This window comes from Oncorhynchus tshawytscha, linkage group LG04, assembly GCF_018296145.1.
Source record: "Oncorhynchus tshawytscha isolate Ot180627B linkage group LG04, Otsh_v2.0, whole genome shotgun sequence".
Classification (NCBI taxonomy): Eukaryota; Metazoa; Chordata; class Actinopteri; order Salmoniformes; family Salmonidae; genus Oncorhynchus; species Oncorhynchus tshawytscha.
In genome coordinates this window covers 59,101,532-59,383,032 of record NC_056432.1, presented here as the reverse complement: position 1 = coordinate 59,383,032, position 281,501 = coordinate 59,101,532, and the positions used below count along the sequence as shown (strand labels likewise).

At 43.8% G+C, this 281,501-nt stretch overlaps 12 protein-coding genes, 2 non-coding genes and 1 pseudogene across 32 annotated transcripts in view; 10 read left to right on the top strand and 5 right to left on the bottom strand.

Moving 5' to 3' along the window:
• LOC112249119 (protein CBFA2T3-like) overlaps nt 1-34,647 on the top strand; it is a 56,149-nt gene extending 21,502 nt beyond the window's left edge. For 2 of the 7 annotated variants that reach the window (XM_042320939.1, XM_042320944.1), the window contains exons 2-12: nt 11,018-11,173; nt 16,204-16,454; nt 16,674-16,763; nt 19,463-19,644; nt 21,705-21,982; nt 22,323-22,423; nt 23,816-24,056; nt 24,464-24,532; nt 25,239-25,292; nt 27,202-27,392; nt 29,632-34,647. In XM_042320939.1, coding sequence (XP_042176873.1) covers nt 11,018-11,173; nt 16,204-16,454; nt 16,674-16,763; nt 19,463-19,644; nt 21,705-21,982; nt 22,323-22,423; nt 23,816-24,056; nt 24,464-24,532; nt 25,239-25,292; nt 27,202-27,392; nt 29,632-29,982 — 1,964 coding nt within the window. In that variant the 3' untranslated portion in view covers nt 29,983-34,647. Of the gene's footprint in view, nt 1-5,824; nt 6,156-11,017; nt 11,174-16,203; nt 16,455-16,673; nt 16,764-19,462; nt 19,645-21,704; nt 21,983-22,322; nt 22,424-23,815; nt 24,057-24,463; nt 24,533-25,238; nt 25,293-27,201; nt 27,393-29,631 lie in introns of those variants that run through there. The other 5 variants (XM_042320945.1, XM_042320940.1, XM_042320943.1 and 2 more) reach the window with 5 other exon arrangements.
• Nucleotides 34,648-41,523: 6,876 nt separating this feature from the next.
• Nucleotides 41,524-44,627, top strand: LOC112249115 (embryonic polyadenylate-binding protein 2-B). 2 transcript variants are annotated; one of them, XM_024418771.2, is made up of 7 exons: nt 41,524-41,608; nt 41,696-41,922; nt 42,475-42,571; nt 42,940-43,010; nt 43,151-43,257; nt 43,408-43,495; nt 43,644-44,627. In XM_024418771.2, exons 2-7 carry the CDS (start codon nt 41,854-41,856, stop codon nt 43,962-43,964), a joined length of 753 nt encoding a protein of 250 aa, XP_024274539.1. In that variant the 5' UTR covers nt 41,524-41,608; nt 41,696-41,853; the 3' UTR covers nt 43,965-44,627. The 2 variants fall into 2 exon arrangements, with proteins under 2 accessions (XP_024274539.1, XP_024274540.1); XM_024418772.1 differs by lacking the exon at nt 41,524-41,608 and having other exon boundaries at nt 41,615-41,922; nt 42,943-43,010.
• Nucleotides 44,628-44,634: 7 nt separating this feature from the next.
• On the bottom strand, nt 44,635-46,254 carry LOC112249116 (trafficking protein particle complex subunit 2-like protein). 3 transcript variants are annotated; one of them, XM_024418774.2, is made up of 5 exons: nt 46,049-46,254; nt 45,236-45,372; nt 45,058-45,145; nt 44,884-44,963; nt 44,635-44,794 (listed from the first exon to the last, which is right to left on the bottom strand). In XM_024418774.2, the coding sequence occupies exons 1-5, from the start codon at nt 46,229-46,231 to the stop codon at nt 44,749-44,751; spliced, it is 534 nt and encodes a 177-aa protein (XP_024274542.2). In that variant the 5' UTR covers nt 46,232-46,254; the 3' UTR covers nt 44,635-44,748. The 3 variants fall into 3 exon arrangements, with proteins under 3 accessions (XP_024274542.2, XP_024274541.2, XP_024274543.1); XM_024418773.2 differs by having other exon boundaries at nt 45,236-45,408; nt 46,049-46,239; XM_024418775.2 differs by lacking the exon at nt 46,049-46,254 and adding an exon at nt 45,633-45,885 and having other exon boundaries at nt 45,236-45,408.
• On the top strand, nt 46,063-69,029 carry LOC112249114 (N-acetylgalactosamine-6-sulfatase). 3 transcript variants are annotated; one of them, XM_024418769.2, is made up of 15 exons: nt 46,063-46,170; nt 46,447-46,499; nt 46,821-46,944; nt 49,929-50,003; nt 50,085-50,187; nt 50,285-50,428; nt 51,109-51,175; nt 51,835-51,962; nt 53,051-53,190; nt 53,437-53,540; nt 57,134-57,270; nt 57,821-57,923; nt 63,504-63,625; nt 67,860-67,977; nt 68,595-69,029. In XM_024418769.2, the coding sequence occupies exons 2-15, from the start codon at nt 46,491-46,493 to the stop codon at nt 68,679-68,681; spliced, it is 1,461 nt and encodes a 486-aa protein (XP_024274537.1). In that variant the 5' UTR covers nt 46,063-46,170; nt 46,447-46,490; the 3' UTR covers nt 68,682-69,029. The 3 variants fall into 3 exon arrangements, 2 of the variants coding, with proteins under 2 accessions (XP_024274537.1, XP_024274536.1); XM_024418768.2 differs by lacking the exon at nt 46,063-46,170 and having other exon boundaries at nt 46,347-46,499; XR_006083271.1 differs by lacking the exons at nt 46,063-46,170; nt 68,595-69,029 and having other exon boundaries at nt 46,347-46,499; nt 63,523-63,625.
• An 833-nt stretch (nt 69,030-69,862) lies between these two features.
• Nucleotides 69,863-72,579, top strand: LOC112249118 (annotated as a pseudogene).
• Nucleotides 72,580-72,771: 192 nt separating this feature from the next.
• On the bottom strand, nt 72,772-77,302 carry LOC112249113 (DNA replication factor Cdt1). Its single transcript, XM_024418767.2, has 10 exons — nt 76,618-77,302; nt 76,027-76,179; nt 75,606-75,844; nt 75,303-75,497; nt 75,060-75,205; nt 74,859-74,953; nt 74,578-74,769; nt 73,600-73,743; nt 73,311-73,512; nt 72,772-73,213 (listed from the first exon to the last, which is right to left on the bottom strand). The coding sequence occupies exons 1-10, from the start codon at nt 77,146-77,148 to the stop codon at nt 73,050-73,052; spliced, it is 2,061 nt and encodes a 686-aa protein (XP_024274535.1). The 5' UTR covers nt 77,149-77,302; the 3' UTR covers nt 72,772-73,049.
• A 754-nt stretch (nt 77,303-78,056) lies between these two features.
• Nucleotides 78,057-158,959, top strand: LOC112249106 (piezo-type mechanosensitive ion channel component 1). Its single transcript, XM_024418759.2, has 50 exons — nt 78,057-79,110; nt 107,010-107,105; nt 121,970-122,092; nt 122,951-122,993; nt 123,277-123,433; nt 127,975-128,185; nt 128,812-129,025; nt 129,941-130,115; nt 130,198-130,305; nt 130,427-130,603; nt 130,809-131,069; nt 131,481-131,586; nt 131,876-132,057; nt 132,414-132,562; nt 135,084-135,242; nt 135,459-135,565; nt 135,723-135,886; nt 136,124-136,300; nt 136,709-136,834; nt 137,114-137,314; nt 137,432-137,636; nt 138,147-138,251; nt 138,442-138,598; nt 138,823-139,066; nt 139,199-139,295; nt 139,449-139,614; nt 139,744-139,833; nt 140,202-140,281; nt 140,488-140,559; nt 147,694-147,794; nt 147,993-148,122; nt 148,228-148,311; nt 148,446-148,618; nt 148,721-148,842; nt 149,299-149,457; nt 149,623-149,881; nt 150,802-150,990; nt 152,169-152,478; nt 152,623-152,746; nt 152,988-153,135; nt 153,408-153,622; nt 153,794-153,952; nt 154,095-154,242; nt 154,351-154,539; nt 154,736-154,828; nt 155,051-155,223; nt 155,386-155,508; nt 156,763-156,842; nt 157,362-157,560; nt 157,716-158,959. Exons 1-50 carry the CDS (start codon nt 79,047-79,049, stop codon nt 157,978-157,980), a joined length of 7,659 nt encoding a protein of 2,552 aa, XP_024274527.2. The 5' UTR covers nt 78,057-79,046; the 3' UTR covers nt 157,981-158,959.
• A 230-nt stretch (nt 158,960-159,189) lies between these two features.
• LOC112249107 (cytoplasmic tRNA 2-thiolation protein 2) lies at nt 159,190-166,777 on the bottom strand. The gene is made up of 15 exons (XM_024418760.2): nt 166,475-166,777; nt 166,227-166,301; nt 165,948-166,026; nt 165,804-165,863; nt 165,571-165,631; nt 165,333-165,442; nt 163,336-163,625; nt 163,061-163,196; nt 162,760-162,891; nt 162,567-162,658; nt 160,878-160,978; nt 160,512-160,716; nt 159,773-159,839; nt 159,597-159,655; nt 159,190-159,467 (listed from the first exon to the last, which is right to left on the bottom strand). Exons 1-15 carry the CDS (start codon nt 166,528-166,530, stop codon nt 159,383-159,385), a joined length of 1,608 nt encoding a protein of 535 aa, XP_024274528.1. The 5' UTR covers nt 166,531-166,777; the 3' UTR covers nt 159,190-159,382.
• A 123-nt stretch (nt 166,778-166,900) lies between these two features.
• Nucleotides 166,901-186,029, top strand: LOC112249112 (E3 ubiquitin-protein ligase RNF166). Of its 4 annotated transcripts, none has more exons than XM_042320936.1 (6): nt 166,901-167,621; nt 178,319-178,475; nt 179,413-179,525; nt 181,009-181,123; nt 181,303-181,476; nt 182,551-186,029. In XM_042320936.1, exons 1-6 carry the CDS (start codon nt 167,452-167,454, stop codon nt 182,614-182,616), a joined length of 795 nt encoding a protein of 264 aa, XP_042176870.1. In that variant the 5' UTR covers nt 166,901-167,451; the 3' UTR covers nt 182,617-186,029. The 4 variants fall into 4 exon arrangements, with proteins under 4 accessions (XP_042176870.1, XP_042176869.1, XP_042176872.1 ...); XM_042320935.1 differs by having other exon boundaries at nt 166,938-167,621; nt 182,451-186,029; XM_042320938.1 differs by having other exon boundaries at nt 166,949-167,621; nt 181,369-181,476.
• A 6,894-nt stretch (nt 186,030-192,923) lies between these two features.
• Nucleotides 192,924-196,261, bottom strand: LOC112249104 (zinc finger protein SNAI2). The gene is made up of 3 exons (XM_024418757.2): nt 195,173-196,261; nt 193,668-194,279; nt 192,924-193,532 (listed from the first exon to the last, which is right to left on the bottom strand). Exons 1-3 carry the CDS (start codon nt 195,258-195,260, stop codon nt 193,351-193,353), a joined length of 882 nt encoding a protein of 293 aa, XP_024274525.1. The 5' UTR covers nt 195,261-196,261; the 3' UTR covers nt 192,924-193,350.
• Nucleotides 196,262-196,461: 200 nt separating this feature from the next.
• LOC112249103 (B-cadherin-like) lies at nt 196,462-247,830 on the bottom strand. 5 transcript variants are annotated; one of them, XM_042320931.1, is made up of 23 exons: nt 247,668-247,829; nt 246,975-247,089; nt 244,732-244,973; nt 244,359-244,499; nt 244,105-244,260; nt 243,867-244,011; nt 243,586-243,758; nt 243,348-243,476; nt 243,052-243,237; nt 242,188-242,203; nt 203,412-203,530; nt 203,178-203,333; nt 202,940-203,084; nt 202,666-202,838; nt 202,439-202,567; nt 202,141-202,326; nt 200,402-200,646; nt 200,132-200,274; nt 199,804-200,028; nt 199,499-199,717; nt 199,237-199,367; nt 197,565-197,705; nt 196,462-197,379 (listed from the first exon to the last, which is right to left on the bottom strand). In XM_042320931.1, the coding sequence occupies exons 1-23, from the start codon at nt 247,716-247,718 to the stop codon at nt 197,173-197,175; spliced, it is 3,573 nt and encodes a 1,190-aa protein (XP_042176865.1). In that variant the 5' UTR covers nt 247,719-247,829; the 3' UTR covers nt 196,462-197,172. The 5 variants fall into 5 exon arrangements, with proteins under 5 accessions (XP_042176865.1, XP_042176864.1, XP_024274524.2 ...); XM_042320930.1 differs by lacking the exons at nt 203,178-203,333; nt 203,412-203,530 and adding an exon at nt 241,809-241,964 and having other exon boundaries at nt 242,063-242,203; nt 247,668-247,830; XM_042320933.1 differs by lacking the exons at nt 196,462-197,379; nt 197,565-197,705; nt 199,237-199,367; ... (8 more) ...; nt 203,178-203,333; nt 203,412-203,530 and adding exons at nt 237,113-237,543; nt 237,680-237,896; nt 237,984-238,208; ... (5 more) ...; nt 241,568-241,712; nt 241,809-241,964 and having other exon boundaries at nt 242,063-242,203.
• Nucleotides 220,445-223,212, top strand: LOC112249105 (cytosolic iron-sulfur assembly component 2B). The gene is made up of 5 exons (XM_042320934.1): nt 220,445-221,332; nt 221,475-221,544; nt 221,677-221,802; nt 221,927-221,972; nt 222,521-223,212. Exons 1-5 carry the CDS (start codon nt 221,286-221,288, stop codon nt 222,625-222,627), a joined length of 396 nt encoding a protein of 131 aa, XP_042176868.1. The 5' UTR covers nt 220,445-221,285; the 3' UTR covers nt 222,628-223,212.
• A 15,380-nt stretch (nt 247,831-263,210) lies between the features above and the next one.
• On the top strand, nt 263,211-263,283 carry trnaf-gaa. Its single transcript has one exon. It is a non-coding gene; the product is annotated as a tRNA-Phe (tRNA).
• A 567-nt stretch (nt 263,284-263,850) lies between these two features.
• Nucleotides 263,851-263,923, top strand: trnaf-gaa. Its single transcript has one exon. It is a non-coding gene; the product is annotated as a tRNA-Phe (tRNA).
• A 7,690-nt stretch (nt 263,924-271,613) lies between these two features.
• Nucleotides 271,614-274,579, top strand: LOC112249102 (GTP-binding protein RAD). The gene is made up of 5 exons (XM_024418753.2): nt 271,614-271,730; nt 272,065-272,430; nt 272,951-273,024; nt 273,234-273,438; nt 273,623-274,579. The coding sequence occupies exons 2-5, from the start codon at nt 272,076-272,078 to the stop codon at nt 273,898-273,900; spliced, it is 912 nt and encodes a 303-aa protein (XP_024274521.1). The 5' UTR covers nt 271,614-271,730; nt 272,065-272,075; the 3' UTR covers nt 273,901-274,579.
• The last annotated feature ends 6,922 nt before the right edge of the window (nt 274,580-281,501 follow it).

Below are 281,501 nucleotides of genomic sequence, written 5' to 3'. Positions count from 1 at the left end.
TACCCCTGTACCTTCCCCCACGCTCTCTTCTCTCTTCTCTGATCTGTTCTGTGTCCTCCCTCCCTCCCTCTCTCTCAGTGTTGGCAGATGTGCTGGTGACGGCTGTGTGCCCGTGGCGCTGGCGGGTCCCCAGGTGGCGGAGATGACAGTTATTGATGTTCAGGTGTGAGCTTTTTACAGTGGGCCTGGAGCCTCTTGCCAGCCAGCCAGCCCCACACACTCTGAGCGCGGTCCCCTACTGACTGGGTCTGATAGAACCGCAACAGCAGGAATACAAACAACACAGCAACAAGTCCACCTGAGAAATTATGGCTTAGCTGCTGGTGAGCACACAGCTGTGGACTTGTCTAGTACGATTGGAAGTCCAGCTTTTCTTCCATTTTGTTGTGTTGCCAGTATGAGTAGAAGCATACTGCAGAGGCCATATTTTTTGTTCAAATTAGGATGTCGACGGATCCCAACAACGGGCCAGTTAGTTCTTGTTGGTATGTGTGTATTTGTGTGATTCCCCCAGAGTGGCCGCACACTCGTCTCTGTGTCTCGGGCCGGTGCCAGTGCCCAGTGCCGTCCTAACACACTCCAGATGGGCCAGGCCGGGGAGTTGTTCTTGGCACGGCCCGCCTCGGCAGAATGTCACAAATACTTTCCTTTATTTAGGAATGGCTCTGGGTTAGCGGCTGGGGAGGGAAGGAGGAGAAGGAGAGAGGAAGGGAGGGAGGGAGGAAAAGGAGAGAGGGAGGGAGGAAAAAGGGGGAGGAGAAGGAGAAGGAGAGAGGAAGGGAGGAGAAGGAGAGGGAGGGAGGGAGGGAGGGAGCAAAATGAAAGAGGGAGGGAAGAGAAGGAGAGAGGGAGGGAAGAGAAGGAGAGAGAGAGGGAAGAGAATGAAAGAGGGAGGGAGGGAGGGAGGGAGGGAGGGAGGGAGGGAGGGAGGGAGGGAGGGAGGGAGGGAGGGAGGGAGGGAGGGAGGGAGGAGACAGGGAGGGATGGGGGAGAAGGAGACGGGGAGGGATGGGGGGGAGAAGGAGACAGGGAGGGAGGGAGGGGGAGAAGGAGACAGGGAGGGATGGGGGAGAAGGAGACAGGGAGGGATGGGGGAGAGAAGGAGACAGGGAGGGAGGGAGGGAGGGGGAGAAGGAGACAGGGAGGAACGCAGGGAGGGAGGGAGGGGGAGACAGGGAGGGATGGGGGAGAAGGAGACAGAGAGGGAGGGAGGCGGGGAGGGAGGGGGGGGGAGGGAGGGGAGACAGGGAGGGATGGGGGAGAAGGAGACAGGGAGGGAGGGAGGGAGAAGGAGACAGGGAGGGATGGGGGAGAAGGAGACAGGGAGGGAGCGAGGCAGGGAGGGGGGGGGGGAGACAGGGAGGGATGGGGGAGAAGGAGACAGGGAGGGATGGGGAGAAGGAGACAGGGAGGGATGGGGGAGAAGGAGACAGGGAGGGATGGGGGAGAGAAGGAGACAGGGAGGGATGGGGGAGAGAAGGAGACAGGGAGGGATGGGGGAGAAGGAGACAGGGAGGGAGGGAGGGAGGGAGGGAGAAGGAGACAGGGAGGGATGGGGGAGAAGGAGACAGGGAGGGAGGGGGAGAAGGAGACAGGGAGGGATGGGGGAGAAGGAGACAGGGAGGGATGGGGGAGAAGGAGACAGGGAGGGATGGGGAGAGAAGGAGACAGGGAGGGATGGGGGAGAGAAGGAGACAGGGAGGGATGGGGGAGAAGGAGACGGATGGGGGAGAAGGAGACAGGGAGGGAGGGGAGAAGGAGACAGGGAGGGAGGGAGGGGGAGAAGGAGACAGGGAGGGAGGGGGAGAAGGAGACAGGGAGGGAGGGAGGGAGGGAGGGGGAGAAGGAGACAGGGAGGGAGGGGGGAGAAGGAGACAGGGAGGGATGGGGGAGGAGACAGGGAGGGAGGGGGAGAAGGAGACAGGGAGGGAGGGGGGAGAAGGAGACAGGGAGGGGGAGAAGGAGACAGGGAGGGGGAGAAGGAGACAGGGAGGGAGGGAGGGGGAGAAGGAGACAGGGAGGGATGGGGGAGAAGGAGACAGGGAGGGAGGGGGAGAAGGAGACAGGGAGGGAGGGGGAGAAGGAGACAGGGAGGGAGGGGGAGAAGGAGACAGGGAGGGAGGGAGGGGGGAGAAGGAGACAGGGGAGGGAGGGAGGGGGAGAAGGAGACAGGGAGGGAGGGAGGGAGGGGGGGAGAAGGAGACAGGGAGGGAGGGGGAGAAGGAGACAGGGAGGGATGGGGGAGGAAGAAACAGAGCTCCATGGAACATCTGGATTTTATTAGCAGCCATTGGGAAAATGTGAAAAGGACGTTTTTTCCCTGTGAGTAGCGATATGCTGCTTGTAACCACTTCACTGCCGAGGGACGTCCTCCCTGAAGAGAACAGATGGCCGCTAGACTTCAATACAATTATATCAATAACAGTCATCACAGCCGTCAGCGCCACATGACAAGCCCACAAAAGTGCGGAGATGCAGGGAACCGAAACTTGTCTCACAAGTGCTGTTGTGTTGGGTGGGAAGGAAGCCGACTCTGAAACGCAGGTCCCTCGTCAGGACGTTTTCATCACCATCATCCTGAAGTCGCATTCACAGTTCAAATCAAGAGCTGGCTTTTCCACCAGACCGCCAATAACATCACATTACCCAGAAACAGCAAACAGAGGGGGAATGGAGAGAGGTGGAGGAATAAACAGTAATGTAGTCAGTAAATGAATAAACACAAAGACGTAAGGGAATACACACTGGTGCACTGAACAATTCAGAGACCTATTTAAACATAAACAGAGAAGTAGAGAGTAGGGAGTAGGGAGTAGGGAGTAGAGAGTAGGGAGTAGAGAGTAGGGAGTAGAGAGTAGGGAGTAGAGAGTAGGGAGTAGGGAGTAGAGAGTAGGGAGTAGGGAGTAGAGAGTAGGGAGTAGAGAGTAGGGAGTAGAGAGTAGGGAGTAGGGAGTAGGGAGTAGGGAGTAGGGAGTAGAGAGTAGAGAGTAGGGAGTAGGGAGTAGAGAGTAGGAGTAGGGAGTAGAGAGTAGGGAGTAGGGAGTAGGGAGTAGGGAGTAGGGAGTAGGGAGTAGAGTAGGGAGTAGGGAGTAGGGAGTAGAGAGTAGAGAGTAGGGAGTAGGGAGTAGAGAGTAGAGAGTAGGGAGTAGGGAGTAGGAGTAGGGAGTAGGGAGTAGAGAGTAGGGAGTAGGGAGTAGGGGTAGAGAGTAGGGAGTAGGGAGTAGGAGTAGGGAGTAGAGAGTAGGGAGTAGAGAGTAGGGAGTAGGGAGTAGAGAGTAGAGAGTAGGGAGTAGGGAGTAGGGAGTAGAGAGTAGGGGTAGAGAGTAGAGAGAGAGGGAGTAGAGAGTAGAGGGAGTAGAGAGTAGAGAGAGTAGAGAGTAGGGAGTAGAGAGTAGAGAGTAGGGAGTAGAGAGTAGGGAGTAGGGAGTAGAGAGTAGGGAGTAGTAGAGTAGGGAGTAGAGAGTAGGGAGTAGGGAGAGAGTAGGAGTAGAGAGTAGGGAGTAGAGAGTAGGGAGTAGGAGTAGAGAGTAGGGAGTAGAGAGTAGGGAGTAGGGAGTAGAGAGTAGAGAGTAGAGAGTAGGGAGTAGAGAGTAGAGAGTAGGGAGTAGAGAGTAGGGAGTAGAGAGTATGGAGTAGGGAGTAGGGAGTAGAGAGTAGGGAGTAGGGAGTAGAGAGTAGAGAGTAGAGAGTAGGGAGTAGAGAGTAGAGAGTAGGGAGTAGAGAGTAGAGAGTAGCAGTATTGGTTCCTTGTTTTCCATGTTGTTCTACCTTTCTCCCAGGCCATGCCTCATGCCTCATGTCTCAGACATCTGAGTACTGTATCGCTGTCTCTGAATGGTGCAGACGAGGAGAGAGCGGATCTCTCCTGTGTATTAGACCGTTTTACACTGACCCTGTCCTGGTCTGTCCTGGTCTGTCCTGGTCAGCTCATGTCCTCTGCCCAGTAACTCAGTGGTAACTAGGTCAGCCCAGGAACCAGTGTGTCTGGCCTCATCCCTCTCTCCTCTCCTCCTCCTCATATGGATGAATGGAGTGTCTGAGGACCTCCCTCCTCCTCCTCCTCCTCCTCCTCCTCCTCCACACAGCTGGGGTCTCAGCCATTACACACCACATGGGTCACCACTGCACTGCCGCCACACCCTAAATGGTTTTAACATATATTCTGTGAGTTATTACTGTATGCGCTGTGAGACTCCTGCCGTCGCTCAGTCTAACTTTTCCTATGTTGTCTATCTTTCATTCCACACACACACACACACACACACACACACACACACACACACACACACACACACACGTTCACACAGACACGTTCACACACATGCATTTTCTCCCTGGGCCTTTAAGTTCTCGATTTTTAAACAGACATTTATTCCCCACTGAATGTTTGTTTTTACTAAACATATTTGTTCAGCCCAGTCTGTGTAGCATCGCAGTGATTCTCAAGTAACAGGGTAACGTTTGTATTTGTTTCTGCTTGTTCCGTGCTTGTACATTTCTGTGGATGGGGCTGGGGGTGTTCTCTCTCCAAGGCTCTCTCCCACCATGTCATTAGTGAACCTAAAGCCTCTGAACTCTAAATCAGCTCAAGATGATCCCAAGTCTGGTTTCTACACACACACACACACATACACACACACACACACACACACACACACACACACACACACACACACACACACACACACACAGAGAGACAGAGAGAGAGAGACAGACACAGAGAGAGAGACAGATGCAGGCACAGACACAGAGAGAGAGAGAGAGAGAGAGAGCGGAGAGCGAGAGACTGATTGGTGGCTGGGCTGTCTGCCATTCAGACAGGTTGACTGAGTTCTCCCAGCCAGTAGGACATTTACATCATCATCACAGCCAGGCTCCTCCATCCAGCATGTCTGATCTCTATCTAACCCAGTATCCCTCTGCTCCAACATCTCCCTCCCGTCAGACCTAGTCTATTCTTTATGGTGCCTCCACCCACTCCCAGGCTAAGGGGGCTATGCAGGCCCAGGGTCTCTGTCAATCCCTGGGTCAGGAGAGGGGCGATGGGGATAGGGAGTCTGGAGGGGGGCTAGGGAGAGGGGTGCGGGGGTCCCTGGGTGCGGGACCCCCGCGTCCCTGGGTGCGTCCTGGGGCCGAGGCGCAGGGCTCTAATCCCCATGTTTTGATGTGAGGCCTGTGTTTGTGTGGACTACTCAGCGGCCTGATGGGGAGCAGATGTGGGAAGGGAGGCGGGCGGGCACCGAGCCAGAGCAGCTGGGAGAAATTAAAAACAACAGCATTCCTGGAGACTGGGGGAATTACAGAGGAAGGGAGAGCGCGAGAGGGAGAGATTTCGGGGTATGTGTCACAGAGAGGAGCCCATTTGGAGAGAGGGAGAGCGACAGAGGAGCAAGAGAAGATCACCTCAGAGTCTGTCCGTGTCTAAGGCACAGTTACAGTAGCTCTGTTCTAATGGTGAAGGATAGGCCATGTGAATACAGAGACACTACCAGCATCCAACCAGGCTCTTCATGGCCTGTCATGACGTGATGGTTTCTTGTGTGTTTGGTGGTTTTAGGGAAAGCACATGTCCTGGAAATCTATCAAGAGACCCAGAAATAGCTCCAGAATGACAAACTGGAGTGTGATCTCGTACTGAATCGTTTTTCTTCTCTTTTGTAGCACACTAGGAGAGGGCTGAACTGAAACCATTTTTAGAACACCGAATGCTAACTGACCGTTCCTTCCCTGGAAGCCATTTTTAGTCGTGATTACGGGAAACATACAGCTGTGTACAGGAGAGACTGACAACAGTATAATTATCAAAAGCTTTTGACTGCACACTGTGTGCTGCAGCTAAAGCCAGAGATGGTGCCGGGCTCCCAAATCCTCAGGGAGTCTATGAAGCAGCATTGTATCCTGGGTAAAAATCTATTTTCTGTATTGATTACCGTGTAGATCCACTTGGAGTGGGAGATAAAAGGGCTGCGTGGAAGGAAGAAGAGGAAGGCTCAGAACGTCCTGTACCACTCCCCTGAACAGGATCCACTGCGGTGCTCCGGTGCCATGGTTCCTTAATTAGACAGAGGAAAACACCAGCGAAGGCAACAGGACACACGCTGTGGTCAGGTGGACATGCTGGGGGATTGACAGCTCTACCCAGGAAGTCTGTTGAGGTGTGGACCCTCCACTCTGTTTCTCTCTGTCTTTACTAGTCTCTCCATCTCACTCTGTCTTTCCCTCTCTGTTTCTCACCTTGGGGCGAGTCTTCCTGTCCTTCAGCACGATGGGAGCACAGAGGGCCACAGATGGGGGGGGGCAGACTGTCTTTTTTTCCCTTCTTTTTTTTACCCCAGTTTCGTGGTATACAATTGTTAGTAGCTACTATCTTGTCTCATCGCTACAACTCCCGGACGGCTCGTGAGAGACGAAGGTCGAGAGTCATGCGTCCTCCGAAACACAACCCAACCGCACTGCTTCGTAACACAGCGCGCATCCATCCCGGAAGCCGGCCGCAACCATGCACCTGGCGACCTGGTTAGCGTGCACTGCACCCGGCCCGCCACAGGAGTCGCTAGTACGCGATGAGAAAAGGATATCCCTACCGGCCAAACCCTCCCTAACCCCGACGACGCTAGGCCAATTGTGCGTCGCCCCACGGACCTCCCGGTCGCGGCCGGCTGCAACAGAGCCTGGGAGCGAACCCAGAGTCTCTGGTGGAACAGCTGGCGCTGCGATGCAGTGCCCTAGAACACTGTACCACCCGGGAGGCCAGACTTTCTAATGTATTAAAAGTGAAATCCAGAGTGCGTGTGTGTGTGTGTGCGTGTGTGTGTGTGTGTGTGTGTGTGTGTGTGTGTGTGTGTGTGTGTGCGTCCTTTAGCTGGTCAGATTAAACAGCTGTGAGTAATCTCACGGTAGTTGCAGACAGGCCAGGAGGGCAGGACTCCTCCCTCTCTCCTCCCCTCGCCCCAGAAGTCTCGGCCCTCCCAGCCAGGTCGTGGTCACTCCCAGAACCCCCCGGGAGCCATAGCAGCATTTGCCATGTGGAGGAACTCTCCTTAAGGATTCAATTAAGATCCCTGATTAAGGCATGCTTTCTGTCAAAAGAGGTCCACTGTGTCAATCAAATCACAGACAGAGGGTGGGTCAAGATTGTTCAGTCGTCATGGAAATAAAGTGCGTGTACATTATGGGATTCAAGTGAAATGACCAATCAGTGATCGTCATGCAGTATAAACCGACAAGCATTTTTTAAAGGAATAAGAACCCAGGCAGAGAGTTGTGTGTGCGGTCCTCTTGAGTTGCATTGTTGTTGTTGAAATCAGTCAGTAGAGCTACAATAGCTCCTGAACAGGAATACTGTTTGTTGAGTGTGGTGACAGATGGACGAGCGCTGCCTTCCTCCTCCTCCTCCTCTGACAGACAGACAGACAGGAGGGGAGGGCCATGCAGGGTACCTGTCTACATTTGTCCCTGGCAGGGAGTGGGGACATTGCAGCCACACAGGCAGAAGCCACCAGCTCAGCAGGGCTCCAACTCTAACACTTTGTTGTGTTTAGGGGATCGGAGCGGTGGCCTGGCGAAAGTCCCTTGTGTTTGCGGGGACCACAGTCACATTGTCAACAGCCATTGGAGCTTCTCGAATCTAGAATAACACTTGAAAATCAGAGCCTACATGCGAATATGGAAATAGGCCAGAGAAGAGTTTAAGAGAATGCCAACTGTGGAAGAAATACTGTGGAAGGTTTCCATTCATAAACCATTGCTCTGGAACACACAGTGTGCCCTGCATGGTTTTGTCATATCAGCATACTACTAGAGCCAAAAGTAGAGCACTTTGTTTATGCCAAAGAGCCCAAATTAAACACAATATTATGATATATTTATTTATGTCACTCAGAATCATTCACTTAGTTTACATATAGCACATTGGTTAACTACTGTCTTTTGGGATTACATATGCAATGGTTACTGCAAAATAGTCTTCAAAAAGCAAACAGGAAGGACCTAATTAAACTGAATGTCTGTGATTTGGCATTTCAGTTTGAGACCAAAGGTGAATAAGAGTGTCTGCTGTGTTCTTTAGAGGCCCAGGGTCTGGTTGCGCTGTTTGAAACTCAAGCCCTGGTACAGTTGTGAGTCTGTGGTGTGAAACACAAAGTTCAGCCAGACTGGTGGGTGGAGGGAGGGAGGGCCTGTAGCCAGCAGCAGAAGATCTGAGTTTAGTAGTCTGAGAAAGAGCAGTAAGGAGATGTGCCTGTCCGTCCTGGCTGTCCGTCCTGGCTGCAGAGGTGACTTCTCCCTGCCTCCCCAGAAACAGTTTAACCCTGAGGACCGCAGCACCCTCCTGCACCCCCCGCTACCATCCTGCAGCTGCTCTCCCTGGAGGTCAAGACCTAATTATCCTCCTGTTGCTCGTTTGGCAGTCACCCGATGTGTTTGGTTATTTTTGCACTTGACAGTGGTGGGCGGCAGCGGCTGCAGCTTAGCGGGTGGGGTGGGTTGGGGTCGGGGTCTGTTCCAAACATGGCCAGGAGTACTAGAGCTACATGCTAGTGGGGTGCCTGTAGGTCTATGAGGCGAGCTGCTCCCTGCGTGCCCGACATGATCCTGCTGTCCGAGTGGAGTTAACAGTGGAGTGAACCCTAAGACAGCTGATAGAGAACGCCTGGCTTGAAACCTTCCTCCGCAGCACATGCCTCTGTACTGGTCTAATGCAGATACTGGGTTCAGGGCTTGCAGGGTATATACACGTATATATAAGAGCGGTGGGTACACAAAATATAAGAGCGGTGGGTACACACACTCGAATACGCGCGCGCACACCGTCTCACACACTGTAAAGCTATCTTCTCCGTGGCTGTGAAAGCCATCACACTCGGCAGCTCATGTTTTTGTAGCAGAAGGATCTCATTCCACCCACATCCCTCTGACGGCTGCAGCTTCCCGTTACACTCGGTGTTTACCATGGAGCATTTAACACTGAATACTCCAACACTGAGTCAGGGCTGATCATGCTCACTGGATAATGTGTATGCATGACCCCTGCAAAATATATTAGAAAGATTATTACATTTGTTCCATATTATTTCAAAGAACAAACATTATTTTGAATGAAGAAGTATGTGATTATGTGTAAATGATGTATTTGAGATTGCAATCAATAGACCTTTTAATACATCAAAAAGATAACCAACATTTTCAGCCTTCTCTCTGCAGTTTTGAAACTACAAGAGTTGTTGTGGTCGTAGTAGGAGGCAGAAAGAGTGCCAGTGTGGGGACTGGGCAGTGACAGTGTGGGGACTGGTCAGTGACGAGCCAGTGTGGGGACTGGGCAGTGACAGTGTGGGGACTGGGCAGTGACTGGGCAGTGACGAGTCAGTGTGGGGACTGGGCAGTGACGAGCCAGTGTGGGGACTGGGCAGTGACGAGCCAGTGTGGGGACTGGGCAGTGACGAGCCAGTGTGGGGACTGGGCAGTGACGAGCTCGTGTGTCCCTGTGTATGTGGGAGGCGGCAGAGCACGGCAGGGGAATAGCAGTCCTTGTCCTATCTCCTGGAAAAGGCGATGCCACCTGACCGCTCCAGGCCATCCCGTCCCACCTGTCCCCAACCGGAGCAGCCCTACCTTGCCTTGTTTGGTCCCTGCTGTGGGCCTCGTTTCAGCCTCGTAGAAGTGTCTCTGTGATGGACAGCGGCAGATCCAGCTGCACTTGTCACTGACTGTCAAGCGCCTGTCCATATGGAGGACGAGAGGGGACAGGCGGGGAGTGTCAGTGGGACTGGGGCGGAGGGGTGGGGAGGGGGAGTGGCAGGGGGTCCCGTCAGCAGCAGCTGAGTGGACCAGCAGGTGTTACTTTATCCAAGAGCTGTAATGTTTTGCGTGTCGTTCCAAGCCCCCATCTCTCTATCTCTGTCTCTCTACTGTAGCACGACATCGTTCACAGAGGCTACGGCCCAAACACTTAAAAGACACACCATCGTCCACTTACCCTCGCCTTATGCCCTTGGGGGAATCCCCGTCGCCATCTTGGAGGGTGGTCCAAATGATTAGCCAAGCAAGGGAAGTTTGCAACGTAAACCCTCGTTTTCAGTCGGCTTTGCGAGTGTACAATTATCCGGGGCCTGAAACTCCCCACAATTCAATTCGCGACGGTTGAACATCCGCTAAGAAAAGTCTGTGAAAACTTAACTTAAAAACAACATCAACGGAGAAGTCAACATACAAGTGTAAGTAAAAACCAATGCAAATAGGTTAGAAATGTTGCTACTACGTAAAAAGTAAATATGTTTTTGTTTGGTTATCTTTTGGAAATTGTAGAATAAAAGATTTTCCTTCTTCAGAAGTTCCAGCTAGGCAGGCTAACGTTTGTTAGATAATTAATTGGCTAGCTATCATACAGTAGGCTTATATTAATAATTATGTTTTTAATATAAGTAGACATGCACTCATAATTGAATGTAGTGCATATAAAGGAACCACGAGCCACCGGTGGCTGAAAGCACAATCATCGCGGGATGAACGAGTGACGAATTTCCTGCCAAGGGTGTTCCATTTAAAAATCATTCCTTCCTCCCTCACCCCTTGCCCTGCAAGTGTATACTCGCCAGACGTCATGATACGTCATCAGAAGTGTCCACTAATTTGAGGGCTGTGGGGATAGGATGTGTCTTTTAAGTGTTTGGACCGCAGCCAGAGTCTCTGCAGCAGAAACAAGACCTCACAGCCAGGCCATCAATACATTCTCTCTCATAACAAATCAGTGGGTCTTGAATGGGTGTCAGATAATGGAAGCAACACTGATCAATAAATACAACTTGCTATTAAGATTTTTTTCTGAGAATTAAATTGCTTGTTTGGGTCTGATTTTGATCGTGTTCATTCTGTACCTGCATGTCTGCGTCTGGGGGCAGATATACTGTTGGTGTCTGATGTGTCTTTCATGTTTGTCTCTTTGTAACCGTCTCTCTCTCTCCTTCTCTTTCTTTCTTTCTTTCTCTCTCTCTCTCTCTCTCACTCTCTCTCTCTCCTGCAGGTAGCACAGAACAGAAGGTTGGAACAATGCCCGATTCACCTGCTGATGTCAAAACCCAGCCCAGGTTGACTCCGCCCACAATGCCACCTCCACCCCCGGCCGTCAGCCAGGCACCCAATCGCAACGCTTCATTCACACCCACCACCAGTAGGTCAAGTAAGGCATTTTTGTAATTCATTATTTCTCTGTTTGCACTTTGCACCCAAATAGGCACTCTAAAATATGTACGCATGCGATCTTTCAATTTCAAAAATACTTCTATCATATTTTACCTGGTATAAACTACTATTCTGTGTTGCTACCATGTCTGTGTTTCCCTTGAATGCCTGAATCCTCTTTGTAACTTTATAAAGAACCTTGTAAATTCCCTGAGGTAGTACTATGTATCTATCTTGAAGGTGTTTTGTGCTTCATTGGGCCAGGCAGGATGTGAACAGAATAGTGAGCTGGTAGGAGTGCTGCATCAGCTCTTCTCTGTCATTGGCACGGCTCTACCTCTGCGTCTGTTAGACTATTAGGAAGGGAACCTGCCTGGGCTGCAGGGGAAACAGCCTGCCACAGGCTGCTGCTGGGCTCCATAGCCCTGGCTGTGGGTTTCTTGATGATAGCTTCAAAATGACGAAGACTTCAGTCACTTGTGTGTGTACAGGTAGAATCCCGTTTGGAACAAGTGTCTTTGAGTATGTGTGAGAATGGCTGTGGCATTGTCTCAGTGTGTGTGTGTCTGTGTGGGGGCTTGTTTACCGGCTGTAGTGGTACAGGGGGCATTGCTAGGCTCGCCGGGCTACAGACCACTTTCTCCCCTATATAACAATAACAGGCCGTGTTGTTTCACCTGTTGTAAAACAGTGTAGCTCGCTCTCCCCTCTAAAACCAGAACACAAGTGGCAGGTCACATGGTTAGCCCACTTGTGTGCCGACTGAGCAGGCTCCAATGGACAGATTAGATTCGAGGGTAGAAATGAGAGGAACTGTATACTGGAACATATATTCAAACACCATCTAACACACACTGTTGGCGTACTGCCATATGCACTCCAACAAACTGGGGGAGAAATGAAACTCCCTGCAGATTGAAATTCAAACATATTAGGGATGGGTGGTACTCAGATCGTCATACCATCCTTCTCTCATCTCCGCCCTTCTCTCATACCGGGATATACGGTCATACCGTCTTTCTCTCATACCGGGATATACGGTCATACCGTCCTTCTCTCATACCGGGATATACAGTCATACCGTCCTTCTCTCATCTCCGCCCTTCTCTCATACCGGTATATACAGTCATACCGTCATCTCCGCCCTTCTCTCATACCGGGATATACGGTCATACCGTCCTTCTCTCATACCAGGATATACGGTCATACCGTCCTTCTCTCATACCGGGATATACAGTCATACCGTCCTTCTCTCATACCGGGATATACGGTCATACCGTCCTTCTCTCATACCGGGATATACGGTCATACCGTCCTTCTCTCATACCGGGATATACAGTCATACCGTCCTTCTCTCATACCGGGATATACGGTCATACCGTCCTTCTCTCATACCGGGATATACAGTCATACCGTCCTTCTCTCATACCGGGATATACGGTCATACCGTCCTTCTCTCATACCGGGATATACGGTCATACCGTCCTTCTCTCATACCGGGATATACAGTCATACCGTCCTTCTCTCATACCGGGATATACAGTCATACCGTCCTTCTCTCATACCGGGATATACGGTCATACCGTCCTTCTCTCATACCGGGATATACGGTATTACTGGCTTAGTACACAAGGTGGCGCCCAAAAAAACATTGGGCATCTATTACCAGAATGCTAACAAAATTAGCACAAGTATTATTGCATTTCAATGGAGGATGCTAGCTAAATATACTAAGGAGCGCAAAATGAAAATCAACTAATTGCAGAGACAGGCAATCCTGCTAAGAAATGTATACATATATAGGTAGGCGCTACCGAATGTCATTTTTGGTGAGTTTGGACATTTACAAGCGAATGTGGACGAGAGACATTGTCCAAATGAACAAAGTTCCGACGCATGCTTGTCTTAAGGAAGAACAGTACTGGAAATCAAGATGGTGGAAGCTGTACAGATAACTCATCCAAAGTGTTTTGACTTCTCAAACATGGCAGAAAGCTAACACAGTATGATTCCCCGTCACCTTATTAGTTTAGCCACTTACTTACATTAACTCGCAAGTTAAACTTAGGGATCGTGTAAATGCATAATTCTGCATTTTTCACACAGGAAAGAAAGATATAACGCTAAAGAAATATCTTGCTGCATTTTTTTAAACACAGACTAATTTCATGCTTCAGTTGTACTTCTCCACACAGATGAGAATTCACCATGAGCCTAGCTACTTTGCTCCGGTGCTTTTCACGGTGTCGGCAGCTTACTTTTCTCTGGTAAAATGCAAGATTAACTCTCAACAAAACATTAGGAAATGTAGCTGGCTACATTCTTTCTATGATAAACATTAGAAATAGGATGGCCATGTACTTATTTTTTTGTTTTACATTGGAAGCTCATTTACTTGTGTAGCTAGCTGCTAGCCAAATAGCATTGCACTTCTGTTGTCATCTGATGAAAGTGAAGCTATTTTCTCCGCAATGTGTTATACTTGTGTATTTTCTGTGAAGACCCACTATAGTTGCACATCCCTGATGACTCGATTGAAGCAAAATAACACTGTTGGCTTTCAATATAAAACCCAACCGACCACTGGACTTACCTTGCTCCGCTTTCTCCCATTGTGCTAATTCAAACGAACACGTGGCTGGCTCCACTGCTCTGGGGAAGTACGGTTAGCCTTATAATGTAAAATAATGTGGCAGGTGAAATGAAGAATGCCATCTGTTTTATCACTTAACGTATTGCACAAGTTGACGAGAGGTATTCACTTCAAAAGTAGCTACAAATATTCAAATTGTATTGAAAAGCCTCAAATAAATAGTTTCAATATATCAAAATACCCTGGTATACAGTATATATGGTATACCGCCCACCAAGCTTAAATCATATCATATTAAACTCACACATGCATACATCCTTTAACATCTCAATAATTCAGCCACATACACCCAAGACCAAGAATAAACAAAACATCAAAACATCAGAATTATATATATATATATATTTATTTTTATTTTATTTCACCTTTATTTAACCAGGTAGGCTAGTTGAGAACAAGTTCTCATTTACAACTGCGACCTGGCCAAGATAAAGCATAGCAGTGTGAACAGACACAACACAGAGTTACACATGGAGTAAACAATTAACAAGTCAATAACACAGTAGAAAAAAAAGAGTCTATATACATTGTGTGCAAAAGGCATGAGGAGGTAGGCGAATAATTACAATTTTGCAGAATTTAACACTGGAGTGATAAATGATCAGATGGTCATGTACAGGTAGAGACACTGGTGTGCAAAAGAGCAGAAAAGTAAATAAATATAAATAGTATGGGGATGAGGTAGGTCAATTGGGTGGGCTATTTACCGATAGACTATGTACAGCTGCAGCGATCAGTTAGCTGCTCAGATAGCAGATGTTTAAAGTTGGTGAGGGAGATAAAAGTCTCCAACTTCAGCGATTTTTGCAATTCGTTCCAGTCACAGGCAGCAGAGAACTGGAACGAAAGGCGGCCAAATGAGGTGTTTAGGGATGTTCAGTGAGATACACCTGCTGTATACACTGTATGCAGTATACACCGTGTATAAACACTCAAACACAACCCATATCAGAAATATCAGAGGAAACAGAATAGTATACTATATGATGAGATCCAAATATTATTTCATTCTGATTGAGACATACATCTTGTTGTGACAGTCACTGAAGACAAGGGATGGAGTGTAAGAATATCCCACCAATATTGGGTAATGTACCATTCAGTAGATGAAGCAGGGGAAAGGTGGAGCGTGGAACGGAGGGCGTAGTGGAGGGGTGTGGAGCAGGAGTGTGGCAGCCAGGCAGGGTGGGGAGGCGGGGTGGGGTGGGGGTGCCCTGAACCTGAAAGCTGCCAATCTACTTTCAGCTGGTGGACATGTGCAAGGACTGATTTAGCAACACACCTGCTATTGGAATAAACTAACACAGGCCACAGGCCTATTTTTGGCACCTCTTTAACACGTTCCTCTTATAGTTGTGTCCTACTGAGTGAGTGGGTGAGCGAAAGTTAGAAACAGACTGGCGAAGGGGAGGAGGGCCACTGGGAGAGAGGGGGGAGGGTCAAACGGTCCCACTTGTGAGAGGCAGCTGAAGTTACTGCACACAGAGCCTTCACTCAAACTGGTATGAGCCGTGGCGGAGCAGAGTACATGTTAGCAGCCAAGTGTCTTTAACCAGCCTTAGTGTGTTCCCTGGCCTCAGCCTTAGTGTGTTCCCTGGCCTCAGCCTTAGTGTGTGCCCTGGCCTCAGCCTTAGTGTGTTCCCTGGCCTCAGCCTTAGTGTGTGCCCTGGCCTCAGCCTTAGTGTGTGCCCTGGCCTCAGCCTTAGTGTGTTCCCTGGCCTCAGCCTTAGTGTGTTCCCTGGCCTCAGCATTAGTGTGTGCCCTGGCCTCAGTCTTAGTGTGTTCCCTGGCCTCAGCCTTAGTGTGTTCCCTGGCCCCAGCCTTAGTGTGTTCCCTGGTCCCAGACTTAGTGTGTTCCCTGGCCTCAGCCTTAGTGTGTTCCCTGGCCTCAGCCTTAGTGTGTTCCCTGGCCTCAGCCTTAGTGTGTGCCCTGGCCTCAGTCTTAGTGTGTTCCCTGGCCCCAGCCTCAGTGTGTTCCCTGGCCCCAGCCTTAGTGTGTTCCCTGGCCTCAGCCTTAGTGTGTTCCCTGGTCCCAGCCTTAGTGTGTTCCCTGGTCCCAGCCTTAGTGTGTTCCCTGGTCCCAGCCTTAGTATGTTCCCTGGTCCCAGCCTTAGTGTGTTCCCTGGCCCCAGCCTTAGTGTGTTCCCTGGTCCCAGCCTTAGTGTGTTCCCTGGTCCCAGCCTTAGTGTGTGCCCTGGAGCTCTCCACCTTAACCTTAAGGATGCATGTGCCTTCACCACCCTTGTCGACCCTGTCCTCCGGCGCTCTCACACCGCATGGTGCCCGGGGGGAGGAGGTAGAGGGACAGGAGGAGGATGGAGGAAGACAACAGACTGGTACTGACGGAGGGCCTCTCTCCCTCTCTCTCCCTAAAGTGCTGAACGGGAGCAGTCACTCAAGTCACTCGCCCACGTCGCTCAACGGGGCGCCCTCTACACCCAACGGCTTCAGCAACGGCCCCGCCATGTCGTCCACCGCCTCCCTGTCCAATCAGCAGCTGCCACCGGCCTGCGGCGCCCGCCAGCTCTGCAAGCTCAAGCGCTTCCTTACCACGCTGCAGCAGTTCGGCAACGACATCTCGCCCGAGATCGGAGAGCGGGTCCGCAGTCTGGTGCTGGGCCTGGTGGTAAGTCCTGCTCGCCTCTTCTCCTCTTCTCTCTCCCTCTCCCCTTGTCTGTCTATCTCTACCACTCGCTCTCCTACTTTTCTGGAACTACGGTACTTACTTAGTTGTGTCCAACATCTCTTTCTGTCCCCCCATGTCCAGCTCTGTCTGTCTCCTAGTTATACTGTGAAGCTTCTTCTCCAAGTGTTCCAATCTCTCCTTTCCTCTGGTTTTTGACAGAATTCCACCCTGACCATAGAAGAGTTCCACTCCAAACTCCAGGAGGCTACCAACTTCCCGCTGCGTCCCTTTGTCATTCCGTTCCTCAAGGTAAGCACATCAAAACCCTACGTAGACACACCCTCCCTGTTCCCAGTAGTCTGCCAAGGAATCCCCAGGTTATTTTCCAGTATATCCCTCTGAGCAGCTTTCGCTTCTGGTATCAGCTAGCATATGGCGATGAAAGTACGGGCTTTCGAGAACAAAACCCACCCAAACAAACAAAGAATATTCTCCGGATGGCTGGCCAGTGTAGAAAGCGACCTGGTTTCTGTGCCTGAGCCGTGTGTGATTCCTGCATTAGTGTGTGGGTGTGGAGCTGATTGAAGCTCGGTAGATAAAGGGAGTAGGACCCTGCCGATTTCCAACCTAGTCTGCTGCCGCCTGCCTGGCGCTGGGCTGATCTGCTGGTCCATATGGCCATCGTTTGCGATTCATTAAAACTGGCACACGAGTGTTTACCCTGAGTGGCGCGGCGTGGAGCAGAGGGGGGGGTAAATAAGACTCCCTGACAGATGTTGCCGGCCCGGGGCGGCTAACACGCAGAGCTTTTCACTCTGGCTGATGTCTTTGGCCTGATCCTGTTACCTGCATTGTCAAACCCACAGTCATGGAGACGAGAGCAGAGAAAGCGAGAGACAAAGTCCATCCTTCCGAACAACTGTCATTATTCATAACACATTACTCTGCTGGGGTCCAGAAGTCACAATGCCAGCTGTTCAATATATAACACATGTAGCAAATGTGACAGTAGGGAATAGGGAACGTTTGGCACTGAGGCCTTCAGGGACAGTGCTGACGGTTCTGATGGAGGGAGGGGCAGTCTTGCTGACACTGCGTGTGCGTGTCTGTGTGCACGCGTGCCTGTGTCTGTCTGTGTCGGTGCTGAGTGCTGACTGTGCTGCTTGGTGGTGACTAGGGCCCACATTCCTGTCTGTCCCACACACTCTGTCTCTCTGTCCCTCCTGTTTATTCCCAGAGCAGAGGGACATATGGAGGACAACAGGGGGGCGGGCCAAGCTGGAGTCATGCCTGGTTATTAACTATAATTGCAGACATGATGGTGGCTTGTACGGTTGTGGATGGAATGTATTACACACACCACATACCAACACAAATACATTCACATACATACAATACATTCACTACGGAGATCTTGGTTAGCTCAGTGAGGGAAAGATTGTTGTGTAGATTAACAAGCAAACAGTATCTGCTTTTTAGAAAGGTGTTAACTAGCAGCCAGGCAGCATGTCCACAGTGTGCTAAATAGATAGATAGATAGATAGATAGATAGATAGATAGATAGATAGATAGATAGATAGATAGATAGATAGATAGATAGATAGATAGATAGATAGATAGATAGATAGATAGATAGATAGATAGATAGATAGATAGATACTATAGATAGATACTATAGATAGATACTATAGATAGATACTATAGATGCTATAGATAGGTAGATACTATAGATAGGTAGATACTATAGATAGATAGATACTATAGATAGATAGATACTATAGATAGATAGATACTATAGATAGATACGATAGATAGATAGATTAGATAGATAGATAGATAGATAGATAGATAGATAGATAGATAGATAGATAGATAGATAGATAGATAGATAGATAGATAGATAGATAGATAGATAGATAGATAGATAGATAGATACTATAGATAGATAGATACTATAGATACTATAGATAGGTAGATACTATAGATAGATAGATACTATAGATAGATAGATAGATAGATAGATAGATAGATAGATACTATAGATAGATAGATAGATAGATAGATAGATAGATAGATAGATAGATAGATAGATAGATAGATAGATAGATAGATAGATAGATAGATAGATAGATAGATAGATAGATAGATAGATAGATAGATAGATAGATAGATAGATAGATAGATAGATAGATACTATATCTAGATACTATAGATAGGTAGATACTATAGATAGGTAGATACTATAGATAGATACTATAGATAGATAGATACTATAGATAGATAGATACTATAGATAGATACGATAGATAGATAGATTAGATAGATAGATAGATAGATAGATAGATAGATACGATAGATAGATAGATACGATAGATAGATACGATAGATAGATAGATTAGATAGATAGATAGATAGATAGATAGATAGATACTATAGATAGATACTATAGATAGATACTATAGATAGGTAGATAGGCCAGTGTCTGGTGGGCGCTAGCTGTCTCATTAGTGGAGATTATTATTATTGTTGTGAGAGCGGCTTGGCGTGCCTTTAGCAGCATCCAGAGGATGGCTCAGGGCCTGGTGTCAATAGGACAGTTTTCCAGCCCGCCTGCTGTGCCATGAGGTTACACATCTGTGACATGGCAGCCAGCACTGTGCTTTGTCAAAGTGACGGCCTGACTGAGCTCTCTGACAGCACCCACTTACCCCTCCTCTCTCCCCTCTTCCTCCCCCTGAGAGAGACAGACGCTGGGGAGGAATGTGGGGTTGGTGAGTCTGTGTTATCTCACTGTCTCATCCTCTCTCTCTCTCTCTCAATCTCTCTTTCTCTTTGTCTTTCCCCCCCCACATGCTCTAACTCTTCACTCTAAAACTATTTTATTTTTATGCCCTGTCTCTCCTCTCTCCTCCACCTTGACCCTCCTCCTCCTCTCGCCCTTTTCCACTTACCATATCTTCTCCTTTCATCCCTCTATCCCTCCTCCCCCCTTCCCTCTCCTCTAACAGGCAAACCTGCCCCTGCTTCAGAGAGAGCTCCTCCACTGTGCACGGATGGCCAAGCAGACTCCCGCCCAGTATCTGGCCCAGCATGAGCAGCTGCTGCTGGACGCCAACGCCAGCTCGCCCCTGGACTCCTCTGAGATCATGATGGAGATCAACGAGCATGGCAAGAGGAGGACCCCCGACAGGTACTGACTGACCACCACACACACACACACACACTCAGAGTACACACACTATGCAGACACGTCACATACCACAGCTGGAAAACAAACTTATCACTCCTCTCCCTCCATCTTACAGCAGAAACACAACTGAAAAAAACACACACAGGCTTACACACACAAATAATTGAATTATTTCTGGGTATTTGGAAATGGCAAGCCACAAGGGGGAGGTTATAAATCCTCTGTGCGGGAGGCGGAAGTCTGGGCAGCCCTGATGCCAGGCGGGCAGGGAGGGCGATGCAGGCTGTGCCAGCTGTCTGTGAGGGAAGGAGGAGGAGAGAGGGAGGAGTAGGAGTAGAAGAGGATGAGAAGAGGAGGATAAGTCCAGATGCTGTGGACGTCACGCTATAACCACAGCAGCAGCAGTGGCTCTGTGTCAGCGGCCCCAGTACAGTATGAGGAGATGTACTCAGTCCAACCCACAGACAATGCCCTCACTGTCCTATACACTTCCCTGCCCTACCCAAAGCAGCTTGCTGCCATATCCGCCCCCCCACACAGGGCCGTATGGAGGGGGGTGTGGAGGGGGATACACATCTGGAATTTAAGACAGACAAAACCACAGCACTACTCTCCTCCCCCGTCTCTCTCTCTCCCCCTCCCTTTATCTCTGGCTGCCTCTCCTCTCTTCTCCTCTCCTGTCCTCACCTTCAGTCAGCTAGTCAGTCAATGTGTCTTCTTGAAGCTGCCCATATGTCAGGGATGTGTCCAGATCCTGCTGAAGCCCTGCTTGAACTGATCCTGACGGAGAGGGATGGAGGGGGAAAGGGAGAGAGAGAGGGAGAGAGAGAGAGAGAGAGAGAGAGAGGGTGGAGGAACGGGCAATCCCTCTGTAATCTGCACACCTCCGCCTCCCAACCCCTGGCTTACAGTGTCACGGCAGGTTGGGCCAGCTGTTGCTTTGATTTGTGAGATATCGGTGGTGGGCTAGAGGACTGACAGAGGGGCACAGCGGTCTAAGGCACTGCATCTCAGTCCAAGAGGCGTCACTACGGGCCCTGGTTCGAATCCAGGCTGTATCACATCCGGCCGTGATTGGGAGACCCACAGAGCGGCGCACAATTGGCCCAGCGTCGTCCAGGTTTGGCCGGGTTAGGCTGTCATTGTAAATACGAATTTGTTCTTAACTGACTTGCCTAGTTAAATAAAGGTGAAATATTAAAAAAATACACATTTTTAAAAAGACAGACACATCCCCCCCTCACAGTCTCACCCCATGACCCAGAGCTTGCCAGAAGTGGAGAGGGGATTGGGGGTGGAGTGTGGGAGGGGCTACATCACGTAAACAAAGAGAGGGCAAATACCCATACACACACACACACAGACAGTAATATACACACACTCACTCATAAACAAAAACACACTCGCATCCACATGGCGCTGAAATTCCTTTCATTTGCCTTTGATCCCGGCGATGATAGAGAGCGATTTACCTCCGAATGCCTGGCTGTTTCACCAAGCTAAACAGATTAATATCAACACCAGCGTTTAAACTGTCCAGATGGCTCCCAAAACAGGACCGTCACTGAACATCTGCCAAACACAGACTCACAACGGCCCCGTAGGTCTGTGGGAGAGGCTACACTTGCAAGTTACGAGAGTGAGTTGAGGGATATTAGGATTAAGAGTTTGGATCCCAGCTCGAGACACAGAATATACCGAGTGTATTTCTTACGTATGGCGTACAGCTGTGCACACACTCTGGAGTAGATTCTGTCTGAAGTGAACAGTGAGCTTCTCAGCAGGGAGGATTCCTGAAACACTGTCAGATTTACTGCTCATGTCTTCTAGTAACAACAACAGGTTAGCGGCCCAGTAAATCTAGAATGTCTTAAGTTTACAGGTACATTTTGACTATAACAAATCTTGTAACTTCCTCAGTGGCATACTAATACCAAAACAATCATTTTCCTCATATTCTATGAGATGTTAACAATTGTAAAGTGAGTGAAAGTGTCTGATTTGGTGGTGACACGTATGAAGGGAATGCAACCGTGTTGACCTGTGCTCTCTTCCTTCAGGACCAAAGACTCAGAGAGAGACGGGCACCACCCGGAGCACCTGGCCAAGCGGCCCTGCACCATCAGCCCCAGCCAGCGCTTCAGTCCCAGCACTGGCCTGCCAGCCCACCCGCCCCCCAACGGCCTGCCCACGCACCCCCCCAACGGCCTGTCTCACCCCAACCCCCCTGCCCCCCAACACTACCGTCTGGAGGACATGGCTCTGGCCCACCACTACCGCGATGCCTACCGCCACACAGCAGAGCACCGCGAGGCTCGGGACAGGCACCGGCAGACAGGTGAGAGGGGGAGGGAATGAGAAAGGGGCGAGGGAGGGATGAGGGAGAGAGAGAGAGTGAGAGGGCCTCATGGCGTCTCTAAAGAACAATGAGAGGTTGTCAAAGTTTGGTGTTAAATCCCCAAGGTAGTCTATAAAAAGCCTATAGTGACACATTCTTGGGTATGTCCTCCTAGGAATCCATATGCGTCGTCCCTCGGTTAGAGCCGCAATGGCTCACACTGTATAAGGAAGTGTTTGAGCCCTAATGTCCTGTATGTGGAGGAGACTGGAGCCAGAATGGCTCATATGTGGTGATGGTGCCTAAGTGCTGAACGCAGGACTGTGTGTTTGTGTTGCAGCCGTGCATGGAGCACGTCAGGAGGAAGTGATCGATCACCGCCTGACAGATCGGGAGTGGGCCGAGGAGTGGAAGCACCTCGATAATGTACGTGTTGCTGGGGTAGGGCTCCCCGGTTTTATCCTAATATCGCCCTAATATCTCCCTAATATCTCCCATCCAACAGAGAAGTGAGTAGTACAGCTCTCAGTTCTGTAGATTATATGAAAGGAGGTGGAACGAGGGGAGACAGGGTGCTGCTGACAGGTTTAAGAACCGAAACCTCAGCGGAGTTTGCATTTGATGGACAGCTGACCTTAGGGGGTCTGTAGAGGCTTGTGTCCATGCCGAGGCCTCTCTGGCCAGCGTACAAAGACTGGAGCAAGCACTCTGAGCTCCCCTTACCTTTACCAAGGCTGGAACACTCGCTAATACACACACACACGCATGCACGGCACATGCGCACACACACACACACACACACTCAGGCACTAAAAAGGGCCACAGATGGAGCGAGGGACCCAGTAGAGGACAGCTCCAGCTGGGGAGAGCAGCTGAGACAAGGGCTGCAGTCATGGAGCGAACTGGCCTGTGCTGGGCCTCTGCCAAATTAGAAACACTCTACTGAAATAAATATAGATAACAGAGAGAGAGAGAGAGAGAGAGAGAGAGAGAGAGAGAGTAGGAGGCGGAGAAAGAGAGAGAGAAGCAGGCAGAGAGAGAGATATTTAGAAAGAGAGAATATGGAAGGAAGGAGGTGAACGTAAAAAGCATTTTGCAGACCGGGGGTTGAAGGGCAAAGGCAGAAAGAGAAACAATGTTGAGAGAGAACGAGAGTTAGTGAAGAATAATATAAAGAGGAAGGCAAGGGGAGGAGGTGTGGGTGAAAGGCTTTAGCAGACAGGGGCTTGGAGGGAGCACAGGGGTGGAATGAATTGGTTAGGCCTTTTCCATCAGTAGCACAGCTGTTACAGCCATTTTTACTTCACTGCTCTGTATAACCACTCAACCTCATTCACACACACACACGCACACACGCACACACACACACACACACACACACACACACACACATACTCAGCACCGCTGGCTCACGCTGCTAAAACGGGGACAGGGTCACGCACTCAGGAGTGCTCCTGAGAAAGTTTTGTTGCACCTAAGCAGCAAAAAATGATTCTAGAGAGACTGGATTGCTCCGGGAAAAAAATCACTCAAATTACCGTCAATGAAAATGTTCTCATACAATTTCACATCTTGATAAAGGTTAGGCCTGATTGTGTTTTTTCATAGCCTAATTTCAGAATCTGCACTATACAGTACTTCCGATTAAAACCTCAACCCTGATTTAACAGTGGACTTTTAGGTGCAGAGGCTCTGCCACTCTTTAGCACCACCGAGAGCAGCTGCCTGTTGTCAGAGTCTGAACTGTAGGAGAGTAAATCAGAGAGTAGAGCGGCACTCTGATCATGTCTCCCCCTCCCTCCCTCCCTCATTCCCTCCTCCTCCCCCCTGCAGCTGCTCAACTGCATCATGGACATGGTGGAGAAGACACGCCGGTCTCTCACGGTGCTGCGGCGTTGCCAGGAGGCCGACCGCGAGGAGATGAACCACTGGATCCGGCGCTACAGCGACGTGGAAGATATGAAAAAAGGTGGGAGCAACGGCCAGCCACGCCCTCCTCCTCCTCCTCTACCTCTACCTCCTCACAACTCCTCCTCCAACACTCCTAACAACGTCGAGACACAGCAGCCCATAGGTACTTCCACTGCTGCAGACACCAGCACCACCAGGCCTCCAGCATGGCCTCACTCCACACTGTCACTCACTCTGTGTGTTCTGTCTGCTCTGAGGAAAGAGGAGAGCATGCTGGCATTGCATGGCCACAGAGACATTGGGCTGGGGGATGAAATTAAATGTTACAAAGCTAAACGAAGCTCAAGTTTGAGTGTGTTCATGTGGTTGGGACGCAGGGGGCTGAATCCTAACTAGAGATCTATGCATGTAGCTTGGACTTTTGGGTAAACCATGCACTGACGTTAGTGGGAAATCTGTGCAGAAATGTTGAGTTATTTTCAGTTAGGATTTGGCTCATAAAGTGTGTGTGTGTGTGTGTGTGTGGAGAGTGGTAGACTGACTGATGTTCTGGTCTGGATTGTGTTTCAGAGATTCATAGGGACTTCCTGCACAGACCTGCGTCTGGCTACCTACCTGAGGAGATCTGGAGGAAAGCTGGTGAGTAACCACACGTCCGTCCTGACTGAACTGTCTCCCGTCACCCTCACGGCAACCGCCACTGCAGATAGCACTGCCTCTCCTGTTACCATAGTTACGTAAGGACAGGGATGGGATTGGAGGGCCTGTGACTGTCATGTGTGTCATTAGGGCTAAGAATGTTCCACCTTTAACCGCAATGAATGGCAACTGCAGTTCAGCTGCAGTGAAAATGCACTAACCAACCTGGCGCTGTCCAGAGCAGAGGTGGGGCCTGCAGCTTCACCGGGGAGAGGGAGGAGGAGGAGGGATTTCCTCTGCTTAGGAGTAGTAAAGCTTAGTTCATATAATACTGCTTTTCATTGTGACAGCTTTTAACTCGTTGTTTTAGGTATAGTTGAACCAGTCAAATCAATTGCGTTCTAGTAACTGTTGGCAATCTGGGACCAAGCCCCTTAGTCAGACTAATGACTGTCGCCATCATACGCAGAGCAGTCTGATTCCGTTATATGTAGCAGGGGTGGTTGCAGTGCCTGTGCCTTATATAGCTAGCATATCCCAAATGGAGTCAGTTATGACGCAGCCCTGGTCCCACTGAGTACCAACACAATTATGATGCAGTCATATTCAAATACTGTGTGGGGAAAGATGCTGTTGCCTGCGAGATAATGTGCTGCATTTTCACCAGCAGGAGAACTATTTTAATTTACAGTTGTTTTTCATACAGGTGCTACAAGTATCCCACTCTCCCCAGCACTGAAGCAACTCCAAAACAAGCAGGGTGAGTATGACAGCCCCCCTCCCGAGTGTATGTGCGTGTGAGACGCCTCCAATGGTATTCACTACTGCACCACCTCTGTCCTATTACCACTGCTCCCTCAGCAAACAGCATAACTGCAGTCCATCTCTTTCATTAGAAAAAGACACGTATTCTCTGGTGTCGGTCGGGTTGAGAGACTCTGCCGCCTTGAAAGGCAAGATCTGAAGTGTGAAACAGAAACACCTGCCGGATCCCTCCGGAATTAAAACGTTAATATTGCTGCCCCTCCGTGTTTTGCATTAAGTGCTAATTGTCCTAGCATCTGCTCTGCAGGCTCCTTGATAAGAATTAATTACATTTGTAAACTAACCGTAGTGATGCATGCATTAAGCCTGATAATTGAGCAGCAGAGGACTGTACCGATAGTTAGGAGAAGGCATGCGCCTTTAAGAAGGGAAGAAATGTAGAACTGAAATGGTGGATGAAGGTAGAGACGGGCAGGATGAAAAAAGCCAGGGAAGAAGACGTGTGCGGGAGGTGTTGAGAGGATAAACGGAATACAAACTACTTCTCTAGTTTCTGAGCAGAGGAGACAGACTCGCACACACAAAGACACGCACGCACGCACGCACACACACACACACATATCCTCATATTCAGCACATACACACGGGACTAGCCGCCCAGCCCCCATACCCCAGCTCAACACAGCAGCCCTAGACAGCTGGACCAGAGATGGAGAAATGGCTCATCTCCTTTACACTGACTGACTGGAAGAATGAGAGGGAGAATAGGGAGGGAGAATAGACCACGGTATGGCTCTCACGTCATGTCTGTGTGTAGAAGGGAGACGAATCTAGTAATACAACTTCCCCTCGTTTTGGTTGTACAAGACAATTACTTATCCCATATACTGTGTCAGTTGACAGTTTGATATGATATTTTTCATGTTCATAAAATATCCATTTGGTGATTGAACATGAGGATTTAATTAGTTGGATTATGCGGGGCAGCTGTTTTCTCTCGGCAGAATTCTGCAAGAGCTAAAACTAAAGGAATCTCTGATGTTGTGTTATGGTCTCCTTGTAACATGAAGAAACTAATGAGAGGGATTGTGATTCCTTCCTAGCCGGATTACCACTGTCTTCTAATCAGAACCAGCCTTAGCGTCTATTTTGGATTCGTGTCTGTAAAGGAGTTCACACACCGGACTTCTCTAAAAACACTGCCTATTCACTCACATGAGTTGGCATTTGTAGAACAAAGGCCAGGGGATGGGACCTCTACCACAGTTAACCCCCTGTTAGCAAAGTTATGCATCAATGGCACCGAAGCCATTTTCACTCCTCAGTTCTTACGTCTGTTTCTTTGTTCATTCACTCGGATTTCTTTTCATCAAAAGCAGAGAGTCACAGAGTACTGGGTTAATAGGCAAGTTTACGAACAAAGTTTGGAGACATCTGCTGGTGTCAGCGCTGGAAATGATTGTTACCAGACGTCTTTTAATTCATTATTAACAGGCTTCTTTTTCCCGACAAAATGCTTTAAATCTTGGATGATATGCATCTGTTTGCCGAGATAATACAAATGGAGCTCTTAGAGTGCCTCAATAAAGGATGACAGAGTAGGAGTGGTCATGGGGACTGACGCCTCTCTCTCTCTCTCTCTCTCTCTCTCTCTCTCTCTGTCTCTGTCTCTGTCTCTGTCTCTGTCTCTCTCTCTCTGTCTCTCTGTCTCTCTGTCTCTCTGTCTCTCTGTCTCTCTGTCTCTCTGTCTCTGTCTCTCTGTCTCTCTCTCTCTCTCTCTCTCTCTCTCTCTCTCTCTCTCTCTCTCTCTCTCTCTCTCTCTCTCTCTCTCTCTCTCTCTCTCTCTCTCTCTCTCTCTCTCTCTCTCTCTCTCTCTCTCTCTCTCTCTCTCTCTCTCTCCACAGAGGAGGCAGTGAACGAGGTGAAGAGGCAGGCCATGTCGGAGCTACAGAAGGCTGTGTCGGATGCTGAGAGGAAGGCCCATGAGATGATCTCCGCTGAGAGGTCCAAGATGGAGAGGGCGCTGGCCGAGGCCAGAAAACAGGCCTCTGAGGATGCACTGACCGTCATCAACCAGCAGGAGGACTCCAGCGAAGTGAGCATCACAGCCTTATCGCCCACAGACACACAAACACACACACACACCCCCATGCCCCCACACTATCCTACACTCTTAAGTTTTCCACACACTTAACATGCGTAGAGCTACGTGCACGCAACGTGCACTATTTTGGTAACATGATACCTCACCAAGGTTTTCTTCTCATTTGTTATGAAAGCAAAAGAAGAGTGTCTTGTCTTGGCTTCCCTTGCTAGCATGTGGTCTAAACACTGCAAGCTTGCTAGCCTTTTAGCAAAGATTTTTTATAACTTAACCAAGATAGACCACAGCCTATCATCTCAAACAGTAACAAATGAGTCATAGTGGGCAGAGCCAAGCACGAGCTAGCGAGATCCTATTGGCGCGTTCTAGCATACATGTGCATATTTCCGTTAGGAAACGCCTACTCATGTGCAATAACTCAATTTGCCTTTGCACTCCTAAACAATGCAATTATTTTAAACTTTGGCAAAGGATAAAGTCTACAAAACTTAGTCCACTCTGTTTGTAACAGATTCTAGTTTTGGGAAAAGAAAAACTGTATTGAGATCAAATGTTTCATCGATGAGAAAATGTGCCGAATGTCGGCCAAAATCCATCTCGTTCCATCTTCTCCCACTGCTGGCCACTGAGCCACTGTGAGTGGAAACGCCAAGTGGATACTTCACATGTATACATCCGGTGAAATATCTGTCTCATTGTTCAATCTGTGCTTTTAGCTTCCCACGTCACAATGTGAAATAATCAGATTTATAATGAATTAGTAAGCCCAGGCAAATATTCTTATACTTGCCTCTGTAACCTACAAAATTATCCCAATTTGATATACCGCTTCAATGTATTCACTCCCATATCAGCTAAAAATAGAATGGGGGGGGGTGCTAATAAGGCTATAATGTTGTTTGGTTTACTGTTTGAACAGTCGCTGAGATTATACTAATTTATCAATGCTACTTTGATGCATAGCCTATAGAGGAACCGAGCGAGCTTCGTTGCCTACTGCCCCCATGACTACGCAAGGAATGATACAGCGCGTTACAAGGAGGCACTACAAGGAGCCACCCATTTTGTGATGAAAGACGACGTTGCTACATTCCACTACGCCCCGTAGGATCTGTCTCCGTAGAGTATAAATAGCCCCTGTGAAAAAAATATGCTATCTAGAACCCTAAAAGGGTTTAGGAACCCTTTTAGGAACCCTTTTTGGTTCCAGTTAGGACCCTGTTGGTTCCAGGTGGAACACAGAGGGTTCTACATGGAACCAAAAAGGGTTCTACCTGGAACCAAATATGGATCTCCTATGTGGACAGCCGGAGAACCCTTTTGGAACCCTTTTTTCTAAGAGTGTACCCCATGCCCCACACCCTGTGCCCTCTAACATACCACAGCACAGCAGCAGGCATAACGAGAGATACACTTCTCACCCTACTGTCAGTAAACAGAGGCACACACTGCTGCACTGCATCACAAAGCACACTCACAATCAATCGTGTCACCTCAACCCACCAACCACCCGTTTTACATAACAAACTGTCACACAGCTAACCCATTTATTTTAGACCTCACAGTAACACTTCCTCAAAATAGACATTTTACACACACCTTCTCTTCACATGACTTACTGTCACACACACTTCATAACATGCCCCCTCCCCACCACCAGCATTCGCATCTCAGTAAGCTCATTCACCAGTTCTATACAAGCCAGAGTCCTAAATACAATGTGTGTGTGTTCGAGCTACACAGACAGGTTCTGCACAGAGCAACAGATTTTCACAGTGCCTGGAGAAGTGTTTAACCTATCAGTTCTCTATCAAAATCCCATATTCTGCACAGAATGTGTATATCTTAAACAGGACACTGTCTGGTTGTGGTGTTAATGTGAGCCACAGCTGGCTGCACCCGGTCTGAGTCAACACCATGTTTTCATTTCATTAGTAAAGATTGACTCCAGCCGCCTGTCTGAATAACAGCATTCACAAGCGGTTGGAGTAACAGTGTCAGGGCCAGCACAGGAGAAGACAGGACAGGACAAGACAGGACAGTCCACCTAGTGGTTTGGGACATTTGTAGCCCCAGACAATAAATGTGGGAATATGTTGCCCATAAAATTAAATAACTCACCTGTTGATAGCATGACAGAATTTGATAAGTGGTAACAATGATATTTGTATAATAATATAACAGAGATTTATTTTATCAACTCTATGCCTTCTTCCCACTGTCTCTCCAGAGCTGCTGGAACTGTGGACGCAAGGCCAGTGAGACGTGCAGCGGCTGCAACACGGCACGCTACTGCGGCTCCTTCTGCCAGCACAAAGACTGGGAGAAGCACCACCACGTCTGTGGCCAGGGTCTACAGGGCCTCCCCGGGGGCAGCAGTGTTCCTCTGGGCACCCCCTCCTCCAGCGCACCCCCTACACACTCAGAGAGCACCCCCCCTGGTCCACTCTCCCTGCCCGGCCAGACCAGCGGTGGTGGAGGAGGCAGTCTCTCCGGGAGTCCTAAGGAGGCTAGCTCCAGCAGTGCCTCACGCTCCACCACCCCAGCGACCCCTGCACTGCTGGACGCCACCTCTCGCTGACCCCGCCCTGCCACGCCCAGTCACTCCCACTGATGCTACAGTACAGCTGCCATCCATCCTAAATGAACAGAGGAATCTCCATCGATCGCACTGCACCCTTTCCTTCTTTTGTACTGCATCTGTAGTGGTCCTACCGTGAATACTGCACCGTTGACTACTTCTTAGCTACCCAAAGGCCACGTTTTCTCAACTCCTCAACCTCCCCCCAAAAATCGTTCTGACTGTCTCTCAGCCGCACAGACTTTCTCTCTGTCAAACTCGAAACTAGTCAAGGGGTCCACTGTTGTGTTTAGCATGGCTCGGGCTTAATTTACTGAATGCTCAAAATAAACCAATGCAGAAGCAGAACTTCCTATCTATTACAACAAACAAAAAAACACACCAGACTTGGTTATTGAACTCTGACAATGTCGTGTGAAGATAAGCATTGTTATATGCCAGACCAACACGTGGCCTCAGTAACATAAGCCCAGTCAATGCTGTGTATGTCGGGGGCTTGCATTGCATGAGACCCGTTATGGTACCACACTTATTGTGAAGAAGAGATATCTGAATTTAGCACTTGGAGAGGATTTCCCTTTAACGCAGCAGGAGTGGGATGACTCTTAACCCCCAGCATGTGCACTAACAGCCCAGACCTCTGAGAGATGGATAGATAGATGCGTCTATAGAACAGGCTCCTCTGTGTACTGGGCCATGGACATGTCCTGATTGAGGTCCCCTATCTAAGAAGCCAGACACCAGTCCGGAAACCCCTGTTCTGATGTAGGAGAGGGGATAAGATACACTTATGGTGCGATTTTTTTTTTTCCCCTCAGAAACTCTTCCATAATACGGCTAATTATTTATCTAATGATTCATTTTTGGGCTTTAAGGAAGACAAAGAAAAGTCCAAATATTCTAAACAAATAATAATAAGAAAAATAATAAAAAATAAAAAAAGTGAACTACCTTGCTAGCGAGCCAAGAAAATGACACCGGACTCACCTCTCTGTACCGATGTGAACCCAAATGAATTCAAAGAAGGAATTTAAAAAAAAACATGATCCAAACCTTTTTATTACACTGCCAAAGTTACTAAGAGACAAGGAGAAGCACTCATCTTGTAACCAAACGCAAGCAACTTCACCTCCTCAGCAGCAAAGCTCTGGGAGATAAAGCCTGTAGAGCAACAACAGGAGTCACACTAAAACTCTATATTGAGTGTACTGTAGCTGGCCTCTGTCAGCCTGAAAATACCCACAGTGATCCACAGAGAGAGAAATCCAGAGCAAACATTTGAAACGCCTGCCACAATAGACAATTGAAATGGAAGGAGGAACCACTGAATGTGACAGTGATTTATGTAAATGGTAACGGAATGGACAAAGAAGCAGCTACTTGGCCTCAAAAAGAAGATGAAAGGCATTGGAACTGCCAAAAATAACCTCAAAAAAACTGATAACCTGTCCAAGCAAGCATTGTACAGTACGGACAAGACTTTTGTTCCTAATTATGTTTTTTTTTTACTCTATCAAGAGGATACATTTCAGTGAGTCGTACCTTTTCACCCTCTTTTTCCAAAGCATGACAAACAGACTAACGAGCCTCATAAACGGTGTAGACTCAGTTCTCTTCTCTCTCTCTTTCTACCTCCCCCCCACTTTCCCGTATGTTCCTCCCTAAAACTCTCTCGTTCCTCTGTCAACCCTACCCCCTTTGGACATAACCTCTGAGCAGATATCTGGGAAGGGATCAAACCTGCTTGTAGATATTCCTTTCTTTGTTTCTCGATAAAAAAAATATGTGTCTCTGTCTCTGGTGTCCACCTGTGCTGCCCTTGTGCGTTTTCAGAAAGAGGGACTTTTCTTCTTTTTAAGTTTGGACAAAACATTGAAGCAGGAGCAAAGACTCTAGGAGAGAAAACCCCATGTTGTACTTATCGTTCAATTTGTTGTATCTTTATCAATGAAAAGAAAATCCTCTTGTAGAATATTTTATATTGCTCGCATTGTAAGACAGTGAGAGGACAGAGGTGCAATATGAAGAGAATTCAGCTACTGGGTGGAACCTCAGCAACTACCCATAGGGGTCATATAATATAGATACATATAAATATATTTAAAATAACATCAGTAACTTAATGTGAATGTACATAGTATTTAAAGAGGTCCAAAAATGTGTTTGCCAAATAACAGAAACCTTGAAAGTAATGTACAATGTCCAGAATATGATTTCTTTCCAGTTCATTTTTTAATCAAAGGAATTTTCATTTCTCATAAATCCTTCTTTTCTACCAGATTAGCAAAATCTGTTGAGTGTGTAATCTCAAAAAGATGTTATGAGGAGGGATGTTGGCAGCGATAGCGGTTTTCTTCTGGAGTCACAGTTCTTATAGCTCCCCCTATGATTGATGGCAGCGTACACCTCTGACTCCCTTCAAGAGGAGCCAGCTATAGCTCTCATGACAGGCCCAAGAGGATGGTTTTAAAGAGGAGAAAGAGAGGCTTATCACACATTGATTCTAAAAGCGTCCTAGCATGAGGCTAAATTACTCCACTACTCTGGATATTGGATTCAGAACGCAAGAACTTGTGCCCAATAAGTTATCTGTATCTGTGTGAAACATTGCCATCCATTGGGCTGAAGTGCCACTGCAGTGGGCCACACTGAAAACCCCGTGGGCTGCCCTCAAAACAAAGCCAACACACTGGTCTGGAAGTCTGAAGCTAACCTAAGCTTAACCTAACCATGACACTGCCCAATCCTTTCACTGGTTATTTTTTTCTTACTCTGTCCATAGATTAGTTTGTGAAGATGCAGTCTCAGTCATTTTTTCCTCGTGTAGCTTTAGGATCCTAGCAAGGCAAAAAGGACTCAGAACCTGGGAGAGTTGGAACAGATGTCTTCACAATCACAGACTAACAAGGAGGAATGCCATCTCATACAGTAATGTCATCACAAGCTATAAGTTAAAACATCATTAAGTTAGAATTACAGGCTCAAATGGCTTTCAAACATAGCATTAAATAGGGACTGTACCTGCCATGTTAAAATGAATGATCTAATAATCCCTAACCAATTGGCCACATAACTCTAAAATGGACCAAGCTTTTGTGTTGTTTTATGTTCTACTGTTACAAGTATGGTCTGCCAGGCTCTTTCACATTTAAAACCTAGAGTGACATATTGACGCAGAAACGATTAGATGTCAATTAGCATTGACAGTGCTGTTTAATTTATCACATATGTACATGATCTATTTTCCTATATGTCAGTATCAAAAAGTAATATATAAATCGTTCAAGTGTGATAAGCTGCGAGGTACCCTGCATCTGCGTGTATATGTGTGTCGTATGTTATTACCAGTGTATTGAAATGACTTCAGCCTGTTTGTGTTTCTAAACCTCTTCAGCCCTCTGCTCTTTAACCCCCAACTGAACATCCCTCCCGTTTCCTGACCCACCACAAGCTACCTCCTGTGACCCTGCAGCACATGACTGGGAGAGGTCACTGAGCTTTGGGAGCAGGGCTGCGAGCAGACATGCAAACTCACACAAACATCAGAGCAAATAGGAAACAAACCCGAAAGGTCTAATACTGATTACTTTGCAATGTGTATATTTTCGCACCTCAACCTCTTGTCAGTCAGAAATAGTGATCAAATGAGGAACACTCAGATGATTTTGATTCTAGGACACTCTGCGTACACAACACTGTCCAGGGTTCGTTATACAGTAATTCCTTCCATCCCCAAGCTGAACGTTAAACCATTACATTTGTAGTCCACAACAAATAAAAGCACAGACCAAAGTATTTCTGCACGGTGGTGGATTTTGAAATTGTGTCGAGTAAAAGACCAGAAATAAGGAGGCTTGAGGCCAACTATACCTGTTAACCAAAGTGTCTGAAATAAACACATGCTCAAAGCACAAGACAAAAACAAACAACCAACGCATCTGTGAAGGTGGAGATTTGTAGATTATTTATTCAAGCAATCAAAGCGCTTGTTTCTACATATCTAATGCCTCAGATAAGACTACAGAAACATCTCCGGAATGCGTAATGATTGCTTTTGAGTTTTCTTCCTAAGCCTTGCTTACAGATGGAATAAATGCATGGTGTGTGTGTGTGTGTACTTGTTTTTCTCTTTTCACAGTTTCTCTGTACAAACTACTTGAACCTTCAGAGCTTTAATGAAACATCTCAGTCAGAATAATGGCAGAGAATTCTAAAGATGTAGCAGTGCACTGAGAGGGAAAGACAGAGTGAACTCACCCACCATATTATCCACAACATTACCGTAGGTTTTGACGACATTTCAATACACATTATCCTTTAATGCTCTCTGTGTGCTTTGCTTGTCTGCGAATCAACCCTGAAACACAATAACTCTTTGATTTGTCACAACTTGTGGCAAATACTATTTTTATTGACCAAAAAAAAAAATGTGTTTGTTATATCTATCACACCATCTCTCTCTTTCTCTGCTGTCACTTCTTTAGCCCAGCATTGGGGCACATGTTCTTTGGGCAGGTCTATACAGGGGTTGATGCTGTTGGACATTTGGCCAAGTAAGCTGTCACTGAAAGGACAGCTGAAGTAGAGTTAGCATGCTGAGTTCCTGTTCTGTGTGACCCACTGGAGAGAAAGACAACTAATTCTCTTTTTTTTATGGCCAGACAAGGTCAACAAGGTTCCTAAAGTGGTATGGGCTCTGAGGAAAGGATTCACGTTCTGGACATGGAATAATGGAAGACCAACTATGTGTGGAGTGTTCTATTTCATTCATGCCCTGTGATGACTCATGTCATAATGGGGTATTAGGAGGACTGTTCCTGCCTCTGATGTAAAATCTACATAGCCTGGAGGTCTTTGCGTCTTATATATAAATAAAGACTGTCATTCATTCACACATACAGACCACTTTCTTATCTCTTTAGGTTTTTATTATGGCATACATGAAGAGGGCAAATTCTGTGTTTTCGATGGCAAATACTAGCATGTTGGCATCAGCCTCTCCCTAACCATTTACCACCTTTCTGTCAATGGAGTTTCCTGGCTCATCTGATTTTAGCGATTGATTGCCCTGTAAAGCCCGCACTGATACAAAGCTGAGATGGCAAAAGTGGATACAGCTCTTGGTCTCCCCAAGCCAATGTTAGGGATGAAAGTGTTTTTTTTTTTTGTTACATTATTACTTCAAGACAAACAAAGACTTGGTTTTATATGTGTAGGGAAGCATTATATACTGTATTGTGCAATACATTATTACAGAAAAAAAATGTTTCTGTAGGAAAGGTTGGCGCTTTGAAGAAAAATGTATTTTCCTCTTTAAGGGTCCTATTACCATTCTTTAGATGAAGTGAACTGTGCCAGAAGAATTTAATTCTGATTTTATTTATTTATTGCATGCTTTCCTTCCCTTTTTGCTATTCCCCTTCTTTAACTGTGCGCTATGTTGGATGTGTGAAGCTGTAAACATTCTAATTCAGGTTATTGTCTGTGTTGAGCTATGTAACTGCGTAATTAAAAATGAAATGAAATATCAAACATATTTCCTGATTTTCTGAGTCAAATATCATTATTTCAACGTCATAATGAAATACTGCTGCACAGGTAAGTTGGTAAATCGTATTTTGGTGTAGTGGTATTCAAAGTCGGGGTTGCGACCAGGAACTGCATTGGAGTCAACAAAATGTAAATACACTGAACAGAAATATAAACGCAACATGTAAAGTGTTGGTCCCATGTTTTATGAGCTGAAATAAAAGATCCCAGAAATGTTCCTTACCCACAATAAGCTTACAGTGGGGCAAAAAAGTATTTAGTCAGCCATCAATTGTGCAAGTTCTCCCACTTAAAAATATGAGAGAGGCCTGTAATTTTCATCATAGGTACACTTCAACTATGACAGACAAAATGAGAAAAAAAATCCAGAAAATCACATGGTAGGATTTTTAATGTATTTGGTCAATAACAAAAGTTTATTTCAATACTTTTATATGCCCTTTGTTGGCAATGACAGAGGTCAAACGTTTTCTGTAAGTGTTCACAAGGTTTTCACACACTGTTGCTGGTATTTTGGCCCATTCCTCCATGCAGATCTCCTCTAGAGCAGTGATGTTTTGGGGCTGTTGCTGGGCAACACGGACTTTCAACTCCCTCCAAAGATTTTCTATGGGGTTGAGATCTGGAGACTGGCTAGGCCACTCCAGGACCTTGAAATGCTTCTTACGAAGCCACTCCTTCGTTGCCCGAGCGGTGTGTTTGGGATCATTGTCATGCTGAAAGACCCAGCCATATTTCATCTTCAATGCCCTTGCTGATGGAAGGAGGTTTTCACTCAAAATCTCACGATACATGGCCCCATTCATTCTGTCCTTTACACGGATCAGTCGTCCTGGTCCCTTTGCAGAAAAACAGCCCCAAAGCATGATGTTTCCATCTCCATGCTTCACAGTTGGTATGGTGTTCTTTGGATGCAACTCAGCATTCTTTGACCTCCAAACACGACGAGTTGAGTTTTTACTAAAAAGTTATATTTTGGTTTCATCTGACCATATGACATTCTCCCAATCTTCTTCTGGATCATCCAAATGCTCTCTAGCAAACTTCAGACGGGCCTGGACATGTACTGGCTTAAGCAGGGGGACACGTCTGGCACTGCAGGATTTGAGTCCCTGGTGGCGTAGTGTGTTACTGATGGTAGGCTTTGTTACTTTGGTCCCAGCTCTCTGCAGGTCATTCACTAGGTCCCCCCGTGTGGTTCTGGGATTTTTGCTCACCGTTCTTGTGATCATTTTGACCCCACGGGGTGAGATCTTGCGTGGAACCCCAGATCGAGGGAGATTATCAGTGGTCTTGTATGTCTTCCATTTCCTAATAATTGCTCCCACAGTTGATTTCTTCAAACCAAGCTGCTTACCTATTGCAGATTCAGTCTTCCCAGCCTGGTGCAGGTCTACAATTTTGTTTCTGGTGTCCTTTGACAGCTCTTTGGTCTTGGCCATAGTGGAGTTTGGAGTGTGACTGTTTGGACAGGTGTCTTTTATAGTGATAACAAGTTCAAACAGGTGCCATTAATACAGGTAACGAGTGGAGGACAGATGAGCCTCTTAAAGAAGAAGTTACAGGTCTGTGAGAGCCAGAAATCTTGCTTGTTTATAGGTGACCAAATACTTATTTTCCACCATAATTTGCAAATAAATTAATTAAAAATCCTACAATGTGATTTTCTCATTTTGTGTCATAGTTGAAGTGTACCTATGATGAAAAATACAGGCCTCTCTCATCTTTTTAAGTGGGAGAACTTGCACAATTGGTGGCTGACAATACTTTTTTGCCCCACTGTATGTCTCTCAAATGTTGTGCAATTTTGTTTATATCCCTGTTAGTGAGCATTTCTCCTTTGCCAAGATAATCCATCCACCTGACAGGTGTGGCATATCAAGAAGCTGATTAAACAGCACGATCATTAACTAGGTGCACCTTGTGCTGGGGACAATAAAAAGTCACTAATATGTGCAGTTTTGTCACACAAATCAATGCAATAGATGTCTCAAGTTTTGACAGAGCGTGCAATTGGAATGCTGACTGCAGGAATGTCCACCAGAGCTGTTGCCAGATAATTGAATGTTAATTTCTCTACTATAAGCCACCTCCAATGTTGTTTTAGAGAATTTGTCAGTAAGTCCAACCGGCCTCAAAACTGCAGCCCAGGACCTCTACATCCGGCTTCTTCAACTGTGTGATTGTCTGAGACCAGCCACGTGGTCCTGCTGATGAAACTGGGTTTGTACAACCAAGGAATTTCTGGATAATCTGTCAGAAACCGTCTCAGGGAAGCTCATCTGTGTGCTTATCGTCCTCCACAAGGTCTGGACCTGACTGCAGTTCGGCATCGTAACCGACTTAAGTGGGCAAATGCTCACCTTCGATGGCCACTGGCACACTGGAGAAGTGTGCTCTTCATGGATTAATCACGGTTTCAACTGTACCGGGCAAATGACAGATGCCTCACAAGTCCTCAACTGGCAGCTTCATTAAATAGTACCCGCAAAACACCAGTCTCAACGTCAACAGTGAAGAGGCAACTTTGGGATGCTGGCCTTCTAGGCAGAGTTCCTCTGTCCAGTGTCTGTGTTCTTTTGCCCATCTTAATCTTTTCTTTTTATTGGCCAGTCTGAGATATGGCTTTTTCTTTGCAACTCTGCCTAGAAGGCCAGCATCCCGGAGTCGCCTCTTCACTGTTGACGATGAGACTGGTGTTTTGCGGGTACTATTTAATAAAGCTGCCAGTTGAGGACTTGTGAGGCGTCTGTTTCTCAAACTAGACACTCTAATGTACTTGTCCTCTTGCTCAGTTGTGCACCGGGGCCTCCCACTCATCTTTCCATTCTGTTTAGAGCCTGTGTACGCTGCTCTGTGAAGGGTGAAGTACACAGCGTTGTACGAGATCATCAGTTTCTTGGCAATTTCTTGCATGGAATAGTCTTCATTTCTCAGAACAAGAATAGACTGACGAGTTTCAGAAGAAAGGTCTTTGTTTCTAACAATTTTGAGCCTGTAATCAAAGCCGCAAAGGCTGATGCTCCAGATACTCAACTAGTCTATAGAAGGTTAGTTTGATTGCTATTTTAATCAGAACAACAGTGTTCAGCTGTGCTAATATAATTGCAAAAGGGTTGTCATGATCAATTAGCATTTTAAAATGATAAACTTGGATTAGCTAAGATAACGTGCCATTGGAACACAGGAGTGATGGTTGCTGATAATGGGCCTCTGCACGCTTATGTAGATAATCCATAAAAAATCTGCCGTTTCCAGCTACAAATGTCATATGCAACATTAGCAAAAGTCTACACTGTATTTCTGATCAATTTGATGTTATTTTAAATGGACAGAAAAAAATGCTTTTCATTCAAAAACAATGAGATTTCTAAGTGACCCCAAACTTCTTGTAAGGGTTTTTCCACAGAGTGGTAAGTGTTCATGATGATTTTAATTAAAGAAAGCACTGAACACTGACTCAAAACAATAAAGTGAATTTACAAAACAGTACCGTGTGGCCCAAACCCTCACACGGAAACAAACACCCGCAAAATCCAGGTGGAAAAAGGTTACCTAAGTATGATTCTCAATCAGAGACAACTAACGACACCTGCCCCTGATTGAGAACCATACTAGGCCGAACACAAAAACCAACATAGAAAACAAACAAAGACTGCCCACCCCAACTCACTGACCATACAAAAACAAAGACAAAACAAAGGAACTAAGGTCAGAACGTGACACTTCTGAACGGTAGTGTATATACAGTACCAGTCAAAAGTTTGGACACACCTACTCATTCAAGGTTTTTTAAATGTATTTTAACCAATTTCTCCATTGTAGAATAAAAGTGAAGACATCAAAACTATGAAATAACACATATGGAATCATGTAGTAAGCAAAAAAGTGTTAAACAAATCAAAATATATTTTATATTTGAGGTTCCTCAAAGTAGCCACCCTTTGCCATGACAGTTTGCACGCTCTTGGCATTCTCTCAACCAACTTCATGAAGTTGGAATACATTTTAATTAACAGGTGTGCCTTGCTAAATGTTCATTTGTGGAATTTCTTTCCTTCTTAATGTGTTTGAGCCAATCAGTTGTGTTGTGACAAGGTAGGGATGGTATACAGAATATAGCCCTATTTGGTAAAAGACCAAGTCCATATTATGGCAAGAACAGCTCAAATAAGCAAAGGGAAACAACAGTCCATCATTACTTTAAGACATGAAGGTCAGTCAATCTGGAACATTTCAAGAACTTTTCAAGTTTTCTCAAGTGCAGTCACAAAAACCATCAAGCACTATGATGAAACTGGCTCTCATGAGGACCGCCACATGAAAGGAAGACCCAGTTACCTCTGCTGCAGAGGATAAGTTCATTAGAGTTATTAGCCTCAGAAATTGCAGCCCAAATAAATACTTCACAGTGTTCAAGTAACAGACACATCTCAACATCAACTGTTGAGAGGAGTGTGAATCAGTGTGAATCAGTCCTTCATGGTTGAATTGCTGCAAAGAAACCACTACTAAAGGACACCAATAAGAAGGAGAGACTTGCTTGGGCCAAGAAACGTGAGCAATGGACATTAGATCGGTGGAAATCTGTCCTTTGGTCTGATGAGTCCAAATGTGCGATTTTCGGTTCCATCCACTGTGTCTTTGTGAGACGCAGAGTAGGTGAACGGATGATCTCCGAATGTGTGGTTCCTACTCTGAAGCATGTAGGAAGAGGTGTGATGGTGTGGGGGTGCTTTGCTGGTGACACTGTCAGTGATTTATTTAGAATTCAAGGCACACTTAACCAGCAGGTCTACTACAGCATTCTGCAGCGATACCCAATCTGGTTAGCACTTTGTGGGACTATCAATTGTTTTTCCAACAGGACAATGATGCAACACATCTCCAGGCTGTGTAAGGGCTATTTGACCAAGAAGAAGAGTGATGGAGTGCTGCATCAGATGACCTGTCCTACACAATCACCCGACCTCAACCCAATTGAGATGGTTTGGGATGAGTTGGACTGCAGAGTGAAGGAAAAGCAGCCAACAAGTGCTCAACATATGTAAGGAACTCCTTCAAGACTGTTGGAAAAGCATTCTTCATGAAGCTGGTTGAGAGAATGCCAAGAGTGTGTAAAGCTGCCATGAAGGCAAAGGGTGACTACTTTGAAGAATATAAAATATAAAATATATTTTGATTTGTTTAACACTTTTTTGGTTAGTACATGATTCCATATGGGTTACTTCATAGTTTTAATGTCTTCACTATTATTCTACAGCGTAGAAAATAGTAAAAATAAAGAAAAACCCTTAAATAAGTTGGTGTGTTCCAAACTTTTGACTGGTACTGTATATATAAAAGTATGGTATGGGACAATAGGCCTATACAAACGTTTTTGAGAAAGATAATTTGATAAAAATGTGTATAATTGGTTTCTTTTTGTTTTGATAAGAGATGAAAATGCAATGAATTGAAGATTATTTGGTGATGTAAAAATCGAAATTTACCCAATTATTTTATTTGGCATGGGGTGGGGTCACGAGAAATTCTTGGGGAAAAAAATGGGGTCTCGGCTGAGTTTGAATGCCACTATAATCTGATAGACCTTAAAACGGGATTTGTAAAGGTAACGGTAAATGTACCAGCAGAAATATTAAAGTACACAACAGAAACATTCAAGTACACATGTGACTGAGTCCAATAGGCTTAAGTTACTTCAGACATTTAGGCACCCTCCGTGGGTCGGGAAAACCGTTTGGTTAAGATTAACGTAAACCATAGACAAAGACCACAACAGGCTTTCTACTGTTATTTTCATTATATTTCACATAGTCCATAGAGGGGGACAGTTGTGTACGAACAGCATGAGGTATGGGCAGCATTTGGACAAGTCCCCTTATCCTGACCTGGCATTGTAATCAATAGCAGTTCACATTGAAACCACACGAGAATGCATTTATTTGCATTTATGAAAATAAAATGATACCTTATAGATTTATTTTCATAAAATGCCAATCCAACTACTGATGGGGCAAGCCCACAACCATGTGATAATTAATTGACATTCCCTCTCGTCATATTTGACAGACAGGTAAGCAACCACTATTGACAAGGGCGTGGGTAGATTCTGTCCGCGCGAAGATATTTTTATTTAATCCAAACAATCTTCCGTATATAGGCTACATTTATTAACCTTATTCAAATCGGAGAAGTGATTAAAAAAACATCGATTGCATTGGAGTCTTCTACACTGGACTGGCTACAAGAGAGCGACGTCGCGGGGATTGAAGTGGCGTCTGCGGGCATGGGTTTGGTGTCTGCTGTTGAGCACTGAATATGGCGGAGCAAAGGCAAGATATGTACATAGAAGGCGAGCTCACGGGAGATCATTACATGGAGGACCCGGTATGTAAGAAAACATAAGATAATTGTATTTGGCCTTGCGTGATACAAATTGCAGGCTAGCCTGTTTTTTCTTTTCTTGAATGCGCAATTGATTGTAGGCTACATAACGTAGGGTCAAAGGAAATTCCAGGTAGCCTATTGTATTATTACTGCAGCACATACGCTACGTCTATGTTCTACCTATGTTACCTGATTGATATGACAGTTTTGTAGGTTTAAACTGCATTATCTTGCCACAATATATCCATCCACTGGGGCGCGTCTCGCGCGCCTGCGTAATGTGGCAGCAGCAAGTGTGGTTCTGAACAACAATATAATTGCATCCTCAAACAACAACTTAAACCAGCTGTTCAAATAGGCCACTTGAGATGCTAGGCATCCGAAACTTCAAGGCGCTCTTATCTCATACATTTCAGACATGTTTTTATGTTGTCTGAAAGTAAAAAAAAAAAAAAAAAAAAAAAAAAAAAAAGGTTTCATACTGCATATTCCTACACTACCCCTTATGACAATGCGTATTTCAGATGTTTTGGCATTTCCCATTGCATATAGGAGCTTGAAGCCATCAAGGCACGGGTGCAAGAGATGGAGGAGGAGGAGCGGCTGAGAGCAGTGCAGTATGAGGCAACAGAGAGACAGATCCAGGCAGGTGAGCTCCTGTTCAGCTGAGCTCCAGCTCCTGTTCAGCTTAGCCAGCTGGCCCACACCTGAGCCCATCTGCTGGGCTGGCCTGACACAGTGTGGCTCACATGAGCCTCATCATTGCCCAATGAGACGAGCAGTGAGCCGCAGCGTTCCAGAAGGGTTTTATCATTGCCCAAGGCCCGGCAGCCTCTATTTCAGGTTATCCCTTCCTCTGACGGAATGGGGCTGTCGTCTTGCAAACTCCTCTTGATAAATATATCGAACTAGTCCTCAGTTCCTCTTGGTGGGGTTGTAATTAGTTGCTTTGTGTTTGATGTCTTTCAATTTCTGTCCTGTGCAATATGCTCCAGTGTTCTCTTCTGTTCAAAACAGCAGGAATGTTCTATACAATGACCCATGAGGAAAGGATAGATGCTGACAACAGATCTGTCTATGTGGGAAATGTAAGGTTTATTTTTTTTAAATTAACGTCTACATTTAGCATTCATGTCAAGTTATACACAATTCATATTTGATACGATATCCACACAGTAACCGAGGGTCCTCATGCATAGACTCATGATATTTTATGGACATTAAACAGGTGGAGTATGGTGCCACTGCAGATGAGTTGGAGATCCATTTCAATGGCTGTGGTCCTGTCAACAGAGTAACCATCCTTTGTGACAAATTCTCTGGCCATCCCAAGGGGTGAGGTTAACTATCCATCCCATCATGTGGGACCTCAGTTTCAATGCAAAGTCCAATTACATGGTTTATGCACCATTTGATTTGTTTCTTGGACATTTTGTATGTTCTGTTAACTTATACTCAAATTGTTAACGACTTTCTTTCTCCCAGTTTTGCATATATTGAGTTCCATGACAGGGACTCAGTGCAGACTGCCATGAGCCTGGATGAGACGGTATTCAGAGACAGAGTCATAAAGGTTAGTAGGAAAGGAAACCTGAATTCTAAACTCAAAACACACTTGATAAAGTTGCACATTCATGAATAAATTGAGCAGAATTAAGTTTCCCTGTTAATTATGATTCCAGGTCTTTTAGTAGGTTGTTTCTGTGGCCTTTGCATTGCAGGTATTGCCTAAAAGGACCAACATGCCAGGAATCAGCACCACAGACAGGGGGATTCACAGAGGTGCTCGATCCAGGGGGCGAGGTTTCCACCCACCCAGATACAATGGGTATCAACAAGGCAGGTTCCGCTACAATACTGGCCCTGCCAGGTCAGTCTCACCACACCCCTACGGGCCCCCAGCTGGGAAGAGACACTGGGGGGTTCCTGAGCACCGTGAGCAGGGCCCTAAACGGCACCCATGCCTTCTTCTCATAACCCCACCCACTGACCACTCTGGGCCGGGGCACAGTGGACACATGCACCCGCAGCAACACTACTGAATCACGTCTGGATTCAAGTTATTGTTTGATATCAACATGGAATGAGAATTTCAGGAAATCGTGTCTTGCTCGTCTCGACTCATTTGCAAATTATTTTCAATGCATGTTAATGGGCAGAAATCGAGAGAAAAGCAGATTTCAACCTCATTGAATTAAGTCATATGGCAACTTTTGTTAACTGTCTCTATAAAAAGTTATTGCAACTTAATCCTAACAAGAGACTTTGCAATGGCCATTTTGTCCTCTTATTGTAGGGGAAATGGATGAGGCCAGCCTTGGTTTGCTGCTTAATACGGTTAAAGATTGTGCCTATGGTGTTATTTTATTTCTTGAGCAGTTTCTGTGCCATTATTTACCCCAATAACTTTTTGAATGCACAGCCATTTGCCATGTCAGATACTTTATTTTTATTTTTTAAGGATGTTTTGATCAGATCACTCATTCTGTTGGTGTGGCTATCGAGCTTGTAAGTATAGTTGTTGTAAAACACCAAACACAAATGATAACATTTGGTGTGATTGGCTTTCTTTTGTAACTATATTGACATGCAATTGGCAGTTTGAGCGACTGAGTGGTTGCTATGTACTTGAAGCAATGTTTATCGCTGTATATAATTTGTCAACCATCTTTTGCTTTAGAAATGAATAAATGAATTACACTTGAGTGCTTATTTGAAATGGAGGTTCTGATGGACAGTTTATTTCATTGTTTTACACGAGGCAACATGTAAAGGGTTTCTGGAAATGATGTACAGATGTTGAAGAAATGATGTTCAGGAGGACAATCAGCTAGCTTGCACCATCATTGCAGACACAATGCTGTCAAAGGCCCTGGAGGAAAAAAAGGTGGAAATCACAATGATTATAGCAATTATGATCTACACCATTACATAAGTAACAGTGTAGTGGGGGTAGCTTACTTAGACTGAATGGTGTCTCCAGGATTGTAGAATGGGTTGCACATCACATCAGTAAATGAGTTGTGTAGCTTTCTGAACATCTGAAGGAAAGAATAACTGTGTCAAGTAGTTTCATCAAAACCAGATCCCCTGCAAGCCATTAAGAGAAACATACAGAGACAGGGGTTGACTTACACTTCTAATCTCATTGTCCCGCAGAGATGTGTTTGATGAGTCCACGACAATGACAAACTTCACCTTAGAGTTTGTCACATAGCCATATCTGGTATGTCGGTAAAGGAGTATACATACAATTTGATAGGAGAAAAATTGATGCAGACAAGTAACATACCATTTTATCAAATGAGGATACACTTTGTAGTCCTCCGTTGGGTACAGCAACCCAAGGTAAAGCTCTCTCTGGTCTGCCATTGCTTTGCCGACTGCTGAAATCTTCTCCTCCACCACATCCAGAGAGGTATGCACCGTGTAGTGGAACTTCAGTTCATTCTGTATGGGTACACTTCGGATGAACAGAGGATAATTCTAACAGAATAGAGAAGTAATTAGTGCAACCTTCCATAACAAAATCTCAATTCATAAAAGTTAACCGGGCCAAATACTTGCAGATAGAATGTATATGGTGCTGGACCACAGGTTGAGGGTGTGTAATCTTTTGTTCCAGCCCAATAACACACCCGAGGGCTTAATGATGAGCTAGTTTGCTAACATTGGGTGTGTTGGGCTAGAATTTAAAAAAAAAACTCAACCTTTGGTTTGGACCAAGATTGAAGAACAGCACTGATCTGCATATGAATTGAATACGAATAGCGAGCTACGTCTGAACCTTTAATCTGAAGTCTGACTTGATGCATTATTATTGTATGCTCATCTCTCAAGTAAACTCTACGACATAGGCTACTAACTAGCTAGTCAGTTCTAAATAAACTATACTCAATTTAGCTAACTAACTAGTTAGCCCAGCTGGCAAGCTACTACCTAGCCTTATAGCATCACAGTCACCACTCAGGTTCGTAGAGGGGTTGGGTTAAATGCGGAAGACACGTTTCAGTTGAACAACTGACTAGGTATCCCCCTTTCCCATTGGAGGCTAGTACATAACAAAATAGATGCAAATTACATTCCATCAAATGTCGATGTAAATAGCATTCTTGTTTCATTTTACCTCTTTAGCGATGACAGCTATACAGACCGCCATCTTGGAATTATGCCTGCTGTGCCTGCCAAGACGTATCACATGACTGTGTGTGCTAGCGAAAGACAACCCGGATAACTTCAATTTCTCCCGTAATTTTGTGTAACTGTTCATGGAAAATAACGGGACTTGTGTTTTTAAGCGTGTCAACATCGGGTAGTAAAGTCAGCTAAACCCACTTGAATATGCGCAAGTGTTGCGCTAAAAAAGCTCGTGAAAGCAAACAATGAGAAATCGTCATGTGCTTCCTGAATGTGTTATCATGTGATACTTCCTCATCGCTTTCTTCGTCTTGCTTTCTGCAATGGATGTCTGTCTAATTCAAACTTTGATATTGTTTTGTAGTTTAATATGTTGTTTTTGGGCAGATACTGCTTCAAACAAGTCGACTCCGAACATTATCATCATTCTTATGGATGACGTAAGATGTTGATGCATTTTTAGTTTGGGGAGTGTTACTTTTGGGGGATGAGACAAGGGGGATCACGAAAACCTGTAGCATGATTACTCTAATGGAATGCTGACATGACTGGATGTGTCCTCTCTGATTATATACCACGTATACTTGAAATATATTGACATACAATAATACACAAAATATGTTTTGTATTTGGTCTCTGTCAGGAAATGGTAACCATTTCTCTGCAACTCTATATGAGATGTTGTGTTCTAATGTAAAGGCTGCTTATCATAGCATAAGGATCCACTAACATTTGACAGCTTGTTCCTCTAATGTTTTTAGATGGGCTGGGGAGATTTGGGAGTGTTTGGCCAGCCCTCCAAGGAGACCCCAAACCTTGACTCCATGGCTGCCCAGGGGATGCTGTTCCCCAACTTCTACACAGCTAACCCCCTCTGCTCTCCATGTGAGTGTCAGCTACATACATGTCATACTTTATTAAAATCCCAATTCTTCAATTCATAGATATAAAAAAAAACATATTACACTGATTATAAAGACATAAGGAATTCAATGTCTGAATAGCTAGTGTGGTACCAATTCTGGATAGGAATTGGCACCACATGCATAAGAACCTGACTGTCAGTGCAATAATCAATGATGACAATTCAATAATATTGTGATTGTCATTGAAGAGGAATAGTTGCAGTGATGGTAACGTCACTGTGATTAAGTGGGATTTGGGTGAGAGGTTGGTGGTAGGTGCAGGCATCCTTCAAAAGCCTTTTGAAACAATGTGACGCATACATCAGAAGCCTAAGCTGTGTGTGTCTGGGTGATAGAGGGGAGAAGACTCATTATGCTAATAGGGATAATACACTATTGAAATATGCTAATTATACCTAATTTGGGAATTTGAATAAACGTGTTATGCAAAATAGATCGACCCTTTTCTTTTTTCTAATTAATATTTAAGCAAATAAGACCTAATCAATTGCTTATCTCATATGTGTGTGTGATGTGAGTGCCTGAAGGAAACCAACTGCATCATACCTGGCTATTTGAATTAACGCCACGGAGAGGGTATTAGAGGATTCAGCCACTGAATGTTAATTAGAAATGTAATCATATACTGAAATGGTACGTGGCTTAATCACAATATCCAGGGTGAGGTCCCATATACACTACCGTTCAAAAGTTTGGGGTCACTTAGAATTGTCCTTGTTTTTTTTGGTTTTTTTTTAAAGAAAAGCATATTTTTTTGTCCATTAAAATAACATCAAATTGATCAGAAATGCAGTGTAGACATTGTTAATGTTGTAAATGACGATTGTAGCTGGAAATGGCTGATTTTTAATGGAATATCTACATAGGTGTACAGAGGCCCATTATCAGCAACCATCACTCCTGTGTTCCAATGGCACATTGTGTTAGCTAATCCATGTTTATCATTTTAAAAGGCTATTTGATCATTAGAAAACCCTTTTGCAAGTATGTTAGCAGAGCTGAAAACTGTTGTCCTGATTAAAGAAGCAATAAAACTGACCTTCTTTAGACTAGTTGAATATCTGGAGCATCAGCGTTTGTGGGTTCGATTGCAGGCTCATAATGGCCAGAAACAAATATCTTTCTTCTGAAACTCGTCAGTCTATTATTGTTCTGAGAAATGAAGGCTATTCCATGCGAGAAATTGCCAAGAAACTGAAGATCTCGTACAACGCTGTGTACTTCACCCTTCACAGAGCAGCGTACACAGGCTCTAAACAGAATGGAAAGACGAGTGGGAGGCCCCGGTGCACAACTGAGCAAGAGGCAAGTACAATTGAGTGTCTAGTTTGAGAAACAGACGCCTCACAAGTCCTCAACTGGCAGCTTTATTAAATAGTACCCGCAAAACACCAGTCTCATCATCAACAGTGAAGATGCGACTCCGGGATGCTGGCCTTCTAGGCAGAGTTGCAAAGAAAAAGCCATATCTCAGACTGGCCAATAAAAAGAACAGATTAAGATGGGCAAAAGAACACAGACACTGGACAGAGGAACTCTGCCTCGAAGGCCAGCATCCCGGAGTTGCCTCTTCACTGTTGACGTTGAGACTGGTGTTTTGCGGGTACTATTTAATGAAGCTGCTAGTTGAGGACTTGTGAGGTGTCTGTTTCTAAAACTAGACACTCAATTGTACTTATCCTCTGTCTCAGTTGTGCACCGGGGCCTCCCACTCCTCTCTCTATTCTGGTTAGAGCCAGTTTGCGCTGTTCTGTGAAGGGTGAAGTTCATAGCGTTGTACGAGATCTTCAGTTTCTTGGCAATTTCTCGCATGGAATAGCCTTCATTTCTCAAAACAATAATAGACTGACGAGTTTCAGAAGAATGGTCTTTGTTTCTGGCCATTATGAGCCTGTAATCAAACCCACAAATGCTGATGCTCCAGATACTCAACTAGTCGAAAGAAGGCTAGTTTTATTGCTTCATTAATCAGGACAACAGTTTTCAGCTGTGTTAACATAACTGCAAAATGGTTTTCTAATGATCTATTAGCCTTTTAAAAGGATCAGTTTGGATTAGTTAACACAATGTGCCATTGGAACACAGGAGTGATGGTTGCTGATAATGGGCCTCTGTACACCAATGTAGATTTTCCGTTAAAAATCAGCTGTTTCCAGCTGCAATAGTCATTTACAACATTAACAATGTCTACACTGCATTTCTGATCTATGTTATTTTAATGGATGAAAAATGTGCTTTTCTTTTAAAAAAACAAGGACAATTCTAAGTGACCCCAAACTTTTGAACGGTAGTGTATATATTTTTATTTGAAAATATAGCCTGACACAAAACCCAAATGCAAAACTCAACTTGGTTCATACATACAGTACCAGTCAAAAGTTTGGACACACCTACTCATTCAAGTGTTTTTCTTAATTTTTACTATTTTCTACATCGTAGAATAATAGTGAAGACATTAAAACTATGAAATAACACATATGGAATCATGTAGTAACCAGAAAAGTATTAAACAAATCAAAATATATTTTAGATTCTTAAAAGTAGCCACCCTTTGCTTTGACAGCTTTGCACATACTTTTTTATTTATTAGTCTTTTTGTTATTTTTTTCCCTTTATTTCTTTATTACATTTTTTACCCCCTTTTTTTCTCCCCGATTTCGTGATATCCAATTGGTAGTGATAGTCTTATACCATTGCTGCAACTTCCGTATGTACTCGGGAGAGGCGAAGGTCGAGAGCCATCTGTTTTCTGAAACACGATCCTGCCAAGCCACACTGCTTCTTGATAAAATGCTTGCTTAACCCGGATCTAACTAGTTATATACTGTGGAACTTTATGTAAAATCACATGCAGCCTCTCCCACTTTAACTACGCATTCAGCTGATCATTTAAATTGTTTATCAAAACATGATTTTGATGTCTCTTATCCTATTACTCCTTAGCCAGAGCTTCACTTCTGACAGGACGATTACCAGTTAGGAATGGATTCTATACCACCAATGCCCATGCCAGGAATGGTGAGCTCTAACTCTCTCTTTTGAGTTATATTTTCCTTGCTGCTTTGCCACACAAATTAATGTAACCCCTGACCTTTGCAGCCTACACACCCCAGGAGATAGTAGGAGGGATCTCAAGGGATGAAATTCTATTACCACAGGTACTGAAGAAGAAGGGTTACGTCAACAAGATCATCGGCAAGTGGTGGGCACCATTCATTTTGATCTAATTTGAAGTGGTAACAATAGTGACAATTCTAATTCTGTGTTTCTCCTTCCCCCATCATTTGTCCTGGCCTAAGGCATCTTGGCCACAGAGCTCACCACCTACCTCTGGAGCATGGTTTTGATGAATGGTTTGGTGCTCCTAACTGCCACTTCGGTCCCTACAACAGCAGCGACAGGCCTAATGTCCCGGTCTATAACAACTCTCAGATGGTGGGAAGGTATACACACACACACACACCCTGCACACACTCCTACTCTCACTCACTCACTCACACAGAACAGAAAACATAAAAATCCTCTCTCCCGGACTCTTTCAGTGTTTGGCTCGGCTGGCTGCTCCTCTGAATGAAGATAGTTTTTTTTACTCTTCTCTGTACCAGCTGCGCTTGTGTATTCCATTTTCCGCCCATTTGTTTTCCCCAAAACAGCCATATGTGTATTCGGGGTCATTGGCGCTAGCAGGCGGGCGCTTTTTGCGCTTAGCCGTGGGTTTAATCAGCATAGCGTGCCTGAGCCTGGACAGACGCACACACACGCACCCAGGAGACGGCAGGTTGCGTTGGCGGTGTGTGAGGACACCTGGAACAGCCCGAGCATGAGAGAGACGGCGGGCGCTGCTGCGTCTACTGTTCCACGCTTCAGTACTATCTCATAACAGTTCCCCTGCTCTTCAGAGACTTCTCAAATCTGCTTCTCTAAACTTCCCTCTAATCACAGCCTGGGAGGACGGGCTTCTCAAAGTCTGCTGCTGGGTTTTTGGAATAAAATTGTTTGTTAAATAGTGTTTATAAAATAGATTGTTTATTAAATAGTGTTGTGTATGAGTCCTATTGATAACTAATAACTATTGTACTTATGTAGATGACACGGAAACTAATGACCTACATTTGTTTTCTAGATACTATGAGGAGTTTGGGATCGATAAGAAAACTGGGGAATCTAACCTTACACAAATCTATTTGGAGGTAAAGTGATTGAGTGGCAGACGTCTGTCCCAGTTCTTTCTTACAAATACTACTTGTTGTAGGAATTTCCAGGTGAAGGAAAAGGAGACCAGTCATTGATAAAGTCAGTCAAAATCAATCCAATTGAATTACCAGTTACCACAGGGAGACGACTCCAGCACAGAAGCGGAGAAAATGTCTAACTGGCCTTCTCTAAGCATTGCCCTTCTCTAAGCATGCCCTACCTGCCCTTTATATTCTAATCTCACAGCACCAATGTTCTGTAAACACCGAGAGGCAGGTAGGAAGTCACAACATCAGCTGCTACAGAATCGTCAGAGAATATAATGACAATCCATATCTTCTGTCCTTGTACCTCCAGTCTGGCGCCAATCACCATGAACAGATATGAGAACAATCCATAACATTCACTATCAAGTCTAGTGACCCATCAACCCATACAAATTAGTGTCCCAAATAGAACACTGGAAATCATGTGTATTATATTAAGGGAAAAATGATAATATGCTAAGCATTGTGTTAATTACTTTTCACTGAATATGAACTTTATTCATCTTAAATCTTCCCATTACACTACTGTTCTTTGTCAGTTTTGTAGTGAATTTTCTGTATGGTGTCTGGTCTGATAGTGGACTATAATCTAATTTCTTTCCTTCCAGGAGGGCCTTGACTTCATATTTCACCAAAACATGGCCCAGCGGCCATTTTTTCTCTACTGGGCAGCAGATGCTACGCATGCTCCGGTCTACGCTTCAAAACGGTTCCTGGGGAAGAGCCAGAGGGGGCGGTACGATCACAACACTTGAAGCTACAATCATAAAATGTCAATAATAAAGCCATATCTAGAAAATGACACTTAGCTGCAAAGTCTTACACAGAGACATGTGATGTGTTGCTGACAAATCATGGAGAGTTTCTCCCAGAGCAGAGAGTTTGGACACTCTCTTGGTTATTAACCTGTATCATTGCTGGCTTTGTTGATCTGGCTATTATAGGACTTAATTAGTACATTTCTCTTGACGATTTTCTACCCCGGTACAGTATTTCTGTTTTTGTACAATGTTTACCAAACTGGCTTGTTGTTTTAAAACTCTGCTTGAATCTCTGGGTCTTAGGCCATTGATTTAGGGGCTTTGTGAATGTGTGAAGTGGATGAGCTGTGCCTGCAGCAGTGTTAAGGGGGGGGGGCGAAAGTCATTAGCATGAGCCACTGCGTATTCTACTTGGTGATCAATCTCTCATCTCACACCTGGAAACGTGAGCGGAATTAGATGCCACTTGGAAGAACAGAATCACAGTATCAACATGAAGATTCAAAATCGAAATGAGAAAAATATTGTAATAATGAAGAGAAGAAAAAACCTGTTTCCTGCTCTGAGGATATTGTCAATTAAATGTAGATTTTTCACACCCCTTTGCCCCTCTGTGGTAGTGGTGAGGGTTAAGGGATGTGTTGCTCGTCTGGGCTCAGGTCACTTAGTATTCCTCTCAGTCTCTGAATACTCAGGCCTCACTAAGCAGGCATTTCTTCAGAATGCCAAATGAGGTTTTTGTTGACAGAGAAATGGATCAGAGATGAAAAGTGTTAGCCAGGTGCCTGGGATAGGTGGCTCACACTGAGATGGAATGCTTTTCCATTTTTTTCCAACAGGCTTTTAGTCAATGTTTTTTGTGTGAAAACTCTTGTTGCTAAATATCAAATGATTTTTAGTAAATACCTAATTTACCTCCATGTTTTCTAGAATAATGTAGCTTGGTTGATGGGTTTGCCTAGCCCTAGTGCCTACACATACCTGTCTGTCTATGGCGAGTTGGGATTGTGCATTTGAAGTTCCTGAGATACTGTAGTTTGAATGACTTGTGTGCGTACTGCAGGTACGGTGATGCAGTGATGGAGCTGGACTACAGTGTTGGACAGATGCTGGCCTGGCTGCGTGCTCTGGGCATCGACAAGGACACCTTTGTGTTCTTCACCTCGGACAACGGGGCCGCAGTGATGTCCGGCCCCAAGCAGAGTAAGATCTGCACAACATCTCTCAACTCTTGATGCCAACAAATGCAATTCCATGCTTCTTTCTTACAGTTCTTGTATACATGCCTGTATGGATAGATGTGAGTAATGTACTCTTATGTCTATGAGTAGTATGTGTGGGTATTTTCTTTGTTTGGGGCTCCTTTCAGTTATGTTTAAAGTAAGTTGTTTTAGTAATCTCTTTTATCATGGTGCTTAGCGTGTGAGTGATGTGTTTCTGTCCCCTGAGGTGGCAGTAACGGCCCATTTCTCTGTGGGAAAGAAACTACGTTTGAGGGTGGAATGAGGGAACCTGCCATCGCCTGGTGGCCTGGACACATCCCAGCAGGCACGGTGAGAACTCTCTTTCTCTCTGTTCTACCTGTCTGGAACATCTCCAGGTTCTAGGTGTTCTACTTGTCTGGAGTTGGGGAACATCTCCTGGTATTTACACACAGCTGTGAGACACTGAATTGCTATATGTCTGTAAGCAGCTGGGTTTTCAAGCAGGTACCACATTAGAAAGTAATTACAATTAGTCATTTCAGTAATCGTCTCTCTCATATCATTGTAGTTCTTTGTTTCGATTGTGTATTAATGTCCTCAACATCATCACACCTCATCTCTCCTCAGGTGCTGGCATTGCAAACACAAACACACCATTTTTTGTTTGTTTGAATGTGTGGGTGTCCGCGCGTGTGGGTGTGTATGTGTGTGCAAGTGTGGACTTTTGTCAAATACTTTTGAGGTGGCAAGGTTCATCTTCTTACCCCCCTTTCCTGTCTTCCTCCTCTGTGAGCCTGTGAGGAAGACTTTCCCCTGATCCGCTAAGCCTGTGCGTTCTGCAAATGACTTTTAATTGTATTAGGGGCAGCTGTGACACGGGGCTGTGGCGCAGAGGGATTTTTTCTGGAGGAGCGAGCGGAGGAAGCAGTCTGTAGGCTGAAGTAAGCCCTGCCCCCGGCTCATATCGGAGGGGTGTGCTGTGGCCTGATAGCGCTGCAGAGTGGCGAGGGAGAGGGGGATTGGGAGCATCTTAAGCGGCTAATCTGTTTGTGTGTTTGCTGAGGTTGGATTGAGCTGTAATGAGGGCTTCTGTATCTGAATATGCCAGGCGCACAGGATAAAGGACAGGAAATAAAGTAAAGGGGTGGTTGGGAGAAGAGAGGGAAGGGTACACCCTTTGCAGTGCTCTACAGGGTTGCTTCTGGAAAAGATGGCAGTGCCAGGGAGGTAGGGAGAGTTTTGTATGCAGGGTCTTTGGTGTGCTGGTGCAGTGCCATGACAGCCCAACCTCTATGTACGTTTGTCTGTAGCACCTGCTGGTGGGTTAACTAGAGAAATTACTGCCGATGAAACACTTCTGAGAACAGAGTATTGTGAATGAGGCACCGCTGTTATGCTGATGAACAGGGATCATTGACTAGATTCAGCCGCATGACGATTTTGTCTTGAGAGGATGGTCAGGGGGCCGGAACATAATTACAAATCATTTCTAGACGGCAAATTGACCGCAAGAAGCCCAAACAGATAGAATATTTGACTAAAACATAATAATTTCAAACCTTGCTTACATTTTGTATACGATCTCATACATCTCTCTATTGTGCGTGGGAATACTCTATAGATTTCCAAAATTAAAAATCACTTGGCGCTGATTTGTTTTTGTTTTTTTAGTCTTTTTATGTTCAACAATAAAAAAAATATAATAATACATTTGGCCCGCGGCCAGTTGGGGAACCCTGCCAAAAGCCATCTGTGGCTTTATTCTGTGGATTGGGCAGGAATACATGGGACTAGCTCCTTTGACAAAGCAGCTTTGTTGTATGGGTTTCGTTTCATCTCCCTGCTGTTGGGGAGGATGGCCAAAGAGATGATTTCCCTCTCTGTTGCTTTGTGCGGTGCTGAAATCTCTCTGTTCATCGGCACATTGAACAGTTTCATAAGCCCTGAACATAAACGCTGTGCATAATGAACGGCCACACGTGCCACATCGCTTTTATTAGGTGGATTGTTGGTACGGGGACCAGCAAACATTAACAAGGCCTACTCTAAATCGTTTCAGATGAAATGTGTTTTCAGGTTAAAAACTACAGTTGTTATACATATATCATATCAACTCATCATTGACGAAGCTGACACACTGATAGGAGTCATAGGTTTGGTTGGTCCAGTTTCAGGTTAGGCTAGGTAAAGTTATCTTCTAACATTCTCACACTCATTAAAATAATCTTCGACAGAGGAAGAGGACTCGATTACTACAATCCGTGTGAACGCCACAGTCTTATTGCACAGTGATTTGATAGATTAAAGTAACAAAAAAAGTTAATCCGTGTGTAGATAAATCTAGCATGCCATCGTGACTGTACTGCACGTAGCACTAATGAAAGTGTTAGTTGTTATTAATATTGAGGGACAGAGAGAGTTTTGGGAGATGTGTTGGAATGAGAGAGATGAGGTTGACGGCGGGAGCCGGGCACAGGTTCACATTCCCCTGGTGACTGAGGGGCCGCGTTGGGATGAGGCTGGCTGGCTGGGATGGAGGGGGAAAGGGAGGGTTTTTCCCCCAACACTGCTGCTGCTGCCACCGTCACAATCCCTTTTGTTGTGTTTATCAGCTGGGAGACACGGAGCCTGAGTGCGTTAGACAGGGATAGCAGGTCTGCCACGTCAGATAACTACCACCAGGGTTTAACCAAGAACCACACAGACAAAAGGCTGACAAAAAGAGTAAATACAGAAAGAAATATACAGAATGGAGAGAAAAGTGTAAATGGAAATAAATGGGAGATAATGAAATGGTGTCTCAACTATTTAGACTTAAAAAAAAATGGATAGCTTTTTTTTGGTTGAGGATTTAGGGTTGTCTGTGCTACCTGGTAGTCAACTTCATTAATTATCCTTTTTGATTTCTCTTGTTTTTTTTAACATCGTGTGTGTGTGTTAAGCGTGAGAGTGCAGATAACGGAATGTGTTGCGGGGCCCTTTCTGGCTGGTGCAGTGGCTGCGGGAGAAAAAGGAAATCATTTTGGTAGTGTGTGCAGGCAGCTGATAGGAGCATGGCGGCGCAGCTGCTCTGGGCTGATAGCACTATCTGATTGTGAGCGTGCCGTCTCCCTCAAAGGGCTGCTCAGGAGAGAATGGAATGGAAGATCAAGGATGACAGTGAAAAAATTGCATTTTATCTGAAAATAGTTCAAAGTTTATAAATAAAATAAAGCTTTTCACAGGGACTGTGGAAGGGAGATAAAACAGCTAGCGCTAGCCCGGGCCTCATCTTCTCTCTTTCTCCTCACTCCCCCTTTTCTCCTAATTTACAGAGGCGTTTGTGAGGTTTATAATAAACCTGCGAGCGCAGATTATAGAGGAGACTGAAGAAATGCATCATCAGGACCCCCCCCCCCACCTCCACTCCACCCAATACGCTGAAATGGTGGGCTTTCATAGGGGGCGCGTGCACACTGTTGGCCATTGTGCTGTCGTGTTGGGTTTCATGCATGGAGAGGGATCCCTTGGTGTCTCTGCAGGCTTCTGGTGTATCACAGCCTCCCAGTAGTATGAATCACTCTGCTCTGAGAAGTTCTCTCTGCTCCCCAGCCTTGCTCTGATCACTGCGCTTCACAAGGCTGCCGCGTTTTGCTGTTCACGGTCCTGACATGGACACTCACCACATCTTTGGAAGAGAAGCTCAAGCATTTTGACAGGATATTAATTGATTAAAGCAAATAAAGTGTTGTAATTTGGGGAACAAAGTTTTAGTATTTGTAATTAAATTGATCAGTTTGTGCATCGATCTGGTACGTATGGATGCCCATGCAAGCCATCTAACTTCCTGCAACAATCGCTGTTAAACTTTCATGTCAGCACCCATAGACAATGTGATTCTATCTGGATTTGAATTCCAATGTGTTACGGTTCAATACAAGGACTCTTTCTCCCATCTCCAGGTGAGCCAACAGCTGGGGACTGTGATGGATCTGTTCAGCACCAGTCTGTCTGTGGCTGGCCTCAGTGTTCCAGATGACAGGCTCATAGATGGACTGGACCTCAGCCCTGTCCTCCATAACAACACACTCATCAACAGGTTAGAACTCGCAGCTGAAAGAGGCTTAAATGGCCCTGTCAGAGGGATTCATTCATGTAAGATAAGGTGATGAATATGATGTGTTCTGTATACTGTTTGTATACTTGCCCTCCTAACTTGGTCGGTACACATAACTTGAACTTTGACCAGCAAAATCATGGACCACTCAAAAAGAGTTTCATCACATGCAAGTCTGAAGTTAGGATTTGGCTATGAGGTCAGCTATGCCCTCTGCTGGTCACGGTACTTTGGGAGTTTGTGCCCCTGCTGTAAGATGGGCGGGCGGATGTAGGCTTTGGGAGAGCAGCGGCGGCGGTGCCCCCTGTAAGGAGGCTGCTGGCTGGTGCCCAGGGAGAGGGACCACCCTGGTGGATAAGGTGTTCCACCAAGCACATAATGGGATGAGCCATGGCAGCGTGGTGGTGGGGCGCGAGCCTGCGAGGGAGGGCCAGGCACTGCAGCACAGGGGGAGGGGGGTTCTGGAGCTAAGAGAGGGCTGCTGCTTATCACAGGAATCCAGCAGTCACCAATCCCATTTCACACCCAACAGGCCCATCTTCTATTACCGCGGCAATGAGATGATGGCAGTCAGGGTTGGGCCTTACAAGGCCCACTATTGGACGTGGAGCAACTCGTGGGAGGAGTTTAACCGGGTGAGTCCCTCTTAGTGACTGTAGTGTGTATTTCGCTCTCTCGCTCTCTCTCTGACTGTAGATTATCTCTCATTGTCTCTCTCTCTCTCTTTCATCCCCACATCCTCAGCAAGCCATCCACAGTGCTCTATAAAAACACACATTTGGTAGTCAGTGTTATCTTGAAAACAGCTCATCAAGTGGCTGTTGTGTACATCAGTGGCTAATGAATATTAATGAGGACACCCCACTTCACCAAAGTACTATCATTAATCAGTACTGGCTGTCGCTGGTGGAGCGCTCTCCCCTCCTGCTGAGTATCCCGCTCTCCCCTCCTGCTGAGTATCCCGCTCTCCCCTCCTGCTGAGTATCCCGCTCTCCCCTCCTGCTGAGTATCCCGCTCTCCCTCCTGCTGAGTATCCCGCTCTCCCCTCCTGCTCCCCTCCCCCTGCTGAGTATCCCGCTCTCCCCTCCTGCTGAATATCCCGCTCTCCCCTCCTGTGCCCTGAGAAGTAAGAATGTGTTCTCTCCTTCTCGAGGCACCCTTTAAAATATGTCCTGCTCCTCTCCCTCAGAAACCTCTGTTTCAAACGTGCAAGTTTGCATTATGCCCCATCGGTTGCTTAAATTGCTCTCTCCTAGAGGGCTGCTGAATCAATAGCAGCCTCCTTTATCAGCTCATGTGAACTGGAGTGGAACTTCACAAATAATGGCGTCTGATTGCCTGTGTGTTGCCTATCGATTGGTATGTGTGCGTGTGTCCATGAATGTGTGTGTCTGCGAGCAAAAGATGGTTTGAAGGGGAGGCTCTGGGTCTCCAAAGCTGTGACTCTGAGAGTTAATGTGTCGGTTCTTCACCAGAATGGGCAGCAGGCATTCAGAGCTTTACAATGACCCTAGACCTTCACATCTCACCCGAGAGCATCCATCACACAGAAAAAACACTCTTTATTTCAAGCGGTTTTAAATGGGTCTGAATATTGTGCTGAAACGTTGATCCATCATTCAAGCTTACTATTTTCTCACCAGTTGTAATTAGTTGTAAGTAATGTTGTGCATTTACTATTTATGTGAAGTAAAAAATAAAACAAGGATGGTGTGTCTTTCTGAACTTGATATTCAATTATGGCTTAATAGCCATGAGCTCTACTGTGATTTTTCTGGTAAAATCCAAGAGATTTGGTGATGTGCAAAATTAGACATTTCACAGGGTTAAGTGGATTTCATCAAACACTCTTGTTGGATGGTGTGGTAATGGTGTGAGATATGTGTTGGGAATGGGGACGGTCTGTGTCTGATGTTATCTGCTCGGCCTGGTCTTTGGTGGGTAGCATACACTTAATATGACTCTTTATATAATATTTTTCTTTGAGGAAAATATGAAACCAAAATTCTACTTTTGCATTCCATTTTATGTCCCTTGATTCCTCCCCTCATCTTATAATGCTGGCTACTTTACTCCATCTTTAAAAGAACATTGCTGTACGATCTGCTATCTTAATACCATGAGAGATATGGAGTTCTGCTGTGTCTTTTTCTTGGATACAGATTAAAAGGGCTTTCTCACAGTTCAAGGGGATTTAGGCTCTTTTACATTTCTAAGACCAATGCACAGAGACTGCTTCAGGACACTATGTGGGCAAGTCTGGATCATAGTGCGCTATGCAGTGTACTGAAGTGAGGTGTGTGTGTGTGTGTACTCGTGCCTGTGCTCCTTTGAGCGAGGCTGCTTGTGGTCCCAGAGGGGAGTCGGTAGAGTGCCTTACAGATGAGTGCTCTCTCAATATTAGTCGTGTTGCTCACAAGGGCACCTGAGAGGTCTCCCCAGGGGGTCTGGAGGGGGCTGTGACTCAATCAGCCTCTGTCAGAGCCAGGCTGCTACCCCAGAAAAGGGGGGGGGGAATAGGGGAGCAAGCCTGCACACTTTTGGGGGTCGGCAGGACAATTGTAACAGGCCATGGCCCCACATTCTGACTGGCAGATAGAGTAGCCACATACAGTTGAAGTCGGAAGTTTACATACACTTAGGTTGGAGTCAAGTTGACTGAGTTGACTGTGCCTTTAAACAGCTTGGAAAATTCCAGAAAATGATGTCATGGCTTTAGAAGCTTCTGATAGGCTAATTGACATCATTTGAGTCAATTGGAGGTGTACCTCTGGATGTATTTCAAGGCCTACCTTCAAACTCTGTGCCTCTTTGCTTGACATTATGGGAAAATCAAAAGAAATCAGCTAAGACCTCAGAAAAGGAATTGTAGACCTCCACAAGTCTGGTTCATCCTTGGGAGCAATATCCAAATGCCTAAAGGTACCACATTCATCTGTACAAACAATAGTACGCAAGTATAAACACCATGGAACCACACAGCCGTCCTACCGCTCAGGAAGCAGACGCGTTCTGTCTCCTAGAGATGAACGCACTTTGGTGCGAAAAGTGCAAATGAATCCCAGAACAACAGCAAAGGACCTTGTGAAGATGCTGGACCCACTGGAATTGTGATGCAGTGAATTATAAGTTGGAAAAATGACTTGTGTGATGCACAAAGTAGATGTCCTAACTGACTTGCCAAAACTATAGTTTGTAAACAAGAAATTTGTGGAGTGATTGAAAAATGAGTTTTAATGACTCCAACCTAAGTGTATGTAAACTTCCGACTTCAACTGTATATCCACAGTAAAACGAGTCCTATATCGACATAACCTGAAAGGCCGCTCAGCAAGAAAGAAGCCACTGCTCCAAAACCACCATTAAATAAGCCAGACTACGGTTTGCAACTACACATGGGGACAAAGATCGTACTTTTAGGGGAAATGTCCTCTGGTCTGATGAAACAACAATGGAACTGTTTGGCCCTAATGACAATTGTTATGTTTGGAGGAGAAAGGGGGCGCTTGCAAGCCGAAGAACACCATTCCAACCGTGAAGCATGGGGGTGGCAGCATCATGTTGTGGGGGTACTTTGCTGCAGGAGGGACTGGTGTACTTCACAAAATACACTGCTCAAAAAAATAAAGGGAACACTTAAACAACACAATGTAACTCCAAGTCAATCACACTTCTGTGAAATCAAACTGTCCACTTAGGAAGCAACACTGATTGACACTAAATTTCACATGCTGTTGTGCAAATGGAATAGACAACAGGTGGAAATTATAGGCAATTAGCAAGATACCCCCAATAAAGGAGTGGTTCTGCAGGTGGTGACCACTTCTCAGTTCCTATGCTTCCTGGCTGATGTTTTTGTCACTTTTGAATGCTGGCGGTGCTTTCACTCTAGTGGTAGCATGAGACGGAGTCTACAACCCACACAAGTGGCTCAGGTAGTGCAGCTCATCCAGGATGGCACATCAATGCGAGCTGTGGCAAGAAGGTTTGCTGTGTCTGTAGGCATAGTGTCCAGAGCATGGAGGCGCTACCAGGAGACAGGCCAGTACATCAGGAGACGTGGAGGAGACCGTAGGAGGGCAACAACCCAAAAGCAGGACTGCTACCTCCGCCTTTGTGCAAGGAGGAGCAGGAGGAGCACTGCCAGAGCCCTGCAAAATGACCTCCAGCAGGCCACAAATGTGCATGTGTATGCACAGACTCCATGAGGGTGGTATGATGGCCCGACGTCCACAGGTGGGGCTTGTGCTTACAGCCCAACACCGTGCAGGACGTTTGGCATGTGCCAGAGAACACCAAGATTGGCAAATTCGCCACTGGCGCCCTGTGCTCTTCACAGATGAAAGCAGGTTCACACTGAGCACACGTGACCGACGTGACAGAGTCTGGAGACGCCGTGGAGAACGTTCTGCTGCCTGCAACATCCTCTAGCATGACCGGTTTGGTGGTGGGTCAGTCATGGTGTGGGGTGGCATTTCTTTGGGGGGCCGCACGGCCCTCCATGTGCTCGCCAGAGGTAGCCTGACTGCAATTAGGTACCGAGATGAGATCCTCAGACCCCTTGTGAGACCATATGCTGGAGCGGTTGACCCTGGGTTCCTCCTAATGCAAGACAATGCTAGACCTCATGTGGCTGGAGTGTGTCAGCAGTTCCTGCAAGAGGAAGGCATTGATGCTATGGACTGGCCTGCCCGTTCCCCAGACCTGAATCCAATTGAGCACATCTGGGACATCATGTCTCGCTCCATCCACCAATGACACGTTGCACCACAGACTGTCCAGGAGTTGGCGGATGCTTTAGTCCAGGTCTGGGAGGAGATCCCTCAGGAGACCATAAGCCACCTCATCAGGAGCATGCCCAGGCGTTGTAGGGAGGTCATACAGGCACGTGGAGGCCACACACACTACTGAGCCTCCATTTTGACTTGTTTTAAGGACATTACATCAAAGTTGGATCAGCCTGTAGTGTGGTTTTCCACTTTAATTTTGAGTGTGACTCCAAATCCAGACCTCCATGGGTTGACACATTTGATTTCCATTGATAATTTTTGTGTGATTTTGTTGTCAGCACATTCAACTATGTAAAGAAAAAAGTATTTAATAAGAATATTTCATTCATTCAGATCTAGGATGTATTATTTTAGTGTAAGCTTTATTTTTTGGAGCAGTGTAGATGGGATCATGAGGAGGAGAAAATTATGTGGATATATTGAAACAACATCTCAAGACATCAGTCGGGAAATTAAAGCTTGGTCGCAAATGGGTCATCCAAATGGACAATGACCCCAAGCATACTTCCAAAGTTGTGGCAAAATGGCTTAAGGACAACAAAGTCGAGGTATTGGAGTGGCCATCAAAGCCCTGACCTCCATCCTATTGAAAATTTGTGGGCAGAATTGAAAAAGCGTGTGTGTGCAAGGATGCCTACAAACCTGACTTAGTTACACCAGCTCTGTCAGGAGGAATGGGCCAAAATGCACCCCACTTATTGTGGGAAGCTTGAGGAAGGCTACCCAAAACCTTTGACCCAAGTTAAACATTTTAAAGGCATTGCTACCAAATATTAATTGAGTGTGTGTAAACTTCTGACCCACTGGGAATGTGACGAAAGAAATACAAGCTGAAAGAAATAATTCTCTCTACTATTATTCTGACATTTCACATTCTTAAAATAAAGTGGTGATCCTAACTGACCTAAGACCAGGAATTTGTACTAGGATTAAATGTTAGGAATTGTGAAAAACTGAGTTTAAATGTATTTGGCTCAGGTGTATGTAAACATCCGACTTCAACTGTAGGTAACAGTCACAGGCATACTGTAGCCCCAGGGCAGAGAGAACACGTTGACAGGTTTGAGGTGAGGAAGACATGATACTATATACTAAACAGATATAGTCACACACACTATACACCATGTACTGTACACATAAACACTCAGCTCCCTTGCACAGATTCCTCCATATCTTCGAACAGAGAGACGGCATCGGGGTCAGGTGTGCAGTGATTGGGTCGGTCTGTAGGTGGACATCATTGACAGCGCAATGCATCTTGCCATCCATTTTATCTTTTTTAATTGCATTTTCTTTTCAAGGGCACTTTCTCAGGGTCAGTTGAAGTAGGTTATCTGTTACCACCACAGTCTCCATTGTCCTCTATGAAGTGGGCATTTAGGAGCTAAAGATATATTGTGTATGTATGTGTGTCCACTCTAACAGGGCATTAACTTCTGTCCAGGCCAAGAGGTGGCAGGCGTGACCACCCACACCCAACAGGAACACACCATGCAGCCACTCATCTTCCACCTGGGGCGGGACCCTGGGGAGAAATACCCTATCAGGTGAGTGCTCACTAAAACAAACTAAGATTCCCTGGTGTACTGTTCGATTGTACTGAACGTAAAGTGAAAGTCAAGGGAAATATAGACCGGGCTTGGTGTTGGCCAGCCAATCTCCACACAGCTCAGCAAACAGCAGGCCTCTGGTTAAATAAGAGAAGACAAGAGCAGAGGAGGAGGAGGAGGGGGTTGTGGGATGTTGGTGAACAGGATCTATAGGGTCAATACTGATCCAGTTGTGTGAAAGAGGCGCGGTGAGGACTGAAGATTGATCTGTGCAGCCCCAGACTGGCTGATTAAACGCTATTCTTTGTGATTGCAAATAGCTCTTTAAAGCTCGCTTTCTTGCCTCAGACCCACTGCCAGAAGTTAAAATTGCAAGACAAATTGTTCTTGTATAAATCGAGAGTGCTGTTTAATGGACTTTTGTGTTCAATCGAACATGACCCCGTATCTATAGTTAAAATGGTGTAAAAAAAAACAGTTGGGTGTTGCGTTAGTTTTGATTTAGAATAGTGATGGTAATGATGGTGTAAAAATGTGGACAAAAATGGCCTTGAGTACAAAAGAGGCATTATTCTTTTTTACTTCACTTTTTTAATCGGCAAAGACACTCATAGATGAACAAAAGCGTGACACACATTCATATAGTTTTCATAATGATTTGATGAGGGAATACAATTTCCTATTATCTAGCTTTCTCTCTGATCCGTCTTCATTCTCCTTAATGTTTTCTTCAGTCGGATTAGCTCCTGTCCCCCAGGCTGTTTCACACCCTCTGGCTGGCTCCCTCCCTTACCATCTCTGTCTCTCTTTCTCTCTCTCTCTCTTCCTCTCTCACTTTATCACTCTCCCCTCCTAATCTCTCCCACACTCCTTTTTTCACTTGAAGGGAGATGGAATAATTAAACATTCATGTTGTTTTTGATCAGCCCATCTCATCTCGGCTCTCTTCTATTCATTCCGCATAATTAAAAACAGAAAAATCTATAGCAGTGTTTTCTTGAATGCATTGAAGCGTTTATTTGGTCGTGTCCCAGACTTCTGGAGAGGAGGAGCTGGTTTGGCACCTGGAGAGAGGACCCTGCGTCCCCTCTCCCCTCTCCAAGTGGGTGGGGGTCATTGGGGTGGTCTGTGAGGTCACAATATTCCAGCCCCATCTCTCCAGCCCCAGTAATGATACCCAGCCACCCTCCACCCCCACTGCCCACCCTCCCACCTCCTCCCTCTCTCTGTTCCCCTCTCTCCTGTCTGTGTGTCAGGCAGGCTGCTGGCCATGTGCTCCTTGGGCACCCAGCTGGACCGGCTGGCCATCATTAATCTCTGTCTGCACCTAAAGAGCCACTTAAGATGATGTAGGGCCTGTCTGCACACATACCTTCAGTTGTGTGGCAGGCTGATACTACAGCAGTAACACACGCTGCCCAGGCAGTCGCTCCACTGTCCCAGCCTCTTAGGATACATGGACACACTCACTAGAGACCTGCTGCAGGAATCCAGGGGAATACAGAAGATGCTTTTCCATTCATTTTGGAGTTAGGATATTTCATATTTTGTGTTTCTCATTGATGTACAATAACAAGACCATCACAAGCACACAGAGATCAGCTTTCTACCGCTGTGAGACATTTAGATAAAACATTTATTTTTCCGATTGTCAGTGAATTTTCAGACTGTACATGAGCACATGAAATTGTTCTTATTGGTCCTCTTCTATTGGTGTGGTAGATGACTCCTGTGGTTAGTAGATCAGTGGGAAGGTGTGGCTGACTGGGTCCAGTGTATAGTAAGACAGCCCAGTTCTCCCTGCCTGTGTCCCAGTGGGACTGGACTTAGCCCTGCCTCCTGCTGCTCCGGCTCACTTTCCCTGGGCCCTCGTCACCCTGTGCTGAGCACTTAAGTTCCAGCCTGCCTCGGGCTAATGTAGCAGGCAGCCCTGCACACTCTGGTCTCATCTGCTGCCGACAACCACTTCAGCCCCCAATCAATAGTCTTCACCCGAATTGCTCAATTTCCACAGGAGGAGGAGAAAGGGCTGAGGTATTTGATTGTCTCTTCAATTCCCTCTGCTTGATGCCTGCCTGTGTGTGTGTGTGTGTGTGTGTGTGGGGGTTCGCTCTACCAGTGGGGTTATGAATCACTAATCAGAGTGTAGTGACACACCTGAGCAATGCCGCCTTCCCCCTGGGTGTCATGCATTATAAATCAAAAGAGTTCATTTGCATGCAGTGTTATTATTATTATTATTCCAGTTTTTTCTTTAACACCAGTGAGCTAAGGGTTCTAGTAATGATAACTCCAGTCAGCACAGCCTCATTTTCTTTATTTGTGGAGAGGGAGGAGAGAAATAAACATGTTTTTATCTATATATTTTTAGGGTTAGGGTGCTCGATGCATAGACAAAGAATAGTCTTAACTCAAAAAGGGCTGAGTGTACACTTTGCACACCACACGTAGCTGCTGAGAGGGGGAACAGCTCATAACAATGGCTGGAATGGAGTAAATGGAATGGAATCAAACACATGGAAACCACCATGTTTGATACCATTCCATGATTCCATTCCAGCCATTACTATTTGCCCGTTCTCCCCAATTAAGGTGTCACCAGCCGCCTGTGTTACAGACTGCGTTTGGTCTGGCTCTGATGTATGGTTCTAATATTTAGTGAGATAAAGCAGCTTCAGAAGTTATCTGAAAACGAATCACAGTGATCAATACAGAGCAGAGAAACAGATAGGATGGTAATGAAATCTTCATTTTGATCAAGATATTGCCTTTGGTCCATGAAGCAGAATATGTGATTTCAAATACATACATAGTCAAATTTTGTCTGAAATGAAACACTTGTTTCTATAGAAACCTTTACTCATTCAAGATATGATCAAGGCCGTGGTATGTTGTGATTCTGAGTCATTGCACAGTATTGCGTCACCACACAACCAGCAAGCCAAGGCGGAGAACAGATGGTAAGTTTAGACCGCCATGGCCTTGTTAAGGACCTAAAGGATGAGTTGGGGTGGGGGAACACTGGAGCAGTAGAGTAGTGAAGGTGGGAGAGCAGAGGGTGTGAATATAGGACTAGCACAGACTGAGGGAGGGGGGGAGCAGGTGCTATTGTGTGGCGGAAGCCCCACTGCCCTCTGGGAGGGGAGGGGGGGGGATGAGCCGGACAGGGCCTGGGGTTATTATACTAATTGACACTTCACCTCGCACACGCGCACACCCTCCCCAGGGGCCAATCAGAGAGCTGGCTTTGGGGAGGGGCGGGGGGGGATGGAGCTGGCACAGGTGCTGCTTGCGACTGTATTATGGGTGTAATTGCACTGGTGATATTTGTCTATCCACGTGTCGCGCCACCAACCGCCCACTCCCCCCAAACACACAGAGCCCATTAACCCTACAGGTCCTATTGAGAGCAGACAGAGCAGTGTTCCTTTGAAACACTTCAGGGCCTCTGCGTTTTACACACTGAATAGAATAATGCACAGAGGTGCTCCGCCATGTCCAACAAGAATAATTGAGAGACAGGGGATGGGAAACATGGCCCATCCTGCTGAGGGCAGCCCCGAAGGGGCAGTGTGTGTGTGTATATGCTTGTGCATGAATTGATAGGTGTGTTTGCTATCAAAAGGCTCTTGTATGAGTTAAGCTTGTCGGCTTTAAACTAGCGTTTCAGTCATTAGTGTACATTCGCTATGGCTTATATCAGTTGTTTAAAGGCAGGCAGGTGTCATACAATGATAATAGATAGTCATTTTAGGCTGCAGAGCACAGACTAAGCTGCAGATTTATGAAACCGATTTCTGAGAAAATGTTTTACTAATCATACAGAGATTGTTTTACACTGGTCTATATTGTAGGCCTACTGTGTTGTTTTGTGTGAATGTGCATTTGTGTGAGCAGTGACCTTCTGTCATCTGTCTATATGCTGTGACCGACATCTATTCTCTGTGTTAAATTGTATAACCACGCCATTGGTGTGGTGTGTGTGGAAGAAAGTGAAAACCTGAGTGTTTGTCCTTGACCACGCTCTGATTGGAGAGCCTCGCATTTGTTCAGACATTTTAGGTGTGTGTGTGTGTGTGTGTGTTAGTGTGTGAATACAAGATGTGGTTGCATGCCTTTACTGTGCTGTTGTAATTCTAGATGTTGTGGCCATATGCCAATATTGCCTGACTTATGTTTGTATGTGTGGTGAGTGTTTTGCACAACTACTTACGTCTGTGTTTCTCTGCAGTGCTGTGACTAAGGAGTACCAGGATGCACTGAGTCGGATCACAGCAGTGGTAGAGAAGCATAAGAAGGGTCTGGTACCAGGTGTGCCCCAGCTCAATATGTGTGACATGGCTGTCATGGTAAGATCAATATTTCACAGAATGTCCATTCCCCATGTATCATATTTTTAAAACTTGTTTCAAATGATACATTTTATTTCATATTATTGTTCTGTGGCTTTTGTTTTCGGTGTTAACATCACTGTGTTTTTTCTCAAAGAAAATTATTTTAGAAAATAAATTGACGAAGTGCTTGCTTGTAGTGACACCTTTTCTCATTTCCTCTATCTTTTATAACGCTGAATTCTTTCAGTAAACGTCGTGGACACAATTTCAGATTTGTTTACCAGAGTTATTTTCTTTCCCTTTGTTTGTAAAATAATAGACTCTCTTATTGTTATTTTGGAAAAACACAGCAGTGTGATTCTTGGACCTTTTGTCCCAGCAACTGTTTTGTGGACTTTAGCTGCTTTTGGAAAAATTAGGGAGTGTTTGTCTCATTGGTTTTGGTTTTTACAAAACAGCTAAAAAGAAACATTGCTGTGTATGCTCATTGCTAAAGCACTGTTTGTACATCAATGTGAGATGTGTAGCATCAGCTCCCCCATGTGGTTTCCTTGGAGAACATAATGTAAATCATGTTCAGCTCAGGTGAATGAATGTATAAGAATGTTTTCTGTGGGTTCTTTCACTAACAGAACTGGGCCCCTCCAGGATGTGAAAAGTTAGGAAAATGCCTTAAAGCACCCAAGTCACAGCCCTGGAAGTGTGACTGGCCACACTAGCTATCTGTTTCAGAGCCACCCTGGGAAAAGGGAGGATGTCAGTGAAGATGCTGCCTTGATGAAGAGCCATTTTCAAGAATTCAACTTGAATTTCTATGAGTTTTTAACTTGTAATGTTGAAACAGAACAGCAAGTGGTTTGAATGAAGGGCATTAACAATGGGACGAATGCTGTCTGGGTTCCATATGATTATTAATAGAATGAAGCTGATTTGCAACTGCTTTTTTTAATGATGCAATCTATGTAGATGTTTTTCTCTTTACTTACTTATGCACTATTGTGGAAGACTTATTGAAATAGGGCAAAACCTTTTTTTTTCTCCAACTGGAATAAAAACATTTGATCCAACTTTGTCTTTCATCTCTTATGAGATGGTTTTTAGTGTGTGACAGATCAAAGATTTCTGTGTCAACCGATGGGTCGTCACTTGCTTCCACAGTCAGTCTTAATAATAATAATTTATTAAACTTTGAGCGCTTTTTATAATATAAATCTCAAAGAGCTTCATGAATAAACAAGCAATATATCATGACAGGTCAACCAATAGAGGCCAAGTCTTTGAATGCTGCAGTTCATGGTTTGAGAGGATGGAACTGGTCAGAGGATGGTAAATGATGGTGATGGAGTTTGCTGTTGATCTTGTACAGGGCAAGTCTGTGAACCAGCCTGAGTCAAATAGCCACTGGAATTCTCCTCTTCCACTCTGTGAAGCACCTACTTGGGTGATGCCTCGACATTCCTCTCACTATTATGAGAGGAATTATTCTAATTAATAATAATTAAATTATGGCTAAACCCAGCCTATTTCTACAATGTATCTTTTGAACATTTTATTTTAAACCTTAGCCACACTGCTAACCGTATGTCTAACCTTAAATTACGACCCAAAAGCACATTTTTTGTTGTCAGATCTTTACGATATTGGCAGCCAATTCTGACTTTGTGGCTGTCGAATATAGTGGAAATCCAATCGATGTGTCGAAGTCAACGAACATCACTGATTTGGGGTTTCCACTAGATAGTCCCTTGACTTTGTAGATGTGCTATGTCGTAAAAATTCATGAAATTAGCTTTTTGGTCTTAATTTAAGGTTAAGCATGCGGTTGGTAGTGTAGTTAGGGTTAGGTTTAACATTTGATTTGTGGCTGTGGTAACTAGTGACGACCCGGATTTTGTCACGACACCAACAGGCATCTGACTTTTTGCCTCAAGATCCACACCACATAAGAGTCGACAGGCAGCTAACGCACAGTTAGCAATGGCAGTGCACACGAGAGAAGCAAAATAAGGATTTGTCACAAAACATTTTCCTGATTTCCCAAGCAAAGGAATACTTTTCAGGTAGGCAGTGAATGATAGATTACCGCAATAAGATTAGCTAGCTAGCGCTACATTTATGTGCTGTGTTACCTAGCTAGCCGTCTTCGCAATGCTAGCGCTCTATTCTGAAGAACATGCATTCTTGTAATACTATTTTGTAGTAGCTAGCTAGCTATGTTGACAGGCTCGATGTAAAATATATATTATAAGGGATTGCTAGTTTGTTTATTTCAACAGCTGTGAATATGTTTGTGTCTGTCACACAGAGACATCTGTCCAATTCTCAAAAACCCGGGTGCACTGACTGCAGTCATCGATCTTTTTGAAGAACGTGAGGCAGACGCATCCCCAAGTAGCACTGATTGATGGCGAGTCCCCATGGCTGTGTTTTTACGACAGGCAGCCCAATTTGGTCATTTGACCAATCAGATCTGAGAAAGATCTGATGTGAAATAATCAAATGACCAATTGGTGGGAACAAAAATATCAGAATATGCAGCTCCTGTGGAACGTTGACATGAGAGGCAATGGGACTGGAGCATGTGTCACTGAGGACATCATGCAGCTCCCCAATTCGTTCGCTGTCTGGGAATTAGGCAATTCTGAGCTCTTTGAAGGTTACAACTGCAGCTGTCATATAACCACATATTTCCTTCAACACCATGGATTGTCACTGTGTTCTAACAGTGTGATCTATGTCCTGTATGTCTGGCTGCTCAGGGGTTTCTCTTCGGATCCCTTCTAGCCCAGAGGTTAGGAGTGGGATTTGTGCTGGTCCGGAAGATGGGAAAGCTCCCAGGGCCTACACTGTCTGTGGCACACAATCTGGAGTATGGAGAGGTGAAATTGGCTGGTGATGACCGCTGTATTACCTCCTACACCTTTCTGTCCTTTCATATCACAGCTCCAAGCCTCTGAAAAGTACATATGTATTGGACCCTACCATTTTTTTTCCCCTTTTCAATTAATATTCCTTCATCAGGCTGAGGTTAAGATCCAGGAGGATGCAGTGGCTCCAGAACAGAAAGTGCTTCTCATCTATGATTTACTAGCCACTGGAGGTGAGGCATTTCACTGTTCATTGGGTGTATTTTGTTCAAATGAGTGGACAGTATGACAGATAAAAATATATATTGATTTAAGGGAACAGTGTTTCATTGGCATTACCCGTCTTTGTTTCGAGGCAAGTGTCAATGATAATGCCTCCATATTACTCAGTAACTCTCTCTGTTTGTCAGGAAACCTGTATGCTACCTGTGAGCTCATGAAGAAACAGGATGCAGAGGTAATGGGCTGCATGGTGGTCATTGAGCTCAATGGGGTTGAAAAGCTGAAGCCAAATGCCCTCTTCTCCCTGGTGCAGTATTGAGGTCAAAACAATTCCAAATAATCCACTCAACTGTAATGGAGACCATTTTTACATAGGAATGCTTTGGAAAGTTTACCTATGCACTATAAAGCAAATGGCATTCATTTTCTAAGTATACATAGTATGGCTGTGACGGTCATGGAATTTTGGAAGACTATTTGGCCAACCAAATGACCACGCTCAGTGTAATAACAGTTTGAATAGCAGCAACTACAAAAAAAAAAAAAACATTTTTACACAGTATTTTCTCCTCTCCTCGACTGCATGTGCTGCCATATGAATAGAATGGAATAGAATATTCAAGTCAATGATGGCATAATGCGTGAACTGGCGAAAGCAGGAAGTGTACCATAGAAAAAGAGGCAAATTCAAGAGGATTTACACTTGCCAAAAACCAGTCCACATGAGATGAGCCCTTTTTTGTATGGAACTCTATCAAAGAAGCCTCATGTCATTCAACAAAGCCACTTCTTACATTGGTTCAAAATACTGCCCCTACAATGTGTAGATGAGTTATAAAAAAAAATATCCAAAAGGAAGTGCCAGCAGCACACCACCCAGCGTCCCACTGCTGGCTTGCCGTGGAAGCTATGCAGGGTTGGTCCTGGTTGGATGACCAGATGCTGCTGGAAGTGTTGTTGGAATGCCAGTAGAAGGCACTCTTTCCTCTGGTCTTTAAAAAAAATCCCAATGTCCCAGGGCAGTGATTGGGGACATTGCCCAGTGTAGGGTGCAGTCTTTCGCATGGGATGTTAAACAGGTGTCCTGACTCCCACTAAAGGGCCCATGGTGCTTATTGTGAGAGTAGGGGTATTAACCCCGGTGTCCTGGCTAAATTCCATCACCTAATTATCTCCAGCTTCCAATTGGCTCCATCTTTCCCTTGAAATTATTCCCCAGGTCACAGCAGTAAATTGTGTTCGTAGCCAACTTACCTAAAATAAGGGTTAAATAAAATGTGGCATTATAACTGAGAACTTAGTTTTGCCTGTTATGCACACTTATCTGGCTTCAATCATTGAGGACATGCATTTCCATTGTTAGTGGTCAGCTAGCTTGTCAATATAATAGATCACCTTAAGTGTACCCAATGTGCTGTTTTGTTTTTATGGTTACATTAGTCTTCCTCCATAACTGTCAGTTGTGTGCTAGCCCTAAGTATCAATGTCTAAGGTGCCTTTTGGTATTTAATTACTGTACTGGTGCAATTGTATGAGGCAGTCATTTTGTCAATATACTTGGTTCATTGTGCACTACATAGAACAAGAACCTGCTTGATGGAAATCCGTTGTGCAAGCAAAAACAAGGCAGTTTGTCATGGGTAAAAATATTTACTCCAATGCTAGTGTGTATGTAATACAGCTTTAAAAAAATAAAAGGATTAAACACATGGCAAGTATATTAAACCCGTCCGTGAACTAGAAAGTTTATTACAAAACTAGGACAACGGTGTTAGAATACTACCCAATCAACAAGAAAGTCACCCACAAAATGAGTCAGTATCATTGAACACAGCATTTATCTAGACACATTAAAACAATATGCACACTTATTGAGTTGGTAAAAATAGTTTAACTTCCTTTAAAAAAAAAAAAAAAGTAAACAAACCAGCCCTGCATTGTCCAATCACTAAAAGACTTTAGTCACACTCAAATTACACATTGAAAATCATAGCAGCTTCAAAGCCTTTCTTCCGCTTTAGTCTTCTGCTTCAGTTTCTCCAGTACCACATTCAGGTCCATGGTCTTGATCAACTTGAGATAGAAGTCCTTTCTAATTGTGTGAATGGTAAGCCATTCAGGAGTCAGTTCTGCCAGCAGACGAAGGTGCAGCTCCATATCACCTAAAAAGATTGCAGCAGTTCTGACATGAAAACCAAGGGATTTTTTAAAAGTAAAAAATATAGGATTTCATATCAGGCATTTCTTCAGATAGCTCACCTGTGCTCAGGGCAGAGCGGTAACTAGAGACCATACGGTTACAGGCCACCTCCATGATCAGTGCAGGTTTCTTCTCTGCCACAAAGACATTACGCAGGATCCGAGCCAGCTCTCCCAGCCGTGACATCATCACAAGGCGCTCCTCCTGTTGAGGGTTCCGGGTCATGGCAGCTTGGAGCTTCTGAGCCTCCTTTGCTCGGATCTATAACGAAAGAGGGATCAGTCCTCACACTGTACTACATAGGACAAATGATAAAATGTGTGTAAGTATAACAGCAGGGTGACCTACCCTCTCCAGCAGGGACTGAGACACCCCTTTGAGGGCACTGTGAATTTCAGCAGGAGCCACATGAGTTTGTGGAACAGGCTCTTGCTCTTTTACACAGACCATCTCTGCAGTCTTCAGAGCCATGTTGGCCAGCGCTTTCTCCATCTGCAAACAGCAAAATGGTTAATAGCAAACAATGCAATTTAAATGAATGCCCTTTAAAACTAGAGCCCAATCAAATCCAGGTTTATTCAGCACATACAGTTCACAACAAGTATAAAACATGCAGTGAAATGCTTACTTGCAAGCTCCCACAACAGTGCAATAAAGTAGAAGTACACTATAGGATATACAGTATACAAATCATAATCAGTGGATTGTGGCAACTGCTAGGCCTTTGACCGCCATGCACTACAGAGGGTAGTGTGAACTGCCCAGTACATCACTGGGGCCAAGCTTCCTGCCATCCAGGACCTCTATACCAGGCGGTGTCAGTGAAAGGCCCTAAAAATTGTCAAAGACTCCAGCCACCCTAGTCAGACTGTTCTCTCTACTACTGCACAGCAAGCGGTACCGGAGCGCCAAGTCTAGGTCCAAGAGGCTTCTAAACAGCTTCTACCCCCAAACCATAAGACAATTGAACATCTATTTGCATTGTCCCCCTCCACACCACTGCCAGTCTGTCATCTATGCATACCTACATACTACCTCAACTAACCAGTGCCCCCGCACATTGACTGTACTGGCACCTCCCCACACACATTACTGTTGCTCTACTTGTTATGTCTCTTATCCGTATTTATTTTATTTTTTAACTGCACTGTTGGTTAGGAGCTCGTAAGAAAGCATTTCACTAAGGTCTACACCTGTTGTATTCGGCATGTAATAAAATTAGATTAGTGTTGGTCACAGTTGATTTCAGATAGACAAAACAGCAGTGTTGACTGTGTGTAAGGGTTGGATGTGTGGAGAATGCAGGACAGACCAGTCAGTAAGTACCTTAGGGGTCATCATGGAGCGGGCCTTGTCCAGAACCTCCCGGGCAGTGGTTAGCTTCTCAGCTTCCTGTGGGGGCTGGGGCAGCTCACTGGGCAGGACATTGGGCACCTCATCCACATTGAAGCGAGGGTGCCAGCGGGTAAGCTTGTCATCTGGGACTCTAATAGGAGGATTCAACTTGGCAAGGAATGCCTAAAGACAACATATACAGATTGGTTACCAAGTCAGGTCAACTCAAAGTATACAGTTAGAGAATATTCTCTCGTATAAATGGTGCCTACCTTGTGATGCCCTTTCACAATGCTGATTAGGTTTTGGTGGAAGATACGTCTCCTCTCTAACAGGCGGGAAGCACCCAGCACTGCCTTGCTCTTATCTGAGGAACAAAAACAGACATTAGGAGAAACAGTCGTATCAGCAGTTATTTAAATACACTCATCTGTATTGAAAGAGTACAAAGCATCGTGAGACCTCCCCCTCACCAGCTTCAATGACAGGCTCCACTGTGAGCTGGTAGCTCGACTTCCTCACTGTAGCACTGAAGGTAGGAATGTTTCTCTCCTGGCGGAAATGGTAGGCCGTAGGATAGACGGTCTTAATCTGGCCCACATGGGTCTCCTCAAAACACCTGTGAAATTAAAAGGAAAAGTAATGAATATTTCTGCTGCTCCTTCCTGTGGATTTCTACTTATCATCCAATTAGATAATTATAGTTTGCGCCATACTTGTGCATCATGTCCTGGACACCCTGCTTCACTTTGGCAAAGGTAACAGTCTCGGAGCGGTTGAAGAGCATTCCCACTATGGTGTCCATGCTACGGAACATTCCGGCAAGCAGTTTGTACTTGAAGGGCAGGGTGAGGCCAGGGGGAACATCCTGGGCAAGAGTATGGTATCGCTGATAGGCTGGGAGCTTATCTCTGAAAAAGAGCATATTACAGATCAGGACAAAGGATTAGTTATAATCAAAGCAACTACAAAAGCCTCTTCAAATAACACCGTTATTGAAATACTTGTTTCATCCTCACCCATCCTCGGTTTGCGGCCGATTATTTTCTTCAGTAGATCTGGCCTCTGCCAACCTCTCCTCCTTCCGGTGTTGTGCCTTAGCAGCAAGCTCTTTGACACAGGCTAGCTTTGTCTTCAGGTCTGGGGCAGTGGCAGTAGACTCGGGGGGTGTAGAGGGCAGGTTATCAGCTTTCCGTGTCTGGCCCTGTATCTTCTTAAGGCGGAACTTGAGGGCCGCAACATCCTCTTTAGAGAAAGTCTGATGTGGTAGAAAGACAATGCCATTGAAACATTTGTGAGGATTCTGTCCATTATGGTATGACTAAAGAGTAACTTGATTAGATAAAATGAAACAATCTCAGATAATTGAATTGTGGCCAGGTGTGTAGACATAACAGTGAAGAGCAACGGTGAAAGCATAAGCCACCAACAATACTGTACCTTGTGCCCCTCTTTTGGGTTTGTGCTGCCCTGAACATGTGGTTTGTGCCTTGGAGAATTGTTGGCACTGCGATTGACGAAATTCTTTGATTCTTTATCAACAGGTAGTGGATAGGGTACCTGCGGGACATCTTTAGCCAGAGAGTGGGTTGCCTGGTAAAAAAGAAAAAAGGATTCAGCTGTGACTCAAATGTTCAGCCCCCTTTCCAATTGGTCTTCAGATTCTTTAGCCAAACATTGCCTGTGAGGTCTTTCGTTGTGTCTAGTTTGATGTCTAGCTAGCTAACCATTCTGGACCAGACTTGCTAGGTTAATATTTCTAGCAATAGAGGTCGCCAACGTGTAGCACTAAAAGCTGTAAATGGGTTAGTTTATGACTATAATATCAGTCAGTTAAAACATTACTTAAGCTTGTGCTTGTTTTATTTAGCCTACATGAAAGTGACGTTAGTTGATGAAGATTGTCTTAGAACAACAAGTAGTTATAAGATCTAAGCATCTAGCATGTGTTTACCACAGACCTTAATTTACGCAGCTTTAAAAAAATATTTAAAACATTAAATGACCCCTACGAAAATGCGCAAATATTACCTGTTCGTCGTTTTTGACGAGAATCAATTTCTTCCTGACCGACTTCTTTACAGCTTTAACCGGCTCAGGACTTGTCCCTGCAGCGATGGCGTGTTTATTTGCCTCGATCCGAAGACGCTTCTTTGCTGTGCTATGTTCAGCAGTGGTTGAAAATACAGCTGATCCAAGATCGAATTCAGCTTCTGTAGAGGTCCTCTTGGGAGTACGAGGGCTGGAGAAAAGTGTTTGTTTTTCCGAGTCGGTCCTCGCCAGCACAGCAGACACGCTCTCCACCTCATCGACCGAAGTCGCCTCATCAATAACCCTCCAAAACTCATCTTGTACACTGTTTTCAGAACATGTTGATTTGGACTTCTTTATCATAACCTTTGTTGTAGGTGCCGCATTCTTGCTTTTCGACCGAGTTGATCTTGTGCATGGCTTACTTGTTACAGTGTCCACAACTTGCGTTTTATTGCCATCACCATGCGCAGCCCCACTAGCATCTTTCTTTCTCTTGACGTAGAAATCGGTGACCCGCGCCTGAGACATAATGATGTCAATCTAGAACCACACAATTATCTTCTGGCCAGGAAAGACGACTGACCAAACGATAAATAAATTTCAACTCAGCAACTTGAGCTACCGAAGTATATATGAAGGCTTGCTCAAAGTCGCTATGACCGGAACATGCAACACATTTTCGCGCGAAATAGACACGTGACCTTCATAAGCCACACCCTTCTCCCGCCAATCATTTCAAAGATTGGCAATTGGTGGACAATTTTGTTACTAGATTTAGCAACTTTTCAGTCTACCCTGGTAACTTTTTTTTCAAACAGCACCTAGTAACACATTTAGCTACTTAAAAAAAAAAATTGGACTTTTATCAACTTTTGAAAAGTGACTCAAACGCTAAAATGGATGCATTTTCCCTCTAAATGACACAACAACTATTTATTTCTGTCACACACTGTCACAATACACGTGCCTGGCTGAAAAGGTGCATTGTGAGTGACGTCAGCAGCAGGCCAGCAGCAATTTCAGCAAATTGCAAATCATTGTTGGCTGACTGCAACAGCAATAGCACGGGTTCGATGAGCCAAACCCAATGAATATAGTTGGTAACGAATGTTTGATCTTGAACAGAACTTACAACATCAATCAACAAGTTTCAATCAAAACTGTACAGCCAGAAGTACAGAAAAGAGTGGGAGTCTGTACCTGAACAAACGTCAAATCATATTTTTTGCAGGGATGGCCAGTCAATTTGAGTAACGTTATTGTGTATTCTACGTAATGACGCAGTTTTACGTTATCACGCAATGACATCACAACGTCATTAAGCAACTTTTAGGAACAAATCAACCTGCCTCTAGCAATTTACCCTGAAAATTAGTTGGCAACACTGATGAGTTGGGCTTGGTGTACCGCTAGAGGACGCTAATGATTTACCAGACAATATTTATTTAGAAGATGTAGAGTCAATTTCAAGCAGGTTACAGCAGTGTGAAACTTTTTCAAAAGATTACCGAGTACAAGTTTTCGTGTGTATAATCTCAAAATTCATAGACTACTGGTTTACTGCGCAGTTAAGGTAGGGCTATTTATTAGCATGTTGCTGAAGGAGTGTCACATAGCAACATTTCACTTATAATTTCCTGCTATGTGCTAAAGTTTGTGTCATGTGTCAACGCAAAACGACAACGTGCTCTTTCAAATAGGAATATCGCAGGCGATGGTGCTGACAGTGAGATCTTCAAACATGCGTTAACTATGATATAGAATAGCTGAATAGGCTGAAAATGTATTCGTTTCTTTCGAAATTACCATACATTAATTGTGTATGCTTGTGAGATAGTCTTCCTCGTGGACATGTTGCTTTCGAAAACACACCTTAAAATTGTTAGTTAGGTTATGAAGAGAGAGAGAAAAAATCTGAGGAAGTGCCAACCCAGTGAGAGTGAATTGGATTTACAGCGATTGAAAGAACAGTTCAACTGTTGCAGTAGGCCTACTGGTGAATCACTTTTTCCATGAAGATATTGCTTTACATGGAATATTCAGTTCAAGGGGCGGAAAGAGAGGAGTGTTGTTTCAATACGGGAGAGCTGGTAGTTAGTTTTGTTTACAATTTCGTGCGAATACACTTTATATCCCCGAAATGTGAGGTGAAGATGTCTTGTGGATTTACAGAACAAGAACCTCAATAGATTTCATTTGTCCACTACTCAGGAAACTTGAAAAATATTACTTTTGGAAGTCATATGTCTGCCTAGTGGAATGACCGCACCGCTTTATTTTATCGGTTCAAAAGACACTTTGTAAACCATGAACAATTATTGCGGACTGGGTTTATTAAAATTAATTGGGTGGAATTTAACGTTCCGTCGAGGAATGTCAGCGGGACTGTAGACTGGAGCTAAGCAGTGCATTTGGGACGCGCGCTCATGGAGCTTCAGGTGGTATGTGGACTGCTCTACTGCATTCTGTTGCCGACGTTCTTGTTAGCAGGTAAGCTGTCAGGGTTTCCATTGTAAATTGAATTAAACCAGAATTCTACTGTAGTGCCCAATAGGCCTAAATTATTGATATTATGTAATTTTGTTGCATATTCAATTTGCATGTCATGCTATATTATTTATTGTTGTCTACAATAAAAAAAATATTTCCAGCCTACACTGACAGAATGTCATTGATAGATCACATCATTTGAAAATTGGAATAATTTCTGTATGAATAGGATTATTATGGATTAAGTATTTGACCTCCCTCTTTTGCACAGTGGCCCAATGAAAATAGGTTATACTTCTTTCTCTGCTTCTCCTGCTTCTCCTGTTTTCCCCAGTTCCGATAGACTCCAGTAAGTTCTCCTGATTCATTGAGGTGTTTATTTAGCAGACACACTCAGGCTTGGCTTCCTTTCTACATAAGGTTTTAGACAGGACCTCTTCCTGTTAAAACACACAAACACACACTTATAAACTTTTTTTTTTAAGGGTTCCAAAAGGTTTCTTTGGCTGTCCCCATAGCATAACCTATTTTGGTTCCATGTAAGACTTTGTAGAAAGGGGTCTACATGGAAGCCAAAAGCGTTATCCTTTGGGGACAGCCGAATAATGCTTTTAAATAAATAACGCTTGTAGATCGAGTGCACACTGTTGTTCACGCTCCATTCTGTGCCTATATAATGGTAGGATGCTGTGCCACATGAAAATGCAAGTGTGAATGGTAGAATAAACAAAAAGTTGTTTTGTATTTGAAGCTTCAAGTGTAGTAGGCCTATGACTTGGTAAATGAACTGAGCACATTGTCCCCCACAGGTAGGCCTATTACTATCATGTAAGTGTTTTAACAGGAAACCGTCCTCCTCAGTTGTGTCATCTGTAAAGATTCCTTTCTATCTCAGCCTTCTTGTCCCTGAAACTTTCCATTCCACCAGCCAATTTTAATGCACTAAAATCCAGCTAGTCTCCTGCTGGTCTAACTAGGAGGTATGTGGCAGGTATAGATGTGGTTCAGACTGTTGACAGGAGACTGCTAGAAGATGTGGCATCTCTTGTCACATGGGTTCTCTGTGGCAGGAACAGAAAGTGTCTTGCGAGCCTCCTTACCTGTAACACGTGGCCAACCAATCTCCACTCATTTCCACATTGGTTGCAACTGTTTCAATCTATGTCTCACCCACACGCCTGATTCATTTATTTAGCCTTTTTTGACTGCATAATGTAGGCTACATGTTGCACTTCACATGTGGTTTAGAAGTTGCAGGGCTCATCATACATGTCCTCTGTTCTTTTGTCAGCAAGATCTATTGGTGCTCATCTGTATGCAGACTGTAACCCTGCGATCTTTGTGGTCAATCCAAGGCTGGAAGGTGCACATCACTGAGGGCAATAAAAATGCTCCCGACGGTGGGTCATCCTGACCAGTGCTGTGTTCCACATCAGGCCACATAGGACCTGTTTAATCAAGACCACATGGTTGGCTGGTGTGTTTACTACTACCGTTTGAAAGTGAGACAATAAGAAGGTAATGAACCTGTATCTTAGTGGAATAAAGATTTTAGAACAAGGTGGATTATGACAAACACAGTAAATCAAATCAAATGTTTTTTGTCACATGCGCTGAATTACAACTTACCATGAAGTGCTTACTTACAAGCCCTTAACCAACAATGCAGTTCAAGAAATAGAGTTAAGAAAATATTTCCTAAATAAACTAAAGTGAAAAAAATAAATGAAATAATATCAAAAAGTAACACAAGAAAATTACATAACAATTACGAGGCTATATACAGGGGGTACCGAGTCAATGTGTGGGGGTACAGGTTAGTTGAGGTCATTTGTAACGTGTCTATGCATAGATAATAAACAGCGAGTAGCAGCAGTATAAAAACAAAGGGGGGCTTGGAAGCTGTTAAGGAGCCTTTTGGTCCTAGACTTGGCGTTCCGGTACCGCTTGCCGTGCGGTAGCAGAGAGAAGTGAGTGGAGTGGAGTCTTTGACAATTTTTTGGGCCTTCCTCTGACACCTAGCATATAGGTCCTCAATGTCAGGAAGCTTCCACTATATTAATTTGGAAATTTGAAGAAAAGCTGGACCTGTTCGATCCAAGCAATCAAATATAGTTCAAATAATGACATACTGAATCAATGATATTTTCTACTCACACAAACACACACCTGTGTGATAACAAACACACACTTGTGTGATATGAACTCTTTCATTTTGGAACACTTCTGTATGCCAGTCGCGGCACAATGATATAAAAATGAAATGTTCTGTGCTGGCATCTCCTACCAATACTGCGGTGTAACCTCCTTTTATAAATGTACATTTATAATTTGTACATATATTTCCATTGGCAATGTGAATATGAATCATTTCTCATACAAAACCCCATTTAAATGATCAGTGAGTGCCCTTTCCTCCAATGATGCCACACTGTCTTTGACAAACAATACTAGGCAATCAGTACTGTAGCGGCAATCAGTGCTCGTTTAATGACAATTTCAAACCCAACCCAGTGTCCAATTAAGCAGCAATCAAATTCTATTTGTCACATGCGCCGAATACAACCAGTGTAGACCTTACAAATGCTTACTTAACCAACAATGCCGTTTTAAGGGGAAAAAAGTGTTAAGTAGATAATAGGTAAGTAAAAAAATTAAGAATATTACATTTTAAAAAATAGTTAAAGAGCAGCAGTAAAGTAACAGTAGCGAGGCTATATACAGTACCAGTACAGAGTCAATGTGCGAGGCACAGGTTAGTTGAGGTAATATGTACATGAAGGTAGAGTTAAAGTGACTATGCATAGATAACCAGAGAGTAGCAGCAGGGTAAAAGAGGAGAATGGAACATGGGTCCTGTGCTGTGTGAGGATTATTTTGTGTGTGTGTGTGTGTGTGTGTGTGTGTGTGTGTGTGTGTGTGTGTGTGTGTGTGTGTGTGGTAAAGCTCATGTAATAAACATGGTGGGTGAGTCTGCTGCATAGGTCTGATAAACCGTGCGTTTGATTCTCCAGCTGCGGTACATAGTTTTAACACCTGTAGTCTGTCAAAAGTCTCACGCTCCAACACAGCTTAAATACACCCATTAACTAGAACGATGCTCCAAACACTGTTAACATTACACAGCCAGGAGACAGCCAGTGTAAACACTGCAGATTTAAAATAGGCATTTTCACTGGACCGTCACTTTTATTTTGAAGAGATTGAAAATAATATATATCTTTTGATTCAACTGGTTGAAGTGTAATTCAGAGCCTTGAAGTGCTATTCTGTTGTTGAGCTGTTTGAGAATGTAAGATAGACTCGATCTATGCTAGTTCTCCTTTTGTCCGGTGCCAAGGATAGATTTATCTAGGTTTTATTTGGTCCAATCATTGCCATAAAGTTGAGGTATAGTCAGTGAGATGTAAACCTGCAAGAGGCCTATTCTAGGGCCCTCCTCTGGGCTGAGACTCTGCTTCTATAAGAAGAGAATGTGAGAAGGACATGACTGGCAAAGTGGGTGAGGAAAATAGTTCACCCTCAAGTCTTGGCTTGCTGCTCATTACCTCATGTTCAATGCTATAAACAGTATGGTTGGCCTGTTCGCTAAATTGTGTGAGTACATTGCATTACCTCCGTTAATCCCATCTGTTTTTATACCTAATAAGAGACAATTATGCCCAATCCCAAGAATGAATGGGGGTGGGCTTACTGGGCTAAACTAAATCACAGATGTGTCTGGTGTGTTTTAGTATTTAGAGATTCACAGTGGTCTCAACAAGTTTTGGAATATAAGGTGTGTGTGTATTCATGGATGCTAAGGGAAGCCAGGCTTCCCCCAAAAAATTTACAGAGGAATGTTTTAATGTATTTTATATGTATTTATCTTTCGCCTCTCTGTTTCATAATTTTTCTTAAATCCGTAAGAGGCTGAATGCATCTCACCGGAGAAAGCATCCGAGTGAGCGAAACAGTGCCCCTCTGTCTCTGTATGATGCTGTCTGGTCCAAAAGAGTATGACATTGTTTGCCCGCCGGTAGTATTGAATGCAAGGGAAGCCAGCAAGCATTTTGCCTCCCTTGATTAAAAAATTACAAAATAATAGCCAATCAGCATTGAGATAAACTAGGTGAGCTCAACTGTAAATGGGCCTGGTGCACCAAAAAAGGTGTTATGGGAAGTCAGTTTGGATTTGGTGTCCCTCCTATCAAATTGCATTGAGAGCATACGTCACTGACAAACAACTTGAATTGTTGCGTGTTGTTGTCCTCTGGTGGCCCAAGGATGGAGATAGGGATTTGGTGTTGTGGTTTTACTTAATTCTCCGTACTGGCCAAGGATTACAATGGCAATTCTTATCCAACCATTCATTTATACACTGCGCCCCTGGCCTGAGAGGATGGAAGTTCAATATGTAGCTAGATGTAGAAGGCTAATGTTAACTAGCTAACTTTGCCCATGAAAGCAAGCATTTTAGCCAGGTAGCCTAGGACAACAAAACTAGAAGCATGTACAATATGACAGAGTGATAGATCATTTCGTCAACATGAGAGAGGAGGATGGCATTGGCGTTTCTCTACATGTAGGGTGAGTCAACATGTTTTTTTTCTGCTTGCATGACCACACACACACACACACACACACACACACACAAATCAGAGCCATGGACAGCCACATCATATTCAGCTTACGTTGATTGGACTAAATCGTTTTTGGAATATTTTAGTTGTCACTGTGTTAGACTAAGCTTAGGTGATTTGATGATGTTGAAATGGTACTAGAATAGTGGAGGCAGCTCCTGTTTTCTCTGCGACTTGCGATAACTCTCCGTGGTTCTAAATCAATAGTTGTTTAGTAGTCCGAAAATGTCGGAAACATTAACTTGCTTGACCGTGCTGTAGGTCATGTAACTATTTGTTACATGCAATTTGCTTTCAATTTACTCTGCCACTGTGTCTTCTTATTGTCTTGGCCTTAAGGCCTATATATCACGGACGCACCGCTACTTGTGTGTGTGTGTGTGTGTGTGTGTGTGTGTGTGTGTGTGTCAGTCCCCGTGAGTCAGCACCAGTCGAGGCGGTTGAAGCAGCTTTCACAGTCTAGTCTGAAATGTGACACAGGCCTTGTGGTGAGGGCAGGGCTCCATCCCGGCTCATCTAGCTCCACATTAGAAACGACCCGCAGGAGGCACGCCTGTTGACTGGAGCCTGCAGGCAGAACCACTGCCCTTAAATTACCTTTACCACCGAGACATTGATTGCGTAGCCCAAAGCTGGGTGTTTGTTTTACTATGTCCTGGACATAGACCCATAGTCAACCCACAGCCATTTTTACCCCACAAAATCAGGAAGGAGGTAGAGCCAGGTGAGCCCAGCCAGCAGCCCCAATGTTCCACCTACAATGGAAAGGCTTTGTTATACACTTAACACAAATATAAATGCAACATGCAACAATTTCAAAGATCTTACTGAGTTACAGTTCATATAAGGAAATCAGTCAAATTAAATAAATTCATTAGGTCCTAATCTATGGATTTCACATAACTGGGAATACAGATATGAATCGGTTGATCACAGATACCTTTAAAAAAAATGCAGGGGCGTGGATCAGAAAACCAGTCAGTATCTGGTGTGACCATCATTTGCCTCATGCAGCATGACACATCTCCTTCACATAGAGTTGATCAGGCTGCTTCCTACGCCATCATTGAAAATAAGAATTTGTTTTTAACTGATTTGCCTAGTTAAATAAAGGTTCAAATAAAAATGAATGGCACGAAAATGGGTATCAGGATCTCATCACGGTATGTCTGCATTCAAATTGCCATCGACTAAAATGCAATTGTGTTCATTGTCCCTACCGTGCCTACCCATACCATAACCCCACCGCCACCATGCGGCACTCTGTTCACAACATTGACATCAGCAAACCGCTCACCCACATGACGTCATAAACGCTGTCTGTCAGCTTCCCTGAGATGGTTTCTGACAGTTTGTGCAGAAATTCTTTTCTTGTGCAAACCCACAGTTTTATCAGCTGGTCAGCTAGTGGCTGGTCTCAGACCATCTCGCAGGTGAAGAAGATGGATGTGAAGGTCCTGGGCTGGCGTGGTTACACGTGGTCTGCAGTTGTTTGGCCGGTTGGACGTACTGACAAATTCTCTGAAATGACGTTGGAGGCGGCTTATGGTAGAGGAATAAACATTCTGTTATCTGGCATCAGCCCTGGTGGACATTCCTGCAGTCAGCATGCCAATTGCACGCTCCATCAACTTGAGACATCTGTGGTGTTTTTATGACGAAACTGCACATTTTAGAGTGGCCTTTTATTGTCCCAGCAGAAGGTGCACCTGTGTAATGATAATGCTGTTTAATCAGCTTCTTGATATGCCACACCTGTCAGGTGGATGGATTATCTTGGCAAAGGAGTAATGCTCACTAACAGGAACGTAAACTAATTTGGGCACAACATTTGAGAGAAATAAGATTTTTGTGCATATGGAACATTTCTGGAGTCTTATTTCAGCTCATAAAACATGGGACCAACACTTTACATGTTGCGTTTATATTTTTGTTCAGTATACATGAAGTCAGTTACATGTTCATGTATCGTAGTTTGAAAGTTGAATCCAAGCATGGCATGGTTTTCCGTTACTCAGTGGAGTTTATTTTGTGAATAAACTGAGTGTTGTCATTTCCACTAGCTGTCGTTATGGCCCTCTGTGTGTCTCGACCACACCCAGACGTTCAGACTGTTTACCATGGTATTACCATGGTAAAGATGAGTGCCATGGCAACATCCTGAGACGAATCTCGTGCTTCCACCTTTTTAGACTGGCAAGTCAACTTCTCTAAAAGTCAATGTCACCAGTACAATTAAATGCAAAGTCCTATGCCTTCTTGCATTTACTGAACTTTGAGTTTGATGATTCATAAAGCGAAGAAATTACAATATTCATGGGAAAGTTGAGTAATGTGCAATAGTCTCACTGCTGATAAAAGGATGAACTAAGACTTTTCTGCCAAGTACAGAACAGACAAATCAAATAACGCGGTTAGAGAATGCACAACCTGCCATAGATGCCACGCTTCAATGTGGTTATTACTCCCAAATGCAGTAATGTGTTCCACATGTAACAGTTTAGCTTCCGTCCCTCTCCTCGCCCCTATCTGGGCTCGACATTTCACATCGGTTACACACACACACAGTCCTGAGTGTAAATTTCCTTTCCATCCCATGTACGTTAATCATGGAGAATTGTTTTTATTTTTAAATTTAACCTTTATTTAAGAATAAGGAAGTAAAAGGACGGGACACCTAGTCGGTTGCACTACTGAATGCATTCAACTGAAATGGGTCTTCCACATTTAACACAACCCCTCTGAATCAGAGAGGTGCGAGGGGCTGCCTTAATCAACGTCCACGTCATCGGTGCCCAGGGAGCAGTTGTTGTTGGGGGTTAACTGCCTTGCTACTGGGGAGACAATTCGGTAAGTGTTCCGTGCGCTGTGCGTGGTGTCTGTCTTTGGGGCAGTGATGAGAATGGCAGATTGGTCACAATTTGAATGTGTATCAGCTGTTTCATTTTTAGTATTTTTATTTAACCTTTATTTTAAAGACCAAGGTCTCTTTCTCAGATGAGCCCTGTATACCCATCAAACACATCAATCAATATACATTAATATTCACATCAATACACTAAAAGCACAGTCATTGAAAACAAACAGATTCTTCAGTAAATAGGTCCTCAATCAGCCTTTTGAATTGCCCTAGTGGCACCAAGTCATCCAACTTTAGAGAGCCTTGGAGATTATTCCACAAGTAAGGTGACAAAAAACTAAGAGCAGATTGACCTAACTCAGTGGAGATAGAAGGGATCTCCAGAGATTCCTGAGACTGGATCTGGTATCTCATACGTCTATTGCAGTATTCACAACAAAGACTGAGGAAAACCCCTGTATGATTTAATTAACATACTCAACTATTTGAAGAGAGGAGAAGAAAAATCTGTTTTATCATTCAACCTCACACAATGTTGAAGTTTTCTTATTTTTAAAAACTCATAGTGAGTGAAAATTGAAGCATTTTCAACAAGAAACGGGTGTGACAGTTCTATGAGTTTTACTCTGTGTTTGGATGATGGCCATGGGTGTGAATGGCCGGATCTCCATGTGTTCCCTTCCTCTGGATGTTCATGTTGATATTCAGTGTGTCACATCCTGTTTGTTAGCGTGCTCATTGCTTAAGCTGCAGGTTTAACACACAACTTGTGTGTCACCGTGGGCACAATGACCTGAAAAACTACAATGATCTCATAGCTGCTCTACTAAAGAGAAGTTGACGTAGAACACTGATGAACTTGGCAGGGACTTCAGTCTTAGGTTAAAGGGTGCTGGATGATGAGACGTTGTATGGTCTCTGGGTGAGTAATAGTCTGGTTCAGATGGTGGTGCACTTAAGAGGCTGCAACCGGGTCTGTGCAGCAGAAGTGGTTATCAGGCTGTGCCAGAACTGTCGGGGAGTCTATTGACTTACTGTCCTCCTGGTGCACATATGTACACTATATATACAAAAGTATGTGGACACGCTTTCAAATGAGTGGATTCGGCTTAAAATTGAGCACACAGCTATGCAATCTCCATAGACAAACATTGGCAGTAGAATGGCCTTACTGAAGAGCTCAGTGACTTTCAACGTGGCACTGTCATAGGATGCCAGCCTTCCAACAAGTCAGTTCGTAATATAGCTGCCCTGCTAGAGCTGCCCCGGTCAACTGTAAGTGCTGTTATTGTGAAGTGGAAAGGTTTAGGAGCAACAACGGCGCAGCCGCAAAGTGGTAGCCGAATCCACTAATTTGAAGAGGTATCCACATACTTGTGTGTGTATATGTGTATATACTTGTGTGTATATGTGTATATACTTGTGTGTATATGTAGTGCATGTCAGGGTTTCCAAAACATCACAAACTGACAGGTAAACTGATAATCACACATCACCACACAAATCCTGGTTAGAGCTCTCAACTGCTTGGCAGTGTTTCTCTCAGTGTCAAAGTTTGACTGGGATCCAAGTGTGTCTAGAGAAGAAAATCAGGCCATGGCTTTTGTGTTGCCTTTAATTAATAGCTGAGATGCTTATGCTATGTTTGTCAACTTTGACTTGAAACATAGTCACAGCAGCATTCTGGAAAGTCACATGCTTTTGGTTGCTGTGCTTTGTGAAAATTAAATATAGACCAGAAGAAATGCTGCTCAGCCAGAAATACCTAAGTCGGGAGGAGGAAAGAGAACAGTTCTAGCTACGTATGTATTTAGGTTAAATCTACCCTCAAATTCCATGGAGAAAGTACTGAAAGTTTCCGTCCCATACTGATGAACTGCCCCAGTAGTTACTGAATCATAAAGGGGACAGTTCATTATAACTGCGAAGATCCACTTTCCCCTGGTCTTCTTGTAGATGAACCCAAAACACTTCTCATGACTATAAAACCAAATGAATGATGAAAAATGTCTGAAATTTGAATGACCGTGATCTAGTTATATCTGTGGGTCATTAACACTTGTAGGATGTGATCAATAGCGTTGGAAGACCAAAGTGCAAATTGGCCCCAAGCAAGTGTATGTTGATCTGTGCTATTGCCTTAATCAATTACCAAAATGTATTCAAACAATGCCTGAGATGCATCATCAGTATTGTTTGTCACTAAGTTTTGTTCCCTATGAGCAATTGATCAACTATTTTATCACACCAAGTGAGACACTCTGACCAGTGTAAGTATTCGGGAAACACTGAATTAACACTGAGTTTTCAAACCCTGAGGCGCAACACATGCGATAATTCCAGGAACACGTTGCCATGCAGACAAGACAGACCAGACTTGGGTTTGCTAAGTCAATGGGAGAAGTGAAAAATGTATTCTTTATTTTCTCGAATTCTAAATGCAAAACCTAGATTCGAGCCGATCTCTTAAGTAGCTGAACCTGTTGTTACTACATCCTTGTGAAAGTGACAAACTGACAGGTTTTTATTTTTGTCAGACAATTTTATATTGAAGGAGTGCGTTTGGTTTGACGGCCTTCACGTGCGCAGTTCGGCGCGCCACGACCGTTAGACCTGATGAAGTGTTTCTGTGCATGAGCTGTGCTAGCTAATGTAGCCATAACATCGACTACAAGTGTGATCAGGAATTTTTGGGGGACAATCAGTTTCTGCATATCTTCATTAGGGCAGCGGTTTATCTCACTATTCTCTTACACACACACAGCTGTGAAGGTGCTGTCATGAGTGTCCTTTGACTGAACTCAGACATAATCCTCCATGTAGGTGCTGCTTCTGTCAGGATAATTGGATTGAGATGAGTGGGAGGAAGTTGAACTTCAACAACACATAGTGCCATAATCATAAACACACTGCTTGAGCGCTCAATTAAATGCTCTGACTCACGCATCTTTCTACAGTACTTGGACTCAGTCAGGGAAGACTAGCTTCTCTGCTAGGCCCCAGAACCACTCTGTTTGTATGTTAGGTCTGGAATCTGACACCAGACAGCACCATCCAAACTCATTACTGGTGAATTAACAGTGAGCCAAGGACAGGTGTGGGACTGGCCCGGCTTCAGAGCTTTGTCTTTCAGGCCGCAGTAAAACATGATACATATGGAGGTTACTCTTTAAATGAGAATTTGACTTCCCGCTGATGCCTCTGGCTGACCGCTAACCAGATAACAGACCGCCGCTCTGGCCTCATGCTGGCCAGACACCACAGACACGGGAGTGCTAAAGCGCTTTTTAATGAGGAGCATGGAGCTTCAATGTCCAACACCTGTTGCGGTCACACAGGCCCGCATTTAGATGTGCTGAACTAACTGGCTGCCTGGGGCTGAGGCTGGCTGACCACGGCCAGAGAAAACCTTCTCGGATATCTAGGGCATTGGGCAGAGCTGGGTCTGCAGTCAGGCCAACTGCCCATAGGCCCAGTGGTCCAGTCCCTCCAAGCCAAAAGGATATGACACAGCGTGCGTGTAAGGGAGAGGAAGTTGCGCTTCCTCACCTCAGTGAGTTGTTTTATGAAGAGAATAATTAGAAATTGAACGGGATCTTAAGCACTTACAAATTCATAACATGTCATGTGAATTGCATGAAGAACATATACAGTACCAGTCAAAAGTTTGGACACAACTACTCATTTCAAGGGTTTTTCTTTATTTTGACTATTTTCTACATTGTAGAATAAAAGTGAAAACAAACTATGACTTAACATATATGGAATCATGTAGTAACCAAAAAAGTGTTAAACAATTCATAATATATTTAGATTCTTCAAAGTAGCCACCCTTTGCCTTGATGACAGCTTTGTACACTATTGGAATCCTCTCCACCAGCTTCATGATGTAGTCACTTGGACTGTGTTTGAGCCAATCAGTTGTGGTGTGATAAGGCAGGGATGGTATATAGAAGATAGCCCTATTTGGTAAAAGACCAAGTCCATATTATGACAAGAACCAGCTCAAATAAGCAAAGAGAAATGACAGTCCATCATTACTTTTAAGACATGAGTCAGTCAATCCAGGAACATTTCAAGAACTTTGAAGGTTTCTTCAAGTGCAGTCGCTTAAACCATCAAGCGTTATGATGAAACTGTCTCTCATGAGGACCGCCACAGGAAAGGAAGACCCAGAGTTACCTCTGCTGCAGAGGATACGTTCATTAGAGTTAACTGCACGTCAGATTGCAGCCCAAACAAAAAGTAACAGACACATCTCAACATCAACTGTTCAGAGGAGACTGCGTGAATCAGTCCTTCATGGTCAAATTGCTGCAAAGAAACCACTACTAAAGGACACCAATAAGAAGAAGAGACTTGATTGTGCCAAGAAACATGAGCAATGGACATTAGACCGGTGGAAATCTGTCCTTTTGAGATTTTTGGTTCCAACCGCTGTCTTTGTGAGACGCAGAGTAGGTGAACGGATGATCTTCGCATGTGTGGTTCCCACCGTGAAGCATGGAGGAGGAGGTGTGAGGGTGCTTTACTGGTGACATTGATTTATTTAGAATTCAAGGCACACTTAACCAGCATGTCTACCACAACATTCTGCAACGATACACCGGGTTTGCACTTAGTGGGACTATAATTTGTTTTTCAACAGGACAATGACCCAAAACACACCTCCAGGCTGTGTAAGGGCTATTTGACCAAGCAGGAGAGAGATGGAGTGCTGCATCAGATGACCTGGCCTCAACAATCACCCGACCTCAACCCTATTGAGATGGTTTGGGATGAGTTGGACCTCAGGGTGAAGAAAAAGCAGCCAACAAGTGCTCAGCATATGTGGGAACTCCTTCAAGACTGTTGGAAAAACATTCCAGGTGAAGCTGGTTGAGAGAATGCCAAGAGTGTGCAAAGCTGTCAAGGCAAAGGGTGGCTACTTTGAAAAATCTAAAATGTATTTTGATTTGCTTAACACTTTTTTTTGGTTACTACATGATTCCATATGTGTTATTTCATAGCTGTGATGTCTTCACTATTATTCTACTATTCTCTTGGCATATAATATTTTTTTGCAGAACATAACATATCATATGAAATGGATGACTACACAATTGTGCACCATTTTCAGGGACCTATTTTTGACTTGTGAGCGCTACTTTCAAAACTACTGGCTGAAATGATACAACACCTTTTATAATACATCTTTAAGTAAGCTGATATTACAGCTGGTTCATTTATCTGCTTGGCAGGCAGGCATCTCTTTTTTTTTTCATTTAAAGTTTTCCGTTTGATCAGACTTTCACCACCATTCTATAGCTTCTATTTAGGATATAGCTCATAAAAACCTGATTCTGATTTAATTGAAACTGTTTTAATTAAGTGGTGATTGTTTGATATGAGAGACATAACACTGCCTGTCTACATAGTTATGAACATTGGACATTGTTACAGCTTGCTGCTGAGTCTGAGCCATATGACAGCTGTATCTCTGGCACTAATAATAATAATAACAGTAACTGCTATATTGCTGAGGGGCCCTAGGCCCATGGATAGATGACATATTTGAAGTGTCTTCTCACTATAACTCAGCTCACTCTCTGGTTTCCAATGACATGTAAGTGAGTGATACACTTATGGGGTTAAGATCTCACCATGATCTTCCACTCCTCATCTCTTCTTCATGGGAATGAATGATGAGCATTTCAACAGCTCTAAATGCAATTCAATGTTAAGCTATTTTAGAGGTGTCAAGCCAAGTATTGGGCTGTCTTTTGCAATGGAAAGGATGTGTCTCTAATTGCTCTCTGAAAATGTAAATTGCCAAAATCGCTATATTTTTTTTGAAATTAATGCCTTGACTTACCTTGGGGTTTAAAGGTGAAAGCTCCGAGGTTAAGGGCACTAGTTTGGATAATATGTAGTGTAGGTGCTCCTATGTTTGTGTGGTGTGATGTACGTCAGTTCAAACGGCATCGTTTAACCTGATGGAGGCTAGTCTGTAAGGAAACACTGTAGGGAAGTGTAGCTCTTCTTCCAAATGTCATAAGAAACTGTAGAGTGGTTTAGTTCTCATGTTGCACTGCAAACTGTATCATCACTTCTTACAACTGTAACTAGGCCATATGGCCTAGCAAACTCTCAAAGACAGCCAAGTGAGAGCTACACTAAAACTCACATCTGTAATTGGTGCGTGCTGGTGGCAGGAAAGTCAGGCACAGGAGAGTGAACTTGGTATAAACGGAGCAGTTTAATGAATATACAAACACTTAAATATACAACATAAAATAAGAGGGTGCAAAAACCCGTCGCACACCAGAACATAACTTGCACCGATACATACAACAAACAATCACCGACAAAGACATGAGGGGAAACAGAGGGTTAAATACACAACGTGTAATTGATGGGATTGGAACCAGGTGTGATGGAAGACAAGACAAAACCAATGAAAAATGGATCAGCGATGGCTAGAAGGTCGGTGACGTCGACCGCCGAACACGCCCGAACAAGGAGATGGACCCGACTTCGTCATGACAACACCATTTAACGTGTTAGATTATGCCTCTGTAAGCATTCCTCACACACTTGCCCTGACAAGCCTTGTGCTTTTTTACTTCCCATTCCTCCAGTAACGGGATTACAGAATGCCTCATAATGACCCTGATCTCCCTGTTTGTCAGGCAGGCATCAGATGATGATGATGATGATGAGAGGGGCAGAGTACAGAGTCAAGAGAGAGGGGTGTGAAGTGTTAAAGAGCAGGCTGAGATGAGTGCTGGGCATATCAAAACGCTTTCTGACTTTCACGACAGGGTCCACATTCTGTTCTTCACGCTGAATGCTGCTTTTGTTATGGGCCATTTTATGGGAAATTGCTTCCTCGTGCCGTCGCCTGACTGCGCCGCTTGAGTTCTGGATCTGAATTGAGGTGGTGGTGCAATATCCTCCCCACACATGCTCCCAGAGCCTCTGCTTCTGCTGCCTTTACTATCAAAGAGGGAGTGAAGAGAGGGAGAGAGTGACAGTCTGTTCAGGTTGCTTGCTTGTTATCTTCTCGTGCCACATGGCACACGCCTTTGCTCTCCGTGTCCGTCGGGTGGAGACGTCTCCTACAGATAGGTGGAGAGTGGTGTTCATTTTTATCCTTTAGAACAGGGTGATTTAGATGGGTGGTTATGTATTCAGAAATAGTAATACCCCCCTTGAGCACCGCATGGCCATTCAGTCTTACAAAGGGCAGACCTGGCTATTTGTCACAAGATACTGCATTCATACTAATGGAAATATTCATAGTGTTTGAAAGGGGCATGTATTAGATGCTTATTTTCTATTTTAAGGGCAAAACTTCTCTGTTTCCTCCCCTGGCACCCAAGTGGTCTCAGAGCATTTTGTATTATTCTGTATGTAAATGTTAGACACTCCATTTAGTATGATATGTTATGGATTACAATTCATACGATAAATTGTGAAAAGCAATTTGTACGATATGTTCCGAATTTGCAAAACTTATGGTATGTTATGTATTCCAATTTGTTGTTGCTAACGTTAGCTAGGTGGCTAATGTTAGCTAGCGCTAGGAGTTTGGGTTAAAGTTAGGAGTTAGGTTAAAGGGTTAGCGTTAGGGAAAGGTTAGCTAAAAGGGTTAAGGTTAGGGGAAGTGTTAGCTAAAAGGGGAAGGGTTAGGTAAGTATTTATTTGCAAAGTAGATAAAAAGTAATAAGTAGTGAAAGTTGTCCTTGATGAGATTCGAACACACAACCTTTGGGTTGCTAGACGTTTGCGTTCACCCATCCACCCCGCCCAACTACCCTACTTTAGTTTTTGTTTGAAATAACCTGTCTTATGAAACCATACCACATGTAACATATCGTACTAATTTGAGTGTCTCGGATTTACATTTACTATGCTACGTCTAGTCTATGAGACCAGTCTGCTGGCACAGAAGTAGAACAGTTTCACCCATCACGGAGGGAAGGGAAACCAAAGGGGAAGTGATTGTTTAGAGGATTGAAGAATGAGCATTGTTTCATAGAGCTGCAATGTGCATGAACAATGAATAGAGATTGACTTGGCAGCATGCACTTCTTGCCATGCCAGCTAATTTGTTAGGATTTGACTCATATTTGTTGAGAAATGTTCTCAGGTTTCAGTGAGTGAATAGCCTCCATATTTTACCCAGGAGGCCATTTCTTATTCACACACCACACATACTCAATGGGCCTTGTGAAGCTTTCATTCCTGCGGCAAGGTGTCTTTCAGAGAGCGATTCTAGTTGACAAAGTTCCCCTCCTTTGTTCTGATTTGTTTAGTTTTGTCTGGTTGTCTCTGTTTAGGCCCTACTATTGTCCTGCGGATCACACGTGAATGGCTTGTATCCTTTTTAAATTGCTACCCTTAAGGGTATGTTACGATTCTTGACTTACTCTCTCTCTCTCTGAAATGTTAGCAGTAATAGCATGGTTTTAGCATGCAGAAACGGGAAAGTTTGAGAGTGATGTAAGTTAACTCTTGTCTGTCGAAAGGAATTTGTCTGTTTGGAAACATGAATATGAGCGAGAATGGAGGTCAGAGTGGCCGCTAGTTCTCCAGGAACAGACAGTAGTGGAGAGGGTAGCAAGTTTTAAGTTCCTCGGCATACACATCACAGACAAACTGAATTGGTCCACTCACACAGACAGCATCGTGAAGAAGGCACAGCAGCGCCTCTTCAACCTCAGGAGGCTGAAGAAATTCGGCTTGTCACCAAAAGCACTCACAAACTTCTACAGATGCACAATCGAGAGCATCCTGGCGGGCTGTATCACCGCCTGGTACGGCAACTGCTCCGCCCTCAACCGTAAGGCTCTCCAGAGGGTAGTGAGGTCTGCACAACGCATCACCGGGGCAAACTACCTGCCCTCCAGGACACCTACACCACCCGATGTTACAGGAAGGCCATAAAGATCATCAAGGACATCAACCACCCGAGCCACTGCCTGTTCACCCCGCTATCATCCAGAAGGCGAGGTCAGTACAGGTGCATCAAAGCTGGGACCGAGAGACTGAAAAACAGCTTCTATCTCAAGGCCATCAGACTGTTAAACAGCCACCACTAACATTGAGTGGCTGCTGCCAACACACTGACACTGACTCAACTCCAGCCACTTTAATAATGGGAATTGATGGGAAATGATGTAAATATATCACTAGCCACTTTAAACAATGCTACCTTATATAATGTTACTTACCCTACATTATTCATCTCATATGCATACGTATATACTGTACTTGTAACGGTTTTCTAGTGGTGATGAAGGAGAGTCGGACCAAACTGCAGCGTGTCAATTGCGATCCATGTTTAATACAACAAAGAAAACACGAACACTACACAAAACAATAAACGAAACCGAAACAGCCTATCTGGTGCAAACTAACAGAGAGTACACATAGGACACTAAGGACAATCACCCACGACAAACTCAAAGAATATGGCTGCCTAAATATGGTTCCCAATCAGAGACAACGATAAGCACCTGCCTCTGATTGAGAACCACTCCAGACAGCCATAGACCTTGCTAGACAACCCACTAAGCTACAATCCCAATACCACCACCAAAACCCCAAGACAAACACACCACAATTACAAAAACCCCATGCCACACCCTGGCCTGACCAAATACATAAAGATAAACACAAAATACTTTGACCAGGGCGTGACAGAACCCCCTAAGGTGCGGACTCCCGAACGCACCTCAAAACAATAGGGAGGGTCCGGGTGGGCGTCTGTCCATGGTGGCGGCTCCGGCGCGGGACGTGGACCCCACTCCTTTAATGTCTTAGTCCCCTCTCCCTTCGTCCCTGGATAGTCCACCCTCGCCGCCATCCATGGCCTAGTAGTCCTCACCCAGAACCCCACTGGACTGAGGAGCAGATCGGGACTGAAGGACAGCTCGGGACCGAGGCAGCTCGGGACTGAGGGGAAGCTCGGGAGTGAGAGAAAGCTCAGGAGTGAGGAAAGCTCAGGAGTGAGAAAGCTCAGGAGTGAGAGGAAGCTCAGCTCAGGAGTGAGAGGAAGCTCAGCTCAGGAGTGAGAGGAAGCTCAGGAGTGAGAGGAAGCTCAGGCAGGTAGATAGATCTACCAGCTCCTGGCTGGCTGGTGGTTTCAGCAGATCCTGGCTGACTGGCAGATCCTGGCTGACTGGCAGATCCTGGCTGACTGGCAGATCTGGAAGAGTCTGGTTGACTGGCAGATCTGGAAGAGTCTGGTTGACTGGCAGATCTGGAAGAGTCTGGTTGACTGGCAGATCTGGAAGAGTCTGGTTGACTGGCAGATCTGGAAGAGTCTGGCTGACTGGCAGATCTGGAAGAGTCTGGCTGACTGGCAGATCTGGAAGAGTCTGGCTGACTGGCAGATCTGGCGGCGCTGGGCAGACTGGCGGCGCTGGGCAGACTGGCGGCGCTGGGCAGACTGGCGGCGCTGGGCAGACTGGCGGCGCTGGGCAGACTGGCGATGCTGGGCAGACTGGCTGATGCTGGGCAGACTGACGGCTGGCTGGGCAGACTGGCAGCTCTGGCTGCTCCATGTAGACTGGCTGCTTCATGCAGATGCTGGGCAGACTGGGCTGCTGGGCAGACTGACAGCGCTGGCTGCTCCATGCAGACTGACAGCTCTGGCTGCTCCATGTAGACTGGCTGCTTCATGCAGACTGGCAGCTCGGGCTGCTTCATGTAGACTGACAGCTCTGGCTGCTCCATGCAGACTGACATCTCTGACTGCTCCATGCAGACTGACAGCTCTGGCTGCTTCATGCAGACTGGCAGCTCTGGCTGCTCCATGTAGACTGGCTGCTTCATGCAGACTGGCAGCTCGGGCTGCTTCATGTAGACTGACAGCTCTGGCTGCTCCATGCGGACTGACAGCTCTGGCTGCTCCATGCGGACTGGCTGCTTCATGCAGACTGACAGCTCGGGCTGCTTCATGTAGACTGACAGCTCTGGCTGCTCCATGCAGACTGACAGCTCTGACTGCTCCATGCAGACTGACAGCTCTGGCTGCTTCATGCAGACTGGCAGCTCTGGCTGCGCTGAACAGGCGGGAGACTCCTGCAGCGCTGTGTCGGAGGAAGGCTCTGGCTGCGCTAAACAGGCGGGAGACTCCGGCAGCGCTGGAGATGAGGAAAGCTCTAACAGCGCTAGATAGGCGGGAGACTCCGGCAGCGCAGGAGAGGAGAAAGGCTCTGGCTGCGCTAAACAGGCGGGAGACTCCAGCAGCGCAGGAGAGGAGAAAAGCGCTGGCTGCGCTGAACAGGCGAGGCACACTGAAGGCCTGGTGCGTGGTGCTGGAACTGGTGGTACTGGATCGAGGACACGCACAGGAAGCCTGGTGCGGGGAGCTGCTACCGGAGGGCTGGGGTGTGGAGGTGGTACTGGATAGACCGGACCGTGCAGGCGCACTGGAGCTCTTGAGCACCGAGCCTGCCCAACCTTACCTGGCTCGATGCCCACTCTAGCCCGGCCGATACGAGGAGCTGGAATATACCGAACCGGGCTGTGCACCCGCACTGGAGACACCGTGCGCTCCACAGCATAACACGGTGCCTGCCCGGTCTCTCCAGGCCCCCGGTAAGCACAGGGAGTTTTCGCAGGTCTCCTACCTGGCATAGCCATACTCCCTGTGAGAACCCCCCCAAGACATTTTTGGGGCTGACTCTCGGGCTTCCATCCGCTCTGCCGTGCTAGCTCCTCATAATGCCGCCTCTCTGCTTTTGCTGCCTCCAGCTCGGCTTTGGGGCGACAATAATCTCCAGGCTCATTCCAGGGTCCTTTACCGTCCAATTCCTCCTCCCATGTCCATATCTCCAGGTGGTGCAACCTCTCCCACTGTAGCTGCTGCTGCTCCTGCTGCTGCTGCCTCTGTTGCCTCTTCTCCTGTTGCTCCTTTGGGCGGCTACACTCCCCTGGTTTAGCCCAGGGTCCTCTCCCGTCAAAGATCTCCTCCCATGACCAGAAATCCTTGTTGAGAATCTCCTTTTCGGCTGCTCCTGCCTGTTGACACGCCGCTTGGTCCGTTGGTGGTGGGTGATTCTGTAACGGTTTTCTAGTGGTGATGAAGGAGAGTCGGACCAAACTGCAGCGTGTCGATTGCGATCCATGTTTAATACAACAAAGAAAACACGAACACTACACAAAACAATAAACGAAACCGAAACAGCCTATCTGGTGCAAACTAACAGAGAGTACACATAGGACACTAAGGACAATCACCCACGACAAACTCAAAGAATATGGCTGCCTAAATATGGTTCCCAATCAGAGACAACGATAAGCACCTGCCTCTGATTGAGAACCACTCCAGACAGCCATAGACCTTGCTAGACAACCCACTAAGCTACAATCCCAATACCACCACCAAAACCCCAAGACAAACACACCACAATTACAAAAACCCCATGCCACACCCTGGCCTGACCAAATACATAAAGATAAACACAAAATACTTTGACCAGGGCGTGACAGTACTCTATATCATCGACTGTATCCTCATGTAATACATGTATCACTAGCCACTTTAACTATGCACTTTGTTTACATACTCATCTCATATGTATATACTGTACTCGATACCATCTACTGTATCTTGCCTATGCTGCTCTGTAACATCACTCATTCATATATCCTTATGTACATATTCTTTATCCCCTTACACTTTGTATAAGACAGTAGTTTTGGAATTGTTAGTTAGATTACTTGTTGATTATTACTGCATTGTCGGAACTAGAAGCACAAGCATTTCGCTACACTCGCATTAACATCTGCTAACCATGTGTATGTGACAAATAAAATTTGATTTGATTTGACACAGACAGGAGGGCTGGTTGCTTTCAGATTGTCAGTTCTCCTCGCTTTTTATTTTCCAATTCCTCGCAGGCACACAGGACGATTTTTGTTTAACTTCTTTCAGAACTGTGGGGAGCTCAGTATTTGAGCATACAGCGTGTGCAGTGTGTCTGTGGGAAAGACAGAGGAAGGGGGATTGTACCTGGCTTTAGGCCTCATGCAGGGCCTGCCAGATCTATAGGCTTTAGCAGCTGGCATTGGGATTCATCATCCTGGAAGCCATTCACGGCCTGTGCTCCAGGGAGGGGTTGTCTCTCTCCACTCACCCCTATAACCCAGCTCTGTGTCTGGCTGGGAGAGCTGCCCTGACTCTGGCTCCGCACCATCTCCTCTCCATCAGAACAGAGGAGCTGGGATCAGTCAGGCTCCCTGGGCCGGCCTTAGTCCGGGAACAACCCATTCACCCTAGTAGATATGAATGGATTGGATAGGTAGGCCATAGCGCAATCAGAAGGTAATCTTGGGCTGCTGTCATATGGTTTTAAGCCGTGGATCCAAATCTGTGGACGTTGCTTTTTCCCCAAGGTACCGGAGAGTTGCAGTGGAGCATGTGAAACTGTCAAAGCCCTGTCACATCCAGACTGGCCATTTTTATTTGAATTATCACATAAAGTCCTCCTCATTAGTTGATCTCCCCACTGTCCACAAGGAGATCGGGTCCTTTTTAAACACACAGTTGATTACTTAATGGCTTCCATGAGCCATTGTTTCTCTCCCTGAGCTCAGCTGACATCATGGAACACTGGGGGCGTCTATGGAAAACTGCTCCCTACATTTCCCCTTAAACCCCTCTATTCTGCTACGCAGTCTCCAGTAGAATAATAGAATGAATGCCCAGGTGATAGACTGTAGTGAGCCTAGTTAGGGTACTTTCCACTGGTGAGTTGAATAAGAGGGTCCTTTCAGCTGTATAGCAGTGAAAACACAAGACATGTTGAAGACGGCAGATCTGGGACCGTTGCAATGGAAGACCTCTGTGTGACTCATTCTAACCAGAGCCAAAGAGTCAGGAGGAATCACAGGGCTCTATAGAGACCCGTTGAACCCACACCGCTGTATGAGAGAGACGTACATAATCCACTCAACTTCTGTGAGGGATCTACATGTCATTCAGCTATCCATGATATTGAAGATCTGACCTTGTGTTGTGGAGCTAAAATTTGAATGACTGCAATTATGCCCAGTAAGAACCAGGCCATCATGATGAATTTGAAAGAAACATAAGATTGCATTCAGGACCATTCTGTGTTTAACAAACTTTATCATGTAGATCTAGTGTTGTCTTTTTTTTAGCGTCATAGTTAGTCCAGTTACAGCGCCAATTATAGTGCAGGATTACTCATAGCCACTGTTGACAAGGACGGTTACAAAGTTGCCAGTTTAGAGTTTCCCAGATGTTTTGCTTGACATCAGCACCCTGCTGTTCATTCCGAAGATGTTTCCATGTTCCAGTATCTGTCCCTCCTCTCACTACCCTTTACCCACTTGGCTCATCCAAGCCGCTTACTCACCCACTCCTCTCCCATATCATCTCTCTCTCACTCCCCCACCTCTCCCTCTCTTTATATCCTCCCTTTCCCCTTGCTCTTCCTTTCCATCTCTCTTTTTTCCCTCTCTCCTCCCCTCCCCCTCTTTCCCTCTCCAGCCATCTCTCTTCCTGTCTCTGTGACCCGTGCCGGACTGGGCTGTGCTCACATACCTGTAGACTGGGGTCACTGTGAGGGCCAGCTGTGGGCCCCTGGAGTCCTGTAGCTGGGCAGGCAAGCAGGCGCACATGCTCTCAGACCCAACCAAGTGATCGCAGTTGGCCTCGCCTCTTATGTTTTCCCTCGCTTTCTCAACTTCCTCCCTCCGTTTTCTGCTGCTAAAGGTTATGTGTCATTTTCAATCACCTTTGATATGGCTGCAATGAACCGTCTGGGTTGTGTGTATTGTGTAGTGTTTCTGCGGTGGGGTAGCTCTATTCTGTATGCACATGTGAGCTGCAGTCACGTGGCACTTTCTGTTGACAGTGTTTTGTGGTGTGCCTGCCTTGTCGCAGGACATGCCTTAGGTATTTGATTTTCTTTCTCTCGTGTTATATTTGGTGACAGGGTCATGTTGCGTGCCTCTGCTATGACTCAGCTAGCTCCAGGGAGAAGCTAAGATGTGATTGAGGAGCCGCTGTCAGGACCAGGGGGAGGTCCCTGAAAACTGGGTGTCTGCCCATCTGATTAACAGGCATTTGGCCACACTACCGGGGATGGAAAGCTGCAGCGGAGTGCAGGGATCATATTGGCACCACTGCCTCTTAGTATTTGTCAACGCACTGCTTTGTCTGAGCGAGAGGAGCCTTTAACTGACTGGGTTGGTTTCTCTGGGACACTGTTTGTCACAGTCACTGTCTTGCCACGTGTTCTCAGATGCACCACTACAGTGAAAACACTGTAAATGCTTGGAGGGTGGAAGGTATTGCGATCCGTTAGCTCTGATATTAGACAGATCCACTGTGACTGTTGCTCATGACCTGTGGCAATTCCGCACATTGGAAACGTATTTTAATCAGATTTGGCTCTGGCAGCAGACACTGAAAACGGTGATCTGAGATGATTCACTGCTGATCTAAAGCTGATGTGGGATAAACTGCTTTACAGACAGGCCCATACAGTTAAAACAATTCAACCACCACTATCTACTCAAGCCAATTGTTTTTATTTTTTTAGAAACGATACCAATTTGTTTTTTTCTAAACATAATCTTACGGTAGCAAAACGGCGATCAGATCAGCAGCTTGGATTCTCCCAATAGGCTTTGCCTAATGGAGATGATGACATTTTGAGTGTCCCCCAGAAAATGAAAACCTCCTGAGTGTAAAAGGTCAGCTCCCTCTTCAGTGTTCTTCCAATGCAGGTTTATGTTCAGTCAGCTTAGCAGGATTACTCTGTGGAGACCTTTCTATTTGCCGTACAGTAAACAACCTCAAGTTTAGGAAAAACTGCCAAAGCCCTGGAAAGATTGGCAAGAACATTTCAATACAGGAGAGTCCCTGACTGTAAGTCAGTGGAGATAAGGAGTCCACATCTCCTCCCTCAGTCAACACAGGAGAGTCCCTGACTGTAAGTCAGTGGAGATAAGGAGTCACATCTCCTCCCTCAGTCAACACAGGAGAGTCCCTGACTGTAAGTCAGTGGAGATAAGGAGTCCACATCTCCTCCCTCAGTCAACACAGGAGAGTCCCTGACTGTAAGTCAGTGGAGATAAGGAGTCACATCTCCTCCCTCAGTCAACACAGGAGAGTCCCTGACTGTAAGTCAGTGGAGATAAGGAGTCACATCTCCTCCCTCAGTCAACACAGGAGAGTCCCTGACTGTAAGTCAGTGGAGATAAGGAGTCCACATCTCCTCCCTCAGTCAACACAGGAGAGTCCCTGACTGTAAGTCAGTGGAGATAAGGAGTCACATCTCCTCCCTCAGTCAATACAGGAGAGTCCCTGACTGTAAGTCAGTGGAGATAAGGAGTCACATCTCCTCCCTCAGTCAACACAGGAGAGTCCCTGACTGTAAGTCAGTGGAGATAAGGAGTCACATCTCCTCCCTCAGTCAACACAGGAGAGTCCCTGACTGTAAGTCAGTGGAGATAAGGAGTCCACATCTCCTCCCTCAGTCAACACAGGAGAGTCCCTGACTGTAAGTCAGTGGAGATAAGGAGTCACATCTCCTCCCTCAGTCAACACAGGAGAGTCCCTGACTGTAAGTCAGTGGAGATAAGGAGTCACATCTCCTCCCTCAGTCAACACAGGAGAGTCCCTGACTGTAAGTCAGTGGAGATAAGGAGTCACATCTCCTCCCTCAGTCAATACAGGAGAGTCCCTGACTGTAAGTCAGTGGAGATAAGGAGTCCACATCTCCTCCCTCAGTCAACACAGGAGAGTCCCTGACTGTAAGTCAGTGGAGATAAGGAGTCACATCTCCTCCCTCAGTCAACACAGGAGCCATAAAACAACGGCATGCCAGATGGGAAACATAGAGCCTGTCTGGCCAGGAGTTGGACTGGGTGGCGATGGACTGGGGGTTGTATATAAGAAGTGTGACTGTCTATTGACATTGAGGATTAGACTGCTGTTGAGTCTACAACTATGTAATGGGAAGATATTTCAGAGAGTAACGTGTAACAAGTCTGTTTGCAGTTTGCAATGCATCATTCTGTCAGTAGTTGGTCCATGGTTTGGTATGGTAATGGATTAGGCAGTGATCAAGGCCCTCAAGAAACAACCACTCTTAATATTTTCTCTAATAAAGAGGAGTTCTATTGAAATATATGTTGAGGGTGAGATGTGCTGCAGAGACACACAGCTTTCCATTTGAAAACTATTCCCAGAAATAGCTATGCAACTCTGAAGAGCTTGAGACTTAATTCAGTGTGATGTCTGCGGAGTATAAATGGTACCTCTAAAGGAGTACAGTAAGTGGAGTCCAAATGTGTTTTACCATAGAACATACATAATAAGGCCCTGGGCAATAGAGACTAGCTTTTCACCGTGTTTGACTCTGCACAGGGCACAGACCAAGCTGGGACACACACACTATGAGTGTGTTCCTCAGAGGTGCGTCACGACCCCAACTCTGCGGCATGCTGTTTGGTTTTCCAAGCTCAATTACCATAATTTCCTGAATCTATCCGATGCAGAGTTTGAGAGTCTATGGGCTCTGCTATTTAGAGCCGTTGGTGGTGGGAGTCTCTGCTGGGATGTTAGGGCTTTGACCCTGTAGGAACAACAGAGTGAGGTAGTGCTGCTTTTTGAGGAGTGGGTTCCTCCTCTCTCTCTCTCTCTCTCTCTCTCTCTCTATCGATGGCTAATTGCTCCCTTGATCCCATGGCATTTCTCTCTGTTTCTGCACCACAGGATCTCAGTACTCTGTCTGTCACGCTCATGCCACACCTGATTGGTAGATGTTTGGTGTGTGTGAAAGCGTGTGTTTGTTTGAGAACTTATAATACTACTACTGCTACTCATCCGAACCGCTCATCTCCCATTGACTGTTAATAAGGAGATTCTTCAGTAATTGAAAGGTGGACACTGTTCGTACTGTATAAAGTAATCCTGATTTGCTGACCGCTACTTTCCTAGCTGGGTGCAATAGGTAGTGTAGTGTAGCTGCTCAGGCAGTCAGTCAGGCTACCAGGCAGGCAGGGGAATGGAAACACTGGGGATATGCTACAGAGGAGGTACACAGACAGCCAGCCAGTCCGGGAGATGGATGAAGGGAGATGGAAAGAAAGGAAGAAGGAAACGCAGGAGGAACTCCTCAGACTGTTTAACTTTTCCTTGCTTCAGTTGAGTTGCGACCCATTTTTCTGCACTGTGTCACCGGCTGGTTTAGTGCGTGGGGGTGTGTGCACATTTGAGCGAGGATACTTGAGATTCAATGACTGGGAGAGGGATTAATAGAAAGGAAAAAGCTCTTACTACATTTTAGCAGCACATATTTACAATAAACTAAGAGCAGACTAGGGGCATCCCCCCCTCTCTGCTCTCTGTCGAAGCCTGTTGATTGTGGGATGAGAAGCTGATGATCTCAGCATCTGATCCAGAACCAGCTGATTAAAGACAGACCCAGGGCTGTTGGTCTTTGGCCATAGAACCTCCCAGCAGCCCTGCAACAGTCTGTGGTCGTGGTTCCTCAGTGTTGAAAAGATGAACTTGAACCACACACATTCTGAGGTGGACCTCTCACCCTTGGCCCGGGCAGAGACTAGCGACCCAGTAAACCAGAGTCGACTGTCACTTTTCTCAGCCCCCAGGTGCACGTTTTGTTTATTGCCCTAGCTCTACACAGCTGATTCAAATAACCAATTAATCATCAAGCTTTGATTATTTTATTCAGCTGTGTAGTGCTACGGCAAAAAACAAAACGTGTGAGCAGGGTGGGGGGGGCCCCAGGTCCGAGTTTGGGAAACCCAGCATTCGCTCATGTCATGTTAAATCATGTGAGGGTGAGGTAACCATGGGGATATGTACATTAAGTCAAAACAGTAACTCGCAGTGACTTGCCCTTCAGCCAATGTTGTCAGCCTAACTGGTCCATCCTCACGATCATTGGCAGGTTCTCTGCCACTGAGTTTGCTAAAGACATTACACTGCACATGACACTTGGCATTATGCACGTGTGCTATATAAAAATAGATATTGTTCCTATATGATCCACATGACAGAAGGAGAGAGTGAGAGCTGTTTAAGTTGTACCAGTGGGGGACTCCATTTCGCTAACAATTAAGCCAGAGTTAATAGGAAGGCTCCCTCAAGTGGGCCAGTGAAATCCTTAGTACAAACAGCGCTGTGTGCCACACGCTAGCTAGCTCATTGACTCTCACTTATAGGACAAAGCCTGTCTTTGTTCTCCCATTCTGGTTGTGTTAATTATAGATCTATAGCAGACTGTAGGCCAGGGCGGAGCGCCTGCGGGGCTGGGACACAGTACTGTACTGGGTACAGTGACTGACTGCAAGGCATTATTATGGTGGATATGTTGTGATGTGTGGGATGGGCTCTCAGCCGTCAGCTGTGGACACTGGGCAGTGCTGTTTCCCCCTGCTGGGTCTCTGTGGGGCCACCCTCATTGGGGTTGGTAGAAACCGTAATGCTTCGGAGTTCTTCAGACCCTGCTTAGGCGTTCCTTTTACGCTTGCTACTTTAGGTTACTGAGGGGGAAACCCAGAGGGCCAGATAAGAGTTGGTTGTGAGGATGAAATGCTGTGAGACGGACGGTTGTGGCAGGACTCTAACAGGCCTGGTTAGGATCCAGAGCACAAGGGGCTGAGCACAGCACAGGGGATCAGAGCGCTGGGCTAGCTCACCCTTCCAGTCTCAGAGCTCTGCCGGGGAGAGGAGAGAGAGAAGAGGAGAGGGGGTGTGAAGGCAGCCCTCCCAGGGCCCCAGCAGGCAGTCTGGAAAGCCCTTGTGTCCCCTGGCAGCCGCTCAAATGACCAGCAGCTAGCTACTTCACTGAACACAGGCTGAGTAACCAGCTTTATGCCTGGACAATCACAGGGTCTGGTGTATTATCAGTAGAATAATCATCATTATTATTATTATTATTATTATTATAATCATTATTATTAAAGGAATGTTTAGTGCAGAGCAGAGCAGGCCACGGTTGGCTGCCATCTAGCTCTGTGTTACTGTTAACACAGTCCAGCGCTGCTGCTTTCACAGGGACCTGAGAAAGCCCTGCCTGTATGTCGACTCATTAGATGTTTTCCAGTAAAGGGAGGTGTGGATGTGGATGTGAGGCATGCGGTTACAAACAATCACAAGTGTCAGAGTGTGTCAGTGAGACCTGTTGATGAAAGGCAGAGGCGTTCATTAAATCAACCCTAGTCTCAGCCCTCACCCTTTCTTCCTGTCTCCTCTCTGATTTATTCAGAAGTCCACACATCAATGTGACCTCAATTCCCAGATTTGTACCTAGACCATTCAACCACTCAGAAATATTGCTGTGTATCAGTCATTGACTGTGATGTTTGTCTGTGTCGTGCCTGTCCTCTGACCTCTGACCTCTGTGTGTCCCCAGCCTGCCTGTTTCGCTACAATGCCCTGTCTCTGGTCTACCTGCTCTACCTGCTGCTACTGCCATGGTTCCTGTGGCCCAACAAGCACACACTACGAGGTATGACAACACGCCAGTCCTTCCCTTCATTTGGTAACTCCTGCTTGTTTTAATAGTTTCAGGCGTGGGTGGGTAGGTGTGGTTGTATGTGGGAACGCCGAGATCTCTCACCGCAGCCTTGATATTGACGTTGATCAAATGGTGCAATGTTTGGAAGTTGTGCAATATAACAGAAGAGCCAGACAAAACATGTGCAATACGATTCCAAATGAATTGTGGTAACAAAAAAATGAAAGGATGAAACAATGGAACAGGATCTCAGAGCATGGTTCACATCCTCATACATACCACAGTGTCTGTGTTGTAGTTGCTTTCAGACAGCTTCCGTATATTACATGGCAAAATCTTAACCACTAACTTCTATCTATATTTTACCTCCAAACCTATGAGGACTGGGCTGCAACTCTGATACACTTCATTATACAATGGGTGGGTCTAATGCTGATTGGTTAAAAGCGCATTCCAGCTGGTGTCTATTCCACAAGTTACCACCGGCTAAATCTACAACGTTAAAATGCCTATTTACTCTGTTCCATCTGATTGCGCAATCCACTGTCTCATCCAGCCCAGGCAGGGAAGTTATCAACTTGATCTCCACTATAAAAATAATCTAGACATTCTATCAAATTTCTTTTAGACTAACTTTTAGTTTTCAACAGTGGATATTTGTATAAACCTTACTGTCTGTCTCTCCAACATTTCCAACATTATTTCAATTTTCAAATTTGATCTCCAACTGTTCCACAGTAATGAACGTGTAGGGGTCGGGAGTCGGGACGAGAGAGAGAGAGAGCCAATCGAAATCATGAATCAGCTGACATCATTTTTATGGATATATATACAAAGAAATGTAAATTGAAAAAAGGTAAATCAAGACGAAGTGCATCAAGTTTGCAGTCTTTCCAGTTTCAGTTTGAAGTTATTGTGTTAGCTGTGTTGTTGGCTGTGTTGTTGGCTAACTCCTCTGAACAACCGTGTCCAATCGAGAGAGCAGATTTTCTATGCCAGGCTAAATCGTGCCTCATTAGCTCATTGCTATGGATGTATCCAAATAAATGTCTCTAGAAAACAGCTTAAACAAATGCAGCTACTTTGCTGTTATTCTGGCTGCACTTTTTGACTGTAAATTAGCCGTAGTTGGCTAGCTAGCAAGCAAGGGATAAGAACGTTGCCAGTCAGTATGGCAATGGAACATTTAGAACGAACGACTGGGTCGCATCTATAGATACAGAACAAAAAGAACGAACGACTGGGTCGCGTCCATAGATACAGAACAAAAAAAAACGAACGACTGGGTCGCGTCTCTAGCAACCCTAGATTTGTGTCAGGACTATATCTTGTAGAAGGATGAAATAGTACAGATAAATTAATCAATAACTTTTTTAAATGAAAATATGTCGATCATTATTTGAATATGTTAGTAACCCGTTGGATAAAAGTGATAATGCCCTCGAAGCCGGTGTTTGTTGGATATATTGGTATGGTTTGCTGGCCTACGGCGAACAACACTCGTGCCAATATATCCAACAAACACCAGCTTTTGAGCATTATCACTTAACTAAATACAGGATCTTTGGGGGTTTAGAATTTATAGTTTTTTCCTCTCAGCTATAAGCTTAAGCAATAAGGCCAGAGGGGGTGTGGCATATGGCCAATATATCATGGCTAAGGGTTGTGCTTTTGCACAACGCAACGTAGAGTGCCTGGATACAGCCCTTAGATGTGGTATATTGGCCATACACCACTAACTCCCGAGATGCCTTATTGCTTTTATAAACCAGCCAGCATCCCGGAGTTGCCTGGAGACTGGTGTTTTGCGGGTACTATTTAATGAAGCTGCCAGTTGAGGACTTGTGAGGCGTCTGTTTCTCAAACTAGACACGAATGTACTTGTACTCTTGCTCAGTTGTGCACCGGGGCCTCCCACTCCTCTTTCTATTATGGTTAGAGCCAGTTTGCGCTGTTCTGTGAAATGAGTAGTACACAGCATTGTACCAAATCTTCAGTTTCTTGGCAATTTCTCGCATGGAATAGCCTTCATTTCTCAAAACAAGAATAGACTGACGAGTTTCAGAAGAAAGGTCTTTGTTTCTAGCAATTTTGAGCCTGTAATCGAACCTACAAATGCTGATGCTCCAGATACTCAACTAGTCTAAAGAAGGACAGTTTTATTGCTTCTTTAATCAGAACAACAGTTTTCAGCTGTGCTAATGTAACTGCAAAAGGGTTTTCTAATGATCAAATAGCCTTTTAAAAGGTTCAACTTGGATTAGGTAACACAACGTGCCATTGGAACACAGGAGTGATGGTTGCTGGTAATGGGCCTTTGTACACCTATGTAGATATTCCATTAAAAATCAGCCATTTCCAGCTGCAATAGTCATTTACAACAATGTCTACACTGTATTTCTGATCAATTTTATGATATTTTAATGGACAAAAAATGGTGCTTTTCTTTCAAAAACAAGGACATTTCTAAGTGACCCCAATCCTTTGAACGGTAGTGTATGTGGCAGGGTCTACAGGCAATTACGAACTATACAAAGCTACCCTGCCACGTCACGCACACCGACGTCTTGCTTCCAGACAAACTAAACACCTTCTTTGCTCGCTTTGAGGAGAATACAATGCCACCGACGCGGCCCGCTACCAAGGACTGCTGCCCCCCCTCTCCTTCTCCGTGGCCAACGTGAGTAAGGCATTTAATTGCGTTAACCCTCGCAAGGCTGCTGGCCCAGACGACATCCCTAGCCGAGGCCCCAGAGCACATTCAATCGCTCCCTATCCCAGTCTGCTGTCTCCACGTGCTTCAAGATGGCCACCATTGGTCCTGTACCAAAGAAGGCAACGATAACTGAACTAAATGACTATCGCCCCGTAGCACTTACTTCTGTCATCATGAAGTGCTTTGAGAGACTAGTCAAGGATCATATCACCTCCACCTTACCTGCCACCCTAAACCCATATAAGTTTGCATACTGCCCCAACAGGTCCACAGACGATGCGATCGCCATCACACTGTACACTGCCCGATCCCATCTGGACAAGAGGAATACCTATGTAAGAATGCTGTTCATTGACTACAGCTCAGCATTCAACACCGTAGTACCCTCCAAGCTCATCATTAAGCTTAAGGCCCTGGGTCTCAACCCCGCCCTGTGTAATTGGGTCCTGAACTTTCTGACAGCCGCCCCCAGGTGGTGAAGGTAGGAAACAACATCTCCACCCCGCTGATCCTCAACACTGAGGCCCCACAAGTGTGCATGCTCAGCCCCCTCCTGTACTCCATGTTCACCCATGACTACGTGGCCATGCACGCCTCCAACTCAATCATCAAGTTTGCCGGCAACACAACAATAGTGAGCTTGATTACCAACAACAATGAGACAGCCTAGAGAGGAGGTGAGGGCACTCAGTGTGGTGTCAGGAAAGCAACCTCTCACTCAACATCAACAAAACAAAAAAGATGATTGTGGACTTCAGGAAACAGCAGAGGGAGCACCCCTCTATCCACATCGACGAGACAGTAGTGGAGAAGGTTGAAAGTTTTAAGATCCTCGGTGTACTTCACGGACAAACTGAAATGGTCCACCCACACAGAGAGTGTGGTGAAGAAGGTGCAACAGCGCCTCTTAAACCTCAGGAGGCTGAAGAAATTTGGCTTGTCACTTAAAACCCTCACAAACTTTTACAGATGCACAATTGAGAGTATCCTGTCGGGGTGTATCACCGCCTGGTACGGCAACTGCACCGCTCTCCAGAGGGTAGTGCGGTCTATACAACGCATCACCAGGGGCAAACTACCTGCCCTCCAGGACACCTACAGCACCCGATGTCACAGGAAGGCAAAAAAGCTCATCAAGGACAACAACCACCCGAGCCACTGCCTGCTCACCCCGCTATCATCCAGAAGGCGAGGTCAGTACAGGTGCATCAAAGAAGGGACCGAGAGACTGAAAAACAGCTTCTATCTCAAGGCCATCAGATTGTTAAACAGCCATGACTAACACAGAGAGGCTGCTGCCTACATACGGACTCAAATCATTGGGCACTTTAATAAATGGATCACTAGTCATTTTAAATAATGCCACTTTAATAATGTTTACATATCTTACATTACTAATCTCATATGTACAGTTGGAAGTCGGAAGTTTACATACACTTAGGTTGGAGTAATTAAAACTTGTTTTTCAACCACTCCACAAATTTCTTGTTAACAAACTATAGTTTTGGCAAGTCGGTTAGGACATCTACTTTGTGCATGACACAAGTCATTTTTCCAACAATTGTTTACAGACAGATTATTTCACTTATAATTCACTGTATCACAATTCCAGTGGGTCAGAAGTTTACATACACTAAGTTGACTGTGCCTTTAAATAGCTTGGAAACTTCCAGAAAAGTATGTCATGGCTTTAGAAGCTTCTGATAGGCTAATTGAGTTAATTGGAGGTGTACCTGTGGATGTATGTCAAGGCCTACCTTCAAACTCAGTGCCTCTTTGCTTGACATCATGGGAAAATCAGAAGAAATCAGCCAAGACCTCAGAAAAAAATGTGTAGACCTCCACAAGTCTGGTTCATCCTTGGGAGCAATTTTCAAACGCCTGAAGGTACCATGTTCATCTGTACAAACAATAGTACGCAAGTATAAACACCATGGGACCACCCAGCCGTCATACCGCTCAGGTAGGAGACGCGTTCTGTCTCCTAGAGATGATCGTACTTTGGTGCGAAAAGTGCAAATCAATCCCAGAACAACAGCAAAGGAACTTGTGAAGATGCTGGAGGAAACAGGTACAAAAGTATCTATATCCACAGTAAAATGAGCAAGGAAGAAGCCACTGTTCCAAAACCGCCATAAGAAAAGCCAGACTACAGTTTGCAACTGCACATGGGGACAAAGATCATACTTTTTGGAGAAATGTCCTCTGGTCTGATGAAACAAAAATAGAGCTGTTTGGCCATAATGACCATTGTTATGTTTGGAGGAAAAAGGGGGAGGCTTGCAAGCCGAAGAACACCATCGCAACCGTGAAGCACAGGGGTGGCAGCATTATGTTTCGGGGGTGCTTTGCTGCAGGAGGGACTGGTGCACTTCACAAAATAGATGGCTTCATGAGGGAGGAAAATTATGTGGATGCATTGAAGCAACATCAGTCAGGAAGATAAAGCTTGGTTGCAAACGGGTCTTTCAAATGGACAATGACCCCAAGCATACTTCCAAAGTTGTAGCAAAATGGCTTAAGGACAACAAAGTCAGGGTATTGGAGTGGCCAGCACAAAACCCTGACCTCAAACCTATAGAAAGTTTGTGGGCAGAACTGAAAAAATGTGTGCGAGCACAGAGGCCAACAAACCTGACTCAGTTACACCAGCTCTGTCAGGAGGAATGGGACAAAATTCACCCACATTACTGTGGGAAGCTTGTGGAAGGCTGCCAGAAACGTTTGACCCAAGTTAAACAATTTAAAGGCAATGCTAACAAGTACTAATTGAGTGTATGTAAACTTCTGACCCACTGGGAATGTGATGAAAGAAATACAAGCTGAAATACATAATTCTCTCTACTATTATTCTCACTTTTCACATTCTTTAAATAAAGTGGTGATCCTAACTGACTTAAAACAGGGAATGTTTACTAGGATTAAATGTCAGGAATTGTGAAAAACTGAGTTGAAATGTATTTGGCTAAGGTGTATGTTGTACAGAGCTGTACAACGAAAACTTCCATCTTCAACTGTATATACTGTATTTTATACCATCTATTGCGTCTTGCCTATGCCGCTCGGCCATCGCCCGTCTATATATTTATATGTACATATTCTTATTCCATCCCTTACATTGTGTTCATTAGGTAGTCGTTGTGGAATTGTTAGATTACTGTTAGATATTACTGCACGGTCAGATCGAGAAGCACAAGCATTGCACTGCACTCGCGTGAAATCAAATTGTATTGGTCACATTCACATGGTTAGCAGATGTTAATGCGAGTGTAGTGAAATGCTTGTGCTTCTAGTTCCGACTGTGCAGTAATATCTAACAAGTAATCTAACAATTTCACAACTACTACCTTATACACACATTAACATCTGCTAACCATGTTTATGTGACCAATACAATTTGATTTGATAAACCCTTTTGATATTTCCCAAATGACGCCCAAAGGAGGTGTTGAGTATTATGAATATCTCATATCTGACAGACAGTCTTTGAATGGCCAGTCAGCAGTTGCTACATCCATTTTTGGACTGATATATGAATTAGATATATCCAGTGATTCTTGAAGAATATAACCTCTAACTGCCTCGAGCTTAGTTCCACTGTCATATCCATCAGAACCCAAAATATAAGCTTGTTTAACTCCTATGTTTGTAAACAAAGTCAATGTAAACAAACATGGTTAAAACTATCATTTTGATCTCCTAGATGGTCAGGTCAGTCCTGGCATCCATGGCTCTGTCTATTCATTTGAGAGCGGTTTCTATTTCTCAAGCACCACCTCCACTGTTTACCAAAAAAAGTGGTGGGCTACCCGCTTTGTCATTTCTTTTAAACTCCGGATTACCCCTTTTAAAGAGTGATTTGAATTTGGGCCTTTTGACTACAACACAAGTTCTAGTCCCTGATTTACTTTTATGTGTAAAAATGTGTGGTCTGTTTAGGTATAAAAACTAATTTGCAGAGAAATGGCTGTGATATTAATGTGGAAAGTGAAAAACATAATGCTCAGTATTATGCGATGGCAACGAGACAGGAATTAATCTGAAAAATGCAGAAACCTCTTATTCTTGACTGCTCTGGAAGCCAAACTTGATTACCACAATACACTCCTGTTGAGGGGTTGTATTACAGGGATTTCTTGCTTCACATTTGAGAGTTTTCCAATCTCTACCTTCTCATGATTTGAAGGTGCAGTATTTTCCCTCGGTATTCCCTCGATCTAAAGTTCAGATCTCACAGTACTTAGTTGCAGTCTGTGTTAATCTCCTGTAGACATGATAAAAACACAGCAGATGTTGTTTTTCAGAGCTGTACAACGAAAAATTCTATCAGCAGCACAAACCTACTGCTCAATGATGTCCTTATTCTATACTTAAGAGGATACACACACAGAACTATAGAGCTAACCTCTTCAAAGCTTTACTCTACATAAATATTGCTCTATTTTAGACAGACAAATCCCCGGGTGTGCTCTTAATCAAATACCAATAAACAGTGGATATGATTTCAGGTCTGGAAATCTGCTCTTTCCACTTCCTGCCCCTATCCTCCACCCACATCCCTGTCTGTGGTAGCAGTTTAATGGTCTATGGCGGCTGTAGAGCGAACAATAGAAATGGGACTAATTTTTAACAGCACAGATAAGCACACACACCCTGCACCCAGCCTTAACCCCCAGAGGCTTGTTTATCCAACATATCAACTGGCTCACGCTCCTGAGAGCCAATGAGCGCTATCAGTTCCTGTACTGGTGATAAGGTCTACAGTGAATTAGACCCCGTTTCTGCCGCCTCTGGGAAAGTATACACAGAACCGGAAGCACGCTTATTATAGTAAATTAAAACAGTTGGATTCTCCCATTCTCTCTCTTTTGTTCTTTTTTTCCATCGATGAAATGATGGGAGATTATATCAACAAGCTGCGTTTAATACTATTCTGTCTCTGTGCTGTTAGGGTCAATAACCCATGTTTCTTTTAGAGGGGAAAATGGGGGAAATCTGAGCATGATAAGCTGTGCGGGGTCACATGACTGTTTCTGGGGGAACTGAATATATGTAAATGGTGAGAGGTTTATTTCAGGGGGACTTGCTGGTGGAGGTGATTCCCTGTAGGAAAATCCCAGAGTCTGCCAGCCTCTTAAATGAAGCCGGACAGAGAATAGGATTAATGGTTTTAATGAAAACCATCTTGAATCGTTCCCTGCCTCCAATTATTAGCACTTTTCTTGGTCCGGGTCGCCATGGGAGGACCAGATGCATGCAATCAAGGGGGCAGCTAGGTGAACCAGGAGGATTCTGGAGACGACAAGCAGAAACGACCCCTCCGGCTCACCTCCACATGCTCCTCCTTTCCAGGGAAAATGCAATCTCACCCTCTGTGAATGTGATGGATCGTGGGGCATATTAGAGTTGAGAGTAGCCATGGTCACAATGTCCTCTGTGGATTAGAGGGTTAAAGGAGCCGTCTGTATGTCATACTGCCCTGAGAGCTGCCCTGAGAGCTGCCCTGAGAGCTGCCCTGAGAGCTGCCCTGAGAGCTGCCCTGAGAGCTGCCCTGAGAGCTGCCCTGAGAGCTGCCCTGAGAGCTGCCCTGAGAGCTGCCCTGAGAGCTGCCCTGAGAGCTGCCCTGAGAGCTGCCCTGAGAGCTGCCCTGAGAGCTGACCTGAGAGCTGACCTGAGAGCTGACCTGAGAGCTGACCTGAGAGCTGACCTGAGAGCTGACCTGAGAGCTGACCTGAGAGCTGACCTGAGAGCTGACCTGGTTACAGACGCTCAGGACTGTCTGGAAGGAAACTATGACTGTTTCCAGGGACGGAGAGGAAGCTTGTTCCATCTGCATTACAATGAATAAAGGCTACCACATGCATGTGCACTCTTGCTTTCCCCTTTTGTGTTATGGAATTGATCCCATATTGTCATTCATTCAGTAACGTAAGCTAAGACTCAATTAAGTGGATCTCACCAACTGTATTGCCCATAAGGGATGGTATCATTGGATTCATTGAGACCACTGACAGAGAGAACCGTGATAAGCCTTAATAGTCCCTTTCAGCTCCTCCCCAGCCCAAATACACATCACCTGATACACTGTGTTTGACATTCCCTTCAAAAGACTGTTTTCTATTGCTCGCTCCCCATTATCTAAATCCCCCGTATTGTACAATCTGGACACACTGTCGCTTCCCCAGAGCTGATAAGTAAAAGGACAAATATTGAACACCTGTCTGGAGCCTGCTGGGTTACACTGTTCCCAACATAGGAAAAAGATGGGGGATTTATTCACTGGTATTCAGGTCTGACGCTCGCAGGGTGTTGCGTCAAATCTCCTCCCCTGTGTATTTTATTCACACCTGCTGGGGCTTTACAATGTCCCTTCCTGAGGCACCGCTGTCGAGACATCGTCCATATCCACAGCTTTCATGTCGTCGGGGAAACATCAGTTTGAGACATGGAGGGTTGAATGTCCCTTCTGGTTTTTGTTTTGTGTGCCTTTTTGTTGAGGAAGGCGTGATGTGGCTTTCAAAGGCTCCAAAGCCCAACTGTCACAGACTGTCATGCTGATAAATGAGAGGGTGTGAGGGAAATGCACACCAGGCCAGGCCTCCCTAAATGAGTACTCAAGGCCGACCACAGCTTAAACTGGGCAGTGAATAGACTGTGGGAAGGGCGGGAAGGGCCGTTGACAACTAGTTTACAGCTGATTTCAGATGATTTCTGTTCCATTGCTGATATATTGGACAGGACAGCTGTCTGTTCTCAGACAAATATGAGACCACTTTCAATAGAGCCATCTGGTTTATTGGACCAGAATTTCCATTCAATTTGTGGTCCTTTTTATTTGTCATTTTCCCCAGTCCAGCATTTTGAATAATGAGAGAGAACTAGCATCAGTATGTAAGGTATCTGTCCACCGCCACATGGAGCAAAATGATATACTGCTAGTCTGCACTGAAAAGAGGCTGCATATTTCATCACAAACCATGCCAACCTGTAAATCATTTTTAAGCAATTTACATCACTATCTTCATTTAAATGGCATGTAAAGTACACATACAAACATATTGGCTATATTATGGATATTTGCCCAGCTTGACCCTTACTTTCCTTTACCGGCTAGGCAGTGGAGGCTGCTGAGGGGAGGACGGCTCATAATAATGGCTGGAATGGAATGGTATCAAACGCATGGTTTCATCTGTTTAATACTATTCCATTCACTTCATTCCAGCCATTACACTTGATTCAGACATTATTATGAGCCGTCCTCCCCTCAGCAGCCTCCACTGCTGTTGGGAGTTATGTGGGGTGCAGGTTTGGGGGGTCAATTCCATTTTAAATTCCAGTTGTCGTCAATGCTTTTCAATGAGGAACATTTGGAATTGAAATGGAGTTGACCCCAACCCTGGTGGGAGGAGTGAGGGTCTGCAGACCTCTGGGTGGTTGCTTCTCCCGGTTAGATCAGTGGCCTGAGAGTGAGAGGCCACGGGGCCAGAGAGGAGCTTTTCCCAGAGGCATGCCTGCTATGTGCCCTCCGCTCCTCTGCCCCAGACAGGAACTGGGATTCCACACACCACTGTTATTTCAGCAGAGTCGTCTTACAAAAACGGCAGCTTTTCTCACACCAACGCAGCGCTGCGACAGGACAGGATGTCAGAGAACAGCACAGATAAGCGTAGGGAGCAGGACATGACGTACGATCCAAACACGTCATGCAAAACAACAAAACATAAATAAATGTCATTTTTGTTTGCTGTCGGGCAGCTGTTTCTTCTGGTGGCTGATTTATTGTTGCTGGTTGGTAGAAGTTTTTAAACAAATGTAGCTTTGTGTAGTGAGTTTACTCACATTGAACATGTGAATGAGATCCCTCGAGTAAGCAGGCCAACTAGCAGGGTCAGTGTGTTCTCTCACTCTAATATTTGAGCAGTACAATATGGGTGGTGTAAACCAGAGATGTAGTGTGTACCGTACGGGTGGTGTAAACCAGAGATGTAGTGTGTACCGTATGGGTGGTGTAAACCAGAAATGTAGTGTGTACCGTACGGGTGGTGTAAACCAGAGATGTAGTGTGTACCGTACAGGTGGTGTAAACCAGAAATGTAGTGTGTACCGTACGGGTGGTGTAAACCAGAGATGTAGTGTGTACCGTACGGGTGGTGTAAACCAGAGATGTAGTGTGTACTGTACGGGTGGTGTAAGCCAGAGATGTAGTGTGTACCGTACGGGTGGTGTAAACCAGAGATGAAGTGTGTACCGTACGGGTGGTGTAAACCAGAGATGTAGTGTGTACCGTACGGGTGGTGTAAACCAGAGATGTAGTGTGTACCGTACGGGTGGTGTAAACCAGAGATGTAGTGTGTGTACGGGTGGTGTAACCGTACGGGTGGTGTAAACCAGAGATGTACCGTACGGGTGGTGTAACCAGAGTGTGTACCGTACGGGTGGTGTAAGCCAGATATGTAGTGTGTACCGTACGGGTGGTGTAAACCAGAGATGTAGTGTGTACCGTACGGGTGGTGTAAACCAGAGATGTAGTGTGTACCGTATGGGTGGTGTAAGCCAGAGATGGAGTGTGTGTGTTTCCAGTCAGTGGACGGTGTTAGGAATTGAAAACCGGTCAAGGTGTGGATAAATGCGCGATGCAAAATACAAGACTTCTATGTTTAAAGGTTTAACAAATAGACAGATAGGAAGACATTACTCTGAGGTTCGCAGCAAATCTTTCCTCTTCCAGAGGGGAGGGCAGACCTAAACACTCTTTCCTTATCTGTTCGCTGTTTCACCCTTTTGTGCCTGGTTCCAAAACATTCATTCAAGGCTGAGACCTTGTGGTTGAATAGACCTGTACATTTGAAACGTCTTAGTCGCTTAAGGACACCCATGGCTGATTTTATGGCTCAAGGGCTCAGATAGCAGTTACTAAGACCTGCTTTACGGTGAGCTCTGGCATTTGAGGTGGTACCTAAAGGCCAAATTTCAATAGGGAATAATCATCAGAAAAGAACAGGCCCACAGTGCCCTCATTTAAACCACAACGCCCTCTGTACCCTGGACTGTTGTGTCCGGAGGATGGCCCCGTGGACTCCTCTCCATAACAGCCATGTTTACACTGGCCATCTAAACCAGCTTTTTTACGATGTGCTGGAAAAAAATAAGCCGTTATGCCTGAGGTCCTCTTTTTGGAGAGCCTCCCCCCTTTACAAGTGAGGTAAATTCAATTAAAGAAAATACTTTGTTTTAATTCAATAACAAAACAACGACAAAAACACAGCACAGTATCACTCAGAGTGCCTGGCAGGTGTCGGCTCATTTCTCAGGGATGAAACTCAGTTGGGTTCTGTTTTCGACTTGTGCCTGTTATTCCATCTCCCCTCAGTCTAAATCGTGTACAAGAATAAATAAACCCAACAGCTGCAGGACAACCTCCAGACCAAACTGTGAAACTTGTGGCTGTTTAGCGGCCTGCGTATTAAACACAATACCCTGCTCTTTTAACATGCACTGTTTTTCTTTCCAGTCTAACCCGGGCCCAGGCACCCCTCCATGTCAGGTGCACTACAGTCACAAGACTTGTTAAAACAATGTTCAGAGCTACTCTCGTAAATGTTCAAATTCCCCCGAATGTTCTTGTTTCATGGAAAATCCAGTAATGTCACCCCAGATTTCAGGTTTTGGTTGAGGTTTTGCGACAAATACAGCACACGGGTGAGTGGGGAAGGAGGGCGCCCGCTGAAACCGCTTTTTTAAAGACGTCACCGGAGCGAATTTCTGCCTGTCTCTGAAAATACAAACTAGAAAAGGTAAAACATGGCCTAGAAAAAACGGCCTGCAGTTCACTGAGTTAAGGTTTGATCTCCCTGTAGTGAACTACACTACCCAGTGGCCTCTGCTCACCTCTGGCTTTCACCAAGAACCCTGCTGCCCCCACTCAGATCCAAAACTAGACCTTCTCAGATAGTTCACTATCCGATGAGAGATGATGAGGCCATGACTGCAATGGTTGTCGTTGGCTGTCATGTCACGCTGTCCCTGGTGTGAAGATGGATGTGATTTTAATATCATGTTTGGTTTGTGTTATGTCTTGATAGTACTTAGACATAGTGATGTCAGGTCTCAGATGTTTCCACATTGGTGGCTGTGCTGGTCTCTCCTCAGAGAGACCTCATATGAAACCTGCTCTGGGAAGAAGACTACATCCCAGGCTCTGGTTCCCTATGAGGAGCTGTCTCCCTCTGGCCTTGTATTAAGATACTGGAATGCACCTCCACATTCCATTCCTACTTTATCTCTTGGAAGAGGAAACGATCCCAAAACTTTGATTACGGTGCAGATTACTTAGTGGTGTGCAATGACCGTGTAAATACAGGTAAGTGGGTCTAGGCGTGCATATTTTTGTTAATAGATGTTTTCGAGGTCATGTCACTCTAGCTCTAGCCTTCAACTATACTGTGACACAGGACACATGCTGAAGAGTAGCAAGGCAGTTACAGAATGTGGAGTTGAGTATTAAAGAGACTATCCATGTAATAACAATGACATCATGATTTTCCAGTAGCAGGGTTAGAGAGCCGGGGGATTGAAGAGAGGGAAGACGGTGCAGTGAACTTAACTTAAACACACACACTCGCACACACACACACACACACACACACACACACACACACACACACACACATACACACACTTTGAGACAGAGGAGCTTATGTGCAAGGGTTTGGGTTGCAGCAGTTGAGTAGAGCTGTCTGTGGTAAGTCAGGGTAAACTCGTCGTCAACGGGTGGTCTAGGTGGTGTCCAACGCCTTCCATTACTATTTACTCCTCTCTTGGACAAGGTCCCTTCTTTTCCAAAACGCACACTGAGATGTTATTAGCGTGCGTGATGTGTGTCCGCTGGTTGTTACAGTAGGCAGGCTGTGTGTCTGACATTTATCAGCCCTGTCACGTAATATTTTTTTAGATTTTGAAATATAGATTGTCCATCTCATACATGAAAAGATAAACATGTCCAACACATAGAGTGTCTGTGATGGATCATGATCCTGCACGATTGGAAAGGGGGGGGGGACAGCCTTAGCCTTAGCCTTTTCACAAAGTTCACATTGCGTCACTGAGGGGTGCACGCGAAATCAAATGTTCACTGTTCACTGTGCATGAAATGATTTGAAAGGATGATGCTCAGAAAGCAGGTCCATGAATAATACTCTCTCACTGTGCTGGTGTACTACCTCTAGCTCGCAATGCAATGTTGAATATTATTTCATCTTCAGGTCTAGTATTAGTCATAAATGTAAATTGGTGTTCGTGGAATCAACCTAATTCTGGGATCAGGGATAAGCCTGTAAATGCAGTACCTAGCCTCCTGTCTGCTGTAATTGAGGGGGTGGTAGAGCAGCACTGAGCCGTTAAACTGCCCTTCGCCCTGCAGGCCACAGAGAAAAACAGCCCTATAAAACACAATCAAAGCCCTAAGCTCGTCCCTTAACACTGACTTGTTGTAGCTGCTAATTTTCTTGAGCCAGTCAACGCCTGTAAAGGAAAATCCCCCATGATTCCACAGGGACCAGCAGCGTTCGTTCACCACACTGGGAGTTTGTGCCTGTGTCTTTACTGTGGCCCGTTTCACACCACCGATGGGAGCTGACAGCTTTATGGGGAGACCAATCAAAGCTGCCTCACACAAACATGTGGCGAGGAGGCGGGGCTTCAGGGCTAGAGCGGGCAGGGGGCCATTTTATGGTCAGCAGCACAGTTCGGCACGGTCAGTAGCTCCATGCCATCCACAGGCTTGTTCCCATTTTGTTTAAAAACGGGCAATTAACTGTTACAAGCGATTCCTGCTTAGACTCTAAATGTACTGCTGTGATTACTAGTGCCTCCATGGCCTCAGTATGTGTTCTGACTGGTGGAAAATGAAGCATCATTTTGAAGGTGAGATGATGTTGAGGCAGATCAGGACAGGTCCTTGGAAAACACTTCAACCCACACCCTCTATAATGACCCGCTGTCCTGTTCATGCTCGGTTAGTACTGTGCACCCTGCTATTTCCTGAACCTATTTTACCTGAGAGATGGGAGGAACTGATTATCCTCCCTTTTCATATTCTACATTGCATCTACATCTAACTCCATCTCTCTCTTTTCTCCAGGACATACTGGACGTTTCATCAAGGCTCTGTTCTGCACCAGTCTCCTCTTCCTGCTAGCCCATGTCTCCTTCCAGATCTGCCTGTACACTATCCCTGACCTGGACCATGCACTGGGAAACAACTGTGAGTGAATATAGACGTCTTTGACACAGGCCGTTCCATTGCCATGTTTTCAGTCCGCATATCTAAACAATGGCCCGTGCCATACATAAGGGGCTTGTTTAGGTTCAATCAATCACTTAGACCTCGTGTCAAACTCATCCCGCCGAGTGTCTGCGGGTTTTCGCTCCTCCCTTGAACTTTGATTGATGAATTAAGGTCAGTGATTAGTAAGGAGCTCTCCTCACCAGGTTGTCTAGGTCTTAATAGAAAGGAAAAACCTGCAGACACTAGGCCCTCCTTGGAATGAGTTTGACACCCCTGACTTAGACTAAAGAAACACCATGAAATCATTGCTTCTCCCTCCCTGATTTTATTTTGACACGTTAAGTCTAGCTGTCTTCGCGCTCAGTCTACTGCTCAGTATTCCACGCTGGTGGCTAATGACGATCAGCGAATGCTCCATGCTTGCAACCGTCCGTCTGTAGAAAATGTGGATTTTGTTTTGTGGTCTGTACTTATTTTGGTCAGGCTGTATAAATATCTCCTTAAGGAGCTTTAATAGCTAAAGCAGTGTTCTTTGATGTCATATTATTTGCTTCTCTGGACCATGTGAGTTAGTCCACCATGCTGACTCCAGCTTCAGTCTGTCCATGCCTGGGTTCCTCACAAACCCGTTCAAATACCGGCACGGGGACTTACTCCCAGAGTTACTGGGGGCTCATGGGAACATCTATGGTAGCTGCAGCTGGACGCTATGTTGTGGTTGTTCTCTACAGTTTTTTGCCTTGTATGACATGTCCCGCCCCTAAACGACACTCCATGTCAGAGCAAGAGTGGCCTGGGGAGAGCTGGTAGTCCTAACACTCTCTGTCTTTACAGGTAGTTTGTGGGACACACTATCGAGGCATGTCGGTGTATCCAGGTATGTGAGGAATGTTTGGAAACTGTGTATCTTGTCACTGAGGATCATTCCTCCCTGAACTGTGTGTGGGGATCATTTACTATTATCTGCAGAATTCAACCAATGTTCACTCTTATGTCTCTTTTTGTTCTTTCTGTTTGTTCTTTGACATTATGACTCACTGGTAGTGGTACATGTTATCATTTATGTACCCTCTTTACTGTCTTTGTGTAAGTGTGTGAGAATGTACACGGTGTAGTTCCTCGTTAGGTCTTTGACCCCTGCATGTGGCTCTGTCTTCTAGGCTGCCCCTGGATGACCCGTGGAGTGTGGTGCGTCTGCTGACCCCTGACCTGGGGGTGTTTGTGATCTCCCTGGTTACCCTGGTGGTGTGTAACCGGCTGGTCAAGAGGAGAGATGACGTCACTTTCCTGCCGGTAGCCTCCGACTCCACACAGGGGGTGAGTGGTTATCTAATCTATAGACAGAGACTGGGCCTCACCGCTATGCTGCTATTAATATGTGGGACATGTGCGCTCACACACATTTCTCATGTAAATGCTAGGTAAAATACCCCAGAAACACTTACATGCAGTGTTCCTGCCTGAACAGGAACACTGTTATCTCTCCAGCGTTGCACTTCATCGTGTATTTCCTTTATAGAATCATAGCCTCCCTCTCCAAGAGTTCTGAAGGAACTGCAGCATCCCTGATGAATTGAAATACATTTGCCGAAGATCTATAATTACTGCTGTCTGTTCAGAAATAAATATTAAATCATTCAGAATAGCCTACTACACAATGAGAAGGCCTATAATTTAGCAATGAGAAAGCCTATAATTTAGCCATAGAGGATCTTCTTTTTTTTTAATAGGCTAGCTGTGGATTGTAGTCCAATAGCATAACAAGGAATTTCCAGGAACGCGCGGCTAATCTGGCAGTGATAAACCAGCATGTACATGTCTACAAAACAGGCCTTTTGAAATACAGTATTTCAAATACAATCGAGGGAAAATACAGGTTGGAAAGCAAATGGCTCCTGCTGAAAAGGAGCCATTTCCAAATATTGTTTTACAAAAGAGAGAGAGAAGCATTTGGCACTAGTGCATCAGCCATCGACAATGAGTGAGCTGCGCGTCATTGGGTGAGTCAGTGAAACTGGGAAGCATGTTTAGGACTATGACTTCCTCCTCAATATGTGTCTCCACACAACAAGGCCTGGGCTATTGATGGATTCAAGACAATGTCGCTTTCATTGATCTCAGTTTGTCAGTGTCAAAGGAGCCTGCCATTTCGATCATTTGTGCAGTATAAAAAAAGATTCTGCCAAAGTCTCTAGTCATGTAACATGACCTATGAAATGCGTTGATAAAAGTCCCCCAAACATTTGGACCCTAGGCTACTATACATGTTCCCCATGTGTGCAACTTCTGTAAGTGCCTCTACTCTACTGCGCTATGCCACTACGCAAATGCAATGATATGTATGCAATGCTTTATTATAAAGTGGGATTTTCTTCATGCGTTCCGGTAGCTCAGAACCCCCCAGGTCACACCTCTCTCGCGCTCACTTTTTGTTCCGGCACCTCCCGATTTGACAAATTTAAGCATCGCTTATATGGTAATACTCCGAGCCATATATAGTAATGGTCTTGCCCTGCGAATCAGTGAGTCACAAATAATAAGCAGTATCCCTGGCTTCCACCACTCAGGAAATGGAAGTGGTTGGTTATGGCACCCAATGTCTTGTCTCTGATTAAAGAGGAGGGTTATGGCTGAGGTGTTAGAATGAAAATCTGAGCTGGGCTGGCCATGTCTGCCTCACCCACTCGCTTGCCTCAAGCCCTTCCACACTGTTCATATTAACTTCATGTTTTGTACACAACCATTTCTTACATTTAAATAGTTATTTTGTACCAAACATTTGTGCATAATTACTTCGCTTTAATCATGTTCCAAAATTGCAGAGTAAATAGGATGTCGCATTCAGAATATTCACAGAATTTAAGCTCACAAAGACGCACAACCGAATGCTTCTGTGAAAGCCCATCTTCCTTTTGATGCAGACAGATACTGCTGAAGGCACTGTTGTGCAACCACTGCTGATAAGAGCAGATTCACCTACTGTCAGCCTATGAGCAAGAGGACATACAGGTACTGGAGGGCAGCATTATTCTCTATGGAACTGTATCTTGTGATGAAATGGTGTTGTGGTATGCTACAGTAGTTTAGTGTTACTGCACTCTGGTGTGTTGGTGTTTGTTGTGGTGTTACTGGGGCAGAGAGAGAGACACAGTGAGGTAATGGGGAGGTTCCCTCAGGCCTGGTGCTGGTGACAGTGGTAGCTATTGTTCCACCAGCTGAGTTGGTTTCCCGCTCTGCTCCGCAGTGTGGCAGGCTAGCCCATCCTCAGCCTGCCTGGGGGAGAGAGGGGCTGCCCAGACGTAATGCTGCCTCCTACCCATGGGCCACACACACACACACACACAGAGACAAACAGACACTGAGGTTTCACCAGCCAGTCTATTAGTGGAAGATTTTTTGTCGCCGACAGTCTCGACTGCTCTTTACTCTCCAGACTACCTTGTACTTTCAATCTCATTTTTTTTCTCTCTCCCTAATTTCTTTCTTTCTGTTGCCTTGAGCAACAGCTTTCTACTCCTGTCGTAGCCAGGGCAACCACCCAAACAAACACAGCCTGCCCCGATCTGTGTCAGAAAAGGATAAAAGGAACATGACTCGATCAATGAACAAACACAACCAAACTGCTGTTGAGCCTCTTGTCCACTCTCTGACAAGAGCCTATTACATAGCTACTATTGGCAAAAAACAAAAAAATCAACAATTTCTCAAAAGTTTTGTTCTTCATTAGGAGAAATCTGCTTTCTCTGTTAAATCTGTATATCAGTTAGAATGTTCCTGCATACTGTGTTCTTTGCTTCAGAAGTGCTGTGCTGATTGAGGGAGCACTCTGACAATTGATTGCCATGTGTTGACTGGGTGCCAGGGGTTGCCCCTCTGCTCTGCTCAGACAATACGTTGTTCAGACAATACTGCCTACTAGTTCTGCCTGACTGTACAGTACACTCAACAGCAATTGAGCAGCTCTCTCCTCTCCTCTCCCACACTCCCACTTTCAGACCTGCACACACATCAAAAACAATATTCTCAAAACATCTCTGTGATGTTGTGAGAACATCTCGTTCCGACCGTAACGTTCTGCGGCTGTTCCTGTGTTTGGGAATGAGCGGCTGCCTCCAGCCAGAGAGGCTGAGACAATGGTCTTTGATGTGGCCGGGACTCAGTGGACTGGCTGTGGAGCCTGGTGGTTTTCAGCTGGGGAAACAGGAGACTGTGTTTGTGAAATGGGCAGTTTGGGCACATCCTTTAACACATACAGTATACCTCACCCCACCCTCTCATCACACTGCATTCACTTTCCCGCTGGCTCACATGGTTTCACTCAAAGGGAGGACAAGGGAGCCAGCAGTGGTTTGTCAGTAACATAAATGTTCCTGTCTTATTTTGTAGAGGAGGATTAGTCTTCTTGAAAACCCCAAGCATACTCCATGTGCAGGTCCAGAAACCGAATCACATTAGGTTGTGCACGTGGCTAACCCTTGACCCTGTCCCCCCTGTTCACCCAGGGTGTGTGGGAGGGATGTTGTGCGGGTGACAGGTTTGGTGTATGTGACAGGGTGTGTGTGAGGAATGCCATCCCTCTTAACCCACCCGAAGCGGGGATTCCTCAGTAATGAGACTCCCGTGGTCAACGGTTGACTTCACATGCTGGGGGTGTCAACGACTCCCCTGGAACAGGTCACACTGAGAGGAGGCTGGAGTCATGAAGGCCAGGCAGTCATCAGAGCAGCAGCATAGACCGCAGAGGAGCCACTGGACAGTCCGGAGAAGAGAGGGGACGTGATGGAGGGAAATAGGGAGGGAGTGTGAGGGAAAGAGCGGGAATGTATAACAGATGGAGAGGGTGTATTAGGGAGATGGGGAGAGAGGTATGGGAGTGCCGGCGGCAGGAGAGTGATGTTGATGATGATCTCTTGGGAGGAACCCTAGATGAAGGAATGTTCTGGGTGCTTGATCTTTCTGCCTCCTAGCAATACTTCTCCCAGACAATCATAAGACCTCGCTAGAAGGAGAGAGAAGCGTCTGAAAGAAGGGAAAAGTTAGTGAGAGGCAAGCATCTGTCTAGAGAGATACTTCTGGTCATAGGATGAGATAGGAAAAGCGGTATTAATGAAACATGAGGTAGAGGGGGGAGAGAGGGGCCTACTTTCCTTTTATCTGTCTTTTGATAGTTCTACCACTGAGCAGTCAGCAGCACACAGACTAACCCGAACGCTCTAGGTTAAACAGAAGACGACAGGGACTCCAGGTAGTTGGACTCCCACACACACAGACACACACAGACACACAGACACACACTCTGCCTCTTATGTACTGTATTCCGTCATCGAGAATAATGTTACTGATGCTTAAGATAATGCATTTTTGGTAATGGAAAGTTTCAGATAGCGCATTTTTTCCCCTAAGGGTGTACTATCTAGAACCTTAAACAATATGATTAGGTGCAGGTGTTTGTCAGGGAGTTTCCCCTTTTGAACATAATGCCCCAGTCAGAAAGTGATCTCTATGAGTGTGTGATGTGCCATGTCAGTTTGACCTTTTACAATGTTGACCTACTGTATGCACGTAACTGTAGATGACAAGAATAGTATCACGTATGTCTGATGGTTATGCTTTGCGCCAGGTTCTTGTCGTGGAAGTTAAGTGCTCTTGATAACGGGGATACAGATGGTGTTGGATCTGAGATTTACCGCTCTGTTGACATGGCACTTTATTGAAGTATTTGTTCTCTTACGTTTTATTGTGCAATTGCTGCTGTCTCAATGGGACTCCCTGCTTAAGTAAAAGTTCAATTATTAAACATTATGAATTTCATTTATGAATATCAGTTTACATTTGCCTCATGCTTTGGTTCTTTCCAGACAGAGGATGGGTCAGAGACAAAGGAGGGTGAAGAGGAGGAGGAAGAGGAGGAAGATGAGGAAGGCATTTCGTCGCCCAGTGAACCTGGGGATGATGTGGTTTCTGCAGCAACTCGTGCCAAGCAGCTGGCGGCCCGGCTCCGAGTCACAGCCCAGAAGGTCCTGAGGGACCTGGGCCGGATCCTGGCCATCACCCTGCTGGCTCTGGCTGGTGAGAACTAGAGGGAGGAGAGGGTAGAGTGGAGTGGAGTCAAGGGAATAACCCCTGTATTACTGCTTAATTATAAAAGGAAATTAATTAGCAGAAGAAAATAAACAGTTTTCAGATAGTTTCCTGCAATTCTACACATTTTGACATAGGATGGAGAGAAATGTTTGTAGTTTTTAATGATATCTGAGTGAGACTAACAAAGTCAGTCCCCCCCCCCAATCCAAACTCTAATTCCACCTCGATTACTACAAGTTTAGATAGCTGGCCACTAGACTAACCTACCAATCTAAAACATTTTTGCTGACATGGACCAATTGAGTTACTAACAGTGACTGATGTAACAGGAGAACATCTGTTGATGCACAACCACATTTCTAAATGGCACCTTTTGTATTCTAGTATTCTGCCTGGCAACAGTAATTTTGAGCCCCTGACAGTTCCCCAAAAAATGTCATTTTGGCGGGAAATTGAACCAAGGGCCTTCAAAAGGGGGGCAGTTACCCTGCATTGAAGTATGGGGGAACCGCTTTAAGATGTCCATGTAGGGTGTGTTGTATTTGAGAGACGACGTGCAGTATTGTTGTATTGTGTTGATGAAGTCCCTCGCCTGTATCTCTGTTCCCCAGGCATCACCTTACCCTCGGCCTTCTCTGCAATCTACTTCCTGCTTTTCATCGGCGTGTGCACGTGGTGGGCCTGCCACTTTCCCATCAGCCACCTAGGCTTCAATGTGCTGTGTGTGATGGTGGGCTTTTTCACGGCGGGCCACCTGGTGTGTCTCTACCTGTACCAGTGCCCCATTGCCCAGGGCATCTTCCCCCCTGCCAGCCTGTGGGCCAGGTCAGTGCCTCACCCCACCTCTACCCAAATAAGTTATTCTATTCCTTTTTAGTCATTGTATTTCATGTCTCTAGTAGCTACCCAGCTTTACTTCTCACAGGGACTGGCAGCAGCCATAGCGATGCTCCTGGTTGGCACACTAGCTCAAGATTGTCATTCAAACATATTGATTCTGAATTGATTTGTACACAATGACTCCTTGGCGCACAAGGTTCTGATAAACTTAAACAAATATTTTTGGGGTTGTGATCTTGTTGAGACGGTTACAGACTGCACTCTTAGCTAACAGCTGATGAGTGGAACTGAGACAGTTCTCAGTGTTTCATAGTTCTCAGTATCAATGGAGGGAAGGAGGGGGAAGAAGAGGAATGGAGGGAAATGAGAAGGGAGGAGTGGAGTGAGATTGTGAAAGCTATGTGAGGAAATACTGGCAAGTTGTTTTCGGAATATTACCAAATTGCCCCATCCCCATTCCTCTCCTTCCCTCTTACACCTGGGATGTGAAACAGGGTGGGGGGGTGATGATGAACCCGTCCTGTAGCATTCCATCTCGGTGCCACAGGGTTTTGGCACAGGATGCTTGAGAGAGAGAGGGAGAGATATGTACTGCTGTTATCAAGGCTTCCCAGGTGGAAACACATGTGATCTTTCCTTCTTTATCTTCACCTCTACCTCTGGCTCTTAGCCACACTCCGTCATCAACATTAGAAGTCAGTTCCAGCCCACAAATCTAACCTGACATTTCCTCTGCCTTGAAACTATACTCAATAGGTCACGACAGGGTGAACACAGGCCTAAACTGTGCGATGAAGTTGACATCATCTGATGACGTTTCACAGAGAAGCCATGTTTCCTAAACTTAACTCCATATACAAGCTTTTGTTACATTCCCTCTCACCTCTTCTCAACCCCCAGACTGTTTGGCCTCAAGGATATCATCAAACCTGGCAACTGCTCCGCCTCCTATGACCTCATCCTTAACACGGAGCATGATTGGCCGGTGTATGTCAACCCCGGGATCCTGCTTCTCCTGTCCATCACCGTGGCGACGGTCCTGAAGATCAGCAGCCACCATGGATCGGCTGACAAGGTACCGACATCAGCATTCAAAGGCATCAAACATACCTGTCTGTCTGTGCTGCTTTCTGAATCAGTACTTGCTTATATGACAGGGTGAGGAGGGGGCCCAGCTTGTCAAAGGAACAGAGGCTGGAGGAGGAGAGGATGTGGAACTGAAGCCCTGGTCCGCTCAGAGACAACCCAGCCAGGACGACACTGAGGTGGGCATGAGATACCTGATAACACCCCTGCCCTGCCCCATGCAGTCCAATGCACTGCTGTCCGCCATTCTCTGACTGTGTGGTGTTGTTGTTTTAAAGGTGTGTTGTGTATGTGTTCCAGAACACGCTTCTGTCTATAGAGCGCACAGGAGATCGCGTCACCAATAGCTCCAGTCATCAGGACTTGGGCCCAGGGCTCAGTAGCGCCCCTGATGGACAGCACGGGGACCACCCTCTGCAGCTGCTGGGTAGAGTGGTCATGCAGCAGAGCTACGTGTGTGCTCTCATCGCTATGATGGTAACTCTGAAATTTAATTCACATTCTAAATATGTCCTCTCTATGAGCCCTATGGGTATATTAGGCTATATTCCAATATCCACACTAGAATACCACTAAGAATGCATTGGATATTGGAACCAAGCCTTAGTTCTGTGACAGCAGTTCTCAGTGAGAGTATGTCATGTCTTACCTGAACTCCATCTCCCATGATGCCCCTCTACAGGTGTGGAGCATCACCTACCACAGCTGGCTGACTTTCGTGCTGCTGCTGTGGGCGTGTCTGATCTGGATGCTACGTGCGAGACGCCACTTCGCCACGCTGTGCTCTCCCTTCATCCTGCTCTACGGCCTGGCCCTCTGCTTCCTCCAGTACGTCTGGGCCATGGACCTGCAGCCGGAGCTGCCCCGTACCGTGGGCACCATGAGCCTTAGGCAGCTGGGTCTGGACCGAGCCCAGTACCCCTGCCTCCGCCTGGGGGCCATGGTGAGGAAAGAGGGGGTAGAGGTGGAGGGGACAGGTTCTGCAGTGGGACAGAGACTCTGGGAAATGTCAATGAATGCAGTCTGTTAAGTGTCTACAGGAAATTGATAGTGCAGTAGTCTGTATTCTGAATACTGAAGAGCTGTAGTAAACATGTCCACAAGGTACCATTTAGTGCGTCCCTGAAAAGTTCAACCACTCAACAAATATTTTATGTCTAAAACATGCCTGTCCCATATGCTGAATAGGCTATTTAACAGTATATGCTCCTGCACTTTCTTAAAAGGTTTAGAACCACTTATAAGTGCGGTTCTGCAGTCAATCTCCCAAACAGTGTCAAGACTGTACTCCGATGGTGTCTCATCTCTCTCCTCCGCTCCTCTCTCACTCTGTCTGTTTTGTTGATCCTGTCAGCTGCTGTACACGCTGACGTTCTGGCTGCTCCTACGCCAGTCAGTGAAGGACAACTTCAGCAGGAAGAAGGGCAGGTCTGCCCCTCTACAGGAGGTCACCACTGGAGGTGAGAGGGTACACTTCTGATTCACTCTCTCTCTCTCTACACAATAAAGTACTTCACCAAAGTTATGAAGTTCCCAGGTGTGTGTGCTTTAGTATGGTCCAGTCACATTCTCTCCCACCATCTACATTTGACATTTTAGTCATTTAGCAGATTCTCTCATCCAGAGCCACCTTTACAGTAGTGAGCGCGTCAATTTTCACACTGACTGCGAATCGCGTGCGCCATGCAGTATGGCTGTGTCTTCAGTTTGGTTAGTAACAAGGTGCTCCTTCTCCCTTTGCGTCCACAGAGGGGAGCGGGCAGAACGAGTCGGTTCTGAAGGTTGTGGGCAGACTGGTGATGAGCTGCTATGCCAAGTACTGGATCTACGTGTGTGGAGGCATGTTCATCATGGTCAGCTTCGCTGGCAAGCTGGTGGGCTACAAGATCATCTACATGCTGCTCTTCCTGCTTTGCCTCTGTCTCTACCAGGTAGGTAGACACCATCAGTCCAGAGGGTCACACTCTGAAGTCCTTTTAAACTATGACCCCCATCATCAACTCCTTGTTTCCATATTACAATACTACTTTATTGGTCCAACTGCTATTTCGCACGTGTGTTTTCTGCTTCTGCTCTCAACCCTCCACACACAAACAAACATGAGAGTGACACAGGGTCAGCCCACAGTGCAGCCCACAACAACCTGGTTTTCTTGTGGCAAATTGCCCCTGGTCGCACTGGGGATAACTCCGTTACCTCGATTTGACCTGTGGTCAAACTGACTGGTCATTGACATGTTAATGAATGTTGTTGTGACTGTAACTGTTACTGTAACTAATATCGTCAGGTGTACTACTCTCTGTGGAGGAGGCTGCTCAAGGTTTTCTGGTGGCTGGTGGTGGCCTACACCATGCTGGTCCTTATCACCATCTATACCTTCCAGTTTGAGGACTTCCCTGCCTACTGGAAGAACTTCACCGGCTTCACTGAAGAGCAGTACGTTCCCCCCCACCTCACTGTGTGGTCAAGACTAATACACACTTTGTTATTAGGTTTGTCATTGTGTTTGATGATGAAGTGGTCTCTATTAACTAGAGGTCGACCGACTATGATTTTTCAACGCCGATACCGATTATTGGAGGACCAAAAAAAGCTGATGCCGATTTTATTTATTTATTTGTAATAATGACAATTCCAACAATACTGAATGAACACTTATTTTAACTTAATATAATACATCAATAAAATCAATTTATGTAACGGCTTTCTTCCGCTGAAGGAGAGGAGGACCAAAATGCAGCGTGGTTAGTGTTCAACATCTTTAATATATACGATAAACGAGAACACTACAAAATAACAAATGTTAAAACCAAAACCGTCCTATCTGGTGCAATGACACAAAGACAGAAGACAATCACCCACAAAATACCCAAAGAACATGGCTGCCTAAATATGGTTCCCAATCAGAGACAACGACAGACAGCTGCCTCTAATTGAGAACCAATCTAGGCAACCATAGACATACAAAACTATCTAGAAAGGGAAACAGACCCATAAACATACAAAACCCCTAGACCAGACAAAATACATAAATTCCCCATGTCACACCCTGACCTAACCAAAATAATAAAGAAAACAAAGATAACTAAGGCCAGGGCATGACAATTTAGCCTGAAACATGTTCAATTTGGTTATAATGCAAAAACAAAGTGTTGGAGAAGAAAGTAAAAGTGCAATATGTGCCATGTAAGAAAGCTAACGTTTAAGTTCCTTGCTCAGAACATGAGAACATATGAAAGCTGGTGGTTCCTTTTAACAAGAGTCTTCAATATTCTCAGGTAAGAAGTTTTAGGTTGTAGTTATTATAGGAATTAAAGGACTATTTCTCTCTATACGATTTGTATTTCATATACCTTTGACTATTGGATGTTCTTGTAGGCACTTTAATATTGACAGGAACACATCGACAACAGCCACCCTCGAAGCAGTGTTACCCATGCAGAGCAAGAGGAACAACTACTCCAAGTCTCAGAGCGAGTGATGTTTGAAACGCTATTAGCGCGCACCCCGCTAACTAGCTAGCCATTTCACATCGGTTACATGAGCCTAATCTCAGGAGTTGATAGGCTTGAAGTCAAAAACAGCTGCTGGCAAACGCACGAAAGTTTCACCTGGTTAATATTGCCTGCTAAACTTTATTTTAGCTAAATATGCAGGTTTAAAAATATATACTTCTGTGTATTGATTTTAAGAAAGGCATTGATGTTTATGGTTAGGTACACATTGGAGCAACGAGTCCTTTTTCACGAATACGCACCGCATCGATTATATGCAACACAGGACACGCTAGATAAACTAGTAATATCATCAACCATGTGTAGTTATAACTAGTGATTATGATTGATTGGTTGTTTTTTATAGCATAAGTTTAATGCTAGCTAGCAACTTACCTTGGCTTCTTACTGCATTCGCGTAACAGGCAGGCAGGTGGTTAGGGCGTTGGACTAGTTAACCGTAAGGTTGCAAGATTGAATCCCTGAGCTGACAAGGTAAAAATCTGTCGTTCTGCCCCTGAACAAGGCAGTTAATCCACCGTTCCTAGGCCGTCATTGAAAATAAGAATGTGTTCTTAACTGACTTGCCTAGTTAAATAAAGGTGTTAAAAAATGTAACAAATAGAAAATTCGGCAAAATTGTCGTTCAAAAATACCGATTTCCTATTTTGTTATGAAAACTTGAAATTGACCCTAATTAATCGGCCATTCCGATTAATCGGTCGACCTCTAATATTAACATCAATCTGGGTTAATGGATGTGGTTTTTCCGTAATTGTTTTAAAAAAAAAAAATTTTGTTGTGAATTTTACCCCTTTTTCTCCCGTGGTATCCGATTTCGTGGTATCCAATTGTTGTAGTAGCTACTATCTTGTCTCATCGCTACAACTCCCATACGGGCTCGGGAGAGACGAAGGTTGAAAGTCATGCGTCCTCTGATACACAACCCAACCAGCCGCACTGCTTCTTAACACAGCGCGCGTCCAACCCGGAAGCCAGCCGCACCAATGTGTCGGAGGCTACACCGTGCACCTGGTAACCTTGGTTAGCGCGCACTGTGCCCGGCCCGCCACAGGAGTCGCTGGTGCACGATGAGACAAGGACATCCCTATCGACCAAGCCCTCCCTAACCCGGACGACGCTAGGCCAATTGTGCGTCGCCCCACGGACCTCCCGGTCGCGGCCGGTTACGACAGAGCCTGGGCGCGAACCCAGGGTCTCTGATGGCACAGCTGGCGCTGCAGTACAGCGCCCTTAACCACTGCGCCACCCGGGAGGCCGGTTTTTCCTGATTAATCAGGAATTCCTAATTATCATTATCAGTTTCCGCACCAATTTCCGCACCAGTTTTTCCAGATTTCCTATGTTGTCCTGGTCACTCCAATCTGTGTTTGAGGTGCACAATGAGTATAGTAGAAACCTCTGGAAATTAAAGCGAGTCCTGCTCATCTGTCTCCCTGCAGGCTGGCTGACATCGGCCTGGAGACCTTTAAGCTGACCGAGTTGTTCACCAGCATCCTGATCCCAGGCTTCTTCCTGCTGGCCTGCATCCTGCAGCTGCACTACTTCCACAAACCCTTTATGAGGATCACAGACCTGGACCACGTCACGCCCATACACAGGTACACTCCTCTCAGGCTCCTCACACACTGTATGACTCACTGCCAGACAGAGGATAATAAATAATATGCTCCTCAAATGCCCACATAATCAAGTCCATAGTAAATGAGAGTTCAACCGTGTGCCGTCCATCTCATTTAACGTCACTGCCGGACAGAGCCGTTGTCCACCTCTGCAGAAACAATATCCTATATGATGCCACTATTTTGATCCCACAGGAAGAGGAACAGGCACAGACCAGAGGTGCGCCGCTGTGATGATGGGGCTGTGTTTGAGGAGGATGACCTGGTGACGGATCTGAGGGATGACGAATCAGAGGAGGATGGTGAGCACTAATGTTGTTGTGCTGGATTTGTATAGTGCTTTTCTAGGACCCAAAGACTGCTTACAATTGTAGAAAAAACAAACAGTAGAAGGCAAGAGTTTGTGTATATGTGGCATGTCTATAATGATGTCTCGCTCTCTTTCTCTCTGCTGTACAGAGATGATGCCCAGTAAGTGGGGTTTGGTGATGAACAGGCTGATAGTTCTGTTCAGGAAGTTCTCTGACACGCTGACCCAGATCCAAGTGTTAATCTGGAGGGTCCTGGAACTGCACATCCTCAAGATGGTGGCCTTTTTCGTGGTCTGGGTAGCTCTGGGAGAGGTCAGTAGTCCACAGCAGTCATCTGTTAGTCTATTGTGCACCGTGTGAATTTGGAACCAAGCCCACTTTTTCTAAACGGCCTCTCTCTTTGTCTGTCTCTCTTCTCTCTCTATCTCTTTCTTTCTCGTTCTTTGTCTCTTTCTTTCTCCTTTCTCTTTCTTTCTCGTTCTTTGTCTCTCTCTCTCTCTCTCTCTCTTTCTCTCTCTCTCTTTCACCATCTATATCTCTCTGTCTCAGCCGTCTGTGATGAACCTGGTTCTGGTGGTGCTCTGGGCGTTTGCCATGCCCTACACCCGCTTCCGCCACATGGCTTGCTGTCTGTCCACCGTCTGGGTCTGCATCATCATTGTCTGCAAGATGCTCTACCAGCTCAGCATCGTCGACCCTGTCGAGTACTCCAACAACTGCACTGTGGTGAGTCACCAGTCTGGAAAGACTTTCATCTGTGGAGTACAGATGAAAGTGTACAGAGCTATGCTCTCTGTTTATATTGATAGCATTCTCACACCCCTGCTGCCAGCGTTCTGCTGAGTGCACGCTATGCTAGTATTTACCCCTGGTGAGAAGCTAATACCTTGGTGCTAATTACAGGCAGTTTCATGTGTGAATTCTGTTGACGTGTTTAGTCTCCCTACTTTATGGCCGTTTAGAGGAGAACAGCCTTTTGTTTATTTTTCTGTGATTTGCAGCGAGACTTTTTGGCTGCAGTTCCTGTCTCATATACACTCGCTCCCTCCCTCTCTCCATTTCTTTCTCTCTTTATTTCTTTCTTTCTCTCTCTCTCTCTCGCTCCATCTCCATTTCTCTTTCTTTCCATCATAGCCCTTGGCCAATGAAACCAATCTGAAAGATGCTGAGGTCCTGAACTCCACTCTGTACAGAGAGCCTGTAGACCCAGCCAACTGGTTTGGCTTCAGGAAGGATGCCACCGTGCTAGGCTATAGCAAGGTGAGATCAATGCTATTCGGGACAGTTTTTTGACTGTGATTATAAGGTAATGTCATTGAGCTTTGTTCGTCGTCATGATACATTTTTTAAATATATTTGTACTTGGCAGGGTTGGGGTCGATTTCAATTCAGGAAGAACACTGACATTTTTTAAAATTAGAATTTTGTTTACCTTCTGAATTGACTGGAATTGAAATGGAATTGACCCCAACTTTGGTACTAGGTCAAATAACAAGTGGACTGGACCTAGCTCATGCTGTCGTGTTTGTGTCCTTCCAGAACCACCTGCTGGTGCTGATGCTGCTGGTGTTTGAGGCCACAGTGAACCGCCACCAGGACCACCACTACAGGCAGCAGCAGAGGTCCCCTCCCCTCATCCCAGCCATCTTCCCCCAGGCCACCAGAGACACCTTGGACCAGGGCCTGCTGGCCTGCATCAAGTACCTACTCAACTACAGCTTCTACAAGTTTGGCCTGGAGGTAGGCCTCTTGCTGCTGTTTGGAGTTACTATTCAAAAGCATGTTGGTGTATTTCTCTATGCCTTTGGGTTCCTCTCATATCTTCCATGTCTTTTTCTGTCCATGTGTCATTCCAAGATCTGCTTTCTGATGATGGTGAATGTGATTGGCCAGCGGATGAACTTCCTAGTCATAATCCATAGCTGTTGGTTGGTGGCCATCATGGTACGGCGTCGCCGGGCGGCCATCGCTCAGATCTGGCCCAAGTACTGCCTGTTCCTCAGCATCTTCATGATCTACCAGTACATACTGTGTGTGGGCATTCCCCCTGCACTCTGTATAGGTGAGTGGGGTTCATTAATCTCCACGTATCACCATTGTTGCCAGCTTCCTAGTAGCTATACAAGAACATCACCTTCTCAACATCACCGATGTCCACCCCTCTATAGACTACCCCTGGTACCTACAGTACCTGACAGTGTATCTTCCTCTATAGAATACCCCTGGTACCTACAGTACCTAACTGTGTATGTCCCTCCCTCTATAGACTTCCCCAGGTACCTACAGTACCTGACAGTGTATGGCCCTCCCTCTATAGACTTCCCCAGGTACCTACAGTACCTGACAGTGTATGTCCCTCCCTCTATAGACTTCCCCAGGTACCTACAGTATCTGACAGTGTATGTCCCTCCCTCTATAGACTACCCCTGGTACCTACAGTATCTGACAGTGTATGTCCCTCCCTCTATAGACTACCCCTGGTACCTACAGTATCTGACAGTGTATGTCCCTCCCTCGATAGACTACCCCTGGTACCTACAGTATCTGACAGTGTATGTCCCTCCCTCTATAGACTACCCCTGGCGATGGAACACCCCCGTCATAATCAACTCAGCACTCATCAAATGGATCTACCTCCCAGACTTCTACACCATCCCCAACTCCAAGAACCTCATTGGTCAGTCTCTTTCCTCATCTGACCACAGTGATATTGTGACCTACTAACGCTACGACCTGTGTTTGACCTCAAAATATCCTGGTCATAGGTGCATGATATAAAAAATTGTTCATTATTAATTTGATGATGTTCTACTGTAGCGTTCCTCCTGTCTGATGCTGATGGTTGTGTCTGTATCTGGTCCCTCCAGCGGACTTTGTCCTCCTGATGTGTGCCTCCCAGCAGTGGAAGGTGTTTGAGGATGAGAAGAGGGAGGAGTGGATGGTTCTGGCTGGGGAGAACACAGACGACCCTAACCCCATGGACGATCGACCTTTCAACCCTGCCCCCAACTTCATCAACTGCAGGTACTGTATGACCAGACACTGAGAACAACTGACCTAACAGCAGCTATAACCACACTCCTCCTCTTCATACCCTTCAGGCATTATTATGAGGGGCGGTAGTTTTTCCTGACTATGCGACCTGACCAGGAAAAACTCTGGGCACTAATTATTATACATCCTCAACTACACCTACCAGTTTACAGTATCAACATTAACTCTCATCTCTTTCTCCCCCTCTCCTCCAGGTGTTACCTGGACATGAGCAAGGTGCTGGTGTTCCGTCACATGTTCTGGTTTGTCTTGTCGGTGGTGTTTGTGACCGGGGCTACCAGGATCAGTGTGTTCGGCCTGGGCTACCTGCTGGCCTGCTTCTTCTTCCTGCTCTTCGGCACCAAGCTGCTCAGGAAGCCCTCCCGTACGCGCCTGGTCATGTGGGACTGCCTCATCATCTACAACGTGGCCGTAATCATTTCCAAAAACATGCTGTCTGTGAGTAGCTATGCACGTCGCTGTGGACAACCACATACTGCAACCATACGCCTATACAGGGTGGTAATAAACCTGGTTAGGTGAACTGCTATGCTTGCATACATTTTAAGTGAGAGTGTGTGTTGTCCCCAGATCTTGGCCTGTGTGTTTGTGTTGGAGATGCAGAAAAGTTTCTGCTGGGTGATCCAACTCTTCAGTCTGGTCTGCACAGTGAAGGGTTACTATGACCGTGAGTACTCAACACATACAGATGGATACAGTTCTTTTATCTCTATGAGTGAACACACATGTCACCCTCCAAATTGGCAGGAAAACAATGATAATATAGAATAACCATAGTGGACTTTGTATGCTTGTGTGTGTGTGTGTGTTTGTCCTACAGCTAAGAGTGTGAGCGAGAAGGTGTGTACTCTGCCTGTAGAGGAGGCAGGCATCATCTGGGACAGTATCTGCTTCTTCTTCCTCCTGCTGCAGAGGAGAGTGTTCCTCAGCTGCTACTTCCTGCACGTGACAGCCGACCTGCAGGCCTCTGCCCGCCAAGCCTCCCGGTGAGCACTGGTCTCCACAGCACCCCCTGGAGGGCACCCTAAAAGCCACGACATTCCCCTGCAACTGCCACAGAGTTTTGTATGTACTGTATGGAAACGTTATGTTGACCTGATGTTTGATTGTGACAGGGGCTTTGAGCTGTTCAGGGCCAGCATTGTGAAGAACATGCGCTTCCACCAGGAAGTAGAGAAGAAGTCCCTCTCGCAGCTCAAGAGATCGTGAGTAACCATAGAAGTGACCGCTTTCCATGTTCTCAACACATTGAGCCATTCCTCATGTATCAAGTTAAAACAGGCTAATGAGAGAGCCAGATCTCATAACTAGCCCATAGCCAAGAATGGCCACTAGCAAGGCCAATAATCTCCCTCTGCATATGTCTGATGAATGTGACAGCAGATGGACGATCTCTGGAAAACACATGTCCAAAACCAAGACTGTAGTGTGGTCAAGTGCCATATTATGTGACTGCTTAATCATATACAACTAATGTAGAGAAACTGAGAGAGGAATGAGAGCGAGAGGGTAAAGTAGTCAGTGCTCATCATGAGTCATGATGACATCAGAATATGTCTGCCCTTCCCCTCAGGATGGAACGGATCCTCTCCAAACAGGAGAAGTGTAAAGAGGGCCGTCGGAAATCGGACACCAAGGCGGATCCGGCATCAGGTACTCAACTTCATTACTTTGTACTGATCCGGCAGGCATGAAATGAGCCTTGGTTTGGACTTGTGCGCTCACTGTCATGAATCATCCTATTAACCATTAATACATTTATTCAAAGTAATTCAACAACCCATCTCTACGGATGATGGTTTGAGGGTGGTTGTATTTGCTGTTTGGTAAAGCCTGAGGCCCTTCATCTCACCCCACAGAGCCACAGAGGGAAAAGAGAAGCCACAAGCGTGGCAAGAAGTGGCAAGAGCCCTGGCTGGACCATGCTAAAGGTTTGCTCCATATCCCACCACTATATAGACCTCTGTCAGTGTATATGTCAGTGCCAGACTGACTTTCTCCATCTCTACAGTATCTGACCCCAGACTTATCTCACACCAAGTGCTTAAGTGGATGTGGATGTGTTTGTGCATGCAGCTGCTTGTCGTGTGCCCGTATGTGCATGTTCCAGATGTGTCTATTAGCATCCATGTATATAATATTGTTTATGTGACTGTGCACTCTCTATCCTCTGTAATGGAATTGTGTCTGAGAGACTTCTTCTGGGAGGTCATCCAGTCAGTTAGAATCACGTCATTACCCGAGGTTGGGCTGTGTCCCAAGATGCCCTTAGCTCAAATAAAATACCTTCCATCTGTCTGCCTCAGGAGGTCCGGAAATTAGATCTGTCTGGGCTCTTTGATATTGAAATAGGGGTATTTTTCTCCTGTGGTGAGCTGCATCTGATGTCTTCTGTCGGTAATGGGGAAATGGTTGGCTGAGCCGGCCTTAACTGTTTACATGCACTGTCAGAAATCTGGAAAAGTTTTCCTTAGGACCGAACCAATCAGAGTTTGTCAAACAGTTTATTAGCAGTGTTTCATAATGGACAAGATTTTATACATTGGGTTAGTACCCATATTGATCTATACTTTTTGAATTGCAGGTGCAGTCCAGTAAAGGATTGTAATCTTTCGGTCTTTTTGGCCTGTCTTTCCCCACATCTGTTTTCATTATTTCCTTCCTCAGACAGAACTTCATTGTCCAATGCTGCAAGTCAGTTTCCTTAGTTTCTGTTTAGTTTGAAAATCAGACACTAAACCCTCCTGGGTTTGAAGTGGTCTCAGTGTATATGAGTTATGAATAGTTGTACTTAGGGCTGTTGCGGTGACCGTATTACCGCCACACCGGTGGTCACGAATCATGAAGGCAGTCAAAGGTAATTAGGCTTCTCCAAGCTCTGATGCGGCTGATGGTCATTAGTAGCCTACCAAACTTGCTAACTGCCTCGGACTCAGCACTCTATTGTCCCTCTAATCACTCTGACATTAATGCAAATGTGTACGAAAATCGAATCAAACACTTAATGAGAGCCCATGAGCTCATGTTGCGCAACATTTCTATAGGCTATGCAATTGCGTGAGAAAACATGTGAGTGATGGCCTCTACTAAAAAGAGGAGGATCCCATCAGCTTTCTATAGGCTAGGGCTGCTATATTTATTTCTCAACATTCCTAATATTAAGCACATTGTTTATCTTTACAACAGGAGTATAGCCTACCTGGCTGGCATGAAAATGAACCACCGGAAAAGCGTCCTCCATTGGCTATTTAAGTGCACAGATTACTTGTGTGACAATGGTCCATTCTAAATCAACAAATTTCACGCATATATTATTTATTATATGTAAAGACAAGATAAAATCAAGAATAGTCTGATGGGTGACAATATATATATTATGACTTGTGAATGATGCCCAGCATAAGAAACTGCCTTTTTTTTGTGACTTCTAATTATAGTCGCACAGTTCATGTAGCCTAGCCCATAGGCCTATATGTTTGTATCACAACTAAAGTGGCCAAATAACTTCTTTAAGCACATTAATCCGCTTTACAAGGGGTTTAGCACCTAACTGGCATACATAAGCCTATTACCATGTGCGCATTGCTGAATTATAATGTGAAGGAATAGCCTATTAGTTTATCAACATTTTAAGATAAATATTTCTGATCTGTTGCGTCAGCCACATTGGGAAAAAAAGTTTTTGTTGATGCTAGTGGTTGTATTAATTTGAGATCTATTGCATCCCACAACTGTCCCAGACTATGTTTGGAATATGTATTTCTCGCACAGAATAGAATAGGTTGACTTTTGTACTATGGGGATAGTATATTGACATAGGTGGGTGCTTTTGCAGTTCGTTAGGCCTATTCATCTTGTTGACTGACGAAAAGTAAATGTGGACAGATCTGCCAATATCTTCAATATGCACCTCGGAATTGGATTAGGACGTGCGCGGTTGTGTCCCCGATATGTCTGTCTTCATTTCTAGCCTGTGAGAAAGAGACGATCACATGATGGAGAGCCATGTGAGTGAGAGGTGCTTCTTAAAGATCCTCCACTTTTTTACATTTTTTGGCCTAAAATGACATACCCAAATCTAACTGCCTGTAGCTCAGGACCTGAAGCAAGGATATACATATTCTTCATACCGTTTGAAAGGAAACACTTTGAAGTTTGTGGAAATGGGAAATGAATATAGGAGAATATAACACATTAGATCTGGTAAAAGATAATACAAAGAAAAAAACATGTTTTTTTGTATTTTTTTGTACCATCTTTGAAATGCAAGAGAAAGACCATCATGTATTATTCCAGACCATGCACAATTTAGATGGCAGCAGTGTATGTGCAAAGGTTTAGACTGATCCAATAAACCATTGCATTTCTGTTAAAATTCTTGTATCAAGACTGCCCAAATGTGCCTAATTGGTTTATTAATACATTTACAAGTTCATAACTGTGAACTCTCCTCAGACAATAGCATGGTATTCTTCCACTGTAATAGCTACTGTAAATTGGACAGTGCAGTTAGATTAACAAGAATTTAAACTTTCTGCCAATATCAGATATGTCTATGTCATGGGAAATGTCCTTGTTACTTACAACCTCATGCTAATCGCATACATGCTATTTGTTCCGGCGCCGACAGAGATGGCCGCCTCGCTTCGCGTTCCTAGGAAACTATGCAGTTTTTTGTTTTTTTACGTGTTATTTCTTACATTAGTACCCCAGGTCATCTTAGGTTTCATTACATACAGTCGAGAAGAACTACTGAATATAAGATCAGCGTCAACTCACCATCAGTACGACCAAGAATATGTTTTTCGCGACGCGGATCCTGTGTTCTGCCTTACAAACAGGACAACGGAGTGGATTCCATGCAGCGACCCAAAAAAACGACTCCGGAAACGAGGCGGTCTTCTGGTCAGACTCCGGAGACGGGCACACCGTGCACCACTCCCTAGCATTCTTCTTGCCAATGTCCAGTCTCTTGACAACAAGGTTGATGAAATCCGAGCAAGGGTAGCATTCCAGAGGGACATCAGAGACTGTAACGTTCTTTGCTTCACGGAAACATGGCTCACTGGAGAGACGCTGTCCGAGGCGGTGCAGCCAGCGGGTTTCTCCACGCATCGCGCCGACAGAAACAAACATCTTTCTGGTAAGAAGAGGGGCGGGGGCGTATGCCTTATGACTAACGTGACATGGTGTGATGAAAGAAACATACAGGAACTCAAATCCTTCTGTTCACCTGATTTAGAATTCCTCACAATCAAATGTAGACCGCATTATCTACCAAGAGAATTCTCTTCGATTATAATCACAGCCGTATATATCCCCCCAAGCAGACACATCGATGGCTCTGAACGAACTTTATTTAACTCTCTGCAAACTGGAAACGATTTATCCGGAGGCTGCATTCATTGTAGCTGGGGATTTTAACAAGGCTAATCTGAAAACAAGACTCCCTAAATTTTATCAGCATATCGATTGCGCAACCAAGGGTGGAAAGACCTTGGATCATTGTTACTCTAACTTCCGCGACGCATATAAGGCCCTGCCCCGCCCCCTTTCGGAAAAGCTGACCACGACTCCATTTTGTTGATCCCTGCCTACAGACAGAAACTAAAACAAGAGGCTCCCACGCTGAGGTCTGTCCAACGCTGGTCCGACCAAGCTGACTCCACACTTCAAGACTGCTTCCATCACGTGGACTGGGACATGTTTCGTATTGCGTCAGATAACAATATTGACGAATACGCTGATTCGGTGTGCGAGTTCATTAGAACGTGCGTTGAAGATGTCGTTCCCATAGCAACGATTAAAACATTCCCTAACCAGAAACCGTGGATTGATGGCAGCATTCGTGTGAAACTGAAAGCGTGAACCACTGCTTTTAATCAGGGCAAGGTGTCTGGTAACATGACTGAATACAAACAGTGCAGCTATTCCCTCCGCAAGGCTATCAAACAAGTTAAGCGTCAGTACAGAGACAAAGTAGAATCTCAATTCAACGGCTCAGACACAAGAGGCATGTGGCAGGGTCTACAGTCAATCACGGACTACAGGAAGAAATCCAGCCCAGTCACGGACCAGGATGTCTTGCTCCCAGGCAGACTAAATAACTTTTTTGCCCGCTTTGAGGACAATACAGTGCCACTGACACGGCCTGCAATGAAAACATGCGGTCTCTCCTTCACTGCAGCCGAGGTGAGTAAGACATTTAAACGTGTTAACCCTCGCAAGGCTGCAGGCCCAGACGGCATCCCCAGCCGCGCCCTCAGAGCATGCGCAGACCAGCTGGCCGGTGTGTTTACGGACATATTCAATCAATCCCTATACCAGTCTGCTGTTCCCACATGCTTCAAGAGGGCCACCATTGTTCCTGTTCCCAAGAAAGCTAAGGTAACTGAGCTAAACGACTACCGCCCGTAGCACTCACATCCGTCATCATGAAGTGCTTTGAGAGACTAGTCAAGGACCATATCACCTCCACCCTACCTGACACCCTAGACCCACTCCAATTTGCTTACCGCCCAAATAGGTCCACAGACGATGCAATCTCAACCACACTGCACACTGCCCTAACCCATCTGGACAAGAGGAATACCTATGTGAGAACGACTACAGCTCGGCATTCAACACCATAGTACCCTCCAAGCTCGTCATCAAGCTCGAGACCCTGGGTCTCGACCCCGCCCTGTGCAACTGGGTACTGGACTTCCTGACGGGCCGCCACCAGGTGGTGAGGGTAGGCAACAACATCTCCTCCCTGCTGATCCTCAACACTGGGGCCCCACAAGGGTGCGTTCTGAGCCCTCTCCTGTACTCCCTGTTCACCCACGACTGCGTGGCCACGCACGCCTCCAACTCAATCATCAAGTTTGCGGACGACACAACAGTGGTAGGCTTGATTACCAACAACGACGAGACGGCCTACAGGGAGGAGGTGAGGGCCCTCGGAGTGTGGTGTCAGGAAAATAACCTCACACTCAACGTCAACAAAACTAAGGAGATGATTGTGGACTTCAGGAAACAGCAGAGGGAACACCCCCATCCACATCGATGGAACAGTAGTGGAGAGGGTAGCAAGTTTTAAGTTCCTCGGCATACACATCACAGACAAACTGAATTGGTCCACTCACACAGACAGCATCGTGAAGAAGGCGCAGCAGCGCCTCTTCAACCTCAGGAGGCTGAAGAAATTCGGCTTGTCACCAAAAGCACTCACAAACTTCTACAGATGCACAATCGAGAGCATCCTGGCGGGCTGTATCACCGCCTGGTACGGCAACTGCTCCGCCCTCAACCGTAAGGCTCTCCAGAGGGTAGTGAGGTCTGCACAACGCATCACCGGGGGCAAACTACCTGCCCTCCAGGACACCTACACCACCCGATGTTACAGGAAGGCCATAAAGACCATCAAGGACATCAACCACCCGAGCCACTGCCTGTTCACCCCGCTATCATCCAGAAGGCGAGGTCAGTACAGGTGCATCAAAGCGGGGACCGAGAGACTGAAAAACAGCTTCTATCTCAAGGCCATCAGACTGTTAAACAGCCACCACTAACATTGAGTGGCTGCTGCCAACACACTGACAATGACACTGACTCAACTCCAGCCACTTTAATAATGGGAATTGATGGGAAATGATGTAAATATATAAACAATGCTACCTTATATAATGTTACTTACCCTACATTATTCATCTCATATGCATACGTATATACTGTACTCTATATCATCGACTGCATCCTTATGTAATACATGTATCACTAGCCACTTTAACTTTACCACTTTGTTTACATACTCATCTCATATGTATATACTGTACTCAATATCAGCTACTGTATCTTGCCTATGCTGCTCTGTACCATCACTCATTCATATTCTTTATCCCCTTACACTGTGTATAAGACAGTAGTTTTGGAATTGTTAGTTAGATTACTTGTTGGTTATTACTGCATTGTCGGAACTAGAAGCACAAGCATTTCGCTACACTCGCATTAACATCTGCTAACCATGTGTATGTGACAAATAAAATTTGATTTGATTTACATTAGCTCAAGCCTACGTTAGCTCAACCGTTCCGTGGGGGACCCACCGATCTGCAGCACTCGGGTGAAGGGCACAACGCAGCACTCCGGGCCAAGGGCTTAACAGCCACTGGCCGCGAAAAGGCATGGATTTTTTTAGGGTGCGTTTACAGTCACCAAAGGAGATGCAGCCGTGATGTTCGAGGCATTATCAAGTGCTTGTCAAATTGTGAATGAGAGACTAATAAAGTGTGTACACCCTGCGCAAAAAAAAAAAGCAGAGCTCATGCCTTTCAAGCAACTATTTTCAAATCATCATTAGGGTCGCATCATGCAGCCTTACATTGTATTAACAATCAAAACATATAACCAAACATTTGTAGAACAAATCAAGTTGCATTATTAACTCTAAATTAAGCATATAGGAGTACCTATTTATTTGTTAACTGCTCAACACAGAATAGCCGCATATGTGCACTCCCTCAAATCCTTTTGAGAAAATATCCTTTCTATTTTATTCAACCTTGTTAAATTTTATTCTTCATACTATAAAGTAATATAAAAAATAATGCCACAGAATTCTAAGCAAATCCTGTCTGCTAAATGAACTAGTGTAGCCCATAGCCATTTAGCATAGCCAGATCAAGACCTTAAATAAGGACAGCTCAGAGTATGCTATTCTGTTTTTCTGAATAGACTAGATTTTCTTCATATCATGCTTCTTTAGACCTGTCTAAAATAAATAGTGGATTTATTTTGAAGGTGTAGGCTATATTACATGGAGTTATTAGACTTTTTAAAATGTAGATTCTCCAAAGTTCTGCATCAGTGGCTTGTGTGGAAGCCAGGAGATGCTGAGTGTGTTTATGTTAATTCATCGTCAATTACATTGAGACCGACAGCTATTTGCTTTACAATCACCGGCTGACTACATTTCGTGACCGCCACAGCCATAGTTGTACTACCAGTAAATGCATTCACTACCCATGGTCTGTCCTGTCCCCATGTATTGATATCATGTGGATGGTTTCTGTTTACCTTTGCAGTTTTGCATTCTGGGGATTACTACCTGTTTGAGTCGGACAGTGAGGAGGAAGACGAACTGTTTTCAGAAGAAAAAAAGCCTCAGAAACAGACTGCCTTTCAGGTGAGTTCACCTTACAGTTAATCAACACAGCCTCTGCCACCACAGCATTTTCACAGTGCTAAAATGCACTGAAATGTGCAAAAAGAAACAATATTACTCAAAATACTCCAACGTTTGCTTTTCATAATGCAGTATTGAAGCATGTGAATTCCTCCTGAATTCCTCCTGAATTCCTCCTGCCTCCCCCTGTGCCCTCAGCTGGCGTATCGGGCTTGGGTGACCAGCGCCAAGGCAACGCTGAGGGAACGTCAGGAAAGACAGAAAGAACAGAGGAGGCTGGAAAGAGAGGAGAGACGGCAGAGGAAACAGGACAGTTCTCCAGCATCAGGTCAGAGTTCACACACACTCACTCACTCACACACACACACACACACACACACACACACACACACACACACACACAGTGATTAACTTGTTGTTTTTTCTGTTACAGGTCATGAAGGTAGTCTTGAATTTGAAGAAAGCATTTCACATGAAGAGATAGACGACAATGACGAACTTGATGGAGAGGGCTCAGGTATTTTGGGGTTTATTTAATGATGTAGGTTACATATTTTGGCCACTATATTCCCAGTGCCATTTATTCATTAAGTTTCACACATTTTATTGTCTGTATGACCTAGTGCAATGTAATCTCATGCTGTGCTATAGGGAAGGCAGACATTGTGCAGAGGATCCTGGACGTCCTCATGTTGCTGTGGGTCGTGTTCCTGGCCATGGTGGATGGCCTAACAGAGTGGCTCAACCTCATCACCAAGCAGTACGTGGACACCTCCACCGTGCTGTGCAACGAACGCTACCACCTCATACACAACGTCAGCCAGGTCAGTTATAAGGTACCTCCCACAACCAGAAGTCATCTACTTCTAGTGGGGCCCTGTCCCAGTATGACCAGTGATAGACCCTAACCCTGTAGTGTTTTACAGGGATCTCTGAGGGAGCCCATGGAGGATCAGCTGTCCCAGGGCAGCGAGAGCCCCACTATGGAGACCTGTCTGGGAGACATAGAGGGAGACACGGACCACGTGAATAGAACCAGTGCCACCAGGTTGGTGAAGGTGATGGCCCATTTAACCTATTGGGCACATTAATATTGAATATCTTTTTCGAGGGAGGAACAGAATAGAATTTAACAACATTTATATGAAAAAAATTCCTTTGCTTACTGGTTTGTAATCATCTACACTGAACTGTTAGTGAATATTTCTCCTTTGACAAGATAATCCATCCACATGACAGGTATGGAATATCAAGAGAATTATTAAACAGCATGATCATTACACAGGTGCAACTTGTGCTGGGGACAATAAAATTTGCCATTTTGTCACACAACACAATGCCACAGATTAGGGCCTAATACATTTATTTAAATTGACTGATTTCCTCATATGAACTGTAACTCAGTAACATCTTTGAAATTGTTGCATGTTGCGTTTATATTTTTGTTCAGTATATAATTCAGTCAGTGTTGAGAGTTATTGCTGACCTGTGTGTTATGTTGTAGTGGGTTGGAGCTGGTGGAGCTGAGCGAGCGTGAGCATCACAGCGGCACCACCCTGTGTTGTTCAGAGCCCACTCTGGAGCTGCTGGGGGTGGAGCCAGAACCACAGCACAAAAGCCGCTACCGCCACTCCAGGACCGCCAGCGAGATGCTCACTGACCGGTACTGACATATACTTCCCAGAAGATCTCTACAGTTGACATGCTACAGACCCCAGCTTCTAGCCTGATCGACTCAGACTGCCAACTGTCCTCACGTATCAGCTTGTGTATGTTCTGCGTGTATGAACTGTACTGACCCCGATGTCTCTATACCCCCCTAACTCAGGCAGTTCTTTGTGGAGGAGCTGGTCCAGTGTAGAGAGTTCTACTCCTCTCAGAACCGTCTGCTGAAGCTGCAGTTTGCCCTGTACAACCTCCTGGCTGCCAACTCAGAGCTGGTGTGCTACTTCATTATCGTGCTCAACAACATGGTGACGGCCTCTGTTATCTCAGTGGTGCTGCCCATCCTCATCTTCCTCTGGGCCATGCTGGCCGTGCCACGCCCCACCAAGAAGTTCTGGATGACCGCTATTGTCTACACTGAGGTGGGTCGTTGTTGGGTTGAAAATGCTGGTACCGGGCCTCCCGGGTGGCGCAGTGGTTAAGGGCGCTGTACAGCAGCGCCAGCTGTGCCACCAGAGACTCTGGGTTCGCGCCCAGGCTCTGTCGTAACCGGCCGCGACCAGGAGCGACTCACAATTGGCCTAGCGTCGTCCGGGTTAGGGAGGGTTTGGCCGATAGGGATATCCTTGTCTCATCGCGCACCAGCGACTCCTGTGGCGGGCCGGGCGCAGTGCGCGCTAACCAAGGTTGCCAGGTACACGGTGTTTCCTCCGACACATTGGTGCGGCTGGCTTCCGGGTTGGATGCGCGCTGTGTTAAGAAGCAGTGCGGCTTGGTTGGGTTGTGTATCGGAGGACGCATGACTTTCAACCTTTGTCTCTCCCGAGCCCGTACGGGAGTTGTAGCGATGAGACAAGATAGTAGTTACGAACAACTGGATACCACGAAATTGGGGAGAAAAAGGGGTAAAATTCAAAACAAAAATTTAAAAATGCTGGTACCAAGACAGAGCTAGTTTATAGATTGTTATACCGATGTGGTATGGTAGTGCACACCTATACAAGCCTGTTGAGACATAGCCATTGCACAGGTGCAGACGCTTACTATCTTCTCCCTCTTCTTGCTTTTGTTGGCTAAAGTGGTGAAGTATGTAATGTGTAAGATTGGTTTACACCAGGTGTGCAATAAAAAACAAAAGGTAGAAACCAAATAGCATTCCAAATTTCCAGACCTAATTTAGGGCTTTATTCCACACTGTTCCCGTTCCAGGCTGTTAGCTTTTACAAAAAAAAGAAAAGAGAAAAAAAGTAATATTTAACAGATGGTCATGTATCAGATACGTTTCTTTATGTTAAACTATGTTTCCCTCTGCATTGTTCTGGTTTGTTCCGGTTCTACTCAGGTCATGGTGGTGGTAAAGTACCTGTTCCAGTTTGGTTTCTTCCCGTGGAACAGTGTATATGAGCTCACGCTGAACGAGGACAAGCCTTTCTTCCCACCTCGTATCCTGGGCCTGGAGAAGACGGATAACTACATCCGCTATGATCTGCTGCAGCTGCTGGCTCTCTTCTTCCATCGCTCACTGCTACAGGTATACCAGCCCACCATTGAACTCTCAGACATGACTTTATAATCATACACTACCGTTTAAAAGTTTGGGTCACTTAGAAATGTCCTTGCTTTTTGAAAGAAAATCCCCCAAAAAATGTCCATTAAAATAACATCAAATTGATCAGAAATACAGTGGAGACATTGTTAATGTTGTAAATGACTTGTAGCTGGAAATGGCTGATTTTTTAAAATGGAATATCTACATAGGCGTTCAGAGAGAGGCCCATTATCAGCAACCGTCACTCCTGTGTTCCAATGGCACGTTGTGTTAGCTAATCCAAGTTTATCAAGGCTAATGGATCAGTAGAAAACCCTTTTGCAGTTATGTTAGCACAGCTGAAAACTGTTGTTCTGATTAAATAAGCAATAAAACGGTCCTTCTTTAGACTAGTTGAGTATCTGGAGCATCAGCATTTGTGGGTTCGATTACAGGCTCAAAATGTCCAGAAACAAAGAACTTTCTAATGTACTTGTCCTCTTGCTCAGTTGTGCACCGGTGCTTCCCACTCTTTCTATTCTGCTTAGAGCCCGTTTGCGCTGTTCTGTGATGGGAGTAGTAAACAGCGTTGTATGAGATCTTCAGTTTCTTGCCAATTTCTCGCATGAAATAGCCTTCATTTCTTAGACAAAGAATAGACTGACGAGTTTCAGAAGAAAGGTCATTGTTTCTGGCCATTTTGAGCCTGTAATCGAACCCACAAGTGCTGATGCTCCAGATACTTAACTAGTCTAAAGAAGGTCAGTTTTATTGCTTCTTTAATCAGAACAACAGTTTTCAGCTGTGCTAACATAACTGCAAAAGGGTTTTCTAATGATCAATTAGCCCTTTAAAATGATAAACTAAGATTAGCTAACACAACGTGCCATTGGAACACAGGAGTGATGGTTGCTGATAATGGGCCTCTGTACGCTTATGTAGATATTCCATTAAAAATCAGCTGTTTCCAGCTAAAATAGTCATTTACAACGTTAACAATGTCTATACTGTATTTCTGATCAATTTAATGTTATTTTAATGGACAAAAAATGTGCTTTTCTTTCAAATAGCAAGGACATTTCTAAGTGACCCCAAATTTTTTGAACGGTAGTGTATGTTTATACCACAAGATTTGGATTCAATTCTCCTAACGGTTTTGTTTCTTCACTGTCTCTCATCAGCGGTATGGCCTGTGGGACCAGGAATGTGCTCTGGAGGAGAAGCCCTCACGGCCATCAGAGGAGGCCAACAAGAAGGAGGGAGGAGAGGGGGAGGGGGTGGAAGTCCATGTTCATCCCAGCCCAGGACCCAGCCTCATGGACCTGGAGGAACTCAAACCGGACGAGGACCAGAAGGCCAAACCAGAGCCTGAACCAGAGCCCAGCACCAGCGTAGCCCCTACCCCAGAGGCGCCCCCCAGTCTGCCAGTGGTGGGACCCAAGAAGAAGGGCAGCATCATGCGCTTCCGCAAGAAAAAACTATTAAGCAAAGGTCAGTTAAAGAAACTAGCAGTAGAGAGGAGAATGAAGACATTCATGAATTAAGGGCTTGGGATTTCAGAATAGGAGTGTGTGTCCTTATGACTGCCCTCCTCAGAGTTACAGTGAAATGATTTGTATTCTGTTTGTATCCTAGAAGCCTTAGATATCAAGGCTGAGAAAAAGGAGCAGAAGAAGAAACAGAAGGGTAAGCGTAGAGAGGCAGCCAGTAAGAAGCTGATAGCAGCGGGAGAGAAGATCAAGCACCTCACCATCACAGCGTAAGTACACAGGAGTTACTCACTAGAGAGCTCGTCAGACAATACTGACGTCACACAGTTGCATAACCAGTGGACTCTCTAGTGTTATTATGGTTTGTAAATAATTCTGTGGGTTTTGATTTGCATTTAGAAGTGTAATTGGTTGTGACGCGATTGCTGTGCTGTATGAATCAGCTGTCCTCTATAATCTTGCCATATTTGGGCACGAGGCAGTGATTTGATTTCCCAACCCTCTTTGTAGTGTACGGAATGTCTACAAGCCGTGTCACGAATTCTTCAGCGACATCTTACATGCACCGTACCGTGCTGCCACTGATGTCTACGCCCTCATGTTCCTCACTGACGTGGTGGATTTCATCATCATTGTCTTTGGTTTCTGGGCCTTTGGAGTGAGTACTGTTTACATGACTGCATTGAATGCACTTGCTGTACGAGGCCACTCTTGAAACACAACCTATTCCTATACATGCGCCGGCAAAAGCTCTCAAACCTTTCAAACCTCTCAAAAACAGTTCCTGATATTGTATTACTCATTGTTGCATCACCACCTACATGTAATTCCGATTAAACCATCAAAACCCCATGTCTAGAAGCTCTGTGCTTGGTCACAGGACACTATAATAGCATTCTGTGGACTAAACGGTTCGCAAATGTGCCTCAGAAACACTCGGCCGCAGCAGACATTGCCTCCACGCTGTCAGAGGACCAGGTGCCCGAGGCCTTCCTGGTGATGCTGCTCATCCAGTTCAGCACCATGATCATCGACCGAGCCCTCTACCTCCGCAAGACCGTCCTGGGCAAGCTCATCTTCCAGATCATCCTGGTGTTCGGCATCCACCTCTGGATGTTCTTCATCCTGCCTGCTGTCACTGAGAGGTGAGGAAGACGAGGGTGTGTCCGCAGAGTGACACATCTCATTACGTCTTGTCTATTTAATCACGCTTATGTTTGTCTATCTTCGTGGTGTTCGACAGTCCTGAAGCGGTGTGCCTATTGCATCATTTCTCTGAGGTGTGTACTGAGGTGTGTCTCCCTCTGTCCTCTCAGGATGTTCAGTCAAAACTCGGTGGCTCAGCTCTGGTACTTCTTCAAGTGTATCTACTTTGCCCTTTCGGCCTATCAGATCCGCTGTGGCTACCCCACCCGAATCCTGGGCAACTTCCTCACTAAGAAGTTCAACCACCTCAACCTCTTCCTCTTCCAAGGGTGAGTCTGTCCATTCATAATCTCCTACTCTGCCACACCATATCATATGTTTGAGTCAGGGTGTCTCCCTGTTCAGGGAGGTGATGGGATGAGGTTGGGTATTGGTACAGGGTGATATTGTCTGTCTGTCTGTCTGTCTCAGGTTCCGCTTGGTGCCTTTCCTGGTGGAGCTCCGGGCAGTGATGGACTGGGTGTGGACTGACACCACTCTGTCCCTCTCCAACTGGATGTGTGTGGAAGACATCTACGCCAACATCTTCATCATCAAGTGCAGCCGTGAGACAGAGAAGGTACAAAGGACCTCTAGGTTACAAATGTAGTTGATAAAATCCCTTGCCGTCTGTTGTAGTATGTGATTAGGCCAGCAGTTCTTACAGCTGGTTCCTCTTCATCCTCAGAAATACCCTCAGCCCAAAGGCCAGAAGAAGAAGAAGATAGTGAAGTATGGGATGGGAGGACTCATCATCTTCTTTCTCATCTGCATCATCTGGTTCCCGCTGCTCTTCATCTCGTTGGTCAGATCGGTGGTGGGCGTGGTCAATCACCCTGTGGATGTCACAGTGACCGTCAAGCTGGGAGGATATGAGGTAATTACTGGGGGGGGATATATAAGTGAGCACAATTTACACTCTAATGGGCACCGGACCCATACTGCCCATCTTCAACGGCAAGTCTCATCCAGCACTAAAATGCAAGCAATGGAGAATCTATGGAAGATACATTTGATATGTGCTCATGTTAGATTTGTTGTACTAAAACGTGAACCGTTGTCCCTCTCCATAGCCCTTGTTCACCATGAGTGTCCAGCAGCAGTCCATTCAGTCCTTCACTGAGGAGGACTACAACAAACTCACCACCAACTTCTATGACAATGCTGTACGTAACAATACCTCCAACTCTACTGTAAAGAGTTCAACTAATTTCCTTCCCTTGGGCACACTGTTTTAGATTCTAATTAAACAAATTGTGTACAACTGTGAGTAAGTGATCCCTGTTGAATGATGAATACAACAAACATGGACTTGAGCTCTGCTGCTCTCTATTTGCCTCCGCGGTAGGTAGTTGTAACTTCTGACTGTCTGTGTGTGTCCCCTGCAGAGGGCTATGCAGTTCATCACCCTCTACAGCTATGAGGACATAGTGACAGCTAAGATCGAGGGCAGCTCAGGGTCAGTGTGGAGGATCAGCCCACCAAGTCGACAGGAGGTGGTCAAGGAGCTGCTGGGCAGCCCTGTGGACATGACCCTACGCCTGGCCTGGACCTTCCAGAGGTCAGCTGGGTGTGGTGTGTGTGTGTGTGTGCATCTGTATGTGTATGCACCTGTTTGTGTGTGTGGTTTTTAAGTTGTTGCAGACGTAAAAACATTTGTTTATGCAATTGCCCTGTGGTTTTCCATTGTATTTATTGTATTTGTGTCTGTCTCTTTCTTCAGGGACCTTGGCAAGGGTGGCACTGTGGAGCACACGTCTGACAAGTACTCCATCAATCTGGATCCAGGCAACCCGGTCAGAGCAGACCTGGCTTCCCTGCTAGTGGGGAACCGCACAGACCCAGTGTATGTTCTGCTCTCCGCTCAAAGTCAAATGTAGTAAACTCCACAAAAACAAAACGTCCCTTTTTCAGGACCCTGTCTTTCAAAGATAATTTGTAAAAATCCAAACAACTTCACAGATCTTCATTGTAAAGGGTTTAAACACTGTTTCCATGCTTGTTCAATGAACCATAAACAATTAATGAACATGTACCTGTGGAACGGTCGTTAAGACACTAACAGCTTACAGACGGTAGGCAATTAAGGTCACAGTTATGAAAACTTAGGACACTAAAGAGGCCTTTCTACTGACTCTGAAAAACACCAAAACAAAGATGCCCAGGGTCCCTGCTCATTTTCGTGAATGTGCCTTAGGCATGCTGCAAGGAGTCATGAGGACTGCAGATGTGGCCAGGGCAATAAATTGCAATGTCCGTACAGTGAGATGCCTAAGACAGCGCTACAGGGAGACAGGACGGACAGCTGATCGTCCTCGCGTAACAACACCTGCGGGACAGGTACAGGATGGCAACAACAACTGCCCGAGTTACACCAGGAACGCACAATCACTTCATCAGTGCTCTGACTGTCCGCAATAGGCTGAGAGAGAATGGACTGAGGGCTTGTAAGCTTGTTGTAAGGCAGGTCCTCACCAGACATCACCGGCAACAACTTCGCCTATGGGCACAAACTCACTGTCGCTGGACCAGACAGGACTGGCAAAAAGTGCTCTTCACTGACGAGTCGCGGTTTTGTCTCACCAGGGGTGATGGTCGGATCCGCATTTATCGTCAAAGGAATGAGCATTACACGAGGCCTTTAATCTGAAGCGGGATTGATTTGGAGGTGGAGGGTCCGTCATGGTCTGGGGCGGTGTGTCCCAGCATCATCAGACTGAGCTTGTTGTCATTGCAGGCAATCTCAACGCTGTGCGTTGCAGGGAAGACATCCTCCTCCCTCATGTAGTACCCTTCCTGCAGGCTCATCCTGACATGACCCTCCAGCATGACAATGCCACCAGCCATACTGCTCGTTCTTTGTGCGATTTCCTGCAAGACAGTAATGTCAGTGTTCTGCCATGTCTGTGGAACTTGTTCAGTTTACGTCTCAGTTGTTGAGTCTTGTTATGTTCACACAAATATTTACACGTTAAGTTTGCTGAAAATAAATGTGGTTGACAGTGGGAGGACGTTTCTTTTTTTACTGAGTTTATTTCAATTTCTGTGTGAAATCCTGTCCTGAATTCTGTTTGACATTATCTGTACTTTTTTTTATCAGACGTGTGCCTCACATGTTCCCCAACTATATCCGAGCACCAAACGGCGCCGAGGCCAAACCAGTCGACCAGCTGTATAAAGGTCAGAGCGGCTTTTATGTATAAACATCCTTCCTGCCACAGTACTAGAAATATAGACGGTTAGCTGACAGCGTCACGAAAACGATGCACACGCTTCAAAGGGGCAGAAGGCAGTGTGTTGTTGTGGTTCTGGATGGCCAGATACCTTGCAACAATGACAAGAAACTGCCATTTGGTGAATCGTAAGTGGCTCGTTTCAGCTCGTTGTTCTTGATACCATGTCTTGTTTTGACTGATGTCATGTCTACTAATGGGGCCAACATTTTCTAGCTGTAACGATTTATTTGAGAGACAAGTGCTCATTGTTCAGCTTTATTTCTTTATATTTTCAATAAACATTGGAGATGATATATAGTTTACATGTAATCAACCATCTAAGCCAACTCCATCTGTTTTGCCCCATAGTTGCGCATGCATCAGTTTTGTTGCTAAACAACCAATTTGTCTATAAGGAAGTTCAAAGCTAAAACATGGGCAGTCAGTCTGTGTTACAATTCTCCGACACCATGTTATGTTGCAGGTGATGAGGATGGCTACCAGGATATAACACTGTCTCTGATGAGGGACCGCTCTCTGAACAGCACCCGTGGGGCCCAGGAGTGGTGGGACATCAGCATCGCCGACTGTACTCCGTCCAAAGGGGCCTGCGGCGTCCTGCCGATGGTCATCTTCAATGACAAAGTCAGCCCCCCCAGTCTAGGTTTCCTGGCAGGATATGGGTAAGGATCTATGCGTGCCTGTGTTCTCAATGGTAGCCCATTCCAGCAAATCGAATAGACCTGATTTACATTCAAACTATTGTGTGGGAAATTAACTGTATAGACGAGAGATCTATGTTCAATTATGCTCATTCTACACTTGTTCTCCATTGCAGGATCATGGGGCTGTATGTGTCTGTGGTGCTGGTGATTGGGAAGTTTGTGAGGGGCTTCTTCAGTGAGATCTCTCACTCCATTATGTTTGAGGAGCTGCCCTGTGTTAATCGTATCCTCAAGCTATGCACAGACATCTTCCTGGTCAGGGAGACAGGAGAGCTAGAGCTGGAAGAGGAGCTCTACTCCAAACTCATCTTCCTCTACCGCTCACCAGAGACTATGATTAAGTGGACAAGAGACAAGCTATCAAGTGACAATCGCTAGCCCCCCCCCCAGCTGTCCTGTCCAGATCACCCCTGGCTGGGGCTGTCTCACACACAGGGGTGCCTCTACCTGGTCTTCCTCTAAAAGACCCAATACTAGCTCCAGTGGGTCTATTTTCACTGTGCACTAACCCCTCTTAGCCAGGGGGAAAGGTATGTTTTGTCTGTTTCTGTACTCTGACAGTACTATTTGCCTCTGCTGGTGGGCTGTACTGACAGTGAGCCAGAGGCTGTGTGGTGGCCAAGGGGTCTGCTCCAGTACCCGGGTTATGGAAAGTGTGGCTAGGCCTCTCCATTCAGAAGGGCAGGTTAGATGCTTTGCACTTTGACCACAGACTAAAGCCAGGCTCCTCGTCTTATTGCCTGGGTTCCAACAGAAATATCGGCTTCTGAATGAGGTGTGATGGCCGGCTTGACCTACAGACACTACCCCTGAATGAAGAGAAAGGCCTCCGGCTGGATCTTCACTACACTGACCAGCACAGTGTGGACTAATGCAGCACCAAAGGGGACAATTTGAGAGAAAAAGGACCTAAAGTAGGGTGTTTGTTTTCAATCAAAACACTATTAGATCATATTCAGCCAAATCTCCGAGTCTTACTCAAACTGTTTACAAATTGAAACGCTTCAGTTGGGAGGAAAGCTAACTTTATACGTGGCAACAAGTTACAGGCTTATTGATCGCAAGACTTGAATCTCTTAAGTGTTAAATGACAGAGTATAGCAACACTGTAAAGACTGAAACATGTCTTAGTCATGACAATCCTTACAAAACATCTCCATGCTGGAATAATGCATAAGGCAACATTAGCCCCATCTCTGGAAAATGTCATGCTGGAGTACATACAGAAAACACAGTGACCATTGTGCCTTTGTTTCTGAATTGTTACTGTAGGGTTCAGCCATTGCTTGAGCAGTTTTTGCCGATATGCAAAAACCAAAACCTTTCCTAACTTTAATAAACATGTGTTATACTTTTATTTCCATATGTTTGCGCTCATTTTCAGAGAACCTGATGGGAGTTCTAATGCAGGTTGTTGCTACGGGAATAATCATTTCTATTCCCAATAGAATGTGGTTCAGCTTCTAAACCAATGAAAATATTGTTCATTCTCATTTCTGACATGGAAAAACTAATTGTTTCACATTATACATCCATATTCAATTCATTAGTTATACCTGAATCAATGTTAGATTCACCACCAAGCAGTGCCATGTACAAAGCAGCTTTATTTTGGGTGCAGTTAAAATACAGTTTAAATCAGCCTATTGTCTTATAGCCAAATAATATTTACTCAGTCAGTTGATTCATTAAAAGCAATTGGTGTTAGTTTATATTGAGACAAACAGCCTTGGCTGTATAGTTGCCAAGGGAACTACGTCACTGCAGTGACGTTGTGCAGTCACAAGGACCCATTGACCCTCGGGATGGCTTCATCCTCTTCCTCATCTAGCAGGAACTCACTGATCTCCTCCCTCATCTGAGACCTAGACAAGTCCATAAACAGAAGTAACAAGGTAAATAGAAGGATATGCTCAGTGCAATTCTACTGGTAATAACTCATTCTATGCAGACATTGTGGCTATTTCACGTTAAGAATGTTGTATAAATCTCACCTTCTCTTCCTTCTCTCAGCCTCTGACAGTATATACTGGGGAAGGGCATCTTCTGCTGTCTGTAGAACAGAGAAAGGCCATGGTTCACATTGCACATTGTCCTGCTGTAGTCTTTGTAAAGATTATGTTGGTGATGTTTAGGAGTAATGTGACGTGATAGACGTCCTTTCACTTACCATGTCTTTGATGGTCAGTCTACAACTGTAACACAACAGGCTTTTAAGATCCACCGTCTCTGGTTCCCTGAAAGAACACACACAGTATTGTATTAATTCAATAGGATCAAATTAAACAGCCTCTTGTACAAGTAACTTCAAGTTGCTTGGCACTTCACCCTAAATGTAAACACGTGAATATACACTGAGTGTACAAAAGATTAAGCCCCGCTCTTTCCGTGAATCCAGGTGAAAGCTATGATCCCTTATTGGTGTCACTTGTTAAATCCACTTTAATATCAGTGGAGATGAAGGGGAGGTTACAGGTTAAAGATTTTTAAGCCTTGAGACAATTGGGAAATTGATTGTGTGCCATTCAAAAGGGTGAATGGGCAGGACCATATTTAAGTGCCTTTGAGCGGTGTATGATGATAGGTACCAAGCGCACTGGTTTGTGTCAAGAATTGCACCGCTGCTGGTTTCTAACTGAACAGTTCCCCATGTGTATCAAGAATGGTCCACCACCCAAAGGACATCCAGGCAACTTGACCACTGTGATTAGCATTGGAGTCAACATGGGCCAGCATCCCTGTGGAACGCTTTCGACACCTTGTAGAGTCAATGCCCCGACGAAGTGAGGTTGTTCTGAGGGCAAAAGGAGGGAGGCAACTCAATATTAGGAAGGTGTTCTTAATGTTTTGTACACTGTGTACATAATCCAACTGTACAGTAATGAGACAGGAGACAAATGCCTACTGACTTAGCAGAGGAGCAGCAGCCCCCCTCTCCAGTCATACAGCCCTGATGCTGGCCCCCTCCAGAGGAGCAGCACTGGCCCTGGCTTGCCGAGGAGGCTGGAGTCAGCCCTGGAGCTGCTGTTGTACCAGGGGTGAACCCTGGGCCTGGGCCTCGCCTCTGAGACAGCTGCTCTGAGATCAGTGTAGCCTGGTAGGCAGAGAACTCCTCTAAAGAACATGGGGAGGCAGAGAGGGATAGGTAGAGATATTTATGTGATTAGGGAATAGAAATACTAATTTCAGTATAAAATTACATGTACTTTTATTTAGTGAGTACAGTACATTTCTGTGATGTGATGCCGTCTTAGTACACTGGCAGTGTGACTCACCTAGTTTAGTGTCCAAGGCGCACACACACAGTAGGCACTTAGCAAAGGGTTGTGTGTTGGTGTTCTGAGGGGGACATGCTGTGTGGAGTTTCTCACTGGTCCTGGAAGACAACCATCAAAACAGGTACTCAATAACAAAATCCTCAACAGCTATCTTCACACGAGTCTAGATGCATAACAGGCTCATTTATGATTGATATAGTATCCTAACAAAATCCATTTCCAAATAATGCACCATATAAACAAAAAAAGCGTCCTCATTGTCAACTGCATTTATATTCAGCAAACTTAACATGTGTAGATATGTGTGAACATAAGATTCAACAACAGACAAACTGAACAAGTTCCACAGACATGTGACTAACAGAAATGGAATAATGTTACCCTGAACAAGGAGGGTGGTGGGGGTCAAAATCAAGAGTAACAGTCAGTATATGGTGTGGCCACCAGCTGCATTAAGTACTGCAGTGCATCTCCTCCTCATGGACTGCACCAGATTTGCCAGTTCTTGCTGTGAGATGTTACCCCACTCTTTCACCAAGGCACCCGCAAGTTCCCAGACATTTCTGGGGGGAATGGCCCTAGCCCTCCGATCCAACAGGTCCCAGACGTGCTCAATGGGATTGACATCCAGGCTCTTCTCTGGTCATGGCAGAACACTGACATTCCTGTCTTGCAGGAAATCCCTCACAGAACAAGCAGTATGGCTGGTGGCATTGTCATGCTGGAGGGTCATGTCAGGATGAGCCTGCAGGAAGGGTACTACATGAGGGAGGAGGATGTCTTCCCTGTAACGCACAGCGTTGAGATTGACTGCAATGACAACAAGCTCAATCCAATGATGCTGTGACACAAAACCCCAGACCATGACAGACCCTCCACCTCCAAATCCATCCCGCTTCAGAATACAGGCCTCGGTGTAACGCTCATTCCTTCGACGAGAAATGCGAATCCGACCATCACCCCTGGTGAGACAAAACCGCGACTCGTCAGTAAAGAGAACTTTTTGCCAGTCCTGTCTGGTCCAGCGATGGTGGGTTTGTGCCCATAGGTGACGTTGTTGTCGGTGATGTCTGGTGAGGACCTGCCGTAAAACAGGCCTACAAGCCCTCAGTCCAGCCTCTCTCAGCCTATTGCGGACAGTCAGAGCACTGATGGAGGGATTGTGCGTTCCTGGTGTAACTCGGGCAGTTGTTGTTGCCATCCTGTACCTGTCCCGCAGGTGTGATATTCGGATGTGCCGATCCTGTGCAGGTGTTGTTACACGTGGTCTGCCACTGCGAGGACGATCAGCTGTCCGTCCTGTCTCCATGTAGGGCTATCTTAGGCGTCTCACAATACGGACATTGCAATTTATTGCCCTGGCCACATCTGCAGTCCTCATGCATCCTTGCAGCATGCCTAAGGCACGTTCACACAGATGAGCAGGGACCCTGGGCATCTTTCTTTTGGTGTTTTTCAGAGTCAGTAGAAAGGCCTCTTTAGTGTCTTAAGTTTTCATAACTGTGACCTTAATTGCCTAACGACCGTTCCACAGGTGCATGCTCATTAATTGTTCATGGTTCACTGAACAAGCATGGGAAACAGTGTTTAAACCCTTTACAATGAAGATCTGTGAAGTTATTTGGATTTTAGAAGTCGTTCTTACAATTGGTTCCTAGTGTGGCTCTGTGTGCTACCCATCCTCACCTGTAGATTGTGCTGACAGTAGAGGGGAAGTCAGTCTGGAGTTTGGTGACAAAGCTCTCTGTCAGGTGCTGGATGCTGGCCTTGTCTTGTGCCTGGAAGAGGCGGTGAAGGAAGATCACTCTTAAAATACTAAAAACTGACTTGTGCCACACTACATAACAATGATAGTAATCAGAACACAGTCGACTCTCACCTTAGTGTCCAGGCCAGGGATAAAGACGGAGGGGATGTCAAACATTCTGTTGTAATATGCTATTTCTTTAGAGGAATAGTCCCTCATGGGTCTGACAATGACCACGTCTCCGTAGCGAGGATCTGAGAAGCCCTGTGAACATAGTAACATTTCAAAATAACACAGCTGCTGCTGCCAGAACTCAAAACACAATGTATGTGGGGTAATGCTACAAACGGTACTTTATTGCAATATTTAGAGGGGCATAAACATAATGTTTACTATTCTACTGAGCTGAAAGAGGGGAGGATTTTGTCCTCACCGTGTCGGTTGCCAGCGATGCCCCTCGCCCCAGAGAGATGTTGCTGAGCAGTTTGATGGCCAGACGGGAGCAGCTGTCCCCCATCATCACCTTGGTGTAGCCCTGTGTCCTCGCTGTGTGGAGAATCAGGTGCTGCCTTGACAAAGCAATGCATTACACCTGTCATAAATGGCCTTTACACAAACTAGACCTTCAGAAGCATATTAGACATGTTCAACCCCCATATGCTCTGATACGTAAATAGCATGTCTCTGAGATACGGTCTAATCTCTCACCTCAGTGTATGTAGCAAATCCTCTTTGGCTGTCAGCGTCCTCACAGAGGCAAACAGTTTCTGAAGGGCTTGGGTGTGTTCAGGGGTGATGGGGCTGGTTACTCCATTCTCGACCTCATGCATACTCAGACTGGACAGGTGACTCTGGGCATTCTCCACAGAGAGGTCTGGATGCTGGTTCTTCTTGGTCTGGATGAATTGGTCCACAGCAGCTTTATAACTCGACCCAGTCTGTGGTTTTTCTGTTGCCGAGGATCCTGCATCTAGCACTGAGCTGGGGAGACTGAGTACCTGAAACACCATGGGAAGCGAAAGACTAGACATGATGATGCAACCACATGTTCTAAATAATGGCACGCTATGATACAATGCCTTCGGGAAAGTATTCAGCCCCCTTGACTTTTTTCCACATTGTACTTTACTGCCTTATTCTAAAATTGATTAAATTGTTTTTTCCTCTCCTCAATCTACACACAATACCCCATAATGACAAAGCAAAAATAGGTTTACATTTTTGCTAATTTATATATTTTTAAAAATGAAATCCCATTTACAAAAGTATTCAGACCCTTTACTCAGTACTTTGTTGAAGCACCTTTGGCAGTGATTACAGTCTTCTTGGGTATGACACTACAAGCTTGGCACACCTGTATTTGGAGAGTTTCTCCCATTCTTCTGTCAGGTTGGATGGGGAGCGTCGCTGCAAAGCTATTTTCAGGTCTCTCCAGATGTTCGATCGGCTTCAAGTCCGGTCTCTGGCTGGGCCACTCAAGGACATTCAGAGACTTGTCCCGAAACCACTCCTGCGTTGTCTTGGCTGTGTGCTTAGGGTCGTTGTCCTGTTGGAAGGTGAACCTTCACCCCAGTCTGAGGTCCTGAGCATGTTTCCATTTTAAGGATCTCTCTGTACTTTGCTCAGTTCATCTTTTATTTAACCGTTATTTAAACTAGGCAAGTCAGTTAAATTCTTATTTACAATGATGGCCTAAATCCTGACTAGTCTCCCAGTCCCTGCCACTGAAAAACATCCCCATAGCATGATGCTACCACCATGCTTCACCGTAGGGATGGTGTCAGGTTTCCTCAAGACGTGACACTTGGCATTGAGGCCAAAGAGTTCAATCTTGGCTTCATGACACCAGAGAATGTTGTTTATTCGCATGGTCTGCGTCTTTAGGTCCTTTTACTGAGTGGCTTCTGTCTGGCCACTCTACCATAACGGCCTGACTGGTAGAGTGCTGCAGGGATGCTTGTCCTTCTGGAATGTTCTCCCATCTCCACAGAGGTACTCTAGAGCTCTGTCAGAGTGACCTTAAGGTTCTTGATCACCTCCCTGACCAAGGTCCTTCTCCCCCGATTGCTCAGTTTGGCCGGATGGCCAGCTCAGCTCTCGTTGGTTCCAAACATCTTCCATTTAAGAATTATGGAGGCCAGTATGTCCTTGGGGACCTTCAATGCTGCAGAAATGCTTTGGTACCATTCCCCAGATCTGTGCCTCGACATAATCCTGTCTCGGAGCACTACGGACAATTCCTTTGACCTTGTGGCTTGGTTTTTGCACTGTCAACTGTGGGACTTGATATAGACAGGTGTGTGTGCCTTTCCAAATGAAATCCAATCAATTGAATTTACCACAGGGACGCCAATCAAGTTACAGAAACATCTCAAGGATGATCAATGGAAAAAGGATGCACCTGAGCTTAATTTTGAGTCTCATAGCAATACTTATGTAAATAAGTTTTTGTTTTTATATACATTGGCAAAAATGTCAACCTGTTTTTGCTTTGTCATTATGGGATAGTGTGTAGATCGCTGAGGATTTTTAAAATCCATTTTAGAATACGGCTGTAACGTAACAAAATGTGAAAAAAGTCAAGGGGTCTGAATACTTTCCGAAGGCACTGTACATATTTAATGCCAATGATCAAAGCTCAGTCTCACATCCCAGACAGAAGTACAAACAACATTATTTTTCGGACCCATCTCTAGGCAGCTCACCTGCTCCAGGTGGACTATGTGGTAATGGTAATTAGTGGCTCTGAAAACTGACTCCAGTTGAGCCACTGCCCTCTCCCGCTCTTCCATGCTCTGACCACTGGCACCGCCCTCTGTCAAGACATAGTAATAGACAATCATCACACATGAGCTAGTCTAATGGGCCAGAACCACCTGCTAAGTTACAGATGAAGAAAAAAACATTGTGCCAAAGAGCAGCGATGATCATCATGTACATTACCATCTATGTAGATAATTCCAGGGACAAATCTCAACTTCTTGGGTGCGTCTCGACTCAAACCCTGAGAGAAGAAAGGTTCATTTTCATTCAGAAAAACAAAACAAAAACAGTTTGAAACCCTTAATAATTTGAAGAAATTTAATGAGTTTCATCTAAAATGTCAGCCCTGTGATATTTCAGTAATTGCAACATACAGTGTGACTACACATCTAGGAAGACATTGACCCAGCTACCTCTTGAACCTGTGACAGCATGGAGCTAGAGGCTGGCCCTCCAGACACTGCAAGAAGAACCTAAAACAGAGAAACAATGCCAACTCAGTTGTTTTTGATTTATGTAAGACGTTACACAAAATGTTAGAGATGGATATTCAATACCTTCTCTCCTGGGAAAATGACCCGGTTCTTTCCCAGCATGGCCCGGAACTTGTGGATGAAGTACTCCTTGAAGCAGCCCCTGGCCAGAAGACATACCCAAATAAATACATTACTTTTCATTATTAGCTACAAAGAGCATATATGCTGACAATGAGAGCAAAAGATGCACAACTAAGTAAAAATGACCACTTTTTAATTTTTGCTGTAAGTTCTGTGGGGCCAGTTCTTGAGACAAATCATGTAGTTTGTGACTCTCAAAAGCAGTTCAATTAACGTTACCTGCAAAATGCATCTCCAGCTCGGATGATCAGTACCGCTGTATTTTCTTTGCATTTGACACACTTCTTGGAGACACTGCGATAAAAAAATGAATTGTGAGTGGATGGAAGCAGTTGCTACAGCAGACAACACTTTTAAGTAGATAAGCTAACGTTAGCTAGCGAGCTGAACATAGTTACACGTGGACATTAGCTTGACTGCAGTTTAGGCAACTGGGTAATCTAGCCGTTAATGGGTAAATAGTTTACCGTGGGGTCACTCTGTGTTCTAGCTGTCCATTGTACTCCTCATCGACCTGACACATGGTCGAGTTAGCTAGCTATGTGACAAAGAGCTTTAATTTATTGTAGCTTGCTAGCCAACAATTGCAGAATGTAGCTGTAACAGTTTTCGGTTCAAGCTTGCCAGTTAAAACTATGTAAGCAGATACCAGCGTTCGTCGAAACTCTATTTAGTTAGATAAATTCATTAGATTAGTGTAGCTATTTCGAGATTTATTTAATTTAGCCTATTTCTTATAGCTGTCAAAAGGCTCGTGCTGGAATAACATAGCGCATTTTGATGACGTGCTAGATTCTTTCCACAGTCATGTGAAGAGCGTTTTGTAGTTCTGTTCTTTTTGTGGATGTATCACATTAATCAATCTTGCAACACATATTTAAAAGAGAAAAGTACAACTGTTATAACTTAAACATTTTACAACACAATGAAACAATGTATTGTGGGAGTGTAGTTTGAAGCATCTGTAAACTGAGTTGGTGATATCGCGAACGAGACTTCAATGACCAGCAACGTCCTCTTCTTTGCTGAAGCTGTACGGCTTGTTCGTGAGAGTCGCCCTGAACTAGCAGTTGTGAAAATTCCCTGATCTTTTAATGATCTGGATATATTTTGGTTAGTTGTTTGTAAATCAAAATTATTTTAAGATCGAATAATCTGCTCAGCGCCCTGTTTTTGTCCTCTCGTCAACCAGCACTGTCTTGTAATGTTTACTTCTTTCGTGCTTCGGCGTGTCCTCTTGTGCGCTTGTGTAGCAGACTGATGTAGTGTGTAATGTTAGCTAAATTATTTTACACAAACAATACATAGGTTGGCTAGCTTTATTCATACGATTTATTCACACGAAGGATGTCCATCGTGCACAATCGATGTAAATAATCGATGTGAATACTCCCAGGTAGTTACAGTTATAGTCGAGAACGAAGTGCGAGCAAGATCCTCGTTCATGATGGCGATGTTTCGCAGTTTTGTGTCGGCTACTCATCAGCTCAGGCAGCACCAACAAAACGGGGCAGCTGCGGCTGCCACTGGCGAGAGCCTCGAGAGCCAGTTCTCCTGCCCAATTTGCCTGGAGGTGTATCATAAACCTGTCACCATTGGAAGCTGTGCCCACACGTAAGTTGGCGGATTTGTGATCTCTTGCTTCTCAGACAAGTGTATCTCACTTACAAAACAACAACGTGCTATTGTGTGTGTGTACATATATATATATATATATATATATAGCATATATTCTCTCGTAATGTTTGTATTGGTTGTTGTCATTTATCAGTCCGCTGGTAGAGCTGTCAAGCTCATTTTTGCTTGTCACTTAAAGTAACGGTTTTGTTATAAAATGCTTATGATTCACAGCAAAAAATGTCACATCTATGATAGAAAAAAACTGCATTGACACTGGGATAGGGATAATGTTTTCGTTTTTCCATGGATGCCAACTTGCCAAAGGGAATGCAAGGGAGCTCAGGCAGTCGAACAAAGCGGGCTAGGTGGTAGTTCAGTGCTTCCCGAAACGCAGTATCGACGTGAAATACTAACTAGGCTATTAGCGGATTTGATGAGAAATGCTGGACAACAGCTTTGTAACAATAAAGACATAATAGCTACAGACAGAGGAAATGCGTGTCTAACGGCTAACTCAACACAAATTAGATTAGCTTAGGCAGCCGATAGTAGGCGCTAGATGGTGCCCACGATCGGCTGCCTAGGCTAAAATGAGGTGTGTTGTCGAAAAGAGGAAGACCGTTTTGTATACTTTTAGCCAGCTCTAGGATATGTGGAAACAGCAATATTGAAATGTTGAATGGGATGTTTTGGATGCTCATTGCATTGTTTGATCTATCATTTTTCTGTAGAGTTTCAGCACTCAGTCAGAGAAGAAGCTGAGTTATTCATGATTCTCATGATTTCCCCCCCCATATTCCATGTTTGTTTTCCCACCACTGCGTTCCACCATAAACTTCCCATAATGTCCTTGACTAGGCCTCGGGCATGTGGGTAATGTAACCTCAGTGTGGCACATGAGAGTTGCCTTTTGATCCGCGAGGTGCTGCCTCTGGAACATTGAGCAGAGCTGGAACACTGAGCGGGGCTTCTGCCTGCACCATTTTCTCACTGTGATCAATTCGCATTTCACATGTACGTGAAAAGTCTGCAGCTGTGAAGGGAAGCTCGCTGAATAGCGGTTGTAAAAGTTAGGTTGAGAACATGGCATTAATATGCCTCAATAAGAATAATTGTTAGAATCGTTTGGCCACACGTGTTTTAAAAAAAGTAAAAACACATATACCACAAGGTTGATTATTGGAAACCAAGAGGTCTGAAAGCTCTCCAGTTGTATAAGCCATTTGGAATGAGTTTTAAAAAAGCTATTTCGAGGAGCCACCACCAGTTATGGACCAATTATTGCCTAGTTTCCCTGAACTGAACATTAGTGAACATCTTTGTAGGGCTGTAGCCTAAGTAACGCTACCTGTGTTTTGTTTTTGTTGCCTCCTGTGAATTGCATTACTAGCAGTTACACAGAAAAAATTCTAGATGGAGTCTGTTCTAAAATCTTTTTTTTTTTGGGGGGCAACTTGATGTCCATTCTTCTGCAGTCATCACTGAAGATTACTGGCGTTTTGAAAACAGTCCCCTTCTATTCTTCTTGGCCTGTCCCACCAGCAGTACTGAGTTTGCTGAGGAAAAGCTGTCAGAGCAGCTTTTCTCTCTGTCGTTTGCCTGCTCCCTTCTAGTGACATACTGCTTTTCTGTGGCTCACTTCTATCTGACATGCATGTAGGCTAGTCTGATCTCTGTGAGATTGGCTTGGTGGATGTCAACATCTCACATCACACACACCATTGCTGAGGTTAACACTTACACAATCCTCTTCCTCACCAGGAGTTATTGTCCAAGCAGATATCAACACCCATGAAAGTGTGTAGAAAACATGACATTGTGTATTATGGGCTAATACTGTACATTATTATATTTTGTGTTTAACGTTAATTCAACTAGGAGTGGTCATGTCGTTGACTCAGATATGACCAATGTCTCTCTTAAGTACAAATAAAACCTGTTCTCTGCTCTGTATCCATACAGCATTGTGCCAGTGAGGGGCATATAACTCTCATTTGGGGACATATGCATACAGTCAGTCTAATTATAGAAATAACCACAGCGAGAATTAATGTGTTTTCTATTAAACCTCATTATTGAGGTCAGTGGTTCTGGTTGAACCCAGAACTGAAGGTCCTGTCTGTGCCATTATCCTGACAACACTTGAAGCACGAACTGCACATGGATGTAATCCAGCGGGAGAAGAAAGAGCTGGGGGTGATGGAATTACACACTGTTGTCATGATTGCACTATCAGTACCACACACGCAGAGCTGAGTAGAAAAGTACACCTGCACGCACAGTCCTGGTGCTGCTCGTTGTCATGGTGATGCTAAAGCCCTACTCACGGCATAATAATGGCTGGAATGGAGTCAATGGAATGGTATCAAGCACATGAAACCAGGTGTTTGATACCATTCCATTGACTCAATTCCAGCCGTTTTTATGAGCCGTCCTCCCCTCAGCAGCCTCCACTGACTCACAGGTATGTATCCATGTGGACAACTCATTTTTAGCCATTGATCTTGTCGTGAGATTACTTTTTCACGTGTCCGTATTATCTTGCCCTGGACAAAACAGAAACTGCGGTTTATTCAGCATTCTAGACAATATGATTAAGATAGGAACCGTATATCAGTTTGTATATTCCAAATCCCTCCCCCAAAAGGACCGCTCCACAATCCCAACGTTATCTCACTCAAACTCTCCAGAGCATGCACTTTAGAATTCATTGCAAACCGCAATCTGTTAACCTCAGAGGCCAGACCTAATCCTTATCCCACTCAGTGGTACAGTCTCCATCTGGCTGTTTCAACCCCTTACCCCAATCTTCTCTTAAACATAGGCAAAAGCTTCAATGGAGAAATGGGTGTGTCTCATACAGTGTGCAAAAGCATAACCCAGTCCAGTAACACACCTGCTCAAAGCATTTACCTAAGCTTCATCCCTCGTCTACTCTTCTTTTTTCAGTATCTCTCTCCCTCCCTCCCTCTTCCTCACGTGGCATTGTTAGTGGGCTGAACCCGAGGCAGACTTGGCAGCCTGACTCCTACCCATCCCCCACCTCCCTCGTCTTGGGTGATTTGAGGAAGTTTGCTCATTGAGTGAGACAGAGGGAGCAGAGGAGCAAAACGGGCGCTTTTGTTCCCTCAAGGTTGTTCTGCGTTCTTATCTTCTCACACTCAGCTATGCAGCGTGCCGGCATACCTTTCTGTGTCTCTCGTCCCATCCTCTCTCTCCACTGCTCTAGCCGAGCTGCTGCTGGGGAGATTGAACAAAGGTCTCAAATGAGAGCCTCGTACTGCTCCCTCAGGCCATGGAGTAGACCACTCACTCTAGTGACTCACTACATTCTACCTCCAACACTACTGTATGCACGCATTGCTTAAGCATGGAGTCTCTCTCGCGCACAGCCACGTACACACACACTCATGCGCCTGCTTTGCCTCCTGTGGCGTTGGCATGGAGCCCACTGTCACACAGTGGGTTTGAAGTCTGGCCAATATGGCTTTCCAGAGGAAACAATCAGCTCCCAACTCTGCTAAATGGGTCTGTGGGAAAGGGCAAGATACTGTGTAACTATTGTAGCTACAACAACAAAACAGTAGACTACTAAAGACTGTTGCCAAGCACGATTGGCATTGCAACCTGGCAGAAAACTGTTCATGCACTTTGTGTTGTTGCATCAGGATACCTTTAGCAGAACCTTCCAGTGTGGGTGGGTTGTAACCTGAAAGGCTGACTTAAGTGTCTTTCATTTAGTTCTCTCAGTACAGTGTCAGAATTGAGGGGTTTGCTTTGCCTCTCATGCAGACAGTAATTTGCAGAAACAGTCCTTTAATGTCCTCAGATCAATTTTGGTTCTTTTACAAAGAGCGGTTGGCTATTTGTAAGCCATTACTGAGTACTGAGACTTGTTCTTGGCTTCCTCTCTGTGAAAAATGTGTTTGTTTCACAACCTAGCCTACTGCTGGTTTTTCATTCCTAGTGCTCACATTATGATGTACATTGCACTACAGTCTACTAGGCTATATTGTAAGATCCATGGGAGCGATTCTCTTGCACATTGAATGGGGCGACCACAAGCCTGTTGAAACAAAATAACTCGAAGAGGCACATGTGAGACGCTCAGCTTTTCCCGCTGCGCTGAGATGCAGTGACTTTGGTGTGACGGTGCGTTCAGAGGATGTCCAGCTGAGAGAACCTTGAGGTGTGTCATGTCAAAACAAACTGTCCTCGCCCCCGCCCCCTCTAACAGTGGTGTGTGACGTAAGCCATGTGTAACGTGTGCGCTGGGAGTCGGGTAGCAAGTTCAGGGAGTGAATCGTTGAATAAATCAATTAAACGTATTACAAAACACGAACAACGCACAGACCAGAAACAGAAACGCCTGGGGAAGGAACCAAACGGAGTGACGTATGTAGGGATGGTAATCAGGGAGGTGATGGAGTCCAGCTGAGTCTGATGACGCGCTAGTGTGCGTAACGATGGTGACAGGTATGTGCCATAACAAGCAGCCTGGTGACCTAGAGGCCGGAGAGGGAGTATGTGTGTTTCAATGTAAAGGCAGGGGATGTATAAGCAAGGGGTTGACTGGGATGGGCAGTAGTCTCCTTTGATACTGCAAGAGATCATACAGGCTAGCTCTATAGATTCACTCATTTCTGATGCTGGTTTTCTGTGATGTCAAGCCTTTAATTCTGTCCAGTGACGTTACAGTGGCAAGCCCATCTGACGGCGTGTGAGAAGAGCCTCATTTCAGCTGAGAACGAAGCTTCTGAAAGTCACATGTAAAGATGTTCTGGCATGTCAAAAATGCTGAATGTGTGAAATACCCTCGCAAACCCATACCCTCTCTGCTCCGTTAAATCCAATTTGTTTATTTATTTATTTAATTTTTATTTCATCTTTATTTAACCAGGTAGGCCAGTTGAGAACAAGTTCTCATTTACAACTGCGACCTGGCCAAGATAAAGCATAGCAGTGTGAACAGACAACAACACAGTTACACATGGAGTAAACAATAAACAAGTCAATAACACAGTAGAAAAAAAAGAGTCTATATACATTGTGTGCAAAAGGCATGAGGAGGTAGGCGAATAATTACAATTTAGCAGATTAACACTGGAGTGATAAATGATCAGATGGTCATGTGCAGCTAGAGATACTGGTGTGCAAAAGAGCAGAAAAGTAAATAAATAAAAAAACAGTATGGGGATGAGGTAGGTAAATTGGGTGGGCTATTTACCGATGGACTATGTACAGCTGCAGCGATCAGTTAGCTGCTCAGATAGCAGATGTTTAAAGTTGGTTAGGGAGATAAAAGTCTCCAACTTCAGCGATTTTTGCAATTCGTTCCAGTCACAGGCAGCAGAGAACTGGAAGGAAAGGCGGCCAAATGAGGTGTTGGCTTTAGGGATGATCAGTGAGATACACCTGCTGGAGCGCGTGCTACGGGTGGGTGTTGCCATCGTGACCAGTGAACTGAGATAAGGTGGAGCTTTACCTAGCATGGACTTGTAGATGACCTGGAGCCAGTGGGTCTGGCGACGAATATGTAGCGAGGACCAGCCGACTAGAGCATACAGGTCGGTTTAAGGAGGAAGCCTGTGTCCTATTCCTATACTATGTGTCTGTTCAGGGGGGAAACAACCACGAGTTCCTACTGTTCCTCTATGCTCTGCAGTGTCTACTTTACTGTAGTTCTGAGAAGTAGATAGAACTGAGCTGAGGTGCAGATGGCAAGGAGCCGACCCTGGGGCTTCTGTGTTCCAGTAGCACCTGGCTTCATTTGCTCTCATTAGTCTACCTCTGCAGCTCCTGAATTGGCAGCAAGTCTCTCCACGAAGGCTTCCTCTCCCTTCTCTGCACAGGAAATATGGTCAGCTCGCCTCATTCCTTCAGGGAGGGAGGTGGAGAGGGGAGATCAAACATACACAGTTGTGGAGCTTCTCTCCTTATAACACCATACGTCATCATATAAACCATATGCATCATCAGCAAGTCGTCCCGGTATCCTTGGGCCAGGTGTGTGCTGAGCTGTGGTGGCAGACAATGCCATAGTCCTTCTCCCCATTATAGCTGGAGAGGGACAATCTATCTATGTGTAAAAAAAATAGTGCTCTTTGGTGACTCTCTTTGACTCCTGGAGGAATAGGCCGTTCCTCGTCTGCTCCTTTAACACCTCCCTTTAGGTAGCCTAATAATCACATTCCGGTGTAATATTCTAAATAGTAGCCAACTGCTTATCTTTTATCTATTGGCGAGAATGGAATGTAAATACTCAGGAAGCATATTGGGCATGGCCAAAATGTTTACGACTAGGCAGTACAGGACAGTATTTCAACAACACCATTTTCCCCCTTGAGTGTTTGTCACTCCCATGTCACCACACACTTGACCACAACTCTTTCTTTAGCCCCTGCTCAATTAGACGCAAGACGTGCAAACGCGTGTGAGTGAGCCTGCAGGTGGTGGCGTCCTGCTGTCTGAGTGTTAAGTACAGCGGAAGTGATTTAAGTGTCTAAAAGGAGGGTACTAAATCCGGGGATCTTTAAGTGATGAGAGACGATGCTAGAAGATAACCTTTTGAGGTGTCTTTCACTCCAGAGTTGGGCTACAGTAGGTCTGGATACTTACTTTGAAAGACTGCTGCTGCTGGGGCGCTTGGGACAGATCTGTATTTCACTGATATGGAGACATGTTTCCCCTCAGACGTTTATGTGGAGGAGTTGTTCTCTGCAGGAGAGGAAGATGAGCATTTTGAAGGGGCTCGTGTTGCTCGCTGCATGCTCTGCAGACCGCTGTAGTTCGACACTGTCGTAGCTCTGTCAGTCCTGTACTCCGTCTTTACTTCTGTCTGTCTGTCTGTCTGTCTGTCCGTGTGACAGACCCGAAAGGATGGTGCTTCAGCACTGTGGGCTCTTAGTATTCATCAGTGCTGTTTGAATATGTGTGCTTTGTTCAGTGCTGCTCCTCTCAAGTTGGCTTCTCTATTCTCTGAGACGGTATCAACCCTAGACGGTCCTTCATCACTGTCCAGACAGAGAGCTTTCACTACATCTCAGCTGATCAAACGGGTCCCCAAACAATCTCTTTTTTTGCGCTTTGCAAAAAAGTTTGAATCCCTTCCTCCCACCTATGTGTTTTGTGGATCTATTAATAGGTGTTTGGAAAAGTTTTCTGAAGTGTCTGGGAACGTGAATAGGTATGAGGACAGACGGCAAACTTAATTTTTTTATCTAACCTGATAGGCGCCACACTTTGCAAAATAGACACAGGCTCGCACTTCGGACAACACCTCACGGAGCAACTGACTCCGACAAGCGGGTCAGAAAGCAATGTGCTTCCTTCCAGTGACATTTATGCTAGCCGAGCCTCACACACACACATATTATGTTGTTGGATCCTAGTGTCAGTATTGGAGCAATAATTTGGCCAACGTCTTTCATGATGCTATTGGTTTATTTAGGTAGTAGAAAAGGATGGCAAGTGACTTGTACTGCTCCGATATTGTTCTGCAGTTCTATGGCCTAGGCTAGCTGAGTATACCTTTTTGAATATGACGCAATGATAGCCCCAGAGAATATTATTACCAGCCTCTACACTCATGTATAATTTCTCAAAGAAATGTCTTTTCAAGTATTGTGGGCTCTCTTGAGAATAGGTCTAGGCGTACTCACTAGGCCTAATTATTAGCATATTTGAATGTTAATGTAGGCACACAGGCTGGGCTTAGTCCAGATCTCAGCTCTACAGCGTTGTTTGGTGGATGGGAACAAACCGAACTTGTGGATATTTGAACGTGTTTTGACTAGATGACATTTTGACTAAAAGATTGGCTGTGTTTTTGGGGTTTCCTATGTGACTGGGAAGTAGGAAGTGACTCCAGAGGAGGTCACATGGGTCATGTAGCTTGTTGAATATAGATGGAGTGAAGTGAGAGATGTTTAGCAATTAAAACTAAGCCTATGCTAATGTGATAACTAACACAGTGCCATTACTTTAATAGACATCCCCTGACGCTATGTAACACTCCACTGTGTTGTTAAGAGTTTATTAGCCACTTGATTAGCCTGCCTGCGGGCAGATTGCATGGCTTCTTCCACAAGCGGTGAGTTCTGGTCACCAGCTGAAAGAGAAGAACAGTGGTAGACCCACAAAGTTAGAACCAAGACTGGTTGTGGCTATGCAGAGAGATTTGACTCCGGGCTCCTTACATATCTGACCCCTCAGCTCTTTGCTCTTCACGCCCCTCAGGGGTGCGTGCTCAGTCCCCTCCTGTACTCCCTGTTCACTCATGACTGCACGGCCAGGCACGATTCCAACACCATCATTAAATTTGCAGATGACACAACAGTGGTAGGCCTGATCACCGACAACGACGAGACAGCCTATAGGGAGGAGGTCGGAGACCTGGCCGTGTGGTGCCAGGACAACCACCTCTCCCTCAACGTGATCAAATCAAAGAAGATGATTGTGGACTACAGGAAAAAGAGGACCGAGTACGCCATCATTCTCATCGACGGGGCTGCAGTGGAGCAGGTTGAGAGCTTCAAGTTCCTTGGTGTCCACATCACCAACAAACTAACATGGTCCAAACACACCAAGACAGTCGTGAAGAGGGCACGACAAAACCTATTCCCCCTCAGGAGACTGAAAAGATTAGGCATGGGTCCTCAGATCCTCAAAAGGATCCACAGCTGCACCATCAAGAGTATCCTGACTGGTTGCTTCACTGCCTGGTATGGCAACTGCCTGGCCTTTGACCGCAAGGCACTACAGAGGGTAGTGCGTACAGCCCAGAACATCTCTGGGGTCAAGCTTCCTGCCATCCAGGACCTCTATACCAGGCGATGTCAGAGGAAGGCCCTAAAAATTGTCAAAGACTCCAGCCACCCTAATCATAGACTGTTCTCTCTGCTACCGCACGGCAAGCGGTACCGGAGCGCCAAGTCTAGTTCCAAGAGGCTTCTAAACAGCTTCTACCTCCCCAAGCCATAAGACTCCTGAACATCAAATGGCTACCCAGACTATTTGCAGTGCCCCCCCCCCACCCACTTCTCACCCCCTCTTTACACCGCTGCTACTCTCTGTTGTCATCTATGCATAGTCACTTTAATAAGTCTACCTACATGTACACACTACCTCAACCAAACGGTGCCCCAGCACATTGACTCTTTATCGGTACCCCCCTGTATGTAGTCTCATTATTGTTATTTCACTGCTGCTCTTTAATTACTTGTTACTTTTATCTCTTTATTCTTATCTATATATTTTTTTTTTAACTGCATGGTTGGTTAGTGACTCGTAAGTAAGCATTTCACTGTAAGGTCTACTACACCTGTTGTATTCGGAGCATTTGTTTTGCTTTTAATAATATTCTCCTCCTCTCTCTGAATGATGAGACGTTTCATGCTCAATTAGAGCTCTGTGTGGGCAGTATTGTCTCAGTATCTGTGGCTGTGCAGGCCAGGCCTCTGGGGACATAATGAAAACATCTACCCTCCCTCTCAATGTGTGGAGATCCTCCAAGAACTCCAGGTAACGATTGGGCTGTGCTGTGGATGCTGTTAGGATGAGCTGATGGAGTCTGTCCCTCCCCAATAGCCTCCTCTCCTCCCACACCATCGCGCCTCGGTCTCTGCTTGGCTGGCTGCTATCCTGCTCTCTACTATATAGCTGGTTTGAGGGGGTAATTTTCGGGCTTCGAGGAAATGGTTAGTGGTACGTTTTCTCTTTCCACACCTGGCTTTTCTCTACAGTCTGACTTTTTTGAAGTAAAACATTTTATCAACAAGATTTGTTGTTTTTAATGGGGCAAAGAGTTGCTGAAAGTGCTTTCAAAACAACAAATGAAGTAGCAGGTGTACGGATCTGGGGTGCTAGTAGCCAGTCTTAAACTGCTACCTACAGTGAGAGGAAATACAGACTGGGTCAGGTTCAGAGTACACGTTGAAATCAGTCAAGTTCAAAGGGCACCATTTTTGTCCTCTGAAAACGAAGTCTTTCCCTACCCGCTTGCTTTCAGGCCGACAGGGCCATAAAGCATCCGGCTGCGCTGTAAAAATCTGCAATGATTCAGTACTCTGCCAGTATAAACTCCTGGCTCATTTGTCAGGGGAGGTTTCACGGCCAGCCCAGGACCAGCTCTCTGGGCCCTCTGTTTACTGACGGTGCCCTACCTGGCAGTGCTGACTGCTGACTCATGGGAGGTGACTGCCCATCACTCAGCATGTTTGCATGCCACCACGGGCATTTCTCGGCCCCACCGTGACCCAGCGGTGCCCACATTGCTCAGAGTCGCCAGAGGAGATGATGATGGGTTGAATGCTGGGTCTGTCTGACTGTGAGTGATGCTGCCCCAGCAAATAGATACACCACTGCTCCATTGGCACTGAATGAGACTGACTGGAGTTCACCGTGCGGGCAAACCATGAGAAGAGGTTCATAGAATGTTATTAAAGCACACAAACACAGCTCATTGAGATGACACACATTTTTCCGGGACACTCGCTCCGACTAAACGCTCTGATTCACTTTGTGTTTAGACTTTACCTATCATTCGACTCATGTCCTGATTGTCAGTCTCTTTCTCTCAGAGTATAGATTATATTATTTGGTTCCAGTGCAACGACTGACTGTCTCTGTGTATGTGTGTGTATGTGTGTGTGTGTGTGTGTGTGTGTGTGTGTGTGTGTGTGTGTGTGTAGGTTCTGTGGGGAGTGTCTGCAGCCCTGTCTCCAGGTCACCTCTCCCCTCTGCCCTCTGTGCCGCATGCCTTTTGACCCAAAGAAGGTGGACAAGTCCTCTAGTGTGGAGAAACAGCTGTCCAACTACAAGGCCCCCTGTCGGGGCTGCAGTAAGAAGGTGAACTACACTACTATGGCCTCCCACTCTGTCCAACACACATACTGTACAGACGCACACTTGATGATACACAATACACTCACAAAAATTCTCCCTGCCCATTTATTCACTCAATAGCATGTCTTGCGCTCTCTCTCTCCTGTTCCTCTACCTCTGTCTCGCTCTCCCTCCTGTTCCTCTACCTCTCTGTCTCGCTCTCCCTCCTGTTCCTCTACCCTCTCTCCCTCTGTCTCGCTCTGCCTCCTCTGTCTGCTCTGCCTCCTGTTCCTCTACCTCTCTGTCTCGCTCTGCCTCCTGTTCCTCTCCCTCTCTCGCTCTCCCTCCCGTTCCTCTACCTCTGTCTGCCTCTCCTGTTCCTCTTCCTCTCTGTCTCGCTCTCCCTCCTGTTCCTCTTCCTCTCTCGCTCTGCCTCCTGTTCCTCTTCCTCTCTCGCTCTCCCTCCTGTTCCTCTACCTCTGTCTCGCTCTCCTGTTCCTCTACCTCTGTCTCTGCTCTCCTGTTCCTCTACCTCTGTCTTGCTCTCCTGTTCTTCTACCTATCTGTCTCGCTCTCCCTCCTGTCCCTCTACCTCTCTGTCTCGCTCTCCCTCCTGTTCCTCTACCTCTCTGTCTCGCTCTCCCTCCTGTTCCTCTACCTCTGTCTGTCTCGCTACCTCTGTCTCCCTCCTGTTCCTCTGTCTTGCTCTCCTGTTCCTCTCTGTCTCTGTCTCGCTCTCCCTCCTGTTCCTCTACCTCTCTGTCTCGCTCGCTCTCCCTCCTGTTCCTCTACCTCTCTGTCTCGCTCGCTCTCCCTCCTGTTCCTCTACCTCTCTGTCTCGCTCGCTCTCCCTCCTGTTCCTCTACCTCTCTGTCTTGCTCTCCTATTCCTTATCTCCCTCCTGTCCTCCCCCTCCCTCTCTCGCTCTCGCTCTCCTCCTCTCTCCACTGGCGGGCTCCAGGTGTCTCTGGTCAAAATGAGGTCACACATCTCCTCTTGCGCGAAGGTCCAGGAGCAGATGGCCAACTGCCCAAAGTTTGTGCCTGTGGTCCCCACTTCACAGCCCATTCCCAGGTAATCTCTCTGAGGGGCCCCCAGTCGCTCCTGGAAGCCACGTCAGACACTGTGTGACATGGGGCGTCAGGGTCCATTTGGACAGACTGAACAGATTTGAGTCAATATTTCTGTCCTAGCATTGATCTGCAGAACCACACTCCCAGTACATTTTAGCCCAGCGGTATGAATGTGTGTCTTTTATGAGTCATGCTCTCCTGTGGTGTTCCTGGCTCTCTGGGTTGTTGTGAAAACCTTTGATGTTCAGGGACTCGGGAGATGTGTTTTTCTGCTGACACATGAACACTTCTCCCTTAAGAACACACAGACACAAACACCCCCAGACACAAATGCCAGTACCGGTATAGACATCCTTTGATTTTCACAGAGCAGCAGGGCACCAATGCCCATCTACACTCTTCCAAGTGTGCGTGCGTGTCTGTGCTTTTGTAAGCAGATGTACTCTGCCTTTGATGACGTACAGAGAGAGAGGGTGGGTAAACTGCAGTTAATTAGCTCTACAAAGAGAAATCTGTTAATTCCCTCCCTTTCAGTGTGTTCTCTTTTTTACGTCACATCACACCACGCCTAACTCTGTCTGTCTGTCCATCTGTCTAGACTAGAGGGTATGTCTGTCAGGAGGGTCTTTCTGTCTGGAGGGTCTGAACAACTCAGCCAGAGGTCCCACTCCCAACATGTACTAGAAGCACTGAGTTACTAGGAAGAGTCTGAGGAAGAGTACTCTGATCACATTTTGTGACGTCCATAGTGACCACCTGGAACACACGGGTGAACACAGAACAGCATATCTTGTGTCTTTTCTCGGTTTTCAAGGTTGTTGTTTTTACCACATTCCAAAACACAATTTAATTGGGCGACGTTGCCAGCACCACCAAAGCAGAGTCTCATCTAGTCTTAAACTGTCTTTTTTTTTTTTAGCCCAAGGCTGAAATGATGTTTGGTTGGTATATTTTATGGAGTTTTTCTGAGGACATTGCTGTTCTATTAAGCCTACAGTAGAGAGTGCACCTTTATCGGCAAGTCAAACAGACATTTCCCTTTAGCCAGTAGACTGTGTCCAACCTGAGAGACCTGTTAACACTATGTCTGATGGGACTCCGATGGGCTGCTCCTGGTCAGCTGTGGAGGGTAGTGTGTGAATAGGACCTGTTGTCTTGCTGTGGTGCTGATGGAGCAGTAAGTTAATGAACACATTGTTAAGGACCCTGTTCTACGGCTGTGTGGGTCAGCTAGTGTAACTGTCACTGCAGCACATTGCTCTCTGACCCTCATGTCCACACAGACCAGCTGTCCTTCCTGGTGTGTTGCTGGACATGATTGGCATCCTGCTAGTGTCTGGAAACTGTGCCTCAGACTTTGGGGTTATATTCACACACACAACGACACACCATCAGTGTGTGTCTGGCAACGTTTGTGTGTGATGCATACCCATGTTGTTTCCATTATGGCTCCTACTAAACGTGTGTTTTCTCCCTGCATGCAGCAATATTCCAAACCGCTCCACCTTTTCATGCCCATTCTGTGGAGCCCGCAATCTGGATCAACAGGAGCTGGTCAAACACTGTATGGAGAACCACCGCAACGATCCCAACAAAGTGGTCAGTCTGCTATGTTATACCCTGAACTATGTACACTGTCCTAGTCTGAACTAGGTACACTGTCCTAGTCTGAACTAGGTACACTGTCCTAGTCTGAATTTACTCAAGCATTTATGTGCTGATATGAAGTGTTATGCAATGTTGACGTCACTACATGAGAGTATATCCTCAACCAACAGAGATTCTACTGCATTCTGATTTGGTGTACTGGTGAGGTAATGGCAGAGTTGTTGGTGTGCCTCCAGGTGTGTCCTGTATGTTCAGCCATGCCTTGGGGGGACCCCAGCTACAAGAGCTCCAACTTCCTCCAGCACCTCCTCCACCGGCACAAGTTCTCCTACGACACGTTTGTGGTGAGGATAAGGTTTGGGGTCTGGGCTCTGGGCTCTGGGCTCTGTGTCGTCTGTTCTGTAGATGGGACTAGAGCTGTTCTGTTGCTAATAATGTGACTGTAATATCCTAGTACTGTCGCTGTAATATCCTAGTACTGTCGCTGTAATATCCTAGTACTGTCGCTGTAATATCCTAGTACTGTCTCTGTAATATCCTAGTACTGTCTCTGTAATATCCTTCTACTGTCTCTGTAATATCCTTCTACTGTCACTGTAATATCCTAGTAGTGTCTCTGTAATATCCTACTGTCTCTGTAATATCCTTCTACTATCTCTGTAATATCCTTCTACTGTCACTGTAATATCCTAGTAGTGTCTCTGTAATATCCTACTGTCTCTGTAATATCCTTCTACTGTCTCTGTAATATCCTAGTACTGTCTCTGTAATATCCTAGTACTGTCGCTGTAATATCCTAGTACTGTCGCTGTAATATCCTAGTACTGTCGCTGTAATATCCTAGTACTGTCGCTGTAATATCCTAGTACTGTCGCTGTAATATCCTAGTACTGTCTCTGTAATATCCTTCTACTGTCTTTGTAATATCCTAGTACTGTCACTGTAATATCCTAGTACTGTCACTGTAATATCCTAGTACTGTCACTGTAATATCCTAGTAGTGTCTCTGTAATATCCTTCTACTGTCTCTGTAATATCCTAGTACTGTCTCTGTAATATCCTTCTACTGTCTCTGTAATATCCTAGTACTGTCTCTGTAATATCCTAGTACTGTCGCTGTAATATCCTAGTACTGTCACTGTAATATCCTAGTACTGTCTCTGTAATATCCTAGTACTGTCACTGTAATATCCTAGTACTGTCGCTGTAATATCCTAGTACTGTAACATGAATGCACTGCATATCTCAAAGAATCTTTATTTATTTGGTGTCAGGCATTATTTACTCAGTGGTTGACTGTGTGACTTTGTGTTTGCAGGACTACAGCATTGACGAGGAGTCATCACTGCAGGCAGCCATGGCCCTGTCCTGTCAAATCAAATGTTAAAGTGAGTGACCGTCTGACTCTGTCTTTGCAGGACTACAGTATCGATGAAGAGGCGGCACTACAGGCAGCCCTGGCTCTCTCCATGGCAGAGAACTGAGAGTCCTCTGAGTCCCCCATTCTGCTGTCTGGGGACGCACTTTCTTCCTGACACCCCACTAGCTCTCTTTCTTTCTCTGGATCCACCCCATATCCAGCCCCCTCCACTGTCTCCTCACAGGGAGAGTTTGGAAGGACTTGGCCTCGACTCCCACTCTGGGAGAGCTACAGAGGGCTTATCTCCCAACCCTGTCCCTCTATCTGGCCCTTCATCCACTCTGCTCGCCTGCTTAACCCGTCAATGCCCATGACCATTACATCATATCCTCTCAGCCAGCAGCAGCCTCTTCACTTCCTGTATACTGGGGAGGAAGGAAGCTTGGCCTCCCAATAAATGTTGCAATTCAAAACCACTGCAGTGCAAAACAATGAGTGCAGCATGGACATATTTGTTATTCTGCAGAAATTATGAAGGTTCCCAAAAATAATGATTTAAGGTATTTTCTTTTACTCTTTATTTTTCACTGTTCAAATTAAATGTTTTCAAACTCCAGGAAAAAGCCATCTCATGACACACATTCTGGTCAAAGTACCACAGAGTAGTTCTGTTGAAGTTTAATCTCAAGTGCATCATTTGATGGCTTTTTGATTAAGAGGGACTACAGTTGAATGGCTTGACCTCATTCTCAGTGTGATAATCTTACCACTAGGTGACAGTCTAGACCTGACCAGTTAAACACAGAGAGTGAGGTCATTCTTACATCCCCATCACAACAACAACACACTAACATTTGCAACGCGAACCAAAACAAACTATCAAACTATCCCCTTTTGTATTCAGAGTTCTTGTGAATACTTGCACTTGTCACATTTTGCTACATAATTGAACTATAGATTGTTCTCATTTCACAGATCAGAAACATAATTATAGTACTGCATTTATTCTTCGCACTGCTGTTACGCTGCTGATTATTTTTATGAAGCACCAGACAAGATAAAATATATTTTTGGAAAATGTTTCCGTTTTAAATGGTGTACTAATCATAAGAAACATGTTTATTGGCGATGTGTTTGTTGTTTTACCACCTTAAAAGTACCCATTGGTACTGTACTGCTGGCATCAAACAGTTGCTTGCAGGATTTTCGGGCCTATGTGTAAATACACTGTCTCGAACACAAGAGGGCACCCCAGTCTCAAAATAGACCGGTCACAAGTCAATAGTAATTTAAGTCAGTGTTACTCCGTCAGTTTATACCCATGCACAGTATTCTGTTTGGTTTAGTGCCCACTAGGAGAAGTACAAGAAGTGAAATATTATGACGTGAGTATTGTTGGATAAGTTTATCCTTGTGGTGGAATTGGTTGCTGCAACATAAGTGTCCAGTTTTATGTTAATTATTGTCTTGAACACCAATGTTGGTCTGATTTAGTAAAAATGCAAATGTAAAAGTGTACATTGCTACTCTACAGAATCAGTGCAATATTCTTAGGCCATTTACCTTCCAGGATCCACACTGCTCCTATCTTAGTGGGGTCTCCCCAAAACCTGTTGGTCAGAGCTGTGAAAATCTGTTTGAATATACCATACACATTCCAGTCCTGTTACAATCATTATGTTCCAATGGTTTGTTAAAGACATCCACTTTCTGATAGCACAGTAATTATTAATGTTGGATTTAAACAAAACTGTGCAGAACAGCTGCGTATTCAATCATATGATAAAAATGTCTTTTAAAGACACTTTGCTTCAAAGGGATACAATTATAAAAGTATGTTGCCCCAAAATAGATGTTTAAATTATAAGCCATGTTTGAGTAGTAGTGTACCCATTGAGCTAGCATTGATCTGTGGAGATTTAAGATTATGTTTTGGTTCACTCTGATGGATGCCTTATAGGAAACTGGTTAGATTGTATAGCGCGCAATGGAGGAAGATATTGTGTATTGTGGTTATTTGTTACTAGACTGACTAGTAGAAGTATAATGGTCTGTCCATTTGTGTTTTTCCTTGTTTCTGAGGAGAACTGTACATACGGTAGAGAATGCAACATTTAGGTTTAGGTCCCTGTGGTAACTACGAATGAGAATGTATTTGTTTTTTCATAAGTTATATATTTTCCACGGGAATGCATTGAAATATTGCACTTTAATTTTAAAAAATATATTTAGAAAAAGGCCAGAATTTTTATTAGATTTTTTTCCCCCAATATGTACATTTCATGATGGATGATAATGTAAGTTGTGGCTGTTTTTGTGTAAGAGCAGAGGGAATGTTAAGTATTATCTCAGTCATAACATGGTGATGTTTTGATGTACTGGGATGGTACAGACAATTTGTCTGTCGTTAATATTCTATAGATGGGTATATAATTGCAAAACCAGCTGAGAAAACCATCCCAGATGTACAAAAGTGTGGCAAACCAAATTTGACTCTCAGCTTAGTCAAAGCGTTCCTGGAGATAATGCATCCTCATTTGATAGACATCGACATGTTATATTTTCGGTGTTTAAATGTATTGCACTGGTTGGTGGCACAGTATTGACAGCTGTAGCCATTAGAGAGAAACTGTCATCACTATGAGAAGTCCTGAGTTTCTTCTGGGGCAGCAAGGAATTGTTACGCATCTTTAATTTAATAATTTACTCAACCTTTTTTACTACCTAATGATGCTCTTTTATAAATGTTTGTAAGGTAAATGGTATTGTTTGTTTAGATCAGCGTTCATGTGCACAGCTGTAGCCTAATGTAGATTTTGTATGGAGTATACCTGAAATGTATACTTTTCACTCTGTGTACTGTTGCATCCATGCATAATGCCACTGTACTGTGCATCATCATCCCAGATGTCCTACTTGTGGTCAGAACTTTCCCAACCTCTGTAAAATAAACTCAATGTTGCAGGTCACACACTGATAGACCACCTGCAACAAAGACATACACCAAAAACAGGGACTGGGAAAAAAAGGAAACAATTTTGTATGAACTTTGTTAGGTCATTTTTGTCAAGAGGTCCTTACTGAGACTGTCTGTTCTGAACTTGGTAAGGCTGACAGGAAATATACTTCCATAAAGACTGGTATCACAGCAATCAGAGAAGACAGAGCCTGTGTCTCTGACTGTGTCCCCCAGGACTTGGCTGCCCTGGGAGTGTCATGTAATGTCACTCAGTCTAGACCCAGGCTGATGTTGTCCTCCCCAGGGGGTCTGAGCTACAGTGATTTGAACCAGGAAGTTTCCTTCAGGGTCACTGTACCCTAGATACCCACCATGGGGCTTTGGCCCTACTGTCAGGGCCTGTGTGTGTTAAATGTGATTTATGCATTCTTGAAAAATAGTAATAATACCAGTAATAACAATGGTTGATTGTTAGCACCATCATGTGGATATTTAAGTTATAACACTGTTTGAACTTTAAGATATTGTATTTGTAGCAGATTTTTTCCCCGCCTCAATAAAAACACTGACCCATCCCACTCTCTTTTTTTCCCTTCCTGATATGTTGTCGCTCGATTTTGTTTCATTTGATACCCCCACGACTTCCTTCACCTTGAAAGGGCAACGTATTAACTGCATGGGGTACAGCGCATAATTACTGGTAGTGAATAGAGGCCTGACAATCTCCTTTAGTGGGGGCCTTTTTCAACAGGAGAATGGGAGACCCTGAGCTCACTGTGGACCCAAGAGGACTGTAAACAACCACTGGTTGCCAGGAGATGCCTGTCTTTGGAGGTGCTCTAAATGGAAGGCGACAGGGACCTTCTGTGACAACACTGCAGCACCGAGGTGACGGAAGACAGAGGGCAAGCATGCAGGCCCTCCAAACCGGTTTGGTGTCTGGAGACGGGCGGCATCTGAAGCAAAACTGCTCTCACAGTCAGACCTTTACTCTGTGGTGCGGCCTGGACTGGTGTCACAACTGTAAACGCTTCACCCAACAATCATTTCTCTCTTTTGCTTGTGATTAGCCCCCTGGCCCTATTAATAATGATAATGTGATTGTCTACCTTTCTACATGGGACAAGCTGGGTGCCAGGTGAATGGATATGGGATTGTCCAGCTGTTAAGTTTTGGCATTCGTGGTTTGAGCAAGTGTGGAGGTGTTGCTGTAGTCTGGGATAGTCTTTCAGAGGACACAAGGGTCCTACACATTAGTTACTCAAGGTGAAGTGGTCCAATTAACCACAGTGTAAACAGAGCAGAGGGCAGCCCCTGTGACCTGGGCCACACTGGAGGATGTTTTGATTGAGCTATGGTTTGGTGGCGTTTGTTGTGTTATGTTAATATAACTGAAGCTTGGTTATAAAGACCTTTCAAACTCCACACACACTATTCAGACTAGTTGAAAACGTTCTCCTCATTACCCGTTGTCATCTCTAAGATCCTCTGTTTGTGTTTCCCCTCTGCAGGTTTTAAAGGTGACTGGTGTCATAGTGTGTGAAAACAGTCTTGAAAAAACACTTCACTCACCCGAAGAGAAAGAAATGACAAGTGACACTACAGTAACCTTTCTTATAATGACGAAAGAAGGCTTTGGTGTATTTGTATAATCAACCAAATAATTTAATATCAAAATAATATGTTATAAAAAATAATGACTTTATCATCTTGCCATTTGTCATTAAATATGGGATGATTAATCTTGAGTGCATCAACCAAAGTAATCTTCCACCCTTGAGCAACCACCATTGTAGTCCAGCGCTCCCCTGTCCCCAAAACACCTGGCCCTTGAACCCCCTTCCCTCCCTATCCATCCCCATACTGGGGCATGGGAACCAGGCATGGGCCAGCCACCGATGAGGTGCAGGCCTCTGCCGTTATATCAGAGAGAACGTGTGTTACTGAATGGCAGCACACACATACAGGCAAACAGACTAAATGGAGAAGATAGTGAGGGATCATGCAGAAATAAATACCCTTCTGTCTGTTGAGGTTTCATATGAAACAATGTCATTGAACAAAGCTGCATTTGATTATCATCAAAAGTGCACACACATATTCATAATCTCTACCATTGATACTATATTTCAGATCATTGATCATTCATGATCATTTATCGTTTTCAAGCACCATTTAAAACATGTTTTTATTGATGAATACAATGTTTTGTAAGTACAATATAATTAGCATGGCAAGCCAACATTTTTGGAACATGGACCTTTACTGTTGGCTGGTCATTAATCAAATGTTCAAAATGATATAGCTGTTTCACAGTTACAATCGCTATGCACTCTGAAGATGGACTCCTTTAAATAATGGGACAACTTGAACTTTGGGGTTAAAGGTCAAGGCATGGAAAGGGAATGTTGTGAGCAAGCAGGCCTAGGACGAAAATAATCTCAGATATCAGTTTTGAAAATAGGGCGGGGGAGTTGGCTGATTTCAACGGGCCCCTAAATGTTACCAACCTGCACCTGTTCAGGCCTGCAGGGTTTTTTTCCACAACAAGTGAACAGATATAACTACCCTCTGAATCGCCCCATCCACAGTCCACAGCAGCATAGTGGCAGAGTTTTGGTATCAAGTGCAACACATAGCATTCATACGCAGTGTGTCAAGGAGCTACAGGAGCAAGATATATTTATAAACACTCACTGTGGAAAATATTCCACAAATCTGAATCGGTGCAAGGCTGTGCTGAGGTCGTTCATAAAAATATCCCACCAGGCCAGATAGCATCCACTGGATAGACTAAAAATAGCCCCACTTTGTCTTCACAGGGGCTATAAGTGGCAACTGAGATTGTTTTACTATGATACTAGCAATTGAGTAGTGGCATGCTTATTATAAACAGGTTATCCAGTATTTATAGGCCTAAACGTTTGTATTAATATCCATATAGACATGACCCGGCTGGATATCCCAACCCAGCTGAGCTGAGCTTGCATGCACTCATGCTTTGATGAAGTTGCCATAGCACCATGTGGATGTAGGTAGTAGTGTCAATGATGCGCTCATAGGCCAACAAACACTGGAAAATGTTCAACTTTGACCCACTCGCTAATCCCAAATCTTAAATCTGGTGCCGATACAGGATTCCTCTTGTCTAAAGGCTGTAGGTACTATCCCTATAATGTACAGTGCTATTCTAAATGGATCTATTACCAGATGGTCTTTAACACTTTTCATTGATACAGATTTTCCAATAGACTGATACTGTATGACCCCATGCCACATCGGCCTATTGGAAACCAGTTTGAAAATAGATAGATACAGTGCCTATTCAGATCCATAGGATTTCTTCACATTTCATTGTGTTACAAAGTGGGATTAAAATTGATTTAATTGCCAACAATCTACATAAAACACACTGGAATGCCAATGTTTTATTCATACAAATTAAATAACTAAAATATAGTCGTTGCATAAGTATTCAGCTCCCTGAGTCAATACATTAGAAACACCTTCTGTTAGAAACACCTTTGGCATCGATTACAGCTGTGAGAGTCTTCTTGGGTAAGTCTATAAGAGCTTTGCACATCTGGATTGTGCAATACTTGCCCATTATTATTTTCAAGCTATGTCAAAATGTCGGGGATCATGACAGCAACTTTCAAGTCTTGCCATAGAATTTATAGCAGATTTAAAGCCACTCAGGAACATTCACTGTCTTCTTGGTAAGTAACTCTAGTGTAGATTTGGTTGTAGGTTATTGTCCTGCTGAAAGGTGAATTCATCTCCCAGTATCTGGTGTAAAGCAGACTGATGAAGGTTTTCCTCTAGGATTTTGCCTGTACTTCTCTATCCGTTTGTTTTTATCCTGAAAAACTCCCCAGTCTTTGCCAATGTCAAGCATACCCATACCATGATGCAGCCACCACCATGCTTGAAAAGAATGAGGCAGTTACTCACTGATGTGTTGAAATGGCCCCAAAGGCTTTGCATTTAGGCCAAAAAGTGTATTCCTTTGCTGTTTTTGTTTTTCCATTATTACTTTCAATGCATATTTTGGAATATTTTTATTCTGTATATTTGTATTCTTCTTTTCACTGTCATTTAGGTCATTATTGTGGAGTCACTACAATGTTGTTGATCCTTCCTCAGTATTCCCATCACAGCCATTGAACTCTGTAGCTGTTTTAAAATCACCAATGGCCTCATGGTGACATCCCTGTCCTGCAGCTCAGTTTAGAAGGATGACTATCTTTGATGTGTCTGGGTGGTTTAATACATCATCCACAGCATAATCATTAACTTGACCATCCTTAAAGAGACATTCAATGTCTAATTTGTTATTGTTACCTATCTACCAATCACTGCCCTTCTTTATGTGGCTGTCGAAAAAGCTCCCTGGTCTTTGTACAGTAGATCAATCTGTTCTTGAAATTCAATACTTGACTGAGGGACCTTACAGATGTTGTATGTAGGTGGGACAGAGGAAGGGTTAGTCATTCAAAATTCATGTCAACTCCCATTATTCCATTCAAATTATTATGGTATTTATTAAGCCAAATACTTTTACTACTGAACAAATTTAGGCTTGCCTCAACAAATGGGCTAAATACTTATGCAACAACTATATTTTAGCTATGGATGTTTTATTTATCTTTTTTTCATATATCATTTTTCATCCACTTTGACATTACAGATTATTTTGTGTAGATTGTTGACAAATAAATGACAATTAAATACATTTGAATCCTACTTTGTAACACAATAAAATGTGAAGAAATCTAAGGGGCCTGAATACTTTTGCAAGAGCTTTAATCAAGAGCTTGATATTCAGATACAACACCAATGCAATTTAATTTGTGTCTGCTGACGGAAATACAGACTAATTGAATTCTGTTTAAAGGCCGTTGTACTTCAACATTCAACAAACATTTTCCAGACAAATCACTTATCTATCTTCCTTCACCTCTCTTCTCTAGAATACGTGTGCTTTTCATGATTTCTGTGATGTTTTGGGTCTTTGACATGAGTTTATTGTGAGGTAGCTGTCACTAGTTTTATCCAATGCACATAAATACTATCTAATCTCTAATCTACAGTAGATTCTCATCACTACCACCAACTGATCAAAATAAATTCTCTAGACTAATTTATCAAAGCACCTTCGCTATCTCGATGGCCGGGAACTCGTCGACCTCTATGCTATCAAATCATCCCAGGAGCTGATATGATACAGCAGAGTAGCAGGACAAGTGGAGATGGGAGTGAAATCCCCAGAAGTTGAGAAACTGTATGGGCGGGTTACTGGTAGGCGAATCCCTGGATCAGGCCCAGGGATTGTTCCAAAGGGAAACAACGAGGTACAGCTCTATGGAATTGTAGAAAGCTAACTCACTCGCTCGGAGCATTGGAAGCTCTCTAGGTTCCACTCATCTTTGCCAGGGAGCTGAGAGGGACTGGAGGCTCCTGTCAGCCCACCCCAGGAGCTAGAGTTTGGCCAGACCCAATTCACACTGGGTCAGAAATAGCCCCACTGCCTCTATTCTTGACCCATCTGCTGCTGTATGGGTATCAGGGCCATGACTTTCTTGCTCTGGCTACAGGGTATTTATAGGGTGAGAGGAGTCTTTTGTGGTGTCACAGTGGCTATAGTTAGGAGCTGCTGCGGCGTCAGCTGACGCACACGTCATGGAGAACGGCGACAGAGGTCAAGATCACGTCTGGAGCCGAGCCTTGTGTTTGTCTACCATCCTCATCCTCTGGGTCTGTCCAGTAAGGCTGGTCAACGTTTCTACCAAACCTCTGATATGGTTACATTCATAATGATCTCCACAATGTCAGTAGTGCTGGAAGTTGTCCATGATTGACTGGGTCCATGGTGTCCTGCTGCTAAATAATTATGTTGGTATACATTGAATACGTCAGAAAGGTGAAGGATGGGCCGAGACGGCTCCAGCCAGGATATGCTGAGAAATGCGTCTGCCATGTCAGTCTCCACTACAATCCCCCAGCAACACCCCAGGGAGCTGTGACGGTGGTGCCAGAGCCCTGCCACACGGGACCTGGCCTCCTGAAAACACTAGCCTGGCTCGATAAGCTCTGCTCTGCGTGGGCTTCCTGCTAAGTTATGGGTTTTGTGGCCCAAGATACCATTTCTCCCCCAACTTAGAAACTTCCAGGTGTCTTTTTAGTCCCACAACTATGTCACCTACTGTGTATGTTAACATTTCATTCATTTAGCACAGGGTTTCCCCCTGGGTGCACGTTTTGGGTTTTGCCCTAGCATTACACAGCTGATTTAAATAACCAACTCATCATCAAGCTTTGATTATTTGAATCAGCTGTGTAGTGCTGGGGGGGAAACCAAAATGTGCACGAAGGGGGGGCCCCAGGACCGAGTTTGGCAAACCCTGATGGCAGACACTCTTATACAGAGCAATTCATTATATGTGCAATCAATGTATATTTGAACATTTAGCATATTGATATTTTTATTTGTTCACCCTTTATGGATTAAAAAAAATGTATTATTATTAAATGAGTGGTGGTTATAACAAGAAAAAAACATGGTTGGCTATTTCTGCCATGGCCGTATATATGTGTACAGTGTACAAGTAAACAGTTGACAAACATTTAATTGCCGGCCAGTGCCAACACAGCGTCCAATCCCCATTCATCCTTCTACTCTACCAATCATCTAACAGACAGCCAAGTTGCTCCACAACCTGCGCATGTTTGGAGTGCCTTGGGACATGCTTGACATGTTTGGGATTCTGCTGGAGAAAAGCAGTGTTTCTCCCGACTGGCAGCGACAGGCCATGTGTTTGGGGAGCTCTCTCCACTCAGCTGCTCCACCTGTACTGAGCAACTGGAAAGAGTTGACCCAGCCCCCCCTCCCGCAAGGCCTGGCATGGTGCCACCACAGCATGCAGCTGGCCTCCCTCCACCTGCCAATGAACAGATATATTTAATACGAATTTTCCATGCACCTTTACAAATGGGAAACATCACAGTTTTATTTAGACTCTTAAAATATCCTCCTTCACCAGCTGCCCTCCAAAAATACTTTCATTAGCAGAGGGATTTAAATGCTCCCGTCTCAGAGACCCCTGAGAGATCCTGCCTGGGGATAGGGGTGTCACAAGAACACTGCCAGAATGTCACCCACACTATCTGTTTTCCGTTTATCCTAATCGCTTTATTTTCCAGTTTCCTGTGCCCCCATGATGATTTTTACAGTTCGCCAGTGATCTCACAATGCCAAGAAATGGTCGTAAAGTAGGAACGTGCCGAGTCAATGATAGCAAAGTGATAACATGTAGTCTTAGTACTCTACAGCAGACACTCAGCATTTGTTTTGATTTTAGAAAAGTGGCTTTCTTCAATATTTCCTGACTTAGACTGGGGCTTGTGTTTTCATCTCAGTGGTTCGTGTCTCACATGATTATGCATGTTTTCATATTTAGGCATAATATAAGGCAATTGTACAAAAATAGGTATTTATTGTCTTTAAACAAAGTTCATACAAAATTGTATACTCCAGCTATACATTTCCTCAAAAGTCACAGGTAATCATCAATAACACAATCAAAAACTTCAAGGCTTTAAATTTCAAGTATTTTTGGCAGCATGCGATAACAACTTTTCTCTATTTGTCTTGATGTCATACAATTACTTCATATGTCAAATATATGACGTAAGAACGTCTTTGGACACAGTCCATTGTGCTTATTTCATGAGCTTGAAATGTCAGAGAACAAAAACATACAGTAGTCAGAGCTCCGTGTCACTAATAGTAGTCTATCTCCAGTGCTTTGTGAGGGAAGTCTGATGTTAGTAGAACCAGACATAGTCTAGGCAAGTAGGCAATAGGCACAGAGTGGGCAGCACTGGCAGTAAACGGAATCAGGACAGTGGGGAGCAGCCAGCTTCTTCATGCTTGGAGAGCAGAGATATCCTGGAGAAGGTTTTGGAGCAACTCTTGCACTGGTATTTCTTGATGTCAGAGTGTGTCTGCAGGTGTGCTCGGAGGTTGGAGCGGTCAGCAAACGCCCGGCTGCAGTGTGGGCAGGAGAAGGGCTTCTCACCTGAAAAAAAGAAATTGATAACCTCAGAGCCCTAGTGGGTAACTGAATACGGGATGGTGTGAAGTCAAGCTCAATTCATGAAGCAGGTGAATAAAGGTAAAAAGTGTTGCCAGCTGTACATTACTCTGTCCGTACCTGTATGTGTGCGAATGTGTCCCTGGAGCAGCCAAGGCCTGGAGAAGGCCTTCCCACAGAGCTTGCAGACGCAGGGCAGTGTGTGTGTTCGGATGTGCATCTTCAGAGCTCCCAGACTCACGTACTCCTTGTCACAGTACCTGCAGCAGAAGTACTTGTGACACTGCCACTCACAGTGCAACTGCCTGTGCTTGGCAAGCCCAGAGAAGGTGAAGTAGGCTTTGTGGCAGTCAAAGCATTCAAAGTGCTCCTGACTAACACTAGAGTGAACAAGGCCCAGGAGGGGATTAGGCATGCTGCACCTCTCCTCCGGGTGTCTGAAGTCCTGTGAGAGCAGGAAGGTCTGGGGTTCCATGGTTCCCAGGGACTTAAATCCGGACTGTGAGTCTCTTAGCGGATTGTTGCGAGACACTGACAGGGGGTAGGTGATTTCCTGTGTTGAGCTATGCAGGGACAAGCTGGTGTCCCTTGAAGGCAGCCTGTCTACCTTGGGAGAGTGCATGGAGGCTGGTGTGGGGATGAGACTTGGCCCTGGCAGCCAACCCTCCAGGGGCTGAGGAGTGCTGGGGATGTAAAAGGGGACCTCAAGATAGACCAGGCTGGTGTGGAGAGCTGTAATGACACAAACAACATTTTATGTTAAAACTTTTTTTTACAAGTACACTCAAATGTTTTAATCATACTCTATGAGAATAATTTGGTATCATTTAGTAATACGTTAAAACATATAGTTAAACATTTGACATTAATTTACAATATTAGGAGCAGTCTCAAAGTACTGAGGGACTGTATTTGTGCATGTCGATTTGCATAACTTCCAAAGTTCCAATGCATTCCCATAGCATAGCCAACTGGCACTATTTTATTTTCCTTACAAAAAACGAATCTGATTTCAGTCACATACATTTTCTTTTCCACTTCTATAATGGTAATCTTGACAGTTCAATACAGGAGGGTGGGAGGCTAGCTCGCTTTAAGGGGTGAATTGGAACAAAAACACAGACCTAAGGCACATTTCGGGTAAAAGGAGCCTCGAAGGGCACTACATTAGCCTCTTGAACGCGCTTAATAGGACCCTTCAGATCCCAGGAGGAGGGACTATTAATCTCTTCTTTTGTGTGACAGATTTTGCACCTGCTAAACTCCAAAACCGCATTTGTTGTATTCTATTCCAAGGTATCAGTTCAATCCATCATTATTTACTTTCCTATAACGAACATAATTTTAGACTATGCTGAAATCATATTGTTTGAGTTATAGGCCTAGTGTGTTCAACTACTCAAAGCAAAAATACAATTCCTTTTTAAAATTAGCTATGAATGGAATAAAGATGACGATAAATTCATATTTTTTTCTCTGAAATAATGCAAGAAATAGCCAACAGACAAAATAGCAAAGGTATTCACATGTTTTTTTTATTTTTATAGAACTAGATGAGAAGTTCTATATATAACACAACGATAGAAACGTATAATTTCAGTCGATTTAAAAAAACGTAACTGTACCGTCTGATTTTGAATCCAGAATTCCATAGTTTGGCTTCTTATTAGTGAGATGTTTCTTCACCAGAAAAGACCGTGGCATCTTTATCATATAGCTCTGTTATTGATGAGTCTGCAGCGCCGCAATAATGTAACAAGTGAGTGCTCGTTGAGTAGGATGACCTGTTGAATAAATAGCTGTTACTTGGAGGCTGTCTTTTGCCTTGCATTCTTCCGTGGAGTGGAGAGTCAGGTGCAGCGGTCGCTGAGAATTAGCATACACACCCTGTCGGACCAATTAGAATGAAAGGACAAGTGCATGGGGGCGGCACCTTTGCGTCGATCAGCATACCCCAACAAAACAGGTGCATCGCAACACAGTAGTCTGCAAGCCTGCCCTGCCTGGTTGGCTTTATAATTAGTCAAAATATTGCCTAACCGTTGTTTTTTTCTATACTCGTTTCTCTTTATTTTACAAACCTTTATCACATGGTATAGCAAAAATTGCCAAATAAATGTTTTTTTTTGGTTGAACTAGATAAAACAAAAAAACTTTCTACACCTTCATAAAACGTGCTCAAAGTCCAGACCTATGATTAGGCCAAATGACGGTGTTAATTTGAATGCACATTTATTTGTATCCTATGCTTACTTGAAAAGAGAGACTTGAAGTGTTACGTGAGAGGTTCCTTGTCTATTATTCTCAGTTTCTTTCCATGTCTCATTTGAAAGCAAAGCGTATTCCTGGACCAGTCATGTTCTATTCCATGAAGTGCATCCTATTGAGGCAACCAAAGGAGGTCCGTGGGGTAGACAACTAAAAGCAACCATAACTTTTTATTTATGATGTGGGCAGGAATTCACTTGCTTGAACAGATGACTGGAAAATAATACAAATACAATGACCTTAAACACCTACTCCTGAAGGCTAAGACAAAACAAATGTTTAAAATTGCACATTGTGCCTTAAAAATCACATGCATGAGGTCTAAATGTCTAAGGTAGCCTATAAATGGTTCGAGCCCTGCGGATTGGCTGATACCCATGGTATACAGACTGATATGACACAGCTATGACAAAATATACATTTTTATTGCTCCAATTACATTTGTAACCAGTAAGACACCTCAGGGTTTTGTGGTATATGGCCAATAAACCACGGCTAAAGGCTCTGTCCAGGCACCTCGTGTTGCATCGTGGATAAGAACAGCCCTTAGCCGAGATATGTTGACCATATACATCACACCCCCTCCGGCCTTATTACTTAACTATAACTTGTACAATCTGTTCTGCGGGACAAGGAAATGCCATCATTCATTGACCAAGAACTGTTTTATTCAATCATCGCCATCTAGTGTCTCAGCTGTGAATTTGAATAATTTAATTCAAAATAAGACAAATTACAATGTATTTAATACAAATATTAACATCCATCATTGTACCAAAGGGATATCTTTAATTTAAAAAAGCAGAACGGAGCTTCTTCAGGAAAAAAAAATATACTTAGTGATTAATATGATTAAAATGAAAAGGAATAAAGTAATCCAAACTTAAGTTTATTATCAAGCTCAATAAATGCTAACAAAAATCGTAAGGCTCATTTGGCTTCCAGTAACTTCAATTTCATGCCAAAGGATCGTTATATATATCCCCATCCATTTTTTTAAAAGAACTTCGATACGACGCCAACATAGAAGCAAAAAACAGCAAACAAAGCATATTAAATTCAAGTACAATCTGGGGTTGTTAAGAGTCCATTAGAAAGAACTGCTGAACTGTGTAAAATCCATGTCAACATCCTGCTAGTGCAGAGCCAAGAGTGTGCCACCCTCCCCATGCTGAAGACGAGCATTGAACACATTTTTCTAAAATGGTCCCATGTCTGCACAAATCAAATTGCCAAACTGTAGATGTGCCCGAAACGCATAAAAAAGGGGAAATAAAGAAATGACCTCAGTCTACAGACCCAAGTGTGGAGAACCGGACAGTTTCCAAGCAAAAAGGTTTAGTGGCTGACTGACTTCTCAATCCTCTCCTCCTCCGTACATGTCAGACAGCTTCTTGAAGCGCGGGCCCCACTCTTGAAGGAGGTCGTAGTCCTGGTCGCCTCCTGAGTTGGAGGAGTTGAGGGAACTGAGGGAGCCGGCCTCAGAGCCACCTCCTTCATAGTCAAACACCAGGAGGGAGTCGTAGGGAGGGGCAGTGGGGTCGTTGTCAGCTGCCTTCAGGTTCTGGTCAACAGAAAGATTACATTTTACCACCTTGGTGAACATACAGCACAAATTCTAAACATGCATTCTGACATTAGCCATGTCAAATCCAGTTATTTCCATGACAAATCATCTCCAGAAGACCTAGATATGACCTTAACTGTGCATTCTACTCATAGTATAAATCAGTTCAAGACTTGACTCACATCATCAATGAAGTTGCCAATGTCGGCTGGGTTGGCGGGTCGTGGACGATACTCTGGCCGGGCCATGGTTGGAGCGATGTCATTACGGAAAACATCAGGACGGTTATCCAGACCTCTGTGCAGGACACTCAAGTCAAAATCCTGAAGGTGGAAAGATGTACAGACATGTTTTATATTACAAGACCAGAAGACACAGAAACATAAAACATTGAGTGACAGATGTACATGTTATTGCAAACCATTGCATCACAATAAAAAATAAAAAAATGGACCCTTGGAAAAGCCTAGTCCAGGGTTCGTCAACCAGGTTTGGTCCCGGGCCAAATTTTCTGAGCCAACAGTCAGTGGGCCAGAACATAGTAGATATATAATATTAGCACAATTGGCCTACACAACAAATTTAACACATGATTAGTACATAATAAACTCAGTGACAATAATTTTATCTGATTAAGCTCAATTTGTCTATTCAATTAGTCAATTTGTACGTTGATTGGTGGGGGAAAAAAAAACAAGTCTACGTAGCCTACACTACTTATTTTAACATTACCATTTGTTCAGAACAATTTACTTGATAGCAAGATAAAAGGTCCCTCTCAGTCTCCAGAAGGTAGCTAATGAAAATCGATGTTGATAAGAATGTACAGAGATGCGTTCATCGCTCCATCTTTTCCCAATGCCTTATTTGCAATGAAAATATCGCTGTTTGCAAATAATTAAATCTGACGTAATTATGAATCTAAGCATAAAACTCAGTGCCCTTCCGCCCCATAGAGGCCAGACACAGAAACATTTAATTATTAACTGTAAGCTGCACACAGCTTTTTGCAGACATATTCTGTAACTTAAAACAGGTTCAATCTGTGGGAAGTGGAAAACAGTCGTGGACATGGAGAAATTTGAGTTCTTTACTAGGAAGCTTGAGTTGTTCGATTTGGACTTATCATCTGGAAGGCTACTGCACTTCAGCACACTGAAGACACGACAAGCAGAGGGACCAGGCCGCAGCATTGTCAGAGGTGATGGAAGGTTTCACCAAGCAGCTGAGAGAACTTATCCACCAGATTTGAAGACCACAGCAAGCCAAAGGATATCATTGCGTTTGTACATAATCCTCAGTCCACCCAGGTGGAGAATTCTCCTCCCTTGCAAAAAAAAAAAAATTGATACCCTCGCTGGATGAGGCAAAAAAAAAAAAAAAAAAAACGATTGAATTCCAGACATCGAGCCATATAAGGGATGCGCTCAGGAGTGCCGAGTCCCTGTGTGCATTTTGGGTGGCATGCTCAGGAATACAGCACAATAAAGAAACATACATTTTTTTGTGCTAACAATGTTTGGATCGACTTAATGAGAGTCCTCATTTTCCTCATGACAGGAACCGGCTTATCACAAAGTCAATCGAGGACTGTCTGCACATCAACATCGCATTAATCCATCAAACCAGACAATCCACAAGATTGTGTCCGAGGGGAAATACAACTTCTCATTGAATAAGTAACTTAGTGGCCTATATGACTGCATTTAATAAATGCTAATATTGTGAGAGCTTATCCAGGGACATATACGTGTCACGCTGACAGTATGTTCTGTTGAAAAACTATTTGAGACAGTTGGGGAACCCTGGCCTAGTAGGCTTGTTCTGAGCTAGTCTAGTGAGCGCTCCCCTCACCTGGTCATCCTCGCCACCTCCCTCCTCGTCATAGTAGTAGATGTTGTCCCTGACATCGTCCTCTTGCAGCAGAGGCTCCTTCTTCTCACCACCTCTCTTCCGCAGGAACATGAGCAGCAGAAGTGACAACACTGGGGCACAACATAAACACAGGGCCTTAACACACTAGTACATCACTGTGTATTAACAATTACATATGTACGCGTCGAGGACCGCACTGACTAAACACTTTAGTGCCGGGTTAAACAAATGAACAACTTACATAGGAGTAGTAAGACTGCTCCTAGAATTCCCAGAATGCTAGAGATGCCGAAGCCTGCTACAGCTTTATCGGTACACTGGACATCTGCTCCTTTGCAGTCACACACGGAGGCCTGGATGGTGCTGTCATGGTGCAGGCCCTGGTTGTCAGACACTCTCAGGACAACCATGTAATCTCCACTGTCCAACACAGTCTTCAGTGTCAGGATAATGCCAGTCTCTGAAATGGAAAACGGGTAACATTTAACAACGCAATTGTTTTAAAGGGGGGAAAGTACTGTAGTTCTGGGAAAAATCAATACATACTTGTGTCGTTCATTCTGGCAGTCCAGTTAGAATGGGACGGCCCCTGAAGCTGTACGGTGTATGGAGCAGCAAAGCCCGCGCTGTCTTTATCAGTGACTGACAGCAGCTGTGGGGAGGACTCCTTGTTGCAGACCCTGATCACACTCTCATCAATGGTTGGAGCATTATCATTCACATCCTCCAGCTCTATGATAAGGGTGCCAGTGCCAGTTGCCGGGATTTCATCTGCATATCCAAATTAGAGCACGGTCAATCAGGGTCAAGTTTAGGGTGTGGTCATTTACTAAATTTTAAATATTAACATTAGAAAAAGGGAACATTTAAATACCGTTGTCGATACCCAGAACAATAACAGAGTATTTGTTGTCTTGGACAAAAGTGGATTCTCTGTCCATGAGGCTCTTGACTTTGATCAGCCCAGTGTCTTTGTTGATACTTAGCCATCCAGCAGGATCATTTCGTATCTTGTATCTGTGTAGTAAATGTAAAAAAAATGTTTTAAACATTGCTTACAACCTGTACAGTCGTCATTTGAAAAATGTTTTCCTCTTCAAATCTTACAAAACATAATAAATTGTAAATGATGTTCTAATCTTACGTGACTTTCTGATTCCTTGCAGTGTCTGGGTCTGTGGCGGTGTACAGAACCAGGTCACTGTCAACAGGGAGGTCCTCAGGTTTCCTGATAATCTTCTCCACTGGGGTGAAGACTGGAGCTTCATTCACATCCTCCACATTCACTACAACAGTAGCAGTGGAGGTGGGCAGGCTGATTGCGAATGGGACTTCATTCTGCACAGTGACCAGCAGAGTGTACTTGCTGTTCTTCTCAAAGTCAAGCGGCTGTGTTGAAAGAACAAAAGCCCATCAGCATAGGAATCCTGCAGACATTATAGAATCAGGATAATGGCGTTTATATCTACAATCATACTCTCCCCTACACATTTGGACAACGTAGCCAAAACTTTTAATTTGGCTCCTTAATCCAGGATTTTATATCATTCGTTTCATATGAAGCAACGGTACAAAATGTAACTTTTCATTGAGGGTATTTTCAAAAATATCCTTTTGACCATTTATAAATAAAAGCACTTCATGCATCTTGCCCCCCTCTTAGTCATAGGTGTTTCTACAAATTCAGAGTATTAAAGTAGTCCAAGTTGGGCATTTGCTTCCATATTCCTCACACGCCATGACCAAGTCAAGCTTGCAACTACAAACTCGGATGCATTTTCAGTTTGTTGTGCCCAATAGAAATGAATGGTAAATAAGAATATGTTTCTGAACAACTTTACATTATGTGGATGCTACCATGATTACGGATAATCCTGAATGAATCGTGAATAATGATTAGTGAGAAAGTTGGAGGCAAAAAGTTCATACCCCCAAAACATGACAACCTCTCACCATTACCAATAAACATTTTTTGGGGGTATGCAATTCATCCCTTGAACTCACTCATCGTGATTCAAGTCATCCATGATTATCCATAATAAAATGGTAGCATACACACAAATGTAGAAGGGTTTAGAAACATTCTTATTTACAATAAAAAAGACATGGCAAATAATGTATTTTCTATAGACCCATTTCTGTGTTTGCTGCATGAGGGCAATATGCAAAGACAGTTGGTGGCCTTATAGAACTCAGCAAAAAAAATGCCTATATTTACATGCTGCTTATGAGTGCATTTCACACTTCTTATAGATAATAAATTGGATTTTAAGACTGATATGAATGCCCTGTTTAATATAATGTTTGTGTCATTGCAAATCAACTGCATTATACTTTACACGTCAACCAGTAAAATGGCTCTTTGGCTAGCTTTTGCTACAGCATATCATAGAGCGTAAGTATTCTAGCTAACAACTGCTGCATCCAAAATTGTTATTTTGCAAAGTTCACAACCAAATATAATCTTAGTGACTGTTTAAGGAAGAATCAAAACATTGTAAGTGTACGAGAACCCCAAAAAGTTTGTTTAGAAGTAATAAAAAAGGTGAAACTAGGCCATGTCGAACGGGCGCAGATGGCGATGGCTTTCTTACTGCTGCAAAAATCGTGAGCATCTGGGCGCAAAGTCAAATAAAAATGGGATATTGTGTACTGTCGGCTCATATGAAATACTGGATCTCTCATTTAAAAAAAACACTAGAGTATCTAACATCTTAAAATGTTTTAGTGTCACTGTCCAAATAAATACGAAGGGGAGTCAAAATGACTTCTTCCAGGATATCATTCCAGAAAAGCAGCTAAAAAGCTATATTGACCAGCTGCTTTTGCTGCACCTCCAGAGTAGCAGCTCAAATATATCTATAGGAGAGGATTTCAACATACCTTAGCGGTTGTAATGATGCCCTCCAGCTTGCTAGGGCCTGTGCTCACACTGAAAAGGCCTTGAGGGTCCCCGTCAACTATCTTGTAGGTGGTGGCCCAGGCAGAGGAGTGAGGCTCATCTCCATCAGTCACTGGCATTTTCACCACCAAGGCATCCACTTTATTCTCTGGGACTGACACAGTGTACTGCAAAGGAGAGACGCATGATTATAAAGCAACAAAGAAAGGGCAATTCCATTATGTGTTAAAACGATTGTAAGGCGGCAATTTTAAATTTTGCCTTCAGAAATGTGCTTACCGAAGGCGTCACAAACTGTGGCGCGTTGTCATTGCTGTCCGTTACTGTAATGATGGCTTTGCCAAAGCTGGTAAGGCCATTTCCCTCCATATCAGCAGCTTGGATTGCCAAAGTATATTTGGTAAATTTCTGACAAAAATTAAAATCAGAATCACAAGTATAATGCATGTAGAATATACACAATGAGTAAGTGATCGACAAGACTATTGATTTGAAAAGAGACCAACCTCTCTGTCCAACCCAGGTGCGTTAACCCGAATCCCTCCAGTCACAGGGTTGATGACAAACATGTTGGGGCTTGGTAGTGGAGGCTCCTGACTGAGAATGGTGTATCTGACATCAGAATTGGCAGAGCCCTCCTCATCAGCATCAGTGGCCGTTACCTGCATGACCTCATCACCTGAACAGAGTGAAGAAAACATCTGAATCGTCCCAGCATAATAAAACATTTTTTAAGGGGAATTAAGTATTGTAAATACTGAGTGTGTGTGAACAACATACCTGGTTTTGATGCTTCAGGAACTGTTCCCGTAAATGGATCTTGGGTAAATACAGGTTTGTTGTCATTCATATCGATGACTTTCACAATGATCTCCATGGGATCCTCAGCTATACCTGCACCCACTGCAACAGCATGGGCTAGGAGCTAGAGAGAAAAGTAACAAACATTACTTTAAAACTAAATATCATCCGTTTTCAATTAAGTCAAGGGAGGAAATTTAGGATACGCAAACCGTACAATGTATTGGTCTTTTCTCTCCCTGTCCAAAGGCTGGGTCACATAGAGTATTCCAGAGTTTTTGTCCACAGTGAAGAGTCCCACAGGAGGTAGGTCTGCCCCAGTGCCAGTGATGCTGTACTGGATCTTCACCTCTTTATCATTGCTGGACTTGATCTGGTTTACAAGGATAATAGAATTCACGTCAATGATTAGAGTAATGGAAAAACGATCCTTAACCTACAAGACACTTACCTGCACCATATTCTTGGGGAACGGGCCTCGGTCATTCTCTGGGAAGTTGATGGGAGGAATGACCCAGTCCCTCTTCCTTCTTTTCAGACCTCCTGAAGACTTGGGGAAGTTCAGAACAGGTAGAGACAGACTTTCTCCTGGCTGTGGAATTGAAACAAACCATGAAATATCAAGTCCATGGTTTTACAAGCACCAAAATACATAGAGCATTTTACAGAAACTGCCATCAAACTTCAATTGACCTGAAAAAAATCTGTTTCAATTACAGAATATTTCCAGCTATACATGTCATTGAAACCCTTCCAGAGATGCAGTTGCCCATCTATCCACTAGAGAACACCATATTCTCATTAATTTAACCAGTCATATACCTTGGGCTGGTTGGTCATCTCATGGTGATTGTGGTGGTGGTCATGTCTGGCCTCATGCAGCACTCTGACTGGAACCGTGATCTTCTTGCCCTTGGACTGGGTAGAGACATAGAACTCCTTATGTCCATTATGCAGAGTCAGCCCCCTCTTCAGTTTCAGCGTCCCGTCGCCATCTACTTTGAAGCGTGAATCCTCGGAGTGAAAGAGAAAGCTGGTACGGCTGGTGCAGTCATCAAAAACCACTGCAAGGTCAAAGAGAAAGGTGGTCAGAGGATATTTTAAAAGTAATATGCATGTGGGCTTAAAAAGTAACCATTGAAAGCACTTCAGTAACAGGAAAATATTTAAAGCACCATCCCAATCTCAAATTTATAACATCAGTGGGTTCTTGATGAACTGATAAGAGCCACCACAGACTCTCTCAGTAAATGTATAAATGGAATACTGGTCATAGTAACGAAGCGGCAAAATGGCCTTCTAAAACACCTAGGCCTAGTCGCCTCATGATCGCAGCTCTGATCTGCTGCAAAGACATTATGCAGGGCTTATTACATGCACAATGTAAAAACCCACAACATGTCAGACTTGCAAAGGAGTAAATTGACCCATATCCTCATGTAACTATTAACATGACATGTATAACTAGTACTGTGCAACTTAGAACAATATACAATGTACCAGGTGGAGATTAAGCTGTCATGGTATACAAGTATTCTACTAGAATCATCCTGTGTGGACAGAGAGCAGAGTTGACTTGCCCAGCCCTGGGTTGAGACTCAAGGACAGGCAGCAACATCTGGTTTCACATGACTACTATAAACATCCTGAGGCATAGACCTAGCTCTACAAAGAGGACTGAATGTATCATTATGCTCCTATTAGCTTACAAAAGAAGTTGATTGAGTATTATTTAGAAACCCCAAATCAACACACCTCTTTCCAGCCTAATGAACTGGCTAAATGTTATGCAGAAATTGTGCAATGACACACAAGACAAGAAGAAATGTGTGGTTGAGAAAGATATGGAAGTGTAGTTTTCAGAAGTAAAAACTGAACTAGATGTATGCCACAGTACCCACTTCTGCTTTCTGCTCATTCTATTGAGAGTTAGGTACTAGAGAATCAGGTAGGTAGAGGTACAGCGACTTCCACTCTTTAGGCAAGATGGTGGCCGTCAAAGAGTTTAACAAATTAAAGAAAGATGTAGGTGGTAAAGCTGAAGTCCAGAGGAATAAAAAGAAAAATCAGGCCACCTGTAACAAACATTTGTTTTTACAACTGGCTGTCTCATCGTTGTTGGTGGTAAATCAGGCCCAACACTTGTGTCATCTGCAAACTTGATGTGGTTGGCCACGCAGTCATGGGTGAACAGGAGGGGGATAAATAGAGATTACCGTGACTCAACGGTCAGGTAGTATTTGACTGCGGTTCTGCCTCATTACTGCCGGTGTGGCAGTAATACGGTAACCACAACAGCCCTAGGTATAGCCTACTGACCATAAACTGAAAATGGGTAATTGGATACACAATTAGTCTAGCTAGGCTATACTCCAATTAAACAAATTCTAGTAATTGCCTGTGGAGTGTATTATGCAAACTGGATGTTCTGTTCCATTATGCTACACTCCAAACTTTCTATCCATGACTCAAGGAGAGAACGTATAGGCTTAGGTGATGAATAGCTTAGTAACAGAGCATTTTCAGAATTAAAAGGCTGACATTACCTTTCGCTACAGAATCTCACTGTGCGTTTCCATCTCCTCCCCTGTCAACAGTTTAATGATATACGTTTTGTGAAAACATGTTACAAGCGTTGTTCCCGAACAGATTTCACTTGTTTCCCAAATTAAGCACTGGGTAGCTGCAGGAGCTGGGTTGGAGAGCCCATGGCATAGAGTTTGGGCAGAATATCACCTGTTGCACAGCAAAAGGCTGCATGCTCCTCAAACAGTGACTGTTGCAGAGTGAAACTATTGTTCTTATAAACCCAGACATTTTTATATGCAATCCCATGTGAAAGGAGAGTTGGTTGCCACTAAAAACAGGATCCCAGCTGCTACTATATTTATTTCTCAGCTGCTAGTATATTTATTTCTCAGCTGCTGATATTAAGCCGGAGTAGACTACCTGGCAGGAGTGAAAGACGAACTGCGGGAAAGTGGCCTCCAGTCGCTATTCATGTGCATACGGACGACATGTATTTTTACTCCTGACAAATTTGATAATGAACCATTCTAAATAAAAACAAATGACATATTAGTAAAGACAAGATTAAATTGAGAATAGTCTGAAGGGTGAAAATATGAGCGAGAGAAAAGCGCGTGTAGCCTGAAGCAAGCTTTTTTTGCGACTTTCAAATATTCAATAGCCTATAGTCGCATCAGGGGTCCATTTAGAGTTCAGAAATATGCATTTTAAACCACGACATCTGCATTTTATTTTGAAAGTCCTGTTTTTTGCTTCAATAGAGTGATCAGGGACGTGCAACTATGGTTAATCACACAAAACACATTAGTCACATTTGGCAGAGAACAGCTTCATTTTCAGATGTCTAAGTGCAACGCTATTTGGCTAGCAGCCATATAAGTAAATGAGCTTACAGTGAACTTTTTGGCAAAAACACCACATGGTCATCATATTTCGAATGCTACATTTCCTACTGTTTTGCTCGAAGTCAATCTTGCATTTTTTTCCAGAGAAAAATAGGCTACACTGAGAAAAGTACTGGAGTAGCTTAACAGTCAAATGCCCGTTTGTGAATTCTCAGAGGGGAGATGTGCAAATTAAGCACAATCTGCTGGCCTAGAAGGCCAGCATCCCAGAGTTGCCTCTACACAGTTGACATTTTGAGACTGGTGTTTTGTGGGTACTATTTAATAAAGCTGCCAGTTGAGGACTTGTGAGGCCTCTGTTTCATAAACTACACACTAATGTATTTGACCTCTTGCTCAGTTGTGCACCGGGACCTCCCACTCCTCTTTCTATTCTGGTTAGAGACAGTTTGCGCTGTTCTGTAAAGGGAGCAATACACAGCGTTGTACGAGATCTTCAGTTTCTTGGCAATTTCTTGCATGGAATAGTCTTCATTTCTAGAACAAGAATAGACTGATGAGTTTCAGAAGAAAGGTCTTTGTTTCTGGCCATTTTGAGCCTGTAATCAAACCCACAAATGTTGATTCTCCAGATACTCAACTAGTATAAAGAAGGCCAGTTTAATTGCTTCTTTAATCAGAACAGTTTCAGCTGTGCTAACATAATTGCAGAATGGTTTTCTAATGATCAATTAGCCTTTTAAAATGATAAACTTGGATTAGCTAACACAACATGCCATTGGAACACAGGACTGATGGTTGCTGATAATGGGCCTCTGTAGATATCCCGTAATTTAAAAAATTAAAAAAAAAAAAAAAAAGTTTCCAGCTACCATAGTCATTTACAACATCTACACTGTATTTCTGATCAATTTGATGTTATTTTAAATGGACAGTGTGCTTTTCTTTCAAAAACAAAGGACATTTCTAAGTCACCCCAAACTTTTAAACGGTAGTGTAATATTTGGATTTCTAAGACATTCTAAAGGTTTGTCTGACTGGTTGTCTGATCAATACCTTAATTCTTTACAAAAATATATATAACAGTATCTGTACTCCAAGTCATGTGAAAGCCATAGATCGTGAAATGCTTACTCACAAGCCCTTAACCAACAGCGCAGTTCAAGAGTTAAGCAAATATTTAACAAATAAACTAAATTAATATAGAATTTAAAAAACAAGGCTATATACAGGGGGTACCAGTACCGAGTCAGTGTGCGGGGGTACAGGTTAGTTGAGGTAATTTGTACATGTAGGTAGGGGTGAAGTGACTACGCATAGATAATAAAGAGCGAGTAGCAGCAGTGCACAAAACAAATGGGTGGGGGGGGGGGGGTCAATATAATAGTCCAGTTGCCATTTTATTAATTGTTTGGCAATCTAATGGCTTAGGTGTAGAAGCTGTTAAGGAGCCTTGGGAAGCTTGGACCCAGTGATGTACTGGACCATACGCACTACCCTCTGTAGCGCCTCACGGTCAGATGCAGAGCAGTTGTCATACCAGGTGATGATGCAACCGGTCAGGATGGTCTCAACCATGCAGCAGTAGATCTTTGAGGATCAGGGGGCCCATTCCAAATCTTTTCAGTCTCCAGAGGGGGAAAGGGTTTGTTGTGCCCGCCTCAACTGTCTTGGTGTGTTTGGACCAAAATAGTTTGTTGATGATGTGGACACCAAGGAACTTGAAGCGCTCAACCCTTTCCACTACAGCCCTGTTGATGTTTATGGGGGCCTGTTCGGCCCGCCTTTCCCTGTAGTCCACGATCAGCTCCTTTGTCTCGCTCACATTAAGGGAGAGGTGGTTGTCCTGGCACCACACTGCCAGTTCTCTGACCTCCTCCCTATAGGCTGTCTCATCGTTGTCGGTGATCAGACCTACCACTGTTGTGTCATCGACAAACTTAATGGTGTTGGAGTCGTGCCTGGTGGTGCAGCCATGAGTGAACAGGGAGTACAGGAGGGGACTAAGTACACACCCCTGAGGGGCCCCAGTGTTGAGGATCAGCATGGCAGACATGTTGCCTACTCTTATCACCTGGGGGAGGCCCATCAGGAAGTCCAGGATCCAGTTGCAGAGGGAGGAGTTTAATCCCAGGGTCCTTAGCTTAGTGATGAGCTTCCTGGGCACTATGGTGTTGAACGCTGAGCTGTAGTCAATGAACAGCATTCTCACATAGGTGTTCCTTTTGTCCAGATGGGAAAGGGCACTGTGGAGTGCGATTGCATCATCTGTTGGAGCGGTATGCGAATTGGAGTGGGTCTAGGGTAACCGGGAAGATGCTGTTGACGTAAGCCATGACCAGCCTTTCAAAGCACTTCATGGCTACCGATTTGAGTGCTACAGGGCGATAATCATTTAGGCAGATTACCTTTGCTTCCTTGGGCACAGGGACTACGGTGGTCTGCTTGAAACATGTAGGTATTACAGACTGTCTGGGAGAGGTTGAAAATGTCAGTGAAGACACTTGACAGTTGGTCCGCGCATGCTTTGAGTACACGTCCTGGTAATCCGTCTGGCCCCGCAGCTTTGTGAACGTTGACCTGCAAAGGTCTTGCTCACTTCGGCTACCGAAAGCGTCAAATACAGTGATCCAGAACAGCTGGTGCTCTCATGCATGCTTCAGTGTTGCTTGCCTCAAAGCCAGCACATAAGGCATTTAGTTCGTCTGGTAGGCTCGAGTCACTGGGCAGCTCACGTCTGAGTTTCCCTTTGTAGTCCGTAAAAGTTTAAGCCCTGCCACATATGACGAGCGTCAGAGCCGGTGTAGTAGGATTCAATCTTAATCCTGTATTGACACTTTGCTTGTTTGATGGTTCGTCTGAGGTAGACCGATTAATTAGGGCCGATTTCAAGTTCTCATTTTAATCGGAAATCTGTATTTTCGGACACCTGATTTGGGCAAAAAAATATATTTACACCTTTATTTAACTAGGCAAGTCTTATTTTCAATGACGGCCTAGGAACGGTGGGTTAACTGCCTCGTTCAGGGGCAGAACAACAGATTCTCTTCATGTCAGCTCGGGGATCCAACCTTGCTACCTTACAGTTAACTAGTCCAACACTCTAACCATCTGCCTCTCATTGCACTCCACGAGGAGATTGCCTGTTATGCAAATGCAGTAACCCAAGGTAAGCTGCTAGCTAGCATTAAACTTATCTTACAAAAAACAATCATAATCACTAGTTAACTACAAATGGTTGATGATAGATTATCTAGCGTGTCCTGTGTTGCATATAATCGATGCGGTGCGTATCGTTGCTCCAATGTGTACCTAATCATAAACATCAATGCCTTTCTTAAAATCAATACACAGAAGTATACATTTTTAAACCTGCATATTTAGCTAAAAGAAATCCAGGTAAGCAGGCAATATTAACCAGGTGAAATTGTGTCACTTCTCTTGCGTTCATTGCACGCAGAGTCAGTGTATTTGCAACAGTTTGGGCCACCTAATTTGCCAGAATTTTACGTAATTAAGGCTGTGCAATGTAACAGGAATATTTAGACTTATGGATGCCACCTGTTAGATAAAATACGGAACGGTTCCGTATTTCACTGAAAGAATAAACGTCTTGTTTTCGAGATGATAGTTTCTGGATTTGACCATATTAAATGTCCGAAGGCTCGTATATCTGTGTGTTATCATGTTATAATGAAGTCTATGATTTGATAGACCAGTCTGACTGAGCAATTGTAGGCACCAGCAGGCTCGTAAGCATTCATTCAAACAGCACTTGTGCATTTGCCAGCAGCTGTTCATGACTTCAAGCCTATCAACTCCAGAGATTAGATTGGTGTAACCGATGTGAAATGGCTAGCTAGTTAGCGGGGTGCGGGATAATAGCGTTTCAAATGTCACTCGCTCTGAGACTTGGAGTGGTTGTTCCCCTTGCTCTGCAAGGTCCGTGGCTTTTGTGGAGCGATGGGTAACGCTGCTTCGAGGGTGGCTGTTGTCGTTGTGTTCCTGGTTCGAGCCCAGGGAGGAGCGAGGAGAGGGATGGACGCTTACTGTTACTGGCAATACTAAAATGCCTATAAGAACATCAAATAGTCAAAGGTATATGAAATAATAATGGTAGAGAGAGAAATAGTCCTGCAATTCCTACAACCTAAAACGTCTTACCTGGGAATATTGAAAAGGAACCACCAGCTTTCATATGTTCATGTTCTGAGCAAGGAACTTTTTTTACATGGCACATATTGCACTTTTACTTTCTTTTCCAACACTGTTTTTTCATTATTTAAACCAAATTGAACACATTTCTTTGAGGCTATATTTATTTTATTGATGTATTAAGTTAAAATAAGTGTTCATTCAGTATGTAATTGTCATTAATACAAATAAAAAAATGAATGAATAAAAACGGACGATTAATCGGTATCTGCTTTTTTTGGTCCTCCAATAATCGGTATTGAAAAATCAGAATTGGTCGACCTCTAGTCTGAGGGGATAGCGGGATTTCTTATAAGCATCCGGATTAGTGTCCGCAGCTCTAGCCTTTAGCTTGATGCGGATGTTGCCTGTAATCCATGGTTTCTGGTTGGGATATGTACGTACGGTCACTGTGGGTACGATGTCAATGCACTTATTGATGAAGCCGATGACTGAGGTAGTAGACTCAATGCCATTGGATAAATCCCAAAACACATTCCAGTCTGTGCTAGCAAAACAGCCCTGTAGCGTAGCATCCGCATCATCTGACCACTTCCGTATTGAGCAAGTCACTGAAACTTCCTGCTTTAGTTTTTGCTTGTAAGCTGGAGGATAGAACTATAGTCCGATTTTCCAGATGGAAGGTGGGGGAGAGCTTTGTATCCATCTCTGTGTGTGGAATAAAGGTGGTCTAGGATTTCTTCACCTCTGATTGCAAATGTGAAATGCTGGTAAAATGTGGTAAAACTGATTTAAGTTTGCCTGCATTAAAGTCCCCAGTCACTAGGAGCACCGCTTCTGGCGGAGCATTTTCTTGTTTGCTTATGGCCTTATAGAGTTGGTTGAGAGCAGTCTTAGTGACAGCATCGGTCTGTGGTGGTAAGTAGACAGCTACGAATAATATAGATGAGAACTCTTGGTTGATAGTGTGGTCTACAACTTATCATAAGGTACTCTACCTCAGGCGAGCAATACCTCAAGCCTTTTTTAATATTTGACACAGTGCACCAGCTTTTAGTGACAAAAAGACACCCTCAACCCTCGTCTTACCAGACGTAGCATCTCTGTTCTGCCGGAGCATGGAAAATCCTGCCAGCTCTGTCGTCGTTCAGCCACAACCCGTTGAAAAAGATATTGCCGTTCTTAATGTCCCGATGGTAGGATAATCATAGGTCATCAATTTAATTGTCCAATAATTGCATGTTAGCCAGTAGAACAGATGGCAGTTTACTCACTCACCTACGGATTCTCAGAACGCAGCCCGATCTGCATCTTCTTCACGCAAATGACGGGGATTTTTAAAATATATTTAACTAGGTAAGCCTGTTAAGAACAAATTGTTATTTACAATGACGGCCTAGGAACCATGGGTTAACTGCCAGATGTTTACCTTGTCAGCTCGGGGATTCGATCTAGCAACCTTTCGGTTACTGGCCCAACACTAACCACTAGGCTACCTACCTGTGCCCAGTAGAGAACAGTCTTCTCAGACTCGTCAAAGGATAAAGCTTCTTCCAGTTCATGGTGAGTAATACTTGTTCTGATGTCCAGAATTTATTTGCGGTCATAAGAGACAGTAGCATCAACATCAGGCTCAAAATAAGTTTAAAAGTAAGTTAACGCAAAAAAAAAAAAATCAAAATAGCACAATTGGTCAGGAGCATGTAAAATGTCAGCCATCCTCTTCAGCGCCATCTTAGCAATCTTCATATTATGAGCTGTCTTACCTGGTTTCAAAGTAGCCTTGCCAAAGTCCCACCATTGTAAAATAATTGCCTCCCTGTTTCTAAGACTTCCTCATCGAAACCAGCATTTCTCCCCTGTTCTATTGGTTTTCATATCAACTTTCTTTGTCGAGAATCCAAAAAGGCACAATCCTAGTCATATTAGTGAACCCATCCTAGTTGTTAAATCTTTAGATTTCCCCTTTAAGTTTAACAGATGATCATCTCGGCCCCATATGGAAACGCTCGCATCAGGTGCACTGTTTAGAACAAGGTTTTCCTTCGAATTGCAAATTACAATATACATTGGCTGCTTCGTTACAGGAGTTACATGTTCAATAATATAGCCTTTTTTGCTATGAGATGATAGGCTTGCTAATGTTGCATGTTTCAATTAAGAGCTTAACGATAGGTTGCTACACAAAAGGGATTGATTGAGGCATCATTTCTCATTGATATGCATTATTCGTTTGTAATATGCGGTTAGTTGACGCGAATGACAAACAATGTCAGAAGTCACTCAGAGGAATCTAGGCCGGCCTAATGGTTATTCCAGGAAGTCTAACCAGTTTCACTCTCAGAGCTTATGCCTACACGCCCAGTTAAACTACCAGAGATTTAGCATGTCTCATCGATGAGCTCACCCAGTCTGGTCAACCTCCTTACAAGGAAAAAACAGCCTTCAATTAAGTCACAACTTGTTTGAAGCATAATTAAATGCCATAACAATACAAATCTAGCATACTGAATTGGTCACACAATTGTGACACTTCGCTTTCTTAGCAAATGTGTGAAAAATCCCTCCATTAGCCCCAATGCAGATCAGACAAAACACCACAATGCTATTGTAAACAAACTATGACTGAGAAAAGTTCCATGCCATATTTGCCAAGTAATGTACAGGGTCGTCTTGCCAGCCGCACCTCAACAAACAAAAGGCTTATCAAAGGGAGTTACTGGCGGTCCCAGACACATGAGTCAATTCTTTACATAGAACCAAAGCAACACTCGAGTGTTAAAACTAACCAGCCTTGTATTTCTTGATATGTTGTGCTGTTAAACAGCTGACAATAGTGGGCACACCAAATCGAAAATCAATTTTTGTCAGCAAGTTCACTCACCAAATTGCTCTATTAATTTTGTGAATCAGTGTAATTTCATAGAGAAGCTAGAGACAAGGCCCACAGTCATAGCAAATCCTGAAAACAATGTGTGCTCAGTGGATTGTCTGTACAATAAACAGCTGTGCAGTTTGATTAGGAATCAGGAAGGCTCTCTGGGGCAACTGAACAAATATTTAAACAAAATACTTCCAATTGAACCACTTCTGACAAATTGAACAATGGATACACATTTATCAATGTGTACTGAAATATTCAAAACAGAACACCGTCTGCTGTGAATGAAACAAATGTATTCTGAAGTGATGACACACGGTCTTATGCAGCGTTCAAAACAACTGGGACTCAGAAAAATACGAGGTCAAATCATGATGCCAGTGATCTTCAGGTCGGAGCTCTTGAAAGAGGCCCGAATTGTAATTTTGAGTTGGAAGACATTTCAAATAGATATTTCCCAGTCAGAGCTCGTTTTAAGCCTTTAGCTTTGAACGCACCGAGGTTCGATATTTCCCAGTTGTTTTCAACAAGGCGTTAGCGTATGACCGGGCAAAAATGTTTGACAGCGAGGAAGCTACCATCAGTTAGTTCTTACCTTTTCCTAGTCTCCGGCCACTTTGTAAGTGATATCTTTCCACTTTGAAAATGTATATTTCTGAATTGAAACCTGGTAGACATTTTGACTCCGACGACCCTGGTCTGAAAGCCTTACAAAAGGAAAAAAATGAATTGTATTTATAAAAACGGCACACGGTGATAAAATAAATCTTCACCAGATTACCATAGAAATGCATTTATACAATCATAATGACCACTCACTACTATTGTTGATATTCTACAAATAGCACAGCACCCTATTGCGAAATGTGGCATATGTATAAAAACTCAGAATAATAACATATCCGGGTGCGTTAACCTGGTAATTAAGCAAATAAGACTAACGCAACGCTGACTAAAACAAAAACACCCGACAAATCATGAAAATGTATCATAAATACGTTTTTAAATAAGACCTGTAGGCTGAACCAGATACGAGTTCAGACTATACTAGCCAACGTATTCCCAGGTAAATGGCGCTGCCTACATTTCGTGCTACTTTAGAGTGAAATTTAAAACAACTCTTACCTGGAGAAATAATATTAATACGCCCAACTCCACGAACCAAAATGCCCCCATTTGTTTTCAATACTATTTGGATAGTCGTTCCACCAACAGTAAAAAGTAATCCGTTACGTGTAGAGGAGAAAAGTCTATTCTTCAAACGTGTGCTTTCTGGGTTGTCGGTTAAGTGAGAAATGAGCTTCAGCAGGTAGTTTCTGGGGAGTGACCTCGCCCATCCGCTCGCTCCAAGTATGGGCATGGAAGAAGAACGGCTCCTTATACCCGCACCTATGAAACACAGGTAAATTGTCATAATCCAGAAACCCACAGCAGGGTCCTATGTGCCAAATTATTACACAATAATGTGAGAATTCCGATCGAGAGGAGAAGCACTGATGAGGAAGAATGGGTTCAGGATCAAACACGGTGTCAGTCATTCCATTTCATGATCAAAGTCGTTTCAAACAAAACACAGCAACACTGACAATTTCACAGACTGGAGCAGTCTATATTTGTCAAAAGCTATCATTTGTCAAAATAAGCTTTACATTTTAACAAATGACTGATAAATACATATAGTTTAATCATGATAAAACATATTAATAAGGAGTAGCTTAAACATTTACAGTCAGCATAACATATCAGTACTAAAATGGTGTATTGTAGATGGGCTTTACTCTACCACCTGAGGTTTTCTGTGGACCTGATTGGCTACAAATACATGAAAAATTGCAGCAGGATGTCCTCCATGCATCTTGTTTATCACATCTCCATCATCCTCACCTCAGACGTCGTGGCAGAACAACATTAAATCCTATGCTTGCTTTGGAGACCCAGCAGCCTTGTGAAGCAATTGTTGAATGATAAGTCTATGATGTCACCTTGTAGAACCAAAGACGTCCTATATACCTAGTCTTTAGTAGTAAGTAACGTTTCGATTACATTATTAAAATATGGAGAGAATGGCCTGTTGGAGAAAATAAAAGTGCTTGAGGGTTCCAAAGGGAAGGGAAGGTATGACATGCAAGATATTTCTTTATCCATTCAATCAGTGACCTTAGAGTACAGAGAATATTGTGGATCATGAGTTTCAAATGTGATCAGTTCATGACCCACATCCAAACATCACATTAAAGGCTTTTCTACTCATGATCCACAATACTGGTATGCATTGCTAGCTAGCATAATCATAACCTCCAAAGTAGTTTTAGCAGTCCCTACCTGTTAATCCATGATTGCCATGGCAGAAACAAAGGCACAAAACGACTGACGGAAATTGAACTAATGCTGTTTTCAAAACAACTTTTGGCGCCGAAAGTTGACATATCAAAGCCAAACTGTATGTTACTGTTGCCCTCCTGACTAGTCTTCACTAAAACAACAAAACTGTAAGTCATTTGCAACTTTATTATCAGGAAATGTTTAGTAATATCACAAAGAGTCAAACTGAATGTTTGAGGCCGTTAAGCGCTGTATTTGGACACGAATGCATGTTCTTCAAACGAGCTAATGTTAGCTAGCCAATATCTTTTGCACGCCGTCTGATGAGTTGGTCACGTGAATGCGGCATAATGAAGCTAAATAGCCTACAGAAAACTACCATTACATTTCTGACATCTGTTTTGAAAAGGTCAGAAACATGCTGTAATGTAGTTGAGCCACAAGCTAACTAGCTAGCTAACGTTAGCCCTGGCCCATTTGACATGGGGCAACTATCTACCTAATTACTAGCGCTCACCCTATAAAACACAATAATGTAGAGAATATGGTTTTGGTTTGAAATTCACTTACCACTAGCTTGAATAATGTACTATTCTTCTCATTAGCTATTACACTAGCTACAATTGCTTAATATTTAACTGCAAAGCAAGACAGTAGCACGCAGAATTTAGATTGGCGCATGCCAATGTGATAAATGCGCGCTCTATCATATCCCTTCAGATGTTAAGCTACTGTATTTTGACATCTAAATATCTCTTTGCCCCATTTGTTTTTGTCTGTTTCTATTTCCCTGCTTGTTTTTGTATATCTCACTGACTGACTAGGCCTCGATAGCCCCATAATTCAATTGAAAAGTAATGTGTTGCTTTATACTTGCTTTATAAGTAATATTGGACAGTTTGTGATGTTTCTGAATAGGAAATTATCCTCACATAAAGTGGTGTAAAAAGAGGTAAAGACGCCATGTGAAATATAGTCCAGTTGTCTCCACTCAAACCATTTGACAGTCTTCAGAACCTCCATTTACAATTAATCTGATGCTTACAGTTCCACAGTCACTTGACATGAAAGTGGGAAATTGTGAGTCAAGCAATTTTATGATCTTATCTTCTTTCTTCCCGGTTCCCTTCTTTGTGTTGTATCTCGTCGTCTCTGAATCCACAATCTGAATGAACAGCAGCTGGTATTGTATGATAAATCAAATCGTGTCTGTGTTTTGTCATAGTAAGTATGAACAGTGGAGGTCAATCAGAAATTACATGGTAAGTAGTCCATATCTAACAACTGACTTAATCACATGCCTCACTTCATGACCCAGCAGATAGATACAGTAGCGTATTGTTTGATGGAATATATTTTTAGGCTTTTCATCCCATTTCTGACTCAGAACATCACAAATCATTTAAACCTCTTGCTCATAATGAATACATTAACACACTACAGTGTAATTTGCTACTGCAGTCCTAGATAGGTGTACTTTTTATCCATTGTGTGAGACTCAAGTCTCATATGAGACGTCCTTGTAAATATTACAATGTCTTCGCCTCCACTGAAGGACAGTATTTATTTCAGTTTTCCTTATCTTTGCTGGAATGTATAATAGATTCTCCAGAACTACACTCCCTAGCTGGACTTGACTTTGTGCTAATTAGGAGAAAGACTCCCAACTCTTCAGTCAGAGAGGACAGGAGGCTATGGGAATCTTGTTAATCATTATTTAGTTGTGTGCTTGTATATTAGCCCCAAAGGACAAATACTCCTGTGAGTGTGGTAAAGTAAACTGTGCTATAACACGTGACTGTGAGAGAGTTCCCAGACTTCGCCAGAGTGAGAGCCTGTGTTGTTGTACTCAGTACTGCATGTGGGTCAGTGAAGGCTCATTCTATCATCACCAGTACATTGGACTTTAATGTTCCCCTTAATTGGATTGGCCATCCATTTTGATAGCAAAATTGTTGCTCAGTTCCCTTCAGATGGTCTCACAGGAGTGAAAGTGTAGCCTATATTTTAACAAGATAACAACTTGTATGTCTTAATTTTGCATTTAGACTGTCATCCCATAACAGTCTGACATTCAGGGTCTCATCTGTTTATTTTACTGTGTATGGCTGGGAGACTGACTGTGCCCTGACTTGTTAATGTGGTCATATTGTTAACAGGAAATCTCTTCGGGGAATTCTATCCTGCTAGAGCCAGTGACTAATGGTTAAAGATGTACTGAAGCAAAAGTCACACAGTTACTTTGTTTAGAATCCTTGAAGAAAATATCCTGAATGACCATTTTAAGAAGCTTGAATTATTCATCGAAAAACAGTTTGTTTCAGGTTTTCCATAAGAACGTTGTCTCCCTTATTCTATGAGTTTAAAGAATCTAACATGATCTTTTTGAAGCAATGAAACAGGGTTTTTCCACAGATGCGTAATGGTTTCAACAAGTCTAGCTGATTTCTCATGGCGGGTTCTGTCAAGGCCATTGGCTGTCTGTCATTTATTAACCACTGTCAATGTGTAAAGAATGTAATTGGTTTCGACCTTATTGTCCCTATTGAAATGATAGAGGCTGAAACGTACACAAAACGTTAAGGAAATCCTTTTGAAAACATTATAATAAACAAAGTCTTGTACGTCTCCTGATTCAAGTATTTGTTTATTATAGTACACCTATCTTCAATGATTATCCATCCGTCTAATGGGATATGTTTGGCACTTAGGGTTAATATAACAGCAACGTTTTAAGCATTTGTTATCCGCATTTCAGTTCAACCCTGAAAGCTAGAGAGCAAACTAGCTACAGTGTGTTGATCATGAATTATACAGTATCTGTTATGGGTTGTTGTGTTTTGTGGTTTTAGAAAGATGGCTGATAGAGCCTGTTGGGCGACAGCAGTTAACCGTCATTGTAAATAAGAATTTGTTTTTAACTGACTTGCGTAGTTAAATACAAAAAAAATTAACAAGGTGAGGCTCAGGGGGAACGGGTAGTTAGTTATATGTTCAAAGAGCAACTGGTTCGGTATTACAACCACTTCCTGTATTTAGTCTCCAAGGTAGCAGCCAACATGCTCATCTGTCCCTGTGCCCATTCACATCAAAGATATAGCATGATAATAGCCTTATTCAACCCCCCACCCCCCACATACACACCTTAGATCAAGATTAAAGAGAAATGCTCTACGGAGATATGACACTTTTTCAGTGTAGGCCTACGTGCAGTACTCTGGCAATTGTATACTGTACATTCCTAATGAGCTCACCCATTGACTTAAAGTAGTCAGTGGACATCAATTTAAATGCTGTGATCAGCCAATATCCCTCCATTGTCTAGTGATTGACTTCCTCTCTACACCATTGGCCCTTAAAAGCCCATCAACGCAGAGTGAGGCTTTTAGACTCTATAAAATGTTTATGCATAACCTCCACAATCGCATTAGGTTATGGAATCATGTTTCTAAATAGCTAGCCATCCTTTTATTTCCCGGATTAACCAGCCCCAAGCTTTACAGCATTTTCAGATTTGTCTAGAGCAACGGCCAGGGCCGGGGATAGACCAGACATGTATTGTGTTGTGCCTGGGTTTTTGTTTTCCTGGAATGTGTGGATGGGACCTCCTGTCTCCAGGAGAGCTACATTAAGCTTCACGGCTTCAGGCATGATGACGGTGTCTGTGAATCTACTCTGCTCCACACGGAGTATTGAGATGAAATGGCACTCTTGCAACAGTGCACCCAGACAGGACCCACGCTGTCTCAATTGCAGGACTCCAGGCTCACAGGTGTTTCAGCCCTGAGGCACTCTCAACCAGTTCTCAAAGCTGCTGTGATGTCACTGTGGAGTGTCATGCAGAAACTGTGTTGAAAGTCTCTCTTTACCTACTGAAAGGGTGGGTTCAGTAGGATGAAAAAAAATCCCTCACATGCTACCTGACCCCACATTCTAGGGCTAAAAGGATTTTATCCTCTCTGTCTGTCTTGGCCTTCCTTCCACCTGTAGAGAGATGGCACACCGACGCTCACTCACCTTTTTGGCAGTCTCCTGACTCCTCTCTTTCTTTGCATAAGGTGAAAAGTTACTTGTACATAGTATTGCCTGGGTCAGCAAAGACTAGGGCAAGGATAGCATGCTGATAAGTGTCCCTGGAGGAATGGCTAGAAGCCCAGCACTTAGCCTAGAGCAAACTAACCACACCCAAGACTCCTGCCTGCCTTTACCTTAATTGTTATTGTTGACACAATGTGGGTGGTTCAGCTAACTGTCTCACTGAACTAATCCCTCTGACAGTGCTGATGAATGAGTAACTTAAATACAAAAGGGGATGAGGACTAGCTTGAGAATTTCAGTTGGTAGACTGTACTTTTACTTTACAGGCTTTGATACTGAAATACTTGCATAATCACAGTTCTTGTAATTCAGGTGAACGTGTTTTGTTGGTTTAGGATACAATATGATCATTTACAGGGGTTGAATAAAGTTCAACAAGATACTGCTGCCTCCTATGAGCTCACAGCCAAGCTGGGTTCATGCAAATGATATAAGGAAGGTGTGTTATCAGGTTCCATCTAAACAGGTATTTCAGCCTGAGACAGGCTTTAGGGTACAAGGGAGGCTCATTGTGTACTGGAGCTAGCAAACCAGAAAGTTTTTTCAACAACTGTTGACAAGATGGACAGAGAGGTCAGTTTGCATTCAGATTAAAGGAAGTCCTTAGTGATATATTACCAAGGTTTTTCAGTAGTGGTTTTCAATGTTATTGTTTGCATTGGTGACACTCAACAAATGGGTTTGGGGTATTTCAATAGTATGCCCAGTATTTCTAAGAGCTAATGTCTTTAAGATATTTAGATTATTTGGCACAGTAAAAGGAATCACCCAAGACTGTAATTTATGCCATGTATCACTCCAAATCTGGACATAACAACATTGAATTTGTCGACTGCTATTAATACTATAAACATACATAGTGAAAGTACAGTTTAAACTGGACTTTAAACATTTTCAAACATGTGCCAACGCACACACACAGGTGATTAATTGTACAATTATGGGTTAGGCTTGACTTTGAAATGGTGCATTGCAGTTGGTATTCTGAGTCATGTTATTTATACTGCTACTAAAGATATTACCTAGAGCTTAACATTTGAGTCTATGGTAAAAAGCTACTTTCCTGGGATTCACAATACACGTGTAAGAGGGCTAATTGAATTGCTGTTATTTATGAAACATTTTAGTATGAACATTGTTTTACTTGGATCATTATTTTCTTGCTTCTGTCTAACTTTACCATTTATAGATGAACCTTATAGTTCACGCAATACAGAATTTAAGATGAGAATACTGCCATCTGCTGGATACATCTGGAAATCCAAGATGACACTAAATCGCAGGGATGCGCCTACGTACGTTTTGACGTCTACCGTTTCCGGAAGTCGATCGTTCACTCCGGTGGTCCAGAGTAAAAAACAATAGCGCAAACAAGTATACCGTATTTCTGTAATTGCAACATCACAAATGTCAGTGGGGACCCGTTTAGAGAACGCAATCCCTTGATTTTTCAACGAACAGGCGAGACTTCAGACCACAGAGGACGAGGACGAAGATGTTGCTGATCCCATCGACGACAGAGAAATATTTGATATTCTTTCGGTGTAGCTAGTTAAATATACATCCATTGAGCTTTCAATGTCATACCAATCAACTTTGCATATGATGCTTCATTCTTTATTAAAGCTAATTACTCAACATTGTGTTGTCAGATTTCACCTTAACCCGTGCTTCATCTCATCAGATCTATTAATGATCCTGAACACCCACTGTCCCTCGAGGAATTGAACGTCGTAGAACAAGTGCGAGTGCGCGTGAGTTAAACTTCTTTCACAACTTTTCCCCTAGGTAGAAGTTCGACACAGACATACCTGTGTAGCTACTAAGGAAAGCAGATAGCCTATACTGTGTTAGCCTAATAAAACCAACTTTATTTTTCTTTACAGGTAGATGATCAAGAGAACACTGTGGGTGTGGAGTTCACCCCCACTATACCCCACTGCAGCATGGCAACTCTCATAGGCCTGTCCATCAAAGTCAAGCTGCTGCGATCCCTACCAGAAAGGTTTAAGGTGGGTGAAAGAATTTAAGTGCTTGTGAGCTGTGAGAGCAAGCTTTAATATTATTTAATTGTCTGAACATTTAACATTAATATAGTGGGTCATGTACCGTCTATGCCTAATCATATCTCTGCAGATTGATGTGCACATCACTCCTGGGACGCATACCTCAGAAGATGCAGGTAAAGTGACATGCCTCTGAAGTAACTCAACATTGAGGCTGAGACAAACAATCACGCCTTCAAGACGACTATTGTAGACTACGACTTTTGAGAAGCCCTAATATCAATTCCACAATAACGGTGATACTGAGACTGAATCTTCACTTTAAACCATGTCAAACAAAAACCAATGAATGCAAAGTTAAGCAAACCAAACCATACAACTCCATCCACAAGGCCTACGTTTTAACAATTTCCACAGAAAATTGTACATAAACACCTTTACTTGAGCAACAGTGCAGATGCAAACTATGGTAACAGAATGACAGTTTGTGCTTTATGCTGTCATTCTGTTATGGAACTTTGCATATGCACTGTTATTGAAGTAACTGTGTTTTTGTGAAAATTGTAAAAAGTAGTCCTTTTGCATAGAGTTGTATGGGTTGTTTAACTTTGCAATCATTGGGTTTTGTTTTACATATTTTAAAGTGAAATATCAAAGTGTCAGCATCACTCAGTTATTGTGGAATTGCCCCGAACTAAACCCTTTGTTTTTGCTTTTGTTCCAGTCAACAAACAGCTGGCAGACAAAGAGAGAGTGGCCGCTGCACTCGAGAACTCCCAGCTTCTGGAGGTGGTCAACCAGTGTCTGATATCCAATGCAAGGACAAGCTGACCGTCCTGATGGATCATTAGAAAGTTATCCTTAGTCCAGGAGTAGGCTTAATGTTTCTCTCCTGACATATTAACTGGACTGGTTGTTCTGTTTATGTTGAGTAAATGGCAAATGTATCTCATATGCTGCCATTGTATTTTTATCTAACAGAAATCCCTTGTATCATGTTTGAGTCTGTGTTGTAGGCAGAAATACTAAACACACACTAGTTATATCTTCACTAGATCTTCAGTTTTGCACTATAATAAACAAGCATTGTTATCCTTTATTATACAAGTAAACCAATAAAACACAAGGTCATATCTTATTTCATTGAAAGCATACCTGATATTAATGGCATTTGCAAAGAGAACAGAGAAAATGTTTCTCAAATAAAATGTAAACCAAATGACTGGGGAAGTGGCCCTGACACTGAATAAGAAAGGCCATTGTTTATAACATATGTCTGGGAATTATTTTTATTTTTTTCATCAGATGCCTTATTTTATATTTGTCCAAAATAGTATAAAATATGTGAAATAGCATTTGAGTTGTGTTTTTCTCACTTAAATGTGGTTGTAAATAAATGACTTGATATAAAATGTATAAGTTTAATGATATGCATTTTGTCGTTAGATTTGGCTATACTTATTTTACTATGGCAGTGAAATAAGTGTTGTTCTTTTCAAATTCTCATCAGAGAGCCTCAGATCTTGGTCCCACAGGGTTAAAGGCTACACTTCCTCCACATTGAAACAGTCAGCAGAGTGGCGCAGCGGAAGCGTGCTGGGCCCATAACCCAGAGGTCGATGGATCGAAACCATCCTCTGCTATATCTTTTACATTTCGACAATTCACTATTTTTTTTATTGTAAAATGCCTTTATGCAGTAGAAATGATACCTACATACAGTTATGGTTAGACAAAATAAAAGGAAAGCATTGTTACAATGAATGCGTTAAAATGGTGTTTGTAAGCAATACTTTAACTTATATAATATATCAGCTATAAAGAATCAATGGGTGAGTTAGACGACATGAATATTGCGTCATCCCGACCCTGTTGGAGAAAAATGAGTAGAAAACATGAATCGTCCTGGCAGCCAATCCAAGACCTTAGAAGAGTATGAGTGATTGATACGGGGCCAGTTTAACAAATGCAGCCGAAATAGCTCAGTTGGGAGAGCGTTAGACTGATTTGTATTTATTTCACCTTTATTTAACCAGGTAGGCTAGTTGAGAACAAGCCATACGAGGGTATGTTTGGCAGCATGCGTGAAGGATGCTTTGTTGCGAAATAGGAAGCCGATTCTAGATTACATTTTGGATTGGAGATACTTAATGTGAGTCTGGAAGGAGAGATTACAGTCTGGCCAGACATCTAGATATTTGTAGTTGTCCACATACTCTGAGTCAGAACCGTCCAGACTAGTGATGCTGGACGGGAGTGCAGGTGCGGGCAGCGATCAGTTGAAGAGCATGCATTTAGTTTTACTTGCATTTAAGAGCAGTTGGAGGCCACGGAAGGAGACTTGTATGGCATTGAAGCTCGTCTGGAGGTTAGTTAACACAGTGTCCAAAGATCTAAAGGTCCCTGGTTTCGGCAGGCACTCTTAGACAGTTCTAACTGAAGCCAGAAAACAGGGTTGCTGGTTTGAATCCCAGGTTCAAAGAGAAAATCTGGTGTGGAGAGATCAACTCCTCTATCCTTCCTCTGTGACCCAACCTGGTCTCAGAGCATTTCATATTATTCAGTAATTATATCAAAGATACAATATGAAATGTAACATATACTAAATGGTGTATGTATTATTTGTGGATGTCCATCATCAATTTCGTTTGATATGTTATGAATTACAATTCGTATGATGTTACGAATTAGCCAAATGTACAATATGTTAAGATTTTGCTAAAGGTATGATGTTACTAATTCCAATTTGATTTACACAACTGACTTCATTTGTTGTCATGACTTTACACATTTATTTTGGGATCCAACAATTAAACGTAAATTTTCTGATGACACGCGAGTGGAAAAGGAGCTTGTTATTTCATATAAGCGCATTTTCATCCAAGTTGACTCTCCTTGCCGCTTCTCCTCGATTACGTTTGGCCTTTTTCAAAATGAGGGGAGAGAATACGCAGGAGAGATGAGAAAAGACCAATTAGTTAGGCGAATGGAGGAGTGTCCTCGCCTGCTTGATAGCCTCTGCTCGGAGAGGAAGCACAAGATTATCCTACCGGAGTCCTTTGCGGAAGAGTTTTGAGATCTGCCACACCTCCTTTGAATCAGCTGTTGTTTACTGGGAGGAGAACAGCACGCACATATTTTAAAACAATATGCTACTTATCCTTTTATGTATAAAATGTCTAGCAAAACTAGCGACATGTCTTGTCACTTACTACTTTACACATTTCATTTGTGATTAAACACTTGTAGCCTAAACAATTAATTACACTTCATTATATATCATTGTAATTGTTTGTGTTCAATTTGTTTGTCCCTCTGTGGTGTTTATTTAACTGTATTACTATTTTTCAAGCTCATGCAGCATCATTTTACATTGATGTATTACTCAACAGCATTCTCCCCTTCCTCTTAGTTCACTCTGAGCACAAAAGCCCTTATCTGGATGCTCTAATTAAATTTGAATCAATTAATGCTCCATTGTATAAACTACACTGAACCAAAATGTAAACGCAACATGCAACAATTTCAAAGATTTTACTGAGTTACATATAAGGAAGTTAGTCAATTGAAAATAATTCATTCGGCCCTAATCTATGGATTTCACATGACTGGGAATACAGATACCTTTTTTTTTAAAAGTAGGGGCGTGGATCAGAAAACCTGTCAGTATCTGGTGTGACCACCATTTGCCTCATGCAGCGCAACACATCTCCTTTACATAGAGTTGATCAGGCTGTTGATTGTGGCCCGTGGAATGTTGTCCCACTCCTCTTCATTGGCTGTGTGAAGTTGCTGGATATTGGCGGGAACTGGAACAGGCTGTCGGACACGTCGATCCAGAGCATCCCAAACATGCTCAATGGTTGAGATGTCTGGTGAGTATGCAGGACATGGAAGAACTGGGACATTTTCAGCTTCCAGGAATGGTATACAGATCCTTGTTACATGGGACCCTGCATTGTCATGCTGAAACATGAAGTGATGGCGGCAGATGAATGGCACGACAATGGGCCTCAGGATCTTGTCACGGCATCTGTGCATACAAATTGCCATCAATAAAATGCAATTCTGTTCCTTGTCTGTAGATTATGCCTGCCCATAAGTACTGGTGGACATTCTTGCAGTCAGCATGCCAATTGCACGCTTCAACTTGAGACATATCTGGCATTGTGTTGTGTGACAAAACTGTACATTTTAGAGATGCTTTTTATTGTCCCCAGCACAAGGTGTACCTGTGTTATGATCATGCTGTTTAATCAGCTTTAGTTTAATCGGTCCTGCCCCCAAACCAGGCGCGAACGGTACTTGCAAGCAATGAATTGCGAGTGAGGAGTGCCAGTGGAGCATCATGTCTCTGCTTTCTAAAGAAAAATCTGTCTTCCAACGAGAAGAAGACAGGAGAGAGAAAATAAAGGGCAATGGTATGTTACCCAATTTTTCACAAAGGAAGGTGGGTGTAGTCTGCGAGTGGTGGAAATGAACCTGTTAGCTTAGTCCATAGTGAAATAGGCTACTTTTGCTCCCCTAACATTTCACTTATCTTTTAGCTGACATTTAATCAATGCAGGCAAACTTTTAGCAAGCTATTCATACTAGATCAGTTGTCCCAGCCCCTGCCTGGTGCCAGGCCCAAGAGATGCAGCTTCAGGCTCAACAGCCCTCTCTCCCCATCCCCCTGAACCAGCTGTACTCCCAACTGAAGAAGGAGGTGAGCAGCATTGTGTTGAATGACATGTCAGTTGGCATAATTGCAGGTACTGCAATGCGTTGATTAAATGAATGTGATTCTCCAGTCAGGAAAAATCTCACTTGACACAGAGGCAGCCAATATCAGAGCCTTAAAGGAAATATGCAGACTCTTAAAGATGGATGGGAGTTTCTCTTGTCTGAGACAACACTGATTGCTACGCAAATGGATGTTGTATCTCAATATAGCAAGGAACACAGCCGCCAGAGGAAAAGGAAGAGATTCTTCTTTATAAATGCCCAACACTCGCTGTGGAAAATATTCTACAAATCTGAATCGGTGCAAGGCTGTGCTGAGGTCGTTCATAAAAATATCCCACCAGGCCAGATAGCATCCGCTGTATAGACTAAAAATAGCCCCACTTTGTCTTCCCAGGGGCTATAAGTGGCAAATGGGATTGTATTACTATGATACTAGCAATGGAGTAGTGGCATGCTTATTATAAACAGGTTAGCCAGTATTTATAGGCCTAAACGTTTGTATTAATATCCATATAGACATGACCCGGCTGGATATCCCAACCCAGCTGAGCTGAGCTTGCATGCACTCATGCTTTGCCAATGTTGACATGGTGGCATGTGGGTGTAGGTAGTCGGGGTATGTCCATGACGCGCTGATACACTGGAAAAATGTCAACTTTGACCCACTCACTAATCTTAAATCTGGTGCCGATACAGGATTCCTCTTGTCTAAAGGCTGTAGGTACTATCCCTATAATGTACAGTGCTATTCTAAATGGATCTATTACCAGATGGTCTTTAACACACATTGATACAGATTTTCCAATAGACTGATACTGTATGACCCCATGCCACATCGGCCTATTGGAAACCAGTTTAAAAATAGATAGATACACAGTGCCTATTCAGATCCCTTGGATTTCCTTTCATTTTAATGTGTTACAAAGTGGGGTTAAAATTGATTGAATTTTCTTTTTTGTCAACAATCTACACAAAATACTCTAATGTCAATGTGGAAGAAAAATTCAAACATTCTTTTAAAGATTCAGGCAAATTAAATAACTAAAATATAGTTGTTGCATAAGTATTCAGCTCCCTGAGTCAATACATTAGAAACACATTTGGCATTGATTACGGCTGTGAGTCTTCTTGGGTTAGTCTCTAAGAGCTTTGCACAGCTGGGTTGTGCAATACTTGCCCATTATTCGTTAAACAATTCTCAAGCTCTGTCAAGATGTTGGGGATCATGGCAGCAACTTTCAAGTCTTGCCATAGATTTTATCGCAGATTTAAGTCAAAACTGTACCTTGGCTACTCAGGAACATTCAATGCCTTCTTGGTAAGCAACTCCAGTGTAGATTTGGCCTTGTGTTGTAGGTTATTGTCTGGCTGACAGGTGAATTCATCTCCCAGTATCTGGTGTAAAGCAGACTGAAGCAGTTTTCCTCTAGGCTGTTTCCTGTGCTTCTCTCCATCCCGTTTCTTTTTATCCTGACCAACTCCAGTATTTTCTGATGTCAAGCATACCCATACCATGTCGCCGCCACCACCATGCTTGAAAATAATGAGGCAGTTACTCACTGATGTGTTGAACTGGCCCCAAAGGCTTTGCATTTAGGCCAAAAAGTGTATTCCTTTGCTGTTTTTTTTGCAGTATTACTTTAGATGCATGTTTTGGAATATTTTCATTCTGTTTATTTGTATTCTTCTTTTCACTATTTAGGTCATTATTGTTGAGTCACTACAATGTTGTTGATCCATCCCTAGTTTTCCCATCACAGCCATTGAACTCTAGCTGTTTCAAAATCACCAATGGCCTCATTGTGACATCCCTGAGCAGTTTCATTCCTGTCCTGCAGCTCAGTTCAGAAGGACGACTGTATCTTTGAGTCTGGGTGGTTTAATACATAATCCACAGCATAATTATTAACTTGACCATGCTTAAAGAGATATTGAATGTCTGATTTGTTATTGTTACCCATCTACCAATCACTGCCCTTCTTTATGAGGTTTTCAAAAAGCTCCTTGGTCTTTGCAGTTGAATCTGTGCTTGAAATTCAATACTTGACTGAGGGACCTTACAGATGTTGTATGTAGGGGGGGACAAAGGAAGGGGTAGTCATTCAAAAATCATGTCAACTACTATTATTTCTTACTGAGTGAGTCCATGTAACTTATGTGATTTATTAAGCCAAATTGTACTTCTGAACTCATTTAGGCTTGTCCAACGACTATATTTTAGCTAAGAATGTTTTATTTATCTTAAATGCATTTTTTTGTTTTTTCTCCCAATTTGGCATTACATAATATTTTATGTAGATTGTTGACAAAAAGAAATGACAATTAAATACATTTGAATCCTACTTTGTAACACAAAATGTGAAGAAATCTAAGGGGCCTGAATACTTTTGCAAGAGCTTTAATCAAGAGCTTGATATTCAGATACAACACCAATGCAATTTAATTTGTGTCTGCTGACGGAAATACAGACTAATTGAATTCTGTTTAAAGGCCGTTGTACTTCAACATTCAACAAACATTTTACAGACAAATCACTGATTTATCTTCCTTCACCTCTCTTCTCTAGAGTACATGTGCTTTTCATGATTTTTGTGATGTTTTGGGTCTGTGACATGAGTTTATTGTAAGATAGATAACACTTGTGACAGCTAACGTACATTAATACTATCTAATCACTAACCTACAGTAGATTCTCATCACTACCACCAACTGATCAAAATAAAAGCTCTACACTGGCTATTCTCAAACGGGGTTATGCATACCCCTATGGGTACGCGCAATGCCGTTGTGGGTACGCCAAATAAAAATGTGATTCACATTTTCACAGTCCATTTAGATTTTCCAACAGGGCTATACATTTGGGTATTGTTTTTTTCTCACCTGAGTATCCTCTTTTCACTGCCAAAAATCAAATTAAACCATCTAGTGTTCAGCGAAATAACACAATGTCAAATACAGGTAGCCTAGTCAAATAATTAACATCCAATCACATTAACCGTTTCTCTCTCGCTGGAATTCCACTAACCGTAGGTATGTAGCCAAACATAGCTGCTGCTCATTCCGTTTGCTCGAACTGCTACTACCAGCAGTACTACACCTGCACCTGTCGACGACACAAGTTGTTCTGCTTCCATGAGCACATCCAATGCTAGCATCAGTAATTCTACATTTGTTGTTATCCCAGCTAGCATGGACACTGACAGTTGTGAATCTGATGCAGCCGATGAGCTTCTGCCCCCTTACCCGGGAAAGCACCGAACAACAGACAGGGACGTTGGACCATCGAAGAGGCGCAAATACTGTATGTTGAGAACTACATTGATTTGGGGTTCACTTATATTGGGAGTAGTGCCTTTCCTAAGCCACAGTGTGTTATATGTGCAAAAAACCTATCTCACAAATCGATGAAACCGTCCATCACTCTTGCGCAGACATTTAGAAACAAAACATGCCAATTTGAAAAATGAGCCTCAGGAGTTTTTTGAGCGAGAATTAAGATGACTTTCGAGTAGTAGGACATGTATAAAAGCAACAGATACCCTTAAAAAGAATGGGCTAGAAGCGTCATATGGTGAGCTACCGAGTGGCTAGGACAGGCAAGCCCCAAACTATTGTGGAGGACTTAATTCTTTATGCTGCCACGGATATGGCTGGGTCAATGCTGGGGGGAAAGGCCCCAAAAAACTGTAGGCAATGTCTTCATCAAACATCACTGTTTCACGACGTATCAGTATCATGGCAGATGTTTTGAAACAATTACTGCTTCACATACAAGCCAGTGAATTATATGCATTACAGCTGGATGAGTCAACAGATGTGGCATATACCAGCTCCTGGTATATGTCCGTTACGTTTATGGGGGGTCAATTAAGGAAGACATCCTCTTCTGGAAACCAGGACAACAGGTAAGGATATGTTTTAAGTACTAGACATCTTTGTGACATCAAATGGACTTTGGTGGTAAAGATCCGTTGGTATCTGTACTGATGGCACAAAAACCATGACAGGGAGACATGGTAGAGTGGTAACGCGCGTGCAAGCAGTTGCTCCTGACACCACTTGGGTACACTGCAGCATCCACGAGAGGCTCTTGCTGCCAAGGGAAGCCTGACAGCTTCAAAGGTGTTTTGGACATTACAGTGAAAATGGTTAACTTTGTTAAAGCAAGGCCCCTGAATTCTATTGTATTTTCTGCATTATGCAATGATATGGGCAGTGACCATGTAATGCCTTTACAACATACAGGAGCATGCTGGTTATCAAGGGGCAAAGTATTGACACATTTTTTTAAATTGAGAGACGAGCTTAAATTTTCTTTAATGACCATCATTTTCACTTGTCTGACCGCTTGCATGATGACAAGTTTCTCACATGTCTGGACTATCTGGGTGACATTTTTCCTCGCCTGAATGATCTGAATCTTGACAAAATTGAGGCTATGATTAAGAAGTTGGAGCTCTTCTCTGTCTGCATTAACAAGGGCAACACACAGGTCTTTCCATCATTGTATGATTTTTTGTATGCAAATGAACAAGCTTACGGACTGTTACATTCCCCAGATTATGTGTTGTAGTTTGTGTATTTGCATGTGTTTATTTCAGGAAATGGCTTCCTGAAATCCCTCAAGCAGCTGATTGGTCGACTCCAGGGCTATTTGGAGAGCTGACCCCACCCCCTCGTCAAGACACTGCTGTCTCCAATTACCCATTCCTTCTGAAGCTATATAAAAGCCAGTGTTCTGTTCAGGAGGGAGAGATTTTGCTAAGAGGTCATTGCTGAGAGAGATTTTGCTAGAGGTCGATTCTGCTGGGAGGTCGATTCTGCTGGGAGGTCGATTCTGCTGGGAGGTCGATTCTGCTGGGAGGTCGATTCTGCTGGGAGGTCGATTCTGCTGGGAGGTCGATTCTGCTGGGAGGTCGATTCTGCTGGGAGGTCATTGCAGAGAGTTGGTATGTTTTGTGAGTTTGTTGCTCAGATAGAGCTTATTTGATGTCCTTTTGTTTCTTAGTTTGTTTGTGAAATTGTTTAATATTCTGTTTCATTTGTTCCCAGGGGAGAAGGGGAAGGCACCTTGGGAGTGCTTAGGCAAGAGGCCCGCGGGCATACATATACCCGTAGTATATTCACTGTCTAGGCACACTAGGTAAGACCTGGGCGGACCACCCCCTGTATTTTGGTTAGGGCACCAGGTGGTGCTAAATTAGGTAAGTAGTGGGTAGGCAGGTAAGATAGGAGGGGGGCTTTGAGATTTACTTTCTTTGCTTTGGTTCCGTCCAGCCCCTTTTCCCCATATTACCGTATAAAGTCATTGTAAATAGTACCACAATCTGCCTGTTGTCATTCTTACTTGCACCTACAGTCCATACCTTTTTCACTTCACGGAGAGTTTAGTTGTAGCAGGGTGTTGCGTTCCCTCTTCATAGAGGCGTGCGTAACACGGACAATGTCAAATGTGATATAGCGAAACACCTGACCTGGCTGGGTGCTCAATTACGCAGGTACTTTCCCGAAACGAACGACACAAACAACTGGATTTGTTATCCCTTTCATACCATGCCTCCAGTCCACTTACTGATATGTGAACAAGAGAACCTCATTGAAATTGCAACAAGCGGTTCTATCACAACTGAATTTAATCAGAAGCTGTTGCCAGAATTCTGGATAGGGCTGCGCTCAGAGTATCCTGCCTTGGTAAATCGGCTGTTAAGACACTGATGCCCTTTGCAACCACGTGTCTATGTGAGAGTGGATTCTCGGCCCTCGCTAGCATGACAACTAAATACAGGCACAGACTGTGTGTTGAAAATGACAGACTCTCTCCAATACAACCAAACATTGCAGAGTTATGTGCATCCTTTCAAGCACACCCTTCTCATTAATCTGTGGTGAGGTAGGTAGCCTAGTGGTTAGAGCATTGGACTAGTAACTGAAAGGTTGCAAGATCAAATCTCCGAGTTGTGGTTCTGCCCCTGAACAAGGCAGTTAACCCAATGTTCCTAGGCCTTCATTGGAAATAAGAATTTGGTCTGAACTGACTTGCCTAGTTAAATAAAGGTATTAACCATTTTTGATGAACAAATAAGGTTTTATATGTAAGATGGCTAAATACAGAGCAAAATGATTTGTGCCCTGGTCCTATAAGAGCTCTTTGTCTCTTCCCATGAGCCAGGTTGAGACAACTCACACTCATTCTTATATTTAAGGGAGGATTAATGGCAGGTGAATCCCTGGATCAGGCCCAGGGATTGTTCCAAATGGAAATCGAGAGGCAGAGCTCTATGGAATTGGAGAAAACCAACTCACTCGCGCAGACAGGTTTTATTATTACTTTTTATTTTAGTCTACTTGGTAAATATTTTCTTCTTGAACTGCACTGTTGGTTATGGGCTTGTAAGTAAGCATTTCACGAGAAAGTCTACACTTGTTGTATTCGGCGCATGTGACAAATAAGGTTTGATTTGATAGGGGCTGTAGGCCCTCGTCAGCCCAACCCAGGAGCTAGAGTTTGGCCAGGGCCAATTCACACTGGGTCAGAAATAGCCCCACTGCCTCTATTTTTGACCTGCCTGCTGCTGTATGGGTATCAGGTCCATGCCTCTCTTGCTCTGGCTACAGGGTATTTATAGGGTGAGAGGAGTCTTTTGTGGTGTCACAGTGGCTATAGTTAGGAGCTGCTGCGGCGTCAGCTGACGCACACGTCATGGAGAATGGCGACAGAGGTCAAGATCACGTCTGGAGCCGAGCCTTGTGTTTGTCTACCATCCTCATCCTCTGGGTCTGTCCAGTAAAGGCTGGTCAGGTCAACGTTTCTACCAAACCTCTGAAACGGTTACATTCATATTGATCTCCACAATGTAAGTAGTTGTAGAAGTTGTCCATGGTTGACCGTGTCCATGGTGTCCTGCTGCTAAAGAATTCTGTTGATATAAATTGAGTGTATCAGAAAGGTGAAGGATGGGACTCTTTAAATCTGCGTATTCCTTCAAAGCTCAGTTGTCCTGAGTCTGCACAACTCTCTCAGGACCTAGGATCAAGAGAGACGCTCAAGTGTTTTAGTAATATATCTCTTGACACAATGATGAAAATAATCATGGCCTCTAAACCTTCAAGCTGCATACTGGACCCTATTCCAACTAAACTACTGAAAGAGCTGCTTCCTGTGCTTGGCCCTCATGTTGAACATAATAAACGGCTCTCTATCCACCGGATGTGTACCAAACTCACTAAAAGTGGCAGTAATAAAGCCTCTCTTGAAAAAGCCAAACCTTGATCCAGAAAATATAAAAAACTATCGGCCTATATCGAATCTTCCATTCCTCTCAAAAATGTTAGAAAAGGCTGTTGCGCAGCAACTTACTGCCTTCCTGAAGACAAACAATGTATACGAAATGCTTCAGTCTGGTTTTAGACCCCATCATAGCACTGAGACGGCACTTGTGAAGGTGGTAAATTACATTTTAATGGCATCGGACCGAGGCTCTGCATCTGTCCTCGTGCTCCTAGACCTTAGTGCTGCTTTTGATACCATCGATCACCACATTCTTTTGGAGAGATTGGAAACCCAAATTGGTCTACACGGACAAGTTCTGGCCTGGTTTAGATCTTATCTGTCGGAAAGATATCAGTTTGTCTCTGTGAATGGTTTGTCCTCTGACAAATCAACTGTAAATTTCGGTGTTCCTCAAGGTTCCGTTTTAGGACCACTATTGTTTTCACTATATATTTTACCTCTTGGGGATGTTATTCGAAAACATAATGTTAACTTTCACTGCTATGCGGATGACACACAGCTGTACATTTCAATGAAACACGGTGAAGCCCCAAAATTGCCCTTGCTAGAAGCATGTGTTTCAGACATAAGGAAGTGGATGGCTGCAAACTTTCTACTTTTAAACTCGGACAAAACAGAGATGCTTGTTCTAGGTCCCAAGAAACAAAGAGATCTTCTGTTGAATCTGACAATTAATCTTAATGGTTGTACAGTCGTCTCAAATAAAACTGTGAAGGACCTTGGCATTACTCTGGACCCTGATCTCTCTTTTGAAGAACATATCAAGACCATTTCAAGGACAGCTTTTTTCCATCTACGTAACATTGTAAAAATCAGAAACTTTCTGTCCAAAAATGATGCAGAAAAATTAATCCATGCTTTTGTCACTTCTAGGTTAGACTACTGCAATGCTCTACTTTCCGGCTACCCGGATAAAGCACTAAATAAACTTCAGTTAGTGCTAAATATGGCTGGCCCAGGAGTGGGAAGGTGAACGGAAAGGCTCTGGAGCAACGAACCGCCCTTGCTGTCTCTGCCTGGCCGGTTCCCCTCTTTCCACTGGGATTCTCTGCCTCTAACCCTATTACAGGGGCTGAGTCACTGGCTTACTGGGGCTCTCTCATGCCGTCCCTGGAAGGGGTGCGTCACCTGAGTGGGTTGATTCACTGATGTGGTCATCCTGTCTGGGTTGGTGCCCCCCTTGGGTTGTGCCATGGCGGAGATCTTTGTGGGCTATACTCGGCCCTGTCTCAGGATGGTAAGTTGGTGGTTGAAGATATCCCTCTAGTGGTGTGGGGGCTGTGCTTTGGCAAAGTGGGTGGGGTTATATCCTTCCTGTTTGGCCCTGTCCGGGGTGTCCTCGGATGGGTCCACAGTGTCTCCTGACCCCTCCTGTCTCAGCCTCCAGTATTTATGCTGCAGTAGTTTATGTGTCGGGGGGCTAGGGTCAGTTTGTTATATCTGGAGTACTTCTCCTGTCCTATTCGGTGTCCTGTGTGAATCTAAGTGTGTGTTCTCTAATTCTCTCCTCCTCTCTCTCGGAGGAGCTGAGCCCTAGGACCATGCCCCAGGATTACCTGACATGATGACTCCTTGCTGTCCCCAGTCCACCTGGCCGTGCTGCTGCTCCAGTTTCAACTGTTCTGCCTTCTTATTATTCAAACATGCTGATCATTTATGAACATTTGAACATCTTGGCCATGTTCTGTTATAATCTCCACCCGGCACAGCCAGAAGAGGACTGGCCACCCCACATATGCTCTCTCTAATTCTCTATTTTTTTCTCTCTCTCGGAGGACCTGAGCCCTAGGACCATGCCCCAGGACTACCTGACATGATGACTCCTTGCTGTCCCCAGTCCATCTGACCATGCTGCTGCTCCAGTTTCAACTGTTCTGCCTTATTATTATACGACCATGCTGGTCATTTATGAACATTTGAACATCTTGGCCATGTTCTGTTATAATCTCCACCCGGCACAGCCAGAAGAGGACTGGCCACCCCACATAGCCTGGTTCCTCTCTAGGTTTCTTCCTAGGTTTTGGTCTTTCTAGGGAGTTGCTTGCTGTTTGGGGTTTTAGGCTGGGTTTCTGTACAGCACTTTGAGATATCAGCTGATGTACGAAGGGCTATATAAATACATTTGATTTGATTTGGGCCGAGACGGCTACAGCCAGGATATGCTGAGAAATGCATCTGCCTGTCTCCACTAAGATCCCCCAGCAACACCCCAGGGATCGGTGGTACCAGAGCCCTGCCCCATGGGACAGTGTAAGACTAAACAAATTGCATATTGTGCCATGCACAAGTCTAAACATAACCTATAATCTCCATTATAAACTGGATGGTTCGAGCCCTGCTGATTGGTATTTTAATAGGATCCCCATTAGCTGTTGCAAAAGCAGTAGCTACTCATATTTGTGCCCACACAAAACATTAATAGACAACAGAACTACATACATAGATTTTTTTAAATGCACACACAGTTTGTATGTATTGCTATCTAGATCAAATAGGGAAGAGTCATTGTGCCGTGAGGTTTTGCGTTCTGTTTTTTGAAACCAGATTTGCTGTTTATTTGAGCAACATGAGATAGAACAGAGTTCCATGCAATAATGGCTCTATATAATTCTGTATCCATTCTGGATTTGGGGACTGTGAAAATAACCCTGGTGGCATGTCTGGTGGGGTAAGTGTGTGTGTCAGAGCTGTGTGTAAGTTGACTACGCAAAACAACTTGGGATTTTCAACACATTCATGTTTCTTATAAAAAGAAGAAGCAATGCAGTCAGTCTCTCCTCAACTCTTAGCCAAGAGAGACTGGCATAGTATTTATATCAAACCTCTGATTACATTGAAGAGCAAGACACACAGCTCTGTTCTGGGCCAACTGTAGCTTAGCTGTCTTTCCTTGCAGCACTCGACCACGCAACCTGACAGTAATCAAGATTAGACAAAACTAGAGCCTGCAGAACTTGCTTTTTGGAGTGTGGTGTCAAAAAAAGCAGAGCATCTCTTTATTACAGACAGACCTCTCCTCATCTTTACAACCATATGTTTTGACCATGACAGTTTACAATCTAAGCGAACGCCAAGTGATTTAGTCTCCTCAACTTGTTCAACAGCCACACCATTAATCACCAGATTCAGCTGAGGTCTAGAACAGCCCTTAGCCATGGTATATTGGCCATATACCACACCCCCTCAGGCCTTATTGCTTAACTACAGCTTGTACAATCTGTTCTGTGGGTATGAGGAAATGCCATCATTCACCGACCCAGACCTCTTCCAGTCAATCATCGCCATCTAGTACCTCAGCAGAGAATAAATGTTAGTTTTATTAAATAAACGACAACCCATCACATGTCCATCATTGTACTAAAGGGATATCCTTTATACATCATTCACTCTTCAGAAGCAAGAAAGAAAAAACCATTTGATTATAATAAAAAATACCCAAACTTAGATGTTTATCAAACATTTTTAAAAGCAATTATTGAGCTTGTTAATTAATCTCAGTTAACAAAAAAATCCTAAGGCTGATTAGGCTTTCAGTAAAATAAACGTCATGCTTAGGTTCTCCCTATAAAGACTATACATAATGGGCTTGTTCTGAGCTAGTCTGGTGAGTCCCCTTTCACCTGGTCATCCTCACCACCTCCCTCCTCGTCATAATAGTAGATGACATCGTCCTCCTGAGGCTCCTTCTCACCACCTCTCTTTCGCAGGAACATGAGCAGCAGAAGAGACTACATTGGAGCACAACATAAACACAGGGCCTTAACATACTAGTACATCACTGTGTATTAACAATTACATATGTACGCGTCGAGGACAGAACTGACTAAACACTTTCGTGCCGGGTTAAACAAATGAACAACTTACATATGAGTAGTAAGACTGCTCCTAGAATTCCCAGAATGCTAGAGGCCGAAGCCTGTTACAGCTTTATCGGTGCACTGAACATCCGCTCCTTTGCAGTCACACACGGAGGCCTGGATGGTGCTGTCATGGTGCAGGCCCTGGTTGTCAGACACTCTCAGGACAACCATGTAATCTCCACTGTCCAACACAGTCTTCAGTGTCAGGATAATGCCAGTCTCTGAAATGGAAAACAGGTAACATTTAACAACGCAATTGTTTTAAAGGGGGGGAAAGTACTGTAGGTCTGGGAAAAATCAATACATACTTGTGTCGTTCATTCTGGCAGTCCAGTTAGAATGGGACGACCCCTGAAGCTGTACGGTGTATGGAGCAGCAAAGCCCGCGCTGTCTTTATCAGTGACTGACAGCAGCTGTGGGGAGGACTCCTTGTTGCAGACCCTGATCACACTCTCATCAATGGTTGGAGCATTATCATTCACATCCTCCAGCTCTATGATAAGGGTGCCAGTGCCAGTTGCCGGGATTTCATCTGCATATCCAAATTAGAGCACGGTCACTCAGGGTCAAGTTTAGGGTGTGGTCATTTACTAAATTTTAAATATTAACATTAGAAAAAGGGAACATTTAAATACCGTTGTCGATGCCCAGAACAATAACAGAGTATTTGTTGTCTTGGACAAAAGTGGATTCTCTGTCCATGAGGCTCTTGACTTTGATCAGCCCAGTGTCTTTGTTGATACTTAGCCATCCAGCAGGATCATTGTGTATCTTGTATCTGTGTAGTAAATGTAAAAAATACATTTAAAAAAACATTGCTTACAACCTGTACAGTCGTCATTTGAAAAATGTTTTCCTCTTCAAATCTTACAAAACATAATAAATTGTAAATGATGTTCTAATCTTACGTGACTTTCTGATTCCTTGCAGTGTCTGGGTCTGTGGCGGTGTACAGAACCAGGTCACTGTCAACAGGGATGTCCTCAGGTTTCCTGATAATCTTCTCCACTGGGGTGAAGACTGGAGCTTCATTCACATCCTCCACATTCACTACAACAGTAGCAGTGGAGGTGGACAGGCTGATTGCGAATGGGACTTCATTCTGCACAGTGACCAGCAGAGTGTACTTGTTGTTCTTCTCAAAGTCAAGCGGCTGTGTTGAAAGAACAGAAAAGCCTATCAGCATAGGAATCCTTCAGACATACTGTAGAATCAGGATAATTGCGTTTACATCAACAAGCATACTCTCCCCCTACACATTTGGACAGCGTAGCCAAAACTTTATTTTGCTCTACACTCCAGCATTTTAGATCAAATGTTTCATATGAAGCGACAGTACATACTGTAACGTTTATTTTAGGGTCTTTCCATAAATATGTTTTACCGTTTATAAAATGTAATCACTTCATGTACAGTGGGGCAAAAAAGTATTTAGTCAGCCACCAATTGTGCAAGTTCTCCCACTTAAAAAGATGAGAGAGGCCTGTAATTTTCATCATAGGTACACTTCAACTATGACAGACAAAATTAGGGACAAAAATCAGAAAATCACATTGTAGGATTTTTAATGAATTTATTTGCAAATTATGGTGGAAATTAAGTATTTGGTCACCTACAAACAAGCAAGATTTCTGGCTCTCACAGACCTGTAACTTCTTCTTTAAGAGGTTCTTCTGTCCTCCACTCGCCTGCTATTCAGTGGTCTGTGTGGTCTCAAGTCCAGGATTAAGGTTTTCTTTTCCAAGCTTAAAATTATAAACATTCAACATTGGCCATGCTGTCAATGAAGCATGATTTGTGCCGCGCTCAAAACTGTTAACTCGTTAACGCGAAATTTGACTTTAGTGATTTCAAGACAACTAGGAACTCGGGGGGAAAAAACAGCTCCAACTGGGAAAATACGTTTTTTACGGTCATCCAACTCAGAATTGTAAATCCGGAACTTTGGTCTATTTTCACCTCTTATTTTCGCCTACTGTTCTGACTTGGTGGTGTACATGTAGCCTATAACCTGTTTTAGATAAATGTAATCATTGAATATTATAAGAGCTTTCATTGTCTGCTTATTAGCCCCTTTTATTTATCATACGGTTCTGACTTGGTGTACAGGGACAACATATAAGATCGGTCCATGTTTTGAATTCTGTCGCTGTACATTTAAAAAGTGCTGATCAAATAGTTATATCGACTATGTTCGTCCTAGCTTGCTCTTTCATGTCTTAATCGAAATTACGGATTGCTTCTTATCTGCTTGTCATCCCCTTATGCCATAGTTTGCACCTCTCAATTGTCAGTAAAAAAACACATTTGTTTAAGTAAGTCAGCCTGATTTTTTTAAAGGCAGTAAATGTGGCTGAATGAACTGTTTCACTGCCAGACAAGGATCCGCTGATAGGCCCTAACAACGTGTTCACCGTTATAGCACAATTAACGTATTGTGTAGTGGCTTTGCTGGCATGCATCCCACATTTTTGTTTTGATTGCACACCAAGATGTACATGCTAAAATCTCCACTGATTGTAAGCGTATGAGAACCCTAAAACGTGATTTTGTTTAGAAGTAATAAAGTAATACATTTAAATATAGGCCAGGTTGAATTGGCGCAGGTGGCGATGACTTTCTTACTGCAGCCAAGAGTCGCGCACAACTCAAGTGTCTATTGGGCACAACATAATCATAAACAATGAAAGCAAAGTAGAGTCAAACTTGCGTATTAGGAATATGGGACCAAAGTACTAAACTTTTGACTAGTTTAATGCACCATTAGTGAATTTGTCCAAATACTTACTACACCTTCAAAATGGGGGGACTAGAAACATAAAGTACTTTCATTTCTAAACGTTAAAAAAGATATGTATGAAAATACCCTCAAATAGAAAGGTCACATTGTGTACTGTCACTTCATAAAATATTGGATCCCAAGTAAAAAAGTGCTATAGTATAGAGTCAAAGTAAAACGTTTCAGCCTTACAGTCCAAATAAATACGAAGGGGAGTGAAAGATAATTCCTTCAGGAAATCATTCCAGAGTAACAGCTAAAAAGCTACATTGACAGGCTGCTTTTCCGACGCCTCCAGATTAGCAGCTCAAATATATCTATAGGAGAGGATTTCAACATACCTTAGCTGTTGTAATGATGCCCTCCAGCTTGCTAGGGCCTGTGCTCCCACTGAAAAGGCCTTGAGTGTCCCCGTCAACTATCTTGTAGGTGGTGGAACAGGTAGAGGAGTGAGGCTCATCTCCATCAGTCACATCCACTTTATTCTCTGGGACTGACACGGTGTACTGCAAAGGAGAGACACATGATTATAAAGCAACAAAGAAAGGGCAATTCCATTGTGTTTTAAAACAGTTGTAAGGCTTCAATTTGAAATTGTCTTCAGAAATGTGCTTACCGAAGGGTTGTCATTGCTGTCCGTTACTGTAATGATGGCTTTGCCAAAGCTGGTGAGGCCATTTCCCTCCATATCGGCAGCTTGGATTGCCAAAGTATATTTGGGAATTTTCTGAAACAAATTAAGTAGCAAATTAAGTCAGGGTCACAAATGTAACGCAAGTAGAATGTACACAATGAATAAATGATCGACAAGACTATTGATTTGAATAGAGACCAACCTCTCTGTTCAACCCAGGTGCTTTAATCCGAATCCCTCCAGTCACAGGGTTGATGACAAACATGTTGGGGCTTGGTAGTGGAGGCTCCTGACTGAGAATGGTGTATCTGACATCAGAATTGGCAGAGTCCTCCTCATCAGCATCAGTGGCCGTTACCTGCATGACCTCATCACCTGAACAGAGTGAAAATAATTATAGCAAAATATAGCATCATTTTCCTTCAAAAACATCACATCATTAAGTATTGTAAATACTGAGTGTGTGTGAACAACATACCTGGTTTTGATGCTTCAGGAACTGTTCCCGTAAATGGATCTTGGGTAAATACAGGTTTGTTGTCATTCATATCGATGACTTTCACAATGATCTCCATGGGACCCTCAGCTATACCTGCACCCACTGCAACAGCATGGGCTAGGAGCTAGAGAGAAAAGTAACGGCAAACATTACTTTAAAACTACATATAATCAGTTTTCAATTAAGTCAAGGTAAGAAAATTAGGATACGTAAACCGTACAATGTATTGGTCTTTTTTCTCCCTGTCCAAAGACTGGGTCACATAGAGTATTCCAGAGTTTTTGTCCACAGTGAAGAGTCCCACAGGAGGTAGGTCTGCCCCAGTGCCAGTGATGCTGTACTGGATCTTCACCTCTTTATCATTGCTGGACTTGATCTGGTTTACAAGGATAATAGAATTCACGTCAATGACGAAATGTCCAACACTGATATTAGAGTAATGGAAAAATGATCCTTAACCTACAAGACACTTGCCTGCACCATATTCTTGGGGAACGGGCCTCGGCCATTCTCTGGGATGTTGATGGGAGGAATGACCCAGTCCCTCTTCCTTCTTTTCAGACCTCCTGAAGACTTGGGGAAGTTCAGAACAGGTAGAGACAGACTTGCTCCAGGCTGTGGAATTGAAACAAGCCATGAAATATCAAGTCTATGGTTTTACAAGCACCAAAATACATACATGGAGCATTTTACAAAAACTGCCATCAAACATCATACCTTAACATTTTTAATTTTAAAAACAAAGTTTCAATGACAGAATATTTCCAGCTATTTTGCAATGACCACAACCAAATATGACCTTAGCGACTGTTCAAGCAAGAATCAAAACATCATTGTAAGCGTATGAGAACCCCAAAAAGTTATTTTGTATAGAAGTAATACAAATATAAATCTAGGCTATGAGGAATGGGCGCAGAAGGCGATGGCTTTCTCTGCCGCCAAGAGTCGCGTGCAACTGTGTGTGACGTCATTGTGTCATGAACTGTAAAAGGGTCTATTGGTCACAACATAATCAGAAACAACGAAAACAAAGTAGAGTCAAACTTGATGTAGTCATTGCATGCTAGGAATACGGGACTAAACTTATGACTAGTTTAATACACCATTGGTGAATTTGTCCAAATTACTTATGACACCTTCAAAATGGGGGGACAAGAAACATAAAGTACTTTCATTTCTAAATGTTAAAACAGATATGTATGAAAATACCCTCAAATAAAAAGGTGACATTGTGTACTGTCGCCTCATAAAACATTGGATCTCAAGTAAAAAAACACTAGAGTATAGAGTCAAATTAAAACATTTCAGCGTCACTGTCCAAATAAATACGAAGGGGAGTGAAAATTGCTTCCTCCAGGATACCATTCCAGAAAAGCAGCTAAAAAGCTACATTAACAGGTTGCTTTTGCTGCACCTCCAGTGTAGCAGCTCAAATATATCTACAGGAGAGGATTTGAACATACTTTTACTGTCATAATGGTGCCCTCCAGCTTGCTAGGGCTTGTGCACACACTGAAAAGGCCTTGAGGGTCCCCGTCAACTATCTTGTAGGTGGTGGCCCAGGCAGAGGAGTGAGGCTCATCTCCATCAGTCACTGGCATTTTCACCACCAAGGCATCCACTTTATTCTCTGGGACTGACACAGTGTACTGCAAAGGAGAGACACATGATTATAAAGCAACAAAGAAAGGGAAATTCCATTGCGTGTTAAAACAGTTGTAAGTCTTCAATTTTAAATTGTCTTCAGAAATGTGCTTACCGAAGGTGTCACAAACTGTGGCGCGTTGTCATTGCTGTCCGTTACTGTAATGATGGCTTTGCCAAAGCTGGTGAGGCCATTTCCCTCCATATCGGCAGCTTGGATTGCCAAAGTATATTTGGTAAATTTCTGAAACAAATTAAGTAGTAAATTAAATCAGAATCACAAATGTAATGGATGTAGAATGTACACAATGAATAAATGATCGACAAGACTATTGATTTGAAAAGAGACCAACCTCTCTGTCCAACCCAGGTGCGTTAACCCGAATCCCTCCAGTCACAGGGTTGATGACAAACATGTTGGGGCTTGGTAGTGGAGGCTCCTGACTGAGAATGGTGTATCTGACATCAGAATTGGCAGAGCCCTCCTCATCAGCATCAGTGGCCGTTACCTGCATGACCTCATCACCTGAACAGAGTGAGGAAAAAAATAAAATCTGAATCGTCCTAGCATAATCTTCCTTAAAAAAACATTGTTAAGCATCGTAAATACTCAGTGTGTGTGTGAACAACATACCTGGTTTTGATGCTTCAGGAACTGTTCCCGTAAATGGATCTTGGGTAAATACAGGTTTGTTGTCATTCATATCGATGACTTTCACAATGATCTCCTTGGGATCCTCAGCTATACCTGCACCCACTGCAACAGCATGGGCTAGGAGCTAGAGAGAAAAGTAACAAACATTACTTTAAAACTAAATATCATCCGTTTTCAATTAAGTCAAGGGAGGAAATTTAGGATACGCAAACCGTACAATGTATTGGTCTTTTCTCTCCCTGTCCAAAGGCTGGGTCACATAGAGTATTCCAGAGTTTTTGTCCACAGTGAAGAGTCCCACAGGAGGTAGGTCTGCCCCAGTGCCAGTGATGCTGTACTGGATCTTCACCTCTTTATCATTGCTGGACTTGATCTGGTTTACAAGGATAATAGAATTCACGTCAATGACGAAATGTCCAACGCTGATATTAGAGTAATGGAAAAACGCTCCTTAACCTACAAGACACTTACCTGCACCATATTCTTGGGGAACGGGCCTCGGCCATTCTCTGGGAAGTTGATGGGAGGAATGACCCAGTCCCTCTTCCTTCTTTTCAGACCTCCTGAAGACTTGGGGAAGTTCAGAACAGGTAGAGACAGACTTTCTCCTGGCTGTGGAATTGAAACAAAAACCATGAAATATCAAGTCCATGGTTTTACAAGCACCAAAATACATAGAGCATTTTACAGAAACTGCCATCAAACTTCAATTGACCTGAAAAAAATCTGTTTCAATTACAGAATATTTCCAGCTATACATGTCATTGAAACCCTTCCAGAGATGCAGTTGCCCATCTATCCACTAGAGAACACCATATTCTCATTAATTTAACCAGTCATATACCTTGGGCTGGGTGGTCATCTCATGGTGATTGTGGTGGTGGCCATGTCTGGCCTTATGCAGCACTCTGACTGGAACCGTGATCTTCTTGCCCTTGGACTGGGTAGAGACATAGAACTCCTTATGTCCATTATGCAGAGTCAGCCCCCTCTTCAGTTTCAGCGTCCCGTCGCCATCTACTTTGAAGCGTGAATCCTCGGAGTGAAAGAGAAAGCTGGTACGGCTGGTGCAGTCATCAAAAACCACTGCAAGGTCAAAGAGAAAGGTGGTCAGAGGATATCATTTAAAAAATAATATCGCAACCATAATACAAGTGGGCCTACAAAGTAACCATTGAAAGCAATTCAACAACAGGAGCAAATTTAAAGCACTGTTGCATTCATTTCAAATTCATAACAGGAGCCATATTCCATCAGTGCCTTCTTGAGAGAAACTGATAAGAGCCACCACAGACTCTCTCAGTAAATGTATAAATGGAATACTGGTCATAGTAACGAAGCAGCAAAATGGCCTTCTAAAACACCTAGGCCTAGTCGCCTCATGATCGCAGCTCTGATCTGCTGCAAAGACATTATGCAGGGCTTATTACATGCACAATGTAAAAACCCACAACATGTCAGACTTGCAAAGGAGTAAATTGACCCATATCCTCATGTAACTATTAACATGACATGTATAACTAGTACTGTGCAACTTAGAACAATATACAATGTACCAGGTGGAGATTAAGCTGTCATGGTATACAAGTATTCTACTAGAATCATCCTGTGTGGACAGAGAGCAGAGTTGACTTGCCCAGCCCTGGGTTGAGACTCAAGGACAGGCAGCAACATCTGGTTTCACATGACTACTATAAACATCCTGAGGCATAGACCTAGCTCTACAAAGAGGACTGAATGTATCATTATGCTCCTATTAGCTTACAAAAGAAGTTTATTGAGTATTATTTAGAAACCCCAAATCAACACACCTCTTTCCAGCCTAATGAACTGGCTAAATGTTATGCAGAAATTGTGCAATGACACACAAGACAAGAAGAAATGTGTGGTTGAGAAAGATATGGAAGTGTGGTTTTCAGAAGTAAAACTGAACTGGATGAATGCCACAGTACCCACTTCTGCTTTCTGCTCATTCTATTGCTTTCTGCTCATTTTTCTATTGATAAAAGTGGCTTGCTTTCAAAATGCAAAATATTTTTTCTTGTAAAACAAAGAAGAAATGAGACAAAAAAAAAAAAAACAGAACTTGAGCGTGCATAACTATTCACCCCCCCAAAGTCAATACTTTGTCGAGCCACCTTTTGCAGCAATTACAGCAGCAAGTGTCTTGGGGTATGTCTCTATAAGCTTGGCACATCTAGCCACTGGGATTTTTGCCCATTATTCAAGGCAAAACTGCTCCAGAATACATATGCACGCACCACTTTTCATTTATAATTTTTTTTCCTTCAATTTTTTGAAACAAGTAATTTTCTTCATTTCACCAATTTGGACTATTTTGCGTATGTCCATTACATGAAATCCAAATAAAAATCTATTTAAATTACAGGTTGTCATGCAATATAAGAAAAATGCCAAGGGGACAAATACTTTTGCAAGGCACTGTAAGCGTCTTAATAAGCGTCTTAATAACCGTTCCACAGGTGCATGTTCATTAATTGTTTATGGTTCATTGAACAAGCATGGGAAACAGTGTTTAAACCCTTTACAATGAAGATCTGCGAAGTTATTTGGATTTTTACGAATTATCTTTGAAAGACAGGGTCCTGAAAAAGGGCCGTTTCTTTATTTGCTGAGTTTCTATGTTTGATTTCTAAGACATTCTAAAAAGGTTTGTATCGTTCACAACTAAGTTACCAAATAACTCTAAATCTAGCGTATAGGACTGGTTTCAAATGATCACTTTTATGCCTAACATATCCACTTCATATGTGACAATCGGTCCAGAATGGGAAAAGTATCCTTTCTATTTTATTCAGCTGAGTTCAATTACACTCACCAGTTTATTAGGTAAATCTAGCACCAGGTCAGACCCCCTTTTCTTCCAGAACAGCATGAATTATTCGGGGCAATTTTTTGTTGAAGGTTCAAATAGATATTTCCCAGTCGGAGCTCATTTTTTTCCCCAAGTTTTGAACACACTGAAGTCGGAGATTTCCGAGTTCCCAGTTGTTTTGAACGCGATGTTAGCACAAGACAGGGCAAAAATGTATAACAGTTAGGAAGCTACCATTAGTTAGTTCAAACCTTTTCCAAGACTCCGGCCACTTCGTAAGTGATTTCTTTCCACTTTGAAAATGTACATTTCTGAATTGAAACCTGGAAGACATTTTGACTCCTCCGACAACCCTGGTTTGAAAGCCTTACAAAAGGAAAAAAGAAAATAAACAGTTTTATTATTTATAATCAACTGCACAAGGTCATAAAATAAATATTCACCAGATTTCCATAGAAATGCAATTATACTATCACAATGACCATATTACAGGCACATTTTCCCTCAGATTACACAGACCCACAAAGAATTCTGAAACAAATCCAATTGTGATAAACTCCCATATCTATTGGGTGAAATACCAGTGTGCCATCACAGCAGCAATATTTGTGACCTGTTGCCACAAGAAAAGGGCAACCAGTGAAGAACACCAATGTAAATACAACCTATATTTATTTATTTTCCCATTTGTACTTTAACTATTTGCAAATCATTACAACATTGTATATAGACATAATAATTTGGAACTTGTAAGTGTAATGTTAACTGTTAATTTTGTATTGTTTATTTCACTTTTGTTTAGTATCTATTTCACTTGCTTTGGCAATGTAAACATATGTTTCCCATGCCAATAAAGCCCCTTAAATTGAAATTGAACTGTATTCCCAGGTAAATGGCGTAGCCTACATTGTGTTACTTTTAAAGTAGAATAAAAAAAATCTTACCTGGAGAAATAATATTAATACGCCCAGCTCCACAAACCAAAATGCCCCCATTTGTTTTGAATAATTTCTGGACAGTCGTTCCACCAAGAGGTAAAAAGTAATCAGTTTACGAGTAGAGGGGAAACGTCTCTCTCGTTCAAATCTATTCTTTCTGGGTTGTCGCTTAAATAAGAAAAATGAGCTTCAGGAGGTAGTGATGTATGCAGGCAGGAGACCTCGCCCATCCGCTCGCTCTAAATATGGGCATGGTGAAGAACGGCTCCTTATACCCGCACCTATGAAATACAGGTAAATTGTCATAATCCAGAAACCCACAGCAGGGTCCTATGTGCCAAATTATTACACAATAATGTGAGAATTCCGATCGAGAGGAAAAGGTGAGGAAGATGAGGAAGAATGGGTTCAGGATCAAACACGGAGGTCAGTCATTCCATTTCATGATCAAAGTAGTTTAAAATAAAACACAGTCAGCAACACTGAAAATAATTTGTCAAAAGCTATAATTTGTCAAAATAAGCTTTACATTTTAACAAATGACTGATAAATACATATATTTTAATCATGGTAAAACATTTTATTTACCATTACTCCATTAAGCCTAGTCAAAATAAATGCTGTAGCTATTCTTCACCATACACTTCCTCAGCTTGTAGTAAAGTATGTGTGTCAATGTGAGAGACCCTGTACTATCTCTCAAAGGAACCATTGATTTTGCTACTCTGACCACAGACTGCATGATCCTAAAGCATGTCTAGTTGGGGAATGAGACTGGGACACTTTATTAAAAACAACCCCATTTCAAAAAACATCATAGTACTTGAATACTATTTATGTTGATCTCACTTTTACTCCTCAACGCTCATGCTGCTGTACTATAGTTTATTTGGCTGCCCTACACAACTAAACATAATCATAATGAGTAGCCTAAACATCTCCAGTCAGCAGAACATATCAGTAATAAAATGGTGTATTGTAGATGGGCTTTACCACCTGAGATTTTCTGTGGAGCCGATTGGCTACAAATACAGGTAAAATTGCATCAGTAAGTCCTCCATGCATCCTCTTTATCACATCTCCATCATCCACACCTCAGACATGGTGGCAGAACAACATTACAGACCCTGCTTGCTTTGGATTCCCAGCAGCCTTGTGAAGCAATGGTTAATGACGTGAGTTGACTCATAAGTCTATGGTGTCACCTTGTAGAACTAAATACGTCCTATAGACCTAGTCTTCGGTAGTAAGTAACCTATATAATATCAATCAAATTATTAAGATATGGAGAGACCCGACCTGTTGGAGAAAATAAAGTGCTTGAGGGTTCTAAAGAGAAGGGAAACTATGACATGCAAGATATTTTTTATCCATCCAGTCAGTGACCTTAGAGTACAGAGAATATTGTGGATCATGAGTTTCAAATGTAATCAGTTCATGACCCACATCCAAACATCACTTCCTTCACATTAAAGGCTTTTACTCATGATCCACAATATTGGTATGCATTGCTAGCCAGGATAATCATAACCTCCAAAGTAGTTTTTGTCACACCCTGATCTGTTTCACCTGTCTTTGTGTTTGTCTCCACCAGGTGTCTTTCATCTCCAGCATTAGACCCTGTGTATTTATACCGGTGTTCTGTTTGTCTGTTGCCAGTTTGTTTTGTTCACCAAGCCTAACAGCTTTTTCCCCCTTGCTCCGGTCTGTTTCTAGTTTTCATGGTTTTGACCATTCTGCCTGCTCTGACCCTGCCTGCCGTCCTGTACCTTGTCCCACCACACTGGATTATTGACCTCTGCCTGCCCTGACCCTGAGACTGCCTGCCGTTCTGTACCTTTTGGACTCTGATCTGGATTACTGACCTTTGCCTACCCTTGACCTGTTTTTTTGCCTGCCCAGGTTCTAGTAATAAACATTTGTTATTTCGATACTGTCTGGTAGGCCACCAAAGCGATGACGCACAAAGGCCAGGGTGCGACGGGAGCCCGGGTGGCAGGCAAGCCTAGAGGAGTGGGCCACTCAAGGACCAAGGAGCGGACAGTGCCAGGCACAAACATCCAGTTATCTGCCCATCTCCAAATGGGTCAGATCAGCTTTGCAGTAAATAACTTCAGCCAGACCCCCTTTCACCCGCAGAGGGGTGCGAAGGGAGCTGGTGGCAGGTGACAGCTCACGCCCTGCTGTAAATCAAGGACAGAACATTCAGCTCTCTCGCTCTCCAAATTAACCCGAGGAATTTGCCTTTGTTTCACAGATTTTCCCTCCGAAACTCTAACACGTTTTAAAGCGAATACTGGAACAATATTTCTAATATAGAACGAGGTGAATGGTCAGAGGCGACCTAAAAGAACACGGATGTCGGGCTTGTTGTTATTTTGTGATGTCATTATAAAAGATTAAAGGAAATACTGTATACACACTACATGTATGAAGTTTCCATCCTCTGTTGTGCATGAAATATAAAAACATTTTGTTAAGAGGGACATGATTTTAGGAGCCATAAAAGATACGATTTGCATAACTTTGTACAAGTGACAAGCCTTGCCCTTAGTGAGGTCAGAGAGCGTCAGTTTGACGAACCACCCCTTTTGAAGAACTGTATAAAATGAGGGGTTAAGAGTTAACCTCTTGAGTGTAGGGGGCAGTATTTTGATGTTTGGATGAAAAATTTACCCAAATATAACTGCCTATTTCTCAGGCCCAGAATCTAGAATATGCATATAATTGTCAGATTATGATAGAAAACCCTAAAGTTTCCAAAACTGTCAAAATATTGTCTGAGAGTATAACAGAACTGATATTACAGGCGAAAACCTGAGGATAATCCAATCAGGAAGTACCGTTTTTCCTGAAACCTCTGTTCCATTGCATGCCTTCCCTCCATTTAAAGGGATATCAACCAGATTCCTTTTCCTATGGCTTCCACATGGTGTGAACAGACTTTAGATATAGTTTCAGGCTTTTATTCTGAAAAAAGTGAGCGAGAAAGATCACATTGCGTCATTGGATGGCTGGGTGCCAGCAGTGTTTTGCATGCGTGAGCAGCTTGGAGCAGACATTTTCTCTCTCACTCCTATTGAAAAAGCTATGGTCCGGTTGAAATATTATCGATTATTTATTGTAAAAACCACCTGAGGATTGATTATAAAAAACGTTTGTCATGATTCTACAAACTTTACGGATACTATTTGGAATTTTCGTCTGCCCCGTTGTGACCGCTCGGGCCTGTGGATTTCTGAACATAACGCGCCAACCAAATAGAGGTTTTTGGATTTTAAAATAATCATTATGGAACAAAAGGAACATTTATTGTGTAACTGGGAGTCTCATGAGTGCAAACATCCGAAGATCATCAAAGGTAAGCAATTAATTTTATTGCTTTTCTGACTTTCGTGACCAATCTACTTTGCTGATAGCTGTTTTTAATGTTTTGTCTACTGAGAGCTATCCTCACACAAACTCTTGGATAGCTTTTTTGAAATCTGACAACACCAGGTGGATTAACAAGCTAAGCTGTGTTTTGCTACATTGCACTTGTGATTTCATGAAAATTTTATATTTTTAGTAATTTAATTTGAATTTGGCGCTCTGCAATTCAGCGGATGTTGACAAAAATGATCCCGCTAACAGGATGGGTGCAACAAGAAGTTAACATATCAGACCAGAGAGGCGTGTAGCTGCAGCTCACATCCAAAGTGATTTGAACTCTGAAATCTGAACACGAGGTAGAGACGATAAAGTCACCTCCCGGACAAATCACTGGTACGGCTGATTAGCTGTCCTAAGTAAAGTACTTAGAAAAATGTATTTAAGTTTCTAATGTATTATTTAAGTATTTAAGTTTCTAATGTATTAAGGTTATATGTTTATGTTACCATTTAGTTAGCTAGTAAATAAATAATTAAACCAATTTGTGTAGTACTGAATCAAAAGGCCGGAGGTTACGACTGTTCAGAACGATATGAGGTTATGATTAATAAGTTGTTTATAGATGAAATAAGTAAAGACCTTGAGTTAAATTTGGGAGATGGTAACTACAGACAAAATGAGAAAAAAAATCTAGAAAATCACATTGTAGGATTTTTAATGAATTTAATTGCAAATTATGGTGGAAAATAAGTATTTGGTCGCCTACAAACAAGCAAGATTTCTGGCTCTCACAGACCTATAACTTCTTCTTTAAGAGGCTCCTCTGTCCTCTGTGCCCCAAATCCTAATGGGTTAATTGTTACATAATTTAAAATCAGGTAACAACTAAACATAGTTAGTTGATTAGATAAATAAGTCTGATTAAATGTTCATGTAAAGTTACCGCCCTGCTCACAGGAGATGCATGCTATATCAGTGGATAGGAATCGCAAGCAATACCACTTCAGGGTTTGTACTACCGTCTGTGTTGATGTTTGTTCAGGGTATAATTACACCTTCTTAAAGTGCATGCTGGTCTTCTTTTTGTTATGAAGTATATGTTTATGACGTTATATTGTGGGACAGCGATTTGTCTTTTAACTTTCTCTAGATCCCTCCGAGACACACAGACACACACAGAGGTTGGAGCAACACGGTCAGATGTCTGGGACTTGAACCAGCAACCCACCTTTCTAGGCTACTTGCCACACCCTGGCGGGTTTGGTTTTATGTATAATTTTGTGATGTAATCTTGCAGTCTGATTCTCTATTTAATGTTGAGAAGGGCTTCTATGATGTTGTCTTCCTGGCGAAAGACGATGTGTCATCCTTCGTCAAACATGTCCATACAAAGACCAATCACAGTTTCTATAGCATAGCTTAATGTCACCTAGTTTAGAAATGGTTTCTTTTAAGTTAATCTCTGCACCAATGTGATTTTCACAGTTTCTATAGCATAGCTTAATGTCACCTAGTTTAGAAATTGTTTCTTTTAAGTTAATCTCTGCACCAATGTGATTTTTATGTTGTAGACGCCAGGCAAAGGAGTGTGTGGCACGTCAGAGTGGACAGCAGCCAAAGAGACTTCGGGAAAATCATCTGCCAAAGTAGATGAGGGCCTAGGGAAAGCAGTTTGCCACACGGCATGCTCCTTAAGGCTCTCAATATGTACATAGGTGAAATATATGCCTAAGCAATGTACTTGCAGAAGGAGCTGTCTTCTACTGGCACGGTGGGCTTTTTCTGCTGTGATGTTGCATGCCAATACTGGCTATACTTGCAGAAAGTTGTGCAGGCATGCCCAGAGTTAGAGGAGCTTCTAAAAATGCACCCCCTCCGTTCTGCATGTGAATGGGTGGAATTGCCACCTTGCATGTCTAAGATAAACACTCTGTTGTTATGCAGAAACACTAAGTTCCTCTCACTGGTATTGTCATGGCCTGCCTAAGTCTAGGACCCTCATGGGCATGGAAGTGTATGTGTGGAATAGGACTGTAGTCAGATTCCACCCCCCCCCAGCGTCTTCTCTCTTCAACTGCTGACCTTATCTCAAGTTGAGTCCACATCCCTCATTGTCCTAGTTCCACATAAACTGGCCTGCCTTATCAGGAACTGAAACCAAACTGCTCCCCTTTGCCTCCTTCCTTAGAAATATTCATATTCAGCAATAACATGTTTGAACAGAATATGAACTTCCTGCACATCCCCCTGTCTTACTCAGTAACTTTCCATACCCAAAGTTCCTACTCACCCTTCATTGACCCCTAAAATATACATTTCTTATACCTGTAAAGTAATCAATACTTTCTAATATGATGATAGGAATTACTATATTTCAAGCCAGAATCCAACAGGTAGAAAAGTGAATGTTTCTCGGACTCAACTTCATAATTGCATTGATGTCAGTGGAGTCCTGTTTGTAATTTGCCCTGTTTGACAGCCACACTTCAGACAGGGCAGACCAAGCATCTCCAGAAGAGGATTGTGGGGCTTTACCTCAGTGTGAAACAGAGGAAACACTACCTCTACCGTTTGACAATGAATTAAGCACTAACAGCTGTGTGTGTTTCAAACGATTACATAGTATGAATCTATTATTGATGTAATAAAGTGTTGGTGCAGCATGTTGTAAGTCATTGCTACCCCTTGCAACATTGTAAGTACAAAATCTTTCTAATTTGATATTGAGTGGAAGGTAATGTTGCCCAACCCATATAAACTCAGCAAAAAAGAAACATCCCTTTCATCCCTTTCAGAAACATCCCTGTCTTTCAAAGATAATTCATAATAATCCAAATAACTTCACAGATCTTCATTGTAAAGGGTTTAAACACTGTTTCCCTGCTTGTTCAATGAACCATAAACAATTAATGAACATGCACCTGTGGAACGGTCATTAAGACGCTTACAGATGGCAGGCAATTAAGGTCACAGTTATGAAAACCTAGGACACTAAAGAGGCCTTTCCACTGACGACTGAGAGAGAGCCAGGATCTCAATCCCATTGAGCACGTCTGGGACCTGTTGGATCGGAGGGTGAGGGCTAGGGCCAGGGCCATTCCCCCCAGAAATGTCCAGGAACTTGCAGGTGCCTTGGTGGAAGAGTGGGGTAACATCTCACAGCAAGAACTGGTAAATCTGGTCCAGTCCATGAGGAGGAGATGCACTGCTGTACTTAATGCAGCACGTGGCCACACCCACTACTGACTGTTACTTTTGATCCCCCTTTGGTCAGGGACACATTATTCAATTTCTTAGTCAGACGTCTGTGGAACTTGTTCAGTTTGTCTCAGTTGTTGAATCTTATGTTCATACAAATATTTACACTTGTTAAGTTGGCTGAAAAATAAAACGCAGTTGACAGTGAGTCTTTTTTTGCTGTGTTTAATTCACACTGCATCCTACACCATCATGTGTCCTGTTAAAGCTTAGTGGCTGATGAAGAAAAATAACGTAGCATGACTATTTATAGCAGCATATGATTTAATAGTTGTTTCACCCTAATGAATTGATGTCAACTGATATACTCATGGTATAAAAAAATATAATTTTACATTTGAAAGTGTTATGGGATTTTTTATGAATAATGACTAAATGAGGTATACTGCACCATAACTGGCAAGAATTCTACCCTGTCTTTCTTGTAGTGTTAAATAATGTTTGTTCATTAGGAAGGGGTTATATGGCATGGACCTAGGAAGAAATGAATGTATGTGGGGGTAGAAAGAGAACGGAGGGGCACATTAACATATGTTTGAACCGACCTGGCTGTATATCTGGGGAGATAGGACAGGGAAGAGCCCCTCCAGAGCTCTAGTATCTGGGGGAGCCTGGAACTGTCAGCTGAGTGGTTATAAACTGTGGTGAGACTCATGAGAAAGTCCCTATGTTGGTGTGTATGTATGTGCGTAGGTTAGGATGGTATAAAATGAATGTATTTGTGTAAACTAGAGAGCTCTCGCAAATAAATCGGGATCTGATCAATTGTGAGCTGGGAATTCTGTCTGTTTTATTTAAGACCAGAACTTTACAACCTCTGGGTATCAGACAGATGAACATAAATTGGAATCTATGAACATTGATTACAAAATTACTTCACAGAAAGTCCAAACTGTAGCCTACTAAGAGGCACCTGGCGCAAAGCTGATTGATATACAGTGCAAGAAAAAGTTTGAACCCTTTGTTAATTACCTGGATTTCTGCATAAATTGATCAAACTTGATCTAACCTTCATCTAAGTCACAACAATAGACAGTGTGCTTAAACTAATAACACAAATTGTTTTTCTCGTCTACAATGAAAAAATAATTTAAAAATTCAGTGGAGGTTGGAAAAAGTATGTGAACCCCTAGGCTAATAACTTCTCCAAAAGCTAATTGGAGTCAGCTAACCTGGAGTCCAATGAATGAGAATATTGAAGATGTTGGTTAGAGTTGCCCTGCCCTACACAACTCACAAAATTTGAGTTTGCTCTTCACAAGAAGCATTGCCTGATGTGAACCATGCCTCGAACAAAAGAGATCTCAGAAGACCTAAGATTAAGAATTGTTGACTTGCATAAAGCTGGAAAGGGTTACAAAAATTATAAAAGCCTTGATGTTCATCAGTCCACATTAAGACAAATGGTCTATAAATGGAGAAAGTTCAGCACTGTTGCTACTCTCCCTAGGCGTGGCTGTCCTGCAATGATGACTGCAAGAGCACAATGATGTGAAGTATCCTAGAGTGTCAGCACCTGTTATGGCTGCATCCCTTTGTTCTCAAATTCTGCCTGAAGACATACCCAAATCTAACTGCCTGTAGCTCAGCCCCAGAGGCAAGGATATGCATATTCTTGGTATCATTTGAATGGAAACATTCTGAAGTTTGTGGAAATGTTAATTGAATGTAGGAGAATATAACACAGTAGATATGGTGGAAGAAAAGAGAAAGAAAGAGCATACGTTTTCTGTTTTTTATTGTTGTAGTATCATCTTTCACATGTACTAGAATAGCCACACAGTCAGACAGGATGCTGGAGATAATTTTGATGGATAACACAAGAGGGCAACTGTAGGTGTGCAAAGTTTCAGACTGATAACTTCAGGTATGGGTGAGCTACATGACATTTAGCATGAAGTCACTCAGGTGTCCCACACAAGTTGCCCAAATGTACCCAAGTGGCCGAATTGGTGAAATGACCTATAACTATATACAACACATATACAAAAAGCAATTCTAACACACACACACAAAAAAATGTTTTAAAAAAGATTAGAAAATAAATATAGAAAAAAACAGTACACCCCTTGGAAATCCTCGTCACAGTATTTTGCTGCCTGTGCCCTGTCCCATAGCAGTCTCTTTCTGATGTAAAGCAGAGGCAAACTGAACAAGTGGTGCATTTCATGCGACACAGAACACAACGACGCCTCCATGCTGTGCCCTTTTGGCCCTGAGGCACAGTCATGCCTGCAGTAATGAACTGTGGCATATGAACACCACTGGGGGCACAGGTAGAGCAGGCAGCTTGGCACCGGGGCCTCCCAGTCGGAGTCGCTATCACTGTGAAAGAAAACATTTAAAAAATATTTGTATTGTATGAGCCTTTTATCATCACATAAAATAAACAGATATGTATTGTATAGAGCAGAGGGAACAGTCCCTAAGGTGAAGTGCTGTTCTATTCAACTCCGGCCATTGTTATATATATATATAGTGCCTTGCGAAAGTATTCGGCCCCCTTGAACTTTGCAACCTTTTGCCACATTTCAGGCTTCAAACATAAAGATATAAAACTGTATTTTTTTTGTGAAGAATCAACAACAAGTGGGACACAATCATGAAGTGGAACGACATTTATTGGATATTTCAAACTTTTTTAACAAATCAAAAACTGAAAAATTGGGCGTGCAAAATTATTCAGCCCCCTTAAGTTAATACTTTGTAGCGCCACCTTTTGCTGCGATTACAGCTGTAAGTCGCTTGGGGTATGTCTCTATCAGTTTTGCACATCGAGAGACTGAATTTTTTCCCCATTCCTCCTTGCAAAACAGCTCGAGCTCAGTGAGGTTGGATGGAGAGCATTTGTGAACAGCAGTTTTCAGTTCTTTCTACAGATTCTCGATTGGATTCAGGTCTGGACTTTGACTTGGCCATTTTAACACCTGGATATGTTTATTTTTGAACCATTCCATTGTAGATTTTGCTTTATGTTTTGAATCATTGTCTTGTTGGAAGACAAATCTCCGTCCCAGTCTCAGGTCTTTTGCAGACTCCATCAGGTTTTCTTCAAGAATGGTCCTGTATTTGGCTCCATCCATCTTCCCATCAATTTGAACCATCTTCCCTGTCCCTGCTGAAGAAAAGCAGGCCCAAACCATGATGCTGCCACCACCATGTTTGACAGTGGGGATGGGGTGTTCAGGGTGATGAGCTGTGTTGCTTTTACGCCAAACATAACGTTTTGCATTGTTGCCAAAAAGTTCAATTTTGGTTTCATCTGACCAGAGCACCTTCTTCCACATGTTTGGTGTGTCTCCCAGGTGGCTTGTGGCAAACTTTAAACGACACTTTTTATGGATATCTTTAAGAAATGGCTTTCTTCTTGCCACTCTTCCATAAAGGCCAGATTTGTGCAATATACGACTGATTGTTGTCCTATGGACAGACTCTCCCACCTCAGCTGTAGATCTCTGCAGTTCATCCAGAGTGATCATGGGCCTCTTGGCTGCATCTCTGATCAGTCTTCTCCTTGTATGAGCTGAAAGTTTAGAGGGACGGCCAGGTCTTGGTAGATTTGCAGTGGTCTGATACTCCTTCCATTTCAATATTATCGCTTGCACAGTGCTCCTTGGGATGTTTAAAGCTTGGGAAATCTTTTTGTATCCAAATCCGGCTTTAAACTTCTTCACAACAGTATCTCGGACCTGCCTGGTGTGTTCCTTGTTCTTCATGATGCTCTCTGCGCTTTTAACGGACCTCTGAGACTATCACAGTGCAGATGCATTTATACGGAGACTTGATTACACACAGGTGCATTGTATTTATCATCAGTCATTTAGGTCAACATTGGATCATTCAGAGATCCTCACTGAACTTCTGGAGAGAGTTTGCTGCACTGAAAGTAAAGGGGCTGAATAATTTTGCACGCCCAATTTTTCAGTTTTTGCTTTGTTAAAAAAGTTTGAAATATCCAATAAATGTCGTTCCACTTCATGATTGTGTCCCACTTGTTGTTGATTCTTCACAAAAAAATACAGTTTTATATCTTTATGTTTGAAGCCTGAAATGTGGCAAAAGGTCGCAAAGTTCAAGGGGCCGAATACTTTCGCAAGGCACTGTATATATATATATACATACACACACACACACACACACACACACACACACACACACACACACACACACACACACACACACACACACACACACACACACACACACACACACACACCCAAACAAACCAACACACACACACACACACACACACACACACACACACCCACACACACAAACAAACCGTACATTTCATTGCAAAAAGAAAATATATATTTTTTAATATATATAATATATATGTATTTTTATATTTCATAAAACGGCATTAGCACTTACCCGTCCAGAAGTACATCCTGTTCTTGCAGAAACAGCTCCTCAGTTCGTTTGAATCATAACACTCCAAGATTCCTCAAACAAAAAATCTGTCTCACTTTCACTTTAGACTTTGACTTCACTTTACATGATTTATTTGCCATGATATCTTCAATGAAATCGTTGAAACTACAACTTTCCGAAATACAGCTGTGCGTAAAAAGCCTTACAGCAACTCCTCTGATCGTCAAGGCGAGAATGGAGTTCCCTGCGCATGCAATTACAAACAAGGAATTGTGGTCCAACCCCAAACCATTACATACTGGCGTTTACCTCAGCTCATTGGCTATCTACCCAGCTAGACTTAAGAAGATCAGTGGTCATTGGGCAGAAATATAGTCAATCAATGAAGCTTCGCTAAAATTATTGGTGCGTAAGGTAGTCATTTAGCGGTGTCTTCAAATCAGCTCACTTCGGTCAATTCTCCCTGCAAAAAAAACAATGAGGTTTGACTGTGTTGCAAACATCCAGAGGAATGCACTGAAACCCACCATGACTAGATAAACTATTGTTTACAGGGTGGAATCACGCCGAATGCTCCGTAAAAAATTGATAGAGATGGAATTCACGGCACTAACGTTTACAAAATGTTTCGATTTAGGCTATAAAAATGGATTTTATCAAAGAAAACGGCACTTCATTTGATCAATGGGACACTCAGGAAGAGAAATAAGAGCAAGATATCAGAATGTAAGTCATAATTTTACCTTCAGATGTGAATGTGTAAAAACTGTCATGGCGGAAAATGTTTCTGTTCTTGATTGCTCTTCTCAAACAAAAGCATGGGATTTGTTCTCTGTAATAGCTATTTTAAATTGGAAAACGTAGTTTGATTACCAAGACTCTAATCTTTTGAAGGGTTACTTACTAAGATACTTGCATTTTCAAGAATGTTTAATGTTACGAAATTGTATTTTTAGTTGTCACTCTGAAATTTCCCCTGATGTTGGTCCCTGTACGGGGATCGCAGCCATAACAGACTTACAGAAATCTCTGGAACATGCTAACATCTCTGTTGACGAGTCTACGATACGTAAAACACTAAACAAGAATGGTGTTCACGGGAGAACACCACGGAAGAAGACACTGCTGTCCAAAAAAAAACATTTCTGCACGTCTGAAGTTCGCAAAAGAGCACCTGGCTTGACACTACTTGACACCACAGCACTACTGGAAAATTATTCTGTGGACAGATGAAACTAAAGTTAAGTTGTTTGGAAGGAACACACCATGTGTTGAGAAATTTATTTTTTAAAGAGGCACAGCACACTAACATGAAAACCTCACCCCAACTGTAAAGTATGGTGGAGGGATTATCATGGTTTGGGTCTACTTTGCTGCCTCAGGGCTTGGACAGCTTGCTAGCATCAACGGAAAAATTATTCCCAAGTTTATCAAGACTTTTTGCAGGAGAATTTAAGGCTGTCTGCCAATTGAGGGTCAACAGAAGTTGGGTGATGCAACAGGACAACAACCCAAAACAGAAGTAAATCAACAGAATGGCTTCAGAAGAAAATACATCTTATGGAGTGGCCTAGTCAGTCCTGACCTCAACCTGATTGAGATGGTGGCATGACCTCAAGAGAGCGGTTCACACCAGACGTCATAAGAATATTGCTGAACTGGAAGTTTTGTAAAGAGAATTGGTCCAAAATTCCTCCTGATCGTTGTGCAGGTCTGATCCGCAACTATAGAAAACGTTTGGCCAATAAATAAACTTGCTACACTGTCAGATCTAATTAAAATGGTAAAATACAAGTGTTTCTTCTATTTTATGCAGAGTAATAGTTTTTCGGTGCGAAATTAAACAAATTAATTATATGGCCAGTTCCAGTACTATGGAATCATTGTCCATCACTCACAGCACACCACTTAAATCATGTGTCAAATAATTTAAAGATTATTTCCATGTGCTTACACAATTGATATTATTGATTGATGAGAACCTCACAAGTGTCTTCTCGTCCAGTGACTGGACTTAACTGTCCCTCCAGTCTGACGCAAGCCACCTGTGAGAACATTTGATGGTTTAGTGCAGTGTTATGAAGGGGAGATACATACTTTTCAGTTTGAAAGTATAGCCTACCTCAAACTGATCCCCTTCCGCAGCTCTGTCATCACAGCTGCCTTAAACTTCAGTATTTCAACAACTCCTGTCTTCCAACTATAAGGGCACAAGGCGAGACCCAGATGCAGACACAGGAGGCAGATGGTTTGGGTCTTTGATATTTATTATAATCCAAGAGATTGGTCATGGACAAGCAAAAGGTCAAAACCAGTTCAGAGTGCAGGAGGTACAGAGTGGCCGGCAGAACAGTCAGGCAGGCGGGTACAGAAACAGGCAAGGGTCAAAACCGTGAGGACTAGCAAAAAGAGAATAGAAAAACAGGTGCATGGGAAAAACACATTGGTTGACTTGAACATACAAGACAAACTGGAACGAGAGACAATAAACACAGGAATAAATACACCGGGGGTGGAGACAATCACAAGGACAGGTGAAACAGATCAGGGTGTTAGGCAATCACATGTACCTACGGGGGAAGGATGGCCAGCCACACAGGAGGGTGATTTTCACAAAGTAAATTTGCCCTACTGTCTTTCTCTTTCTGTTTCTCTCACTCTCCATCTCTCTCTGTCTTTCACTCTCTTCCCACCTCTCAATTCAATGAAATTCAAGGTTCTTTATTGGCATGGGAAACATGTGTTAACCATGACAGGTCTATGCACACCTCTATGCACAAGGATTACTTTTAACAATTTCCACAGAAAATGTTACAAAAACACATTTACTTGAAGATCAGTGCAGATACAAAGTTTGATAACAGAAGAACGGTTTGTGCTTTTTTTGCTGTAATTCTCTTACAAAAATTGGGTTGTTTAACTTTTCAATCGTTGAGTTTTGTTTTACAGGCATCTTCAAGTGAAATATCTGAGTGTCAGCATCACTCAGTTATTGTGGAATTGCGCCAAACTAAACCCTTTGTTTTTGCTTTTGTTCCAGTCAACAAACAGCTGGCAGACAAAGAGAGAGTGGCCGCTGCACTCGAGAACTCCCAGCTTCTGGAGGTGGTCAACCAGTGTCTGATATCCAATGCAAGGACAAGCTGACCGTCCTGATGGATCAATAGACAATTCTCCTTAGTTCAGGAGTAGACTTAATGTTTCTCTCCTGACATGCTAACTGGACTGGTTGTTCTGTTTATGTTGAGTAAATGGCAAATGTATCTCCTATATGCTGCCATTGTATTATTTTTAATTTTTAACAGAAATCCCTTGTAGCATGTTTGAGTCCATGCTGTAGGCAGAAATACTAAACACACACTATAGTTATATCTTCACTAGATTCCTGACATATTCAGTTTTACACTATTATAGACGAGCATTGTATGCGTTATTATACAAGTAAAGCAATAAAATAGACGTATTCTGCCATTGAAAATATATCTGATATTAATGGCATTTGCAAAGAGAACCAAGCAAATGCATACTTCTCTAATAAATGAAGTGATCTCAAAGTAGACGCCAAACGACTGGGGAAGCGGCCCTGACACTGAATGAGAAAGGCCTTAGAGAGTATAATACTTGCACCATCTGTAATTCCATCAGATACTTTATTGCATGTTTTTCAAAAATACAGTAAAATATGTGAATCAGCATTTTGAGTTGCTTTTTTTGTCATTAGATTTGTCTATACTTATTTTACTATGGCAGTGGAAGGAGTATTGTTATTTTCAAATTCCCTTCAAGGAGCCGATAAGATCTTCATTGTATAGACCATAAGCTCGTCCCCTCCACCTATTACCAGATAGCAGAGTGGCGCAGCGGAAGCGTGCTGGGCCCATAACCCAGAGGTCGATGGATCGAAACCATCCTCTGCTATATTTTACATGTTGATTCAGCGAAGACAAAAACAGATAATAAGATAATCTAAAAAGCTTTTATGCAATAGAAATGATACCTACCATACAGTTATGATTTGACAAAATAAAAGGATAAGTTTGTTTTCAAAGAATGCGTTAAAATTGTATTTGTAAGCAATACTATAACTTTTATAATATATCAAATAAAGTATGAATGGGTGAGTTAGACCACTTTAATATTGCGTCATCCTGAAGGGTAAGTGCAAATTTGATGTATTCACTACCACCCTCTCATGGACAATGGATAAAATAACAGGTCATTTTATCTTAGTAGTTCTAGAACTTCCATTACACATTGAGAGCCTGTGTTTGTTAGGAAGAAGACTCCAGATCAACTGAGGCTCATTTTCGTAGCTGTCGTCAGTAATTGGGTTAGCCTAATTTGAACAAAAATTCTAATTGAAAGTATGTGTGAGTTTGTCAGGGGACCAGCAGGTGGACGCTTCAAAAAGAACGTGTGCGTGATTACTCCATCCATGTGGAGGCATTTGTCACTCGCTGTTGGAGAAAGATTAATAGAAAATATTCATGATCCTAAAGTCAACTGAATACAGCAGACAGCCAACCACACAAGGTGTTTAAGGTGGCCGAAATAGCTCAGTTGGGAGAGCGTTAGACTGAAGATCTAAAGGTCCCTGGTTCGATCCCGGGTTTCGGCAGGAACAGTTTTTGCGAGAGTTCTAAATTTGGTTCGTGACATTATCCGAATGCTCTATTCACATTTTTATCTATTAATGTCAATCTGTGAATGCTCCATTGTATAAACTAATAAAACTAAGATTTTACTGAGTTACAAAGGCTACATCCCCTCCCCCTGTTACTAGATAGCAGAGTGGCGCAGCGGAAGCGTGCTGGGCCCATAACCCAGAGGTCGATGGATCGAAACCATCCTCTGCTATGTTTTACATGTTAATTCAGCGAAGGTAAAACGCGAATTAAAAATATTTCTAAAAGCCTTTATGCAATTGAAATGATACCTACATTCAGTTTTCGTACGTGTAATCACTAAAAGGTTCGCCTAATAATAACTAAAAGTATGTGTGAGTTTGTCATGGAACCAGCAGGTGGGAGCATTGTCTTCTAGCAGTTTATTCCATCCATGTGGGAGCATTTGTCATGCGCTGTTCGAGAAAGATTAATAGAAAATATCCTAAAGTCAACTAAATAAATTAGACAGCTAACAAGACACCTTAGAAAATAATGAGAAATAATATCTTAACAGGGTGGCCGAAATAGCTCAGTTGGGAGAGCGTTAGACTGAAGATCTAAAGGTCCCTGGTTCGATCCCGGGTTTCGGCAAGTATTCATTTTGCGAGACTTCTAAATTTGGCCTGAAAATGGAGGGCTTCTGGTTGGAAACACAGGTTCAAAGGGAACATTTAGTTGGGAGATTATGGGTTGGACAAAACCCTAAACTCTCCTCAACTCTTCCATCCTTTCTCCGTGACCCAACCAATACTCAGAGCATTTCATATGATTCTGTATGTATATCAAAGATACTCCATTTAAAATGATATGTTACATTTCATATTGTATGTATTATTTAGGAATGTCCATCATCCATTTCATATGATATGAATTACAATTTGTATGATGTTAAGAATTTCCAAAACGTACAATACATTACAAATTGGCAAAATGTACAATATGTTAAGATTTTGCTAAACGTATGATATGCTACGAATTCCAATTTGTCTTTCACGTCTGACTCAATTTGTTTTAATGACATTACACATTTATTTTGGGATCCAACACTGTAAACGTAATTTTAACTTTTTCAAAAGAAGGCGAGAGAGGACACAGAAGAGAGGACGCAGGCCTTGAGCAAATCTAATTGAGAAAAGGCCAACAGAGGAGTGGCCTTCCCGACTCGGAAGCCCAAGAGTATCCTACCTGAGTCCTTCGCAGATGAGTTTTGAGATCCGCTACACCCCCTTTGAATCAGCTGTTTTTTTACTGGGAGGAGAAAAGCATGCAAATATTTAAAAACAATATGCTACATATCCTTTTATCGATAAAATGTCTAGCACAACTAGCTACTGTACATGTATTTGTACTACTTTACACATTTAATTTGTGATTAATCCCTTGTAGCCTAAATGTCATTTGCATAATGATGCTTGAGTGAAGGAGTCTCATTTCATTCAAGCACATTTGTTTCCGCATTTCCTGCTCTCCTTGACAGATGATCGGAATAGTTTGTCACATTATCATCAAAATAATCTGTCAGCCCCAATATTTCCATACTAGGCTGAAATCATTGTGTGATTTTGTATTAGGCCTTTGTTTTGTCACACCCAGCTAGCTAAAATGAGATACTTTGAAATTACTTCACCAACGCTACAGCTAGCTAGCTGTTGATATTGAATACACATGCTCACTGTGATTAAATGTTACATGTTATAGTCATAATTACAAATAGCAGATATGAAGCGGCCCACCTTCAAAAAGTTGCCAGATGGGAGCCTTGTCCTGAAAGACACCAGCCTTTATCTGTTGTATATGCCCTCAACACCTGTGCCCTGCTGGGCCTCTGTCCGAGCCCTCGACGCCTGTGTCCGGCTGGGCTTCTGTCTGCAGACTGGTCTCATAGATCAGACGTAACATGGTAACCATAACTCAGGGACACTCAAATGAGTATGTTATATTTAGTATGGTTACATAGACATAAGGTTAAGAACTTCTACCAACCCAAAGGTTGCGTGTTTGAATCTCATCACGGACGTAACTTCTAACTACTCATCACGTAACTTCTTACTACTTTTTAGTTACTTACCCTAAACCTAAGCTAGCCCTTTAATCTAACCCTTACCATAAACCTTCAACCTAACTCCTAACCTTAACCCTAACCTTTATTCCTAACCCCTAGCTAATGTTAGCCAGCTAGCTAACATTTGTAACTTTTGTATGATTGTAATTCGTAACATATAATTTGAAATGGATGATATGCATCCAAAAAACAATACCAAATAGATGTATCAGATTTACGTACAGAATAATATGAAATGCTCTGAGACCATGTTGCTGTCTGTGATCTCCACATGTGTGCCCGGTTGGGCTTCTGTCCATCCTCCATGACTATGCTCGGCTGTGCGACACATCTCCTTTGCATAGAGTTGATCAGGCCTGTGGCCTGTGGAATGTTGTCCCACTCCTCTTTAATGGCTGTCTGAAGTTACTGGATATTGGCGGGAACTGTAACACGTTGTCGTACACGTTGATCCAGAGCATCCCATACATGCTAAATGGTGACAGTGAGTATGCAGGCCATGGAAGACCTGGGCCATTTTCAGCTTCCAGGAATGGTGTACAGATTCTTGCGACATGGGACCCTGAATTATCATGCTGAAACATGAGGTGATGGCGGCAGATGAATGGCATGAAAATGGGCCTCAGGATCTTGTTTGTGCGGAATTTCTTCAGTTGTGGAAACCCACGTTTTCATAAGCTGTACGGGTGGCTGGTCTCAGACGATCCCGCAGGTGAAGAACCCAGATGTGGAGGTCTTGGGCTGTCGTGGTTACACACGGTCTGCAGTTGTGAGGCCAGTTGGACATACTGCCAAATTCTCTAAAACAACGTTGGAGGTGGCTTATGGTAGAGAAATTAACATTTAATTATCGATAGCTCTGGTGGACATTCCTGCAGTCAGCATGCCAATAGCATGCTCCCTAAACTTGAGACATCTGTGGTATTGTGTTGTGTGACAAAACTGCACATTTTAGAGTGGCTTTTTTATTGTCCCCAGCACAAGGTGCACTTGACAAGGTGTAATGATCATGCTGTTTAATCAGTTTCTTGATATGCCACACTTGTCAAGTGGATGGATTATCTTGGCCAATGAGAAATGCTCACTAACAGGTATGTAAACAAATTTGTGCACAGAATTTGAGAGAAATACACTTTTTGTGCATATGGACATTCTGGGTTTTATTTCAGCTCGTGAAACATGGGACCAATATTTGACATTTTGCGTTCATATTTTTGTGTGCTATGTGCACTGATTTCAAGCAATTTGAGTATATTTGTAATTGTCACGGCTTCAATTACTTCCTTGATTTACATTCAAAACAATTTCGCTAACATTAGGTTTTCGGTGTAAAAATGATCTTAAATGTATAGATTAAGCCCTTTCTCTTAATTGAGATAAACAAGATTGAACTCCTGTGGTGTTTAGGCTTAACACATTTACCCTTTAACAAGTTTGAATCATGACGAGGGAGAGCAGTTTGATGAAAATAAACAGGTTTTCATATTAAAAAGTTATGGATGATGATGACAGATTTACGGGGTAAGAGTCACGAGAATTGTCAGAAGAAGCCCAATGCTTTTCTACTGTCAGATTTTCACAGTAGGAAAAGAAAGCATAAAAAAAGAAAGATTCAAGTCTAAATACAGCAGCAGTGTCGGGATTCGATACAGGGTCGGCATCGGCGAGTATGTCCATTCTTGGCAGGTAGCATTTTTCAGGCAGCAGCAACCTCAAGGGTTGCAGGATTGAATCCCAGGCCCAAAGTTAAAATCTGGTGGGGAGCGATCCTAGATGCCATCTCCTGACAATTGAAATGTAAAACAAGACACATGTCTGTTTTCTGTAAACATGGGCAATAAAGTATTCTTCTTTTAAGATGTTACACTGACGATAAAGTAAACCATACCTTTTAACATTGCATGCCACATTATTTAGAGATACATGCCATAGTTCATTTAGAACTAGCCTACTGTGATTAATAAAATGTGTGATATAATTTGTTTGAAACATAGCTAAATTAAATGAAGTTGTAGAAATGTTCTGGAGTTATTATCCCCGGAGACTTCTCTCAGTTACCACTCGAATCTGCTGCCATTGCTGTGCATTAAAAATGGATGAGTGATACGGTTTCTTCTAACTGTAACAGAACACTTTTCCAATGCTGTTCCATTTTGCCCATTTAAAGACCATCTGCAATTCCCTGAGGGTTGTCAGTGCCTTCCACCAATATAGCACCAAATCTATGCTGTTACCGATACACACAACCAAGCTATTTGTCTAAAGTCATTTACCCATATAGAAGTTCACTAGTTTGTGTTCACCTGAAAGGCTGTTTGTGTGAAGGGTCATCAGAGGTCAGGAGGGGGTCAGTGTGGTGGGCTAAGGTGTTGAATTTAAAGGTTACCATTGCCAATGCATTGTCAGCTAACATGTGGTGTCTCAGATTGGGGACCAGAGAAGAATTGTTTCAGATTCCTGTAGATACAATCTGCCTGATCTGAAGTAGTCTCCTCGTTGCATTGGAGATGACTGTGGTAGCCTATCCAAGCAGCATTGGTTGAGTAGCATTGTACAAAAGTAACATGAAGATTTCTTATATACAGCATAGCTGTGTTCGAATTCTCATACTAACCGCACTAACCGTACTATTTGTGATGTGAATTGAGTATATAGTATGCTTATTGGTCATAGCATGCCAAAGGTTCCCGGATGTCGTATTAAATTCGCCAAAATATGAAGTATACATGCAGAGGACACTATTTTGGTACTGTAGGGCCCATAATGCAATTCTTCAGGAAATGAACATTCGGGTGCTTTTGTAAATTCGCTCTGGCTATCTTCTCCGATTTCAGAGCACTCTGTCTGAGTGTACCAGAGCGCAGAATAATGAATATACCAGCGCTCAACACCCGTTGAATATGGCCAGTGTCAGTAAATATCTGCAAAAAAAGTGTAATTAAATTGTTGCCAGCAGCACAGTTACTGTCACCAACGCACTGGATAACATGAAAACGGCCTAACCAGCTCTGCTATGGTGAGTAAAATGGTCAGTGGTCTCATTTGTATCTGGAAGTAGCTAGCAAGCTAGCCAACATTAGCTTGGGTGCTTGACTGCCGTTGTAAGGTCAGAATGCTCAAATCAACTCTACTCTTCGGCCTGAGCACCCAGTGTGCGCGCCGAGAGCGAAATGCTCTGAATTTACAAACAGACAATCTGACAATGCTCTGAATTTAGGAGCGCACTCTGGTACTCCACATTGAATTTAAGAACACACCCCAAGTCGTACAATGTCTAACTAGTCATTTGTTAAGCTAACTAGCTATCAAGAGGTTGCATAGCAACAGCATCAACTTCCAGTAGACAGGCGAAGAGCTAGTACGCTCAACTGAAAGCATACTGTTTGTTTATAGTATACTAAAATGAACTAATAGTATATCGTATGTAGTATATAGTCATTAAGTGTGTAGCATACAGTATTTTAGTCTGGGTATTCGAACACAGCTCATGTCTCAGTGGAGCTGACTATTCCTTGCACGACTACTTACTTACTCCTCTTCATTCCCTATGGAACAGTTAAGTACATACGACTTTTCATTGTGACATAGGTTATTATTGTGTCATTACCATTTTACCATTTATTTTTTAAGTAAATACCTGAACATTCAAAAGCCAGGCTGGAGAGCCTTATACTACGAATGTAGTTTGAGGAGTTAGTGAGGTAACTTTGGTCAACTCTTGAGTTTAACTTGGGATAACTGCTACCAATGAAGTGGCTCTCCTTTTAGCCAGGTAAATGTAAATGTCACTGAAATCTTCAGAACTAACCTGCTCCAGGGCAGGCTAACTCAGGGCTAACTACATGTATCATGAATGAAGTGTCTGAGCCACAAGTTGGGGACCAATTCAATCAGATTCCCCCACTCTCACAAAGATTGTGTTGTTTTTGTGTGTTAAAACATTGTAATGTTAAAATACCGATGACATTACACATTTAGTAATGACAAATGCATTTGAAACTTCACACACAGTAAAACTTTTGTACAACTTAATACAATTTTTTTTATCATAGGAGAGGGAAAAAAGGTGCTAGTGCATTGATAACCACACCAAAGTAATCAAATAAAGACGACACTTCTAAACGTCTATTTCACACGATAGCCTGCTGAATTTGCAAGATAACTTATTTTAATTTCGATTTCGGCACAAATTAAAATGTACCACTGATTTGCCCATGGTTTGAAGTTTCAGCATTGTTTCAATGAAGAGTTCAGTGTTGGACTAGCCAGCCACGTGCGAAATGCACGCGCAGTTACAATCCTGCTAGAGTTAGCGGTAGGCAGACAAGCAATATCCACCGTTGTAGCGCAGATAGAACAATGAGACAGATATTTCACCGGATGTATAAATGTGAAGAATCTGCTTGGCGTTTCTACTCACTACCAAATATGGTAGTGAGGGTAAACCCAGTGCCGGTCGTGGGAGAAAATGAAACGAGATGAATTTTGGCCGACAATTTTCTCATCGATGAAACATTTGATCTCAATACAGAATTATGTTCCCAACACTAGAATCTGTTTCGAGTAGAGTGGACTAAGATGTGTTATTTAGGAGTGCGTGGTTTAGGAGTGCAAAGGCGAATTGTGATATTGAACACGCACATTTCACAGAGTAGGCGTTTCCTAACGGAAATATGCAAATATATGTATGTAAATAACAACAGCCTACACCCTGGGTTCTCACACTGAGGTGTTCATACCTATATAGCCCACAATCAGTGAACACCACTCAGACGGCTTCAGTAGGCTACGTAAACACTGACTGATCTATTATTCAATGTTAAAAATGTTATGCTAATGAAACTACAGGAGCAACCCAATATAATTAGTGAGTCACTGAGGACAAAACAGCTGGTACCTTAATGTGGACTTTGTTTATAAGAATGGAGAAAAACATCTCCATCTCCACACTGTTCTGCATGTGTATGTGAGTGATGGAGACAGAAGATAAAAAGATCAAGCTACCACTGAGTCAGAACAACCCAGTGAGTCAAACATGTTTCATAGACCACCAAAAGAAGTCCTGACAACAAAGAAAAACATCAATCAATGAAAAGATTTTACCAATACATGTTTTTGGAAACATTGTGCTATTCAACTGAAATCCTTTGGTAACTGTGACAGTTAATGTCACTTGAGAATGCATTTAACATTAGTCTGTCCAGCAATACACCACCCAATGACTTTATGTATTGAGCATTGTCTCCAATCATGAGGAATGAGGCTTGCCAACTTGCCAGAGATAATAATGAAGTAAGCTAGTAATTCTTACTTTGTCACTGGTCTTCTCTCCTTCTCACGAAGCAGAATGGTAAAAGACAGACCTTGCAGTCCCAGCAGCCTACAATAACATTGTGCATTTCACATAACCACCAGCAGATGGCGACTACAGACTAGATGAACTAACCTCAATCAGACTGATGCAGGTGAAATCATCATTATTTTGGATCGCAATGGTTTTCTTTCATGGTCTTTCTTTCCTGTCGCTTGCTGAGTCCTTTGGGATACATGTGGCCCCAGTGATATGTCTAGGCGTCGTTTTAAGTGATAATGTGTCCTATTTCTGTGGTGAACCGTCTCTTTTTTTCACATTAACCTCATTCACATCACAACTCGTGTCACCAAGGCTACGCAACCTATGGGCAGAAATGCTGAGAAGCATCTATTGGAAATGCTTGACGTCTCAGATGCTCTTGGCTAATCCACTGACAATTTGTAGCAGATCATTTATCAATTACAAACAAATCGTGTTATTTAAAATATTGATTGAACATGGTAAACCTTACGAATGGCTGGGAACACCTGACCTGTCCATATACATTGTGGCGCGCGCCATCACAAAGCACCGAGGCCGTGTCAGGTCAACTCTCCATGGCTCTGGGCCAACTGGTGTTAAAACTAGGCTAGTTAGCCTACCCCTTATTGAGAGTAAATGGCCGAATTACTCTGCAAAAATAATTACATCACTGGCACGATGGCATTGCATTGCAGGAGGGGAGAATCCCTCTGCCCGCCCGCGCATCATTTCCAATCACGTTTCTGTGGAGCGGTCCTCACTTCCTCTCCTCCCTCCCTGGCATGACGTTACGTAGCACTATAATGCGAAGAGACGTGACTCTCAGAGGCAAACCTCATGGTGACGTCACTCACTCGGCAACTAGATAAATATGGGGATCCGAACGGTTCACTGTATCAAACCGAAACTCCCCTTCACTGAGTGACCACGCTAACGAAAGGATAGATCACAAGTGGATTGTCTGATTCAGGATTTTGGAATACCACAGACGCACATCAAATGTAAGTTTGCTTATGGAATTGAATGATTTTGCAGTCGTGATAATATATTAATTAGGCTATTGCTGTTTCAAATCATTTGAGTTCAACTTAAATTTTAACATTGTCAATGCTCCATCAAACCGTAATTAATATCATAGGATACAGGCACATGATTGTCTTAAATTCATTTGTTCAAATAAATATGACACAAAAGTTCATATAAGCTGTGGCCAAATAAAGGATTTAAAAAAAAATCAACATATAGGCTTAGTGATGAGAAATGCATTCTTTGTCAGAGTTGGTTGCTTTTCATGTTAACAGCGGAATCTTACTAAAGAGCGCATCTATTTCACAGACAAAAAAATAATGACTTTGAACAAAGGTGACAAATTGCGGAACATGGACAAAAGGAGAGGGAGCATGCCGTTTCCCATGCACCTGCAGAACCTGCACAGAAGAAGCATGCCAGTGGACGACCGCGAGATGCGCAAGGTGCAAACTGGAGAGCTGTCCAACCTCATGCGCTGCACGTCCTACACCCCCGGTGAGCCTCACCGAGACAGCTGTGTATCGGACTCGTCCGATTCCGTTATCTCCTCCGGCAGCGACTCGGAGGGACATGTGTACAAGGTGGTTCTCCTCGGCGAGCAGGGTGTCGGCAAGTCTAGCCTGGCACGTATTTTCGGTGGAGTCGAGGATGGTCACGACTGCGACGAGACAGGTGTGTGTCTGATGACGGTTACCGAAGATGATGGTGTTGAAGTGTATATAGCATTGAGAATAGACCCAAAGGAAATACTTTTTTAAACAAAGAAAATAACTGTTTGACTGTGGCTGTTCTCAGCACCCCATTAGAGCTAATGTGCATAGGCTCCAAACTAAGTAAATATAGGATTGGTTTCCATATCATCTTGGCACACAAGTTGAAGTACATTGATTATTGCTATTTCCATCCAGTCAGTAAGGCGCCACATATATCAAAGTACTGCTGTTGACATATACAGCTGCAGAGATAGTGGATGGGAGATATGAAAATCAATGACTGAGGGAAGGAGACAGTAATGCACAGTAGTACCCATCACAGATACAGGTTAATTGAGAGTTAATAAGCTGTACTAAAGGTATCATGAAATGGGCAATATAAATGGGCAATAGTGAGTGAGACTTCACACTCGACCAAGTTAGTGGGTTTGTAGAATTTGGGCCAGGAGTATTTATCTGTCTGCTTGCTTTTGTTTCAGGAAACACATATGACCGATCGATCGAGGTGGACGAGGAGGAGGCGTCCATCTTGTTGTACGACATTTGGGAGCAGGTGAGGCATATAATGCAAATTATGCAATTTCAGTCTGACCCTCAGTAAAATTGGTCTTAGTCATAGCATATCATTTGACGTAATGTGTAGTGCTCTAATGCTGGTGTATAATATCATATATCACTATAATAATTTTTATTTGAGCACCTGTAGCTTTTGATTAGATAAGCAATGTAGCTAATCTAATTCTATTTCTCTTTCGCCTGCAGGATAACAGTCAGTGGCTGAAGGAACAGTGCATGAGGATAGGTGACGCCTACATCATCGTCTACTCAGTGACAGACAAGTCCAGCTTTGAGAAGGCGTCAGAGCTACGCATCCAGCTACGCAGAGCTCGCCAGTCTGAAAACATTCCCATCATCCTTGTGGGCAATAAGAGCGACCTGGTGCGGTCCAGAGAAGTCTCTGTGGATGGTAAGTGACGGTGATCTCTTCTGTCCAAGGCATCTCTGTATTTGCATAGTGCTACTTATTTTAGAATGTTAAAGCTAGTATCAAGGTGTTATGCAAAGGCATAATGGTGAGGGGGAAGTCACTGTCCCCAGGGAACACTATAGATTCTCACCTGCGCCTCCCCTCTTTTTTGTTGTTGTTGCAGAGGGCAGTGCCTGCGCTGTGGTGTTTGACTGCAAGTTCATTGAGACCTCAGCCAATCTCCACCACAATGTCAGGGACCTGTTCGAGGGCATGGTCCGGCAGATCCGACTGCGCAAAGACAGCAAGGAGGAGAACGATCGCCGTATGGCCAACTGCAAACGACGCGAGAGCATTGGCAAGAAGGCCAAGCGTTTCCTGGGCCGTATGGTGGCCCGGAAGAACAAGAAGATGGCCTTCAGACAGAAGTCCAAGTCCTGCCATGACCTCTCGGTCCTCTGAGAGTACAGTATCTGGACTGCTTTTTTCTCTTAGGCCTTCAAGACCAGACGCTGTGTGTTTTTATCACTAACCCCAAGGACTGATAGAGCTGTACAGAAATGATATATTTTATTATATTAATTAAACACAACAGACATGTTCATGTTAATGATCTGCATGAGGTTTCATTTTTTTTGTCTGCCTTATGTGTATGTATATTAAATCCACCAAGGCTTGTTATTTTAAACCATGAGTTGTAAGATTGCCTTGATAACGGGGGACAGTGTGTTTGGTTCTACTCCATTTAGTGTTGGTAGTGTTGTATATAGCCCTCATGAAATATTATATTATGGTACACTGTCCTGAAAAGCAATGGAAATGTAAGCACTATGAGTGATTTCACTGCATTCTGTCACCTGGAGTCATTTTTACTTGAAACTGGGTACGCAGGTTCGTACTTTGGCCATGATACTGAGCACATGAATAATGTGTAATGGGGATTAGGCCAGGTTCTGGAAAAAATATATTATTCTATTGTCCTTACCTTCAGTCCAGATGTGAATGAAGAAAGCAATAAGTTATATTTGTCATGTGAATTTAATGTTTTGCTTTAAATACAGTTGATTTGCACTTCCTTTTAATATTTAATAATTTCGTTATGTTTACATTTGAATTTTTTTAATAAAAAAATGAAATACAACTATTCCATAATTTTTCTTACCCAGATCATAAAACAATTAGGCTACACCAAAAACGAAAGATGTGTATATATATATTTAAAACAGACCTCCTTGTTATTTGATTTATGTCCTCATAAATATTCATTCATTAGATTGTTCAGTGGACTGGAGTCTTGTTGACCAACAGAATTACTGGAAGGAAACAAAGTAGTCAAACATTAAACTGGAGAGTCCTGCAAACGCACTTCGTTTTTCCACACTATTCAAACCGTTCTCCCACCTTCATAGGGAACACGCACAAGATTGAGAGAAGGTAAGACAAAAGAAATATAACGTTTTCGAATGAAAATTGAGTTATAAAAATGATCGTGGAGTGTTAGGTAAATAAGTGATGTTTGCCAGTCATTTATTCAGATTTTGTGAGGTACAGGCTCTTATTCTGGCCTACAGGTTGAGTTTGAGAGAGTGCGTTTGTTTTCATTCGCCGGTCTTTGTAAATCATAATAAGACATCTAAATATTGTTCCAAGCGAATGGCCTATGAGTGTTGTGAATTGCTGTCTGCGGCGCGATGAGCGAGGCACAGGGGTTCCTACGACTTGTGCCCAGCATAATTTTATTTTGGGGTCATTTATTGGAATGCAAAATCTCATCCTTAACTCTTTCTTGTGCCAATTGCCTTCTCCTTTGTGACCATATAACACATACTATAAAGTCATAATATTTATTTATTATTTTTATTGAGAGAACAATTCATTGCTAGGCTGTTTTGTGTCGCAGGTGTAATCGTGTGCTGGAAACAGAGAGTGCAGCCCGGTCTCATAGACTATACGTGACATAGTACACGCAAAAAATAGTATGGCTTCGGTATGGTTACACAAGACAGAAGGCTACTTAAGGCAAAAACTAAAGGAGGGTTGTTGGTCGGGTGCATAACTTTGAAACGACTTACTACTTTTTTGTGACTTTGCAACTACTTAGCATGTTAGCTAACCCTTCCCCTAACCATTAACCCCTAACCTAGCTAATGTTAGCCACCTAGCTAACGTTAGTGTTAGCCACCTAGCGAACGTTAGTGTTAGCCACCTAGCGAACGTTAGTGTTAGCCACCTAGCTAACGTTAGCCAAAACAAATTGTAATTCGTAACATATCATTCAAATTTGTAACATATTGAACAAATTGTAATTCATAAAATATCACACACATTGGAATTCGCAACATGTAGAAATTGTAATTTGAAACATAAACTAATTTGAGTGACCCAGATTTGAATGTACTATGTTACGTCTACCCTTGAGTCCAGGTTGCAGGGTTAGTTCAGCTTTTAGGTCTGTGAATGTGATGAGACATTAATGTACCATGTAGGCCTACTGCCTGTGGCTACTGAGTATATGTTTAACCTAACGGGCATTTAAATGAAACATTTTCTTGAAGTTGTATTTATTTACTTTTTTAAACATTTTTTAAAGATGGTTGATTCCGCAGATTGGTAGGTCTAGTTTAATTTTTTTTTTTTAAAGATTAGTAAAATAGAATAGTTGCACATGCAGCATTCACACTGTTTTTTTTCTCTGTCGTTCTCTTTCTCCATCTTTCTTTCTCTGCTTTATAACAGTGAGAATCAATCAGAAACAAGACAGAAATGATAGAAACCATGTGTTCCCAAATGTAAAAGATAACCACTGTTTGATTGGAAATGTTGTGCATCCTGACTTTACAGATATACAGTTACAGAAACACATGACTAGAAGATAAGTTATGTCCATCTTTATCATTACACTGACTGTAAGTATGCTTCCTTTGAATGTGGCCTTCACAAGTTATTATAGCAATCTCAGATTATTATACTTTTTTTATACTGTTTTTGTGAAAACAAACTTCAACTAAATTATTGAAATTCATGCTGTCCTGTCTCCTTGGAATTGTGTAGTTGGTGGTACTTCAGACTCCTGCACAGTGCTCAGGGGCCAATCTTAAAATTGGCGTCCCTGAAAACTATGATGGTATTTTCCCATGGTACCTGGCTAAGGTAAGACATTTCAGTTAGATTGACCATTTATGCAACAACAACAAAAACATTTACAACAAAGAAGCTTGCTTATTGGGAAATACTAATTAAGGAATAATTCTCTCCATATTGCTGCCAGTCTGTGTGATGCATCATACACTGGGCCTGCTGAGATTGATGTATTAATGGCTGTATGCAAGTTAAAGAGAGAGAAGGGCCATACAATGTTTCGCTCTTGCACTACACTCAGTGCTCAAGATATAATTATGACGGAGCTACTCCCGCATAGCCTCCTCATCCCGAAAAACAAAAATTGGAACGCCTCTGGCTGTCTGTTCAATGCTAGACCATCAGCCCTGCATTCATGGCAGGAGGATTCTTTTCAAAATGGCACTTATAAATCATCAGGTTTGTCCCGGCTGTGCATGTGTTTGACACTGTGATTGGACGCCTTTTTGAGTCTAGTCAATGTTCTTCCCTTTTGCATGATGTATGATCAAAACACATCTCAGATTCACTTTAATGGTGGACATGGTGGAGATCAGATAATTGGCACAACTTAGTGTTAGGGTGGAAAGGACAACATTATTACTTAAAAATGTGTGTTCTTGAGCAGAAAAGGCACTGACAGAGTTGTTTTCTCACCTGTTTTACTGTTTGAACTGTTCTGATCTTCTCAGATATTCTGCTCTGGCACATGATAGCTGTTTTGTTTTATCACAACATGAATGCAAGAATGAAAAAGGTACATTTCTGTCATGAAAACATTTGCATTTCATGTCAACACATTAGAGGCATAACACGAGAAGAATGTTTGGTTTTGAACGATTAGCTACTTTGTCAACCACTGCATAGTCTTAAATATAAACTTTTCAGCCTGTTGGTCTAAAATTAGGTTATGGGGCAGTCAAAAAATACATTTCCCAGACCAAATCAAAATGTTGGGTTCTCGGGAGTTAAACGCATGCTGAGATCATTGGCACGGCTGTGGCGGCTGAGAGCCAGTTGCTATGTGGTATGTGAAGTTGTAAAACATGCAGTGCTGATTGGAAACACGAGATCACCAGCATGCTGCTGTTTCATAGGCTGCTCTAGCCATGCAACAATAACACCATACCAGGCCAGGCTGCATGACAGTCCTCTACGATAGACAGTCACACAGCACCATGACTAGGATACCCATTCATACCTGACCATGGCCGGGCCAGACACGGGCATTGTGGGTCTGGACCAGAGGGCGTCTGTTTCGTGACAGCCCCTCTGCCAGCAGCTTGTGACATCCTTGAGAACAAACTGTCAGCGGTGAACAAGTTTTCCATAAGGGGGAAAATATCAACGGTCATTATGACACATAACCGCTCACTCAAAAGAGTCAAAAGGATTGCCAGATGGAGCTATACATACACATACTCAACCATTTACACATCATAGAATGGGTGAATGTTCAATTTACTTTTTATGAACAGAGCAAAAATACATTACACAAGGCCCAGATATCTCCTGTGCTTGCAGTGACATAGTTATCTTTTCAACTTTGACGTAAAAGGTCAACATTTGCCCACACACAGTAAGCAGAAGTTTTATTTTAGCTGCACATGTGACTCTTGCCGAGAATACTAAAGTTAAAGTCTAATTGTATTGAAGATATCAAGGCACAAGGCGAGACGCAGATGCAGACACAGGAGGCAGATGTTTGGAATCTTACAATGTTTATTAATCCAAAGGGGTAGGCAAGAGAATGGTCGTGGACAGGCAAAAAGGTCAAAACCAGATCAGAGTCTAATAGGTACCGAAGGGCAGGCAGAATCAAGGTCAGGGCAGGCAGGATGATCAGGCAGGCAGGAAAAGAGTCCAGAGTCAGGCAGGAGTCAGAACTGGGAGGACTATAAAAAGAGAACAGAAAAGGAGTACAGGAAAAACACGATGATTGACTTGACAAAACATACAAGACGATCTAGCACTGAGAGACAGGAAACACAGGGATAAATACACTGGGGAAAATAAGCAACACCTGGAGGGGGTAGATATGATCACTTTTGAACAGGTGAAACAGATCAGGGTGTGACAGAAGAGGGACTTGTACATTTAAGTAATATTTTTGTACTTGTCCAACACAGCTCCCTAACCTCCCAGCTACCTCCACTGACGTGGTGGTGACAGGGGACGATGAGGGGATCTTTGGAGTTGAGGCAGGATTTCTTTACGCCTTGAAGCCTCTGGACAGAGAGAAGCAGCCATCTTACTCTCTGCAGGTTGACAGTCACACATTTATGGCATTATCTAAGCATGTAGTGATATGTTTACAATACATGTGATTATGACCTGTGAGAATTCAATGAATGAAATGATTATCATCCTCATCAAAAATACCATAAAATTGAATGCGAAATATTGCAATGATTTGTTTTAATTGGGGTGTATTATCTCTGGCTTGAGAGAAACAATGTCCTCAAACAATGTAGTGTCTAGCAACACCAAATGAGACATAGACTCCTTAGTTAATTACAATCAAAGTAGATCTTCAGGCTGCCTTCCGTATGTGTCTATATTAACTTATATTTGCCCTTCATACTTACAGTTTGCATTTACTTTGTGCTTTTCGCAGGTGTCCTTCTCAGCATCCGTGCAGTCTCAGAGCTTTATGGTGGAGGTATGCGTCATTGACAAAAACGACAACGTGCCTGTGTTTATCGAGGAGAGCATGAGAGGCAGTGTGCAGCTGGGACTTCTGAAAGGTTGGTTGTACTAGCCAGAACATAGAGCCCATCCACCATTCAGGAGAAAACAAATACCGGAGTTCACAGAAGGGATTTTAATTTGTGACACATTCATGAGTTTATTTCTTAATACACACTGATGAGTGATGTTTGCATTGTCTGAATCTTTATGACTTACACATGAATAGTATCACCTGAACTATCCACATGGCTCTAGTGAAGGACATGTACGGTATGTGTATTAGAAGTAGAGGTGATGTGCTTCATCTTTTTTTATTCAAGTCTTACTACAGTCTGATCTTGGGCTATTGTGGGGTAGTTCTTTGAGTTCTTGCGTCAGAGATGACTCAAGCGTCTGGATTTATGTCACTGAGGGGACTCTCGTTTGAGTGGAGGGAGCTGTGTGCGTGTGTGAGCATCACACCACCAGATAATAGTGGGTTACCATTGATTACATTGTGACATGACCTTCAGGAAATTGAAGAAATTGAAGAGCAGACTTTACATTGAGAGGATATTATATTAATAACCCCATAAAGTGATCCTCTATTCAAATTTTTTTATATTTTTTATTTCACCTTTATTTAACCAGGTAGGCTAGTTGAGAACAAGTTCTCATTTACAACTGCGACCTGGCCAAGATAAAGCATAGCAGTGTGAGCAGACAACACAGAGTTACACATGGAATAAACAATTAACAAGTCAATAACACAGTAGAAAACAAAGGGGGAGTCTATATACAATGTGTGCAAAAGGCATGAGGAGGTAGACGAATAGTTACAATTTTGCAGATTAACACTGGAGTGATAAATGATCAGATGGTCATGTACAGGTAGAGATATTGGTGTGCAAAAGAGCAGAAAAGTTAATAAATAAAAACAGTATGGGGATGAGGTAGGTGAAAATGGGTGGGCTATTTACCAATAGACTATGTACAGCTGCAGCGATCGGTTAGCTGCTCAGATAGCTGATGTTTGAAGTTGGTGAGGGAGATAAAAGTCTCCAACTTCAGCGATTTTTGCAATTCGTTCCAGTCACAGGCAGCAGAGTACTGGAACGAAAGGCGGCCAAATGAGGTGTTGGCTTTAGGGATGATCAGTGAGATACACCTGCTGGAGCGCGTGCTATGGATGGGTGTTGCCATCGTGACCAGTGAACTGAGATAAGGCGGAGCTTTACCTAGCATGGACTTGTAGATGACCTGGAGCCAGTGGGTCTGGCGACGAATATGTAGCGAGGGCCAGCCGACTAGAGCATACAAGTCGCAGTGGTGGGTGGTATAAGGTGCTTTAGTGACAAAACGGATGGCACTGTGATATACTGCATCCAGTTTGCTGAGTAGAGTGTTGGAAGCCATTTTGTAGATGACATCGCCGAAGTCGAGGATTGGTAGGATAGTCAGTTTTACTAGGGTAAGCTTGGCGGCGTGAGTGAAGGAGGCTTTGTTGCGGAATAGAAAGCCGACTCTTGATTTGATTTTTGATTGGAGATGTTTGATATGAGTCTGGAAGGAGAGTTTGCAGTCTAGCCAGACAACTAGGTACTTATAGATGTCCACATATTCAAGGTCGGAACCATCCAGGGTGGTGATGCTAGTCGGGCATGCGGGTGCAGGCAGCGATCGGTTGAAAAGCATGCATTTGGTTTTACTAGCGTTTAAGAGCAGTTGGAGGCCACGGAAGGAGTGTTGTATGGCATTGAAGCTTGTTTGGAGGTTAGATAGCACAGTGTCCAATGACGGGCCGAAAGTATATAGAATGGTGTCGTCTGCGTAGAGGTGGATCAGGGAATCGCCCGCAGCAAGAGCAACATCATTGATATACACAGAGAAAAGAGTCGGCCCGAGAATTGAACCCTGTGGCACCCCCATAGAGACTGCCAGAGGACCGGACAGCATGCCCTCCGATTTGACACACTGAACTCTGTCTGCAAAGTAATTGGTGAACCAGGCAAGGCAGTCATCCGAAAAACCGAGGCTACTGAGTCTGCCGATGAGAATATGGTGATTGACAGAGTCGAAAGCCTTGGCAAGGTCGATGAAGACGGCTGCACAGTACTGTCTTTTATCGATGGCGGTTATGATATTGTTTAGTACCTTGAGTGTGGCTGAGGTGCACCCGTGACCGGCTTGGAAGCCAGATTGCTCAGGTACGGTGGGATTCGAGATGGTCAGTGACCTGTTTGTTGACTTGGCTTTCGAAGACCTTAGATAGGCAG

Bases quoted from the DNA above. Each gene is read 5' to 3' on its own strand.
- LOC112249113 (XM_024418767.2), bottom strand. From the start codon at position 77,148: ATGTCTCAGGCGCGGGTCACCGATTTCTACGTCAAGAGAAAGAAAGAT. The intron at 75,845-76,026 runs GTACAGTATTGT...CTACCACATCAG, and splicing joins ACCCAAAAGAGGGGCACAAG to ACTTTCTCTAAAGAGGATGT. The intron at 73,214-73,310 runs GTGAGCTATCTG...CAATCTTTTTAG, and splicing joins CCGCTCTGCCCTGAGCACAG to GTGATATGGAGCTGCACCTT.
- LOC112249102 (XM_024418753.2), top strand. From the start codon at position 272,076: ATGACTTTGAACAAAGGTGACAAATTGCGGAACATGGACAAAAGGAGA. The intron at 272,431-272,950 runs GTGTGTGTCTGA...CTTTTGTTTCAG, and splicing joins TCACGACTGCGACGAGACAG to GAAACACATATGACCGATCG. The intron at 273,439-273,622 runs GTAAGTGACGGT...TTGTTGTTGCAG, and splicing joins CAGAGAAGTCTCTGTGGATG to AGGGCAGTGCCTGCGCTGTG.
- LOC112249107 (XM_024418760.2), bottom strand. From the start codon at position 166,530: ATGTGTCAGGTCGATGAGGAGTACAATGGACAGCTAGAACACAGAGTG. The intron at 165,864-165,947 runs GTATTGAATATC...TCTCTGTTTTAG, and splicing joins TCATTTTCCCAGGAGAGAAG to GTTCTTCTTGCAGTGTCTGG. The intron at 160,979-162,566 runs GTGAGGATGGGT...GTTGTCTTCCAG, and splicing joins ACTGTCAGCACAATCTACAG to GACCAGTGAGAAACTCCACA.
- LOC112249106 (XM_024418759.2), top strand. From the start codon at position 79,047: ATGGAGCTTCAGGTGGTATGTGGACTGCTCTACTGCATTCTGTTGCCG. The intron at 123,434-127,974 runs GTGAGTGGTTAT...GGTTCTTTCCAG, and splicing joins CCTCCGACTCCACACAGGGG to ACAGAGGATGGGTCAGAGAC. The intron at 152,479-152,622 runs GTCAGTTAAAGA...TTTGTATCCTAG, and splicing joins GAAAAAACTATTAAGCAAAG to AAGCCTTAGATATCAAGGCT.
- LOC112249103 (XM_042320930.1), bottom strand. From the start codon at position 247,718: ATGGGGGCATTTTGGTTTGTGGAGCTGGGCGTATTAATATTATTTCTC. The intron at 199,718-199,803 runs GTATGTATTGAT...TTTCCATTTCAG, and splicing joins TGCCAGAATGAACGACACAA to AGACTGGCATTATCCTGACA. The intron at 197,380-197,564 runs GTGAGTCAAGTC...TCTGTTGACCAG, and splicing joins TTGGCAACTTCATTGATGAT to AACCTGAAGGCAGCTGACAA.
- LOC112249115 (XM_024418771.2), top strand. From the start codon at position 41,854: ATGGCGGAGCAAAGGCAAGATATGTACATAGAAGGCGAGCTCACGGGA. The intron at 43,011-43,150 runs GTAAGGTTTATT...GACATTAAACAG, and splicing joins GATCTGTCTATGTGGGAAAT to GTGGAGTATGGTGCCACTGC. The intron at 43,496-43,643 runs GTTAGTAGGAAA...TTTGCATTGCAG, and splicing joins TCAGAGACAGAGTCATAAAG to GTATTGCCTAAAAGGACCAA.
- LOC112249105 (XM_042320934.1), top strand. From the start codon at position 221,286: ATGTTGCTGATCCCATCGACGACAGAGAAATATTTGATATTCTTTCG. The intron at 221,333-221,474 runs GTGTAGCTAGTT...TCATCTCATCAG, and splicing joins AAATATTTGATATTCTTTCG to ATCTATTAATGATCCTGAAC. The intron at 221,973-222,520 runs GTAAAGTGACAT...CTTTTGTTCCAG, and splicing joins GCATACCTCAGAAGATGCAG to TCAACAAACAGCTGGCAGAC.
- LOC112249112 (XM_042320935.1), top strand. From the start codon at position 167,452: ATGATGGCGATGTTTCGCAGTTTTGTGTCGGCTACTCATCAGCTCAGG. The intron at 181,124-181,302 runs GTCAGTCTGCTA...CTCAACCAACAG, and splicing joins GCAACGATCCCAACAAAGTG to AGATTCTACTGCATTCTGAT. The intron at 181,477-182,450 runs GTGAGGATAAGG...TTGTGTTTGCAG, and splicing joins TCTCCTACGACACGTTTGTG to GACTACAGCATTGACGAGGA.
- LOC112249104 (XM_024418757.2), bottom strand. From the start codon at position 195,260: ATGATAAAGATGCCACGGTCTTTTCTGGTGAAGAAACATCTCACTAAT. The intron at 194,280-195,172 runs GTACAGTTACGT...GTGTCATTACAG, and splicing joins TCTGGATTCAAAATCAGACG to CTCTCCACACCAGCCTGGTC. The intron at 193,533-193,667 runs GTACGGACAGAG...TCTTTTTTTCAG, and splicing joins ACACATTCGCACACATACAG to GTGAGAAGCCCTTCTCCTGC.
- LOC112249116 (XM_024418773.2), bottom strand. From the start codon at position 46,231: ATGTTGACACGCTTAAAAACACAAGTCCCGTTATTTTCCATGAACAGT. The intron at 45,146-45,235 runs GTATCCTCATTT...CCGACATACCAG, and splicing joins CCAACGGAGGACTACAAAGT to ATATGGCTATGTGACAAACT. The intron at 44,964-45,057 runs GTAAGTCAACCC...TCTTTCCTTCAG, and splicing joins GGGACAATGAGATTAGAAGT to ATGTTCAGAAAGCTACACAA.
- LOC112249114 (XM_024418768.2), top strand. From the start codon at position 46,383: ATGGATGTCTGTCTAATTCAAACTTTGATATTGTTTTGTAGTTTAATA. The intron at 51,176-51,834 runs GTAAAGTGATTG...CTTTCCTTCCAG, and splicing joins TTACACAAATCTATTTGGAG to GAGGGCCTTGACTTCATATT. The intron at 51,963-53,050 runs GTACGATCACAA...TGCGTACTGCAG, and splicing joins GGGAAGAGCCAGAGGGGGCG to GTACGGTGATGCAGTGATGG.